Source organism: Tasmannia lanceolata, unplaced genomic scaffold (genome assembly GCF_043159265.1).
Source record: "Tasmannia lanceolata isolate RefF3 unplaced genomic scaffold, GAP_Taslan_0.1 ptg000020l, whole genome shotgun sequence".
Lineage (NCBI taxonomy): Eukaryota > Viridiplantae > Streptophyta > Magnoliopsida > Canellales > Winteraceae > Tasmannia > Tasmannia lanceolata.
In genome coordinates this window covers 1926386-2202659 of record NW_027518697.1, presented here as the reverse complement: position 1 = coordinate 2202659, position 276274 = coordinate 1926386, and the positions used below count along the sequence as shown (strand labels likewise).

General features: G+C 38.2%; 23 protein-coding genes, 2 long non-coding RNA genes and 1 pseudogene across 43 annotated transcripts; 14 read left to right on the top strand and 12 right to left on the bottom strand.

Moving 5' to 3' along the window:
- Positions 1-910: 910 nt before the first annotated feature.
- Positions 911-2317, top strand: LOC143855196 (uncharacterized). Its single transcript, XR_013237726.1, has 3 exons — positions 911-1621; positions 1728-1841; positions 1944-2317. It is a non-coding gene; the product is annotated as an uncharacterized LOC143855196 (long non-coding RNA).
- A 1449-nt stretch (positions 2318-3766) lies between these two features.
- Positions 3767-20014, bottom strand: ATP3 (gamma subunit of Mt ATP synthase). Its single transcript, XM_077363808.1, has 9 exons — positions 19827-20014; positions 18866-18909; positions 18579-18731; positions 9329-9442; positions 9111-9238; positions 5100-5222; positions 4896-5015; positions 4162-4283; positions 3767-4075 (listed from the first exon to the last, which is right to left on the bottom strand). The coding sequence occupies exons 1-9, from the start codon at positions 19913-19915 to the stop codon at positions 4006-4008; spliced, it is 963 nt and encodes a 320-aa protein (XP_077219923.1). The 5' UTR covers positions 19916-20014; the 3' UTR covers positions 3767-4005.
- LOC143854067 (uncharacterized) lies at positions 9457-18536 on the bottom strand. Its single transcript, XM_077363809.1, has 4 exons — positions 14000-18536; positions 13799-13917; positions 13422-13713; positions 9457-13339 (listed from the first exon to the last, which is right to left on the bottom strand). The coding sequence occupies exons 1-4, from the start codon at positions 14115-14117 to the stop codon at positions 13143-13145; spliced, it is 726 nt and encodes a 241-aa protein (XP_077219924.1). The 5' UTR covers positions 14118-18536; the 3' UTR covers positions 9457-13142.
- Positions 20015-28483: 8469 nt separating the features above from the next.
- Positions 28484-33920, bottom strand: LOC143855066 (isocitrate lyase-like). Its single transcript, XM_077365231.1, has 3 exons — positions 33764-33920; positions 29117-30719; positions 28484-28787 (listed from the first exon to the last, which is right to left on the bottom strand). The coding sequence occupies exons 1-3, from the start codon at positions 33791-33793 to the stop codon at positions 28693-28695; spliced, it is 1728 nt and encodes a 575-aa protein (XP_077221346.1). The 5' UTR covers positions 33794-33920; the 3' UTR covers positions 28484-28692.
- Positions 33921-38027: 4107 nt separating this feature from the next.
- Positions 38028-40991, bottom strand: LOC143854381 (thiamine thiazole synthase 1, chloroplastic-like). The gene is made up of 3 exons (XM_077364312.1): positions 40537-40991; positions 39296-39781; positions 38028-38453 (listed from the first exon to the last, which is right to left on the bottom strand). Exons 1-3 carry the CDS (start codon positions 40936-40938, stop codon positions 38289-38291), a joined length of 1053 nt encoding a protein of 350 aa, XP_077220427.1. The 5' UTR covers positions 40939-40991; the 3' UTR covers positions 38028-38288.
- A 4886-nt stretch (positions 40992-45877) lies between these two features.
- On the top strand, positions 45878-49169 carry XTH8 (xyloglucan endotransglucosylase/hydrolase 8). Its single transcript, XM_077365134.1, has 4 exons — positions 45878-46131; positions 46300-46400; positions 46747-46943; positions 48572-49169. The coding sequence occupies exons 1-4, from the start codon at positions 45945-45947 to the stop codon at positions 48972-48974; spliced, it is 888 nt and encodes a 295-aa protein (XP_077221249.1). The 5' UTR covers positions 45878-45944; the 3' UTR covers positions 48975-49169.
- A 6165-nt stretch (positions 49170-55334) lies between these two features.
- On the bottom strand, positions 55335-58636 carry LOC143854085 (polyubiquitin-like). The gene is made up of 2 exons (XM_077363840.1): positions 58481-58636; positions 55335-56682 (listed from the first exon to the last, which is right to left on the bottom strand). The coding sequence occupies exons 1-2, from the start codon at positions 58556-58558 to the stop codon at positions 55537-55539; spliced, it is 1224 nt and encodes a 407-aa protein (XP_077219955.1). The 5' UTR covers positions 58559-58636; the 3' UTR covers positions 55335-55536.
- A 4897-nt stretch (positions 58637-63533) lies between these two features.
- On the bottom strand, positions 63534-69338 carry LOC143854086 (polyubiquitin 11). The gene is made up of 2 exons (XM_077363841.1): positions 68848-69338; positions 63534-63744 (listed from the first exon to the last, which is right to left on the bottom strand). Exons 1-2 carry the CDS (start codon positions 69324-69326, stop codon positions 63534-63536), a joined length of 690 nt encoding a protein of 229 aa, XP_077219956.1. The 5' UTR covers positions 69327-69338.
- Positions 69339-70916: 1578 nt separating this feature from the next.
- Positions 70917-84858, top strand: APO4 (APO RNA-binding protein (DUF794)). Of its 2 annotated transcripts, none has more exons than XM_077363775.1 (3): positions 70917-72363; positions 79250-79568; positions 83554-84858. In XM_077363775.1, the coding sequence occupies exons 2-3, from the start codon at positions 79315-79317 to the stop codon at positions 84248-84250; spliced, it is 951 nt and encodes a 316-aa protein (XP_077219890.1). In that variant the 5' UTR covers positions 70917-72363; positions 79250-79314; the 3' UTR covers positions 84251-84858. The 2 variants fall into 2 exon arrangements, with proteins under 2 accessions (XP_077219890.1, XP_077219889.1); XM_077363774.1 differs by having other exon boundaries at positions 70920-72363; positions 79310-79568.
- Positions 84859-88417: 3559 nt separating this feature from the next.
- LOC143855089 (gibberellin 2-beta-dioxygenase 8-like) lies at positions 88418-93349 on the top strand. 5 transcript variants are annotated; one of them, XM_077365273.1, is made up of 5 exons: positions 88668-88938; positions 89072-89212; positions 90339-90790; positions 92000-92321; positions 92834-93349. In XM_077365273.1, exons 3-5 carry the CDS (start codon positions 90348-90350, stop codon positions 93062-93064), a joined length of 996 nt encoding a protein of 331 aa, XP_077221388.1. In that variant the 5' UTR covers positions 88668-88938; positions 89072-89212; positions 90339-90347; the 3' UTR covers positions 93065-93349. The 5 variants fall into 5 exon arrangements, with proteins under 5 accessions (XP_077221385.1, XP_077221388.1, XP_077221386.1 ...); XM_077365270.1 differs by lacking the exons at positions 88668-88938; positions 89072-89212 and adding an exon at positions 88418-88598; XM_077365271.1 differs by lacking the exon at positions 89072-89212 and having other exon boundaries at positions 88669-88938.
- Positions 93350-95073: 1724 nt separating this feature from the next.
- LOC143855108 (putative disease resistance protein At4g27220) lies at positions 95074-100457 on the top strand. Of its 2 annotated transcripts, none has more exons than XR_013237692.1 (2): positions 95074-99786; positions 100230-100457. XR_013237692.1 is itself a non-coding variant. In XM_077365295.1 (2 exons), the coding sequence occupies exon 1, from the start codon at positions 95397-95399 to the stop codon at positions 99114-99116; it is 3720 nt and encodes a 1239-aa protein (XP_077221410.1). In that variant the 5' UTR covers positions 95074-95396; the 3' UTR covers positions 99117-99122; positions 100230-100457. The 2 variants fall into 2 exon arrangements, 1 of the variants encoding a protein (XP_077221410.1); XM_077365295.1 differs by having other exon boundaries at positions 95074-99122.
- Positions 100458-103770: 3313 nt separating this feature from the next.
- LOC143854819 (putative pyruvate, phosphate dikinase regulatory protein, chloroplastic) lies at positions 103771-106862 on the top strand. The gene is made up of 3 exons (XM_077364922.1): positions 103771-104262; positions 105720-106359; positions 106599-106862. Exons 1-3 carry the CDS (start codon positions 103822-103824, stop codon positions 106700-106702), a joined length of 1185 nt encoding a protein of 394 aa, XP_077221037.1. The 5' UTR covers positions 103771-103821; the 3' UTR covers positions 106703-106862.
- A 33823-nt stretch (positions 106863-140685) lies between these two features.
- LOC143854948 ((-)-germacrene D synthase-like) lies at positions 140686-144263 on the top strand. Its single transcript, XM_077365091.1, has 7 exons — positions 140686-140886; positions 141328-141589; positions 141886-142258; positions 142366-142584; positions 142734-142872; positions 142994-143242; positions 143761-144263. The coding sequence occupies exons 1-7, from the start codon at positions 140746-140748 to the stop codon at positions 144052-144054; spliced, it is 1677 nt and encodes a 558-aa protein (XP_077221206.1). The 5' UTR covers positions 140686-140745; the 3' UTR covers positions 144055-144263.
- A 12039-nt stretch (positions 144264-156302) lies between these two features.
- Positions 156303-159772, bottom strand: LOC143854863 (flavonoid 3'-monooxygenase CYP75B137-like). Its single transcript, XM_077364979.1, has 2 exons — positions 158811-159772; positions 156303-157181 (listed from the first exon to the last, which is right to left on the bottom strand). The coding sequence occupies exons 1-2, from the start codon at positions 159723-159725 to the stop codon at positions 156546-156548; spliced, it is 1551 nt and encodes a 516-aa protein (XP_077221094.1). The 5' UTR covers positions 159726-159772; the 3' UTR covers positions 156303-156545.
- A 3604-nt stretch (positions 159773-163376) lies between these two features.
- On the top strand, positions 163377-166952 carry LOC143854766 ((-)-germacrene D synthase-like). The gene is made up of 7 exons (XM_077364873.1): positions 163377-163577; positions 164019-164280; positions 164577-164949; positions 165057-165275; positions 165425-165563; positions 165685-165933; positions 166452-166952. The coding sequence occupies exons 1-7, from the start codon at positions 163437-163439 to the stop codon at positions 166743-166745; spliced, it is 1677 nt and encodes a 558-aa protein (XP_077220988.1). The 5' UTR covers positions 163377-163436; the 3' UTR covers positions 166746-166952.
- A 12039-nt stretch (positions 166953-178991) lies between these two features.
- On the bottom strand, positions 178992-182424 carry LOC143854687 (flavonoid 3'-monooxygenase CYP75B137-like). Its single transcript, XM_077364772.1, has 2 exons — positions 181465-182424; positions 178992-179870 (listed from the first exon to the last, which is right to left on the bottom strand). Exons 1-2 carry the CDS (start codon positions 182377-182379, stop codon positions 179235-179237), a joined length of 1551 nt encoding a protein of 516 aa, XP_077220887.1. The 5' UTR covers positions 182380-182424; the 3' UTR covers positions 178992-179234.
- A 3243-nt stretch (positions 182425-185667) lies between these two features.
- Positions 185668-189243, top strand: LOC143854940 ((-)-germacrene D synthase-like). Its single transcript, XM_077365083.1, has 7 exons — positions 185668-185869; positions 186310-186571; positions 186868-187240; positions 187348-187566; positions 187716-187854; positions 187976-188224; positions 188743-189243. Exons 1-7 carry the CDS (start codon positions 185729-185731, stop codon positions 189034-189036), a joined length of 1677 nt encoding a protein of 558 aa, XP_077221198.1. The 5' UTR covers positions 185668-185728; the 3' UTR covers positions 189037-189243.
- Positions 189244-189589: 346 nt separating this feature from the next.
- Positions 189590-190473, bottom strand: LOC143855184 (uncharacterized). The gene is made up of 3 exons (XR_013237720.1): positions 190334-190473; positions 189914-190245; positions 189590-189826 (listed from the first exon to the last, which is right to left on the bottom strand). It is a non-coding gene; the product is annotated as an uncharacterized LOC143855184 (long non-coding RNA).
- An 18709-nt stretch (positions 190474-209182) lies between these two features.
- LOC143854775 (flavonoid 3'-monooxygenase CYP75B137-like) lies at positions 209183-212615 on the bottom strand. The gene is made up of 2 exons (XM_077364884.1): positions 211656-212615; positions 209183-210061 (listed from the first exon to the last, which is right to left on the bottom strand). The coding sequence occupies exons 1-2, from the start codon at positions 212568-212570 to the stop codon at positions 209426-209428; spliced, it is 1551 nt and encodes a 516-aa protein (XP_077220999.1). The 5' UTR covers positions 212571-212615; the 3' UTR covers positions 209183-209425.
- A 4881-nt stretch (positions 212616-217496) lies between these two features.
- Positions 217497-221056, top strand: LOC143855154 (sesquiterpene synthase 2-like). Its single transcript, XM_077365362.1, has 7 exons — positions 217497-217678; positions 218119-218380; positions 218677-219051; positions 219159-219377; positions 219527-219665; positions 219787-220035; positions 220554-221056. Exons 4-7 carry the CDS (start codon positions 219289-219291, stop codon positions 220845-220847), a joined length of 771 nt encoding a protein of 256 aa, XP_077221477.1. The 5' UTR covers positions 217497-217678; positions 218119-218380; positions 218677-219051; positions 219159-219288; the 3' UTR covers positions 220848-221056.
- LOC143854814 (sesquiterpene synthase TPS2-like) lies at positions 217538-219272 on the top strand. The gene is made up of 6 exons (XM_077364918.1): positions 217538-217678; positions 218119-218380; positions 218677-218891; positions 218954-219051; positions 219159-219209; positions 219257-219272. The coding sequence occupies exons 1-6, from the start codon at positions 217538-217540 to the stop codon at positions 219270-219272; spliced, it is 783 nt and encodes a 260-aa protein (XP_077221033.1).
- Positions 221057-224375: 3319 nt separating the features above from the next.
- On the top strand, positions 224376-231171 carry LOC143855113 (tRNA-splicing endonuclease subunit Sen2-1 pseudogene; annotated as a pseudogene). 4 transcript variants are annotated; one of them, XR_013237696.1, is made up of 4 exons: positions 224376-224671; positions 228615-228736; positions 228988-229191; positions 230272-231171. The product of XR_013237696.1 is annotated as a tRNA-splicing endonuclease subunit Sen2-1 pseudogene, transcript variant X4 (transcript). The 4 variants fall into 4 exon arrangements; XR_013237694.1 differs by having other exon boundaries at positions 228983-229191; XR_013237695.1 differs by having other exon boundaries at positions 228615-228745.
- A 4462-nt stretch (positions 231172-235633) lies between these two features.
- On the top strand, positions 235634-239564 carry LOC143854217 (beta-cubebene synthase-like). The gene is made up of 7 exons (XM_077364071.1): positions 235634-235823; positions 236126-236390; positions 236497-236869; positions 236983-237201; positions 237691-237829; positions 237937-238185; positions 239033-239564. The coding sequence occupies exons 1-7, from the start codon at positions 235683-235685 to the stop codon at positions 239324-239326; spliced, it is 1680 nt and encodes a 559-aa protein (XP_077220186.1). The 5' UTR covers positions 235634-235682; the 3' UTR covers positions 239327-239564.
- A 5160-nt stretch (positions 239565-244724) lies between these two features.
- LOC143854581 (brassinosteroid-responsive RING protein 1-like) lies at positions 244725-255053 on the top strand. Of its 7 annotated transcripts, none has more exons than XR_013237549.1 (12): positions 244725-244831; positions 244960-245072; positions 245749-245817; positions 246455-246495; positions 246806-246949; positions 248508-249852; positions 250761-250871; positions 251558-251675; positions 253491-253534; positions 253736-253795; positions 253913-254004; positions 254319-254459. XR_013237549.1 is itself a non-coding variant. In XM_077364617.1 (12 exons), exon 12 carries the CDS (start codon positions 254239-254241, stop codon positions 254782-254784), a length of 546 nt encoding a protein of 181 aa, XP_077220732.1. In that variant the 5' UTR covers positions 244734-244831; positions 244960-245072; positions 245749-245817; positions 246455-246495; positions 246806-246949; positions 248508-249649; positions 249765-249852; positions 250761-250871; positions 251558-251675; positions 253491-253534; positions 253736-253795; positions 253913-254238; the 3' UTR covers positions 254785-255053. The 7 variants fall into 7 exon arrangements, 6 of the variants coding, with proteins under 6 accessions (XP_077220734.1, XP_077220732.1, XP_077220731.1 ...); XM_077364617.1 differs by having other exon boundaries at positions 244734-244831; positions 248508-249649; positions 249765-249852; positions 253913-255053; XM_077364619.1 differs by lacking the exon at positions 253913-254004 and having other exon boundaries at positions 254319-254450.
- Positions 255054-255060: 7 nt separating this feature from the next.
- On the bottom strand, positions 255061-258025 carry LOC143854580 (pentatricopeptide repeat-containing protein At1g02060, chloroplastic-like). Its single transcript, XM_077364614.1, has 2 exons — positions 257309-258025; positions 255061-256397 (listed from the first exon to the last, which is right to left on the bottom strand). The coding sequence occupies exons 1-2, from the start codon at positions 257897-257899 to the stop codon at positions 256044-256046; spliced, it is 945 nt and encodes a 314-aa protein (XP_077220729.1). The 5' UTR covers positions 257900-258025; the 3' UTR covers positions 255061-256043.
- A 7819-nt stretch (positions 258026-265844) lies between these two features.
- LOC143855131 (putative terpene synthase 2) lies at positions 265845-272285 on the bottom strand. Of its 3 annotated transcripts, none has more exons than XM_077365334.1 (7): positions 272072-272284; positions 271337-271598; positions 270850-271222; positions 270241-270462; positions 269249-269387; positions 267537-267785; positions 265845-266302 (listed from the first exon to the last, which is right to left on the bottom strand). In XM_077365334.1, exons 1-7 carry the CDS (start codon positions 272213-272215, stop codon positions 266012-266014), a joined length of 1680 nt encoding a protein of 559 aa, XP_077221449.1. In that variant the 5' UTR covers positions 272216-272284; the 3' UTR covers positions 265845-266011. The 3 variants fall into 3 exon arrangements, with proteins under 3 accessions (XP_077221449.1, XP_077221450.1, XP_077221452.1); XM_077365335.1 differs by having other exon boundaries at positions 271337-271595; XM_077365337.1 differs by lacking the exon at positions 270241-270462 and having other exon boundaries at positions 272072-272285.
- Between the last annotated feature and the right edge of the window lie 3989 nt (positions 272286-276274).

Below are 276274 nucleotides of genomic sequence, written 5' to 3'. Positions count from 1 at the left end.
TCCCCTGCTTTGGTGTCCTTACTCCTCCAAAACAACTATACCTTAAGGACCTTTCCTAGTAGCTTCTTTGAGCATATGCCACGACTTAGGGTTCTTGATCTTAGTGATACTAAAATTGAATCGCTTCCAATGTCCTTATCGTCATTGGTGAACTTATATGCACTCATTTTAAGATGGTGTAACAGATTGATAGAGGTACCACCCTTTGGAGACCTAAAACAACTCCGGCATTTAGTTCTTAAAAATTGTGATGCCATTAGAGAACTACCTCAATGCATTGAAGAATTGGTTGATCTTCAGAAATTGCTTCTATCAAATTTGTGTCTTGTGACAACAATTCCACGTGGAACGATATGTAGGTTATCTAGTCTAGAGGAGCTAATCATGACTGGGACACCTATAGAATGGGCAAAGGAAGGAGAGCCAGAAGAAGTGAGAGAAGGCACTTGTTGTACCTTAGCAGAGCCGGCAACATTACCGCAACTGTACTCACTTGGTATTAGAATACCAAAGGACATTAATTGCCTTGCTCAAGATTTTTTCAATCGACGGAAACCTGTCATTATTCTATTAGCATGTTTTGTGATAAAAAAATTGTGCCTACATGGATGTGAGTATTTCCCTCCTTCCAGTAAGATTATACAAGAGTTCGCAGAAGGCTTATGTGTTAGTGAGTGTAATGGTCTGTCAAGAGGAATTTCTGAAATTGTGGGTGATTCTATGACCTTAACAATGCTTCACATTGTCTCTTGTCCTCAAGTGGAGTGCATTATAGACAACGGAGAGATAGGACACAATATTGAGGTGATGTGTATCTCTTTGAATTACCGAATCTGAGGAAGCTAATCATGGGACATGGAAGCCTAAGCCTTCGACAATTGACGTCATTGACTATCAAATCCTATAATAAGTTGGGTGGTACTCTCTTCTCCTCTAACCTGGTCATCATCTGGATAAGTTGGAATATCTTAGCATTGAACATTGTGATGAACTTGTGGAGATTATAGAAGAGGGGGTTCTCGACAATGCACTCCCTAGATTACGCCAGCTAAATTTTCGTCGATTAATGGGATTAAGAAGAATGTGCAGTCCGGGATTATCTTTCACTTCCTTGCAAGAGATGCATATATCTAAATGTCCAAACTTCATGAAGCTCCCTTCCTGCCCTACTATTAGAAAGTTGGAAGCAGAAAAAGAATGGTTTGAAGCATTAGGTTGGGAAGATTGTGAGAATACCAAGTCCCTCTTCACCCATGCTATGGTTGAGTGGGTTGAAGGATTCATCGCATCCTTTGTCCATGATCTTCTTCATATAAAAGCCTAAACCACGAAAAATCGCCAGTTGTCTTCTCAGGCCGTTTCATTTTGCCACAGCTATCGTCTCTTGCTTTTTCGTGTCTTTTTCCTCAACAACAGCAATCGTGTCTCCCACAGAGGATTTCCTTCTCTCCCACTAGTTCACTTTCCATTTCTTTTACGCCTCTTCTTGAAGGCCCCAAAGGGAGGGGAAGAGGGGATTTCAGCGAAGCACCCGGTCATTTTGGTTCCAGGCAGCATCACCGGACATGTGGTAAGGACACCACTGCGCCAATGGATTTTTCCATCTCGGTTTCTGCTCAAGGTAAGATTTTTCACATCTTCTCTTTTTTACCCACTTTTACTGTTCATTCAACCATTCTCATCTTAAACTTTTCGTTTTTATATCTTCTTGGATTTGAGGTCATTAGATATGGAGCAAGTGTAAAAAGTGGCCTTCCATGTATGGATCCTCTCAGACTAGTGTTCGAGAATCTCAAGGGTTGAGAAAATTTGAATTGTAGAGACAAAAATGTTCATCTCTGGTGTTAATCGATTTTGATTTTTGAATTTGAGTTGTAATTCTCTATTGTGAATTTCCTTGTTTGACGGAAGATATTTTCTCCTCTTCTATTTTTATTTGTTAGAAAATATGATCAGAAAAAGCAGTTACGCCGAAGTTTACAAGGGATGTCTGCAAGATGGGCAGCTTGTGTGAATCAAATGGTAGGACAGAGGAGATGATTGGCCAATTTTTAGCTGAACTTTGTATCATAGTTCATATTAATCATCCAATGGCCAATGCTGCTAAGTTGATTGGATTTGGCATTGAAGGAGGAATCCACCCTGTTCTGAAGTTGTATCCACATAGGAGCTTTGCTTTTGTACTATGTTATGCCTGTAGCTTTGGTGATCTATTAAACATCTGTGGGTTTATGGCTTGTATGGTTCTTTCATTTTATTTTTCTTTCTAGTATCTGGGCTCAACGATTCGCAAAAGTGACAAAAGACACCGAAGTGATTTCTGTTTTTGTTTGAGAATTTCTCTCTCTCCAATCTAGGATTGACACCTGCCCAACCCAGAAGGTAAGATTATAATTAAAACATGCTCTCCCAGATTCAATGTAAGCAAATATTTTGATAAGCTTCCCTTACTTTGAGTGAATGGGCACGACAATAGTACAAAAATCAGGGTGCAGAACTGAATGGTATGTAAACCAAGATATCAAATTTCAAAAGCATTGAACTCTTGGAAATAAATAAAAAATGATAAATCAGATTTGAGGTTCCTAAATATCCTATTGGAAGATAAAATGTGGAGGAGTTAAATAGTAAAGGATATTATTCTTTAAAAAGAGTATGGAACCCTATCTGTAACTCTCAGATTATTTCAGTTTGGATTTTAGAGAATTGAAGAGGTAATCTTGACTGTACGTACATACAAATCACATTCTAAGCACCTATATACTAAATTTGGGTAGAGCAAAATTGAAGGATCTTTGACAATAATAAGAAATAAGAAGAACCATATGTTTGATTAACCCTTGAGGAGAAATTATATGGTATAGGACCTTATAGTCCCGTATTTTTAAAAAAGTATTGTACGGACCTTATACGATAGGATGATCCAAACCGTCCATGGGTATGATGTTTGGTCCAAGGTCCATGTATGACATGAAAGGATAAGCCTACGTCTGTTCCCCATAAAAAATATGTTGATTAACCTCAATGATATTTTGTCCGTTTCAAATACATGATAGGCATGTATGTATGTTGGATGGTCATGTTGATCTGGAAATTGCACAGCTACCAACTTTACATTCCCTAGATTTTGGTGATAATGTGCATCTTTCACTGTAATTTTATTATTTTGCTGTTTGGAAGGCTAGCTAATTAGCAAATTGTTTACTGGCCACGGGGTATCTTATTTGTTTCTTGGAATTCCTTTGTTCCCCTTTTCACATAAGAAACGCCTTGTCTATGCCTTGCTTTTCTGTGGTATTCAACAAAATTCAGTCCTTAGGGATATGCCTTAATTGTCTCCCTTCCTTTTCCTGCTTAGGAAATTTATTTTACCTTTCAAGCTCTATTCTTTTCTCTTTAATTATGACCTGTTCCTTAAAAACCCCACTAATATTTCGAAACTAATATAACATGCCTGATATAAGGGCGATGATCCCCCCCGCCCATTACACATGTGCCCCCATTTTAACGTGATCTGATGCCAAAAAGCATTAAAGTTCCCCACTGTTCACGTTATGATGGGGGGCGAATGCATGAACTCTCCCAAAAAAATTTCTTTTCCAAACTTTTACAGAAAATTCCTGCAATCCAAACAGAGCTTGAAAAAAGGTGATAAGAAAACAGATTTAAAATAAACTTTTAGATCAATTTTCAGCTCCTTAGAGATTGGTTGAAAATTGACCAGTATAGTTGAGGGCATTCGTTTGAATTATTGATCCCTAAAAAGGAAGATAAACCCACAGCAAGCAAGATTCATCACTCCAAATGAAAATTACATCATTCCGAACTTAAACAATGAGAAGTTAATGAAATCCCCAGAGTTTTGATTAGGAGGTCAAGACCCCCGGGATATTATTGAATAGGTAAATTGAAACATGTTCGCAGAAGCACCAAAAAAGTACCAAAAAATCTTCATCATAATAAAGATTTTTATTTTGGGGATACTGGATTTCAAGACCTTTCTCTCTATCCAGTGAGCGCTGAAGCTCCAGATATGATCTCGCTCAGCTCTGTGGTGATAGATGCTTGACGGGTTCTGTAAATAGAGATCACACAAAGAAGGATGAGAGAGAGAGAGAGAGAGAGAGAGAGAGAGAAGGAAAATAAAAGAAGAGGCTCTACCTGTTATAAGTAAGGGTGAGGCGATCAAGCATTTCTCCAGCATTTCTGCTAGAACTATCCATGGCAGACATCCTCGCTCCTTGCTCACTGCAAGCGTTCTCCAAAATCGCATTGTACATAACCTGCATGTGGCGTTGATTTTAGAAAAACACCATTTTGAGGTAAAATAGGGAATGGATTACTTGGAGGAATACAGACAACATGCACCAAACACACCAACCAGCATTTCTTCTGTGTACAGTAGAAAATCATGTCAAGGATTAAGGGATGCTCTCATTTCAAAAAATCAAACATTCTGTTGTAATGGTAAAGAGGCTTTCTTGAATGAGAAACACAAGGATAAAAATACAGTTGAAAATGTCGAGATAAATAGCTACCCAAGACAAATTTGAAACATTATTTTCTTCTTTCTTTGTTTATAGATATCAATATCAGAACTGTTCGGTCTAGTCCACCTTAATATTTTGTAATTCAGTATGGGACCACTGGTCCCGGCTGTTATCTTAATATTAATGGGATTTGTTAACTTTAAAAAAAAATAGATATCAGAACTGTTTAATTCATGCAATAAAATCCTCTCTCGAGGTGGAAATATAGATTGGGTTGGATCTCACCATGCCAAATAGAGTTTTATGAATGCCAATATTATTCTCGAGTCATAAGTTCAAACCCAAACTACCAACCGACCGACCAAACACAATATTTCAGCCTCCACGAAACAAACAGGGACTTACACAAGAAAACTGGAACTCCACCAGATTCTGAAGCACTTCTGCCTTTGTTTCATCCCCTTCTATTTCATAAGAATCCAAATCACCGAGCTTGCCACCAGTTTCACTCTCTCTCTCCACAACCTGAATCCATCCAGACTCAACATAAATGTGGAACAAATTATATTGTAAAAAAAATGACAAAATACAAAAGGAGATATAACTCACATCTGGAGATAATATAGTTGATAACGTTGGCATAAATGACACAACGGAACGGAATTTATTGAAGATAATCCTCAAAGCATCATATTCGACGTTCTTTAATATATCATCTGCAAGAACGGAAACCTGAAAGGACAAAAAATCCAAATGAGACAAGAGAGAAGAAAAGAAAAGCTTTTACCACCCCGGCTTTTATTTATAATGATCCCTAGACTAACAAAATGAACATTTATCAGATAGAGTTGAGTAAAATCCAAATAATTTCAATTCAAAATCGCATAAAACAATTCCCAATTCAACTGAAGTCATATACGACAAAACACAGCACTTGTTGAGTTCCCCTTGCCTGCCAGTGTATATGAGCGAAGGTCTGGGATTTTACAAAATAATTTAACCTAATCAACAACCTCATCCACTAGCAAATTCAATCCCTCCCTCCTCCCTCCTCTCTATGTGTGTGGATACATATAAATATCCCATTAGGTGAGGTGCTTCGGAAGTGATGGCTTTAGACGGATGGTTATTCCAGCTGTATGGTAGGGATACATGATACGAGATATTGCAGCTCCAATTGGGTATTTGAGGCCACCCATCTGTGCAACTCTGCCAATGAAAACTACAATATTACTTCCTAAATCAAAGACATAATCGTGGATAACAATGCCAAAAGTGTTATACTGAATTCTAGTTTTTTCCTCCTTTTGGAGATAGCATTTTGAGTCTTGAAAAATAACAAAGATTTATTAGAACGGAAAAGAAGATAGTGTGCATCCAAAGTCCATCATAAAAGAGGCAACTCCAATGCTCCAAAGCAGTAGGCAATGCATCCCTACTTCCCTAGATAAGAAATCCACCATAGTCCGAAATACTAGAGATCTGCTCCAAAAAAGGACTGGGCTCTCTTTCTTTCAAGTCAAGAATCTCCAGTATATAATTAGCACGTCTCTCTACCTGAACACTCATCTTATCACATTGGTTGAGTTACGCTCTTCCCAAATGGACACAACCCCAATTTGAAGATGTATAATACCAAACAGGAACGTGCTTCCTAATGCAGCGAAAACTGATAGGTTCTTCAAACAAGAAATAAAAGTATAGCCTTTGAAGAATGAAAATTTTATGAATTGCAGCCAATATTGTTTAAATCTACTCTCATTTTTCTTTTTCTTTCTTTTGCTTTGTATCTTGTCCATCTCGGTCGTTTCTTTTAATATATTTGGCTACCATTTTCAAAAAAAAAAAAAAAAATTGTTTTAATTTTCAGAATAATTTAGTTCTTGGTTTAAATTAAAGTAAGAAGATCTGTGATTGACCAGAAAAGAAGAGAAATTAAACCATATTGATAGCCATGCTTACATCAGCAGGCTCGTAAGGACTAAATTTATATGGAGTCATATGGGTTGGATGATCATGTGGTTTGATGGGACAAAATTTAGAAATTGGGTTGGATAAGGATTAAATTGCAATCCAAATTAGATCGAAAATGTGATAAAGTGTCTTCTTAGAAAATAGAGGTTTGCTCATTGGTGGTTGTGTGTGTGTGTGTGTGTGTGTTAGTTGGGCGGGTTTTTTGGGGCATTCCATTGGACTTGAAGAATACCATGTTAGTGGGAGAAGATATTTCTGCTCCACTTTAAATCACGTGTGTGTGTGTGGTGGTGGTGGTGGTGCGTGAGGTGCGGGGGGGGGAAGGGAAATTTTCGCGGAAAGACTCCACGAAAAGCCCTACTCTTTACAAAAATGCCTAGATGCAAATCCCTAATAAAAGGGTGGAAACTCAATATCGGGCGGGCGCTTCTTCTCACTTCTTCTCATCAAACCTTCCCAGGGAAGATCGACTCCTCTCCCCCCTTGGCTGAGCTGCTCCAGACTGGAAGAAAGTCTCTCTCTAGTTGAGGAATACAAAGGACAAAGGGGGTTTTTCATATCACTCTCAAATGAAGAAAATGTGGATTTTTCATTTCTTCAATATGGATCTTTTCGTTTCCCCAACTGTTTTTGTTTTCGATGTTGGGCATGCCTCTTTATGCCCGTGTTAAATGTCTTAGAAGAACAGTTTTTTAATGGATATATATCAAATATATATTGGACATACCTCGTTTTCCCAACTGATTCTCTTGATGGACTGTTTCTGATAATGGGAATACGGTATACCTCATTTCCCCAACTGGTTATTTTGATGGATATATAGCCAATATGGAAAACAGAGGTATGTTTTCTTAACTGCCTTACAAAGTATAGATTTTGTATCATTATTCTTTGTGTTTTTCAGAAATCTGTCCTTTGACATGGTTGATTGCCCTGTGCAACATTAGCCTTGAATCTGAATGAGTTAAACTTATTATTTTTTTATGGATTTGAGGGTTTTATGCCTCCTTCATTCACTTCAAACTCATCCACTACACCTCAGGGCCTTTTTAATACTTTTATGTTTATAAGATTTGAAAGTTACAGCTGTGTTGTAATTTGTGTGCTTTTTATTGTATTTTCTGGAAATAGAAGCCTCAGAAAAGTTTCGGGTTTGATTTTGCTTGCTTGTATCTATATTTCTTTTCCTATTTTGCTTGTTTAGGGTTTGGTTTTGCTTGTTTGTATCTATATTTCTTTTCCTGATGTTACATCTGGTTGTTTGTATCTATGTTTCTTTTATCAGTTTGTTGAAATTTTGACTTCAGAATTGTAGATTTTTGTTCTTGCAATGTACATATTCTCTAGGTTTCAATTTGAGAATACAACACCACTTTTGATAGGGATATGCCGAGGGCTAATAAATATCAAGTCAGAGCAGAGAAACCTCAATCTATTTGATATATATATATATATATATATATATATATATATATATATATATATATGAGAGAACATTTCCTACACACTTGTGTAGGTAAGTTACCTACACACTAGCTTAAAATACAGTGGGGGCCCACATTGTTTGGGTGATCCAAACAATTCATTTGAATGATCCTCACATAGATAGGGGTGTCCACAAAAAATCAGATCCATATATATATTGGAAATATAACTCGTTGACATTAGTTTGGCTAACAGTGGAAATGAGTTTCTCAATGTGATATGATTGTCTGACATGATTGTTTGATAAAAATCAAAATCTCAGAAACTGGATTCTTTATTTTACTCACAAGACAAAAATATAATAGTAGTCAAATTTATTATTCTGTAACAAAGAATACGATGGGCAATATATACCACAAGCAGTAGCGAAAGAACTACCCTCCTATGCCATGTGGCAAAGTAGTGCCATGAACTTTCATGAATCCTCTTCTGAATTGCATGAAAGATTAATTTCACAAAAACTAGAGAGATTTACAAGAACACAGATTATAAATTCATAAAAGGTAGCACTTTTCTCTTCAATACACTCAAATACAAGTACAGGAAACAGTGACTGTCTCCATCTTGGATGTCGGTGCATATGGATCAAAAGTAAAACAAGAAAGAGCATACACAGAACTAAATAGATGACAAACAACTTAATGCCCCTTGTGGCCACCATGGTGTCACCTTGTCATCAATAATCCACAATTGTAGAATGCCAACAATACAAACTATGGTTTGATGTTCCAGAGAGAGAGAGAGAGAGAGAGAGAGAGAGAGAGAGAGAGAGAGAGGGAGAGTACACTTCCTGAAATGAGCATAAAGTCAAAACATCTAATGCCATTTATAAAAACATTGTGCCCATTGCAAAACATGCAGTCATCAACATTCAAACCACATGATGTAGAATGCCAACAATACAAACTATGGTTTGATGTTCCAGAGAGAGAGAGAGAGAGAGAGAGAGAGAGAGAGAGAGTTCAATTCCTGAAATGAGCATAAAGTTGAAACATCTAATGCCATTTATAAAAAGATTGTGCCCATGGCTAAAACATGCAGTCATCAACATTCAAACCACATGAACATTGAAATAATTAAAGCAAATAATGCTCTGCAAAAGAATATTACAATTTCTTAGATGTATGACAGACCAAGTGGCGATCAAGACAACTAACTGACCTGAGTATAGTTCAGAGGGTTTTTCTGTAACTCAGTTATGGATATTACAATGTCCTTCTTAGAGTCACGCACTAGTTGAGCCTTTGCCTTTTCTCCCAAAACGACATATTTTGTTTCTTTATCCGGACCTGATGGCAAGAAACAATATCAACAACAAATCGCACCAGAATCAAATGAAATGAACAATGACCAATATTAGAACCATTTCCACATAGTACCAGAACTCATTTTGTGAAAAGCCTTGCTCATCTTGACTGCTGTAGAATTGATTCCACCACAAAGACCTTTGTCAGAGGAAATTGTGATAACAACATTCTTCTTCACACCAATGCCTAGAAGTGCGATAAAATAAAATAGAGCAAAGTCAGAGAAGTAAAATCTTACTAGTAAAGTGAAACGGAATGACAAGCAAGTAATCTAATAACCAAACAAAATTAAAACAATGAAAAGAATGAAATCCTCACATGAAAAGATATGCAGTTTACCATTGGTTTCCTTATTATTCAGTAGCACATAATCTTCTCCAATCTGAGTTTTGCTCAAGTCTCGAATGAATTCAAGTACATATTCGAAGAAATTCTGACTGTTAGTTGGAATGGTTTGTGGGTTCCGAACAGCTATAGTGGCTGAACGGGAATGCCCGACTTATCAATTTGTCCGGTAAACTACTCGGGGCTCACGTAGCCCATGCCGGATTAATCGTATTCTAAAAATGCAGTTAAATGCGGTCATGAATACAATGATTTCCAGACAAAACCATAATAACCAAGTAGTCTAAGGCAGTTTCAGAAAATCCAAACAATCAGCTTGGTGTATCTGATCCTAGCGCCATCCTTTAGTCTCAAGTTCCAACCAAAAACAAAAAAACAAAAACAAAAATATTGTTAATTTTTAGAAGCAACCAGAGTCGGGCTCAGAAGCATTTAGCTCTGAGACATACAAGATGATAAGAGATGTCAATCCAGTTGCAAAGATCAGAACATTTCCTCAAACAGATCCATTAAGAATATAGTTATAAATTTCGTTTCGTTTCGTCCGAAATGAACGAAACGAAATCTGCAAAATTTCGTTTCGTCCGAAATTTCGGTTATTTCGTTCGAAATTGACCGAAATTCCGGATTTCGGACGAAATTTTGAATTTCGTCCGAAATTGGCTATAACGGCTAGTTTTGACTGAATTTTGCAGAATTTACGACAATGCCCCTGGAACGGCTCTTTTTGGTTTTTGACCATTTTAACCTCAAAATGTGACCGTTTATAGCTGTTGAGAAGGGTATTTTAGTAATTTTTAATTGCACAATCAATTAAAAACTCTATAAATAGCCTTTTGCCTACCTTCTTATCCTCCACCTTCACATAAGTGATTCTCCTTCTTTCTCTACTTTCACTTATATTATCTATTCTACTAAATTTCCTACAAGTCTACCCTCTTCTTCAACTCAATCCAAGTCTATTTTGGAGCAAAGGGAAGGCATACATTCAACTTACCACTTTAAGAAGTCAAGAACTATTTCCAAAGGCTTATTTCAAGTGAGTGAAGGCTAATTTTTTCTTCTTCTCTTGAACTCAAGTTCAACCTCAAGGTTCTCTTTATTTATTTCCATTTCCTTTCTTTTATTTCTTACTTCATTTGTCCCCTTCTGCTTCATTTTTTGTAATTTGTTTCAATTTTCTTTCTTCTAATTCATTTTTCCCCTTCTTCTACTTCATTTCAGAATGAGTGGGTCGGGCTCGGGACCTTCTGCAGGAGTATCCTCTATTGGTTCGGCACCCGCTAAATCGGATGACCCGGCATGGGCTTACGGTACATTGGTTCCGAGTCAAAAAAATAAAGTAACTTGCATATTCTGTGGCAAAGTCATATCGGGTGGAGGTATAACCCGCTTGAAAGAACATTTAGCGGCTGTTCCTTGTGAAGTAGCATCACGCAAAAAAGTGACTGAAGATGTAAAATATCGAATGAAGCAACTTTTAGATGCAAAGAGAAAAGAAAGGGCTAGGATGAGCCTATCTAAAGCAGAGGTTGGAGGTTTTTATGGCACACCAGACGAAGAAGAAGAGCAGGATGAAGAAGACAATGGCACACAATTTCCTCAACGAAAAGGTAAGGAAGTTCTTGTAGAACCGAGTGGTACAAAAAGGAAGAAGAAGGGAATCACAGGAGGAATCAGGAATTTATTTGCACCACGAACAACCCCTGGAGCCCAGCCAAGCATTAAAAGTGCTTTGGCTAGTAAAGAAACAATGAATAGAGCAGACATGGCGGTTGGCATGCTTTGATACGATGCCAATCTCCCTTTCAACGTTGCCAATTCACCTTTCTGGCAACCTATGTTTGATGTTGTGAATGCCGTTGGTTCGGGTTATAAGGCACCTACTTATCATGCTTTAAGGGGTCCCATTTTGGAGAATACGGTGGATGAGGTAAACAACTACTTGGAGGAGATTAAGATGTCATGGAGATACACTGGTTGTAGCATTATGGCAGATGGATGGACAGACACCAAACAACGTTCCCTAATCAACTTTTTGGTGTACTGCCCTAAAGGAGTCATATTCCTCAAATCCGTTGATGCATCTGGCATAGTGAAGAATGTCGATGAATTACACAATATCTTTGCAAAGATTGTCGGAGAGGTGAATCCGGAATATGTGGTGCAATTTGTAACTGACAGTGAGCCAAGTTACAAAGCTGCTGGGAAAAGACTAGAAGCCGCGTTTGGTACATTCTTCTGGACTCCGTGCGCAGCTCATTGCTTAGATCTCATCTTGGAGCATCTGTGCAAACTGACTGTATTTCCTCACATAGCAACCACAATTGAGAGGGCTCGGACGATTACAAAGTTCATCTACAACCATGGAAGCCTCTTGAATTTGATGAGGAAGAAGTTCACAGGCGGGAAGGAGTTGTGCCGCCCTGCTGCAACCAGATTTGCTACAAATTTCATTAGCATACAAAGTCTGGTGTTTCATCGGAAAGCACTTCAGCAGATGTTTGTGTCTGATGAGTATAGTACTAGTAGGTTTGTCCAACACCCACTGAGTGAAGGGGTAGTTAGTACTGTGTTGGATAAATCTTTTTGGGACCAATGCAAGTACATTCTAAACATTAGCGAGCCTTTAGTGAGAGTGCTGCGTTTGGTAGATCGGCAGGACAAACCGGCGATGGGTTACCTATATGAGGCCATGGATAAGGCCAAAGAGAACATCAAGGAGAGGTTGAAGAAAAAATTAGATTACAATCCCATCTGGAGGATCATCAACCAAAGATGGGATAAGCAACTCCACAGTCTCCTCCATGCAGCAAGATATTTTCTTAACCCTGCTCTCTTTTTCACTCCTACCTTCTCTAGGCACAGTGAAGTAACCAGAGGCTTGTTGGCATGCATCACTCGACTGGTACCTGATGAAGGTACAGAAGACCTCATCACCAATCAGATTGAGGATTATCGAGAGGCTAAGGGTATGTTTGGAATGAGCTTGCAATCCGCAACCGAACGAAGTTGGGACCAGGTATATTTGAGTTGTTTGTTTAATTAAGTATAATTCATTTTAACTTTCAGTTTCTCAACAAATAATGTTTTACTATTTGTTACTTTACAGTTGCATGGTGGAATCAATTCAGAGGTGACGTGGAAGAATTACAGACCTTTGCGATCAGAATCCTCAGTCAGACCCAAGGTTCTGAAAATCGGAATCGTATCGTAAATCGTAAGAGAGGTCGAATCGTATCGAATCGTAAATCGTAAGATTTTTCAGATTTATATATAAAAATCAGAAAAAAATAATAAAAAATAGGAAAATTTATAAATAAGAATAAAAAGAGTAATTATCAATTTTCCATTCAAAACCATTAAAATAAATAACATGAAATGCTTGATAACCACTAAACCGATTGTCCTGATTAAAATTAATTAACCATTCATTACCAAAATGGCAAAATCCATTCATTCTCTCTATAACGATCTCAAAAAGAAAAAAAGAAAAACTTAAAATCTCACATATGAACCACAAAACAAAACATGTAACATATCATGATTGTATAAAATATAGATCGTGGATGTCGTCGATCCCATTCACATCCTCATCATTATCTTCGTCATCGGCATCGGTAGTTCTTCCCTCAATATTAACACCCTCATCTCCATCATCTGTGTCGGAAGCAGAACCAAATTCTTCTTCATCTTGCAATTGGCGCTTGTCCTTCCTCTTGTTGAGGTTTCCAACGCCTATTACATTTACAAGAATGAATATCAATAAATCATGTCTTTCACTCTTTATTACTAAGAAAAGAAATTACAAATAACTTACATCTTTTCTTTTGTTGAGGCGCATGGCTGGAGCCGGCGCCCGTCTCATGTCCTGTAGCTTCTTCCACAAAACATTCACCCATATCCAACCAAGTCGTGTCTTCTGGAAGCACAGGTCCATCCTTTTCCGTTATCCACTCATCATCCGAGTCCATGTCAGATAACGAAATAGGATCAAATCCTTTGTTGTCCTTCCTCTTTGAATTGCGAACTCGAAGTTGAAGATTATATTTGACAAAAACAAGTGCAGTCATCCTCTTTTGTTCAAGTCGGTTTCTTCTTTTTGAATGTATCTAAAATAAAAAAAGTTAATAATAAAAATTAAAGGGATACAAATAAAAAGATATGAATAAAAAAAGTAGACTTACTAACATTTACCTGCTCAAATGTGCTCCAGTTGTGCTCGCAACCGCTAGCACTACACGTCAGGCTTTCAATTCGAATTGCAAATTTTTGCAACTCGGGACATTCATCTCCAAAGGCGTCCCACCATAAACCTATTTTTCCAAAAATAATTATGATAATTTCTAAATACATAAGATAAGAATTCAATTAAAAAAATTTAGTTAAAGAATTCACCTGGTAACTGTTCTTTCCTCATTAACTTTGCCATTTCCCGTCCAAAGAGACCCTCTGCTTTCTTGAACTTATCAATTTGGTTACCAATTAACACTCTCTCTTTTGAACTTGGAACCATTCTTTTTAAGCAATCAAATAGCCCCACCTTAATTTCAATGTCCACGTCATTTGAAGTCTCATACTGAAACCGCGGATTTAAAAAGTAACCCGCTGCGTGCAAGGGCCTATGAAATTGCCTGTCCCAACGTTCATCAATGATATTCCAAATTTGCTCATATTTCTTCTTTATGTTGCCCAAATTCTTTGCAATGGCTTCTTTGGCTCGGCTCGATCCATAGCCTCATAAATGTACCCCATGGCAGGCCTCTTATCTGAATCTACTAAGCGTAGGACTTTCACCAATGAGGATGTGCATTTCAAACAATAATACACACTGGGCCAAAATGTGGAATCGCCCAACACAATTCTGCATATCTTGCTCCATCGGCTTTTTTGGAATATGGGCTTTTTTGCCAATCATCCGAGGCAAACATCTGCATCAAGCCCGTCTTTCTCTCTCTTAGACTCTTCAATGTCAGGAAGCACGTTGCAAAACGTGTCACAGCTAGCCTTGTCAATTCCCCTTTCGTATGCTTACGCATTAGATGCAAAACCCAACTATGATTGTAAATGTATACTGTGATCATCCTGGCCTTTGCGATGGTCTCTGCATGGGTCTTCAAGCATTGAGCGGCAAATCTAATCTATGCAACGTCTTCAAGTAGAGAATTTTTTTCCAACGTCTTCAAGCATCAAATCTATGCAATGAGCGGCACAAGGAGACCAAAATAATTTTTTTCTCTTCTCCATTAACAACTCCCCTGCTCTCACATATGCAGCCGCACTATCCGTGATAACTTGGACTACATTTTCCTCTCCCACTTCTTCCACAACCGAATCAAGTAGAGCAAACAAGTTATCTGCATTTTTTGAGATATCAGAGGTATCTACTGATCTCAAAAAAACTGTCCCCTTTGGACTATTAACCAAGAAATTAGTAATGGATCTATTCACCCCATCTGTCCAACCATCTGACATAAGCGTGCAACCCGTCTTCTTCCATTCTTTCTTATATTCATCCATCATAGACTCTATGTTCTCTACTTCTCTTTTAAGGAATGTATTCCTCATCTCATGGTAGCTTGGGACTTTTAATCCATGTCCAAAATGGGTTATGGATTCAACCATGGCGTCAAAAAATGGGCATTTAACAAGGTTGAAAGACAATGCATTCGAGTAAAAGAACCTTGCTATGTTTTGGCAAACTTTATCCCTATCCCCCTTTTTCCAAATTTGATTGATAGTTGCTTGCTTGCCCCTTTTTTTGTCCCCCCTCACCACAAAATCATCCATTTTCCTCTTCCCTCTAGCAATACGTGCATTCTCTATTTCCTCTCTATCTTGATAATAGAAGTCCAGCCGCCCCACATCATACTTTGCATCATCTCTTTTCACCTCCTCTTCTTCATTTTCCTTCAATGGTAACTAAATTTATCAACAACGTCATCCGGATTTTGTGTACAAGCAGCTACATTCTGTTTTGTACGTCCCAAATGATGCTTCATTCTAAATACACCTCCAGAATACTCTTTCCCACAATAATTACATCGTAATCTTGTCTTGTTATTAGGAACGGCCATCGTACAATGCTCCCATGTCACATCGACTTCTCTAGCCTTAACCATCTTTCTTTATACTACACTTCAAACTTCTCAAGGAAATACAAACTTGTAAATCCAATGCCTGAAATAAAAATAGATGACAAAAGGAAAAATAGCCTTATGGTCCCACATTAAACCAATCCAACAACAACACATTAAAGCAATCAAATAGCCCCAATGCCCCACATTAAAGCAATCCAATACTGAACATTTTGACCTCAAAATTAAGGGCTCTGTTTGTTTTGGATTTTGAGAACAGATTGTAAGTCCATAACCAGATTATTTGACCCAGAGATTAGATGACTTGGTGTTTGTCCATTACAATCTTAAGTTTCGAGAAAGGTATACAACGTAATATAATGTTTTCAACTCTCACCTCATCACTTTAAGCTTTTAAGTTTAACCTTTGACATTAAACTTAATGTTTTCCTTTTCAGGGACTTGTTAAGGAAATCATCTACCACTAGTGACCCTTTGAGCATAGACCATCTGGATGTCATGATGAATTGGGTTGCAGAAGAAGAAGATGTCATATTCACGCCGGAAGACATTGGGTGGGAAAATCTTGAAGCACCTACTGCTGTGGTTGGGGCCGGGGACGACGACGACGACTTTCTCATGCCTCTTGAAGAAGATGTCCCTACTGGTGGTCCAGGTGGTGATGACGGCGACGGCGGCGACGAAGAAGACATTGAGTATGATCATCCGGGTTATGATGACTGAGAGTTGTTGCTACTAGCTATTGTCTATGTTTCACTTTCATGTATCTCTTTTTTTTTATGTTTTTCTATGTATCAAACTATCAGTTGGACTTGTACAAGACTTTATGTGTTTAAGTAATGAATATGCCTTTTGGGACACATATTTTGGACTATTTATTAGTTTTTCATCTTTTTCTATTGATTTTTATTTTTTTGGATTTTTCTCATATTTTTTAATATATTTTTTGTGTGAACGAAAAGTTTTGACCGAAATGACCGAAATCCCACCGAAATTTCGTTTCGGTGGCCAAAACGAAATGGCGACCGAAACGGAATTTACAACTATATTTAATCGCCAACGAAACCTATAATCCTCACTAATTCGTCTCATCACATTAAGTGAGCATCTCTTGATAATATGAGCACTTTGAAACTGCACAACAGAAGCTTCACTCATTCTTTTAATACTAGAATCGCTAGGATTACTAAGAGACAACATGTGGACACGTAAAAATGGGATTACTAAAATAACCTACTTCATCCAAAATCAAAACCTTGGTTTATGACTTTTATGTTGACCAATTAAATCCAATTACAAATGCATCTTGATCGTTACCTAAATTATGGGTTAGTAATGAAACGTAGAGATCTCTTGGGCTGAAAGACACAGCATCCAAAACAAGTCTTCTTTGCTTATCAAGGCATCACCATATGCGTGGCTCTCATGGATTAAATTATGCAAATGCAAGCTGTCCAAGCCTAGACAGCATCCCATAGTGTGAATGTAAGATCCGAGATTTTTAACATTAATAATTTGGTCATTATCATGACCTTACCAAGTTTTTTAATTGCTTGTTTTGTACATTAATTTTGACATCACTTGAAATATACTTTTAGACTATGAAACTTGCATGAAAACATCACTTGAAATTCATAAGATATTTAACATAGTCAAAACCCAAAAGTAGAGAAATTATATGGTGAATGCGGGTTAACTTTCTCGGGATGTAATGAACTTATATGGATGTTTAGCCTTGTGGGACTAGCAGTACCCTTGGTCAAGCCTATGTTTGGATTTCATATTTAGTTTTTATGCTTCTGCTTTAGAATTATAATTTGACTTGTGGATTTTTTTAGTGCTCTGATTAATGCCATTGAGGATAGTTTTGAGTCATAATTGCTCCCGGCCACAATGTTCTGCCTTGCTCTTAGGGACCTCCGGGGAGGGGGTCATGACAGTGAATACCATCAGTACCTTCAAATGATATTTGAATTGTTCTCCTGAAAATTAAAATAGTATTCACGAATGGTGATCTTAACTGTCAGTTCCATACTCTTCTCTTCTATGTGTGTCTATAAGTATAAATTATAAATACTGATTATTAAACTAGCGCCACATTAGAAACTAATGAGGAATCAAAATCCGTGCCTGATGTGAAGGCAAACATTCATTCAATATCTTCATATGCACAGATTTGAAGGGATGCTAAATGAATAATATAATGCATTGGCATAGCATAACTAGCCAAAAAGGACAGCATAGAGCAAAGAAGTATTGTGTGGGGAACTAAAGTCAGTGGTCACCCAGAGGTTCCAAAATAATTCTGACGGATAAAGCAAAAAAAAGCAGAAACATATAAATACGGTGCCCTTTTACAGTGATCAATCATAGCGACAAAATTCAAAAACTGAGGTTCCAGAAAAATGCAGACAGATGAAGAAAAAAACAGAAACATAGAAATACAGTGTCCTACAGTGATCAATCATAGCCAAGGTTTAAAATTTCAGTTTCGGACCTTGAAATTTCGAAATTTCGGTCGAAATCTGGTACAAAACGAAAAAACAATATTTTATTCATTATTAAATTTCGGTGAAATATTAAATTAATATTTAAAAAAACAGATTTTTTGTGTCAAATTTCGGAAAAACCGAAATTCCGACCGAAATAAATGACCATTTCGGTTTTGTGTGGTTTCGGTGTCGGTCTCCTCCGAAATTTCGGATTTCGGTTGAAATTTAAAACCATGATCATAGCACCAAAATTCCAAACTATCAACAAGTAGAAAGAAAGAGTTGCAATATATTTAATAAACGGGGAATGGTACAGGTAAGAAACTTAGACAAGAGTGAGGCTCTGAGTATCCTAACAACAAAATAATGAAAAGTAAATAGACCTACTAGGGTTGTCCCCAAGAAGTGCGGTAAATGGCTGCCACAGGCCACGTGAATTTTCAGCCCTGACTTGAACTGCTCGCAGCTTAGAGGCTGCAACCATTTTCATTGCCTTTGTGATTTTTTGAATGCTTTTAACACTCTTCATCCGATTTCTGACTGCATAAGCAGGGGAAAAGAAATTGTCCATAAGATAAAGAAAACCATATATCTCATAGGAACTATTACGAATGTCAAAGTCTAACCTCACCAGAAAAAGGGGACAGCACGTGGGAAAGCATAAAGAATTTTACCTACTTGAGTGGAAATTGAACGCGCTCCCTGAGGGCCCAACTCTCTGATCATCCAAGCCATGGTTAGTTGTTTGAAATAGAAATTAATACAAATGTGGCTTTGAAGTTCCAAAGAAAAGGCCAAAAAAAAAAAAGTACATAAATAGCATTATAGAAAGGCAGGATGGGGAGATTCACTGAGTTTTGTGAGGAGATTGAGTAGCTCTTGAGCAGTTTGACTTCTTACCACCTTTGACCTCTTACGGTCTTTAGATTCACTTGTTTCATCTTGGTTTATAAATTTCCTTCTGTTCTTGTATTCTATATCCTTATGCTTTGTAATGAACACGAATGAGCTTCAGCTAAAATATGCACTTCCAAGATAAACACATAAATAATATGATGAATTTACTAGTTACTACAAATAAATGGGAAACAAAAACTCTCAAATAATGAAAAGAAGTAATTTTGGCCCCATTTGGATCGCAAGAAAAACATTTCTGACTGAATATTTTTTTCTTGTGGGAAATGATATGATTATGGTTAATTTAAAGGGTTCATCATAAATGGAAGGTCAGTCTAGATAAAAATTGAATAGGGTTGGTCCATGTTATCTTTTTTCGCGTGTAAAAAAATACATGAACTATTAGAAATATTTTTTCAGAAAAATCCTGCAATCTAAAGAGGGTTAATTAAGAAACAAAGTTTCTCCTAAATGGACAAAAATGACGATGAGAATACATAGGAGAGACAATGATAAAATCAGAAATGAAAAATAAAATAAAAGGGCAGATCTTTTGTCAAATATATCAGATCTTTGTTTATGGATTTAGGGTTTCGGATTCGTTGAACATCGTCTATTTTTATTCATTCTTCTGTCAAACCCTAGTTTAGCCCAACCACATTTCAATCGATCTAAATTAAATGGAGAAATATTAAAAAAGAAAAGATGTCAAAGGATTATGAATCAAGAAGTTCTTACTCTGAAAGAAGCGATGATCGGACAGCGTTAATGGAGGAATACAGAGGAATCAAACACCTTCCTTCGCGCCGAAGAGTAGCCATGGCCATTGCAGAAGATCTAGATTTCAGAAACCCTAGAAAAAAAGCTCGTCACTTATTCCTTGAAATGTTATGTAGCGGATGGAGATGAAATAAAACTTAGGGGCTTTTGAGTTTTGAGTACCCCTGTTTTTACAATTTCACCCTTCTTTAGCCTACTGATATTGGCAGGCACTAGTGTCTAGTACTACCATGCGTTCATAATAAGGCGAACTCATCTTGTCTTTTATAACTTATCCAGCTGTCAAAGGCTATATTCCTTTACAATTTTACATTCCCAAAAACTCTCAGCAGCCAATTAAAAGAGAAAAGACAAGGTGAGTTCGTCTTTTTATCAAAACAGGTTAGTGCGAATATCAGTAGCCTTTTTTTATTGGGTATTTTTTATGATATCCTCTGGTTGGGACAATTATAGAATCAAAGAACTGTATAACAGTGAATTTCAGAAATTCAAGTCTTTGTTTTTTATCTCTTCTTCTGATTGTTTGATGTTGTAGGAATTTGGTAGGGGTGTAAATGGATATTCGGAAATTCGATTACCGTCCGCATCCAAATCCGTTTAAAGCGAATATTATCCGAATCCGTCTCAAGCGGATATTATCCGAATCCGTTTATGAGATATCCGACTCTTAGCGGATGCGAATCTGATAAATGGTATATCCGATCCGTTTAACATCCGAATCCGAGAAGTAAATGCTTTTTATTTATTATTAATAATATCATTAATATTTATTTTTAGTAATGACACACTATCTTTTGTTTCTAAAAGAAAAGTGAATTTTCTTTTTAGAAAAAAAAACAAAAACAAAAATGGCCTAAACCCATTCCATCAAAATGGCCCAAACCCATTCCATCATATATATAAAAAAAAAAGAGGAAAAACCCAAAAACCACCACCGACACCATCATCCATCCCCACTGCCTCCCTCTCTCTCTCTGCCTTTGTTTTAAAAGGAAGAAGAGGATCTCATATATTTTAAGGTTTGAGAGTTAATTTTGTGAAGAGAATGTAGAGGTCTAGTTTTAGGGTTTGGAAAATTCATTCGAGTAAGAAGGAGAAAAAAGATACAGTGCCGCAATAAAATGTTCGAATTTACCGAATAAATGGATACGAGTAATATCCAAATTTGAACAATATCCGGCGGATACGAATTCGGTAATAGATATTAAATATCCATCGAATCCGAATTTGAATTCGGATAGTGTATACTGTAATCGAATTCGGATATAGCCATATCTGCTCCGAATTCGATCCGTTTACACCCCTAGAATTTGGACAGGGAAGTGATATACTGGCCCCCTTTTCTTCGCTGGGTAGCCCCCCCTTTAGTGTATTTATGACTTTTTTTTAGACTAGAAGGAGGGGTGTCAACGGCCACTTCGGATCGGATCCACCTATGTCTTAATCATGATCCATTCAAATCCCTTATTGGTCGGATCGGATTCGGAGTGTTCATCGGATCCTACTTCCATGTCCCAGTCACGATCCATTTCAAATTGGACCGTCCATCGGAGTGTTACACGGATCCTACATCCATGTCCCAGTCACGATCCATTTCAAATCAGACCGTCCATCGGAGTGTTCTAGTATGTCCTACTTACAAAAATCAAAAAATCTCAGCTTTCTTCATTTGAAATGAACTCCAAAACTTCCTCATTTCAGAAAGGAATTTGTCACTGTATCTAATAACAACCCATGATTTGATGAAGAATAGGATTTTATTGTTGAAAAGAACTCCAATGTTCGAGGGTGCGTGATGATAAAACTTTCTAGTGATACAGGAAGAAAAACTGATTGAGGAAAGGAAGAGAAAAAGATATTTGGAAAATGGGGGAAGTGGAAAGTCGTAAGCTAAGCAATATTTAGTTCATTTTATTAAAGTACCCCTCCTTTAAGACTTAACATAAGAAATATTTTGAGGGTATTTTAGTGAAAGGACTTCGGATCGTGACTATAAATCAGATTTTTTTGCCATGTCTGGATCACGATCCAAAAATTTTCGGATCTTACGAAGAGGATCCAAATTATGTATATGGATCCTTCTAATGTGTCTAGATTATGTCTATTAAGGTTTGAATTCGGACCATCCATCAAACCGACTGGGTCCATTGACACCCCTATAGAAGGGGGTTTAGAGGGAAGAAAAGGGGGGCGGATATATCAATGGGCATTATTTTTTCACTTGCGCATGATCCTCATCGGATGATTCTAGAAATCTGATCTAACACGATAAAAAAAAAAGAAGACTGCTCTTAAGATGTCTTTTAGGCCAATGAGTTTTACGTCTTGCAATCTTGCAATTGTGATCTTCATTCTGCAACAGATTTTGACCCACTAGGTTGCCCTGTGACGGGGTTCAAAAACTTGGGGCTATGACCTATCTAGTGGGGCCCATTAGATGAAAGATCTTGATCTTACAAGGGATCAGATTTATTGCGTAGGAAAAGAAAGCAACCCAAAACCATAAACCCTAATCTTAAACCCAATACCCTAAACCCTGTGTAAGCTGGGGTTTGGCCTCAGATGGCAAGTTTGGATGACGATACATGTTGTAGATTAGGTCAAAGTACATATTTAAGTGGCATTGTAACTGCATTTTCTTATGTTGTATGCATTTTCAAGAAAAACCCTCCTCCGATCTTCCTCTTCCTTGGGTCTTTTCTTTTATGTTGTCTCACCATTGTAATTGCATTTGACTCCATACTCGAGGTACAATATTGTCTTTCCTTTTGCATTTCCGTCTCTGAAGGATGTCTCTCATTCTTTTATTTCCCAAGCAAGAGATGGGCTTGTGGCCCTAAGATACTTATAGCTGCTCATCAATGAATAGAGAGAAGAAGAAGAGGGGCATACTAAGTACCCAATTTCAATTAACACAGAGATCATGGTTCAAGCTTTCTTATTCCTAAACATGGTTTTGTAGGTTGTTGAGACATGGAGGAATAACATGTATGGCATGTAAATTCCTAGCTATAGGACTGACTGAAGGTTAAAATCAGGAGCCAATTTTTTAAGTTAATAGAAAGTTGTAATCCATATGTATTATTTTTCCTACTTTAAATTAATCAAACAGACAATAACTTCTCAAAAAAAAGTTAAGAGGCATGTAAATGTAATTATGGATACAATTTCAAGGTTTCAATAATCTAATTGGGTTAACTGACTTGGAATATGCCTTTTGTGAGTCCCACCATTTGGGGGTCCTACCTTTTGTTCAAGAGGAAACTGCATGACGTTGATCAAATTCAAAATTTTACCCAGGACCCCCTGTGCAAGGTGAGAACCAGTACTCCAAATGAGCTGCTGCTGGGCTTTTTAGAGAACTCTCTTTACTTAAAAGAAATCAGGCCTCCCCTCATTTGCTGCAGCAATATCATCTTCTGATGCAACTGCAACCACAACTCATTCATCCTTAACTGCCTCAATCGCGTCTGCAAACTCCTTCAAGTCCTTCGAACTGCACAAGGAATAGTGAAATTGTCAAACAAGATACTGAGGTGGTGGAAAGCTTTAAGCAGAATGGTCGATTTTTTGGAATTCGGCTTCATCTTAGGTATAAAATAAGGTTGAATTTGGGTTGTTCCAATTCATTTTTTAGCAAAAGCTCAACCCGACCCAAATTGCACCCCTACTGCAAGGTTAGGCTGTGAATGAAGATCAAGTGCCTATATAGCATAATTCAAGCATCGGATAAATTGTATATAGTGAAATGGAACAGGTACATGGTTGATAGGACCCTTTCGCGCCTTTTCTGCCTTCCTCCTCTGTGATGCCTAATAGATATCGACACATACTGAAAATGCGCCACCATAATTTCATGTTCATTACTGGCTAAACATGCACTAATACACCATTAAGGCACTGTTCGTTTTAGATTTTGAGAATTCTTTTGAGTCCAAAACTGATCATTGAACTCAAAATTCAACACAATTTTTTACTCCGATAATCAGTTTTGGGCTCAAAGCGATTTTCAAAATCTAAAACAAACAGGGCCCAAGGAAGCAAATCTACAAAGTTGAAATACACAGCAAACCACAAAAGGGAACAGGTGAATAGGATGTAGACAAATAATACACAGGTCATATGAATCTCTTTTCAGGGTCATACCGTTTTCTTATCAGGACTGTTGTTTTGAACTTTTGATAACATAGGTTCAATCACAGCTTACCTACCAAAAAAACAAAAAAACAAAACTAAAAAAAGAAACCAGTTACTTGTTTTAAAGGCTACCAAAAAAAAAAGAAGGGGGAATCAGGCATTGTGATATGTGCAAGTTAATCTTGTATATGGGGTTAGTTATTATCTAGTTATTATGTAGTGACTGTGTTTTAGAGTTATGGGGTTAGTTATTGGTGATGTGTCTAGTAAGTGGGTAGATGGACTTGTGATGTGGCATTCTCTTTTACTTGTATTTATTTAGTTGTGATTGAATGAAAGGAGAAGAAGAAAAGAATTCTACAGCAAAGGAAACTTTGTAGGAGAGTCACATGGTTCCTCTCGATTTGAACCACTAGGAGGTCCGGTTGCCTCGAATCAACCATTCCATCACATCTTTCTATCTTTTTTCTTTCTTAATTCTGTTACAGCCGATTAGGCACGTAACACATTGGAAGAAAGAGCCCATATCCAGGACACACCCTAATCCATCTCCCTCGCACTAAGAAGATAATATCATCTGCAAATTGAAGGTGTGAGGCAATGAGGTACTTCTGCTTCCAATCATCCTATTTGCTTTCACAATACATAGAAACAAACGTGATGCTTCAACTGACATTATAAAGAGGAATGAGTAAGGGTCATCTTAATTACCAAAGAAACCCACTAGGAGTGCCATTGATTATTGCAGTAACTCGATCTTTCCACAGAACATATTCTCCATTGAATATAACCCAGACACCCTCTTTACATGATCATATACAGCATTCCCAACTTTCTTTCCCTCCTTGAGTAGAAAGTTGAAACATTCGTTAGCAATCAATACCGCATCGAGGGTTTGTTTTTCCTTAATGAATGACCACTTGGAACCCCTGGAAAGATGACACCACTTCGTTCTTCAATTTTTTCAATAGAACTTTAGGCCCTGTTTGGATTGAAAGAAAATACATTTCTAACAGAAATTTTTCTCGGGATTTTTTTCCACAATTTTGAGAGAAATTATATGATTATGGCTAATTTGGAGAGAGATCATCATAAATTGAATGTGCCTCTAAATAAAAAATTGAATCGGGATGGTTCAATTTATCTTTTTTCGAGTGTACAAAAAGTAGGAACTTGTAGAAATATTTTTCCTTTCCAAGCTTTTCCAAACAATTCCAGCAATCCAAACAGGGCCATAATCTTTGTTTCTTAAAATGATGGTGAATAAATAAAAGAAGGGAAGAATGCCAAGATTGGAATGGTCAAACAGCAAAACATGCCACAAAGGGAAATACAAGATAACAGAGGCACAATGAAATATAATAGAAAGCAGAGACACGGCAAAAGATAAGCATATGATCGACAGATTCAGCATCTTGCACAGTAATCAACAATAAACATGTTATGGCGGCGAAGGTGAGGAGTTCAAAATCCAAACCCTTTTGCCTTTCCAATATATTAATGGTTCTCCAAGAGATGAGTGAAAAGAGCAACTCTATCAACTTCCCAATCAAAGAAGTGTTGATTTTTTTATTTAACTCTCTCACTTTACCTTGGTTTTTCTATAAAAAAATAAATAAATGAAAGAATATTTTCATTTTCATCAAAAATGAATAAAAAAAAGATAAGAGTTCCTTCCCCTTACCGTTTTTCAGTTATCAAAGTAAGTTATCACAATGCGAGATGCATTGCTCAATCAAGAAGCGTATGAAAGCGAATAATTGAAGAGCTATGCTTTAATAGACGTTCTTGAGTTGCCCTATCTCTTAAAGGGACTAGAAGAAGGAAGGAAAGACAAGCTCAAAGGATAGCTCGACAACAGCCCAGAGTGCTCCTTGTTCAACAGTCCAATTTCCAAGGTCACAGAAGTGGAACGGGCGGACAGTTTCAATCACCATTCATTTGTCAAGAAACCTCGGACTAAAGGTGCTTTAAAAAAGCACATGCCACTGGAGCAGCTGAATATTTCGCTTAATCAAAAAAGGAGACCTTTGTCTCTGGAGTGCATTCCCCATCTAGAGCGGAGATTGTCCGAAGGTACGATTCCGATCCTCGATTCGACGAGTTTGATCTTTTCTTTCGAGGGTTGAGGACAAGAGAAGAGTAGGGGCAATCAAAGCCAATGCCACAGGGAAGGTAAAGGTGGCACGAACCGATTCAACATAGGAAAAAAGTCATTATTGCAAGGGGGATGGACATGGACATAGGGAAGTGATTCCGACCAAATATTAAGAAAAATAAAGCCACTTTTAAAGCACAGGGCCAGAGAACAGGGCCGGTAGGGAAGGTGCGATTGAGCGACCGTCTGTAGCTGAACTTGCCTAAAGGCTCGGTGTCATTATGTTAATAAAAAATGGCTCGGTGGTATGTCAACGAATTGGTCCACTACAAAAAAAGTTACTTAGAAATTCAAAATTTATTTATTTTATATAAAAAGTCACATTTTAAAATGAGGAGAAGTGTCTCTTCAAGTGTCTTTTCAAAATTCCTCTTCAATTCCTATAAATATAACCTTTCCTTCTTCCCCAAGGAACAACTAATCTCGTTCCCTCTGATCAAGGCAACACTATGTGTGTTCGCAAGGCTCCCGGGCTGCTTGAGTGCACATCCCTGGAGCGGAGTCGTTGTATCCTGGAGGCACATGCTAGAGACCCATTTGCACCGATGATTCATCGAATGTGGGTGTTATTTGCCTTAAGGACAACGGATTTAGATCCGTGCCTCGACTCGGATATGTTCTTTCTTCTTTACATTTGATTCCCTTTGCAGGATTGAATTTGATTACTAGCGCCTATTTGATTGGTATGATTTGCTTAATTGAAATTTCTACATTTCTTTTATTAGTATAGTCTGAAATCACATAAAGCATATATCTTTTTGGTAACAAGAAGTACCACCTGAAATCGAGTTTCCAAGGGACTCTAATTATTTTCTCTCAGAAGACAATCCTGCAGAAACGCTCTAAAACAGATCAGGGAAATGATCTGTCTAGGATTTGGTAAATATCCAGTAAAGCACTACGTGCACAGAATGAACATGCTTGTATTTTGCAAAGTAGCCATATTATATTTATACTCACTCTTCTTTACAACCATCTCATCATTACTCTTTAATCATTAAAGTGAAATCATTATATAGCAAACTCTCTACTCATGGAATAAGGCTGAAATTTGAACACCATGGCAGTGGTTTCCAATTCACTTAGAAAATGCAGCATGACGCTAAGGCTGAAATTTGAACACCAAATGAAAAGAACATAAGAGAAGTTGATGTCTTTGTTTTGGTGATTACATTATATTGATTGGTGAATTCATGAATAAAAGAACAAACTGGACATCTTGTCATCTCACTAAGAAGTTGTTATCTGCCATCACCCATCCATGCATTGAGAAACTGGAGGAAGACTAAACACATAGTCTTCTATCCACATGAAACAAGAAGAGCCAAACAGTGCTCCATCTTTTTCCCAAACAACCATGAAAAATAAGAGATTCCCTTCAATCCTCTCTAAACATTGCCATGATTGAGTCACATTAACAATAAATTACATCATCAAGAATGTTAGAAGGTGTATTATTGGCTAAGGGCATTATGGTCATTGTACTCTCTCTCTCTCTATATATATATATGTATGTATATATATGTATGTATATAGACATATTAGTGAGGGGGAGCTTATTCCAAACTTACTCTCATTTCTCATTCTCTTCTCGTCTCTTCTGTTCATCTCTTCTCCCCTCTCAACAAATAATATACATTCAATTGATAGAAAATGTAGCAGGCTCCATGATACAAGTTGAGGATAAGCCACATCAACACTCCCACATTTCAATATGTATTAACAAAAAGGCATTGCTCATTTGAAGGGCCTACTAGAATTCTGTTGGAAAATACGAAGACCTCATTGGATTTGAAGGAAAAAACTATAGCCTCCCTAAAATTGTTGAACCACTGAACTATATATTAGCTGAAATTACATTAAATAATGTATCTTATCTTAGAAGGGCATTTTGTTGTACAATTCTAGGGGTAATTGGCAGTTGAGAATTTATATAGGTTCTCACTTTGATCTAATCAACTGTGTAAAACATGATCAATTTTAACTATCAAGCCTTCACATTCAAATCTGACATGTTAGACACATTTATGCCTGTAAAGTACTCAGTCTGAAGTTTCCAGGTACCATATCTTGTTAATATTGCCCAAGCACAAATGTAAATCCATACTCCCAATATTCATCTGAAGCTGGTATGCAGAGAATTGGGTTTGATGCTAAGACAAAGTGGGGGCCAAGCTCAACCACACAACAATCTGATATAGCTTTGGTTTTACATATGCTAAGACATTTTTTCTGTCTTTTTTCCCTTTTTTGGCAGGTTATATATATACTAAGACAATTTCTTAAAATTAAAACAGACATAACTAAGCACAGTTCAAGGTACTTGTAACAAAGTTTTTGAGAGTTTAAATAGGTAGTGAACAACAATATGTGGCTCAATGCCAAAAATGATAAGCCCCAAACTCCATGGAATTATTACACCATTATTACGCAGATGTGCACTGATAAAAACTAATAGAACCCACTTAGCCCAAGGAGAGAACTCCTCATTAAACCAAGGTTCCAAACTACCCATTGACAGTTGCACTTCTACATTCTTGACTTGGCAACCACAACTGTACCTTCATTCATACCCATGGTACCAGGTGCACTCCATGTTTCCTTGAACTGATCCTCAGTCACTCCTACAAACATTACAACAAGATTAATTTCTCAACTTTAAATAAAAGCAAGAAGAATTATTGAATTGTAGATTCCTAGGCAAAATAATCAAATTTCAGCGAAGCTTGTTTTAACCCATAAATTATAAAATCAAGAAAATGAAGAATCGACAGAAAAAGCAGGGTATTAATACAGAAAATTACCTGGAAATTCATGCTCTATAACTGTAAAGTTCCCCAAGTATAAATTATAGAATGCATAAATGCAAGTGTGCATGAATGTTATCTATAAACTTGAGAATTTATTTATATGAAACAATGAAATGAAAGTACAGAAGGGATTGGATATTTACCTTTACCCATGGCAGCAGTAGAGGACATACCACCCTGGACAGTCTTGAGCACCCTGTCATAATAATTTGCTCCAGACCATTTTTGGTGAGCCAAAGTGTCAACTCCATTGCTCCTCTCCTCCCGCTGGATCTTCTCCACATAAGCCAACATTCCACGCCGAGCGAAATCCTTAGCAAAAGTGTCAACCACCAGTGCATCAGCATGGAATCCAGCCAGTGTTATGAACTGCCAAACAAAGCCCAATCTCGCAATCCGAGGTATGAAATCCTTCATCTGTTCATCACTCATCCCTGATGCATCCCAATTGAAAGATGGTGAAAGATTGTAAGCCAACATAATCTCAGGCTTCATTGACTTCACCCCGTCTGCGAATGTAGTGCACTCGACTAAATCGGGGCTTGCAGTTTCCATCCATATCACATCGGCGTGTGAAGCAAAAGCCCAACCTCTCACAACCGCAGCCGTGACAGAACCTTGAAATCTATAGAACCCTTCTCTAGTTCGCGGCAAATCCCAGTCCCAGAACAAATTCTTAACCCCCAATCTCTCTGCGATTTCTCGACCTTGCTCATTAGAAAGACATTTATCGTAACCTGAAAGACCTATCCATTCATTCAATCTCCTCCTTTTATCTTCCTCCCCAATATTCATACTATTAATCACGTCCTTAACGCAATCAGAGAAAGATTTCAACTGGGCCATGGCTAACCAATTATCCTCAATTGCTTGAAGCTCTGCTCCTGATTTTCCAGCAGCCATTGCCTCTGCTAAAATAGTAGCCAAGCTCTTTCCCTTCAGTTTTGGATTCGTTACACCCAATATAAATTGATGGTCTCTAAAGTCCACATTGGATTGAATTAAATTTGCTGCTACCGCATCAGTTCTAGCAACCAAAACAGTTTCAACACCCATGATATCGAACTGTAATCTTGCGGCCACAAGCCTATTTATGTGTTCACTCACTGAAACCAGAACCTTACCAGCCATGTGTCCACATTTTTTTGTCACAGATGACTGATCCTCAATATGAACTCCAGCCGCGCCGCGCTCCACGAAAAGTTTACAGAGCTTAACAGTAGCAGTGGCACCGCCAAAACCTGTATCGCCATCCGCAATTATCGGTTTTAAGTAATCCACATAAGGTGTTCTTGCTCTCTCTTCTCTGGTCATACTCATCCTAGCCTCTCTTTGTTTTCTATCATGGTACTGTTGAGCAAAGAAGAGATGTTCCACTTTGTTAGGCACAGTGTCATAGGGATAATCGGCAAGATCAGGGCCGGGTTCATTGGTGGAAGTATGAGTAGAAGAGCATTGCCAACCAGAGACATAGATTGTGTCTAAGTACTTAGCCATCATGGTGACTTGAACTGGGTCGAGAGCACCGAATGTTCTTGAAGCCGTGCCATTTGCTTGGTGGGTTCTTAGAGTCCTCCATAGCTTTTTAGCTAGTTCATTTGAGGCATAACTTTGTCCGAGGCTTCCTCTTAGAGAAACAACATCTCTAGCTGTGTATGGCCGATGAGTTAGTTTGAACCTCTCAGAATTCCACCATGCTTGCACCTCTGCAACTTCTGCTTCAAACCTCCCTTCTTCCTCCATTATCTGCAAGCCCAGTTTTTGCAACTTATTAGAATAGCATATTTTCTTTACTCATGAAATTCCAGTCTAATTCCCAAACTGAAAGCCAATATCCAAATCACAAAACACTTCAGAATAAGCTATATTCTTCGGTTCGTCATTAATTTAGTAGCAATATTAACACCCCAACTAATGAAATTTCCAAGAAAACTAAAATGTAGTCCGTTAGACAGGGTAAAACATTTTGGAGTAATTAGGAAGAAAAACATTCATTTACCCTTGGTAGTTGTACTAGTTAGCCTATTTTACTATATTTACCCTTTCCTGAGCTCCAAGGAACATTAACCAAAGAAACCCATAACTCATGAAAGAATGATAAAATATCACCACCTCATGCACATTAACTTAAGTACCCTTCTCACATATAAATTGAACAAAATACACAAGTATGATAGTAAATAATAAAAATACACCTATCTCATACCCTTCAACCATTCATTCTATAGGGTGAGTGAGAAAAATCCCCTTATCAAACAAGAGTGACCCAGATTCGCATCATGGAGAGGAAAATCGGATCGGATGGATGCCTGCCCGGTTTTCAACAAACTTCTTTGGTTGGCGGGGATTGTATTTTTTTTAAATGGTCGAGTGGTGCCCCTCTCCCGCGACTTCACTGTTGAAAACCAAAATACCCATATCTCATAGAAAATAACCAAAATACCGTATCGTATAAAAAATAACAAAAATACTCAATCTCATGGAAAATTATCATAGTACCCCGAAATGATTTTTCATGAGATAGAGGTAGTGGTAATATTTTTTGAGATATGGTTACTTTAATCACTTTCCATTGGAAATGGGTAGTTTAAAATTTTTATATGAGATAAGGGTATTTTGGTCATTTTCACGATGCAGGGGGTATTTTGGTCATTTTCTATGATATCGGGTTACTTGGACATTTTCTATGATGTGGGGTTACCTGGATTAATGACTTCTGTGGCAAATTACGAAATTGTAACAAAAAATGCTATCATGGTTCTCTTGAGCCATCTAAACCGTGGATCACCATCTCCATCATACACGCCACATGTGTATGATGATCAAGACCGTTGCTCTGGTGGACGTACAACAGCATGGATGGTCCTTTAGCCACACCTAATCGGTGCAATTTTCGCACATCGAAAATAGACATACTTCTAGCATAACTTTTTTCTGATCTCCCACACACACACACACACGGCAAATGTCATGGGTGATCGCGACCATTGATATAGGGAACAACCCATTCGGATGGGGTCATATATACTCCAAAATCACAACAATCTTAACCATCCAATCACAATCAACGAACAAAATTTGCTTTAGGGTGTGGTGGACCCACCGAGCCTTTCTCTAATGAATTGTTTTTCTACAAACAAACCAATGTTCTAAACTTTAGTCTGACTAGGCAGATGGTCACAATCAAGATCAATCCAAAGTCCAGCATAAGAAATGTATGTTTAATCATGACCGTTGATCTTGAAGACCATGAGGCGACTCAAGTGGTCTTGGTCTCATGCCAAATAGACATCCTATCCACACACAAAAATCAATTAACGGTCTAGCTTTACTACATAATACAGTGTAGAAGACCTTTTATTTATTTTTCCTTGTAAGACATGTTTAAAAGCAGAGTGTTATGATTTCAGTCTCTAGAGAGGACACTTGCAGAATAAACAAATTTATTTATAAACCTGCCAAATTAGCTGAAACTAAGGTCTTTGAATGCATGGTTTAATCTAGAACTTATTAAAAACTTATTTTGATATTTTTCCTGTAGCTGAATCCTTTTTTCCCATAGAGAACATGGCAGTGACTAAAATAGAAATAAAACAAAACCAATAAATAATAATTTCTTAACACCCAAAAGTTACTGAATTTGTTTTGAAACAGATGGAAGAAGCCAAATGATTAAAAACAAAGCAAGCCGAATAGCTAAATCCCTGTTAATTTGTTAAGGAATTGTAAGAAAACATATCACTTGACAGAAGATCAAAGGAAGAAAATCTTAACAATTTAGTACTTAACAGACCAAGACATAGCCACAGAACAAAAGAACATGAACGTGCTGGTAGAACTCAATGCAAACCCACACACAACGGAAAAAGATCGAAATCCATATTCTAGTTCTTCAAAATTCCATGATGCACCAAATACAAATTGCAAAAAATCATTTGACTTAGAACCTAACGAAAATGATTTGTTTTTGCAGTCCATTTACGTACTAAAAAACAATCGATGCAAAACCCATTTAAAAAAACAAGCAGAAATGCTTAAATCCATAGGTCCTAAATAACACACCAAAAACTGTTAGTTAGCTAACGATTACACCAAAAGCTCCAGAGAGCTGATGGAACGTGTTAGGCTAGGCCCTTTAAACATGTCCCATACCGGCTAGGTCCCACCTAGTCACATACCTAGGCAGGACCCAACCCAGGATCGTAACATTACACCACGCTTCTGCATCAGCCATCCTCGACGGCCCATCTGTGACGGCTTTCACTCTAGCCTTTTTCCAAGTAGCCCTTTTCACATGTCACCCCCTCCCTGACTTGATCACAGAACGCGGTGGCTGCTATAATACCAAATGTTAGGTACTTAACCTGTTAACCAATACACCCAAACATCCAGAACTAATGAAACATGTTAGGCAAGGCCTTTTAAACCTGTCCCATACCAAGCTGGATCCCACCTAGTCCCATTCGGCACCACGCAGGACCGTCACAAAAACCAAATACAAGAGATATAAACTTATTTCACGAAACACATCAGAAGCGATAAATACTCAAAAGATGAGAAACCCATTTCATAAACATAACAGAAATGCTCAAATCCATTGTTCCTGAATAACACACCAAAATCAATTAAATACAAATACAAATGATAAAAACCCATTTCATGAAACACATCATTAGTTCTAAAATGCGTAGTTCCTAAAATTATTCAATCCACTACATACTATGAAACAAAACATGCCAAAGGAACCAATAAAGAAATTACTATATATACAAAAATCCAACTCTACTAACCATTGAAGGGACTGAGAATGATGCAGCCATGGAAGAACCTTGAGAGAGAGGGAAAAAACTATATGGAAACTACAAGATGTTCTTGGATGGGTTACTCCAAAACTTTCTACTATTTATAGCAGAAAGAGAGTGCAGTTCTTGAGGATTTGGATGAAGTTGGCCTAATAAATTAAAGTCTATTTCTTCCATAAAAAAACAAAACAAGATAATTTTTCTTCATTTTTTTCTCAAGATAATGAAAGTGGGTCCACTTTGATCTGCTCTTGCAGGCACGTTGCTGATGGTGACTCACGAGTAACAAGCGTGTCGATGGGATTATCAACAAGATTTGTCCTCTTCCATTTTTACATGCGGTCATTTATTTCAATTTTGAGGGTCTTTTAACGTTAGGTTGGAAACTGCCTCAGTTGGCACTTCCATGCAAGTGAACACTTTGAACGTATTTCCTTCCATGCATTTATTTATTGACGGATTTATCCTCATTTCTTCCATAAAACTACATGCAACAGTCCAACCGCAAAAAGCCTTATACGATTGTCCCTAGCAAATCCCAATTTTTTTTATATTTTAGTATGGTGTGGTTGTTACAGTGAGGTAGGAACGGTTACTTGAGTTTGGAGTCCCGAGGAGAAGATAAGCCTCTGTCTTCCCTCCTTTCCTTTTACAGTTCACACTTTTGCAGATTCTAATCTCGCCTTCTTCTTTTCACAAAACAACACATACGAATCCGAAGTTCGTTATTTTGAATTCCAAGCAAGGGTTAATGGTAAATGAGGTCATTTGATAATCATGACCGTTGATCGGATGAGTTACATCATAAGGAACATGGGTCCCATGTCAAACAGTGATCTAATCAACAAGGTCATGGCGTACATGCGACCAATGAATGACATGAAGGTATCTAAAAAGGACTTTTTATATGGTGATAGTATCTTAATTGTGCTGATTTTGAAAAAGAAAAAAAATGCTAGGGCCCACTTTGTTCTATGATCTATACCATTCGTTTATTGGGTCCCCTCGGCACCCCAAAATTCATCTACATAGGATGACTCTAACCCTCGGATCTGTTGTGGTTTCCATATGATGTCATCTGACTACAGATCGGATGGTTAGGATCATCCTATGAAGATTATTGTTGGTGCATTACCTATTTACATGAAGGCCCAACAAATGAATGGTTTAGATCTTCACACAAGGAGGGCCCCACTGGATGTGCTAGGATTCAATGATGGATGTTTGAGATCTATGGACTCACTCCCACTTGTACTGGTGGGCCCATTCCCTACAGGGCAAATAGGGATTGTCTAGAAAAAAAAATCTTTAATAATAATAAGATAAGGGCCGTTTGGATACCTTATATTTTGTATTTGGATATGGAATTAAGTTTTTAATACAAAATAAGTAGATCCGCCAGCTCATGTTGAGGGATACTGAGAGGGAAGGGCCGGGAAACTTCGGGCTGGGGGAACTTCGGAACGGAGGAGAGAGGTAAAGGGCAGAGAGGGTGAAGAAAACTGCAGATCTCTGGATTTCTAATTACTTATTTCCACAGCATATTTGAAAATCTGTTTTTTTTTTTCCAGTGTGGTCGCTGAAATCCATGGATTTGATCCGGGTCCAAATCACAACTCAAAAAGGCTGCAAATGAGAGAAATCCAAATCAAATCTTCTCGGCATCTATTTTTCATGCAAATTTATGTGATAGGCCTTGGGATTTTCAAAGGGCTCGTGGATTGAGAGGGGACTGATTAATGGCCATTGAGCAGTTCGAGAGAAGCTTCCAGTCCCTTCATTGATGAAGTCACATATTCAGATTCGTCTTCGTTTTGATACTGGGACTCCTGACTTTATTAGACTGTTTTGGGATTGGCTCTTCATATTTCTTCGGGAATTGTAAAAGTTTTGTAGGATGAGCCAAGTTGAAAGCATGAATAAAAGGATGTTACTATTGAGAAAATGAGTGGGAATGTCATTTCCCTTCTTTTCATTGAGTCATGCTCGGGGAGCCTGTACACGTGGCAGCAATCAGGCTTGGTCCCTTGATGATACGATGATATTAAATCGTTGATCTATCGATTGTTCATGCAAACCAATCAGGCTAGGGTTTATTTGGAAATGGACTCCATATGTGCAGCAATGTATAGATGATTTCAATAATCAAAGTATTTGAAATGTGTTTTCATTCCTGGGTGGCCCACATTGAAAAAACCTAGTTGATTAGGGAGTCTCAGGCGTTTTCCAATATGAGTTTAAGTTAACTAATGATAATTCTCATCAAATTAGGTCCTATATTAGCAAGTCTTAGTGCAATGGGAAAACTAATCCTAATCCCTAAAGTTTATGGTTGGTTGTTTAATGAGAGCAATACACATTAAGGAAAAACAAGATCTGTTTGGGTTCTTCTTCTTCTTCGAGGTCCCTGATCTACCAAGGAAAGGCCACTGATTCTATTGATCTAAGTATAGGGACTTGATTAGATTAGAGGGGCCTCTTTAATGTTCGCTACACCATATTTGTTGTGATTATCTTCAACACTCGAATCGCATGCATGGAAAAAACAAGATCTACTTAGGGTTCTTTAGGAGGTCCCTAATCTTCCAAGGAAAGGCAGGTGATTCTATTGATCTAAGTATAAGGACTTTCTTACATAAGAAGACCTCTTAGATGTTCGATAAACCTTGTTCGTTGTGAGTCTTCAGCGGTCGAATCACATGCATTGTCTATGGTTTCCATCTGATAATCATACCCGGAAGTAACGATTCAATTTCCACCGAAAGTATGATTAAAATTCCAGCGCAAAGAGCTTCTACTATCCAAAAATTACAAAATTACATTAAGGGCCCGTTTGGATACCTCATGCATTTGTATTTTGAATTGGATTTGAGTTTTGGATACAAAACACATCAATCATCTTCATTATCATGTTGAGAGAGAGAGAGAGAGAGAGAGAGAGAGAGAGAGAGAGAGAGCGCTGTCCGCTGCTGCACGAGCAACGTCGAGGAGCAGCGATGGTGAAGGAAGTTGCCACAAATATTAATTTCCAAATAATGTCTCACAAAACAGATTTGAAGATCGGAATTTTTGCACAGTTGTAGCTGATTTGGAAATCTAAGGATCTGATCTAGTTCAAATTATCAACTAAATCCAAATCTAAATTTTGTTGGTATCCAAACGTGGCCTAAAGGTCTACAACAAAGACCTTATAAAATAATACTCCAACCCATATCGTTGCATAAAATTTTCAACGAAACATAAATACTACGTAATTTTCACATTACTTCAACCCCCCCCCCCCCCCCCCCCCCCCCCCCCCCAGCAACATGTGCATGTGGCCCTAGGGACCCATGTTGCAATGGTAGGGACTAGGGAGTCATAGAAGTATGCATGAGATAAAATTCGAGTCATAACTACAACAAGAACTCTATTTGTAACCAACAAATTACTAGTTCCACATTCCAAATTCTTTTGGAAGCGCATTAAGTAGAAGTGGAAGGAAAACGACCCTATCTGTAACTGACAAATTATTGGTTCCTCAAGTATTTTACCAAACGTCCTAAAAAGGGGAAATGACATTACTGATATCTGCACGACCATGTTTCTGAGATGGACTAACTCACCTTATTTTACATTGCTTTACTCAATGGAATAGTTAATGGAGGTTTTAAAGTTTCACCTAAGGTTTTGACCCAAAGGTAGGCAAAAAGATTTTTGTATGCCAAGTGGGAGAATGTTGGGATTAATCTTAGCCTTAGATGGCCTTTACAATAATCAATGCCTAGGATCCTTAGTTTGCGATAAACCAAAATTCTAACTATATGATAAAAAACAATTTACGTGAAGGTTGTGAACTATATCAGTAGGGAAAATCGTGTTGTGTGATGAGGCCCTCTTCTCCCATTGTCCCAATCCTCTATAAGTAGGCTTCCTTGGGTCCCCTGCTCGCACACATAAATCTGCTTTGAATCTCTTTTGTAATCCACGTCAAAGGAGAGCTATAAGCCAGTTTCCATCACCATCACCAAACTTCGTGAAGTTAGGAGAAACATAGAGGAAGAAAGGTTCCTAGTGAGCTTTGAATCTCTTTTCACTAAAATGTTTTTGGCCTTTGGCCATTTGCATTTACAGCTTTTTAAACCAGAAACTAGGACCAGAAAATGGCATCTGATTCCAATGTCTCTAATCAAAGGGATTACACCACAATTACCATTAATTAACCCCCCAAATAGAGAGATATTAATTCTTCGAAATCGCAAAAATCTGCATGGATCATACCAAAAAAATCCCTTTCAATGCAATATCACTACAATTTTATTTTTATATTTTTATAGTGGAGAGAGAAAGAGAGAAGAAAATTAGGAGAGAGAAGTAAATGAAAGATCCTAAGGATTCCTCTAAAGAAAACCCAGAAAAGGAAAACCAACTAGATCTTCAAAATTACATTCAAGCATCCATCTCACATTCATGAACTGAATCATTCTTTTTCTTCTTCTTCACTCTCATTATCTCTGTCTCTCTCTCTCTCTCTCTAAGCCTGGGCAATGTCACCGGAATCAGCATTGGCAAGGACAAGCTCAGGGTGAACGTTTCCGAGGGTGTAAGTCCCGTCCAAAGCGTTTGGTAAACCCAATGCCTTCAATGCCACATGAGCTGCTTTTTGTCCAGATATCATCATAGCCCCAAAGGTAGGTCCCTGTTCAAACAACAAAGAAGAAAAGGGACCCACTAATAAATTTCATTAAACAAAATTAAAAAAAAAAATACAACCTAGCAATGGTAACATAAAAAAATGATTTTCGACTATTTTCCAATGATAAAAATTGAATCTGCTTAAGGACCGGTCCAAATTATGATGAACCGGCCGGTTTTCATTCTTTTACCAACATCCTCTCCTCTCTTTCTAGCTAATTCAGATTAGTTGAAAACAGCCGGTTTTATTTCTTTTACCAACATTCTGATATTCTAGCTAAGTTCCGTTTCCGATCAGGGCAAACCGGCCGGTTTTTATATTTACTAGAAGTAGGAAGGTCAAACAGGCCGGTTGGTCCCGGTCATGAAACAATCAGGTAAAGCAAACACACAAAATTTCCACTAGAAGGCATGGAATTTGAAATCTTGTCCTGAAAAGTAACCGCACTTTCGCCTCCTTGTTGTAGTCCTTAATTTCTCGAATATAAAGCCATTTTAATAAAAAGACAAGCAAAATGGGGAGGGAATATCATTTCCCTAGGACAATGTCTGGATTGATCTGGAAAAGTCTGGAAAGGAAAAAAATTTCTAAAATTTCCAGCTTCTTTTACTCACAAAAAAAGATAACTTCAATTAACCCTATTCAATTTTTAAGGGACCTTCAATTTATGATAATATGTCTCTAAATTAACAGCCGACCCCAACTAGTTTGTTACAAAGGCTTAGTTGAGTTGAGTTGTATGTCTCTAAATTAACCCTAATTGTATCAGTTTCTTCTAAATCATGGATAGAAAAAAATTTCCCAAGATCCAAACAGGGCTTAAGGATTAAAATAAACAAAATTACCATTCTCGGCGCTCCGTCGATCTCTGCAACTTCCATTCCAGTGACGATCATACCGGGGACGATCTCCCTGGTCAGACGGACAATCGCATCCTCGGCTGTGTTCATGTCGAGAGCCTTCATCCCCGGAACGCAATCGATCATTCCAATGCTCTTCAGCCTCTTAACTCCGGTGGCTCCGAACGGCCCGTCATGCCCACACGAGCTAACTACCACTTTTGCCTCCATCACATTCGGATCCATGCACGATTGTGTGTCATGGTTCATCGAAACCAATGCCCAATTCGTCACCACACCGGAAACCCTCCCGCCCTTCACGATCAAATCCTCAGCGGCCACGGCGTTGAACAGCTTCACGTTTGGCCTAGCGAGCAACTTGCTCATGATAGTTGATGTGAAGAGAGCGGCGTGCTTTATGACAACGTAGTCATCTTGCTCGTCGTACTCTACACCAATCTCGTCGAGGAAGAGGTGAGCCGGCTTGCGTACCTGTTAATGTGTATGTAACTGATTAAATAACACCAACTATAATAGCTTAAGCTTATGGAGTAATTGGTTGTTTCACATGGTATAGAGCTAAAGCCTTGGCAGGCCCGGTTACTTGCCTAATTTCTGCAATAAGTTTAATCCCAAAAGATATGTTTGGTCTTTGAGTTTAAGGAGGCAAGGGTATCCTCCGTTTTAGCCAATTTTATCACATATTTGGTCTTTGAGAAATTAGGCACATAACAGGTCCCGAGTTCAAAACACCCCCCAAGAACAAAGAGGAAGTGAAAAAATAACATGGACCGGGTTTACAAATCATGGATCTTGGGTGGGGTCGGGTTTCAAGTTGAAAAATCTGACCAGGGGTTGGTTTTAAAGACCAAAAAAACCCAGAACCCTACCTGACATTTAGAGTTGTGCTATGGTTTTCTTAAATAACATACAGGATGATTATCAAGTATATGTTTCCTTCTTAAATTTATGCACTTGATAACTTAAAATTTAGAGTCACTGTAGTATGCTAAACATTAAAAACCCGACCTGACCAGACCTGAGAAACTATATTGGATAGCGTCGAGTTTATGAATATCGGGTTTTCCCATTAAGTCTGACCCGAGATAATATCTCGGGTAGAGTAGGGTTATGGAAAACTCAACCCATCCAACCCGAGTTGCAACCCTAGTTATAAGCATAGATGATTACATAACACAACTCCAAAATACGTTAAGCTTTTGGGGTAATTGGTCAGTTGACATTACCACCATTGCCGAGAAGAGCTGACCGCCGAGCCAGGCTCCACCGCCGGGGCTGACGGATTGTTCGATGATCGCGATCTGAATATTAGGGTTTTTGCTGAGCTCGTAGGCGCAGGATAGACCAGCAGACCCGGCTCCAACGACCACAACATCGGTTTCGGCGTAGGTGATCATGTCGGTCATGTATCGGCGGGTCATTTCTCGAGAGACGATCGATTCCTTGATGGGTTCAAATTTGAAGGATTGGAGGTCATATTTGAGAGAGTTTGCAGACATGGAGATGGAGAAATTGGAAGAGCGAATAGGTTGTTGGGTTCGAGAAGGAATGGGAAGGCCATGGAATGATGACTGTTCTAGGAATGAGATTTTGGGTTTTGAAGTGAGGGTGCTGGTCATGGTAGCCATGTGGAATCTAGGGTTTTTCAGATGAGATGTTTGGGGTTAGAGATGGAGGAAATGCGTTTAAGTAGGAGAGAGCCGTGAGGAAATGAAAATATCTGTACTTTGGATATGGAGGATAGTATTTGAACGGTCTAGGATGGAGTTCTAAATGCATGCATGGTGTTCAATAACTTTTGAATGCATATACTGAGTACTCACTGTATATACTTGTAAAAGGTAGTAAGGCCCATTAAGTTGCACTATAAAGGTACTGGGACCCGTGCAGTAACTCTGTATCGGTGGGGGGGGAATGATATACACCGAATCGTGGGTGAATAAGATTAGATAGATATGGTGTAACATTTATCTGAAGCCAAAAAAATCTGAGTGTAAGATTGCAGAGATATTAATAGTAGGGTGGGTCTTATATGTAAGGAAGTGAAAACGAAAGAAAGGTACGGTACTCAGATGTGGGGCAACATTTTCTTTTTAGATTTGGAGGCTTCTTCTCGATTGGCAACGACTAAGTTTCTCTTTTACATATGTAAACAAAAGTGTGGGGTAAAGCTGATTTGGAGCCCTGCTTTTGTTGTGTGTTGTTTGATCTTCTGATGTTAGAATTGAGTCTAAGAAATTAATCTAATGAAACATAGTTTGAAAGGATCTCATTTTGTCCCTTAATTATGAGGGTAAAAATATTAGTATGTAACAACATAGTTTAGTGTAGAAAAAGAAAATTACTGGGGTCCATATTATTGGGTGATCTGAACCATTCAAAAGTTTGGGTGATCTTTCCTCATAAATTTTCTCTATAGAATGATCCTAACATTCTGATCTAAGGAGGTTTAAAATAGATGGCACGGTATACCAAGTGAGGAGGTACCGAGTACATGCAGCTGGAAATCTTTAGGAAGCTCTTGACTTACTTAATCCATCTGAGGTAAATATAAGTAGAGGGTTGCTTGCAAAATGGAAATCCCGTCTTGAAAATAAGACGAGAGCCTCTCTTGAGACATGTGCGCAAGAAGACAAAAAAAGGGGCACCAATCCCTACAAAAGCCAAAAATCAATTTCAAATTCACCAAATCATCACTCAATTTCACTATCGTCTTTATTTTCTAAATGGAATCCTGTTTTAAAAGTGTTTTCCCATATAAGCATATTTTGTTTGGGATTTGCTAGGGACGTTTGCATAAAGGCATTTCGGACTGGGTCGCATGAGAGAGCAGCCACACAGGCTTACTTTTCAGCAGATTTTATCTTCATTCATTTAATTCATTTGAGGTGGCTGTTCTGACGTGCAACAGCCAACCACAAAATGCCTTTCTGCGAGAGTCCCTAGCAAATCCCTTTGTTTTGTTATGTTATTTGTTGGTAATTTAAATCTTTTTATGGGATTTGCTAGGGTCCATTTCGAAAGGCATTTGGCAGATTGTCAGACCAGCTACCTCATGAAAGAAGACAACAGCTTTTGTCTCCATTCATGAGATGGTCGTCTGACATACTACGACCGACCAGCCTCAAAATGCCTTTTGCGATGGACGCTAGCAATTCCCTCTTTTTATGGAATGATTATTGTGCACATGAGTTTGATAGCGCAATTGATAAGTAGTCGGGTTTTTTTTTTTTGGGGGGGGGGGGGGGCGGTGTGTGTTACATCCATATATGTTTATTTATTAATGAACAAGTTAAGAGCTTTTTTTTGTCTCCATTTGTAATGAGCATATATCATGCAACTTAAAAACCAATTAAAATTTGAAAGGATGAAATGACAATTGGCTACTAAAGAAGGGAGCTTTTTAGAAAAGATTTTGAGACAGCTAGAAAAGATGTGGCTATCGTTCAAAAGAAGGGTTAAAAAAAGAAAAAGTTGGAGAATGAAGTGGCAGTCTTAAAGTTCAAAGAGAAGCTACAACGTTCAACTATAAAGAAGATAAAGACAGATGAACTTGACTTCTTGTCACATGTTGGTGATGTAATAATATTTGCGGGTGACAATGTCTGTGAAGGTTCTCAACTTGTGATTAAGCTCTTAGCCCAAGTGGCTGAGTCTTTGTATCTAAACCTTAGGTTCAATTCCAGCTTATCTTCTAAAAAAAGAAGTTCCTCAACTTAATTCCAATGAAGGGAATGTAGATTAATAGGAATAAAATGCCTAATGCAGCAAAGCATACATCTTTTAGCACTAACAAGAAAAGGAAAAAATGACAAAGATCCAGGCAGAAATTATAAACCGACGAAGAAATGGCTAAAATAATGAAATGAAGAAACGAGAAGCCGAAATAATGCAATAATGGTTTATAGTGGACCTGATGTAAGCCTAATAAGATAAGTGGGGCTTATTTGGGGAACAAGAGTTCATTTTGGGTGGACTCTACGGTTTCCTTTAAGTTATTATAAATACAATATTGGTCCTTACCCTCTCACATGAGCTTGTTGTTTCTTCACATTGGAATACACATAAGGAAGTGGAGAGAGTAGGAGACTGTCTGAAATCGCTCTTCATTTTGTAGAGTATTAGAGTCATCCTAGGATCGAGAGATCGTATCATATTTGCCATAGAGTCAGAAGTGTACAAAGATATTTATGCACAATCTCTTATTGTGTGTAATTTCTTGAATCATATGCTTATGGTTTTGATCACGCAATTTTAGTTTTACAATGAATTCTACCCGAGTCTCCACGTATAAATCTCTTTTATAACTTCTGAGTATATAATCTCTAGCTATACTGTGTTAATTATTGTGCGTAAATTCTTTCCACAACTACAAATTGTCATTGCAGTAACCAGATGGCATGCATTGAGCCTAGACATGTTGACAATGGTGACAACCAATAGTTGTCCTCCTCAATGGTCTTGAAGTATGCTTACCAAGATGGTACACATTGATCTTGTATGGTTGTATATGTTTATAATAGCGACAACAAACAGTTGGAATCCTTAATGGTGGTAAATTAGGAGCAAATGACACACATTCATCACTTTACAGTTTTGATATAAATAGTTTTATGGAATTCACACTTACATTATTGAAAATTTTTTAATCGCTGATAGGTCACTGCCATTTACATCCAACACCATCATATGTGATAGCTCCACTAGCTAACGATATTTTGGGGAGTGATAAATCGACTCCCATATATCTTAAATCGACCCCCCGATGTGTCTATCTCTCTCTTCTTTCTCTCTCTAACTCAGAGGAGAGAGAAAGACACATAGGGAGTCGATTTAAGATATTTGGGAGTCGATTTATCACTGCCCGATGAACTTATCTATGAAGACTAATTTTGATCCTTCTATAGATAACCTATAATAGATCAAAAAATTTAAATGTGCAGCCGACAATAATTAACATTTTTATCCTAGATATATTTCATTTGAATAATTTTCTTTATTATATTCATTAAAGCAAGGATAAACCACACACATAAACCTCTCTTTGTCCATCTCTTGTGGCATGTGACGTTAAGATCGTAAAAAGATAAAGGAAAAATCAAATATAATGTTTAAACAAAGAAACTAAAAATTGAAACAAGTGTTTGATTAATTTCTGATGCTGAAAAATATACATCTTTACGACAATAAAAAAATGACCATAAAATTATAGAAAGAGAATAAAAGCGATTGCCAGTTTCTTGTGACCACGAATGGTGATTATGTAGCCAGAACATGCTATAGACACGTTAAAGAAGAGAGAGAGAGAGAGAGAGAGAGAGGAGTTAGGAAAAAGAATAATTTAAAGTTTTTATCATAAAAATTAGGATATTAGGAGTTTTTAAAAAGTTACTTGACAACTTATCAATTTTGTCAAAGTTACTTGACAACTTGATAAGTTGTTAAGCTTTTGAAAAAACTCTTAGGGTATGTTTGGCTACCATGAAATTTTTTGCTTGGAATATTAACTTACCCAATGGCCAGGGTGGGTGCATGGGAGATGGCTAGACAATAGAGGGACTTAATGAGGAATGGGATGGAAGGGTGGGACTGAATGAAGAGTCGGTAAAAAAGCCTGAAAAGCAATAGAACAAAAAACTCCACCCAAAAGTATGATTGATTTTTTCCTTGTTTTTTAGCCACTTCTCACACTCTCACTCATCCCCTCTCAAGTCTGCCCTTCTCCCACCAGCCCAACTCCGGTCTCACCACTTCAGAAGCTAATTTATCATGAAAAAAAAATAATGATTGGCCAGAAATGGCCTTAATATCCCAATTTTTTATGCTCTCTCTCTCTCTCTCTCTCTATATATATATATATATATATATATATATATATATATATATATATATATATATATATATATATATATATATATATATATATTCACGTGCTAGCTACCGTTTCCATTCAAGTAAAAATCACCGTGCCTCTCTTCAACTTAAAAAAAAAAAAAAAAAAAGGAGGTAAAAGCAGTATAGTATTGTATAAAAAGTCACGGTCACTAATTCCCGAGACCCGAAGCCAGTTGTCAAATCCAATAAGCCTTTGTATTATTTTAGAGACAGTGATGCACTCCTTTGCACACAACATGTCCCCCCACTTGCATTATTTCTGTCTTCCCTTCACTTTCTTCCCTAATGCCAATCAAAGGCAGCCTGGCTTTACTAATCATACTTTTTTTTTTATTCATTTCCATTTCAAATATTAAAGCTAATTTTACCATAGATCTATATGTAGAAAGAAAATGCCCTCTCTTTCAAGCAAAAGTGTAAGCCAAACCCATGTCCAAAATCCTTCAAATTTTCATTCAGAGGCAGGCCTTCAAGATAAGTTTGTGTTTGTTATTTAGATATCAGTCATTAAAACTAATTTTTCCATCAGAGTAGGGAATCTTCAAAATGTTTAGTTACTAGCATGAGTAAATTGCAGTACTTTTGCATGAAAATGACAAAACATTCACATCCCATTTCATCTTTCCTATTTTGCCCTTGTGCCAGAGCTTTAAATTGCTCTCTTTCTTTATAAGTCCTCATCCTCCTTCCTGCTGAAACCACCATCCCAATACCACATTTCTCTAAGCCAGCGGCAAAAATGGAAAGGTGGGCTTTTTCATTGGTCCTCTGTCTCAGTGTTGCAGGTTTCATGGCTTCTTCCCATGCAGGACAATCCAATGGCTCTTTCTCCTTTCAAGATAACTTTGATATAATGTGGGCACAAGATCATTTCAAAACATCTCCAGATGGGCAAGTCTGGTACCTCGACCTTGACAAAGAAACAGGTAAAAAGGAATCCATTTTTCTCTTCATTTCACTTCTAATCTTTGTATGAAATAAGATCTCAGAAGAACTAAAAGAACCCAACATGATGGTTGTGGATTCAGATCTAAATGACCCACAATTTTGTGTGTTTCAATTTCATTAATTTCCTAAATTATTTATTTATCTAGGTTGTGGGTTCCAAACAAGGCAGAGATACAGATTTGGGTGGTTTAGCATGAAACTGAAATTAGTAGGAGGAGACTCTGCCGGTGTTGTCACAGCTTATTATGTGAGTATCTCTGTGTTACAAGTTTTAGAGAACTATAGATCTACCCTTACAATTTTTTTCCAAAAAATACAGAAATGCCCTATGAAAATACAAAATGTGCCCCATCTGTAGATCTTAATTCTTAATCTGAAATACCCATATTCTACTTTTTTCTAATATTGTGATTGTGGGTCTAGATTTCTTCTAATCCTAATTAGCTTCCCAAAGCAATTTTGAAAGAAACAAAGAGGATTGGTACTTTGGTTATTTAATTTGTTGCTGCAATTGGGGAGAATAACACTTTGAAGAAGGGTATTTTGGTATATTAGGAAATAATTTGTTGAATATCTTTGTTTTTGTATTGTAGATGTGCTCGGATACAGGGCCAGAAAGAGATGAGCTTGATTTTGAGTTCTTGGGTAATAGAACAGGGCAGCCCTATACAATACAAACCAATGTTTATAAGAAGGGTGTTGGAGGAAGGGAGATGAGACACATCCTATGGTTTGATCCAACTGAAGACTTCCACACTTACGCCATTCTTTGGAACAACCACCAGATTCTGTAAGTGAAGCTTCCTTTTTGTTTCTTCTCTAGTAAATGCCACTCATTGTAGATCATTGTAGGGCCTACACATTTGACATTGAATGATATGAACCATTCATCAAATAACCCCCACAATTGAGATGATATTGCTTACAGATTTGACATATGAATGATCTGGATCATTCATCAAATATGATCCACAATTGAGAGGATATGAATAGAAACCCTAAATATCTTGGGTGCTTTTGCATTCAATTTAGGGAAAAATACACTTAGACCACCGTGGTTTCTGACACATTCAACTTAACCCCTAATGTTTAAAAAGTTACAAGTAGACCCCCCTGGGGTTTCAATTTGTGTAAGGTAGACTCCCTCAGTTGACGGTTCGTCCACAGATTGAAGGGTTAGGATGATCCTATGGAGCTGATTTTTTGGGCACACCCTATCTATGTCAGGGCCCATCAAATGAACGCTTTGGATTATCCAAACAATGTGGGCCCACTGTGTTTTTGGTAGTGTTTGGGTTAGGGTATGGAGTTTGGGCCCACTACCAAAACTCAGTGGGCTCACATTGTTTGGATGATCCAAAGCGTTCATTTGATGGGCCTTGACATAGACAGGATTTGCCCAGAAAACAGCTCCATAGGATCATCCTAACCCTTCAATCTGTGGACGAACCGTCAACTGACGGGGTCTACCTTACACAAATAGAAACCACAGTGGTCTACTTGTAACTTTTTAAACATTAGGGGTTAAGTTGAATGTGTCAGAAACCACAGGGGGTCTAAGTGTATTTTTCCCTTCAATTTATAGAGGCTTTTACATGAAATCCATGAGCAAAACTCTTTCCTTTCTTTTCTTCTTTAGAAAATGCCACACATCTTAGATCATGGTAGGGCCTGCACATTTGACACATGTGAATGATATGAACCATTCATCAAATAAACCACACAATTGATATCATATGGCCTACACATTTGGGATCTAGATGATCTGGACCATTCATCAAATAGGAGCCACAATTGAGATGATATGAAGAGGACCCATAGATATCTCTAGTGCTTCTGCATTCTATTTATAGAGGCTTTTACATGAAAATCCATGTATAAAACTGCTAAAACTACCTATATTTGACGACCAAGTTTAAACTGAAGGGTGCCCTTGCAAAAAGGAGGTGAAAGGGCGTCCAGGATGCTGATGTGCAGCCAATGGGGTATCCCTTTCATCTCCTTTTTGCAAGGGTTCCCTTCAGGCTAGACTTCCTCATCTTTGAAATGCTACCGATATTGGAGCTGCCATATTTTAATATTTGCACTAACTCAGCTTGTCCTTTCTTTTTTTAATCGACTTGTAAGTGCTTTTTGGAAACTGTAATAGCCTTTGACAAATGTTTAAATAATAAAAGACAAGAGTTAGTGCAATTATCAAAACAGGGTAGTGCCAACATCAGTAGCCTATTTGAAATTCAAAACATAAACTAAAAAGAACTATAAAATAACCACTAAGCTGCCTAATCTACCCCCCTAATGATCCTACTGTTACATCTTTTTAGACCTGATCTGATATATTCTAACAAGGGCCTACACATCCAAACCTCTAGCTAAAACACCACTACTATTTTACTATCTTTTACATTTCTCCCGCAGGTTCTTTGTTGACAGAGTTCCCATCAGGGTCTACAAGAACACAGACAAACCCAATGATTTCTTCCCCAACGAGAAGCCGATGTACATGTTCTCGAGCATATGGAATGCTGATGACTGGGCAACTAGAGGTGGCCTCGAGAAAACGGATTGGAAGAACGCCCCATTCGTCTCTTCTTACAAGGATTTCAATGCCGACGGTTGCCAATGGGTAGATCCTTACCCTGACTGTGTCTCCACCACTACTCAGAACTGGTGGGACCAGTACGATGCGTGGGTCCTCTCTGATGATCAGAAGAAAGATTTTGCTTGGGTTGAGAGGAATCTTGTTATCTATGATTACTGCAAGGACAATGAAAGGTATCCTAAGTTACCTGATGAGTGTTCTATATCTCCATGGGATTGATGAGGAGACGAGAAGATCAAGGTTTTTCTCTTTTTTGTTCCTTATTTTGGGATTTCTAGATATGTAGTCATATTTTTGTATGGTTGAATAAATGGATGTATTTATTTATTAATTCCTTATTGGTTTCTCTAGGTGATTTGTATGAGAATGGCACTTGGTACTTTAAAATTTTTGAACTTCTATTTTTCTTGGTAAGTTCTGCGTAGTGATGTTGGATTTGAATATACTCATTTTATGTGTTTCAAAGATGTTTTGTTCTTCACAGTTTGTGTTCTAAGCTTCAGTAACACAGTACATAATCATCGATGATGGTTATAAAATATTCAACACAGATACGCACAGTTGCATGTTTCATCGAGTAACAAATACCTAAATGTATAGTCCTTAGTTAATTTGTAATCCGTATATAGACCGGTATCTTTCTTTGCAAGGTTACTGAACTATTAACCCACGTCAAAAGGTTCGCCCAGGTAGAATAATCTAGTTTCCGAATTTCAAGTGCAAGAGTAAGAGCTTACTTCATTTTCGTTTGCTATAGTTCGCTAGTATAAGTTCTCTAAATAATGTGTTAACCATCTTTATCAGTCTAGTAGACTTGAATCATAAAACAGTTGTATGGTAGGAAAATTATATCAGACATACAACAATTGAAGCTTGTACACCAACCAACACCAGTAGACCAAAATCGGTTCCATTTCCCGTTGTGCCTACAACGATTTCTTAGGACACATCTACTGCGATCTAGCCCTGAAGTCATGCCATGAAGATAACGGGTTAGGGGCGGCATTTGCCACCATAAATGTGATATTTGCTTCGATTCTCCTGATGCCCTTGATGAACCATAAATGATGAAATGTGAGGAGATTTTATGCTCACTGGGATTTCGGCCCGGCGTTTGTCTGATTTGTTTGTAATAATAATGATGCTCAATATTTTTTCTGCTTTGAGGAATTTTTCATCATTCTTTATGGTAGCAAATGGTGCCACCTATCATCACAACAGATGTAAATATGATCGCTAAATATTTGTCGCAACTTTTTTTCTCCAGGAAGCTTCAAACCCGTAACAATACAACATTGTTTTTTACTTGCCCATTAGGGAGATATATTGAGATGTAGACCAATTGTGATTAGGGTCTTCAAATAATTCAGTAAGGGGAATACTCTCTGATTCGCAATCACTGTTGATTTAATTAATAATAATATTTTGTTGCACGGGCTATTCGATCATACTGAGCGCTTGAATCTCTCTTCTCCTTTCGCTGAGATAGCTTGAGAATTCTCTTTTGAACTCGAAAAAGTATCGAGCCTTTCTAAACTTAATATGAATGTTCTTGTATATATCAAGACATGGTTGTGTTGATATCATTTGCCTTTATGTAAGCTCTCATATATAGAGAACTTGGTGCGGTTCCTGTAATACTAAAACATATCAAAACACTATTTATTTACAAGAAAGATCTCTAAACCTTAAACCAACACGTACTATGAACGTAAAACGAAAATACACAGACGAACATTTCAGTCATTATGATCCACTAGACGCAGAAAACATATTAAAAAGACGATTTATTTAAAAGGGGTCAGAAAGAATCCCCTCCTTGACCTTGTCCTTTATTTTTGCCTTCTCATTATCAATCGTATCAGAACTCTCCACCTCCAGTGTAAGAAGAAGCACTATATGAAGAGTCGACTCCAGAGTAAGATGAAGCACTTGATGAAGAGTCGACTCTCCATGCAGACGAAACACTAGATGAAGAGTCTTGTGATCGGCGACGGTCCTCCCTTGTTCCACAGGTTCTTCCAAGTTAAGATACTCTGGTCGTATGGAAGAATAACTTTCTTATTTTTTGCGTTTCTTTTCTTCTTCTTCTTCTTCTTCTTTGCATTCCTTTTCATCTTCTTCTGAATCTTTACGTTGACATTGTTGAGTGATCGTTTCCCCGGTAGTGAGTGTCTTGACAAAGTTCTGCATGTGGCCTAGGGGACGCAGGCCCTTTTGGGTTAGGGCTTTGACGAAGATCTGCATCTGTAAACACAATAAAATTTACAATTAAGCACAGATTCATAATGATGGAAAAAGAAAAGTGGAGAGACAGATCCAAAAGATATGGAGAAAACAACTAAACGTCGTCTTCTACAGATCAAAATCTAGAAATGGAAGAAGAAAAGAAACGCAGAGGAAAGAAGAAAACGAACACGCATGCAAATATCCTGAAAGTTTGTTAAAATAAAATATAGCGAATATATATCACAATTTAAAAAGATCAGAGACTAGGTAGAATGAAAAGGACATGAATCACCACATGGATTGTAACAAAGACGAAAGGAAATCAGATCAAAGATCACATCTTCATATAGATCTAAAATAATCATTGAATTTCTTCATAGCGAAACGATGAAACAAAGTAGATCGAATAGGCCAAATAAAAAATTAAAGATCAGATAAAACAACTGCTGGAAATAAAATCTAAATGGCTACAAAAGCAAAGAACATCGAAGCCATCCAAATTGATTACAAAGACTAGACATCATCAAGCACATTCAAATAAATTAAGATCTAACCATCCGCCAGAAATTATATGAAGACTAGAGATCATCAAGCATATTCAAATAAATTGACCACATTGAGAGAGGACAAGAGAACCTTGAGAGCTTTTCTTGTATTGCAAGACAAAAAACGAATGGACATGCAAAGGCTCATCCCCTTTATTTATAGTTGCATTAGGCGACTTAAATCCTAAACCTTAAACCCTAAACCCACTCAACCAATCGAAACGTATCTATTATGAGCTGGCAAGAGGAATATATCCACTAATGTGGGGCATTGGAAAGAGGAATTAATCCCTTAATGTGGCTAGTTGATACAACAATAGGGCCCACCTAATGCATAGTAGGGTGCTACCTTGTTTTACATGCCAACTATTATTAAATAGTGGGCCGCATCTCATGTCCAAAATGTTCTTCTAGTAGGCTTTAGCTTGGATCATACACTTTCAATAACAAAAAAAAAAATAGCTATGATCTGATTGAATATTAAGATTTTTTAACTGCTTTGATGTTTGGAGTTTTGGACATTCACCAAATTAACAGCCCATATCGACCAAGTATAAGGCTCACTAGTGTACAGAGATTAGGACTTGCTTTTGAAAGTAGTCTCACGATGGGAGTCTATAGTTTATTTATAGTAGGAGTTGCTAAAGCATATTTTGAAGGTCATTTATGTTCTTAGCCATCATAATCAATAGTGCAAAGGACAAGGCAAGGGTGTTATTATAGTCTTCTTCTTACCCGTTATTAACTAAAGTTGTGTTCTTTTAGCTTGTAGAAATTTGATTATCCCTCTTTTCGCTCCCACAAAGAAAAGAATTGCCGATTTGGGTTCTTCAACTCCAACTCGTTCGGCTAATTTCTCCAATTTCCACCCCACCAGCAATAAAAAAATTCAAAATTCGAAATTCGCAAAGCATAGTGGCTTTTGTCTATATTCAATGCCTATTGCAGTTGAGAAGTTTAAAAATAAGATACATCAAAGTTTCAATATAAGAGACATCGATCAGGACGTTTCTGCTTAGCGGAGTGTCTAGACATATACAGCATGTTTATCTTCCCCCGTTCCCTCTCTCCCTCCTTGATGTCTCCTCTTCACGTAACCACTATAACCTCAACTTCTAATTCTTTTGCTACATGATATTCCCATGATGAACCCTTCACCAGCCACTTCTTTGGCTTCCCCAAACCGGATTGCGACAAGATCTTGACAAACAGCCCTTCCCAAGTTGGTCTTAAGGGAAGCAACCCTCGCGGGAGGAACATGCAACCTTGCAATATTTATAAAGGAAATGATATTATCGTTATAGCGTGACTATGCTAGAAAAGGAAGGATGCCTTTGGAGAGACAATTACAACCCAGATCAAGGAAACATGCTCCAAGGGTGCATTTGGATTGTCGAAATCAGGAATCGAAATAGACACCTTATTCCATTCCTACTCTATGTTTAGATAAGCATTAGGGTTCATCAAAGGAATCAGTGAAGAATAACGATTCTCCATATTGCTCGAAAGCGGAGAGCGGATGAAGATCAGGATGATGATGCTCACAAAGATGAAGGATCCCTTTTTTCTTTTTTGACAAGGTATCCCCACCCTAATTTTTAGGGTGGGACTAATCCCTACGGATGCACGCAATCACCTGTAAACCACACACATCGGCGAAGCCCGGGGGATTTGAACTCGTATCAATCAGGAGCGTACCCATGAAGTTAAGCCAAAGAGCCACACCCTTTTATGGAGAGCATACCCATAGACCTCCTAGAACATTAGGGACTTCGTATATTTCTTCTCTTGCTTGTTTGAGTTGGTCTTCAAGGGTGTTATAACCCCGGTTGTTCTGTCCTCTCCCTTAGGCTCTGTTCACTTGCGTTCCCGGGAAAGTAAATCCCTGGAGGGAAAGTAAATCCTTGGAAAACAGCATCTTTTTTCCTTGACAAGACTTTGACAAGACAGAATTCTGGTGTTCACTTGCTTTCCTGAGAAAGTAACAAGCCTAGGTGGAAAATGTCAAATAATGACATGGAAATTGCCAAAGATGATGTGGAAATGTCCTTTTCCTGCACAGTTCTTGCGCACGTGAACAGGCGCGGGAAACCTTTTCCTACACAGTTTTTCTGGATTTCTTTTCCTAATGCCACGTCAGATTCCCGAGAAACCTTTTCTTTTCCTTTCCCAGGAAAACAAGTGAATAGAGCCTTAGATGATGTTTTTAGGATGGAACAGTGGTATTGCTCTTGCTACTGTATCATCTTTCTTTATTTAATATTTAATATATCTTTCTTTATTTAATATTTAATATACTGGTAGGAGTCCGCCTAACCCAACTTACCCATGAAAAAAAGATGAATACCAGTGGAGGCGGTTGATGTAAGATGATTTCTCCATCTTGAATTTCCTGGGTGTGGAGGAAATGCTGTTTAGATGAGAAATCGGCCAGGGTGAGGGATTGCTCAAGAGAATCGTCCTCGGAGAGAGAGAGAGAGAGAGAGAGAGAGAGAGAGAGAGAGAGAGAGAGTTTCTCCAAGATTTCTTTTGCACCATATCAGCTACAGATTCTGGTTCTCGATTCCAGCAAAGTCATCTCCTTAGTAGATACCCTAATAAAATCTCATTTTTCTCAAGTAATGATAATGGTGCTCACTCTTTTTTTTCTTTAAGGTCATTTTCACATTCTTTATATTAGCAAATGAAAATTGATTATGGCAATAGGACAGATGTAAATAGAATTAGTGAACAGCTTTATATCCCCCACAAACGTGTAGTAACAGTCTTGTTTTTTACTTGACCATGGTATTGCTTCTCAGCCTAATAAGATATATTGGGATGTAGACATTCTATCATCCTGTCTTCAATCCTTATATAATTAATAAATCATAATTCCTTGTACGAAGGCTTGAATCCATCCTTTCCCTCATATTACTAGATGGTTGCCCATATACCCTATTACGGCTTCTTATACCAAGTTCTTCTAACACATTGTTGTCCAATATCCATGAAATAGCTATGGGATACACTAAACAGTGAGAAAAATTTGAGCCAAAGAGTTGACCCAAGGAAAAGGAAGTCTGAAGAGCCTCTTAGAGAGAAGGCCACGGGCATCAACCGACTCAGTGCGAATAGTGAGATTGGCAAGGCTGCTGCTTGCTGGGTTAAGGCTTTCCAAATGAGGAATTGGAGCTTGGTGTTTAGAGGGGTTAATGGATTCACTTAGGATATGTGGCTGTGGCTGATTCATTTCGAATGAAGTAACTCTAGAAAGAGAGGAAAATTGTCAAAAAAAATTGTTCAGATGAGGAAAATCCCTAATTTGTTCTCCCATTTCCGAAGTTTCATTTTGATCGTACTCGGCCCCACCCATCTTCTTCTTCTTCTTCTTCTTCTACAATCAAGATATAACATTAGTAGTAAGATAAATAATTAGATCAATCGATTATAGAACATGTTTGCGGGATTTGATGTTTCCACCCCTGCCATCTACCTTTCCATTTTCCCAAACAAAGTCACATTGTTTGGTCCCTCAACAATGCAACCCCGCCAAGATCATCATGGCCTTCAAAGAGTAGCCCTCTTGATCTTCCATGCGCAACTCTCCAACTAGACTATTGTGAAACAACCAAATTACTCCAAAAGCTTAAGCTGTTGTATTCTTCAACAAATGTTACCAAAGATTCAGCTCCGTCGATGCCACTGTCATATACAAATGTTACCAAAGATTTGCTTTGGAGATGAATGGCATGTCCTCTTTATAAAAGTTGAAGGAGAGGCAATTCACACTGAATGGATGAGGGTAGAATTAAGGAGGCAAACATACATAAACTACAGAGATGTTATTTATTTGATATCATGCTAAAAAACAGTGCACATCTTGATGGCCAGTATTACACATGAAGAGAACTAAAACATAGTAAAAAGACGATTCATTTAAAAGAGAAAAAAAAACACAAACAGTTCAGTCATTGAGACTCCTAAAACCCAGAAAACATAGATGGTGCTGATGATAAAGAAACGATTCAGAAACCACCACGGAGACGGAGGACAAGGTGCAGAGTTGATTCCTTCTGAATATTATAATCGGCGAGGGTGCGTCCATCCTCAAGCTGTTTACCAGCGAAGATGAGACGCTGCTGGTCAGGAGGAATCCCCTCCTTATCCTGGATTTTCGCCTTCACATTATCAATCGTATCAGAACTCTCCACCTCCAGAGTTATAGTCTTTCCAGTCAGAGTCTTAACGAAAATCTGCATCCCACCACGCAGACGAAGCACCAGATGAAGAGTCGACTCTTTCTGTATATTATAATCAGCTAGGGTCCTCCCATCTTCAAGCTGCTTCCCAGCGAAGATCAACCTCTGCTGATCAGGAGGGATCCCTTCCTTGTCCTGAATCTTTGCCTTAACATTATCGATCGTATCAGAGCTTTCGACTTCTAATGTGATGGTCTTGCCGGTAAGGGTTTTGACAAAGATCTGCATCCCTCCCCTGAGACGAAGCACAAGATGAAGGGTGGATTCTTTTTGAATGTTATAGTCCGCTAGGGTACGGCCGTCCTCCAGTTGCTTTCCTGCAAAGATCAGACGCTGCTGATCTGGAGGGATTCCTTCCTTGTCTTGGATCTTGGCCTTGACGTTATCGATCGTGTCCGAGCTCTCCACTTCAAGAGTAATTGTCTTTCCCGTTAGGGTTTTGACAAAAATCTGCATCCCGCCTCTGAGACGGAGCACGAGGTGGAGGGTGGATTCCTTCTGAATGTTGTAGTCGGCGAGAGTCCTGCCGTCCTCTAGCTGCTTTCCGGCAAAGATCAGACGCTGCTGATCCGGAGGAATGCCCTCCTTGTCCTGGATTTTAGCTTTAACATTGTCAACAGTGTCTGAGCTCTCGACTTCCAGAGTAATGGTCTTGCCGGTTAGGGTTTTAACGAAGATCTGCATCCCTCCTCTGAGACGGAGGACGAGATGGAGGGTGGATTCCTTCTGGATGTTATAGTCGGCTAGGGTACGGCCATCCTCAAGTTGCTTGCCGGCGAAGATAAGACGCTGCTGATCCGGGGGAATTCCCTCCTTGTCTTGGATCTTAGCTTTGACGTTGTCGATTGTATCGGAACTCTCAACCTCGAGAGTGATGGTCTTGCCAGTGAGAGTTTTCACGAAGATCTGCATCTGTAAAAGCAACAGATAATGACGTAAGAAAGCTAGAGTAAAGAGACAGATCCAATGATCTGCACTAAAAAACGTGAGAATTTATATTCTTCAGATCAAAACCAAGAAACGGTAGAAAAAAAATAATCAAAGAAAGAAAACAAGAAAACAGGTGTTCAAATCATAAATCAAAGCTTAGGTCGTTACAATGATGAAAGGAAAACAGATAAAAAACAAGCAATATCATATCCTCATATAGATCTAAAATAATAGTTGAATTTCCAGATCTTCATATAGATCTCAAATATTAGTTAATTCCTAAACAACGAAACGATAGATGAAATCATTAATCAAGGTGAAACAAAGAAGATCTAGCATGTCAAAGAAAATGAAATAAAGATCTCATCGAAGGACAACTGAAATTAAGATCTAAACCTCAGCAAAGCAAACAAAACCGAAGCGATCCAAATCGATTGAAAAAGAAAACATTAAAAGCAAGAGATCATGATAGAAAAATCATGCAAATTGATTAAATAGAGCATAAAAATATAGATCATGAAGAATATTAAAAAAAAAGGATCTGAATAAAGGAGATCTAACAGGTCAATGAAAAGAAATTAAAGATCAGATCGAAGAACAACTGAAATTAAGATCTAAATCTCAGCAAAACAGAAAATCAAAGCGATCATAATCAAGAGAAAAAATAAAAAGAAAGAAAATATGATGGAGAAATTATACAAATTGATTAAATAGAGACTAAAACTATAGTTCATGAAGTATATTAAAAAAAAAAGGATCTAAACAAGGAGATCTAACAGGTCAATAAAAAGAAATTACAGATCAGATCGAAGAACATCTGAAATTAAGATCTAAATCTCAGCAAAGCAAACAAAACCGAAATCATCCAAATCGATTGAAAAAAAAAAGCATAAAAGCAAGAGATCGTCAAGGAGAAATCATCCAAATTGATTAAATAGAGACTAAAACTATAGTTCATGAAGTATATTAAAAAAAATAGGATCTAAACAAGGAGATCTAACAGGTCAATAAAAAGAAATTACAGATCAGATCGAAGAACATCTGAAATTAAGATCTAAATCTCAGCAAAGCAAACCAAAACCGAAATCATCCAAATCGATTGAAAAAAAAAAAACATAAAAGCAAGAGATCGTCAAGGAGAAATCATCCAAATTGATTAAATAGAGACTAAAACTATAGTTCATGAAGTATATTAAAAAAAATAGGATCTAAACAAGGAGATCTAACAGGTCAATAAAAAGAAATTACAGATCAGATCGAAGAACATCTGAAATTAAGATCTAAATCTCAGCAAAGCAAACCAAAACCGAAATCATCCAAATCGATTGAAAAAAAAAAGCATAAAAGCAAGAGATCGTCAAGGAGAAATCATCCAAATTGATTAAATAGAGACTAAAACTATAGTTCATGAAGTATATTAAAAAAAATAGGATCTAAACAAGGAGATCTAACAGGTCAATATAAAGAAATTACAGATCAGATCGAAGAACATCTGAAATTAAGATCTAAATCTCAGCAAAGCAAACAAAACCGAAATCATCCAAATCGATTGGAAAAAAAAAAGCATAAAAGCAAGAGATCGTCAAGGAGAAATCATCCAAACTGATTAAATAGAACATAAAGTTATAGATCATGAAGCATATTAAAAATAAAAAAAAATCTAAACAACAGAATCGAGAACCGAAGTCAACCAAACAGACTGGAAAAAAAAGCATAAAAATCTAAATATCCGCAATGAAAAATTATGCGAAGAAATTCAACAAGAAAGCAAAAAACGCACCTTGAGAGAGAAAAAGAGAACCTCGGGAGCTTTTCTTTTGCAAGAGAAGAGAAAAAGGGAAAAGGAATAGAGATGCATAGACTCATGCCCTTTATTTATAGTCGCGATAGGCAACTCGATTACGCAAGGGATTAGGGCTACGGCGAAAGAACCAAGAAAGCTTAAGCAATCATAACGCGACACGTGTCTACTATTAGGTGGCAAGCAGTTACGTACACGGAACGGGTGGAATCTAAGAATCTTTATATGGCAGGAGGTGTTGGATTTTTATGGAAAGTCTTTATTAACGGCCATGATATTTTCACTCCCCTGCATTACGCATGCGCCCCCTTTTAAAGTGATTTGACGTCAAAAAATAGCGTTAAAGTTGCCCCTGTTGACGTCAAATCACGTCATCAGGGGAGCGTATGAGTAATCCAGCGGGGGTGAAAATATCATCTCCCTTTATTAATTAATTGATAAGGAAGTCTAGGCCGAGCTTTTACATTCAAAAGAGGAGTCTATCCGTTAATTGTGCAACAAACGGCCCCACCTATTGAACGGTCCAGATTGACCAAGTATGGGACCCACTAGGTACCTCTGTAAGGACTTGCTTTAGATAATAGTCTAGTGATGAGAGCTGTAGTTCATTTGTAGTAGGAATTGCTTTTGATAGGAGTCGATTGGTAGAAATTTCTTTGTAGTTGGAATTGTCAATTGATTAGAAAGTCTGTAGCCTTGTTTCTATAATTCTAGAGACTTCTTTTGATAGAGTCTATGGGTAGAAATTTCTTTGCAGACGGGAGTTCTAATTGATAGAAAGTCCATGGCTCAGTTTCTATCATTCTAGTGACTTCTTTTGATAAATCAGGGTAAAAGGTTTCATCACAATCGCTGCTTGTAATCCGGGAGCCACAAAGCATATTTTGAATGTCATTTATGTTCTTTAGCCCAAGGGAGCAGGATTCTTCCTTGTGAGCCTTCGATTCCCGCTTCGATTTCCGTTTCGATTCCAGCTTTCAATTCTCACTCTGGCAACCTTTAGTAGTATTCTTCCCTGGGAGCCTTCGAGTCCAGCTTTCGATTCCCGTTTCGATTCCAGCTCTGGCAACCTTGCTTGAGCCATCAAAATGGCCAATTTTGTATCATATTATTGAATGGAGAAGACAATGCAAGGGTGTTAATCTTATTACAAGTTATCAATGCTAATTTGATTGTGAAAATTTTCTGAAAAAGTTTGGAAAGGAAAAATATTTCTAAAATTTCTAACTTTTTTACACATGAAAAAAGATAACTTGAACCAACTGTATTGAATTTTTATTTAGAGAGATCTTCACTTTATGATGCTATCCTCTAAATTAATCACAATCATATTATTTCCCTACAAATTGAGGAAATAAAAAAGTTCCCCAAGAAAAGGAATCCGTAGAAATGTTTTTCTTGCAATCGAAGCAGGGCCTAACGTTTTGTTCTTTTCCCTTCCTAATGGAATGTTCTTTGCCCCTCTACAACTTCAACCTGATCGGCCCATTTCTCCAATTCCAACCTCTCAAGCAATAAAAAATGAACAATTTGCAAAGCACAGTGGCTACTTCCAATTCGGTTCCTCCTTATTTGCCCGCCCTGAGAATCATGAAATAGTTAAGAGAACACTACGTAAAGTGCCATTATTTCAAGGATTTCCTAGCATTGAGTGTCCCAACTGGCAACCTCTCTACATTATGCCTACCAAGTAGGGGTGTAAATGGATATTCGAAAATTCGATTACCGTCCGCATCCGAATCTGTTTAAAGCGAATATTATCCGGATCCGTTTCAAGCAGATATTATCCGAATCCGTTTATGAGATATCCGGCTCTTAGCGGATGCGAATCTGGTAAATGGTATATCCGATCCGGTTAACATCTAAATCCGAGAAGTAAATCATTGTTATTTATTATTAATAATATCATTAATACTTATTTTTAGTAATGACGCACATTAATAATATCATTAATACTTATTTTTAGTAATGACACACTATCTTTTGTTTCTAAAAGAAAAGTGAATTTTCTTTTTAGAAAAAAAAAAAAGTGTTTTGGGTAGGAAATGAAGTAATCTCTCATTTTAAGGGCATTCTTGGAGTTTGACATAAGCAACAAATGTGGCCTGTAGGATGAAAGACAAATGGATGATGATGATTGAAAGAAGATAGTTTATAGAGAATTCTAAAGCAAAAAGGCCATCTAGGTCATTGATGGTAAATTGACGGCTCATATCAATTTTTCTACTTAGGGATATATAAAAACCCAAAATGTAATTAAAAGAGGGAACTTCTAAGGTTTGCAAGGAGAAACAAGAGAGAGGAGAAATGAGGAGGCTGAGACACCATCTTCGGCATTTCTTGGTGCCTCCAACCCCACAAAAATCCACCTCCGCCCGTCTCCACCTTCTCACAGCCACCTCCATCAACGCCAGTCACCTTCATCTCTAACCCAATCCACATCTCCATCCCCATTTCTCTTCATCTTTCACAGTCAGCACCCCCACTTCTCCTGTTCAAAATAGCCCAACCCATTCCATCATATACACACACAAAAAAGAAAGAAAAAACCCAAAGACCACTACGAACACCATCATCCATCCCGACCGCCTCTCTTTCTGCCTTTTGTTTTAAAAGGAAGAAGAAGATCTCATATATTTTAGGGTTTGAGAGTTAATTTTGTGAAGAGAAGGTAGAGGTCTGGTTTTAGGATTTGAAAAATTCATTTGAGGAGTAAGAAGGAGAAGAAAGATAAAGTGTTGCAATAAAATGTTCGAATTTACAGGATAAACGGATACGGATAATATCCGAATCCGAATAATATCCGGCGGATACGAATTCGGTAATAGATATTAAATATCCGTCAAATTCGAATCCGAATCCGAATTCGGATAGTGTATACGGTAATCGAATTCGAATATAGCCATATCCGATTCGAATTCGATCCGTTTACACCCCTACTACCAAGGTCCAGAGAATTAGAGAAAGGGTTTGTCAAATTTTCAGGAAGGATTATCAAGGATTGGTTTCATAACGTTGAAGTATAATTTTGATTAAATAACACCGTCTTTAAGCTTTCTAGATAATTGGTTCTTTTCACTGTCATTAAGCTATTGCGCCAGGTCCTCAGTTCAAACCCACAATTCCTTATTATTATTAAAAATCCAAGTGAAGGGCAAGAGCCACCCGTGAGGGGGAGAGCGTTGAAGTATAAATGATTGGATAACACCTTATCTAATAGCTTAAAAGCTTTTGGGGTAATTGACTAATTGGTTGTTTGTTTGACACATAGTAAACATATTTAAAATAAAGGAATGCTAAACTGAAAGGCGCCCTTGAAAAAATCAGCTACAAGGGCTCCCCATTGGACCACCTCACCAAATTTATAATAGCAAAGGAAAATATGAAATTAAAAGAATAATAAATGCACTTTGGTGAGATCGTCAAATAGGGATGCCCTTGTGGCTATTTTTGCAAGGATGCCCTCCACTTTAGCATTCATCTTTAAATATCAGGGAATCAAACTTATTCTATTTCAAGGGATGAAATCATTGGATAACAAACAAACAATTTAGAAGTGAAAGTCCACTTTGTTTATACACTTTTTTAACTAGATGTCAACAAAACATTACAATTCACAAAAAGCTATGCAATACACTAAACAGGGAAAGAAAATTTGAGCTACAGAGTTGATCCATGGGTTGCCTCCACGAGCATCAACAGACTCGTGTTAAGGCTTTCCAAATGAGGAATTGGTGCTTTGTGTTTAGAAGGGGTTAATGGATTCACTTTGGATCTGTTCAAATTGGGCGATTCATTTCGAATGAAGAAGCTCTAGAAAGAGAGGGAAACTGAAATCGAAAATAGCGGAAAAGATTTGAATGTTACAGAAATAACTGTGTGAATAAACACAATTAAACAAAAATATAATGGGTATTATAGTATATTAGATGCTCCTTCAGAGTTTATGGCTGCCTCTTGGTCACATCCGAAATAATTTCGGATCTTAGGATATGGACCCAATGGAGGTGGTTGGATCATCCAGCTACTGTGCCTGGACGTGGTGAGTTTCCAAACCAACATATCTTTTGTGATGGAGGTTGGCATAGGGGTTTGGAGATTTATTATGAGGTACTACCAAGAGCCGGCTGATCCTGGATCATTGGCGTGGGTTTTCCACCTAACTAGTTGTAACCAATGTTTTAAATTTCAGCCGGACTCCGAAATTTCAGATTTTGGCCAGGACCGAAACCGAAACGTTCGGAAACAGATTCAGTTTCAGCAATTTCGATAATATATTTATTAGGTTGGACATCATGCTTTCCCGAGAGAGATATGGTTTTTCCACCCCTGCATCTTGCTTTTCATTTTCTCGATGTCACTTTGTGGTCTATCGACAATGCAACCACCATAGCCTTCTAAGACCAGCCCTCTTGATCTTCCCCGGTCGCAGCTTAAGCTGTTAGAGATGGTTGCTTGAACTGTTGGGAAGAACAAAATTCTTCTCAAGCTTATTTTTGGTTCCTGGGATTATTTTGGTTCCTAGGATTATTCTTTTTTCCTTCCTCGGGTTTCGTGTGGGGTTATTTTAGTTCCTGGGATTATTTTGAGCCCACCAACCAAACGTGGGTTTCCTGAGGAAATCCCACAAGAGTCTTAACAAATGTTATCAAAGATTTGGCTTGGTTGATGCCAATGCCACATACAAATGAGAACCTCGGAGAGATGTTTTCTTCTCTAAGATTTGCTTTGGAGACAAATAGCAAGTCCAAAGTAGTAGTATACAGCGAAGAGGCAATTCCCATTTAATGGATCAGGGTATAATAAATGAAGCAAACATGCATAAACATAGAGATATTTATTAGATACCGTCATAAACAGTACACAGGTCTCAAGCTCTCTCATATATAGAGAACCTGGTGTGGTGCCTGTATTCTTCATTTAAAAGAAAAACAAAAAAACGAAACAAAAAGACAAACGAACAGTTCAGAGTCATTGAGTCTCCCAAATATAAAGAAAACGTAGATAATGATGATGATTATAAAGAAACGATTCAGAGACCACCACGGAGACGGAGGACAAGGTGAAGGGTTGACTCCTTCTGGATGTTATAATCCGCAAGGGTGCGTCCATCCTCAAGCTGTTTCCCAGCGAAGATGAGACGCTGCTGGTCTGGCGGAATCCCCTCCTTATCCTGGATTTTGGCCTTTACATTACCAATCGTATCAGAACTCTCTACCTCCAGAGTAATAGTCTTTCCCGTCTATTAGGAAATAAAAATGGCTGTCAAAGCATATTGGGAAAGGCTTGGAATATGAAATGGTTGTCACAGCATCTTGGGAAAGAATCAACTTGATACATAGCTGTATCCTCACCTAGATTACACTGTATATTCCATGTATATAGCCTTTCCTCTTCTACATCAATTTAGGACCCAAAATTTTATAGTTTCTATTCTTTTTTCCTGCAATCAGTATCCTAATTATAGGATATGTGTTACTCTCTTTTGTATATATATACACCAACGAAGTGAATGAAAAGTAATAGAGAATATTAAAATCAATTCTTTATTCTGATATTTATCATGGTATCAGAGCTATTGGGTCAAAGTTCTGCCATTTTTTCTTCATATGAAGAGAGCCTCCGCTTCTGCTAGTCCCATTTTTACCCATTAAATCATTTTTGTATTGCTGTAACAGCCATTTTTGGGAGACGAGTACTTTAGAAGAGTCTAGTAAGATTACAGTTCCTAAGACCGTTGATTTTAACAACCCTCTATTCTTGCATCATTCGGATAGTCCTGGCACTGTGCTTGTTTCTCAAGTTCTCAATGGAGAAAATTACTCCACATGGATCAGGGCCATGATCAAGGCCCTCAATGCCAAGAGTAAGCTTGGACTCATTGATGGTTCAATAAAAAAGCCAACAGATCCAAAAGACGCAGATTTTGCTCAATGGGTTCGTTGTGATAATATGGTAAACTCTTGGCTTCTTAATTCCCTGTCTAAGGAGTTAGCAGCTAGTGTCATTTATGCTGAAACAGCATATGAGATTTGGACAGATCTTAAGGAGCGATTCTCTCAAACTAATGCTCCACGAATTTTTCAAATTCAAAGGGACATTATATCCCTTGCCCAAGAAAAAATGTCTATTGCAAATTATTTCACCCAGCTGAAAAGTTTTTGGGATGAACTTTCAGCAATTCGACCCATTCCAACATGCACTTGTGGTGCTCAAAAGTTGTTGCTTGAATACCAGCAACAAGATAAGATGATTCAGTTTTTGATGGGCTTGAATGAGTCTTATTCAAGTGTACGTGGACAGATTATACTCCTTGATCCAGTTCCATCCATCAACCGAGTCTTTTCACTTGTAGTACAAGAAGAGAGGCAACGAAAGGTCTACTCTACAAACTCACAAGTCACAGATGCTGCTGCCTTTTTTTATAACTCCAATCGGAATCAAAATCCCTTTCATCCCACTCAAGGCATCGATAAGAAGAATTCAAACAAAGGTTCCAAATGGGCAAAGCCTACTTGCAAACATTGTGGCTGGACTGGCCACACCATTGACAAATGTTATCGATTGCATGGATATCCTCCGGGCCATAGACTTTATAAAGCACAACCACAAAGTTCTGCCAATCAAGTGGTCGCTTCCAACAGTGTCACTCCTAGTGCTGAATCATCTTCTGACAGTGTTTTTTTCACTCCCGAAGAGTACCACAAAATACGTGCTTTAATCAACAAGCCACAGATTAACCCACCTCCGGCAGGTAGCAACCATTTGGCTGCAAACTTAGCAGGTATGTCCTTGAGTTTATCCTCATCTCTTAATCAAGTTTCTTGGATTATTGATACCGGAGCCACAGACCATATGGCTGCAAACTTAGCAGGTATGTCCTTGAGTTTATCCTCATCTCTTAATCAAGTTTCTTGGATTATTGATACCGGACCCACAGACCATATGGTCAGCTCTGTTTCTCTCCTTACATCCGTATCTTCATTGGGTTCATCCACTGTTAAATTAGCCGATGGACGTCATGCTCCAGTTACGCATGTGGGTATAGTTATTTTATCACCTTCATTGGTCCTCACGAATGTCCTATGCGTACCTTCCTTCACTTTTAATCTTATATCTGCCAGTAAACTTACTAAAGTCTCCAATTGCTCTTTAACTTTTTTTTCGGATTCTTGTGTCATACAAGACCGGTCATCGAGGATGACGATTGGAGCGGGTAGAGAGCGGGATGGCCTGTACTATCTCTTGAGTCCCACTAGCACAATTTGTAGTTCTGCTTGTTCGGTTTCTTCCTTTGATCTTTGGCACAGACGCTTAGGACATTTGTCAAATAAGTGCCTGCATTTCTTGTCTCAAACAGTACCTAATATTTGTGTTTCTAATGAACATGTTTGTTCCATTTGTCCACTTGCCAAACAAACACGTGCACCATTTCCTTTAAGTTCCATTACTTCTGTTGCACCATTTGATTTAATCCATTGTGATATTTGGGGAGGTTACCAAAATTCCTCTCTTAGTGGTGCACGTTATTTCTTGGCTATAGTGGACGACTACACTCGCAACACATGGGTTTACCTTATGAGAGAGAAATCAGAAACTAGGCAAATCCTTCAGTTTTTTGTTAACTAAATTGAAAACCAATTTGATCAAAGGATAAGGTGAATCCGCTCTGATAATGGCTTAGAGTTTAACATGAGCAATTTTTTTCTTGAAAAAGGAATTATACATCAGCAAAGTTGTGTTGCCACTCCACAACAGAATGGGGTCGTTGAGCGCAAACACCGCTACCTACTTAATGTCGCACGAGCATTACGTTTCCAGGCTCATCTACCAATTAAGTTTTGGGGCAAATGTATACTCACCGCTGCATATTTAATCAATCGAACTCCCATACCAATTCTTTCAGGTCAAACACCTTATGAAAAATTATTTCATACAAAACCGCCATACTCTCACTTAAGGGTATTTGGATGCGTTTGCTATGCTTCAACTCATGCATTAAAAAGGACCAAATTCGATCCTCGAGCTAAGCGTTGTGTTTTCCTTGGATACCCCTATGGTCAAAAGGGTTATAATGTATATGACCTTGAGACAAAAAATATGTCTGTGTCTCGTGATGTCATATTCTATGAAGATATCTTCCCTTTTCAGACAATTCCAATAGAATCTTCCAACATTGTCTTGCCATTACCAGTAACGGATTGCACTGAATTTCTCATCACCACAACACCCATCATCAATAATGATGCGCCCAACATGACGCCACCAACCTCACCTTCACCTTCACCTCCTCCTCCATCACCTCCTACACGCCACTCCAAAAGACAAACCAAAGCACCGTGCTATCTCCAGGACTATCACTGTACCTTAGCCGTGCAACCTCTCCCCAATTCGTCACATACCTTGACGACCGGCCCTCAAGTAAGTACCTCTCACCCTTTGTCTGATTCCTTGTGTTATGATAATCTCTCCCCATCTTATCGGGCATTCTCTGTAGCAATCTCTTCTATCACAAAACCTAAGTTTTTCCACCAAGCTGTTCGTGATCCCAAATGGTGTGAAGCCATGGCGGCAGAAATAAGGGCCCTTGAGGACAATCACACTTGGACTCTCACCCCTCTCCCTTCTCATAAAAAACCCATTGGATGTAAATGGGTCTACAAAATTAAGTATAACTCTGATGGCTCTGTTGATCGCTATAAGGCGCGCCTTGTTGCCAAGGGTTATAGTAAAAAAGAGGGCTTGGACTACTAAGAAACATTTGCTCCTGTTGCCAAATTGGTTACTCTTCGTACCCTATTAGCCGTGGCCGCTATCCAACACTGGCATCTACATCAGTTAGATGTCAACAATGCTTTCTTACATGGCGATCTAGAAGAAGAAGTCTACATGCAACTACCTCAAGGTTTTTCTCGTCAAGGGGAGACACGAGTTTGCAAACTCAATAAGTCATTATATGGTCTTAAACAGGCATCTCATCAATGGTTCGCCAAACTCTCAACTACATTAATGGATGCGGGTTTTGTTCAATCTAAGTCGGATTATTCCCTCTTCACTCAGCTTTCAGGATCCTCTTTTACAGCCGTGCTCGTTTATGTTGATGACATCATTCTTGCTGGAAATGATCTTTCTGCCATTACTACTCTCAAAGCATTTCTCAATAGTCGGTTTAACTTGAAGGACCTTGGAAATCTTAAATATTTCTTAGGCATTGAGGTAGCTCGTTCAAAGCAGGGCATACATCTTTCTCAACGCAAATATGCACTTGAGATCTTGGAAGATACTGGCTTTCTTGGCTCACGACCAGTCACATTCCCCATGGAACAAAATCTTAAATTGACATCCTTGGATGGTGATCTCTTGCCCGATCCTAGCAGCTATCGTCGTCTTGTTGACCGTCTAATTTATCTTACAATTACACGCCCAGACATAGTATTTTCTGTACAAATGCTCAGCCGATTTGTTGACAAGCCTAGACAGTCACATCTTGATGTTGCACATCGTCTCCTCTGATATATCAAGCAATCTCCTGGTTAAGGCATTCTCTTATCATCTTTTAGCTCTCTTCAGTTACGGGCATTTTGTGATTCTGATTGGGCTAGTTGTAAAGACTCACGAAGATCTACGACAGGATATTGCATCCTGTTAGGCTCGTCTCCTATCTCATGGAAATCCAAAAAGCAAAGCACGGTCTCTACGTCATCAGCCGAAGCCGAATATCGTGCAATGGCCACTACTTGCTGTGAAATCAAGTGACGCATTTTCAACCTGCTTTAATGTTTTGTGACAATAGAGTTGCCTTGCACATTGCCGCCAACCCGATATTTCATGAACGCACCAAGCATATCAAGATTGATTGCCATATCATTCTAGAAAAGATTCAAGCGGGCCTCCTTCGTACAGCCTACATTCCTACTCATGAACAGCCTGCCGATTTATTCACTAAACCTCTTGGTGTTGCACAATTCCATACACTCATTCGCAAGTTGGGTGTGCTCAACATTCACACTCCAACTTGAAGGGGAGTATTAGGAAATAAAAATGGCTGTCAAAGCATATTGGGAAAGGCTTGGAATATGAAATGGTTGTCACAGCATATTGGGAAAGAATCAACTTGATACATAACTGTATCCTCACCTAGATTACACTGTATATTCCATGTATATAGCCTTTCCTCTTCTACATCAATTTAGGTCCCAAAATTGTATAGTTTCTATTCTTTTTTCCTGCAATCACTATCCTAATTATAGGATATGTGTTACTCTTTTTTGTATATATATACACCAATGAAGTAAATGAAAAGTAATAGAGAATATTAAAATCAATTCTTTATTCTGTGATTTATCAATGTTTTCACAAAAATCTGCATCCCTCCACGCAGACGCAACACTAGATGAAGAGTCGAGTCCTTCTGTATATTATAATCAGCAAGGGTCCTCCCATCTTCCAGTTGCTTCCCAGCAAAAATCAACCTCTGCTGGTCTAGAGGGATGCGCTCCTTGTCTTGGATTTTGGCCTTGATGTTATCGATGGTATCAGAGCTCTCGACCTCAAGAGTGATGGTCTTGCCGGTTAGGGTTTTGACGAAGATTTGCATCCCGCCTTTGAGACGGAGGACGAGATGGAGGGTGGATTCCTTCTGGATGTTATAGTCGGCTAGGGTTCGACCATTTTCAAGTTGCTTTCCGGCAAAGATAAGACGCTGCTGATCCGGGGGAATTCCTTCCTTGTCTTGGATCTTCGCTTTGACGTTGTTTATTGTGTCGGAATTCTCGACCTCGAGAGTGATGGTCTTGCCGGTGAGAGTTTTCACGAAGATCTGCATCCGTAAAAGCAATAAAACTTATAAGCACAGAGAGATAATGATGGAAAAAGGATAGAGAAGAGAAACAGATAGGAAGAAAAAGATCCAACGAAAAGATAGCTGAATGTTAATTCAAGGTGATATCTAACCATCCAGATAACAAAATAATAAAGATCAGATCTAATAATATATGAAATTGAGATCTTAATCGCGGCGAGGCAAAGAAAACTTAAGTCATCTAAATCGATTCATAGAGGCTAAAAGATCAGATCTAACAACATCAGAAATTAAGATTTAAATCCCCCTGCGAAACAGAGAAAGCAGAAGTCATCCACATAGAGGCTAAATATCAGATCTAACAATATCTTAAATTAATATCTAAATCGTGGCAAAGAAAAAAATAATAATCCAAAATGATTAAAAAAACATAGAGGCTAGAAATCAAGAATAAAAAGTCATCCAAATCTAATGCAAAAGCCAATGGGTGCGACTATGCTTATGAGTTACTAAGCGGTTAAACTCTATTTGGATTGCAAGAATTTTATGGAAAAGTTTGGAAAGGAAACAATATTTTTAAATTTTGTACTTTTTTTACACGAGAAAAAAGATACGCCAACCAACTTTATTCAATTTTTATTTAGACACCTTCACTTTAGGGAAGTGATATTTACACCCCTTTTGATTACTAAGGACACCCGGCGCCAGTTTATCAATGACTAAAGGGTGGCTGATGTACTTGATGTCAGAAGAATCCAGTGAGTTTGATTGCCACGTACACCGGCGCTGGGTGTCCCTATGATAAAAGGGGCTTAAATATCTCATCCCTCACTTTATGATGATATCCTCTAAATTAATCATAATCATATTATCTCCCTCCAAATTGAGGAAAGAAAAAAAATCCCTCGGAAATGTTTTTCTTGCAATCGAATAAGGGCTTGAGGTTTTATTCTTTGCCCTACTAGAAATTTGATTTTCTGCTTTTTCTGCACCGATAAAGAAAAGAATTATCGATTTGGCTTCTACATCTCCAACCCGATCCACCCATTTCTCCAATTCCCACCTCTTGAGCAATAAAAAATGAAAAATTTGCAAAGCGTACTGGCATGAAACTATAGTAATTTGAGAACAGTAACTAAATTAGCATTATTTTAAGGGTTTCCGAGCATTGAGTGTCCAAGCGGCAACCTCTACATTATTTCTAATAGGGGTGTCAATGGATGCACTTCAGATCGGATCCACCTATCTCTTTCTCACTATCCATTCAAATTCATTCAAATCCCTTATCTTTCAGATCAGATCCAAAGTGCTCGTTGGATCCTAGTCCCCATGTCTCGGTCATTATCCATTTCAAATCGGATCGTCCATCAAACTGTCCTAGTAGGAAAGTTCCTTTCCTTGTCCATCTCCTCCTTCAAATGTATGAACTATATGGGCCCAACGTTGGATCTAGTCGCCATGTCTCGGTCATGATCCATTTCAAATCGGATCGTCCATCAAACTGTCCTAGTAGGAAAGTTCCTTTCCTTGTCCCTCTCCTCCTTCAAGTGTATGAACTATATGGGCCCAAGTTCATCATCTCAAAATGGTTTTGGCGATGTTCATTCTCACCTCGGTTAAATCTAAGCAGCCTCGTAGTTACTCTCTTGCCCATGTGAGCAGAGAATTGTTGGGCATTTTAGCCAAAGACTTGAAGTATTTTAGAAAGAATGAGTATTTGATAGAACAACACCCATCGCTAGCCCTACTAGGCCTTTAGGAAATCAATTTAGTGTCGCGCAGCTAACAGAAATTTCTTTCCTTCATCTTCTCCCATCCACTCCCTCTTTCTTCGACGTCTCCTCTTCCTCTTCGCCAAAACACTTCATTTACTCCCTCAAACCCGATTGCAACAAGATCTTGTCCAACAACTATTCCCAAGTTGGTTGTATGGGAAGTTCCTGGGATCTTGTCCAACATCTTTTTCCCACCAATCTCCTGGGATTTTTTTTCTCCCACATAAATACCAGGAACCAAAAAAAACCAGGCAACCAAACAGAGAGAGTTCTAAAGAGAGGAGAAGAAGAAGAAGAAGAAGAAAGCCTTCATCTTTCAACCCCATAGCCACCGGTCACCTCTACCACCACCACCCATACTCTTCTTCTCCTTCTATCTCCAACCAACCCCATAGCCGCCGGTCACCTCCACCATCCCCACCTCTTTTCTGCAAACCCATTTCCTCCGGTGAGGCCATCCCCATTTATTCCGGCCGGAGCACCACCATAACCACGATCCCCATTATTTTGAGCTTGAAACCCAACATCACCTTCATCTCCTTCTCCATTTCCACCCATTTCATTAACCCTAAACCCAACCTAAACCCCATCTCTCATTTCTACAAACCCTTTTTTTCATTTACCCAAAACCCAAATCCGTTGATTCCGGCTACCTTGCCGGAATCAGACCAATTGCCATTAAAACCGACCGGTTGCCGGAATCCGACCAATTGCCATTAAAACCGACCGGCCATCACCTCCATCTTCTCTTCTACTTCTTCTTTTTCTTCTTCTTCTTCCCCAATCATCACTACCTACCACCGAGCCACCAATCGACACAACCATCTTTTTCTCCTTCTTCTTCATTTATTTTGTTTTCTTCTCTAAGACCCATTCCAAAACCCACTTCATTTTTACCTCTGCAAACCCTTTTTTTTGACCCATCAATAATCCGATCTCCATGGATGCGATCAACCCCATTTAACCCAAACCCATCTCAGCCACTTCTCATTTCACTTCCCAAAACCCATTTCATCGTCTCTTACCTCCACATACCACCCAGATCCGACACCTCCTACCTCCTACCCACTATCATCTCCCCTGTTTTCCATCTCCACCCTCACCATCACCATCATCTCCGTTCAACCCCCCCATCAGCCCATCACCATTTCTACCTAAACCCACCTTGAAACTCTAGATCCCTCTCTACCTTTTGTTCTGTGTTGCGAATTTGAGAAATTGAGGAAGGTTCAATTGCCAATTTCAGATCGTCTGCAATAAGCTCGACCATCATCTCAGCCTCTAATGTAAGAAAATGATTTATATTCTTTCTTTATTTTTGTCCCTTGAGGTATGAGGGATTCTTTTCTCATTTTATGCCTTAATATAGATGTGGTTTGACCATACATTAAGATATTGTGAGAATCTGCGATATATGAATTTTGAGTGAATGAATGTGTTGAATAATGAATTTTTGAAGCATACGGTGGAATTAGAACTTAATATTTTGTGCAGTAGATTTTTTCTATTTTGTTGATTCGCTTTGATATTTCTGATTGGGTCTTAGGCAAACTGGAGATTGAGTTGAGTAGATAAAACTAATGAACTAGGATGATGTGAATAGTATTACTGTGCTACTCGGCACCTGTTTTGGCATTTGAAAGGAACCAAAATTATGTTTCATCTTTAAAGGTAGATTATCAGTTATGTGGATGAATTAGTTTTGTAATGCATAGGTCTGTTGCTCCTTTTATTCCATTTAGAGTTGGCATTTGTGATCATGATTCAGCGAAACTAGTGCTTCTTGCTTATTTGGATTAGTTCCATCTATTAAGCTCTCTAATTGTAAGGTTCTGGAGTGTTTTTTTTTTCCCCCTCTCATCAAGCGGTTGATTGGGCTGTCTAAAGGTGTTGCTGTCAAAGGACCTTATTGCCAAACCCACTAGAATCTGCTTGAATTTGACTGATACTAATTCAGAGTGTGCTCAGCTAGGTGACGCTTGGTCGGTTGCATGTTAGATTGGAATGCTTTAAACGCAAGCCATAGTAGCAAGTGTCATCCCTGCGTACCTTTGAATTAGAAAGATACCAAGGTTAGAAATTATATCCAAAATACAAAATGTTGAAATTCACATCAAAAGGAAATTCCGCTTTATGCTTGATCGTTCCCTAGAAAAAAAAATAATAACTATTGATGGTCACTTCCCTTACATTGGTGTTTTGAAAGTTTTGAGTCCTAATACTTACTGTTGGTTTGAGGAATTTTTTGATTGGAGAGGACATCAGTCACAATTCAAAGAAATGTTCAGAAATTGGCAATGGTTGCACTGTTTGTTAAATAGTGTGGACAGAATTTCATGCCTTGCTTGCATGCTAGGTGCTTGTCTAAAGTTGTGAGAAAGACAGCAAGTTCTGCCTCTTGAAATTTCTTAAATTTGAAGCTGTAGATTAATATTTGGCACTCGAGTTCAAGGTGCTTGTGGAACTAGTATTGTAGATAGCATCCCACTATTGAAGAAGATGACCTTGCAATTGTGTGGAATTATAAACTAGTGACTTAAGTGATAGTAGTTGCAGTTCACTGAGATGCTTGCTTTCAGCGTGAGATGATCGGAAACCTTGCTTTGGTAGTGTTCAAAGATATTTGCATGATGGTCACGGAGTTTTCAACTTGTCCCAAGAGCTTACAATTGAATTCAGTTTTGAAGTTTATTACCTGAACCGAATTTATATGGATCGGACGCTTGCTGCTCATATATAAAACCTTAGGCTTGGTCTCTGGGTTCTGGCCAACATTCGGAATTCAGTGATGAACTGAGTTCAAGCAGCTCCATTTATAAATGCTTGGAGCATCCCTGTTTCCTGAATTGTCTTTTGGTTTCGAAAGTTCAACCTGAATTTTGGGTGAAGGAACAACTCCCTGTCTGCAGTTTGTTAGCACCCATATCAGCAAAGAGAATCTTCAATCGACTTCTAGTACTTGCCTATACAGAATTCTGTCCACATTGATCACTTTTGAGCTACTCATATCCTGATCAATTTCAGTGGAAAATTTGGATCAGTCATCATCATTCTTAGAAATTGGTCTAAAGAAATACAAGGCATGCAAGGACAACAACAACATCTAGACTCGAGGTACAGCCGGTCCCTTCCCTAGTTTTTCAAGAAGGGGAGTTTGATGCAGGAGCATCCCCTAGAATCTCTGTATTGACCCTTCCATGCTCGTAAGTGTAGTAGTTTTACCATTTGATGCATTAGCCTAGCTGTATGTTGGTGAATTTGATCATCTTACATGTTTTCCGTGTCTTTTGGTTCAAGTAGGGATAGTTTGGTTATTTTAGCATCACTCATGGTATTTTTGGTCATTTTATATTAGTTAGGGGATTAGTGTCATTTTACTATTGTAATTGGCTATGAATAGCCATTTCCATCTTTTTGGTAGAGCGGATTGCAGACTTTGGATTTGGAAATAATATTTACAGACATATATCTGCAAGTGAAAGCCTTTGCCGGAGCCCATATATTTTATATGGCCAGGTTTTGAAAGGAGGATCCAGGAGATGCCAAAGGAAAAATGTGGTTGGTGTATTTCATGGAGCGGTCCAGTAACTAATGGAAGAGGATGACTTTGTTTTCACTGGAAGATGCTATGCCCGGCTTGGGGTGCCTCCTTTTTAGGAGACATACCTTGTCTCATTAGATATTTTCCCTATTAGGAGATACACTCTGTCTCATTGAGACAATTTTCCTGTGGAGACAAGTTTCACTTAGAATCTACTCTTAGGGAGTTTACCTTAGATACATTAGAGAGTTTACCTATAGGAGGCATGGCTTGCCTCATGTATAGAACCCTTTCTAAGTTGTACCTCAATTTGTCCTCCCTACTAGTTGAAGACCAACTTGGTCTGTTAGTTGTCCGTGTATCCTTCTTATTCATTACATGGGCAATAATGAGGATACTTGGAGCCCACCTTTGTGTCTAGGAGGCATACCTTGCCTCATTTGTAGAGCCCCTACTTGGAGACAAGCCTGGTCTCATTTAGAAAGTTCCCCCTTTAGGAGGCTTTCCTACCTAGCCTCATGTTAAAACCTCCATTTCTTCTAGAGCGAGTCTTTGACTCATTTGCCCTCCCTTATAGAGTAACAGGGAATCTTTGATTCATTTGCTTCCCATTTAGAGTTGGTTATCCTATATGTTAGGAGTTCGCCCCATAGCCTTTTGGTTCCTCTATTAGATAGGAGTTTATCCTTTAGGGTGCTTTTACCTGCTAGGGATCTTAGATCATTTTCATTGTTCTTGGGGCACCAGTTTACTTGTTGTGGATCGTCTCTTTGATGCGTTAGTTGCTTGTTCGGGATTTCTCTTTTAAATTTAAGGCTTTGCCCTAGTTTGTGCTTGTACTTGTGTGTTCCCGTTAGGAGTGAAAGCATTTAAAGGTCCAAAAACATTGAAAAACTTTAAACTCCAAAAATATTAGAAATTTTAAAATCCAAAAAAAAACTTTTGAAAACATCAAAAACCAAAATAAGGTCTAAGGCGTTTTTAGAAGCGTAATTTAAGAAGTCTCTTCCGAACTACGTTGGCTTGATCCGCTTCCACGAGGTACGTAGTACAGCTTGGGATCATTATCCCAGGTTCAGCCAAACTTTGTAAATAAATCTTTTAAACCTTTCAAAAATATAAAAATCTTCCAAAACATTGTTTTTCGAAAAGATCTTCCTCTAGAGTTAGGACTTTGTGCTAGATAGAGAGTTTTAGAGTTAGGAATTTGTCTTTGATGTGCTGTGTGTTTTGTTTGTGTTAGAGTTAGGAGTTTGTTACGCCTCCGTTCGGTTAGTTGGCGATCCACATCGCCGACTGATGACTAGAATAGGATGCGTTAGTCCGCCCTTTGTTTTCCTTAGGAAACACAGCCTAGTTACACATAGGTTATAGGAACCACCTGCATTAGCTTAGGACTAACCTGCATTTAGTTAGGACATATAGGGTGTCCTAAAATTCACAATCCACTGGAATTTAAATAACCGCACAAGAAGCTTTAATAACTAGTCCGGTCTTTTAGGTAGAGTCTAGGATGGAGGCCTAGATGTCTTAGGCATCATAGCTTAGAATAAGTGCGAAGAGCTACTTTACTTTGATTCTCGTGGAGACGGGGATACGTAGGCTTCTTTGGATGAACATCAGATCACCTAAAGACTCGGATTTAGGCATTAGAGTCTTATGATTTGTTGTTAGTACTTTAAGGTTTGTGTTTGTATTTTGATGATGATTTTTGCATAGGATCTTGATAGTGGGCGTTCATTTCTTTGATTACTTGCATGTTTAGCTGTAATATTTACCTGTTTGTTTACCTTGATCATATGTTTAATTGTATCTCATTTATCTTGTTTATTGTATTTGATATATCTTGTGCAGAACTTATACCTATAGTTGTAGCATGCATGTGTCTGTCCACTAGAACTTAGACACCCATTAGGAATGTCACTCATAACCTAGCAATGCTTAGGTAACACTTCTTTCATTTATTTTGTGTGCTTATTATTTCATTCCCGGGTCATGCATGATTAGATAGACGCCTTCTCGGGGATATTTCGTTCCCATTTTACATGATTTTCGCCCAAAACTCTTCAAGGTTAATAAATAAATGGCATAAGAGACTAAGTGTTCGCACTCGGGCGAATTGGAGGCGCTCTTCGGACCTTCTCCATTCGTCACCAGGCACGAACCTTTTGTATCTCTGGATATCCATTGCAACAGACCATTTGTTTTTGGTTCCATGGCGTATCCATGGATGACGACTCTGAGTTATTTTTAGGTACATCTTGGTTTCTAGCCCTGGCTCCGGATCAAGATGTATCTCATTCGTTATGTATCGCCACTCGTGCTATGCTGTGAGGGTGACACTTATTTTGAGAGTTCCTTGGTAGAGCTCTCCTTCACACGTGGATGATCCAGAGGCCGCTGGGGGCTCGTCCCCCACCTCTCTCTCGGATCGGGGTCCACACCATATAAGCTCACTTCTTGTCTTATTCATTTAATCCATCACATGTGGTTGTTCTCTCATGCAACAGCTGGTCCGTGAAATGCCTTATGCAGTGGTCCCTAACAAATCCCTTAATAATTTACTAAATTTAAAAATAAACCAAAAAAAAAAAAAAAAAACTCAGAAAATTGAATGATATACATTATCTATGGATTACACTTAGTCAATTTGAGCCGGGTAGATTCTTTCACCTTCTTCATGAAAATTTTCTAAAGTATTCATTAGCCGAACCCAACTAGTTTGGGACAAAGGCTTAGTTGAGTTGAGTTGAGTTGTGTATGCATTATGTATGCATGTTCTTGTGGCTACCTGACTCTGCAGAATTGTTTGGTTTACTTGAAGGCACAAGGGTGCCAATAGTGTGTGTTACAGTTTTGTCAAGGATAGTTTTCTTTGCTTTCTATTGGTTCTATGGGAGGGATTTGTTTGTTTTTGAGCTCAATAATAATTTAAAGTCGGTTAGAGTTCCTGTTGTTTTTCTTCTCACCCTTTAGGCCCTGTTTGGATTGCAAGAAAAACATTTTTGTTGGAAATTTTTTTCTCAAGAATTTTTTTTTCCCACAATTTAGAGGGATATTATCATAAATTGAAGGTCCCTCTAAATAAAAATTGAATAAAGTTGGTTCAAGTTATCTCTTTTCCTTCGTAAAAAAAAGAAGGAAATTTTAGAAATATTTTCCTTTACAAACTTTTCTAGAAAATTCTTGCAATCCAAACTGGGCCTTAGTCTTTTTGTTGGTAGCTTTTTTCTACTTATGTTGCCGGTCTGTAGTCTAATTAGAGGAAGTGATAGCGTTGAGCTATTCGATTAAGTAGATCTTTCATGTTGTTTCGTGTATTTGAGAGATATTTATCACAATGAGATGACTTGATCAGAGTATCAAATCTCATACCTATGGCTAATGTGTCAAGATTCTCAAGTTTTATTGAGTATCGAATTGACTTACTGATCCAGCTTTGAAAGGCAATAGATTTTACGTAGCTCCGCAACAAAATTTGGCTGATCCTCTGCTGGTAAATGGTCGATTGTTTCTTGCTAGGGTTGGAATGGGAGGGCTTCTTCCTAACACTTTGTTCGGAAAATATATTGTCAGACAAAAAATCCGATCCAATTACACAATCAAAGGCAATATAAAACCAACCACAATAATCACAAGAGAGCAACAATACACAAAGAACACATAAATTTACGTGTTTCGGCACAATGGCCTACATCCACTGCTGAGATCACTTCTTCCACTATTAGAGAAAAGATAACAAGATTACAAAAGGGATTAACACAATCCCGTACACCCATAACCCCTCTTTAGCTCTTCCATGGATACACTTCTCTCTCAATCCCTTTCTCTATACAAGAAAGAAAACCTCCTTTCTCTACAAAAGGAAAATACAAGAGAGAAAATCAAGAACAACTCACCTTCTTCCTTCTTCTCTGTACAAGAAGAAAATCAAACAACCGTGTGCTTCTTCTCCATCACACCTTTTTTCAAGAGATGAGACTTGTCTCTAATCTCTTTCCTTCTCTCTTATCTCAAGAGAAATGCCAGAAAAATGTTGGGTGCAGTTTCTTCACCAAGAGATATACTCTCATCCTCTCTGATCTCCTTAAGAGAAAGAACTACACAAGAAGTATAATTGCACACTTCTTCAAAGAGTTTTGTCTTCTTACTCATGCTCGTGAGAAAAACCACTTTATACGAGAGAATAACATTGCACATTTTAAATTTTAAACTTCCAATAACTAGTCCACAAAATACAGTTTTGGAAACTGCTTTTTAACCGTTTTGAGAAACAAGGCATATCACAACACACTTTCTAAACAATCCTCTTGTGACATATCTTTGGTCGTGCTGAGATTCTTCTCACAACTTTGGGATGTATTCGCAGCCAGGGTCCCTCCATTCTTCTCAGTATTGCAGTATCCAACGTCACTATTCTTCCGTTCTTGTCTAAGTACGAGCTTTTAAACATTGCTTCTGACAAACAATGTGTCTTTGAGCTGTTGGGTATGCATATCGAACCCTTAACACTGCATATTTTGAAATTGTTAATATATTTTCCACAGAATCTCATCACAATGGGTTTATATTCCTTGACTTGGTTGTCTTTATTTTTCATCGTTTAATAATTTTGGTTGTACCTTGTTGAGGTTCCTCACGATATCACTCGAAGAAGAAGGATCATCTCCAATGTTTTATCTTTGGTGCAGTTTCCATGGCTTTAAGGCAGAAAGCTTGTCTTCATCTTTGGGAAGATCTTAATAGTTGCCTCATGCATTCTAGATTTTACAGTTCACAAGTAGATTGGAATAAGCTTCGGCCAATGATTCTTCAAAGAATAAAAGAGAGGGCTAAGGACTATCCAGTGAGAAGCATGGTTCCTGTTGCACATGATGTCCTTAATGCTAGGGCACTTCTTATTAAAGGTGTTTCTGCTCTTCTGAATGTAATTCCAATCCAGGCATGCAAGTAAGTCAAAGCAACATTTTTGATTTATTAACTATGAAATTCTTATGCATGATAAGCTGCATGTGTTGGATCTGAAAGTAGAATATCACATTTTATATTTGCGGAGCATAAAAGATAAACTTACGGGAAACCCGTTTATTAATATGAAAGTAAAATTTTTTGAAATGATCGCTCATTTCAAGGTGGAGCTCCTAGCAGCTGTGTACTTGAGGCTCGACACCAACTTATTTTCCATTAAAAAAGGGATAAACTTAGGGGAAACCATATATATCACATTAAAAAAATGAATAGGGAAGTCTCAGTACATGGAACACCAAACTAAGGTTTAATTGGCCTTTATGTCATATCCCCAAATCTGATCGAGGACATGTGGGGGCACCCTGGAGATTATCAGAGTTCGAGGGTGGTGGATTAGTGGACCCCTTGGGATGCTGGATTTCCTAAACAAAACGAAGATCTCAGCAACTGTCACAAATTTGATTTTATACCGTGTTTAAACAGGGATTGTTGCTTGAAAACAGGGGTTCTTCTTATCATTCTAATGTGATTGATAGGAGCTTCTTTCTACTCATTAAAATCAACTTGAAACATCCGTTGAGCACAGTTTTTTAGACGATCTTGTAGGAGTTGTTGTAGAGGAGTAATATGTGAAATTTCTTTGTATTTCATCACTTCATTAGCTGCAGATTATATCTTTGAATGTGTTCAGCTACAACATGGATTGAGAGCAGCACAAAAGCATGGATTTGGGAAGGAGATTATCAGGCTGTTGAATTGCTGGGTTATTACCTCAAGAATGTGGAGAGGACAAAAACAGATCTGAGTCAATCCTCCCTCCCTCCTTCCCTTAAATTAAATTTCAGATACTTCTCTCCCCCTTAAACTTCAGATCCTATTAGAAGTTTCATATCTTTTCACTTTCAGATCTGAGCAGCATGTCATTGGTCTCACAAGTGGATTCAAGCAGTAGATTATACATGGCTTATGTTTAACGTTTCCCTTGGATTTGATCTTGCAATCACCAATTCATGGAAACATTGGACTCCCTTGTAAATAGAGAAAGATCTGAACCAATCACAAGCAAATCTGTTCATGTTTGGTCTGAGCTTCGAATGTGAATTCAATGGTTTCTATACATTGGAATGTTGGCTACATGTAGGTTATTGATTGTCATTGGGCTTAGTGTATTGATGCAATTAGTGACTTGGGTGTCTGGATTTTATGTATCAAAATTGTGGATTGTTGGGCCTGGGTTGCATGGGGTTATAGCAGGCAAGAATAGACCTGAATGGGGCTGGTTTGGATGGATGTTTACAGTAGATTTCATCATATTTCAACAATTCTTATATTTCCACATTAGTTTAGTGACCAACATGGACACAGTTTGCTCAGTTTATGAGTGATTATCTTTTATGTATGGAATTATAGTCTTTATTGCATACTGTGTTTGTGCATGATTTCCAGGGCCATGAAACCAGCCAGCTCCTGAACTTTGATTGTAACTTCATCCGTGGGGGGTGATCAGAATCAGCCAAGTACAGATCAAACTTCCTTTGTTTTTTAGCGTGTTCACTTGAAGGTTAACACCAATATGGATCTTTTGTTTCTGTGAGTGTTCACTTTAAGGTTAACATCAATCTGACTCAGGTCTTCTATTTATTAAACTTTCTCAATTCTCTTTATAAAAATTGGGTTATCATTATCAGTTTAGTATCTGCTCAGTGCCTGAACATTGCATATCAATCCATCAGATTTTTGGGAACTCTTTCCTATGGAGATCGTGTGTTTTCCATCAGATTGCATATTTTCCAAAGGTGCACTGTAATCGCAGTTGCATATTTTGTTTTTTGAAAGGTAACAATAACTTTTATTAAAGAACAAAAGGGGGGGACAAGAAGTCCCACAATATACAACCCGAAAAAGATAACCATCGTCACAATTACATCCATGGTTCAGTTCAAATAGGCGCCTCAGAATGCAATGGATAGAGAATGCGGGGTTCAGAAAGATTAATCCCCTCTTTGGCTAAAGCATCTGCCATTGAGTTAGCAGATCTTCGCCTATGAGTAAGCTGGGGATGCAATATCCGAGCTAAATGCCTAACCACATCAATCGTCTGATAAAGGCGCCAAGGACCACCGCATCGACTGGACGCCCACGCAGTTGCATATATTTTTATCCTCCTTTATCTTAGATTTGATCTACTATCAAATATCAGTTCCTTCTGTGATTTTCATTGTGGTCTGCGACTTACTGTGATTCCGTTCCGCACATGATTATCTACTTCTCAAACATTCATGTTTCATATTATATACATACCATTCAAAAAAATGTATATTATATACATACCCAACTTTGTATATGAGGCAGGTCGGGTTTCTCAGATAGAGTAACAAGGCATACACAAATAAAATCCAATTTTATCATGGGCTTTGAGAAATAGGCCCAACTACCAAGTTTGAGGTCAGCACAAATGCCGGCTCAAGGTGGTTTACTTAGTTGGGCTTTCTGATGTGGATCCGTTAAAATCAGCTATAGATCGAGTAGGATTTAGAATTTCAACTTAAGAGTTTAAGATAAAAAAGTAACTAGGTCAATCGAACTCTCTGAGTTTGATTCCTTCTCAAACATTCACGATTCACTTGACCTTACAGTTACTGAGGAACAAGACATTGATAAGCAATGGAAGAACACAGAGTACTTAAAGCTTGGATTTTCAGAGTTACAAAATAGTAAATGAAATAGAAATTTGCAGAGAAGACAATTCGAGATCCATGCTTGACTCTCAAACTGGAAACAAAAAGAGTGAAGAAGTCTTAGAATCCAGACCTTCCTCAACTCCTCTATTCGAACTCTCTTGCTTTACTATTCCAACAACACTCCCGCCCCCCCCCCCCCCCCCCCCCCCCCTCTTCTCTCTCTCTCGCACAACTCCAAATTCTCAAATTTCAATAGTGTCAGATGATGAACATCACCCTATTTATAGAGAATGAGAAGGGCTGGAATCCAATCAATTTTGAACATGTGTCCATCTTGACAACTCATTGCCAGCTGTTGAGTCCACTTGCATGCCATGTGTTGCCTTCTTTGTGTTATCTAGGAATGGTCCCCCTTTGCCATGTAATTTCTTTCCGCCAAGTGTCCACCTTGCTTGGACATGATCTTGCCAACTAGAAGTATTGGTCTCCCTTGACATGTGTCAAGTAGGAAAGAGTTGTAATGGTCCGGTCTTTTTTACGAGCTACAACCCATACCCTAACTAGCTTGGCCGACCACTCCTCCTAATTTGACACATCTTCTCACAGTACAATAGAACCTTACTACAAGCAACTCTCAAACCTCCCTACATATGTACAACACATTCTATCAAGCCCTAAAGCTTTATTCCTTAGTATTTCATCCGAGGTATGACTACCTTTTCCATCGGCCCCGTACGCTAGTTATCGGGTCAACATCACTTTCGGGTTGTCTCAACCTAGCCATCACCCGTACTAGTTTACTAAGGGCTTTTTTAGTACATAAAATAGATGGGCAGGTTTATGGGTTCTAAGAGGATGTTGCCACTATATAGAAAGTTCATGGAGACATACAAAAAATCCTATTTATAAACATGGAAAAGGTGTTCAGTTTACTTGGAAAACTGGATATTTGTGGAGTTTTTCATTTGTCACTACAGCTTTTGGTATATTGCTCAGCTGCCATATATTTTATGGGGTATGACCATCCTAGTTCTCACTGTATGACTAAACCTCAGAATTTTTCTTTTTCAAATGGTAGTTGTTTAGTAAGTTTGGTGAACTAGGTTAACGGTATTCCATTGTGAAAAAATGTGGTGGATTTTGTTAGTTTGGCTTGAAATAGATAAATTTTAGCGATTTCCGTACTACTTTGCTTTAACTTTCAATACTAGTCTTTCACAATAGTATTTTGATTCCACTAGAAGAAAACTTATGTTACCATTTGAGATCATGAAATATCTTTGCAGGTTTTGCCCTGAAATATACCTGGGAGAAACAGGCCATAAGATACGCACTTGCCATGGTTATAAGCGAATCACCAAAAATCAACCCCACAAGTGGATTGGTGGTGGCTTGAATGATATCCTTGTCCCAGTTGAGTCCTTCCACCTTCACAGCATGTTCCAAGATGTCATAAAACACGACCAAAGATTTGATTTTGACCGGGTCCCTGCGATCCTCGAACTATGTTGTCAAGCTGGAGCTGAGATCCCTAACGAAAGTCTATCCTCCAGCTATGTTAGCAAAGATGGTATATCATTGTTGCCAGACGAGTTAAAATCAGTGGCAGAAAGAACTTTGGATGCATGGGAGAGGCTGAGAGAGGGAGTTCAAAAGTTGTTACTGATTTATCCAGCAAAGGTCTGTGAATATTGTTCAGAAGTTCATGTGGGGCCGTCTGGACACAAGGCTCGTCTTTGTGGGGTGTTTAAATATGAGAGTTGGAGGGGGTGTCATTTATGGAAGAAGACGGAAGTGAACGATTTGTTGCCTCCGAAGATTGTGTGGCACCGGCGACCTCAGGATCCTCTAGTACTATTGGATACTGGGCGGGGGTTTTACGGGCATGCACCAGCTGTGGTGGAGCTGTGTGCACAGGCTGGTGTAATTGTGCCAAAGAAGTATTTCAAAATGATGAAAGTGAATGGTTTGACACCCACTTAAAAGGTTATATGAAAGATTTTTTTCAATTTTTTGTATGGTTTTGTGGGCTCAATTACTCTGACTCTCTCAATAGTTCAGTGGCTTGGAGGTCTTTCAAGATTGCGGAGTCTTGGTTCAACTCTTCTTGGTTGGTGACCATATGATTTTGGCTTACTCACCAATTGACACTACCATTGATGAAAGAAATTGGTAAAACTGGTGAGTATGTTTGTTACTAATATCTAACACTCCTAAGTTGGATGAAGGCAGGCTCTTACAGTGGTTCAGAATTTCCAAGAGCACTCCTAAGTTGGATGACTACATGCTTGCCGGTCGAGCTTATGATTCAAGTCAGATCATCTGAACTTTGGCTCTGTGTTCTGTTTCCCATGTCTTCAGAGAAGGGAATAAGCTTGCAGATTGGGCAGCAAACCAATCATCCAAGTATCAGCTTCCTCGTGTATGGTCTGTAGACCCTTCTCAACACCTCGTCTTTCTGTTTTTTTTTTTTTTTTTTTAAATTATTATTATTATTACAGATGCACTCTTCCCATCTTCAGTCATTCTTCTCAGCGCCAAAAAAGAACAAAAATGAAAAGGCTCGATGCCTCTGTTTTAGATTTTGAGAACCCACTGTGAGGTCTCAAGGTTGAGTTCAATCTGAAAATATTTATGAGAAATTATATGGTGGCCGACCGTGAAGTCCATGAAGGTGGTACATCAAACTTACCATCCTTGATATTTGATCCAACAGCAGCCTCTTAAATAGTGCGCTGCTGTTGGATCAAATATCAAGGGTGGTACCGCTTTCACTGTTCTTGACGGTGTTCTATGAAAGATATCACCCAAGATTGTCTGGATTATGTAAGATATCCATAGAAGATTGTCTGGACACCCATGATTTTATAGATTTGGGTTTTTTTCTGACCAAATGCTTAGGTATAAAGCTTGGTACACCATCCTTCTGTTATTGGAGATTGCTTGGTATTCTATGAAAAATTACCCCATCTATATTGGTTCCCAAAATTCAATTCGAGGGGTAATAATCTGACCACTGGAATTGGATTTCAGGCAATTTGATAACTACCCTTTACTTTTGGAAGAAACCCTGCAAAATTGTTCCCACAACCGACTTCGAATTTCAAATATAATTCGTTGAAGACAGCCATCATTATCCTAAATCCAACGAATTATTATCCAATAAATAATTCGGTCTCATAAGACCAAAGGTATCTTAATTGCAAGAAAATGTGCGAACAGATGGAAACCAGAATTGATCTGCCACTAAGGTTCCAACTTGGGTCAGGTTTAGGTTTTACTTTTACCCGACCTGCATCGACCCCAACCGAAAATCACCTGGGTCAGGTTAAGAAATCATGGGTCTTCGGTCGGGTGGAGGAAATATATTGATGCAGTTGTTTTCATTGAGGTGATCCCATAAAAAAAATTAGACCCGAACTGACCCAAGATTTTCTCGAATCGAGGAAAGCCTTGCTGCTGCCTCCGTGGTTGGTCGAGAGAGAAAGGGAAAATAATAATAACAAATAATTGAAATGAGAAATATCCAGTCGACATCTATTAACAAGGCCTTTATTTCTTTTGCCATACTGCTCTGCTATCTTTGATATCAGGGAACAATCATAGCTTCATGCAAAGACGGACCCTGTGTCTGTCTTTGATAAACCAAAATACTACTGTGGAGGTTGTCTAAAATCTCTATGCATGGACACCGTTTTCCCTGTCCTCCATTTCCTTTACATATCTTTTTATCATTGTCTTGCAATTGATATTTACACCCCAACTGTTTTGGTAGAGCACTCTTTCGCCTCAAGCGAATTGCAATTGCCCATGGTAAAATTCTATATAAAGAGGGGCATATTATTAATTAACCGAAACTAAATCCTAATGTATTGGAACTTCCCAAAATCTATTATACCATGTTTGTTTTGGATTGTGGAACATATTGTGAGTCCAAAACCGATTTATTGGACTCAAAATGAAGGCTCTTTTTGGTTTTTTATTTTTTTTTAGGGATTTTTGCTGATTGGTCCCTGCATGGCAAAATAATTGCCTATTAGTCCCTAAGAAAAACATATTATCTAAACAGTCCTATTTTTATAAAATATTTACTAAACGGTCCTAAAACTCACAAACTTCAATTTTCTCCGTTGAAAATTTTAAAATGGCAAATTTACCCCCAACCCATTTAATCCCTTTTAGCGTTTTTGGATGTCCCTCTGAATATTCTTTTCAGAATAAAACTAGGAAATAAGCAAAAATATTATCTCTTCCAATATTCTCGTAAAAAAACCTTCAACAAAAAAACCATTTTAGGAATTAAATAAATTGAAAATCCCTATAAAATAAATTAAATATGATCGGTTTGAGTTATCTTTCCTTCATGGATAAATAAAGTAAGAAATTTTAGGAATATTTTTCGTTTCTAACTTTTCCAAGAAATTCCTATCTTGGTTGTGTTGCAAGAAAATATCTCTGATGGAAAATTATTTCTATGGAATTTTTTTTTCATTGAGGAATTATGTCTGATTAATTTAGAGGGATAACATCATAAACCGAAAGTCCCTAACTGAAAATTTGCATACGGTTGGCTTACCTTGTCTTTTTTCTTTTTTTCATGTGTAAGAAATAAGAAATTTTAGATTTTTTTCCCTTTCCAAACTTTTCAAATAAAATTCCTACAATAAAAAATATTGGAAGGGAAATAAAAAAAAAAAACGCAAAAATGGATTAAATAGATTGGGGGTAAATTTGCCATTTTAAATTTTCCAACGGAGAAAATTGAAGTTCGTGAGTTTTAGAGACCTTTAGCAAATATTTTAGTTTCTAAATGTAGGAATGTTCAGCTAAAATACTTTTTTTAAGGACTACTAAGCAATTATTTTCACATGCAGGGACTAATCAGCAAAAATCTCTATTTTTTTTTTATTTTGAGAACAAATTGTGAGTTCGAAACTGATTATTAGATTCAAATTTACATTTAGGCTTGTCTGTTTTAGATTATTATGGGAACCGATTGTGGAGTCACCAACGAATTATTGGACTCAAATTTGGTGCAATTTTCGGTGTCCAATTATGGGCTGTCATAATCTAAAATAAAACAAACAGGGCCTTAAATTTTGAGTCCAATAATACAGTTGATTCTCAAAAGCAAAACAAACAGGCCTGAAATACGGACTCACAATCAGTTGGGTGGCCCAGTAGATTAACGGTGGAAATTAAATGAGGAAACGCACGTAGTACGCTGGTCCAATACATCTAAAGTCAGGGGTCTTAAATGCAACACAAAGAAAGGGCAGCATATGCCCTGACCCTGACCCTAACGTGCTCTGACCCAGCAGTTGGTGCTCCACCAAATATTAAACACGTGTGTTGTCTGCACGTGCTACGACCCTATGAAAAACAGATGGGTAGGGCTGTGAAGGAACTGAATTCGGATAAGATCTACCTAATTTTTGGATCCGTGGATCATTCTGTCTGCGTCAATATCACAACCCCACTAATAATTAGATCCGAAGTCAGAGGTGATAGTATTATTATTTGACACAATCAACATTTGGTAGAAGATAATATATATAGAGTATGTGTTTTTTACACAATGGTAGTCCGTTTCGGCAAAAAGAAGATGAGTGATGTAAGTTTAGGATTCAGTGAACATAATCACACAATGGGGAATGGGGACAAACTTACAAAAAGAAAGGGGAAATGAATGAGGACTTAATCTGTTCCTCTTCATTCATTTAAATGATTTTTTTTTTGTTTTGCCATGTCAAATGTTATACCTTAATATTGAGGATTTGCTAGGCAATTTCGCCAAAAAGCCATTTTGCAGGCTAGCTTTTTAGTAGGTTTGCTAGGGACCCTATTGCATATGAGAGCAACCGCTCAAGGTTAATTAAATGAATAAGACAAAATCTGCTGACAAGTGAGCTCGTCTGGCTGCTCTCACATGCAGCATACGACCACGAAATGCCTTTATGCGATTGTCCCTAGCAAATCCCATAACCAAATATATTCCAATTTAGGACAGTACTGCCAGACTTTTTCGACATTGCCTAGGTCCCATCCAATTAATAATGGCTACCGTCTACCCCCCCCCATGAGATACTCTAATGGGCCTGTATAAATCATCTATCAGTGTCCCTCTCATTTATGTTCGGATCTAAAAGATCCGTGTCTGAACATGGGGTCCATTACAGGCCTGCCGACGGGTGGAGAGAGAGAGAGAGAGAAAGAATCTGGAGCAGTAGTAGAGCATTACCTTTCATGTGGTTTTGTTGGTATTAGCAGTAGTAGAGCATTATCTGTCATGCGAAAAGGAGTCTCGAGTCAGGGAGTTTTTAAACACCGGGTAAACACAAGGAATTTCTTCATGCGTTACCGTTGAGTCTATTTGGATTGTTATATTGCCTTCAAATGGCTCTCATTCTTCCAGGTCTCTCCCTTTCGAACTTTCTCTCTCCACCGTTGCAAAAATCTCAACTGTATTTGTCTGATATTTTGTCAAGCCGCGTGTTCTTATTTTTCACCAGAGAATTTCAATCCGATGTATGATTAATTCCCATTCCACTCCCCTCATAAAGACTAATCATTGAGTCCTGACTTTATAAATATCCCTCAAATTAATATATCTTTAGTCACCACCCGCCCTCAGTCTACTTTTCCTTCTTTCATAATAAGCTCCGGATTCTGTAAGTTTCCTCTTCTTAGTTACATTTTTTTTAAATTTCTAACTCTTTTGCATTTCAATCTCTGATCTTGGCTCTACTCTTTTCATGGTGCTTTCCTTTCTTTCTCATCAAAATCAAACCTCGGGGTAACTAGTCTATTTAGCCACAAGCTTTTCATTTATCTCTTTATCTTCTGATATCTCTCTTTTATCTTTTGTTCTGGTCTCTCTGATCACGATATTAATACTTTCCGTCCTAATGTTTTGATGTTGAGCTTCTTTGCTCTGTTGATAAGGTAAAGGAAGTAGATAATGTTGCGTTTTGCATGGGATGAGAAAACAAGACTCTCTTATCCTTTTTGTAATCATCCTTCTTTTCACGTTTTAGATATGATGCTGACCTTTTCGGTCTTGTTTTCAAGTATTTGATAGAGCACTTGCCCCATAAATAAGTAGAGAACGCGTAATCATACTTATCTTTTATCCAACCTTATCTCATTAACTCTGTCTCTCTCATTTTGAAGAACTTACAAAAAAATAAAAATAAAGAATAAAAACCTTTCCTTTCTGAGATTTTAGTGGTAGAATGAGAAAAATATAAAGATAAGAAGAGCCTGTAGAGGTTTCCTCTCACGTGGCATAGTAGAACATTCTATGATAATGCACTACACGGAGTGATCTGCGATCGTTTAAAGATGGACGGTTAGAGATTATCTGATAGCATGTGCAGTAATAAAGATTATTTGTTTTTATTAAAGATTTGATCGTTGGGATTCTTAATATTTTCGTACATAGTACTCTTTTAACATATTGAATACAAATCTTTCTGAGCATCCTCGAAATTCTTTATCGCGTCGGTGATTTAATTTTGGGTTCCACCTAAACCCCAATAGGACCCACCACATCCAATGTCTTGATTACTCAACTGTCTTTTACCTACAGAGCGCTGCTGTGGAGACCGAGAGTGGAACTAGAGTATAACCTAACAAATCCCTACATGCCATACGGCATGGGAGAGTAGTTTTGCAATTTTCATGAAGAAAAAAAAACCAAACATCAAGTGAAAGATTTCTAACGTGTTAAGAAGCTATTTGTTGTCTTTAATTATTCAGCTACAACTTTCTAGTAAGAAAAAATAAAATGTAGTGCATAGAATGCAACCAAGAAAAAGACGCAAAAAAACAAAAGAGAAAAGCAAGAAGACGAGACAAAGATCTTTCTATTTCAGAGAGAGTAGAAAAGAAAATGTCCTTCCAAATGACTTGTTTGTCTGAACAACTGAGCTTTGAATACGGTAATGCTTATGTGGTAACGTTTTCATCTACCACAATAACTAAAAAACCCCATTTTACTACTCTGTTTTTTGTTTTCCTTGAAAAATAAAACCATTCTTCTCTAACCATTTTTTCCTAGTGTTTTCAGACGTTGGGTATGGAATCAAACCCACCATTTCAGAAAGCATATGAGTCTCTTCTAGAGAATGCTGGAAAAGAAGAATTTGAAGATAAGAAAATCATGGTCGTTGATGGATGTGAGATCCCTCTGATTGATCTCAGCCGTTTAAATTTTGGGGAGAAGGAGAGAGATGAGTGTAAGAGGGAAATTGTTGATGCTTCTTCAAAGTGGGGTTTTTTCCAGGTAGAGAATCATGGGATTTCTAGTGATATTTTGGAGAGAATTCGGAGGGAGCAAGTGAAGGTTTTTCGGCAGCCTTTTGAGAAGAAGGCAAACGAGAAGTTGCTGAATTTCTCGCGAGATAGTTATCGTTGGGGAGCTCCGAATGCTACTTCTTTAAAGCAGCTATCGTGGTCAGAAGCATTTCATATTCCTCTTGCCACGGACATTTTTGAGTCTACGGAATATAACAGTCTCAGGTTAGTAGACACCATACGCCCTCTGTTCATGTTAGTATGAGTAGGTGAGGAAGAACTAACGTACGCATGTTCGCTGGCCAGAAAATGGTCCTTGCGAGCTGAAATTCCTCCACACCCCTTTTTCGGTACCTCCACCACCCTTTTTTCTTTCGATTTGCTTGTTAAAGGGGTGGAAATATCAGGTTTTTTTTTTTTTTTTTTTGGAAAATGTACGGTTGGATTTTGGTACTTGGGCGAGGAATCGATCTCGATTTTGTTGCTGAAAAATGATGGGTCCCACCTTTGTTTTTTTTTTTAAGGGAAGTGATATATTCGCCCCATTTTTTTACTTGGGACAGCCCTAGCTTGTGTATTTACACTAGAGGGGGCTCTCCGTAGTAATAAAGAGGGGTAAATATATAAATTCTCTTCCCTAATTATCCTCGCGACTTCTAAGTTTGTGGGACCCAGACGCGGTCTTTCTGAACCTAAAATCTGTTGACTCTAAGGCATGGTCCCACTCAATTTTTGGGACCACTAACTTTTCTTGCATTGATTAGGTCCAATGGTGACATAGGCAATGAGAAGGGTAAGTCAGTGGGGCCCATGAAATGATATAATATATAAAAGTGCTTCTATCATTGCCGGGAAACTCAGACCACTAATTTCCTAGGCCCCACAGCGGGAATACAATGGTTGGTAGAATTGCTCCTCATGTGCGCCCAACCGATTTAGAAAGATGATCCAAACCGTTCATTTTTTTTTTTAATCTCCAAAAGATCTTCTCTACTGTACTATTCAAATCGTTTAATTTGTGCGTTGTAAAATGAAAGATCATAAGAAGTTAAAACCAAGTAAAGGCTACGATACTATCTTCGGTGTAAGATCCATCTTACATTGTGGGGCCAAATAGATGAATGATTTGGATCACTCTCTAATAAAACTAGTGGAACCCACTAGTCCTTTTTCTTAGAAAAATTTGAAAGAAGAGTTGTTAATGTGAGCGAGCAAAAGTACAACCGGGGGCCCTCAATTTTTGGAGGACAGAACAGCCACACAGGCTCACATTTTAGCAAATTTTGTCTTATTCATTTAATTCGAGGCGGCAGTCCTCTCTCCGAAAAGTGAGCTGCGTAATTGCCTAGTAAATCCCCATTTTTATAAGTCTCATGGTGATTATCCTTGTATTATCTGTGGCAAGGAATAACATTTATTTTAATTTTTGTGTAGATTGGCGATACAAGAGTTTGCCTCAGCAGTATCCGAGTTAGCACATAGAATTGCTGAAATATTAGCAGAGAATATGGGCCATGACTCGGGTTATTTCGTGGATAATTGCTCGGCGAGCACTTGTTATCTTCGACTGAACCGGTACCCGCCATGTCCGATCTCGTCCGAGGTTTTCGGTTTGATGCCACACACGGATAGCGATTTCCTCACTGTATTGTCCCAAGATCAGGTTGGGGGATTGCAGCTGCTCGAAGATGAAACTTGGATTACTGTTAAACCTATTCCGGAAGCTCTAATTGTCAATATCGGTGACTTATGTGAGGTAAGTTAATATTATTCATTTTTTATAGGTAATCCGCGGTCATGATTCCACATACATATCCCTATGTGGACCCAAAATTGCCAACTATCATTGGCAAGGCCAATGGCTTTCTGCCCAAGTGGGCCCCTAGTTTAGAAAAATGGTGAATAGGATAGACACTGAATAGAGCTGATTTTTGGTACACCCTCCATCTATGTAAGGGACTTTCAAATGAATGGTTTGGATCATCCTAACAAAGTGGGCCCCCATGTGATTGGGCAAGCTAGCTCACCATAAGTTTGGTGAGCTTAACAGTTTCCTCATATATATATATATATATATATATATATATATATATATATATATATATATATACACACACTAAAGGAAACACCCAAGCATGCGTACCTTGGGTGCAAATGGTGGGGCCCCACTAATCTCTACATTGAAAATTACTCTTGCAGATAGTGCATACACCATATTCTCAGTGTACACATGTATTTCCTAATATTTTTGCTATGCCTGCTATGCAGGCGTGGAGCAACGGTGCATACAAGAGCGTTCAACACCGAGTCATGGCAAACACGCAAGTGGAAAGGTTTTCAGTGGCTTATTTCATGTGCCCTTTTAACGACACTGTGATAGAGAGTTGCACAGAGCCTTCGGTGTATAGAAAGTTTACCTTCAAGGAATTTCGACAGCAAGTCCAAGAGGATGTTCGAACGAATGGTTACAAAGTCGGGCTTCCTAGGTTTCTCATCTGAAGAAAAAGAATGACATTTCAAGAAATAGAGGGTGCATCATATCTTGGGTTTTAGATCTTAGAGAAAGTGTATATGTGAAATAATAACATATGTATAGTGTACAATGGCGAAGAAAGCTTAAGATAGGGTTACATAGATTACTACATGGGTTGCTTCTAAGTTCTTTTTAATCTTGTGTTAATGTCTATGGTGTTTGCTGTACAATGGTAAAAATGAATGTAAGGGACTGAGATTGTCCGATGGATCCGAACGTTAATGGACAAGATTTAGGCAGAGTAGTTGAAACCCAACCATGTTCATTGGATCCATATTACAGATACAAAATTATTTCGGATCATGACCCAGATGTAACCACAAAATCCAACAGAGCGTCCAAATGGAGGATGTTAATGTATGAAAATACCCTTCATATTTTTGTTCATTTATGTCTATTCACGAGGGGTATTTTTGTACTCTAGAAAAGGGTATTATCCGAGATAATAAAAACGGAGTAATATTTGCTATTAGATGTGATCAATTGTGTATCCCTTATATTCGCACAAAACAATTTTTATTTTTTCGTTGTAAAGGGGTTTTATTTTTCCTCTTCTTGTATGGTTAGAGGCAAGTTTATATGTCCTCTTGTAACTATTTTTTCTTATCAATAAAATTTATGGTGCCACCCCTCTGGGTTAATAAAAATTGAGGGGTATTTTTGTAACTTTAAAAAGCCTATTCAATATAAAATGGAGTTTCTTCCATCTTACCTTTTTTAACCCTTAGCCCTAATTGTGTACAACGTAAGTAGGACCTAGGACACTGCAATGGACCGTCTGATTTGAAGTAGATGGTGACCTAGACTGGGCAAGTTGGATCCAAAAAGTACTCCAAAAAATTCTGACCGATAAGGGTTCTTAACAGATCGTGACGAAGACATTGGTGGATCCTATCTGAAGTGGAACCATTGATACCCCTAATTAAGGAATGTTATGGTAAGGAGTATTATTACAAGTCTTATTTGAACTTGAATCCCTTATGATAGTACTAGATTGCCAAGAGAGGATCCATCAAACAAATTTAACTTGTGAGATCCATACAGGTGAGTATTCCTTTAAACTAGCTTAGCATAATTGCCTTGATTGTGCAAGTTGATTTGGTTCCAATCAAGAAGGGGAGATCTTGAGAGTTGGCCTTGTTGAAGTATAAATGATTAAATAACACCAACTCTAAGAGCTTGAGCTTGAGCTTTTGGAGTAATTGGTTGTTTCACATGGTATGAGAGCTATTACGTCACGGCCAGTACTAATAGATGTGATGCTATGGGAATTTCTAGCATGAATAAGTCTAGTTTGCTATGGGAATTTCTAGCATGAATAAGTCTAGTTTTTCTCTTGGGTTTGGAGGTAAGATGGTATGCCCCCCTCTTGGATAATTGTCTTGATTTTCGTCTAGGTGTGCAACCGGCAGAGTTGAGGCTACCCTTAACCCATGCCTAGGTAGTATTACTATTACCTCAACCCAACCCGAACCTCGGGCTGAGGAGTGTAAACCCGAAACCCAACTTTACTCTAAAATCTCTCAACCCTAACCCAATCCATGGAACCCAACTTTCCAAATTGGGTCAAGTTGAGTTGTGGTTGGCTCGGGGCAAAAATAGAAAAAAAAAAACAAAAACAAAAAATTGATATTGGATTCTGATCGAATAGGATTCAAGTCTAAATAAAATCATGATAAAATTAGGGGGGGATGTGTTTATTTCGGGGCCTTCGGACGGGTTGGGTTGCCGGAAGCCTCACCCCTAACCCAGCCCAAAATTAAATCGAGTTAACTTTTCTCAACCCGAGGGAGGCTAACCCAAACCGAGCCGAAATGGGCCTTAAACCCATCGGGCTCTGGTTAGGCCCAGCCCAAGTTGGCAAGTTGCACCACTTTTCCATCGTTGACTTCTAGAAGGGGTGCCATTTTCAAAGCATCCCTTCTGTCCTCTTTTTACCTGCTTTCAAACTAGTTGAGAAGAATCTCCCAGCCGTTCTATTGATCTGTATATCCTTATTATATACAAGTTTACGTGTGGAAACAAATGTCTCCATTCGGTGGTTTTCCAATGCTGACTTCAAATAAGGCGTGCCATTTTCAAACCATCTCTTCAGACTTCTTTTTACATGTCTTAAAACAATTTGAGATGCCTCACTCTATTTTTCTGCAAATTCTTCTACTATTTTTCTTCTTCCTCACAATCACATAGCCATTGATAAAAGATCCGGTACGTAGACCCTCTCTTCCATTTGGTTGTAGTTCCATCATTTCTCTTTTCTGTTGTTCTTCTTGTTTGCATCCTTTGTTTGAAAACACCATGAATTTGTTGGTTACCCCAGCTATGGAAATTGGAAAATATGTATTCAACCCTATTAAGCTCCACATGGGCTATTTTATTCATTACAAAAAGAATGTTAAGAATTTGAAGAGCCAAATGGAAAATCTTGAAAGGAAGAAAAATGACATATTGATTTTGGTAGAGGCGGCGATTAGGAGACTAGAAGAACCTACAGAGGAAGTGCAACAATGGCTTAAAAGGATACATGAAATCGAATGTGATGTGAGGAGAATCAGTGAATTAGTGGGAGAGCATGGAGAATGTCTTAATGGGTTGTGTTCCAATTGGCGGTCGCATTACCGATTGGGTAAAGAAGCGGTAAGAAAGTTGGTTGTTGTTAATGAACTCCAAGAACAATCGAATTTTAATCGTATTTCTCATGATCTATTTCCTCCAAGCATAGAATTCGAACCCGCGAAAGATTTCGAGGCTTTTGAATCCACCAAGTTTGCTATGAAACAGGTCATGGATGCATTGAGTGATGAGAAAATCTACATTGTCGGGGTTTATGGTATGGGGGGCGTGGGCAAGACAACCTTGATGAAAGAAGTAGGCAAACTAGTGAAGAAAGAAAAGATTTATGAAGAAGTTGTAATGGTTACTGTGTCTCAAAAACCAGACGTGAAAAAAATCCAAGGAGAGATCGCAGAGAAATTAGGCCTGCCACTTAGGGAAGAGAGCGAATCTGTACGAGCTGGTAAGTTGTTCAAGAGATTGAAGCAGAAAAAGACAGTTCTGATGGTCTTGGATGATGTGTGGGAAAGATTGGAGTTGGTTGAGGTGGGAATTCCCTTTGGAGAGCATCACATGGGTTGCAAAATTGTACTGACATCGCGAAGCTTAAATGTATGCAATATAATGGAGAGCCAAGCAAAGATAAGAGTTGAAGTCTTATCGGAACAGGATTCATGGGATTTGTTCAAAAAGAAAGCGGGAGATGTTGTTAATTCTCCTAATTTGCATAATATACCGGTGGATGTCGTTAAGGAATGTGGGGGTTTGCCTCTTGCAGTTGTAACACTTGGAAGGGCTTTGAGAGATAAGGATCAATTGGTTTGGACTAATGCATTGAATCAACTAAGAAGGTCTACTCCAACAAACATAGAAGGTATGCATTCAAAGGTGTTCTCATCTCTAATGCTAAGTTATAATAGTTTAGAAAGTGAGGAAACCAAGTCATGTTTATTGTTCTGTTGTTTATTTCCTGAAGATTATAATATTTCTGTGGACAAACTGATGAGATACATGACGGGGGAGGGTTTCTTTAGAGATGTTGACACTTTGGAAGAAGCATCAGGTAGAGTGCATACATTTTTGGATAAACTTAAGGCTTCATGCTTGTTGTTAGATGGCGACAAAGAAGGGTATGTAAAGATGCATGATCTTGTTAGAGATGTGGCCATATCCATCTCGTCGAGAGATGGGCTTGGTTTTGTGGTAAAGGCAGGCCTTGGACTCAGAGAGTGGCAAGGGAGGGAGAATATTGATGAGTGCAAGAGGATTTCATTGATGTGCAACAAAATTAGCATACTCCCTGATCAGCCAAAATGCCCACAGCTCTTGACGTTACTATTGCAAAATAATTGGTCTTTGGAAAAGATCCCAGATACTTTTTTTGAAGGGATGAAAGGCCTTGCGGTTCTTGATCTTAGCAACACTCGAATTGCGTCGCTGCCACCATCGTTGCCATGCCTAACGAACCTCCAAACACTTCGCATAAGCAAATGCCATTCACTGAGTGATGTATCTCAACTTGGAGGATTCAAGAAGCTTGAAATACTTCGCTTAAATGGGTCGAGGATATATGAGTTACAGGAAGAAATAGGAAGATTAACCAATCTAAGGCTCTTAGATTTATCAAACATTAAATCTCTCAAAAGGGTGCCCCCTAATGTTATATCAAAGTTGACGCACTTAGAACAGTTGTACATGGGGAAAAGCTTTAGCAGGTGGGAAGTTCAAGGAAGGGGAGATGGAGTTCAAGCTAGCTTTTCTGAGGTAGCATCCTTGGTTCGGTTGAATGCTCTTTACATCCATGTAAAGAATGTGGAGTGCTTATCCCAAGACATCTATACTCCTTGGAATAACTTAACAAAATTTTGCATTTGCTTCGATGAACATTACATGACTAGTACAGCCTCAAGGACTCTGCGCCTTAATATATCAACCCCCATCTCCAATTGGGTTAAGGTGCTGCTGGAAAGATCGGATGAACTGTTCTTGGTGCATTGCGAGGGTCTTGAGAATCTCGTAAAATTGGATGCGGGTGGTTTCAATGGCTTGGAGCGTCTTTGGATCAAAGAATGTAACAAAATTGAATATCTATTCAGTGTAGATGAGATGTCAAGAAATGCATTTTGGACTTTAAAGGAGTTATACCTTGATCACATGGAGAACTTGAAGACAATCTTTCACGGGCCACTTCCAGACGTGTTTCTTAGAAACCTAAGGGTCCTGAGCATATGCTGCTGTGTGAACTTACTCAATATAATTCCATCTGATCTTCTAATAAGATTGCAATGCCTCGAGACACTCGTATTAGAAGATTGTGATGAGTTGCAAGAGGTATTTCACTTTGAAGGAATTGTAGAAGGGCATGGTACACTCTCTAATTTAAGAGAATTGAAACTTAAAGGACTACCAAAACTCTTGAGTGTCTGGAATGGGGAAGTACCACTTGAGAGCCTCCATAACCTAGAAGACATATATGTTGGTCAGTGCAAAAGCTTGAGGATTCTCTTCTCTCCCTCCCAAGCACAAAGACTTCAACAAATGAGTAGACTTGTATTAGAAGATTGTGATGAGTTGCAAGAATTATTTCACTCTGAAGGGATTGCGGAGGGGATGATTATGATCTCCAAGTTAAAGGAATTGAAACTTAAAAAACTACCAAAATTGCAGTGTATCTGGAAAGGGGTGGTACAATTTGGAAGCCTACATAACCTAGAGGACCTGTATGTTGGTCAGTGCCATAGCTTGAGAAATCTCTTCTCCCCTTCACAAGCACAAAGACTTCAACAATTGCAGCGATTTACAATCAAGAGCTGCGATGAATTGGTGGAGATAATCTCAAATGATGAAGAGAAACTTCTGGTGAGTCAAGGGAGTGCACCTCCACAGCTAAGCCAGTTCAAGTTGCTACCCCCATCAACTTTCGAAAACCTTCGACAACTATACATATACAATTGCAAAAGCTTCAAGAATCTCTTCTCTGTAAGACTAGTTCGAGCTCTTCAATGTCTAGAAGAACTGAAAGTAGAGAATTGTCGTGAACTGGAGGGGATAATTCCAAAAGAGGAGGAAGAAGGTTTAATGGATAAGGGTATACTCCCTCAATTGAGAACTCTAGTACTCTGTAGACTACCAATGCTTATGAATTTCTACCAAGGGGTGTTACTTCTTGATTTTCCTTCGCTAGAATATGCCAAGGTGTGGATATGTCCCAATCTAAAGAGACTTCCCCTAGGGCATGGAAGTGCACCAAAACTAAAAAAAATAGAAGCCAAAAAGGATTGGTTTGAAGGACTGGAATGGGAGGACGAAGTTGTCAAGTCACGGTTCCAATCTCTCTATCTGGTGGTTGAGCCAGTAGCTCAATTAGATGGTGCTTTGTGTCCTAACTATGAGGTTGGGGGTTCGACCCATGCACACGTACCAAACAATAACAACTCGCTTGAGGCAATGATTACTAACAACTAAGATGAGGTAAGAATTCCATCTTTCCCTTCATGCTTTTGTTTGGAATGGGCTGTGTGTGTGTGTGTGTGTGTTTTGGAGAAAAGGTAAATTTATTAATAGCAAAAGTCGGAATCAGGAAACAAGATGTGTCCCGGCACGATTACAATCACTGAACTTGCCAAGTGATACACTCTTTACAACATAAAATGGATTTTGTGTTGTACTCTAATTTCTCCTCAAATCTGACACTTGATGGTCAAGCTAACTTCCCTTCACTATCCGATTCATTTGACCTATCTTGATTTTCTTAAAGTGACAGGATATGAAGGCCCGACAGCCCATCACTTTCAAATTCTCTTTGCGAGATAAGCATTGGTTCTTAGCCTTTCACTCCACATTACTCTTGATGTTGCCTGACTCATGATTTTTCTATTGTTTTGCCCAAAATCCATGTTCCTTCCTGCTTTTACCATTTTGTCATGGAAAAACCGAACAATCATGAAAGTTGATATACTTGCTATGAATTTTAGTCGATCCTCCGAGTCTTTGTTGCAATTCCATGTCCATGGTATTTATAAATATAATATCATGGTCAAAATTTTAAAAGAGTCTCTGCACTTTCTTAGTGCCTACCCCTGTTCTGTTTTGAACTTCTACCATACCAAATCAACAAAGACAGAGAGCTGATAAGGTCAGTCTACCCACATCTTTTATAAGAACATCCCCTTTTTATAATTTTACTTTTGGTAATAACGCCCTGATCGTTTGAGATTATGGCAACCGACTGTCAGCCTCAAACCTATTATTGGGCTCAAAAGTGAAAGAATTTTGAGCCCAACAATAGGTTGGAGGCTGACAATCGGTTGCCACAATCTCAAACGAACAGGGCCTAACTTCTAGTATTTTATTCATCTAATTTGAAGTTTTCAAGGTGAAGACAAAGCAGAATGTCTGTATAAAGAACAGGGCATTCATAAACTTGCTAAAGATTCTGATCATTCTGAATTGAAGTAACAACACAGTTGTTTTATCTTGTATTAATGTCTCCATCGATGAATCTCCTTTTGAGTAGATGTACAGCTTTGCTATATGCAGTGTATAAATGAAAATGGAAGCTGAGTTATATACTTACAGGTATCAAACGTTTGCGCCCATCAGCGGAGAGCCACCCAAGAGGAAACCATTGTTCAGAGGTGCGAATGAGAAGGGGGCGATAAGCAGAAAGTTCGAAGTGATGCTTCCTTCCACTTCTCAGGCCATCAAATGCAGCGGTCTATCGTTTTTTGTTAATGCTTGAAGATGTAGTGTGTTTCGCTATCTGTGAAGTCTAGTATAGGCCAAATTTGACCCAAAAAAAAAGAACAGAAGAAAAGAAATGAAAGGAAAATGTTGGGATTTGTGTGTATGTTGGAGTGCATTGATCTATATGTGAAGTAAAATACAGATCGTTGATCTAAAGCCATATTAAATCCTATTTGATGGAGGTGTTGTTTGCTCTAGACCAATCAGTTCTTCCAATTTTTCCAAGAAATCTGCCTTCAAAGATTTTTGACTTATCCAACTTGGTTGCCTTAGAGCAGTACCAGCTGATCTTGAAGTTGGCCGCCTCTGGTCTCTCTAAGCTGTCCAATATTCATCTCTGCTTTAATTGAAGGTTCTCTATTCCATTGAGCCCTTTATTCAGGTTAGGTATTTTTGTCATTGATATTGCAATGTGTACCCAACCATGAGTATATTCGGGATTTTGTCAAAGACATGACAGTTCTTATCTTGTTTAAAAATGGCCATTAATGCAATGTTGGATATGTAACACAATAGGGAGGACCGTTAGGAAGCTCCCTAACATGGCTTATCTTCCTAGCAACTCTTTTAGAAAATTTTCTCCTTGTTTTCAAGGAAAATTGCAAAGCTTTTTTTCCATGCGAAATTTGTTTTTTTTGTTTTTTCCCTTAAAATTTCCACTAGTTTAGTCTTATGATCCAAACTAAAGGCGGAAGGGATCTTAGGCATTCAAAACTATGTGAAAAAACAAATTTTAACTACATTTTCTGGAGTACATGGCAATTGTTGAAGCTGTCTGGGTGATTATTGAAGCTGGCCGGAGCTTTATCAATGTCGTATGATCACCTGAAAATCACGGAAGCATGGCCTCGGTCATTACCACACTCTTCACTTCTTTGGCGATGGAATACCGTTCCTCTCATGGATTGGAGAGAGAACTTAATAGTGTTCTTTAGTGAACAAGTGCAGGGGCCTGGGCTTACAAAATCAGTTCGTTTTCAAGAAATCAACAACTATATCCCAAATGGTGCCTAAGGAATTGTTTGGGAGTTGGAACAATCCTAAAACAAGCGTGTCTTTGTATGGCTTTCAATTCTTCTTTATATTATATGGCATCATCTTTTAGTTTTTATTTTCTTTTACCTTATCAATCAATGTTTTCCTTTTTGCCTTTATAGGTTCCGTTCCTTTTTTCAATAATTAATTCAGTTCTAGTTTCTCAAAAGACTTTTCATAAAATGGTAGCAATTTAAGTGTCTTGGCCTCACACCTGCAATCATCCCTCACCTGTCTAAGTTGTTGACAGCACATTCATGGCATGCTTTGGTTGAAAACGTCACCCTTAAGCAAACTCATCCTGCCCTTGCTGCAAATTTTGAGGGCACAATTTCAGTTGCTGCTAGCTTACCTCCCTATGGCAATGTTCATATTGCTGCTATTTTTTTCGATGATCTCAGTGATAGTTGTCCTCTAGATGGAGGATTCGGCCACTGGCACAAATACTAGCAGATGAGCTTCTTGTATCAGATCTGGATTTTTATATGAACTCAACAATCTTTTTTTCTCTTATATCGTGAAGAAAACAAGAATTCAAACTTTATGTACCTATTATAGCTCGTACTATGTTCTTGATTTCTCAACGTGCTTGTTTGTCTTTTCTAAATTGCCTTGTATGGTCTCCAAGAGCTTTGACAATGTTGTAAATGACTTCCTTTTAGGATTTTCTCTCTTTGTTAGGATCGGTATATTTGTTGATACATTAGTTATTCCCTGGGAACTCCAAAATTCACAAAATTTCTGATATGGGTTGTCGAAACCAGCAGATCAGTTGCGTAAGTGTTGTTACTAGTTAACTGATTTGCACCAGTAACAATGCTTCTTGGTGATGGAGGTCGGAATGGAAAGAAAAGAAAAAGAAAATGCATATAACCCAAAGAGTTCGAAGGAAGAAACTTTCAAGGACTGTCTACTCAATGATAAATGGGCAGGAAAGTTGATGCCAGTGATTTTTGGATTATTTTTAGAAAAATCAAAGAAACTGCTAGATGTTCATGGCTTTACTTCTTGCAGACAAGATGCATTGCAATTGTATCGGGTATTAACTGTCATATAGCCAAGTATAAGATTGTTTATGTGCTGTTTGGTGTCTTTTGACAGAAAAGGACTCCGAAAGCCAGCTTTGGATATTTGCCATAAGAATCTTGGTAGATTTGAATTACCAGCCCCCTGAGAAACATCAAGCGTAGGCCTTGTTTCCCAAGTGCTCTACCAATTGAGCTAAAGATCTGGTAGAAGACAATTGTTAAAGGTACTGCTTGAACTACCACAGCAAAATTTGATTAAGCATCAAGTATTATATCTACAAACAGATACAACAACATACAAACAGATACAGCAACAGAGGAAAGTAGATACTTAAAAAAATGTAGTGATCCTACTTGGCATAAAAAAAAAAGAGAAGGGAATTCTCCATAATTGCAAACAAACTTTTGGTTTAATAATTCGGGTCTTGTTGAAGAAACAACCTATGCCTTCACTAAACAACTCTAAAGCTTTACTCAAATAACCTTGAGAGTTGTTGCAACTATGATGCACCCCCTAGAAGTGCTAAAATTGATAGTCATACTACTAAACACCTTAACTCATGGCATTCAATTTCATGTCCAGTGAGGGAACCACAGCCATATCTATCCAGATTTGAAATTATTTCAATGACAACATAAAGATCTGGTGTCAGTGTACTTGTGCATTATGCCATGCAAGATAAAAAAAAAATTGCAACATGACGGTACCAATTTGGCCAAATGATAGAAAGCTATGCTAAAGTAGTGAGAGAATAAGCATAAAGTTTCAATTGTATTCAAATTAGGAAGAGGAAATGTGCTTGACAACCTGTTTCTAAGGCACAGAGTCAAAGAAAACAGTGTCTAATTCAAAACAGAACAACAAGTATCAATCTAGGAGAAAACGTAAACTTATATCATTTATCCGTAACTAACCAAACAAGAGAAAAACACCCAGAAAGAAGATATGCACACCGCCATGTTCTGATAATGGCACTAACTCATCTTGTCCTTTATTATATGACCGGCTGTAAGAGGTTATTAAATTTCCCAAAAGGGAAATGATATCAGCACAACCGTATTTTAATAATTGCACAAATCAAGCTTGTGTTTTCTTTTTTAATTGACATGTGACAGCTTTTTGGGCTCTAAATAATAAAAGACAAGATGAGTTGGTACAAATATCAAAACACGGTTCTGCTGATATCGTTTCCCTTCCCAAAAACGCTCTAGCAAGTGAAAAAAGAACAAACAAGGAGAATTACTGCAATTATCAAACCAGGGTAGTAGTGCCAATATAAGTATCCTTACGATATCGTCAGGCTTCTAACGAGTACAAAAGAATAGAACGGAAAAAGAAAGGAAAAAAACAAGAGAGAGAAATGATAGGCTGCAATTTTCCCCACGCCAACTTCCCTCTCTACTCTCCAATTTCCGAACCTAAAACCAAACCAAGAAAACCTTTATCCTCTCTACCCGAAAACCCGAACCAAACCTCGCCCGAGCCTCAGGTTCGGAAATCCAAAGGAAGTGCACAGCTGAATCGATGGTCGAGAGCTCGAGCGTTACGTTCCGGACGCAGATTGGATCGAACCGTTAATCGAAAGGAGTCCTCTCCACCAACGGCCGAGATCTGGCCACTTCTTTCAGGAGAGAAAAGTGACGATGAAGATGACGGAGACTTCACGGCTGGAAAGGCGATTTACATGGTTTCTGATGGGACGGGATGGACGGCAGAGCATTCCGTCAACGCGGCGTTAGGGCAGTTCGAATTTTGCTTGGTTGATAGGGGCTGTGCCGTAAATACCCATCTCTTTTCCGGGGTATGTGTGTCTTTTCCTGCTTCTGATTTTTTTTCTTTTCTCTGTTTTTAGCTTTTATTTTCGGAATTTTACAACGCATTTATTTATATTATCTTCTGCTCGTCAAATTGAAGCGTCAGTTGGTTGGGCACTAAAGAACTTGCCATCTGGGAGGGCTCAATAAGTGTATTTGGAACCGTATAGTGGGCCCAGCCCACCCTACGAAGTCTACCCAAACAACTTCATGCGGCTGGGCCCACTATCTAGGCCATTTAGGGCCCACTGCATTGTGGACTACTTATCCGAATATTTTGCTGCTCCTGATTTTTTTTTTCCTCTCATTTCTCAATTGATATTATCTTCTGATCATGAAATTAAAGCATCACCTAGTTAGGCAGGGCCTAGGGCTGCACAAAAAACTAACGAAACCGATAAACCGAACTGAATCGGGCCTTTCGGTTTGTTTTGGTTCGGTTTTTCTAGGCATTGGATCGATTATGACTTTTACCGAATCGATCCCGGTTTTTGAGTTTTAATATGAAAACGAACAAAACTGAACAGATAGGAAATTGTAGACACCCCATTTTGGCCACCCCCTCCAGACGCTCATTTTTGGCCGCCCCCCTTAACTCAAGATTGTACCTCCTTTTTTTTATCTTCCTATTAGAGGGCATTTTTGTCATTTTGGGTAGTTTAGGAGTAATTCTGTCATTATAGTCACCCTTATGAGGGTTTCAACCCTAGATATAAATGCAACATAAAAACTTCATTTGAGGGATAAACTGTGAACCGAACCAAACCAAACTGGTTAAAATCGGTTTGGTTTGGTTATATCCCCATCAGTTCAGTTATGGTTTGGATTTTCTCCAAGTTGATGGGATTGGTTCGGTTCGAAAAACCTTCCTAAACCGAACCGGACCGAACCGTGTGCAGCCTAGCCCCCCAGCGGGGCTAGGGCGCCTGCTAAAGAATTTGCCATTTGGAGGGTTACAAGGGTTAATGGACAGGATTTACATGGAACATTTGTATTCAAACCTTTTTCATTGGATCTCTATCCTAAGGTCTGAAATTATTTCGGATCGTGATTCGTGACCCAGATGTAGCCACTAAATTAGATGGGCGCATCCTAGATATGATATGGAGGGCACGAAAGTACGAAAATACCCTACATTGTGCTGCAAAGATACCAGTTTTATTAAATAAGGACCACAAGTGCACTTCGGCTAAACAAGGGCCCATATAAGATAAGGCGCTAGAAGCTCTTGATTTGGCAAGATGATCAAGAGGAAACATCATCCAATTGCAAACACATGTCTTTAATCTCTTTAATCGATTGGCTATTCTCCGTGGAACCTTCTCGTAAATTGGGCCCTTTTATGTTCAGGCCTATCCCCTCTAAGCCGTTTGGGTCTTATATGTGGGCCCAAATGTCACAACTAAGATATTGCACATCTCAACCGTTAATCTCCAACTCTCAGATTGATGATGCGGAGCGTCTGATGGAGATAGTAAAACAAGCAGCCCAAGAGGGTGCATTGCTTCTTTACACTCTAGCTGATCATTCCATGGCAGAATCAGCAAAACAAGCCTGCCAGCATTGGGGGGTCCCTTCTACCGATATCCTCGGCCCAACCACAGAGGCCATTGCTGCCCATCTCGGCGTCTCTCCCTCAGGCATCCCACGTGGGGCTCCCGGCCGTAAAATCCCCTTCACCAAAGATTACTTCCGGCGAATCGAAGCCATTGAATTCACCATCAAACAAGATGATGGGGCCCAACCAAAAAACCTCAACAAGGCCGACATTGTCCTTGTCGGAGTCTCACGCACTGGAAAGACACCATTGTCAATTTATCTAGCTCAGAAGGGATACAAGGTGGCCAATGTTCCAATAGTGATGGGAGTCGAATTGCCAAAGACACTGTTTGAGATTAATCAAGAGAAGATATTCGGGTTGACGATAAATTCGATGGTTTTGCAAACAATTAGAAGGTCGAGGGCAGAGGGTCTAGGATTCAACAGACAGATGATGAGTAATTACTCTGAGATGGAGCATGTGAGGAAGGAATTGGAGTTTGCTAATAAGATTTTTGCGCAGAATCCAGTTTGGCCAATAATTGGTAAGCAAAACTAACAGATTCACATTTTGTTTTGTTTTCTAGTTGTTTTGTGCATATGATATTGTACGAAGGAAGGAATGTTATTATTGGGACCCAGATAGAACTCACCCTTAAAAGCTAGTCGTTATGGGGAGGGTGATACGTCTTGTTGAGACCCGGGCAGGACTCAGCCTTAAGGGCAGGGTGCCCAAGTTCTTATGTTATTATGTACTAATATATGATCTTCATCTTGATTGCAGAAGTAACAGGAAAAGCAGTCGAAGAAACGGCAGCTGTTGTGGTGAGAATTTACCATGACCGGAAGCAAAAATGCTCAATGCCACGTATTTCAAAACGTTATTAGTGTATAAATGATAGCAATACTGTAATATATGAATGAGAGGATTAACCAGAATATTTACATTGATATAGAGAAAAGGATACTGTATTGTGTTTGATTTTCTTTGTTCTGAATTTTGTAATTTTAATCCAATATGTTATTAATGTAGAAAACTTCTTGATAATTTTCTTCCCTTTGGTTGCGTTGCGTTTAGATACATTTGGGAAGAAATAATTTTTATGATTTTAAAATAGAAAAATCAGTAGAAAAATGTTTGGTATGTAGAATCAAGCAAAACAACATTTTTTTGTTTGTTTTATTTTTCAGTTCAAGAAGCACCTATAATGAAACCAAAAAATATGTTCTAGTGTGGAGCAAAATCACAAGAGAGAGAGAGAGAGAGAGAGAGAGAGAGAGAGAGAGAGAGTCCCTCCATCCACACAGTATACTATATTCCTAACATAGAAGAAACAACAAGGGATCTGAAAAAAGCATTTGAGAAGCATAGAAAAACGACAGCAATCCCAAGGCAAAGTGCTCCTCCATCCAAAAGCATTCAAAAAGCTGACATAATGTGGTTTGTTTCCTGTTATATTCCTCCATTTTTGCCACGAAATCTACATGTATCATTGTCTCCATTGAGAGAGAGAGAGAGTCTTCTTTCTGTTTTTTTGTTTGCTGATATACAGTCAATATTCTAAGCCAAAGCCGATGGATCTCCAATGACACTTGCTCGCTTTCCTAAATAAAAAGAAACGTTCTCCTGAATGGTTAGTTTCTCTCCTAGGCTGTTACTGTAGCTACTGCGCATATGCCTTGTTTCGGCTGGAAAGAGTTCAATATATAAGTATTATCGTTCCCACTCTCGACCTGCAAAACCCCACATCCAGGGTATGAGGTGTAGAGAAGAGAGGAGCTGGAGTAGAGAGAGAGAGAGAAAAAGAAAAAGGAGCATTCCCATTATTGGAAGTAAAATTCTACCTTTTGGGGGGATTTTTGGCTTGAATTTCATAATGAGGAGAGGAGGGTGACATATCATCACATCAACGGACATGCAATGATTAACAGGAGACATCCTTGGTAGTCTCCCGCAGGGGCGGAGCTACATGTAGGATAAGGGGGGCAGTTACCCTTGTTGAGTTGGGCCAAATCCTTAATAGGCTCAACTCAATTGGGCCAAGCCCCCTTTAAAATTTGAAGGCCTGCGCCCCTTATGTATAAGCCTGTATAAGCTTGCCACCCTTATGCATAAATCCTAGCTCCGCCACTGGTCTCCTGGGATGTCAATGCTTTATTGGCAACTAAACAACGGGTTTTGCTAACACGCTGCCCAAATGCCAAGCAAAACCCCTTAGCCATCCAGGCTTTTGAGCTCCAACATGCATGTATTTGGCACAAGACTGTATAATTGACGTGGCCCACCATATCATTGGCATCTTAGAAAATTTCTGGAGAGAACAGGGTTACACTAACAACAATCTAACCACCACGCCCCTCCCCCTTCAAAGAACTCCAATTATACTATAACATTGGAAAAAAAAAAAAGAAGGAAAGAGAGACGTGAATTGTTGTGCACTTACACAGTGGGAGCGCCTGTTCTTGCTGCCGTTGATTCTCATCCATCTCTTTTCTGCACAGTTGCTGCTATAGCTCTTACCCTCTGCGGCTCCAATGTTTAATATGGGTACAGCCACCGATCTCTCAACAGCCGAAATCCCACAACCCAAACCACCTGCATTTATATTGTTATCATTTTAATTCTATATACACTAAAAAACTCCAGAATCTATGTCAATTTGGTTAAAAAACAGAAAAATTAATTCTCGACCTGAGTTGGCCACCATCATGGGACCATAGATTTTAACCATGGATTAGGCAAACATAACCGCCTAATTAAAGGACATTTTGCCTACCTTATCATTGTGATCAGATGGGCCCACCATCTGATCTTCATCTGGTCTTGATCCAACGGTGAGAATATTAACCTATAGCAAAGTTTTGAGATGTACGTGTTCTAAATTTTCGTTTAGATTAGCTTTGGTTTAATAGTTTAGATTTGGTTTTGTTTCCTATTTTGTTTTTTTTAAGTTGAACGTGTGAGGGGGAGGGATTTTAGGAGGGTTAGAGAAACTTTAGAGAGTTTGCTTTAGGCTGGGTTTAGATTAGAGGGAATTTAGCAGAAAGTTGAGTCAGTTTAGAAGGAGGTTTGGTGTTAACTAGCACTAAATTTTCGGTTAGGATTAGGTGTTTTAGTTGGTTAAGGAAAATCCTAAATCCTACTTTGTAGAGAGAGAGAGAGAGAGAGAGAGAGAGAGAGAGAGAGAGAGATTTTAGGAGAGGATCACCTTTCGCCTAGAATTTTGGGGAGATTTTTTTCTTAGGCCTGCTTGTTTTTGGATTTGTGAAACGATTGTGACTCTAAAACTGCTTACACCCTGTTTGTTTTGGTTTTTGAGAAGCGATTGTGAGTCCAAAACTGATTATTGCATTCAAATATGAGTTTAATTTTTAGTTCAATAATCTGCTTTGGACTAATTATCGATTCCCAAAATCCAAAGCAAACAGGCCTTATTGGGCTCAACACTCAAAATCTAAAACAAGCAGACCTTAATTTTGAATCCTATAATCAGTTTTGGACTCACAATCGGTTGTCAAGATCCAAAACAAACAGGGCCTTACTGAAATTCTTCACATATTCCCCTAGTCTCCTAGAATTTATGTTATTCTATCTTTAACATTTTAAGCCCTTCTCACACTCTTACAATCATTCCATTTTCATATATTCCTCTTATTTTGGCCAGTGTGATTTCCCATTTTATGGGCTTGGGATGGTCTTTCAACCCAATCATTGTTCGACACAGTGGGAACCTTTTCTCTTGCAAGATAAGCGGTCTTGATGGTGGAGGAGTATTGGATGAAGCAAGCATCATTACAGCCCCTCTTAAGTCTTTTAGCCATCATGATTATGTGGAGATTGATTAGTAATTATTTTGGCATTGGGTTACAATGGACGGCTAAGATTAGTAGACATAATGGGCATAACAAGATCCGCACAATATTATAAGAAAATGATGAGATAATTGTGAGAATCAATATTTGATAGAGACAATGAAATTTCCACACCTTTGTGGAAAAAGAGGGACAGGATTGGGCCGCATGTCGCGACAGGATTCAAACCATTAACTTCTTGAGAAACCGTGGTATGTGGCTTGTTAATCATTGCCCCCTATGTCTTGTGGATGGGGAATCTGCGGATCATCTATTTATGCATTGTTCGTTCACCCGGTCTATATGGGGTCGCATATTTCTGAGATTTGGGATCAGCTGATTTTCCCTAGATCTATTGAATTGTTGTTGCAACAATAGAGCTTCGTGCCTTGGAGGAAGAAAGGGAAAATTTTGTGGGAAGTATGCTTGCTTGCTACTCGGTGGGTGATATGGAAGGAGAGAAATGTGCGGGTGTTTGAGGGAATGTCCAAGGCTCCTCATTATCTTTATATGCGGATAATTGCTTTGGTTATTAATTGGACGAGATGCCATCCATCTTTCCGGTTTGTCTCAGCGTTTGATCTTTGGAAAGGATGGGGGGTGGTGTGCTTGAGTAGTGAGTGCGCTAATAAAGTTGTGCAAAGATGAGAACCACCGCCTCAAGGAGTGTTAAAAATAAACTTCGATGGTGTTTGCTTTGGGAATCCTGGTCCAACCCGGGTGGGAGGTTTATGTCGTGATGATGTCGGCAATGTTCTTTGGTCTTTTTGGGGCCCTTTAGGTGTGACTGACGCTACGGAGGCGGAAGTCCAAGCGGCTTTCAATGGCATAAAAAAGGTGAGTAGGGACCGTCTGAAGAGTGTAATTGTTGAAGGGGATTCGTTTAATGTTATCCGGTGGCTGAGGGATGAGGTGGCTCCACCTTGGAGGTTTTTGGATCTTTTTGACGAAATGGAAGATATATTGGCGGAATCAGATATTGAGTTGATTCATGTTAGAACGTCTGCTAACGAGAAGGCAGACGCTTTGGCTAGAAGAGGGGTGGTATGCATCTCGATGAATTGGTCTGATCAATTTCCTATTTGATGGCCTAGTCATTTTGTAATTAGTTTTTATTTTTTGTTCTGTATCTTTGGGTATTCCCTTTCGGGTGTCCCTTCTGTTTCTTTTATAAAATATGCCATTTCAAAAAAAAAAAATTTGATAGAGATAAAAGTTGAGATAATTATGAAAAGAAAAGTGCTAAAAATATGACATGATGCCTATTAAGTTCTTTTTCTAATAACCAATTTCTGGCTCGAGGTATAGCCAAATGAACATGATCAGATCCGTTGATCTGACCCACGAGCACAAGTCCAGCACAGTTTGCCTGATCTGTTATAGTCTCGTTTAGGCCCTTTTTGTTTTGGATTTTGAGAACCCATTATGAGTCCAAAACTTATTAATGGACTAAAAAATAAACACAATTTTAAGTCCAATAATTAGTTTGTGACTCACAGTGGTTCATTTTGGACTTTAAGAATTGATTTCGAGTCCAAAACGAATTATCGGACTCAAAATTAAACACCACTTTTAGTCCAATAATCAGTTTTGGAATTGAAATCGATTATCAAAATTCAAAGCGAACAAATGTTTTGATGTGTTGTGGCCCCCCTAAGTCCTGACATTTCGTAGTTAGCTGTTACACTGTTAGAACTAGTTTTCTTTGTTTCTTTATTCTTTTATGATAGAACGGTGTTATGAGCAAGGGAGATTAATTCAAGAGCATAAAGAGTTGTTGATGCTTAAAGAAATCTCTTGGCGCCAAAGATCTCGAGTCAAGTGGTTGTTGGAGGGAGATAAAAACACAGCCTTCTTCCATGCCATGGCTAGTGCTCGCAGAAGAAGGAACAGAATTGAATCCTTAGAAGTGGAGGGGGAGATTGTATCTGACAAGGAGCGAATTATTGAAGAAATTATTGAATTCTACAGATCTTTATACTCAGCTGATGGGATGTTACGCCCAATTCCTCAAGACATTTGTTTTGCTAGCTTAAGCCTGGAAGCCTCAGCCGGATTGGAAATCCCTTTCTCTGAGGTGGAAATCCGATCAGCACTATTTTCTCTGGCAAAAGATAAAGCCCCTGGACCCGATGATTTTTGTTTGGCTTTCTTTCAAACTTGCTGGGAAACAGTAAAATCGGACATTCTTCATAGAATTTTTTGAGGGAGCCATCCTTGACAAAGGGACAGGTGCAACTTTTCTCGTCCTCATTCCAAAAATTGAAGGAGCAATAAAAAGCTCGGATTTTCGCCCGATTAGCTTGGTGGACAGCCTTTACAAAGTCCTCGCAAAGGTTCTGGCGGATCGTATCAAAGTGGTTCTTCCTTCAATTATATCGGTCTGTCAAAGTGCCTTTATAAGCAACCGGCAAATTCTTGATTGTTCTTTAACAGCCAATGAAGCCATTGACTATTATCGGAGGAAGGGGGAAGGTGGCATTCTATGCAAGCTTGACATGGAGAAGGCATATGACCGAGTGGATTGGGCAGCATTAGATTTTCTCATGGGTCGTATGGGCTTTGGGGGTCGGTGGAGAGGGTGGATCCGGAATTGCTTATCGTCCGCCTGATTTTCTGTCCTCATCAACGGATTAGCAAAAGGATTCTTCAAATCTTCTAGAGGATTGCGGCAGGGCGATCCTCTCTCTCCTTTTCTTTTCCTGATTGTGGCCGAATCACTGTGCAGACTGCTGAAAAAAGGAAGTGAGTTGGGGCTATATCAAGGGTTCCTTATTGGCGAGAGTAAGGTGGAAGTATCGCTTCTTCAGTTTGCGGATGACACTCTTCTGTTCTGTTCTCCGGTCATATCCCAGATTCTTAACCTTAAAGCTATGCTTCGTTGTTATGAGATGGTTTCGGGTCAAAGATCTAATTTCGCAAAATCTCGGTTGTTCGCGATCAACGTTTCTGAGAGCGATGCATCCTTTTTCGCCGGAATTATGGGGTGTGGTTTAGATGTCTTTCCAGCAACCTATCTGGTCTTCCTCTTGGTGTGGGTCGACCGAAACACAACCTATGGGCTCCTATTATTCAAAGGATTGAGCGACGTTTGGCCACCTGGAAGCGCCGGTTGGTTTCCAAATGAGGTAGATTAGTGCTTATAAAGGCCGTTCTATCCAATATGCCGATATATTTTCTCTCTTTTTCAATGTCCCGCCTCGGTTGCTAAACGCATCGAACAAATTCAGAGACGCTTCCTGTGGGGCGGATCAGGGTCTTCCAAGGGGGTCTCCCTGATTAAATGGAGTATGGTCTGCTTGCCTACTAAAAATGGAGGTTTGGGTATCAGGAGGGTTCAGAGTTTTAACCAGGCCCTTATGGGCACATGGCTGTGGAGATTTGGCGAAGAACAATCCTCTTTGTGGGTCCGGGTCATTGGAAGTAAGTATGGTTCAGATCATGGGCATTGGGACTCTGTTGATAATTTTAAACTCAAAGGTCTCACGGTTTGGAGGGACATCTTGAAGTTGAAGTCGTTATTTGCTCCTTGCGTCCGATTCAGAGTATATAGGGGGGATCGGATTCGGTTCTGGCAGGATCCTTGGTGTTCGGACGATCCTCTTCAAGTCATGTTTCCTGACTTATTCATCGTTTCATCTTAGAAAGAGTCCTGGGTATCGGAATGTTTTGCAAGGGAACATGGGATGGTGGCTTGGTCTCCTAAGTTTCGCAGAGACTTCTTTGTTAGGGAGTTAAACTCTTACAACGCCCTCCTCTCCTTATTGGATTCTTGGTTCATCAAGTCTTCGGGCGTAGATCGTCGGATTTGGATTTGGAATCCTTCGGGGATATTTTCAGTCAAATCTTTTTATAACCATCTGATCCCTTCTTTAGTGGAGCATGTGTCATCCTCGGTTTGGAGACAATCTTGCCCTCTGAGAGTTGCTTTCTATGGGTGGTCGGTTAGCTGGGGCCGCATTCAAACTATGGATTTTTTGAGGAAACGAGGAATGTGGTTGGTAGATCACTGTCCTCTATGTTTATCCGCTGGGGAATCCATTGACCACCTTTTCATACACTGTAAGGTTGCTCGCCATATTTGGGGTCTTATTTTTTCTCGTTTTGGAATCAGTTGGGTCCCCTCCAACTCTATGGCTGAATTCATTCAGAGTTGGGCCTGGACTCCTTGGAAAAGGAAAGGCAGAACGCTGTGGAAGATGTGTCTCCTGGCCTCATGGTGGTTCTTGTGGAAAGAGAGGAATGCTCGTATCTTTGAAGGGAAGGCTAGATCTCCCTATTGGATTTATATTCAGTTGATAGCTGCGGTCATATCCTGGGCTCGAAGCCTTCCTCTGTTTCGTTTTGTTTCAGCTTTCGACCTCTGGGAAGGATGGTCAATCATATGCTTGTAATCGGTTACCAAAGTGAAAATCCTCCCCTCCTGGACTCCTCCTCCTCCGGGGTCCCTGAAACTTAACTTTGACGGATCGTCTATCGGCAATCCAGGAATGGTAGGAGTAGGGGGGTTATGTAGAAACCACAAAGGGGAAGTCCTCTGGGCCTACTCGGGGCCTATCGGAGTGGCAGACTCAAACGAGGCAGAGGTCCGAGCCGTTCATAGCGGGCTTCTCTCGATGCCTCGTCTAGAGTGCGACAAAATTATCGTCGAAGGGGATTCCTTAAATGTTATTCGCTGGCTTTCGGGTAACGCTTCTCCCCCTTGGCGATTTTTGCCTCTCTTAGAGGAAATAGAGGACAGAGCTAAGGCTCCTCAATAGGTTTTCGCCATGTCAGGAGATCAGCCAATGCGGAAGCAGACACCCTTGCCAAGAAAGGAGTCTTTCGGGCCGCGTTTGAGTGCTTTGACTATCTACCTCCTTGAATTATTGTACTGCTATCTTTGTATTATCTTTGTTCCTTCAGGACCACCTCGGTTCTGTTTTTACATATATATATATATATATATATATATATATATATATATATTCTGTTGCCCTTTTCAAAAAAAATGATAGAACGGTGTTCTATCATAGACCTCTTGTTCTAATCAGGTGTGGCCCACTACATCGAATGGGCCTACATTTTACATCTCATGGATTAATTAGCCGACCCCAACTAGTTTGGCACAAAGGCTTTGTTGAGTTGAGATATTTTTATGGGGCGGGCCTCTCCAATTTTATTGCAATTTTTTCCACTGAAATTGTTTTCCAAAATAGTTTTCTCCAGTGTTTATGGAAAATTATTTAAAGCTAGCAAACATTGGATTTTTTTTCACCTGATGAATAGCAAGGGCGGGGCCCAAAATTTGACACATCATATTTTGATGGGATGAGGCGAACATCTCAACCCAAACAATTAATGCATAAGGTAGGGCCCACAATTGGCACCTCATTTTTATGCTACGGGGCCCACCATTTTACACCTCATATTTTTATGGGTGTGTCCCACTATTTCACACCTCATGTTTTGATTGGTAGGTTCCAACATCCCAAGCATAACCCGTCCATAGGGTGGGGCCCTCCATTTTGCACCTCATCTTTTGATGGTAGCGGCCCATCACTCTAAGCAGCATTGGGTCAATCTCTATTAACCCATATATACCAGTGTTTTGCTCATCGTCATTATAAACTAGCACATCTATATATATATATATATATGTATATATATATATGTATATATATGAGGAAAATGATTGTGCGCTCGACCGCATCAGGATTTGGTGCGGTCGAGGGCCCAAAACACATGGGTCCCACATTGTTAGGATGGTCCAAAGCATTCATTTGCATGGCCCCATCATAGATATGGTGTGTACAAAAAATCAGCTCCATAGGATCATCCTAACCCATCCAAAAATGGAGGGCAAAATGGACAGACACCGTTTGCCACAAATCTGCCTATTTTTGCGCTCAACTTTTGGAGGGGTTGGGATGATCCAATGGAGCTGATTTTTTGTACACACCCTATATATGATGGGGCCTTGCAAATGAATGGTTTTGATCACCACAAAAAGTGTGGGACCCATGTGTTTAAGCCCTCGACCGCACCAAAGCTTAGGTGCGGTCGAGCGCACAATCATTTTCCTCATATATATATATATATATATATATATATATATATATATATATATATATATATATATATATATATATATATATAGAGAGAGAGAGAGAGAGAGAGAGAGAGAGAAAACGGTTCCTACACATATGTGTAGAGAGTTATCTACACACTAGCTTAAAATACAGTGGGGGCCCACATTGTTTGGGTGATCCAAGCCATCCATTTTAAAGGCCCTCACATAGATAGGGTGTCTACAAAAAATTAGATCCATAGGATCATCCCAACCCTACAATTTGTGGAGGTAAAATGGATGTCTTTAAACCTTCACAAATTAGTCCATTTTTTGCCTCCACAGTTCGAATGGTTAGGATGATCCTATGGATCTGATTTTTTGTGGACACCCTATTTATGTGAGGGCCTTAAAAATGAATGGTTTGGATCACCCAAATAATGTGGCCCCCACTGTATTTTAAGCTAGTGTGTAGATAACTTATCTACACACATGTGTAGGAACCGTTTTCTCATATATATATATATATATATATATATATATATATATATATGAGGAAAGTGAAGCTACACCACCGGCTTAAAATACAATGCGCGCACATTGTTTTGGTGATCCAAAACATTCATTTGATTGGCCCTCACATAGATAGGGTGTCCACCAAAAATCAACTCCATAGGATCATCCCAACCCTTCAAACTATGGAAGCAAAAATGGACAAATTTGTGAAGGTTTTTACACGTTCATTTTTGCCTCCACAAATCGTAGGGTTGGGATGATCCTATGGAGCTGATTTTTGGTGGACACCCTATCTATGTGAGGGCCAATCAAATGAATTCTTTGGATCACCAAAATAATGTGGGCCCATTGTACTTTAAGCCGGCGGTGTAGCTAAGTACCGGTGTAGCTTCACTTTCCTCTATATATATATATATATATATATATATATATATATATAATACAATAAGCTGGAATGAAAAGAGGAGAGTTTTTTCCATTTTTTTGAAAATCACATGAGAATTACACGTCACATTTTTTTGACTTTTTTGCACAAATGCACCCATTCAAGCCGGAAGGATTTTTTACTGTTCCCCCGCCACGTGTCGTCGTCCCTTACTCCCCGTAGCCTCTTTTTTTGGACTTCTTTCCGGTTGAACCCTCCAACAAATTATAATTTCCCTTCCATATCCTATCTACACGTTGCTGGAAAATTGGGATTTTTCCTCTTCCATTCGACGGTTTCCTGCAGCTTGAGAGAGAGACGGAGATTTATTTTTAATCTCTCTATTTATCTCCTGCATTCTCTCAGTGATACGTGTCCTCTCTCTCTGTCTCTCTCTCTGTCTCTGTCTCTCTCTCTCTCTCTCGTTCTCACTCAGGGACGTCAGAGAATTTTTAAAATTTCATCATTTCTTTCCAGATACCGCCTTTCTCCTCTGTGAACCCTAAACGGCAAACGCCCCTTCTCTGCCCAAAACCCTGATTTATATTCCCAAATCCAGTCACCACCCTCCCAAGCCACTTTCAACGCCTCCAAGTCTACGGCCACGCCTCTTTCTTTCCATTTACTGCCAAAACCACAACCACGGCCTCCAAATCCGTCGCGACCTCTCTTCCTTTCTACACAAGCCCTTTTCATAGAAGGGTAAAACCTTTTCTTTCTTTATCTATGTTTTTTGATTTGATGTAATCACTTCCTACCTCTCTTCCTTTCTACACAAGCCCTTTTCATAGAAGGGTAAAACCTTTTCTTTCTTTATCTATGTTTTTTGATTGATGTAATCACTTTCTAATCTTATTTTTCTACCATTTTCTTCGTACTGATTGTTTAAGTTCTCCGTGGAAAGTTTTTGGGCTTTCCTTTTTTCTCGACCACCATGCTTTTTAGGTTTAATCACAATCCTCTGATTGTAATTTCTTCTCTTTTTTACAGGTTTCAACTGCTGATTTTACATGCTCTTTGAAGGTGCAGATTTCTTTCATTTCACAATTTCACAATCATCCGGTGGTAATTTTTTTTTTTTTTACAGGTTTCAGTTGCTGATTTTACCATCGTCTTTAAAAGGTAATGTGTTTCCTTTTTCTCCACCAACGTGCTCTTTTGGTTTAATTAAACCTTCTTTCATTTCACAATACTCTGATTACAATTTCTTCTTTTTCTTACAGATTTCAGTTGTTGATTTTACCATCCTAAATGTTTTATTTTTTCTCCACCAACGTGCTCTTTAGGTTTAATTAATTAAAGCTCCTTTCATTTCCAAATTTCTCTCATTTTACAATCCTTTGATTATTATTTTCTCTCTTTTTTACAGTTTTCAGCTGCTGCTTTTACCATCCTCTTTACAGGTAAATGTTTTCTTCTTCTGCCACTACACTCTTTAGGTGTAATTAAAGCTTCTTTAATTTCAAATTTTCTTTCATTTCACAATTTGAGCAACTTTCTTTGTGACCTTATGAGTCTTTTAACATAGATTTTGCATCTAATGTTGTAGACCCAGTTCATCCTACACAGTTATTTTTGTGATTGCCTGTTGTCATATTTCTTTGCATATCTAAATATTAATTTTTTAATAGTTCTTAAACTTCTATACATGAAAATTTATTAGAAAGTATGCTTAATGCTAACAAAAGATGATTTTTTCCGTAGAATTTGTAGTTCCCAATTTATGCTTTTTGTCAGCCATTTAGTTATTATTTCTACAGTGTGACTGTTAGCTCTAGATAAACTGGGATGTTTTTGTCTTGCGTTTTTGTAATTGATTTTTTATAATGTTTTTTTTTGCTGCTCAAAATAAACTTGGACTTTTTGTCTTGCGTTTTCGTAATTGATTTTTTATAATTTTTTTTTTTTAAATTACAGATTCAGTGAAAATGAGTAAAGAAAGGATGTTTCGTGTAGGTCCTGTTTGGAATATTTTTGTCTAGGTCACTGATTGAGTATGCATTGTTGGAATCTGCCACAAACAATTTCTGTATTAGTAATACAGAAATTTGAGGGTCCAAATGACATATTTATCAACTCTCTATTCTTCTCCTAGTTATTCCTTTTCCAGACATGTTCTGTACCCTACATATGTTACATTGGTCGTGATGTTTACTCTATTCTGCACTATAAAATTCTGTTTTGCAGTTTTGTTTTTCACAAATTGGCTAATCATAACACGTTTTCTGCTAAATTGCAGGTTCCAATTACAATTGGTTTTATTTTCATCTCTAGATTAAGCTTCTTAATGAGGTGTGTATTCCATTCTTTTACATCTATCTATAAGTCTGTTCATATCATTTCTTTTTTCTTTTTCTCTTCTGTTGAATTCATTGGACGGCAGGCCAAATGTGTGGATGTTAGTTTTCAGGATGTATGCAATGGAAATACCTCTTTTGTCCACAGGAACTTTACCATGAGTTGCATGCCTTGGACAGATTTAAACAAGACTGGGAGAATTCAAATGTAGCTCAAAGATGTGAGCTGGTTTATCACTACATCAAATTTTTTGTGCTTTCAGTATGTTTACTGATTCCATTGTGTGAATCATCTCTGCCTCATCTCACTTTTTTAATTATATAAATCAGTTTATGGTAGATGCTAGCTTCTATCTCTCAAGTGTACTAATTTGGCACAATATATTCTTTTAGAAAAAAAAATTATATTTCTACTTCTACTATTGCTTTTGTTATCATATTTAGGTGCCACACTAATTCTTTTTTATTTTTATTTTTATCTTTTTATGCTTTCTTCACTTTTTTTTATCATATTTAGGCATTTAGTTACATCTTTGGTGTGGCTTAACGGATGATGGTACTTTCAGTGGGAAGGTGATGGTGAGGTTTACAGATTTGGTGTGGGCTTTTGGTAAGAAGGTGATGGTCAGAGGTTCTCTTAATTTTTTACTACTAAACGAATGCTATTTTTGAGGATTTTATCTATTTTGATCCTTAATCTGAGTCTTTTTTATTATTTCAGGTGTAAAAAATCTTATCAATGTTCTATGGCTTATTAAGAGCATCCCCGCTGTCAGTGAAGGACAATGAGTGAGTAGTTTGTATTGCTTTTATTAGATTCTAATGATTGTTTTACAGTTGGGGTTTTCTTAGTAGAGTTTTTGGATCAAAAGGAAATTTCTCAGTAGAGGATGGATACCCAAATTTTGTTACTAAGTTTGAAATCTATTATGGCCATGTTTTGAATTTTGTTGCCTTGAGGTTTTAACATGTTTCTAGAATTCTAGCCAGTTTTAAATTCAATTTTCTCAACGTTTTATCCATTGAATTATGGGCTGATAATCTACACAAAACACATAAAACATCCACTGGTTTTCAATTTGTTATTAGCAAGCTTCAAATTCAATCTTATTGACATTTTAAACCTATTAGTAGGATGTCTTAAATATAGCTTCTTATGACCATATTACTGTTTTCATGGATGTAAAGAATCTCTAGGCTTTTTATCACAGATTTAAACAGTGCACTTTCCCAATTTCCAACCATGTTGATCAAAATGCCATACATCATCTTATGTACAGTTGCTCAATATTTGTAAAGTTTCATGCTATGTTTTAGCTTTGCTATATGTAATGTTTTTTGTAGTTTCAAATTTGAAGATAAATGTTAATAGTTAGATCCTATGTGATAATTTTCTTACATGGGTAGCAGTTATACTCCTTTTCAAGTACTTTGAATCGAAACCTCATGGAAAGACATGAGGTTTCCTGTTCTTTCTCTTCACTCATTTTTCGTTTTCCTGTTAGGTAGGGACTGGTTGGTTTTCTGTGCGGATTCGAAGGCAGGCCTCTATGAAAATTTTCTATCCTTTCTTTTGGCGTACCTCTTTCTCTCCCTTTGTTGCAGGGGCTTCGAAGTTGTAGATCTTCTTTGATCCTTCTTTATTTTTCTTTATGTAGAATTGGAGAAGCCAGGGTTAATGATGCCTGTTTCTTCCATTTCCAAAAGCATGTCTTTTTATTTCTAAATTTTATATCTTTTTGCCCTTTTAATGATTTTTCCCTTTTTGTTTGATACCTTCTCTGTTTCTTCCATTTCCAAAAGCATGTCTGACACCTTCCTCACATTTCTCTTGCTGGATAAGCTTCAGAAATAAAGGCTCCCTCCATTCATATCACATTTGTCTTTCTCTGCTTACTAGGCTTCACATCTGCCCTAGGGTAACACTCTGACCTTTTTAACCATTTGTTTTTATCTTTCAAAGCTTCCCGTAGTTCTTAGAATCAATGGATGTATAGGATTTTTTCTGTTATGACTTTCTACGTTAATATCTCTCAAGGCATTGCCCATCCCTCCATCACCAACTTGTGATTTCCCTCCTAGGCTATTGCTTTTTCTTGGTCAGCTCCAAGGAACATATCCCTGATTCCAACCAACTATTGAGATGAGGTTTCCCCACCCTGAAGTGTATTGGTGGAGAAAATTGACTCATTCATTGACTTATTATAGTTCGGTATATATAATGCTTTATTCAACCGGCCAAGATATTGGAAACAGGTAATTTGTTTTCACTTGAGCTGCAAATCCATCATGTCATAAGTTGAACTTGAGCTGCAAATCCATCATGAAAAAACTGTTTTGCGGGTCTTACTGTCTTCTTTCCCTATAAGCATTGTAAAGAAACATGTTGCTTCTGTAAAGTATTTATAGATTGATGTATTTTCGTGGCCGCTGTATTGCTGATTGTACCATAAAAAAAAGCTTAAAGAATCATATTTTAATAAATAATTTATGATAATTGCTTATAGCACAATAATTATGACTGTATGGATCCATTTTCCATTTTAGATTATGTCTGCAAAGGGGCTTCGTAGCCATCAAAAGGTATATAAAGAGCTTCACTGTTTATATCATTATTGTTATTACCTGGTTAATGCGGAAAAAATATATTGTTTATATCGTTATTGTTATTGTAAAAAGACCTTACACACTGCCAATTTTTTGTTCTTTTTTGCACGTCTGGCACATTGTTTGCTACAAATTCGATTGAATTATCTTTCTCTAGAGATTATTTTTCTTTCTTACTGTTTAATTTCTCTCTATTGCTTTATCAGACGTGGTCCGTACAGTTCTTTGTCGACCGGTGCATCGCACGGGTTTTTTACTAGTATATATATAAAGTGGAATCCTACAAGCTGTGGTGGTGCCACGTGTCAGCCCCTCCTCCATCCCGCAATTTTAAAAAGCCCTCTACTAGATCACGTTTTGGTAAATTTCTCAATTATAGAAAGCTATTAAATCTCCTCCATGAGGAAATAAAGATAGTGGTTCTCATCCAAAAGCTGTTTTAAAGACCTCTCCATTTCTAAACAAATTTTTAAGTTTTTCTAATGACATGTTTTTTTTGTTCCAAGCATAAAACGTCATATAATTCCAGGGATATCCTGCTAAGGTGGATGACTGTGGGTTCTCTGTTATCGTTTGGTCTTCTTTGAATATGATTTTTGCACCGAGAGAGAAGGTAAGACAAAAAAAAATGCCCCGAATGATAAGTGGGGTGTTCAATTTAATCCATATCATTAGTTCTCTCCCTAATTTGTAGTTATAAACCCATTCATAAGTTCCTTGCTCAGCTTTGGACATTTAAAAAGAGTTTTGCTATTTGCCAAATATGAAACTCTAATAGGGCAAAATTTATATTGTATTTTCTATTGATTAATGTCATATCCATTTTTCAATTCAAGAATGGAAAGTCTTCTTATCTGTTGTATATTAAGGAATATTCTTTAATATGCCTCTGGTCACATTGGCTTTCATATTATTGATGGAATTGTAACTGGCCTCTGAAGAGCTATATAAATGTTTAAAAAATTTCATATGGGTTCTAATTCCCCTTATTAATGTGCTTCTTCTCATGGTTTATGTATTTTGGATTTCAGGACCTTCGGGCGATGATTACACACTAGGTCATGTTCCTTTGTCCTCTCACAAATAGAAAAATGAGAGTGAGATCTCAGCTATCATCTCTCTATTGCATTCCACTTAAAAATTGGATATTATATATGGCAGTTAGGTCCGTTGGATTTGATTCTTTAGTTATTGTTTTGTTGTTGAATCCGAGTCGATCGCAAGTAGATTTTATATTTTATAACCACAACCTGCATTTCCTAATTGCATGTTTTAAGAACCATTTCAAAAGCATTTTTTGTATCGCCCCACGGGTCTGCAACTAGTATATAAGTAAAGCGGAATCCTCTAAACCGTGGTGGTGCCAGGTGTCAGTCCCTCTCCATCCCGCATATTAGAAAGGTTTCTAAAATAGCAATTAATGCGCAATCAGGAGAGTCTTGGGCAACCCTTCTCATTCTCACCAACTTCTTGCCTACATGATACCGCGAGAGAAACAGATTCTTTCCTATATAAAAAACACGGAATTCTAAAATGCGGAATTTTCCATAGACTTCTCCCCATGGAATTCTAAAAAACGGAACTCTACATCATGGTCAGATGTATGGTTTTATTCTTTATCTTCTTATGTCTGTGTTTCAAGATCACCAGTTCAACCCAAAGTAACTGTAAAACAAAGTGAGTTGTGCCATTATAATGGTAGCGATTATATTTGGAGGAATGCTTAATTTTTTTCTATGGAAATTGTTGTGTTATGCACTATTTAGACTGGACCAATCTCTCTCTCTCTCTCTCTCTCTCATTCTTTTTCTTTCTATCAAAATTTTTTATTTAAAAAGATTTTTTATGGGAAATTTTGTGTTATTAACCTTTTACGAGGTGACCATCATTATGTGCATTTACCGGATGGTCGAGTTGATTTATATATGCGCCTTCACTGTAATTCTTCATATGTAACTGACTATTAGTTTTTTCTATACATTATAATAATTCTCAGTGCCGGAGATCTTACCATTAAAAGAGTTTAATAGAAAAATTATGAAGAGGTATTATTTCATGAATGGAGATCTTTCCTATAATGGGACTTCTCAGTTTATATATATATAGGTTGGGGCCCATCTAAAGGACGGTTTGGATCATCCTATGCTGCAGGCCATACCGTACATTTTAATAAAGTTAGGAGTGAGATCATCAAAATACGGTAGTGGAAATATCATTTCCCAATAACTTTTAAACATGTTTCCCACAATTTCTTATGATTCAGTTTCTTTTTTAGTCAACCCCGTGCAACGCACCGGTTTGCAACTAGTATATATAAGTAAAGCAGAATGTGGTAAAAAGATGCTTTGCCACGTGTCCCCTCCTCTTTGCAAAAGTCGGAATTCTAAAAAAACATTTCAAAAGTCTTTTGCAAAAAAAAGATCATACAATATTTATGTGGCCTACCATACAAAATCTCTTCAACTCCACGCTTCCTCTAATTTCTCCTATTTGCATTTATATTTGGATTTTAGAAAAAATCTCACCATATCTTATTTTTTAGCAAAATTGTTTCTATTGTCCTACGTATATTAGCAAAATTATTTCTATCTGTTGGAGAAAAAGACAACCCTCCTCCATAAACGTAAAACTCTTTCATAACTTGATATATTTGGATTTTATATATGAGGAAAAAGATTATACGCTTGAAGCGTATTTGGTTTATGTACGCTTGAAGAGAGAGAAGTCGTCTGATTGGCTGAAATGGTGGGCCCGATTCATTTTTTTTTTAAAAGGAAGCGGCGTTACGGAGGGTGCGTCTTCGACGTACCCTCGAAAAAAATTAAAACAAAAGTATTTTTATCTCTCTCACGGAGTTCTCTCTCTCTCTTCACTGTGTTTTTTTTTAAAAAAAAAACCCAAACCCATATGGTTCTCCTACCCCTCTCTCTCTCTCACGGAGTTCTCTGTCTCTCTCTCTCTCTCTCACTGTTTTTTAAAAAACAAAACCCAAACCCAATTTGGCCCAATTTGAAGTAATTAATTATTATTTTTTACTGTTTTTCAGGGATTTCTCAAGCTCTCTTCGAGCTCTCCACTTATATAGGGAATCATGTCTCCCACGCTTTCAATGTTCTTTTACAATTGGGCTCTTTTTCCATGAAATGATTTTTCATGGTTGCCAAACCAGTTTTTATTTTCTTACCAAGGGAATAACTTCTAACTGAAATAAGGACTCAGCCAATAAAAGGAGTCTGACTCAGGCCAGTCAAAAATTGGCTAGGATAATTTTTAAACAGTGATATAAACCTCTAACCACAAAACAAACCAAACAAAAATTGATAGACAAGAGGAGGTAAATGGGTCATGCATCTCTTTTTCAAAAGACCCAAATGAAGTCCCAACTGATAAATTAACAAAACAACAGAAGCCCTCACACTGATGAAAGATCTTCATAAACAGACTTAATCCCTGGTCTCTCAGAAACAGGGCGTATACATCTCAAGGCTATCCCCAACACTTCCTTCATCCCTTTGGCAGCTTCAGGAATCCCAATTTCCGACAACATCGCCGGATCAAAGCAATCTGGCCCACGCCCTTCTGCCACCCTTAACCTCACCCAATCAGTAAGATCAACCCCGCCCTCCTCGCCGGAGACCACATCTCCGGCACACCTTCCTGTCAAAACCTCCAAAAGTATAACCCCAAAGGCATACACATCTGCCTTGAATGAAGGTGATGGTTTTTTGGCTGTAGCCAACTCTGGTGCGTGATAGCCAAGCACGCCCAAATCAAGGATCTGTTCGATGGTGCCCGCTTGGGTCATGAGGCGGTGAAGACAGTAATCTGAAATTTGGGCATTGAGATCAGACCCGTGAGAGAGATGAAGATACGGAGGAATTAACCCGATGGGTTTGGGTTAATTTCTTCATAGATCGCCGATGGGTTTGGGTTTTGTTTTTTAAAAAACAGTGAGAGAGAGAGAGACAGAGAACTCCGTGAGAGAGAGAGAGGGATAGGAGAACCATATAGGTTTGGGTTTTTTTTAAAAAAAAAAACACAGTGAAGAGAGAGAGAACTCCGTGAGAGAGATGAAGATACTTTTGTTTTAATTTTTTTTCGAGGGTACGTCGAAGACGCACCCTCCTTAACGCCGCTTCCTTTTTTTTTTTTTAAATGAATCAGACCCACCATTTCAGCCAATCAGACGACTTCTCTCTCTTCAAGCGTACATAAACCAAATGCGCTTCAAGCGTATAATCTTTTTCCTCATATATATATATATATATATATATATATATATATATATATATATATATATATATATATATATATATATAGGACTCTTTTCTTTCTAAAATATATGCTAAAATATCTATCTATTCATATAATATAATATAATCTATCTATCTATCTATTTAAGTCCCCCTCTATACACACATCTTATGCGTAAAGCCTCTTTCAAGGGGTGTTATTTAGAATTTCAGGTATACACGCAACCTCTATGTATATATTGTCCGAATAATATACACTCAATTTCTGTGTGTGTAAGGATTTGTAATTAATAATCTAAAAAAAGCCACGATGTTTCACTCTCAACGATTGGTATCTCCTTCTACTCTCTCGCTTTCAAAAACCGATGATGTTTATCTCCACCACGTCTCCACTTCCTATAATTAAGGGATTAAAGCAATATCTCTCCACAGATTAAATCTCCTAAAATAGTAAAATACGCTTCTTATTTTGGATTTGAAAAAAAGGCTAAAATCAAGGAATGGAAATATCGCCTAAAATTAAGGGTCTATACACAGAATCCTGGAAAACGTGGTTGCACCACGTGGTACCCCTTCTCCACAAACGTAAAACTCTTTCATAACTTGATATATTTGGATTTTAGAAAAAATCTCACCATATCCTATTTTTTAGCAAAATTGTTTCTATTGTCAATATCCTACGTATATTAGCAAAATTATTTCGATTTGTTGGAGAAAAAGACAACCCTCCTCCATAAACGTAAAACTCTTTCATAACTTGATATATTTGGATTTTAGAAATATATATATATGACTCTTTTCTTTCTAAAATATATGCTAAAATATCTATCTATTCATATAATCTAATCTAATCTATCTATCTATCTATCTATCTATATAAGTCCCCCTCCATACACACATCTTTTGCGTAAAGCCTCTTTTAAGAGGTGTTATTTAGAATTTCAGGTATACACGCAACCTCTATGTATATACGGTCCGAACAATATACACTCAATTTCTGTATGTGTAAGGATTTGTAATTAATATTCTAAAAAGAGCCACGATGTTTCTCTCTCAACGATTGGTATCCCCTTTTACTCTCTCTTTCAAAAACCGATGATGTTTATCTCCACCACGTGGTTGTGCCACGTGTCCACTTCCTATAATTAAGGGATTTACCCCTTAGTATAATCTTCTCGCATTCCTTCACGCTAATGTTTCCACTTCCTATAATTAAGGGATTTGCCCCTTCTTTTAAGCTTCCAAGATTGTTGTGTCCATTGACAGGGTCTATTACTTAGATTTTTTGAACCTTCACTTTACATTGTTGCCTCTATTTGTGAATAGGCAATGTGTTTTAGTTTTCTTTAGATTCATGGTTTTCTCTGATCTGCATTATTTTTTCATTTTATTTTGAGTGTTGTTTGCATATGATATAACTCATGCCACAATTTCTATTATGTATTAAATCAGTACCATTGTTATTTGAAATGCGATTTCTTTTTGATATATCTGACACGTAGAATTTTTATTTTGCAGATGACACAATGCTTGGATTGTATTTTCTTTTCATTTTTCTTGATTAATGATTTTATACTAAGTGTTTATGTAACAATGGAATGTTCTAGATCATATCTCTCAACATCTCTATAATTGATTATTCCCTTTTATTTTTCTAAGGTTTCTGTTTCTACCTTCTCTGCTCTGAGACTTTGAGTATGTTGTTTACAGGGTGTGACCCTTTCAGAATTACTCTAAAGGAAAATAGAAGGTTGTGTTATCTAAGGGTAAGGCGTTCTCTTTCAGGTATGTTTTCTTTTTTTCTTCCTATATGCTCTGCTTTAATGGGTTTCATTTTCTTTTTTCCTTCCTATATGCTCTGCTTTAATGGGTTTGATTGAAAGGGTTCTCTTTCAAGTTCGTTTTCTTTTTCTTTTTTCCTTCCTATATGCTCTGCTTTAATAGGTTTGGTTGAAATTTGCTGCAGAATTCTTGATGTGGGTGTTCTTGGCAGGTGGTGACGATGGGATAAATCAAATTACATTAGGGATCAATATTTCATTGTAATTTTATTTCTACTCTGTAAGTTTCTTTGTTGACTTGCTCTGATTTTTTCCCTTTGAATACCCAACTGCTACAAGAAATGGAACATTTTGGTACTTCTAATTGTTGTAATTTTTGTGACAATTAATAAGACAATGGAGTTATGTATTTACTCCATTTTAATTAAAATTATACAAACAGTCCTTTTGCTTATTTTAGAAAATTACTAATTTTTCGTGATTTTCTATTTGAATTTGCTAAAGAACTCTTGACATATATTATTTTTATTCTTGTGAGTTGTTATGTGGATTCTGCAATCTTTTTTTTCGCAACTACTAGTTTGTTACAACACTTTTGAGACTCAGCGTTGTATGAGAATGTATTTTGGGAGTTGTTATGTGCCTCGATTAGAGGATCAATATAAGAACGTTTTTATCATACTAAATGAAATATTAAAACCTTATTTATAACTTTTTTCTACAGAGATAACAGCATTAGTAAGTTACATTTCTTCTTTTCTAATAACAATGTGGATGTGCTTTTCTTTTTTTAAATGTTACATTTCTTCTTATTTTTCTTAATCACAATAAGATTATTTTATTATTATCCCCCTTACATGTGGGACATTAATCCCTCTTTAATGTCCCACATGTAGTGCTTTTTTTCTTGTGAATTGTTATGTGGATTCTGCCTCTAACTCTATAATTTCTAGGAGATTATTTAAAAAAAATTCATAGATAATTTCAAAACCATTTGCATAAAGGAATCTGCATATATGCAAATATCTTTTAGATGTATTCAAAGAGGCATTTTGTCTCCTAATCTAATTCTAATGGTAATTGTATTTGTATAATACAAATAAGTGATTAATCCCAAAAGAAAGGGCTAACACACAGTTACTGTTTTCAACGATGTTTGTGTAATATACATGATTACAAACCCAGTACTATGCGGCATATACTTACTCTATATATATTGACATTAACTATCACTCCATGGAAAGGTTTTCTCTCAGTACGTTACATTTTTATGTACATGGAGCTGATTAGATAGTTGGCCTCTTCACCTAAGGTCTTTCAAAGATGTTTTGTGTCATTCTAGCATGATCATATTAAAGTATCAAGTCCAAGTCTTGTAGAAAATCATAAAATGTTGTTGCCTGTGTATTTCTTATAAGGGAAATGATATATTCACTTCCTTTTTTTACCTGGCCATCCTGTGTGTTATAATATGTGAGTTCTTGGTGTTGGATTAGGTTGAGATCTCACCATTGGATCATTGTGGTGGTAGATAATGCAAGTAGATTAGTAGAGGTAATCTAGAGTGATTAGAAAATTAGGTAATCTCACCTTTGGATTAGGTTGAGAACTTACCATCGGATCGTTGTGGTGGTAGATAAGACAAGTAGATTAGAAGAGATAACCTAGACTTATTAGGAAATTAGGTTAGATTAGAAAGATTCTAGCAATTTAGCAGTGCTTTTCATCTGAAGATTTGGGGAAATGGGTATTCATTTCCAATTGTTAGGCCTTAGATAATTGTATTTGGAGGTCTTGGCATTATGTTTTTAGGGTCTCTAAAGTTAGGTGCTTTTTTTTCTGATTTTATTTTGGATTCATCATCTGTTTGGCTAAATTTTATGAATTCCTTTGTTATAATGCTTAAATTTGTTATGTATTTCAATTATTATTATTTGTTTGTTTAAGATATATGTTTGCTTTTCTAGATGGATTTCTTATAGCCTTTTCTATTGAAACTTTCTCTATATTTTCCTTATGAATGTTTCTTCTTTTCTTTTTCTTTTTTTTTTAAAATGTTATAAAGCTTTCTTTTTTTAGGCCGCCCCGTGCATCGCACGGGTCTGCAACTGTAGACACCCCATTTTGACCGGACCCAGGTTCGCTATGTTTGTGCGAAGCCGCGTCAAATCAGTGAGCTGGGGTCCCAAATTGAACCCTAGGGTAGCTTAAGGTCTCCCTTAGGTCTCCGTAAAATTTCGTTGAGATCCGAGCGCGTTTGCTAAGTGAATGATCCAGGGCAGTGTGCGTAGTACGAATCCAAAAGGGGGGTGATTTATCCTGCAGCGGGCCAACCCAAGCAATAATAGGACAAATTGACGGGCGAGCCAATCAATTTTGGTGCGCCCATCAATTTTCGGAAGGCCAATATCGTCATCCATTAGGTGAATATATAAAAAAAATTCAATAAAAAAAAAAGAGGAGGATTCTTCGTTTTTCAGAAGAGACAGAGAGAGGAGAAAGCAGAGAGAGGGAGAGAAGAGAGGAGGAGATTGGAAAGGGAAATCTCAGATCCAGATCTGAGATTTGAAAGGGAAAATCTCAGATCTGGATCTGAGATTTTCAGAAATTAAGGAAGGAGGAGGAGAAAGCAGAGAGAGAGAGAGAGAGAGAGAGAGAGAGAGAGAGAGAGAGAGAGAGAGAGAGAGAGAGAGAGATGGTGGAAAGCTTTGCCCATCCCCATCTTCTACGATGTCTCGCCGGAGATCCGGCCTCCCCATCTTGGCCGTCCTCTTACATCACCTCTATCTTCCCCATTACGACTCTGCAAATCCATCTCCGGCCACCACCTCCATTAAATCCGACCCCGAGCACCTTCGACCCAATCACCCAGCTTTGGCCAAGACCCATTCTTCGACCAAATCCCTTGTAAATCCAACCCCTATTCCTTGCCGGAATCCACCACCTCCAGCCACCTCCTAAGTTCTTCCATCTCAACCCTTCTCAGATTACCACCACCTCCACCATCAACACCATCTCTCATCTCCACCCTAAACCTATTTTCTTGACCCCCCATCTCCGACCGAATCCCACCCCCAGCCTTCATCCCCATCTTAATCACCTGCATCTCCTCTGCCATTTCTTTCACCATCAAACCCACTTGGATGCTCCCCCATTTGCAGCCATTAAAACACACCGCCATCTCCTCCACCATTTTCCACCACCCTCAAACCCATTTCCATTTCCATTTCACCATCTTCCAAACCCAAATCTGACCCCTCACCTCCGATTGCTACCTCCGACCCTACCCTAGCCACTATCTCCTTGAATCCCTTTCTTTAAACCCTCAGCCACCATTTACCACCACCAAAACCGCCTCTTAAACCCCATTTTCGTTGAATAAAATCAGAGGAGGGGGTTTTCTCATTTGGGGCAAAAGATGGTGCAGAGAGGAGGGCAGCAAGCTTGAGCTCTATTGGCAAAGATCAGCATCGCTAGCAACCCTCTTTGAGCTCTAATCGTAATCTGTTCGGATCAGAGCCTCAGCAACAATCTAGGTTTTCATTAACATGTTTTGATAAGAAATGTGGTTTCTTCTGTGTGTATACAACTTGTTACGATAGTATGAATTAGAAATCACATCTTGTTATGATACATGAGAGTTTTGAATTGTTATTTGCAGGGTAATTGTGCTATTCATATATTTCTTTGACTCTTATTGTCTGTCTTGATTGCATCTGTAAATTGCATTCGCTACATGTATTGATTATTGTAAATCGGTTGGGAAATGAATAGTTCATTATCTGGAGAATAGAGGAAGTTCTTTATAAGGTTAATGGTTATGATGATGATGTGATATGTATAGTTGAAATTGAACTTGAAATTGAAATTCTTAGGGCTACTGTGAGGATATCATTTCCTTAAAGTAAGTGTAGGGAGCTGAAAATTGAATTACTATGTGTTGATATGCACATTTCTTTATAATGATAATGGCAGCCCTTACCATTGTTGATATTTGCAGCCTTTACCTAAGTAGGATCGGTAAACTTCAGTTTTCTTTGGCTCTGTTATTGATGAACTGATCGGTTAGATTGGTTTCGTGTTTAAACCTTACATTCTCAAAAGCATAATTCTAAGATATATTTCTTGGTCATAGTTATTGAATGCTCATTGTCAGGTTATCCTGCTTATGTATGATCATGATTTGAGTTGAGACAATGATTAAACAGCTTGTAGTTCCTAAATTCCTAGTTATAAAAGTTTAACTAGAGTTCACTTTGCAACCATTGCATGTCCTTTGTGAATTTATCAATTCAAAAATCATAAAAATTAAGCTGGATGTGGTGGATGACAATTCATTTCAAATACTTTTCATATTGTGTGACCCAAAATAGCTAGCTGTCTCTCTTGGATTATATGCAAGAGATTATCTGCAAGTTAATTGATTTTTATTGTTGAATTGTTTGGAACTATGGTTTGAATATCATTTATTTAATGGCATATGTCAGTTCCAGTTGTTTGGATTTCTTTATTCTTCTTGAAGTTATGGGGTATGAAATTTAGGACATAGGGTTAATGGATGGTGTATTTCATTCATGGTGGGTTTCATGGTGCTCACCGGCATGGTGGAAGATAAAATAGCTCATCATCGCCAGGGCGATGAAGGCGCTAGCCGAAGCCCATTATTTTAGGGGACTTGCTTAGTCTGAGTAGCACTCCCCTCTTTCAACTAGTAGACTTACTTAGTCTTTTAGACACCCTTATTCATTAATCCCTCCATTTTAGGAGACATGGTTTGTCTCGCTAGGCAGCTCTCCTCTGGGGACAAGCCTCGTTGCTTAGAGCCTCTCCCTTTAGGGAGTCAGCATTCGTCTCATTAGAAGAATCCCTCATAGGAGGCATGCTTTGCCTCGTTAATGTTAGATGTTTTCCCCGTAGGAGACATGCTTTGTCTCACTAAGGCGATCCTCCCTTGGAGGCGAGCCTTGTTGTTTAGAGTATCCCCCTTTGGGGCGTCACCTTAATTTGGTAGGGAGTTTTCTCTTAGGAGGCATGCCTTGCCTCATTTTTAGAGCTCCTATTTGGAGACAAGCCTTGTCTCATTTAGAGGGTTTCCTTTTTTAGAAGGCTTACCCAGCCTTATATTAGAGCAGCTCCTTTTAGAGAGTCTTTGACTCATTCCTCCTTTAAGTTGTAGTATTAGAGAGCCTTTAGCTCATTTGTCTTCGTTAGTGGTTTTTATTAGAGAGTCGTTGACTCACTCTTCTTTAGGTAGCGTTGTAGGGAGTCTTTGACTCAGTTATCTTGCTTAGCAGTATTATTAGAGAGTCTTTGACTCATTTGTCCTTGTTAGGGAGTCTTTGACTCAGTTATCTTGCTTAACAGTATTATTAGAGAGTCTTTGACTCATTTGTCCTTGTTAGGGAGTCTTTGACTCAGTTATCTTGCTTAGCAGTATTATTAGAGAGTCTTTGACTCATTTGTCCTTGTTTGGAGGTCTTTGAGTCAGTTGTCTACTTTAGCGGTATTATCGGAGAGTCTTTGACTCATTCATCTTTTCGTGGTATTATTAGAGAGCCTCTGTCTCAGTTGTACTCCTTCTTTGGTATTATCTGTTAGGAGTTTCTCCTTAGTGTTGTCGTAATTCTTCTTTGTTAGAGACTAGCACAGTCTCATTAGAGCTTTTCTTATTTGCGATCTTAGATCATTCCCTCGTCTTTGGCGTTAGTTTACCTGGTTTAGGGGTTTCCTCTGTTAGCCTTAGGGTTCGGCCCTAGGGTTTTGCTTTGTACATTCCCTTAGGTCTTTGACCAAAAGGGTGAAAACTCTTTAAACTTCAAAAACAATAAAAATTTTAAAATCCAAAAACATTAAATATTTTAAAACTCAAAAACATTAGAAATTTGAAACATAAAAAATATTTGAAAACCTAAAAAAAATTTAAAGTGTTGAGTGTTTTAGAATTAGCAATTAAGAGAGTTCGTTTCGAACTACGTTGGCTTGATCCTCTCTCACGAGGTACGTAGTGCAGCTTGGGATCTTTATCCAAAGTCCAGCCAAACCTTGTAAAATAAACTTTGAAAATCTTTCAAACACCTTTAAAACCTTGTTTTCAAAAAATATTCCTCTAGAGTTAGGAGTTTCTCTTAGATAGAGAGTTTTAGAGTTAGAAGTTTCTTTTGATAGGTTGTTTGTTTGTTTAATTGTTGTGTGCTTGCTTTAGAGTTAGGGGTCTATCTTAGAGTTATAGGAGCGCCTCCACATCGCCGAATGATGACTAGGTCTAAGATGCGTTAGTGATCCCATTGTTTTCCTTAGGACGCACAGCCTAGTTACACATAGGTTGTAGGAACCACCTGCATTAGCTTAAGGCTAACTTGCATTTAGTTAGGGCATATAGGGTGTCCTAAAATCCACAATTCACTGAAATTTAAATAATCATACAATGAACTTTAATAATTGGTCCGATCTTTTAAATCGAGTCTAGGATAGAGGGCTAGGTGTCATAGGCATCATAGCTTAGAATATGTGCGAAGAACTACGTTGCCTTGATTCTCGTAGAGGCGGGGATACGTAGGCTTCTTTGGATGAATATCAGACCATCCAAGGACTCGGGCTAATGTTTTAGAGTCTTAGGATTTATTGTGTTGTTATTGTATGTTTTGATGTGTTTTCTTACTTTCTTGTACTGATCCTATACCTTTAGCTGTAGCTTGTATGTGTATGTCCACTAGAACCTAGACACCAGTTAGGCATGTCACTTACAACCTAGTTGTCATTAGGTGACACATCTTTTATTTTATTTTATGTGTGCTTATTATTTTATCCCCGAGTCATGCATGATTAGGTAGACGTTCACTCGGGGATATTTGTTCTCATTTCACATGATTTTTACCCAAACTTTTTTGGAGTTAATGAAAATGACATAAGAGACCAAGTGCTTGCACTCGGACGAATTGGGGGTGCTCTTCAGACCTTCTCCATTCGTAATCAGGCACGAACCCATATATCTTTCTGGTTATCCATTGCACAGAGGATTTGATTTTGGGGTTCCATGGCTTATCCATGGATGGCAACTCTGAGTTTATTTTTAGGTACATCTCGGTTTCGAGCCTTGGCTCTTGATCATGATGTATCTCATTCGTTTTGTATCGCCACTCGTGCTATGCTATGAGCGTGGCAACCGTTTCGAGAGTTCCTTGGTAGAGCTCTCCTTCACACGTGGATGATCCAGAGGGTGTTAGGGACTCGTTCCCTCACCGCCGTCCTCGGATCGGGGTCCACAGCAACTAGTTATTAGGAGATGACCCAATGGAAATGGTCATTATATATCATTATCCATTACTTAATTTTCCTAATTGGGCAATTCCTGCCTTTAAAACGGCTGGAAATGGTCGTGGGTCCATATTCAATAGAACACGGAACAATCATTCTTCGATGACTATTTTGATTTTTTTTCCCTATGAATTTCTTCAAAAGCTACAAATTGCATACACCAACCTCTTTGGGGATCATTTGAAAATTGAGGCTCTAAAAGGATAATGATATATTTAATTTATTACTTGAGTACATAAGTCGATTCAGGCATATATACCTGACAATAAAGGAAGACATTGGCAATACATTCATCTATCTTACTAAAATAAATTGAAACAAAAGCAAAATATAACTATAAGGTCATAACATAAGGAGCATAGATGCCAAAACATTATACCAAAACCTTATTAGAACTACTTGAGAGCAATCCAAAGAGTTGTGATTATCTTCAAGCATTGTTGTAGAGCCCTGGGTTGGATAGTCGTGGTGTGGGGATGACAATCAGCGGATTTTTTTTCTTTAGAACAAGGCCGAATTTTTCTTCATGCTCGAGCTTCCCCCCATCGGGCAATCGCCAATTGAATGAATGCAAGAGTGAAGACAAATTATATGTCAGCATTCTTTCTGCTAAGGTGAATCCTGCACAAGTCCTCCTCCCTGACCCAAATGGTAAGAAACGGAAATCTACTCCGTTGAGCTCCACATTGGCGTTGTTAGGATTAAACCACCTCTCTGGCTTGAACTCTAATGGATCGTCCCAAACTGAAGGGTCCCTTTGTATTGCCCACACGTTGATGAAGACCCTAGAACCCTTGGGGATGGTATATCCCCCAACTTGGCATGATTCGCTAGGCATGTGTGGGATCAAGAGCGGGAGACCCGGGTGCATACGAAGGATTTCTCTCACCACCGCATCTAAATAATGCAATTTCGATATATGATGCTCTTCTACAATGTTATCCTTTCCTACCACTGTCTCTAATTCCTGTTGGAGTCTCTCAGTAACCTCCGGGTGTGTCATCAACTCGGTCATGGCCCATTCTGATGTAGTCGACGTCGTCTCGGCTCCACCAATCGCCAAATCCTGGGCAATAAATAGTGATGTAAGTGGTGGGCTGAAGAATGAATGAATGAAGTCACATTTGTATTTGGAGTGTGTTGTGAAACAAACATAATATTCATTAGGTACCTAACCAATATACAAAACCCCGAATAGAACTAGGCTGAATAACGTTACGGAGGAACTTCCTCCATAATGCTCTAATAGCGGGGGGTGGGGGGTGGGTGTGTGGAAATATCAATTCCATGGTCTGTTCTTTTAATTGATATTTCCACACCCCTTGCTATTAGAGCATTATGGCCATAACGTTATGGAGCCAAGTTATGCTTTATAGCCATGTAGGTCATTTTGTGACGGCTTTCACTCTGGTTGTTCTCCATGTAATCTTTCCACAGATCGCCGCTTCCAGGGGCGGAGCCAAGAATTTGCCCCACGGGGGGGGCAAAAAATAGTTGTTATATAATAATCAATAAATTATCTTAAAGTAAAAAACATAAAATTACACAAATTTTAGTTCAAATTACATTCAAATTAAAAATTGTTTATATTTATTTTTTCTGCCCACAAAAAATTTAATCACTTCATTGTCTTCCAAATTAATTTTGAAGCTCTCACAAGTCATAAGATTTGAGTAACTAAGCATTCGTAGCCCATAAAAGTATAGGCCCCGCCCCCATCAAAACATGAGGCGAAGTGATATATCCGGCCCTTTTTTCTACTTGGGACAGCCGCCTCTTAGTACCATTTAGGATGGTACTAAGACCATGCCCGATGAAATTTTACAAGATCAATGGTCTTGATTTCATATACATGTTCACTCATGTCCCTTTTTAAATCCCAAAATTATTACCGAGGATAGGGCAATTTGGTAGTTTTAGTTACAAAATATTTGCACGACCAACGTCCCTCTTTAAATCTCAAAATTGCTCCTTAAATCATAAAGACTTTCTTGTGTGAGTGCAATTTTGTAGTTATAGTTATAAATACGGGCAATATTTGTGAAAAGAGCAAAAACCCTTTCTATCAACCACAAATCCGCAATCCTCTCTTAAAGCCTAACTTTTCGTTAATTGAAGGAAAAAAAAATCGGCTTCTTTAACTCAGATTTTTAACGTCCGTGCCATATCCTAATTGAGAAAAATGATTGTGAGCTTGAAGCTCATATAGCTTATATGAGCTTGAGGGCCCAAACACATGTGGGCTCACATTGTTAGGATGATCCAAAACATTCATTTGAAAGGCCTTTACATAGATAGGGTGTGTACAAAAAATCAGCTCCATAGGATCATCATAACCCAACCAAATGTTGAGGGGTTAGGATGATTCAATGGAGCTGATTTTTGGTACACAACCTGATGGAACTCTTTAGACTAAGTTCTCGAACCAAGTATAAAGTATTTTTGTAACTAAGATAAAAAGAAACTTACAAGCATGAGGGCCTTGACGATTCTGAAAGTCGATTGAGTGACTCAACCTGTTCGTTTTGGATTTTGAGTCAATGATTGATTATTGGACATGAAAACAAACACAATTTTAAGTCCAATAATCAGTTGTTGACTCAAAATCAATTCTTAAAATCCAAAACGATTTTCATTTCGTGCCCTATTTGGTGGATGGAAAATTGCACTTGCTATTTGGTGTATTTTTTCACAACTAAATGATAGATTGTGGGTCCAACCCTGGTCCAAGCCGTTTCCTTGCATGTCCTGGCACTCCGAGTAATGGTTGTTTTCATGTACATTTGCACGTTGGTTACCACGCAGATGACTCTCCATTAGTTTATGAAATTAAAAACTTAGAACAAGTATATATACTATAATTTTCATATTCAGATGATGTTTGCAAATATTTTAGAGCAAAACGAGTAAAACGACTCTTTCTGTTCGAAGACACAAAAAATAGGAGTCTTCTTGACATGCTTTTTAGGACACAAAGCAGCATTTACAAGAAACAAAAGAGGGAGTGATTAGACAAGCCCACACTTCATAGGGTGTGTCTCTATATTCTAAGTTTTCAAGTGTTGTTTAAAACCAACAGCCACACACGTAAAACATTTTGGATGTGGAAGGATCTGCCTAGATCTCCAAGGAGGGCTATGAGATGTGACTCATTGGGTATTCCTAGTATTCATTTTAGTTGATTCTTTCTAGTTTTCTTTGGGCTTTTATGCTAGACGGCATATAATCCTCTTCTATTTTTCCCTAATATCAATAAAACTTAGGTGCCAGTACGGGTTCCTCCATAAATTTGGGTTAAAAGATACTGTTAAAATCACTGTTTGAAAACTCTCTGCATCAATTAGACCCGCTTGAGTTGACTTCTTTTTACCATAAGTTTTTATTAGAGAATGCATTTTTCCTACCAAGTAAATAAAAACTCATATGAATATCTCGATCGAGATATAATCACGTCGATGAGTACTCAACTGTACTGACTGAATGCTCGGCCATGTCACATTGAACCAACTAATATTTGCTTTGGACACATTTTGGCAGTACTTAGAACATATTGAGTTGGGCTCTGTTTACAACAACTTCTTCTCTTAAAGCTAGAGTTTACAATGCTCTTCAAAATCAGCAAAATGTTATCAAAAGGTCCCCAAATGAAAGGAGCTGTACCTTATTTATAGTGTGCAAGTAGCTTATTTTCCCTCCCATACATTCAAATCGTCACTACATGCCCCTCAATTACTCAATTATTACAAATTTACCCTATTACAATTACAACCTACAAAATACATGGACATTTACATCTAATGCCACTTACGCTTATGACAATTATGCCACTCACACAATTCCTACTAGAATACGCCCTTTTATACTTTGGCCGGTACCGGTTCCTCATCAGGTAGGAGTTTCCCATAATACAAAGTGTCTGATAATTACCCAATTTGGCGGAATGATTGGCCAAATAGTTTTTTTTTTTTTTGAAGATTAAATTGATTGGCCAAATAGTTGACAATCCTAATAACATGAGTAAAGGAACTATATATCTCAAATATCATCGATGTATTTGCCTAATCTCCACGGACCATCATCACTACGCATGGCCCGAGAAATGACATTTGAAAATATCAACTTCCAACTCGAGGAGTTCATCCATTTGATCGAGGAAAATACTAATAACCAAGCGAAGAGCACTACCCCAGAAGTTCTTATCATGAGTTTTGGTAATCTACTGCATAATTTGTACCTCAGATGAGACAGGCGAGCATGAAAGCAGATGATATATATGCTGAACATATTACAAGATAGGCATGACCTGTGTATAAAACAACAATGGATCACCACCAGGGTGACTTTGTTTGGGTCATTCTCACCAAAGACATGTTGCCTTTGGAGTACACGAAAGGCTGAGTCCAAGAAAGATCAGACTGTTTGAAATCATTGAGTTCATTAATGATAATGCCTATATAGTGCAGCTACCTCGCTGTATTCACATGTATTCAATGTGAAGCACTTGATACCTTATCATGGAAATTCAAAGATGAGATTTTGAATTTGAAGATAAAAACTTCCCAAACCAAGGGGATAATGCAAAGTGGGCCCTAAAGGATGCATAATATACTGTCACCCCCTGAACCTTACACACGGTCGGGAACGAGACAGTCCCTCTGAATAAGTAATAACCGTATATGGTTTTTTTTTTTTTTGAAAGATTAAATTGATTGGCCAAATAGTTGACAAACCTAATAACTTGCCTAATCTACACCAAAATACAAATTGTGTTCTATTGTAGGACCACAACATCCTTAATTTCACAATCAGAAAAACCTATAAAACAAGTGGGATAACTGTAAGATGCTGATGATTTTTTTTTTGAAGAAGGCAACAGAATATATATTTATATGTATGAGTAAGCAGAACCAAGATGGTCCTTGCGGAACAATGAGCAAAGAAAATAGCAAGACAATAAGTCAAGGGGGGAGATAGTCAAAACACTCCAATTCGGCCCGAGAAACTCCACTCTTAGCCAGAGAGTCGGCTGCCACATTGGCCGATCTCCGGACATGCTGAAAGACCATGGAGTAACCCTTTCCTCTATCCTCTATCTCCTCAAAGAAAGGCACAAATCGCCAAGGGGGAGAAGCGACTCCCGAAAGCCAGCGAATAACATTTACGGAATCGCCTTCTACTATCAGACTGTCGCACTCCAAGCGAGGCAAGGAGAGGATCCCACTGTGACGACATCACTGGGTCCCGAGAAGGCACAGTCCGCCCACCATCGGACTGTAAGATGCTCATGATACATGCCAGATTTTAGTGATTGAGGTTTTTTTTTATCAAATGGGCCCCTCCATGAATAGTTTGTGGCCCCAAAATCGCACGGATCATAGCCATTCCATGTATTTCTGCCTGTGAAATAAGGATCTACAAGGTATACATTTGTCTTTCACCCACCACATGCCTACTTGCCCAACACATAAATTGAAATAATACCTCGTGGCCCTCATCGTACACTATATTTTGCCTTGTTTCACATTATTCTCGTTTGGTGGAAACATGTACTCACACTCAATCAACAACAAAGAGAGAAAAGACCCACCTGAGATACACCACGGCAAGCAAAGTAAAAGCTAAAAAAATTCGACCACGATTTCTTAACATGCAAAATATTAAAAAAAAATAGTGTAAGATTTCTCACCATGCACATGCAAGAGAAATAAAATAATTTGAGTACGATTTCTTAAGATGAAGATTCATCTACCAGGGGTCCTTAAATACTGATGCGTTTAAGCCCTTCAATCTAAGTAAGAAGCCTTCACAAATTGAAAGCATTAATATTTCTAACTTCTCATGGCTCTTAGTACTTCCTCTGTTCTTTCTTCCTCCACCCTTCCAGTGGAAACTGGAAAAAATCCGGCTGTTCGCCGCTCAGCAGGATTTCACCCCAGTATCTGGGGCGATCATTTTCTTTCCTACACTGAAGATCCCAAGGTAAAAGAATGGATTCTATTAATATTGTTTGATTTACAAAGAATCAATCCGTACTTATATAGAGCACTTAGGTGATAAACATAGAATCCAATCCATGTAACTATAGGAGACCATCCTAGTAAAAACAAAAACTACCTAGGTTTCCTTGTCTAAGGCCTTGTTTGTTAAAGATTATGACAACCAATTGTGAGTCCAATGATATGTTTTGGCCTCACAATCGGTTGTCATAATCTTAAACGAACAGGCCTTGATTTTCAGTCCAATAATAGGTTTTGAACTCACAATCAGTTGTCATAATCTTAAATGAACAGGCCCTAACTAACTTGCCTAATCTACACCAAGATGATCCAACAGTGTGATCTCAACCCAATCCAACAGTGAGATCTCACATATTCTAACACTTTGCTTATGTCCATATGTTTGTTGATTGCATGAATGCAGAAGCTGGATGCATGGAGTAAAAGGGCTGAAGTGTTAAAGGAAGAAGTGAGGAGAATTTTAATCAATGCCAAGGGATCACTAGAAGAATTGGATTTGCTGGATGCAATCCAACGGCTCGGAGTGAAATATCACTTTGAGAAAGAGATTGAAGAGGCATTACACCATCTTTATGTTGCAGAAACTCATGCTTCTACTGATGACTTACATTACGTTTCTCTCCGGTTTCGACTTCTGAGGCAACAAGGGTACAATGTGTCTGCTGGTAAATCCCTTGCCACATCATTTTGGTCACTGTCAAAATATATGGTATACTTTAGTTTAATTGTGACACCCTCAGCCATCTTAGCCATCCTTGAACCCCCTCTTTGAGCCTTTTTTTCTTCGTGCTTTGGAAGACCCTTATACTTTGTTTCTGTTTTGCTGCACACTCTGATGAAACATGAAAATGATCACTTCCACTCCATCGAACTAGTACTTTTCATTACTCTCCAATTTTGTTGATCTAAGAGATATTTTGTGTGGATAATCAATGACATAAATATTGGGTGGTGAAAACAGATGTATTTAGAAAGTTCAAAGACGAGCGGGGCAACTTCAAGGCAAGCTTAAGTACTGATGCGAGGGGTTTGCTAAGCCTGTATGAAGCCGCATTTCTCAGCATACGAGGAGATGATATCTTGGATGAAGCCATAACTTTCACAAAAGAGCAGCTTAAGTCTGCTATGACCCATGATGACGCTCCGCTTGCCAAACAAATAGCTCATGCCTTAGAGGTACCCACGCACAAGCGCATACAAAGGCTAGAGAACATTCGCTACCTCACAATCTACCAGGAAGAGAAAGGAAGGAATGATGTGTTGCTTGAGTTTGCCAAGTTGGATTTCAATATCTTACAAGAATTGCATAAGAAAGAGCTAAGAGACCTTACAAAGTAAGTTTCCATATTCTCATTACTTGAATAAGGATCCATTAAACTAATGGGATCTAATTGAACCCATTAAAATGGCGACTTGAACTGATCTTTTCAATAACTTGCAGGTGGTGGAAGGACACAGATGTTGCAGGAAAGCTACCTTTCATTAGAGATAGGTTGGTGGAATGCTACTATTGGATCTTGGGTGTGTATTATGAGCCAGAATACTCCCGAGCTAGAATTTTTTCGACCAAAATGACAATGATGGTCTCAGTTATTGATGACATATATGACGTATATGCTACTGAAGATGAGCTCCAACTATTCACTGATGCAATCTATAGGTTTGATCTATCCACCTCAAAAGATTATCAAATTTTCTATTGAACACTGGTGTGCCATGATAGATGCCACACTATGCATCTGTTGAAATGTGAAGGTCCATATTTAAAAGATCTGAAAGTCTAAGATATGAAAGCTAATTATTTTTCAGGTGGGATCTTGAGGGCCTAGATCTGCTCCCACAGTTCTTGAAAGATTGTTTTCTTGTACTCTATGACACCGTCAAGGAATTAGAAGACGAACTAGAACCGGAAGGAAAATCCTATCGTGGATACTATGTAAAGGATGCGGTGGGACTAACAAAACCCGTCACTAAAATACATTTTGATCCAGAGCCCAGAAGAGTTTGATACACAGATTTCAAAGTTGAAGTTTGATGATGTCTTGATTATGTTCTGTTTTATCTTGCAGATGAAGGTTTTGGCTAGAGTATACTTCGTTGAGCACAAATGGTATAACAGAAATACTGTACCAAGTGTAGAAGAATATCTCCGTGTTTCTTCTCTTAGCGTTGCAGTCCATATGGCTAACGTCCATTGTTGTGCTGGGATGGGAGATGTAATGACCAAAGAGGCATTCGAATGGTTGAAGAGCGAACCAAAGGTTGTAATGGATGCATCACTAATTGGCCGACTGCTTGATGACATGCAGTCCACTGAGGTATGCTATTTTTTCTCAAACCAAAAATTTATCTAGGAATGTGGGGCGGGAGGGGCTGCACTTGAATTTTTATTGATGAATAAAAGTACATGAGGAGGACATACCAATTTAATTTCCTCAAAACCCAAAATAAAAGGAGCATTACTTACAAGAGATACTAGGGATGCCCGAAGAGTCACATCTTAAGGTGCTCCTAGCCCTTCTAGAAGGTCCTGCCACGGTCAGTATGTATCATTCTCTTTTCCTTTACAGACAAAATTAAGCAAAGAGTCAGCAACCTAGTTAGCTTCTTTGAATTGATGCGACACAAAAGATTGAAGCATGACACTTGGCCTTTGGGAAACTTGTTAGCAAATAGTCTCCATGGGAGACTGTATAAATCATATATAGGTCTCATCTATTCCACCTGTTGTAGGGAGCTAGAACCCTTCGACAACAAAATATTTCCATTCATGACTGTAAATTCCTAAAATTCCACCGTTCCATGGCTAATTATTTTTTGTTTTGTATGTTTGAAGTTTGAGCAAAAGAGAGGCCATGTTGCATCGGCTGTCCAGTGTTACATGAATGAGTATGGAGTGACTTACAATGAAGCATGTAAAAAGCTGCATGAAATGGCTGCACTTGCATGGAAAGATGTAAACCAGGCTTGCCTTAAACCAACTGTTTTCCCTCTGCCTGTATTTATGCCTGTAATCAACCTTACACGAGTGGCTGAAGTCATCTACCTTCGTGGAGATGGGTATACTCATTCAGGAGGAGAGACTAAAGAAAATATCACATTGATGCTTGTCAATCCAATCTCTGTGTGAGAATGGAGTTTCTTTCCTAAGTGTATCTCTTCTGTTCTTTCCCAAGTGTATTTCTTCTTTTCTTTCTTAATAAGTGTATTTGTTCTCATCCTTGTGTTTACTGGGTGGGATTACTATGAGTCGTAAAATGCCCATTACCATGTCTTTAGTGAGATGTGATTTTTAACTATTATGAAATGAATAAGGTTCTCTGGGTCTTGTTTGTATAAGTGACTTCGAAGCTTTTTTCTTTTCTTTTTTTTCTGCACAACCATGTGATTCTAACAATCATCTTACCGCTGAACTGCAAAATAGATGGTTGAAAAACAAAAGAAAATAAATAATCTGACCACATTAAAAGTTCTTGTTAGAGTAGATTAGATCATGACCGTTGACTGTAAGGGAATCTTGGTAGTAACACGGATTAGGCTGGTCTTCCCCAAATCTCATCATTATCCCTTACCATTTTTATCTGTAATTGGTTTATATAAGCACCAGTTATTTTTAATGGAAATCAACTAATCTTAGTGGAAATCTCTTAATTTCACAACTTTTACTAAAACTCGTAGGAAAATGCACAAGGTGTGCCTCACCATGGATGTGTCATGGAGAAGAAACTGTCCAAGGCGATCCAGAACATAGCTAGCAAAACATGATTCTGCAAAGAAATGCGATGGAAAAATTTTGGGTTTAATATGGTATTGGTTAAAAAAGCCATAGTAAAAAATGGTCAAATAAACAGGAACAATAAAAATACATTTAATACATCTAAAATTTTGTCATTTACAAAATATAGTAGGGTGAAGCTGGAAAGTTAGCCAAAGAACTGCATTTAATACATTTTGAACGTTTTCCGTAAAAGACAGTTTTTTTTTTGCTGTAAAAGTTTTAACTGGAGTATCAAACGTCGAACCTAAAAAATGCCTGTTTAAAACAGTGTTTCCGCTAACTACGATTCTAACTAGTGGATTAGGTGATGAGAATCATCGTATGTTTTCTATTGTATATATCCGACGATTAGAATCATCATATATTTTCTATTTTAGAGATCTCTCATGTACATGTCAAATCTAATCCTTGTAAATCTCAGTCCAACTTCATATATATTGAATATACATGTTGGACTGATCCATCAATCAGCCATACTTGCTAAAACATCTTTATGGTAATGATATTGGTCATCCAGATCATGTTTATCTTTCCATTCTGCGCTTTGTAGACTTGAAAAGGCATGGGCTTGGTTTTCATGATTCAACATATACCTCCTGGTTATTGGATTTTGGTGTTGTAAGGTGGATTCACCCATGTCTGTCTTCACTCACAAAGACAAGATTCTTGTTCTCCTTCTCCACATCAATGAAGTCCTTACCATAAATGACAAAAAAATCCTACCCACCTTCATTATCGTCATCAATAAGGAATTTTGAATGAAGGACTTGGGGACCCTTCATGACTTTCGAACAATGAGGTTTATTTCTCTCCCAATCAAAGTATCCCAAAGATCTCTTTGTCAAGGTAGATAACGTGGACGCAATTTCTTGTGCCGCTTATGCGGGGACCCTCGGGTGTCAACTTGCCATGCTTCCTATCAAATATCTGGAACTGCTGTTGGGGTATGGCATCCCTAAAGCTGGGCAATGGGATCCGGTTATTGAACGGATTGAACGGAAGCTTGCATCATGGAAAAAGAGGTACTTGTCATTTGGGGGTCGTATTACCCTAATCAAAGCCGTCCTCGCAAATCTGCCGGTACATTTTACGTCGGTATTCAAGATTCCGGCGTCGGTTGCTTCTTGTATTGAAAAAATTCAGAGGGATTTCCTTTGGGAAGGTAAAGAAAGGGGGAAAAGGCTCAAGCACCTTATTGCGTGGAAAACGGTGTGTCGTTCCAAAAGAGACGGGGGTTTGGGCATTGGCAAAATTCGCCTCCGGAACAAAGCCCTTTTGAGTAAGTGGTATTGGCGGTTCGGTACGGAAAAGGATGCTTTATGGTATAATGTTGTGGGCCAAAAATATGGCAGCGGATGGGGCGACTGGACCAATCTCTCTCTCTCTCTCTCTCATTCTTTTTCTTTCTATCAAAATTTTTTATGGGAAATTTTGTGTTATTAACCTTTTACGAGGTGACCATCATTATGTGCATTGACCGGATGGTCGAGTTGATTTATATATGCGCCTTCACTGCAATACTTCATATGTAAATGAGTATTAGTTTTTTCTATACATTATAATAATTCTCAGTGCTGGAGATCTTACCATTAAAAGAGTTTAAAAGAAAAATTATGAAGAGGTATTATTTCATGAATGGAGATCTTTCCTATAATGGGACTTCTCAGTTTATATATATAGGTTGGGGCCCATCTAATAGACGGTTTGGATCATCCTATGCTGCAGGCCATACCGTACATTTTAATAAAGTTAGGAGTGAGATCATCAAAATACGGTAGTGGAAATATCATTTCCCAATAACTTTTAAACATGTTTCCCACAATTTCTTATGATTCAGTTTCTTTTTTAGTCAACCCCGTGCAACGCACGGCTTTGCAACTAGTATATATAAGTAAAGCTGAATGTGGTAAAAAGAGGCTTTGCCACGTGTCCCCTCCTCTTTGCAAAAGTCGGAATTCTAAAAAAACATTTCAAACGTCTTTTGCAAAAAACAGATCATACAATATTTATGTGGCCTACCATACAAAATCTCTTCAACTCCACGCTTCCTCTAATTTCTCCTATTTGCATTTATATTTGGATTTTAGAAAAAATCTCACCATATCCTATTTTTTAGCAAAATTGTTTCTATTGTCAATATCCTACGTATATTAGCAAAATTATTTCTATTTGTTGGAGAAAAAGACAACCCTCCATAAACGTAAAACTCTTTCAAAACTTGATATATTTGGATTTTAGAAATATATATATATATATATATATATATATATATATATATATATATATATATATATATATATATTTATATTCATAGGACTCTTTTCTTTCTAAAATATATGCTAAAATATCTATCTATTCATATAATCTAATCTAATCTAATCTATCTATCTATCTATCTATCTATCTTTTTATATAAGTTCCCCTCTATACACACATCTTCTGCGTAAAGCCACTTTTAAGGGGTGTTATTTAGAATTTCAGGTATACACGCAACCTCTATGTATATACCGTCCGAATAATATACACTCAATTTCTGTGTGTGTAAGGATTTGTAATTAATATTCTAAAAAAAGCCACGATGTTTCACTCTCAACAATTGGTATCCCCTTCTACTCTCTCTCTCTCTTTCAAAAACCGATGATGTTTATCTCCACCACGTGGTTGTGCCACGTGCCCACTTCCTATAATTAAGGGATTAAAATAATATCTCTCCACAGATTAAATCTCCTAAAATAGTAAAATACGCTTCTTATTTTGGATTTGAAAAAAGGCTAAAATCAAGGAATGGAAATATCGCCTAAAATTAAGGGTCTATACACAGAATCCTGGAAAACGTGGTTGCGCCACGTGGTACCCCTTCTCCACAAACGTAAAACTCTTTCATAACTTGATATATTTGGATTTTAGAAAAAATCTCATCATATCCTATTTTTTAGCAAAATTGTTTCTATTGTCAATATCCTACGTATATTAGCAAAATTATTTCTATTTGTTGGAGAAAAAGACAACCCTCCTCCATAAACGTAAAACTCTTTCATAACTTGATATATTTGGATTTTAGAAATATATATATATATATATATATATATATATATATATATATATATATATATATATATATATATATGACTCTTTTCTTTCTAAAATATATGCTAAAATATCTATCTATTCATATAATCTAATCTAATCTATCTATCTATCTATCTATATAAGTCCCACTCTATACACACATCTTCTGCGTAAAGCCTCTTTTAAGAGGTGTTATTTAGAATTTCAGGTATACACGCAACCTCTATGTATATACGGTCCGAATAATATACACTCAATTTCTGTATGTGTAAGGATTTGTAATTAATATTCTAAAAAGAGCCACGATGTTTCTCTCTCAACGATTGGTATCCCCTTTTACTCTCTCTTTCAAAAACCGATGATGTTTATCTCCACCACGTGGTTGTGCCAACGTGTCCACTTCCTATAATTAAGGGATTTACCCCTTAGTATAATCTTCTCGCATTCCTTCACGCTAATGTTTCCACTTCCTATAATTAAGGGATTTGCCCCTTCTTTTAAGTTTCCAAGATTGTTGTGTCCATTGACAGGGTCTATTACTTAGATTTTTTGAACCTTCACTTTACATTGTTGCCTCTATTTGTGAATAGGCAATGTGTTTTAGTTTTCTTTAGATTCATGGTTTTCTCTGATCTGCATTATTTTTTCATTTTATTTTGAGTGTTGTTTGCATATGATATAACTCATGCCACAATTTCTATTATGTATTAAATCAGTACCATTGTTATTTGAAATGCGATTTCTTTTTGATATATCTGACACGTAGAATTTTTATTTTGCAGATGACAGAATGCTGGGATTGTATTTTCTTTTCATTTTTCTTGATTAATGATTTTATACTAAGTGTTTATGTAACAATGGAATGTTCTAGATCATATCTCTCAACATCTCTATAATTGATTATTCCCTTTTATTTTTCTAAGGTTTCTGTTTCTACCTTCTCTGCTCTGAGACTTTGAGTATGTTGTTTACAGGGTGTGACCCTTTCAGAATTACTCCAGAGGAAAATAGAAGGTTGTGTTATCTAAGGGTAAGGCGTTCTCTTTCAGGTATGTTTTCTTTTTTTCTTCCTATATGCTCTGCTTTAATGGGTTTCATTTTCTTTTTTCCTTCCTATATGCTCTGCTTTAATGGGTTTGATTAAAAGGGTTCTCTTTCAAGTTCGTTTTCTTTTTCTTTTTTCCTTCCTATATGCTCTGCTTTAATAGGTTTGGTTGAAATTTGCTACAGAATTCTTGATGAGGGTGTTCTTGGCAGGTGGTGACGATGGGATAAATCAAATTACATTAGGGATCAATATTTCATTGTAATTTTATTTCTACTATGTAAGTTTCTTTGTTGACTTTCTCTGATTTTTTCCCTTTGAATACCCAACTGCTACAAGAAATGGAACATTTTGGTACTTATAATTGTTGTAATTTTTGTGACAATTAATAAGATAATGGAGTTATGTATTTACTCCATTTTAATTAAAATTATACAAACAGTCCTTTTGCTTATTTTCGAAAATTACTAATTTTTCGTGATTTTCTATTTGAATTTGCTAAAGAACTCTTGATATATATTATTTTTATTCTTGTGAGTTGTTATGTGGATTCTGCAATCTTTTTTTTCACAACTACCAGTTTGTTACAACACTTTTGAGAATCAGCGTTGTATGAGAATGTATTTTGGGAGTTGTTATGTGCTTCGATTAGAGGATCAATATAAGAACGTTTTTATCATACTAAATGAAATATTAAAACCTTATTTATAACTTTTTTCTACAGAGATAACAACATTAGTAAGTTACATTTCTTCTTTTCTAATAACAATGTGGATGTGCTTTTCTTTTTTTAAATGTTACATTTCTTCTTCTTTTTCTTAATCACAATAAGATTATTTTATTATTATCTTCTTTACATGTGGGACATTAATCCTTCTTTAATGTCCCACATGTAGTGCTTTTTTTCTTGTGAATTGTTATGTGGATTCTGCCTCTAACTCTATAATTTCTAGGAGATTATTTAAAAAAAATTCATAGATAATTTCAAAACCATTTGCATAAAGGAATCTGCATATATGCAAATATCTTTTAGATGTATTCAAATAGGCATTTTGTCTCCTAATCTAATTCTAATGGTAATTGTATTTGTATAATACAAATAAGTGATTAATCCTAAAAGAAAGGGCTAACACACAGTTACTGTTTTCAACGATGTTTGTGTAATATACATGATTACAAACCCAGTACTATGCGGCTTATACTTACTCTATATATATATTGACATTAACTATCACTCCATGGAAAGGTTTTCTCTCAGTACATTACATTTTTATGTACATGGAGCTGATTAGATAGTTGGCCTCTTCACCTAAGGTCTTTCAAAGATGTTTTGTGTCATTCTAGCATGATCATATTAAAGTATCAAGTCCAAGTCTTGTAGAAAATCATAAAATGTTGTTGCCTGTGTATTTTGTATAAGGGAAATGATATATTCACTTCCTTTTTTTACCTGGCCATCCTGTGTGTTATAATATGTGAGTTCTTGGTGTTGGATTAGGTTGAGATCTCACCATTGGATCATTGTGGTGGTAGATAATGCAAGTAGATTAGCAGAGGTAATCTAGAGTGATTAGAAAATTATGTAATCTCACCGTTGGATTAGGTTGGGAACTTACCATCGGATCGTTGTGGTGGTAGATAAGGCAAGTAGATTAGAAGAGATAACCTAGACTTATTAGGAAATTAGGTTAGATTAGAAAGATTCTAGCAATTTAGCAGTGCTTTTCATCTGAAGATTTGGGGAAATGGGTGTTGATTTCCAATTGTTAGGCCTTAGATAATTGTATTTGGAGGTCTTGGCATTATGTTTTTAGGGTCTTTAATTTTCTGATTTTATTTTGGATTATTCATCTGTTTGGCGAAATTTTATGAATTCCTTTGTTATAATGCTTAAATTTGTTATGTATTTCAATTATTATTATTTGTTTGTTTAAGATATATGTTTGCTTTTCTAGATGGATTTCTTATAGCCTTTTCTATTGAAACTTTCTCTATATTTTCCTTATGAATGTTTCTTCTTTTCTTTTTCTTTTTTTTAAAATGTTATAAAGCTTTCTTTTTTTAGGCCGCCCTGTGCATCGCACGGGTCTGCAACTGTAGACACCCCATTTTGACCGGACCCAGGTTCGCTATGTTTGTGCGAAGCCTCATCAAATCAGTGAGCTGGGGTCACAAATTGAACCCTAGGGTAGCTTAAGGTCTCCCTTAGGTCTCCGTAAAATTTCGTCGAGATCCAAGCGCGTTTGCTCAGTGAACGAGCCAGGGCAGTGTGCGTAGTACGAATCCAAAAGGGGGGTGATTTATCCTGCAGCGGGCCAACCCAAGCAATAATAGGACAAATTGACGGGCGCGCCAATCAATTTTTGTGCGCCCATCAATTTTCGGAGTGCCAATATCGGCAGCCATCAGGTGAATATATAAAAAAAATTCAATAAAAAAAAGAGAGGAGGATTCTTCGTTTTTCAGAAGAGACAGAGAGAGGAGAAAGCAGAGAGAGGGAGAGAAGAGAGGAGGAGATTTGAAAGGGAAATCTCAGATCCAGATCTGAGATTTTGAGAGAAAATCTCAGATTTGGATCTGAGATTTTCAGAAATTAAGGAGGGAGGAGGAGAAAGCAGAAAGAGAAAGAGAGAGAGAGAGAGAGAGAGAGAGAGAGAGAGAGAGAGAGAGAGAGAGAGAGAGATGGTGGAAAGCTTTGCCCATCCCCATCTTCTATGATGTCTCGCCGGAGATCCGGCCTCCCCATCTTGGCCGTCCTCTTACATCACCTCTATCTTCCCCATTACGACTTTGCAAATCCATCTCCGGCCACCACCTCCATTAAATCCGACCCCGAGCACCATCGGCCCAATCACCCAGCTTCGGCCAAGACCCATTCTTCGACCAAATCCCTTGTAAATCCAACCCCTATTCCTTGCCGGAATCCACCACCTCCAGCCACCTCCTAAGTTCTTCCATCTTCATTTCTTCCATCTCACCCCTTCTCAGATTACCACCTCCTCCACCACCAACACCATCTCTCATCTCCACCCTAAACCTAATTTCTTGACCCCCCATCTCCGACCGAATCCCACCCCCAGCCTTCATCCCCATCTTAATCACCTCCATCTCCTCTGCCATTTCTTTCACCATCAAACCCACTTGGATGCTCCCCCATTTGCAGCCATTAAAATACACCGCCATCTCCTCCACCGTTTTCCACCACCCTCAAACCCATTTCCATTTCACCATCTTCCAAACCTAAATCCGACCCTTCACCTCCGATTGCTACCTCCGACCCTACCCTAGCCACTATCTCCTTGAATCCCTTTCTTTAAACCCTCAGCCACCATTTACCACCACCAAAACCGTCTCTTAAACCCCATTTTCGTTGAATAAAATCAGAGGAGGGGGTTTTCTCATTTGGGGCAAAAGATGGTGCAGAGAGGGGGGCAGCAAGCTTGAGCTCTATTGGCAAAGATCAGCATCGCTAGCAACCCTCTTTGAGCTCTAATCATAATCTGTTCGGATCAGAGCCTCAGCAACAATCCAGGTTTTCATTAACATGTTTTGATAAGAAATGTGGTTTTTTTTGTGCGTATACAACTTGTTACGATAGTATGAATTAGAAATCACATCTTGTTATGATACATGAGAGTTTTAAATTGCAGGGTAATTGTGCTATTCATATATTTCTTTGACTCTTATTGTCTGTCTTGATTTCATCTGTAAATTGCATCCGCTACATGTATTGATTCTTGTAAATCGGTTGGGAAATGAATAGTTCATTCTCTGGAGAATAGAGGAAGTTCTTTATAAGGTTAATGGTTATGATGATGATGTGATATGTATAGTTGAAATTGAACTTGAAATTGAAATTCTTAGGGCTACTGTGAGGATATCATTTCCTTAAAGTAAGTGTAGGGAGCTGAAAATTGAATTACTATGTGTTGATATGCACATTTCTTTATAATGATAATGGCAGCCCTTACCATTGTTGATATTTGCAGCCTTTACCTAAGCAGGATCCGTAAATTTCAGTTTTCTTTGGCTCTGTTATTGATGAACTGATCGGTTAAATTGGTTTCATGTTTAAACCTTACATTCTCAAAAGCATAATTCTAAGATATATTTCTTGGTCATAGTTATTGAATGCTCATTGTCAGGTTATCCTGCCTATGTATGATCATGATTTGAGTTGAGACGATGATTAAACAGCTTGTAGTTCCTAAATTCCTAGTTATAAAAGTTTAACTAGAGTTCACTTTGCAACCATTGCATGTCCTTTGTGAATTTATCAATTCAAAAATCATAAAAATTAAGCTGGATGTGGTGGATGACAATTCATTTCAAATACTTTTCATATTGTGTGACCCAAAATAGCTAGCTGTCTCTCTTGGATTATATGCAAGAGATTATCTGCAAGTTAATTGATTTTTATTGTTGAATTGTTTGGAACTATGGTTTGAATATCATTTCTTTAATGGCATATGTCAGTTCCAGTTGTTTGGATTTCTTTATTCTTCTTGAAGTTATGGGGTATGAAATTTAGGACATAGGGTTAATGGATGGTGTATTTCATTCATGGTGGGTTTCATGGTGCTCACTGGCATGGTGGAAGATAAAATAGCTCATCATCGCCAGGGCGATGAAGGTGCTAGCCCAAGCCCATTATTTTAGGGGACTTGCTTAGTCTGAGTAGCGCTCCCCTCTTTCAACTAGTAGACTTACTTACTCTTTTAGACACCCTTATTCATTAATCCCTCCATTTTAGGAGACATGATTTGTCTCGCTAGGCAGCTCTCCTCTGGGGACAAGCCTCGTTGCTTAGAGCCTCTCCCTTTAGGGAGTCAGCATTCGTCTCATTAGAAGAATCCCTCATAGGAGGCATGCTTTGCCTCGTTAATGTTAGATGTTTTCCCCGTAGGAGACATGCTTTGTCTCACTAAGGCGATCCTCCCTTGGAGGCGAGCCTTGTTGTTTAGAGTATCCCCCTCTGGGGCGTCACCTTAATTTGGTAGGGAGTTTTCTCGTAGGAGGCATGCCTTGCCTCATTTTTAGAGTTCCTATTTGGAGACAAGCCTTGTCTGATTTAGAGGGTTTCCTTTTTTAGAAGGCTTACCCAGCCTTATATTAGAGCAGCTCCTTTTAGAGACTCTTTGACTCATTCATCCTTTAAGTTGTAGTATTAGAGAGCCTTTGGCTCATTTATCTTCGTTAGTGGTTTTTATTAGAGAGTCGTTGACTCACTCGTCCTTTAAGTAGTGTTGTAGGGAGTCATTGACTCAGTTATCTTGCTTAGCAGTATTATTAGAGAGTCTTTGACTCATTTGTCCTTGTTAGGGAGTCTTTAACTCAGTTATCTTGCTTAACAGTAATATTAGAGTCTTTGACTTATTTGTCCTTGTTAGGGAGTCTTTGATTCAGTTATCTTGCTTAGCAGTATTATTAGAGAGTCTTTGACTCATTTGTCCTTGTTTGGAGGTCTTTGACTCAGTTGTTTACTTTAGAGGTATTATCGGAGAGTCTTTGACTCATTCATCTTTTCGTGGTATTATTAGAGAGCCTCTGTCTCAGTTGTACTCCTTCCTTGGTATTATCTGTTAGGAGTTTCTCCTTAGTGTTGTCGTCATTCTTCTTTGTTAGAGACTAGCACAGTCTCATTAGAGCCTTTCTTATTTGCGATCTTAGATCATTCCCTCGTCTTTGGCGTTAGTTTACCTCGTTTAGGGGTTTCCCCTGTTAGCCCTAGGATTTTGCTTTGTACATTCCCTTAGGTCTTTGACCAAAAGGGTGAAAACTCTTTAAACTTCAAAAACATTAAAAAAATTTAAAATCCAAAAACATTGAATATTTTAAAACTCAAAAACATTAGAAATTTGAAACATAAAAACATTTGAAAACCTAAAAAAAATTTAAAGTGTTGAGTGTTTTAGAATTAGCAATTAAGAGAGTTCGTTTTGAACTACATTGGCTTGATCCTCTCTCACGAGGTACAAAGTGCAGCTTGGGATCTTTATCCCAAGTCCAGCCAAACCTTGTAAAATAAACTTTGAAAATCTTTCAAACACCTTTAAAACCTTGTTTTCAAAAAATAGTCCTCTAGAGTTAGGAGTTTCTCTTAGATAGAGAGTTTTAGAGTTAGAAGTTTCTTTTGATAGGTTGTTTGTTTGCTTGATTGTTGTGTGCTTACTTTAGAGTTAAGGGTCTATCTTAGAGTTATAGGAGCGCCTCCGTCCGGTCAGTTGGTGATCCACATCACCGAGTGATGACTAGGTCTAAGATACGTTAGTGATCCCATTGTTTTCCTTAGGACGTACAGCCTAGTTACACATATGTTGTAGAAAACCACCTGCATTAGCTTAAGGCTAACCTGCATTTAGTTAGGGCATATAGGGTGTCCTAAAATCCATAATTCACTGGAATTTAAATAATCATACAATGAACTTTAATAATTGGTCCGGTCTTTTAGATCGAGTCTAGGATGGAGGGCTAGGTGTCTTAGGCATCATAGCTTAGAATAGGCACGAAGAACTATGTTACCTTGATTCTCGTGGACGCGGGGATACGTAGGCTTCTTTGGATGAATATCAGACCATCCAAGGACTCGGGCTAATGTTTTAGAGTCTTAGGATTTATTGTATGTTTTGATGTGTTTTCTTACTTTCTTGTACTGATCATATACCTTTAGCTGTAGCTTGTATGTGTATGTCCACTAGAACCTAGACACCAGTTAGGCATGTCACTTACAACCTAGCTGTCATTAGGTGACACATCTTTTATTTTATTTTATGTGTGCTTATTATTTTATCCCCGAGTCATGCATGATTAGGTAAACGTTTACTCGGGGATATTTGTTCCCATTTCACATGATTTTTACCTAAACTTCTTTGGAGTTAATGAAAATGGCATAAGAGACCAAGTGCTTGCACTCGGACGAATTGGGGGTGCTCTTCAGACATTCTCCATTCGCAATCAGACACGAACCCATATATATTTCTGGTTATCCATTGCACAGAGGATTTGATTTTGGGGTTCCATGACTTATCCATGGATGGCGACTCTGAGTTTATTTTTAGGTACATCTCGGTTTCGAGCCTTGGCTCCTGATCAGGATGTATCTCATTCGTTTTGTATCGCCACTCGTGCTATGCTATGAGGGTGGCAACCGTTTCGAGAGTTCCTTGGTAGAGCTCTAATTCACACGTGGATGATCAAGAGGGTGTTAGGGACTCGTTCCCTCACCGCCGTCCTCGGATCGGGGTCCACAGCAACTAGTTATTATGAGATGACCCAATGGAAATGGTCATTATATATCATTATCCATTACTTAATTTTTCTACTTGGGCAATTCCTGCCTTTAAAACGGCTGGAAATGGTCGTGGGTCTATATTCAATAGAACACGGAACAATCATTCTTCGATGACTATTTTGATTTTTTTTCCCTATGAATTTCTTCAAAAGCTACAAATTGCATACACCAACCTCTTTGGGGATCATTTGAAAATTGAGGCTCTAAAAGGATAATGATATATTTAATTTATTACTTGAGTACATAAGTCGATTCAGGCATATATACCTGACAATAAAGGAAGACATTGGCAATACATTCATCTATCTTACTAAAATAAACTGAAACAAAAGCAAAATATAACTCTAAGGTCATAACATAAGGAGCATAGATGCCAAAACATTATACCAAAACCTTATTAGAACTACTTGAGAGCAATCCAAAGAGTTGTGATTATCTTCAAGCATTGTTGTAGAGCCCTGGGTTGGATAGTCGTGGTGTGGGGATGACAATCAGCGGATTTTTTTTCTTTAGAACAAGGCCGAATTTTTCTTCATGCTCGAGCTTCCCCCCATCGGGCAATCTCCAATTGAATGAATGCAAGAGTGAAGACAAATTATATGTAAGCATTCTTTCTGCTAAGGTGAATCCTGCACAAGTCCTCCTCCCTGACCCAAATGGTAAGAAACGGAAATCTACTCCGTTGAGCTCCACATTGGCGTTGTTAGGATTAAACCACCTCTCTGGCTTGAACTCTAATGGATCGTCCCAAACTGAAGGGTCCCTTTGTATTGCCCACACGTTGATGAAGACCCTAGAACCCTTGGGGATGGTATATCCCCCAACTTGGCACGATTCGCTAGGCATGTGTGGGATCAAGAGCGGGAGACCCGGGTGCATACGAAGGATTTCTCTCACCACCGCATCTAAATAATGCAATTTCGATATATGATGCTCTTCTACAATGTTATCCTTTCCTACCACTGTCTCTAATTCCTGTTGGAGTTTCTCAGTAACCTCCGGGTGTGTCATCAACTCGGTCATGGCCCATTCTGATGTAGTCGACGTCGTCTCGGCTCCACCAATCGCCAAATCCTGGGCAATAAATAGTGATGTAAGTGGTGGGGTGAAGAATGAATGAATGAAGTCACATTTGTGTTTGGAGTGTGTTGTGAAACAAACATAATATTCATTAGGTACCTAACCAATATACAAAAACCCGAATAGAACTAGGCTGAATAACATTACGGAGGAACTTCCTCCATAATGCTCAAATAGCTCTAATAGCGCGCGGGGGGGGGGGGGGGGGGGATGTCAATTCCATGGTCTGTTCTTTTAATTGATATTTCCACACCCCTTGCTATTAGAGGGAGCCAAGTTATGCTTTATAGCCATGTAGGTCATTTTGTGACGGCTTTCACTCTGGTTGTTCTCCATGTAGTCTTTCCCAGGTCGCCGCTTCCAGGGGCGGAGCCAAGAATTTGCCCCACGGGGGGCAAAAAATAGTTGTTATATAATAATCAATAAATTATCTTAAAGTAAAAAACATAAAATTACACAAATTTTAATTCAAATTACATTCAAATTAAAAATTGTTTATATTTATTTTTTCTGCCCCCAAAAAATTTACTCACTTCATCGTCTTCCAAATTAATTTTGAAGCTCTCACAAGTCATAAGATTTGAGTAACTAAGCATTCGTAGCCCATAAAAGTATAGGCCCCGCCCCCATCAAAACATGAGGCGAAGTGATATATCCGGCCCTTTTTTCTACTTGGGACAGCCGCCTCTTAGTACCATTTAGGATGGTACTAAGACCATGCCCGATGAAATTTTACAAGATCAATGGTCTTGATTTCATATACATGTTCACTCATGTCCCTTTTTAAATCCCAAAATTATTACCGAGGAGAGGGCAATTTGGTAGTTTTAGTCACAAAATATTTGCACGACTAACGTCCCTCTTTAAATCTCAAAATTGCTCCTTAAATCATAAAGACTTTCTTGTGTGAGTGCAATTTTGTAGTTATAGTTATAAATATGGGCAATATGTGTGAAAAGAGCAAAAACCCTTTCTATCAACCACAAATCCGCAATCCTCTCTTAAAGCCTAACTTTTCGTTAATAGAAGGAAAAAAGAATCAACTCCATAGGATCATCCTAACCCATCCAAAAGTTGAGGGGTTAAGATGATTCAATGGAGCTGATTTTTGGTACACAACCTATCTGTGATGGGGCCTTGAAAATGTATGGTTTGGATCACCACAAAAAATGTAGGACCCATGTGTTTGGGCCCTCAAACTCATATAAGCTATATGAGCTTCAAGCTCACAATCATTTTCCTCATCCTAATTAGTAGGAAAAATTTTCGGCAAAAATCGAGGGGGCACTCTATGTAGGCTTTCAAGCAGGTTGCTCCGTCCCTGGCCGCTTCCATTGGCAGCCTACTTTGTGACAAGTTTTCATGCTAGTTGCTCTAGGTTGCCCCTTTCACACACGGTGCCACTTTTGCCCGGTGGGGGTACTCTATGTAGGCTTTCAAGCAGGTTGCTCCACGTAGCCTTTTTCTTCGAACACAACATGAACCCAAATGCTAAGTACCCCAAAAGCTCCATAGGCCCTTATAATCAATACCCCAAAAGCTCCATGACTGATGGAACTCTTTAGACTAAGTTCTCGAACCAAGTATAAAGTATTTTTGTAACTAAGATAAAAAGAAACTTACAAGCATGAGGGCCTTGACGTGGGACATGGTCAAAACCGTCTTGGGATCGGCACCATTCTTTAGTTGCAGTAGGATATCGAGGAAATCCTTGGTTTCTCCTTTATCATCTCCAGTTGCCTTGTTCATTTCTATCCGTTGATCTAAGATATCATCGAAGATCCGATCGAACCATGACATAAGACCCTTCATTTTACGCTCCACGCCTTGTAAATCAAATCGGGCTATGATTGGAAAAAGATCAGAAATGTTGGGCTGTCCCAACAGATCAACGATTCCCGCGAGCACCTCTTTAAACTCCGAAGCAACTTTGGTATCTTTCCCTACTGTACCACCCCATAGCATACTTGTCATTGTGTTGAAGATTGTTTGAGTTGTATAGTCACCAATGTTAACCGGAGTTCCGGCATGGTGATACAAGGTGTTAACCATCCGACGAATTTCCTTCCGGCGAAAGGCACGGCCAACTTCGAGCGTCGTGTTATTGATAAAATCATGGACGGAAACGCGACGGAGCATTCGCCACTCGGGCCCGTATGGATTCCATACAATGTCATTTCCACCATAAGTGATTATTTCAGCTCCGGCCAATTTGTCGTGGTTCGCGAAGGTTATGTCATTGTCTTTGAGGGCTTCCTTCACCACGGATGGGGAATGTAGTACTATGCAGAGCTTGTTTCCGAGCCGAAGCTTAAAAATTGGGCCATAAATCTTGGACAATTTAAGAAAATAGCGGTGGAGATCGGGCTCGATAAATGGAAGATTACCGATTAATGGTAGGCCCATTGGGCCCGGCGGTAACGGTAATGTTCCATTGATCGTGTTCATGATCCGGCGTACTAACCAAGAAATCAAGACTACAGCAATGGAGGATGCAATGGAGAACTTGAGAAGAGTGGTGGGAGTTAGAAGGTCCATGGCAAAGAAGGTGGAAAGTTTGGGTCAAGGGTGAGATGGGGTGAAGGTTGAGAGGGGTGGGTATTTAAGGGCATTGCTTGGATTGCTTATTCTGTTTATGGTTCTTGGATTGTTTCTTCTATTTACAGACACTGACTGAGTAACCATTTTTAATAACAAAGTAACATTTGAAGTTGTCTTCCTACAGAAAGTGACAGTCGGTGGGCCATTTTGTGGATGGACCACAGCTTAAAAGTTGCATAGATTAGATGATTCTGAAAGTCGATTGAGTGACTCAACCTGTTCGTTTTGGATTTTGAGTCAATGATTGATTATTGGACATGAAAACAAACACAATTTTAAGTCCAATAATCAGTTGTTGACTCAAAATCAATTCTTAAAATCCAAAACCATTTTCATTTCGTGCCCTATTCATCTTCCCACGTGATACAGGTAGATTATGGTGATTGAGAGAAATTATTTGTTTTGTTTGGTAGTCCACTTGGTGGATGGAAAATTGCACTTGCTATTTGGTGTATTTTTTCACAACTAAATGTTCTCTCATTTTCAATGCAAACTTATTTTTCTCCTAAAAAAATTAGAATTGTTATCTTCTAGAATCATTTTTGCTATAGATAAAAGAACAGAAAATGATAGATTGTGGGTCCAACCCCCACGCCGCCCTGGTCCAAGCCGTTTCCTTGCATGTCCTGGCACTCCGAGTAATGGTTGTTTTCATGTACATTTGCACGTTGGTTACCACGCAGATGACTCTCCATTAGTTTATGAAATTAAAAACTTACAACAAGTATATATACTATAATTTTCATATTCAGATGATGTTTGCAAATATTTTAGAGCAAAACGAGTAAAACGACTCTTTCTGTTCGAAGACACAAAAAATAGGAGTCTTCTTGACATGCTTTTTAGGACACAAAGCAGCATTTACAAGAAACAAAAGAGGGAGTGATTAGACAAGCCCACACTTCATAGGGTGTGTCTCTATATTCTAAGTTTTCAAGTGTTGTTTAAAACCAACAGCCACACACGTAAAACATTTTGGATGTGGAAGGATCTGCCTAGATCTCCAAGGAGGGCTATGAGATGTGACTCATTGGGTATTCCTAGTATTCATTTTAGTTGATTCTTTCTAGTTTTCTTTGGGCTTTTATGCTAGACGGCATATAATCCTCTTCTATTTTTCCCTAATATCAATAAAACTTAGGTGCCAGTACGGGTTCCTCCATAAATTTGGGTTAAAAGATACTGTTAAAATCACTGTTTCAAAACTCTCTGCATCAATTAGACCCGCTTGAGTTGACTTCTTTTTACCATAAGTTTTTATTAGAGAATGCATTTTTCCTACCAAGTAAATAAAAACTCATATGAATATCTCGATCGAGATATAATCACGTCGATGAGTACTCAACTGTACTGACTGAATGCTCGGCCGTGTCACATTGAACCAACTAATATTTGCTTTGGACACATTTTGGCAGTACTTATAACATATTGAGTTGGGCTCTGTTTACAACAACTTCTTCTCTTAAAGCTAGAGTTTACAATGCTCTTCAAAATCAGCAAAATGTTATAAAAAAGTCCCCAAATGAAAGGAGCTGTACCTTATTTATAGTGTGCAAGTAGCTTATTTTCCCTCCCATACATTCAAATCGTCACTACATGCCCCTCAATTACTCAATTATTACAAATTTACCCTATTACAATTACAACCTACAAAATACATGGACATTTACATCTAATGCCACTTACGCTTATGACAATTATGCCACTCACACAATTCCTACTAGAATACGCCCTTTTATACTTTGGCCGGTACCGGTTCCTCATCAGGTAGGAGTTTCCCATTATACAAAGTGTCTGATAATTACCCAATTTGGCGGAATGATTGGCCAAATAGTTTTTTTTTTTTTTTTGAAAGATTAAATTGATTGGCCAAATAGTTGACAATCCTAATAACATGAGTAAAGGAACTATATATCTCAAATATCATCGATGTATTTGCCTAATCTCCACGGACCATCATCACTACCCATGGCCCGAGAAATGACATTTGAAAATATCAACTTCCAACTCGAGGAGTTCATCCATTTGATCGAGGAAAATACTAATAACCAAGCGAAGAGCACTACCCCAGAAGTTCTTATCATGAGTTTTGGTAATCTACTGCATAATTTGTACCTCAGATGAGACAGGCGAGCATGAAAGCAGATGATATATATGCTGAACATATTACAAGATAGGCATGACCTGTGTATAAAACAACAATGGATCACCACCAGGGTGACTTTGTTTGGGTCATTCTCACCAAAGACATGTTGCCTTTGGAGTACACGAAAGGCTGAGTCCAAGAAAGATCAGACTGTTTGAAATCATTGAGTTCATTAATGATAATGCCTATATAGTGCAGCTACCTCGCTGTATTCACATGTATTCAATGTGAAGCACTTGATACCTTATCATGGTAATTCAAAGATGAGATTTTGAATTTGAAAATAAAAACTTCCCAAACCAAGGGGATAATGCAAAGTGGGCCCTAAAGGATGCATAATATACTGTCACCCCCTGAACCTTACACACGGTCGGGAACGAGACAGTCCCTCTGAATAAGTAATAACCGTATATGGTATTTTCCCTAGAGGTATCTTCCGATGATGTCTCTCTAAATAAGTCATAATAGTAATATTTACCTTTAAATCATGAAAATATAAGAAATTTCCGGAGAAATTTTTTTCCAACATAACTTGAATCTATTCAAAGGGACCTTCCAACCATGGCTTTCTAAAATAAGTCTCATACCATATTGATTCCTTCTAAATCATGAAAGTAAATAAATTTCGTACGAAAAAAACTTTTCACCATAACTTTTTTTCATGAAATCCAAATAGGACCACTAAACCCTAACTCTTTTTTTTTTTGAAGAAGGCAACAGAATATATATTTATATGTATGAGTAAGCAGAACCGAGATGGTCCTTGCGGAACAATGATCAAAGAAAATACAAACCAAAATAAACCCTAACTCTAATCCCTAACTCTAATCCCAAGTAGAAGTGTCCTAGCTCTAAACCAAAATACAAATTGTGTGCTATTGTAGGACCACAACATCCTTAATTTCACAATCAGAAAAACCTATAAAACAAGTGGGATAACTGTAAGATGCTCATGATACATGCCAGATTTTAGTGATTGAGGTTTTTTTTATCAAATGGGCCCCTCCATGAATAGTTTGTGGCCCCAAAATCGCACGGATCATAGCCATTCCATGTATTTCTGCCTGTGAAATAAGGATCTACAAGGTATACATTTGTCTTTCACCCACCACATGCCTCCTTGCCCAACACATAAATTGAATAATACCTCGTGGCCCTCATCGTACACTATATTTTGCCTTCTTTCACATTATTCTCGTTTGGTGGAAACATGTAGTCACACTCAATCAACAACAAAGAGAGAAAAGACCCACCTGATACACCACGGCAAGCAAAGTAAAAGCTAAAAAAATTCGACCACGATTTCTTAACATGCGAAAGATTAAAAAAAAATAGTGTAAGATTTCTCACCATGCACATGCAAGAGAAATAAAATAATTTGAGTACGATTTCTTAAGATGAAGATTCATCTACCAGGGGTCCTTAAATACTGATGCGTTTAAGCCCTTCAATCTAAGTAAGAAGCCTTCACAAATTGAAAGCATTAATATTTCTAACTTCTCATGGCTCTTAGTACTTCCTCTGTTCTTTCTTCCTCCACCCTTCCAGTGGAAACTGGAAAAAATCCGGCTGTTCGCCGCTCAGCAGGATTTCACCCCAGTATTTGGGGCGATCATTTTCTTTCCTACACTGAAGATCCCAAGGTAAAAGAATGGATTGTATTAATATTGTTTGATTTACAAAGAATCAATCCGTACTTATATAGAGCGCTTAGGTGATAAACATAGAATCCAATCCATGTAACTATAGGAGACCATCCTAGTAAAAAAAAAAACTACCTAGGTTTCCTTGTCTAAGGCCTTGTCTGTTAAAGATTATGACAACCAATTGTGAGTCCAATGATATGTTTTGGCCTCACAATCGGTTGTCATAATCTTAAACGAACAGGCCTTAATTTTCAGTCCAATAATAGGTTTTGAACTCACAATCAGTTGTCATAATCTTAAATGAACAGGCCCTAACTAACTTGCCTAATCTACACCAAGATGATCCAACAGTGTGATCTCAACCCAATCCAACAGTGAGATCTCACATATTCTAACACTTTGCTTATGTCCATATGTTTGTTGATTGCATGAATGCAGAAGCTGGATGCATGGAGTAAAAGGGCTGAAGTGTCAAAGGAAGAAGTGAGGAGAATTTTAATCAATGCCAAGGGATCACTAGAAGAATTGGATTTGCTGGATGCAATCCAACGGGTCGGAGTGAAATATCACTTTGAGAAAGAGATTGAAGAGGCATTACACCATCTTTATGTTGCAGAAACTCATGCTTCTACTGATGACTTACATTACGTTTCTCTCCGGTTTCGACTTCTGAGGCAACAAGGGTACAATGTGTCTGCTGGTAAATCCCTTGCCACATCATTTTGGTCACTGTCAAAATATATGGTATACTTTAGTTTAATTGTGACACCCTCAGCCATCTTAGCCATCCTTGAACCCCCTCTTTGAGCCTTTTTTTCTTCGTGCTTTGGAAGACCCTTATACTTTGTTTCTGTTTTGCTGCACACTCTGATGAAACATGAAAATGATCACTTCCACTCCATCGAACTAGTACTTTTCATTACTCTCCAATTTTGTTGATCTAAGAGATATTTTGTGTGGATAATCAATGACATAAATATTGGGCGGTGAAAACAGATGTATTTAGAAAGTTCAAAGACGAGCGGGGCAACTTCAAGGCAAGCTTAAGTACTGATGCGAGGGGTTTGCTAAGCCTGTATGAAGCCGCATTTCTCAGCATACGAGGAGATGATATCTTGGATGAAGCCATAACTTTCACAAAAGAGCAGCTTAAGTCTGCTATGACCCATGATGTCGCTCCTCTTGCCAAACAAATAGCTCATGCCTTAGAGGTACCCACGCACAAGCGCATACAACGGCTAGAGAACATTCGCTACCTCACAATCTACCAGGAGGAGAAAGGAAGGAATGATGTGTTGCTTGAGCTTGCCAAGTTGGATTTCAATATCTTACAAGAATTGCATAAGAAAGAACTAAGAGACCTCACAAAGTAAGTTTCCATATTCTCATTACTTGAATAAGGATCCATTAAACTAATGGCATCTAATTGAACCCATTAAAATGGCGACTTGAACTGATCTTTTCAATAACTTGCAGGTGGTGGAAGGACACAGATGTTGCAGGAAAGCTACCTTTCATTAGAGATAGGTTGGTGGAATGCTACTATTGGATCTTGGGTGTGTATTATGAGCCAGAATACTCCCGAGCTAGAATTTTTTCTACCAAAATGACAATCATGGTCTCAGTTGTTGATGACATATATGATGTATATGCTACTGAAGATGAGCTCCAACTATTCACTGATGCAATCTATAGGTTTGATCTATCCACCTCAAAAGATTATCAAATTTTCTATTGAACACTGGTGTGCCATGATAGATGCCACACTATGCATCTGTTGAAATGTGAAGGTCCATATTTAAAAGATCTGAAAGTCTAAGATATGAAAGCTAATTATTTTTCAGGTGGGATCTTGAGGGCCTAGATCTGCTCCCACAGTTCTTGAAAGATTGTTTTCTTGTACTCTATGACACCGTCAAGGAATTAGAAGACGAACTAGAACCGGAAGGAAAATCCTATCGTGGATACTATGTAAAGGATGCGGTGGGACTAACAAAACCCGTCACTAAAATACATTTTGATCCAGAGCCCAGAAGAGTTTGATACACAGATTTCAAAGTTGAAGTTTGATGATGTCTTGATTATGTTCTGTTTTATCTTGCAGATGAAGGTTTTGGCTAGAGATTACTTTGTTGAGCACAAATGGTATAACAGAAATACTGTACCAAGTGTAGAAGAATATCTCCGTGTTTCTTGTATTAGCGTCGCAGTCCATATGGCTAACGTCCATTGTTGTGCTGGGATGGGAGATGTAATGACCAAAGAGGCATTCGAATGGTTGAAGAGCGAACCAAAGGTTGTAATGGATGCATCACTAATTGGCCGACTGCTTGATGACATGCAGTCCACTGAGGTATGCTATTTTTTCTCAAACCAAAAATTTATCTAGGAACGTGGGGCGGGAGGGGCTGCACTTGAATTTTTATTGATGAATAAAAGTACATGAGGAGGACATACCAATTTAATTTCCTCAAAACCCGAAATAAAAGGAGCATTACTTACAAGAGATACTAGGGATGCCCGAAGAGTCACATCTTAAGGTGCCTCTAGCCCTTCTAGAAGGTCCTGCCATGGTCAGTATGTATCATTCTCTTTTCCTTTACTGACAAAATTAAGCAAAGAGTCAGCAACCTAGTTAGCTTCTTTGAACTGATGCGACACAAAAGATTGAGGCATGACACTTGGCCTTTGGGAAACTTGTTAGCAAATAGTCTCCATGAGAGACTGTATAAATCATATATAGGTCTCATCTATTCCACCTGTTGTAGGGAGCTAGAACCCTTCGACAACAAAATATTTCCATTCATGACTGTAAATTCCTAAAATTCCACCGTTCCATGGCTAACTATTTTTTGTTTTGTATGTTTGAAGTTTGAGCAAAAGAGAGGCCATGTTGCATCGGCTGTCCAGTGTTACATGAATGAGTATGGAGTGACTTACAATGAAGCATGTGAAAAGCTGCATGAAATGGCTGCACTTGCATGGAAAGATGTAAACCAGGCTTGCCTTAAACCAACTGTTTTCCCTCTGCCTGTATTTATGCCTGCAATCAACCTTGCACGAGTGGCTGAAGTCATCTACCTTCGTGGAGATGGGTATACTCATTCAGGAGGAGAGACTAAAGTAAATATCACATTGATGCTTGTCAATCCAATCTCTGTGTGAGAATGGAGTTTCTTTCCTATGTATCTCTTCTGTTCTTTCCCAACTGTATTTCTTCTTTTCTTTCTTAGTAAGTGTATTTGTTCTCATCCTTGTTTGTACTGGGTGGGATTACTATGAGTCGTAAAATGCCCATTTCCATGTCTTTAGTGAGATGTGATTTTTAACTATTATGAAATGAATAAGGTTCTCTGGGTCTTGTTTGTATAAGTTACTTCGAAGCTTTTTTCTTTACTTTTTTTTCTGCACAACCATGTTATTCTAACAATCATCTTACCGCTGAACTGCAAAATAGATGGTTAAAAACAAAAGAAAATAAATAATCTGACCACATTAAAAGTTCTTGTTAGAGTAGATTAGATCATGAGCGTTGACTGTAAGGGAATCTTGGTAGTAACACGGATTAGGCTGGTCTTCCCCAAATCTCATCATTATCCCTTACCATTTTTATCTGTAATTGGTTTATATAAGCACCTGTTATTTTTAATGGAAATCAACTAATCTTAGTGGAAATCTCTTAATTTCACAACTTTTACTAAAACTCGTAGGAAAATGCACAAGGTGTGCCTCACCATGGATATGTCATGGAGAAGAAACTGTCCAAGGCGATCCAGAACATAGCTAGCAAAACATGATTCTGCAAAGAAATGCGATGGAAAATTTTTGGGTTTAATATGGTATTGGTTAAAAAAGCCATAGTAAAAAATGGTCAAATAAACAGGAACAATAAAAATACATTTAATACATCTAAAATTTTGTCATTTACAAAATATAGTGGGGTGAAGCTGGAAAGTTAGCCAAAGAACTGCATTTAATACATTTTGAACGTTTTCCGTAAAAGACAGTTTTTTTTTTAGCTGTAAAAGTTTTAACCAGAGTATCAAACGTCGAACCTAAAAAATGCCTGTTTAAAACAGTGTTTCGCTAACTACGATTCTAACTAGTGGATTAGGTGATTAGAATCATCGTATGTTTTCTATTGTATATATCCGACGATTAGAATCATCATATATTTTCTATTTTAGAGATATCTCATGAACATGTCAAATCTAATCCTTGTAAATCTCAGTCCAACTTCATATATATTGAATATACATGTTGGACTGATCCATCAATCAGCCAAACTTGCTAAAACATCTTTATGGTAATGATATTGGTCATCCAGATCATGTTTATCTTTCCATTCTGCGCTTTGTAGACTTGAAAAGGCCTGGGCTTGGTTTTCATGATTCAACATATACCTCCTGGTTATTGGATTTTGGTGTTGTAAGGTGGATTCACCAATGTCTGTCTTCACTCACAAAGACAAGATTCTTGTTCTACTTCTCCACATCAATGAAGTCCTTACCATAAATGACAAAAAAATCCTACCCACCTTCATTATCGTCATCAATAAGGAATTTTGAATGAAGGACTTGGGGACCCTTCATGACTTTCGAACAATGAGGTTTATTTCTCTCCCAATCAAAGTATCCCAAAGATCTCTTTGCCAAGGTAGATAACGTGGACGCGATTTCTTGTGCCGCTTATGCGGGGACCCTCGGGTGTCAACTCGCCATGCTTCCTATCAAATATCTGGAACTGCGGTTGGGGTATGGCATCCCTAAAGCTGGGCAATGGGATCCGGTTATTGAACGGATTGAACGGAAGCTTGCGTCCTGGAAAAAGAGGTACTTGTCATTTGGGGGTCGTATTACCCTAATCAAAGCCGCCCTCGCAAATCTGCCGGTACATTTTATGTCGGTATTCAAGATTCCGGCGTCGGTTGCTTCTCGTATTGAAAAAATTCAGAGGGATTTCCTTTGGGAAGGTAAAGAAAGGGGGAAAAGGCTCAAGCACCTTATTGCGTGGAAAACGGTGTGTCGTTCCGAAAGAGACGGGGGTTTGGGCATTGGCAAAATTCGCCTCCGGAACAAAGCCCTTTTGAGTAAGTGGTATTGGCGGTTCGGTACGGAAAAGGATGCTTTATGGCATAATGTTGTGGGCCAAAAATATGACAGCGGATGGGGCGACTGGACCAATATCTCTCTCTCTCTCTCTCTCTCATTCTTTTTCTTTCTATCAAAATTTTTTATTTAAAAAGATTTTTTATGGGAAATTTTGTGTTATTAACCTTTTACGAGGTGACCATCATTATGTGCATTGACCGGATGGTCGAGTTGATTTATATATGCGCCTTCACTGTAATACTTCATATGTAAATGAGTATTAGTTTTTTCTATACATTATAATAATTCTCAGTGCTGGAGATCTTACCATTAAAAGAGTTTAAAAGAAAATTTTTGAAGAGATATTATTTCATGAATGGAGATCTTTCCTATAATGGGACTTCTCAGTTTATATATATAGGTTGGGGCCCATCTAATGGACGGTTTGGATCATCCTATGCTGCAGGCCATACCGTACATTTCAATAAAGTTAGGAGTGAGATCATCAAAATACGGTAGTGGAAATATCATTTCCCAATAACTTTTAAACATGTTTCCCACAATTTCTTATGATTCAGTTTCTTTTTTAGTCAACCCCGTGCAACGCACGGGTTTGCAACTAGTATATATAAGTAAAGCTGAATGTGGTAAAAAGAGGCTTTGCCACGTGTCCCCTCCTCTTTGCAAAAGTCGGAATTCTAAAAAAACATTTCAAAAGTATTTTGCAAAAAAAAGATCATACAATATTTATGTGGCCTACCATCAAAATCTCTTCAACTCCACGCTTCCTCTAATTTCTCCTATTTGCATTTATATTTGGATTTTAGAAAAAATCTTACCATATCCTATTTTTTAGAAAAATTGTTTCTATTGTCAATATCCTACGTATATTAGCAAAATTATTTCTATTTGTTGGAGAAAAAGACAACCCTCCTCCATAAACATAAAACTCTTTCAAAACTTGATATATTTGGATTTTAGAAATATATATATATATATATATATATATATATACATATATATATATATATATATGTATATTTATATTTATATTCATAGGACTCTTTTCTTTCTAAAATATATGCTAAAAGATCTATCTATTCATATAATCTAATCTAATCTATCTATCTATCTATCTATCTATCTATCTTTTTATATAAGTTCCCCTCTATACACCCATCTTCTGCGTAAAGCCACTTTTAAGGGGTGTTATTTAGAATTTCAGGTATACACGCAACCTCTATGTATATACCGTCCGAATAATATACACTCAATTTCTGTGTGTGTAAGGATTTGTAATTAATATTCTAAAAAAAGCCACGATGTTTCACTCTCAACAATTGGTATCCCCTTCTACTCTCTTTCTCTTTCAAAAACCGATGATGTTTATCTCCTCCACGTGGTTGTGCCACGTGCCCACTTCCTATAATTAAGGGATTAAAATAATATCTCTCCACAGATTAAATCTCCTAAAATAGTAAAATACGCTTCTTATTTTGGATTTGAAAAAAAAGGTTAAAATCAAGGAATGGAAATATCACCTAAAATTAAGGGTCTATACACAGAATCCTGGAAAACGTGGTTGCGCCACGTGGTACCCCTTCTCCACAAACGTAAAACTCTTTAATAACTTGATATATTTGGATTTTAGAAAAAATCTCACCATATCCTATTTTTTAGCAAAATTGTTTCTATTGTCAATATCCTACGTATATTAGCAAAATTATTTCTATTTGTTGGAGAAAAAGACAACCGTCCTCCATAAACGTAAAACTCTTTCATAACTTGATATATTTGGATTTTAGAAATATATATATATATATATATATATATATATATATATATATATATATATGACTCTTTCTTTCTAAAATATATGCTAAAATATCTATATATTCTTATAATCTAATCTAATCTATCTATCTATCTATCTATCTATATAAGTCCCCTCTATACACACATCATCTGCGTAAAGCCTCTTTTAAGAGGTGTTATTTAGAATTTCAGGTATACACGCAACCGCTATGTATATACGGTCCGAATAATATACACTCAATTTCTGTATGTGTAAGGATTTGTAATTAATATTCTAAAAAGAGCCACGATGTTTCTCTCTCAACGATTGGTATCCCCTTTTACTCTCTCTCTTTCAAAAACTGATGATGTTTATCTCCACCACGTGGTTGTGCCACGTGTCCACTTCCTTTAATTAAGGGATTTACCCCTTAGTATAATCTTCTCGCATTCCTTCACGCTAATGTTTCCACTTCCTATAGTTAAGGGATTTGCCCCTTCTTTTAAGCTTCCAAGATTGTTGTGTCCATTGACAGGGTCTATTACTTAGATTTTTTGAACCTTCACTTTACATTGTTGCCTCTATTTGTGAATAGGCAATGTGTTTTAGTTTTCTTTAGATTCATGGTTTTCTCTGATCTGCATTATTTTTTCATTTTATTTTGAGTGTTGTTTGCATATGATATAACTCATGTCACAATTTCTATTATGTATTAAATCAGTACCATTATTATTTGAAATGCGATTTCTTTTTGATATATCTGACACGTAGAATTTTTATTTTGCAGATGACACAATGCTGGGATTGTATTTTCTTTTCATTTTTCTTAATTAATGATTTTATACTAAGTGTTTATGTAACAATGGAATGTCCTAGATCATATCTCTCAACATCTCTATAATTGATTATTCCCTTTTATTTTTCTAAGGTTTCTGTTTCTACCTTCTCTGCTCTGAGACTTTGAGTATGTTGTTTACAGGGTGTGACCCTTTTAGATATACTCTAAAGGAAAATAGAAGGTAGTGTTATCTAAGGGTAAGGCGTTCTCTTTCAGGTATGTTTTCTTTTTTTCTTCCTATATGCTCTGCTTTAATGGGTTTCATTTTCTTTTTTCCTTCCTATATGCTCTGCTTTAATGGGTTTGATTGAAAGGGTTCTCTTTCAAGTTCGTTTTCTTTTTCTTTTTTCCTTCCTATATGCTCTACTTTAATAGGTTTGGTTGAAATTTGCTGCAGAATTCTTGATGAGGGTGTTCTTGGCAGGTGGTGACGATGTGATAAATCAAATTACATTAGGGATCAATATTTCATTGTAATTTTATTTCTACTCTGTAAGTTTCTTTGTTGACTTGCTCTGATTTTTTCCCTTTGAATACCCAACTGCTACAAGAAATGGAACATTTTGGTACTTCTAATTGTTGTAATTTTTGTGACAACTAATAAGACAATGGAGTTATGTATTTACTCCATTTTAATTAAAATTATACAAACAGTCCTTTTGCTTATTTTAGAAAATTACTAATTTTTCGTGATTTTCTATTTGAATTTGCTAAAGAACTCTTGACATATATTATTTTTATTCTTGTGAGTTGTTATGTGGATTCTGCAATCTTTTTTTTCACAACTACCAGTTTGTTACAACACTTTTGAGAGTCAGCGTTGTATGAGAATGTATTTTGGAAGTTGTTATGTGCCTCGATTAGAGGATCAATATAAGAACGTTTTTATCATACTAAATGAAATATTAAAAGCTTATTTATAACTTTTTTCTACAGAGATAACAGCATTAGTAAGTTACATTTCTTCTTTTCTAATAACAATGTGGATGTGCTTTTCTTTTTTTAAATGTTACATTTCTTCTTCTTTTTCTTAATCACAATAAGATTATTTTATTATTATCTTCTTTACATGTGGGACATTAATCCCTCTTTAATGTCCCACATGTAGTGCTTTTTTTCTTGTGAATTGTTATGTGGATTCTGCCTCTAACTCTATAATTTCTAGGAGATTATTTTAAAAAAATTGATAGATAATTTCAAAACCATTTGCATAAAGGAATCTGCATATATGCAAATATCTTTTAGATGTATTCAAAGAGGCATTTTGTCTCCTAATCTAATTCTAATGGTAATTGTATTTGTATAATACAAATAAGTGATTAATCCTAAAAGAAAGGGCTAACACACAGTTACTCTTTTCAACGATGTTTGTGTAATATACATGATTACAAACCCAGTACTATGCGGCATATACTTACTCTATATATATTGGCATTAACTATCACTCCATGGAAAGGTTTTCTCTCAGTACATTACATTTTTATGTACATGGAGCTGATTAGATAGTTGGCCTCTTCACCTAAGGTCTTTCAAAGATGTTTTTTGTCATTCTAGCATGGTCATATTAAAGTATCAAGTCCAAGTCTTGTAGAAAATCATAAAATGTTGTTGCCTGTGTATTTCTTATAAGGGAAATGATATATTCACTTCCTTTTTTTACCTGTGTGTTATAATATGTGAGTTCTTGGTGTTGGATTAGGTTGAGATCTCACCATTGGATCATTGTGGTGGTAGATAATGCAAGTAGATTAGCAGAGGTAATATAGAGTGATTAGAAAATTAGGTAATCTCACCGTTGGATTAGGTTGAGAACTTACCATCGGATCGTTGTGGTGGTAGATAAGGCAAGTAGATTAGAAGAGATAACCTAGACTTATTAGGAAATTAGGTTAGATTAGAAAGATTCTAGCAATTTAGCAGTGCTTTTCATCTGAAGATTTGGGGAAATGGGTATTCATTTCCAATTGTTAGGCCTTAGATAATTATATTTGGAGGTCTTGGCATTATGTTTTTAGGGTCTCTAAAGTTAGGTGCTTTTTTTTCTGATTTTATTTTGGATTCATCATCTGTTTGGCGAAATTTTATGAATTCCTTTGTTATAATGCTTAAATTTGTTATGTATTTCAATTATTATTATTTGTTTGTTTAAGATATATGTTTGCTTTTCTAGATGGATTTCTTATAGCCTTTTCTATTGAAACTTTCTCTATATTTTCCTTACGAATGTTTCTTCTTTTCTTTTTCTTTTTTTAAAAAATGTTATAAAGCTTTCTTTTTTTAGGCCGCCCCGTGCATCGCACGGGTCTGCAACTGTAGACACCCCTTTTTGACCGGACCCAGGTTCGGTATGTTTGTGCGAAGCCTCGTCAAATCAGTGAGCTGGGGTCCCAAATTGAACCCTAGGGTAGCTTAAGGTCTCCCTTAGGTCTCCGTAAAATTTTGTCGAGATCCGAGCGCGTTTGCTCAGTGAACGAGCCAGGGCAGTGTGTGTAGTACAAATCCAAAAGGGGGGTGATTTATCCTGCAGCGGGCCAACCCAAGCAATAATAGGACAAATTGACGGGCGCGCCAATCAATTTTTGTGCGCCCATCAATTTTCGGAGTGCCAATATCGGCAGCCATCAGGTGAATGTATAAAAAAAATTCAATAAAAAAAAGAAGAGGAGGATTCTTCGTTTTTCAGAAGAGACAGAGAGAGGAGAAAGCAGAGAGAGGGAGAGAAGAGAGGAGGAGATTTGAAAGGGAAATCTCAGATCCAGATTTGAGATTTTGAGAGAAAATCTCAGATCTGGATCTGAGATTTTCAGAAATTAAGGAAGGAGGAGGAGAAAGCAGAGAGAGAGAGAGAGAGAGAGAGAGAGAGAGAGAGAGAGAGAGAGAGAGATGGTGGAAAGCTTTGCCCATCCCCATCTTCTACGATGTCTCGCCGGAGATCCGGCCTCCCCATCTTGGTCGTCCTCTTACATCACCTCTATCTTCCCCATTACGACTCTGCAAATCCATCTCCGGCCACCACCTCCATTAAATCCGACTCCGAGCACCATCGGCCCAATCACCCAGCTTTGGCCAAGACCCATTGTTCGACCAAATCCCTTGTAAATCCAACCCCTATTCCTTGCCGGAATCCACCACCTCCAGCCACCTCCTAAGTTCTTCCATCTCAACCCTTCTCAGATTACCACCACCTCCACCATCAACACCATCTCTCATCTCCACCCTAAACCTATTTTCTTGACCCCCCATCTCCGACCGAATCCCACCCCCAGCCTTCATCCCCATCTTAATCACCTCCATCTCCTCTGCCATTTCTTTCACCATCAAACCCACATGGATGCTCCCCCATTTGCAGCCATTAAAACACACCGCCATCTCCTCCACCATTTTCCACCACCCTCAAACCCATTTCCATTTCACCATCTTCCAAACCCAAATCCGACCCCTCACCTCCGATTGCTACCTCCGACCCTACCCTAGCCACTATCTCCTTAAATCCCTTTCTTTAAACCCTCAGCCACCATTTACCACCACCAAAACCGTCTCTTAAATCCCATTTTCGTTGAATAAAATCAGAGGAGGGGGTTTTCTCATTTGGGGCAAAAGATGGTGCAGAGAGGGGGGCAGCAAGCTTGAGCTCTATTGGCAAAGATCAGCATCGCTAGCAACCCTCTTTGAGCTCTAATCATAATCTGTTCGGATCAGAGCCTCAGCAACAATCCAGGTTTTCATTAACATGTTTTGATAAGAAATGTGGTTTTTTCTGTGTGTATACAACTTGTTACGATAGTATGAATTAGAAATCACATCTTGTTATGATACATGAGAGTTTTGAATTGTTATTTGCAGGGTAATTGTGCTATTCATATATTTCTTTGACTCTTATTGTCTGTCTTGATTGCATCTGTAAATTGCATCCGCTACATGTATTGATTCTTGTAAATCGGTTGGGAAATGAATAGTTCATTCTCTGGAGAATAGAAGAAGTTCTTTATAAGGTTAATGGTTATGATGATGATGTGATATGTATAGTTGAAATTGAACTTGAAATTGAAATTCTTAGGGCTACTGTGAGGATATCATTTCCTTAAAGTAAGTGTAGGGAGCTGAAAATTGAATTACTATGTGTTTATATGCACATTTCTTTATAATGATAATGGCAGCCCTTACCATTGTTAATATTTGCAGCCTTTACCTAAGCAGGATCGGTAAATTTCAGTTTTCTTTGGCTCTGTTATTGATGAACTGATCGGTTAGATTGGTTTCATGTTTAAACCTTACATTCTCAAAAGCATAATTCTAAGATATATTTCTTAGTCATAGTTATTGAATGCTCATTGTCAGGTTATCCTGCTTATGTATGATCATGATTTGAGTTGAGACAATGATTAAACAGCTTGTAGTTCCTAAATTCCTAGTTATAAAAGTTTAACTAGAGTTCACTTTGCAACCATTGCATGTCCTTTGTGAATTTATCAATTCAAAAATCATAAAAATTAAGCTGGATGTGGTGGATGACAATTCATTTCAAATACTTTTCATATTGTGTGACCCAAAATAGCTAGCTGTCTCTCTTGGATTATATGCAAGAGATTATCTGCAAGTTAATTGATTTTTATTGTTGAATTGTTTGGAACTATGGTTTGAATATCATTTCTTTAATGGCATATGTCAGTTCCAGTTGTTTGGATTTCTTTATTCTTCTTGAAGTTATGGGGTATGAAATTTAGGACATATGGTTAATGGATGGTGTATTTCATTCATGGTAGGTTTCATGGTGCTCACCGGCATGGTGGAAGATAAAATAGCTCATCATCGCCAGGGCGATGAAGGCGGTAGCCCAAGCCCATTATTTTAGGGGACTTGCTTAGTCTGAGTAGCACTCCCCTCTTTCAACTAGTAGACTTACTTAGTCTTTTAGACACCCTTATTCATTAATCCCTCCATTTTAGGAGACATGGTTTGTCTCGCTAGGCAGCTCTCCTCTGGGGACAAGCCTCGTTGCTTAGAGCCTCTCCCTTTAGGGAGTCAGCATTCGTCTCATTAGAAGAATCCCTCATAGGAGGCATGCTTTGCCTCGTTAATGTTAGATGTTTTCCCCATAGGAGACATGCTTTGTCTCACTAAGGCGATCCTCCCTTGGAGGCGAGCCTTGTTATTTAGAGTATCCCCCTTTGGGGCGTCACCTTAATTTGGTAGGGAGTTTTCTCGTAGGAGGCATGCCTTGCCTCATTTTTAGAGCTCCTATTTGGAGAGAAGCCTTGTCTCATTTAGAGGGTTTCCTTTTTTAGAAGGCTTACCCAGCCTTATATTAGAGCAGCTCCTTTTAGAGAGTCTTTGACTCATTCCTCCTTTAAGTTGTAGTATTAGAGAGCCTTTGGATCATTTGTCTTCGTTAGTGGTTTTTATTAGAGAGTCGTTGACTGACTCGTCCTTTAGGTAGTGTTGTAGGGAGTCTTTGACTCAGTTATCTTGCTTAGCAGTATTATTAGAGAGTCTTTGACTCATTTGTCCTTGTTAGGGAGTCTTTGACTCAGTTATCTTGCTTAGCAGTATTATTAGAGAGTCTTTGACTCATTTGTCCTTGTTAGGGAGTCTTTGACTCAGTTATCTTGCTTAGCAGTATTATTAGAGTCTTTGACTCATTTGTCCTTGTTTGGAGGTCTTTGACTCAGTTGTCTACTTTAGCGGTATTATCGGAGAGTCTTTGACTCATTCATCTTTTCGTGGTATTATTAGAGAGCCTCTGTCTCAGTTGTACTCCTTCCTTGGTATTATCTGTTAGGAGTTTCTCCTTAGTGTTGTCGTCATTCTTCTTTGTTAGAGACTAGCACAGTCTCATTAGAGCTTTTCTTATTTGCGATCTTAGATCATTCCCTCGTCTTTGGCGTTAGTTTACCTGGTTTAGGGGTTTCCTCTGTTAGCCCTAGGGTTCGGCCCTAGGATTTTGCTTTGTACATTCCCTTAGGTCTTTGACCAAAAGGGTGAAAACTCTTTAAACTTCAAAAACAATAAAAAATTTAAAATCCAAAAACATTAAATATTTTAAAACTCAAAAACATTAGAAATTTGAAACATAAATAACATTTGAAAACCTAAAAAAAATTTAAAGTGTTGAGTGTTTTAGAATTAGCAATTAAGAGAGTTCGTTTCGAACTACGTTGGCTTGATCCTCTCTCACGAGGTACGTAGTGCAGCTTGGGATCTTTATCCCAAGTCCAGCCAAACCTTGTAAAATAAACTTTGAAAATCTTTCAAACACCTTTAAAACCTTGTTTTCAAAAAATATTCCTCTAGAGTTAGGAGTTTCTCTTAGATAGAGAGTTTTAGAGTTAGAAGTTTCTTTTGATAGGTTTTTTGTTTGTTTGATTGTTGTGTGCTTGCTTTAGAGTTAGGGGTCTATCTTAGAGTTGTAGGAGCGCCTCCGTTCGGTCAGTTGGTGATCCACATCGCCGAGTGATGACTAGGTCTAAGATGCGTTAGTGATCCCATTGTTTTCCTTAGGACGCACAGCCTAGTTACACATAGGTTGTAGGAACCACCTGCATTAGCTTAAGGCTAACCTGCATTTAGTTAGGGCATATAGGGTGTCTTAAAATCCACAATTCACTGGAATTTAAATAATCATACAATGAACTTTAATAATTGGTCCGGTCTTTTAGATCGAGTCTAGGATAGAGGGCTAGGTGTCTTAGGCATCATAGCTTAGAATAGGCACGAAGAACTACGTTGCCTTGATTCTCGTGGAGGCGGGGATACGTATGCTTCTTTTGATGAATATCAGACCATGCTAATGTTTTAGAGTCTTAGGATTTATTGTGTTGTTATTGTATGTTTTGATGTGTTTTCTTACTTTCTTGTACCGATCCTATACCTTTAGCTGTAGCTTGTATGTGTATGTCCACTAGAACCTAGACACCAGTTAGGCATGTCACTTACAACCTAGTTGTCATTAGGTGACACATCTTTTATTTTATTTATGTGTGCTTATTATTTTATCCCCGAGTCATGCATGATTAGGTAGACGTTCACTCGGGGATATTTGTTCCCATTTCACATGATTTTTACCCAAACTTCTTTGGAGTTAATGAAAATGCCATAAGAGACCAAGTGCTTGCACTCGGACGAATTGGGGGTGCTCTTCAGACCTTCTCCATTCGCAATCAGGCACGAACCCATATATATTTCTGGTTATCCATTGCACAGAGGATTTGATTTTGGGGTTCCATGGCTTATCCATAGATGGCGACTCTGAGTTTATTTTTAGGTACATCTCGGTTTCGAGCCTTGGCTCCTGATCATGATGTATCTCATTCGTTTTGTATCGCCACTCGTGCTATGCTATGAGGGTGGCAACCGTTTTGAGAGTTCCTTGGTAGAGCTCTCCTTCACACGTGGATGATCCAGAGGGTGTTAGGGACTCGTTCCCTCACCGCCGTCCTCGGATCAGGGTCCACAGCAACTAGTTATTATGAGATGACCCAATGGAAATGGTCATTATTTATCATTATCCATTACTTAATTTTCTTACTTGGGCAATTCCTGCCTTTAAAACGGTTGGAAATGGTCGTGGGTCCATATTCAATAGAACACGGAACAATCATTCTTCGATGACTATTTTGATTTTTTTCCCTATGAATTTCTTCAAAAGCTACAAATTGCATACACCAACCTCTTTGGGGATCATTTGAAAATTGAGGCTCTAAAAGGATAATGATATATTTAATTTATTACTTGAGTACATAAGTCGATTCAGGCATATATACCTGACAATAAAGGAAGACATTGGCAATACATTCATCTATCTTACTAAAATAAACTGAAACAAAAGCAAAATATAACTATAAGGTCATAACATAAGGAGCATAGATGCCAAAACATTATACCAAAACCTTATTAGAACTACTTGAGAGCAATCCAAAGAGTTGTGATTATCTTCAAGCATTGTTGTAGAGCCCTGGGTTGGATAGTCGTGGTGTGGGGATGACAATCAGCGGATTTTTTTTCTTTAGAACAAGGCCGAATTTTTCTTCATGCTCGAGCTTCCCCCCATCGGGCAATCTCCAATTGAATGAATGCAAGAGTGAAGACAAATTATATGTAAGCATTCTTTCTGCTAAGGTGAATCCTGCACAAGTCCTCCTCCCTGACCCAAATGGTAAGAAACGGAAATCTACTCCGTTGAGCTCCACATTGGCGTTGTTAGGATTAAACCACCTCTCTGGCTTGAACTCTAATGGATCGTCCCAAACTGAAGGGTCCCTTTGTATTGCCCACACGTTGATGAAGACCCTAGAACCCTTGGGGATGGTATATCCCCCAACTTGGCACGATTCGCTAGGCATGTGTGGGATCAAGAGCGGGAGACCTGGGTGCATACGAAGGATTTCTCTCACCACCGCATCTAAATAATGCAATTTCGATATATGATGCTCTTCTACAATGTTATCCTTTCCTACCACTGTCTCTAATTCCTGTTGGAGTTTCTCAGTAACCTCCGGGTGTGTCATCAACTCGGTCATGGCCCATTCTGATGTAGTCGACGTCGTCTCGGCTCCACCAATCGCCAAATCCTGGGCAATAAATAGTGATGTAAGTGGTGGGCTGAAGAATGAATGAATGAAGTCACATTTGTGTTTGGAGTGTGTTGTGAAACAAACATAATATTCATTAGGTACCTAACCAATATACAAAAACCCGAATAGAACTAGGCTGAATAACGTTCCAGAGGAACTTCCTCCATAATGCTCTAATAGCTCTAATAGCGGGGGGGTGTGTGGAAATATCAATTCCATGGTCTGTTCTTTTAATTGATATTTCCACACCCCTTGCTATTAGAGCATTATGGCCATAACGTTATGGAGCCAAGTTATGCTTTATAGCCATGTAGGTCATTTTGTGACGGCTTTCACTCTGGTTGTTCTCCATGTAGTCTTTCCACAGGTCGCCGCTTGCAGGGGCGGAGCTAAAAGTATAGGCCCCGCCCCCATCAAAACATGAGGCGAAGTGTTATATCCGGCCCTTTTTTCTACTTGGGACAGCCGCCTCTTAGTACCATTTAGGATGGTACTAAGACCATGCCCGATGAAATTTTACAAGATCAATGGTCTTGATTTCATATACATGTTCACTCATGTCCCTTTTTAAATCCCAAAATTATTACCGAGGAGAGGGCAATTTGGTAGTTTTAGTTACAAAATATTTGCATGACTACGTCCCTCTTTAAATCTCAAAATTGCTCCTTAAATCATAAAGACTTTCTTGTGTGAGTGCAATTTTGTAGTTATAGTTATAAATATGGGCAATATGTGTGAAAAGAGCAAAAACCCTTTCTATCAACCACAAATCCGCAATCCTCTCTTAAAGCCTAACTTTTCGTTAATAGAAGGAAAAAAAAATCGGCTTCTTTAAGTCAGATTTTTAACGTCCGTGCCATATCCTAAGTGAGAAAAATGATTGTGAGCTTGAAGCTCATATAGCTTATATGAGCTTGAGGGCCCAAACACATGTGGGCCTACATTGTTAGGATGATCCAAAACATTCATTTGAAAGGCCCATGCATAGATAGGGTGTGTACAAAAAATCAGCTCCATAGGATCATCCTAACCCATCAAAAAGTTGAGGGGTTAGGATGATTCAATGGAGCTGATTTTTGGTACACAACCTATCTGTGATGGGGCCTTGAAAATGTATGGTTTGGATCACCACAAAAAATGTAGGACCCATGTGTTTGGGCCCTCAAACTCATATAAGCTATATGAGCTTCAAGCTCACAATCATTTTCCTCATCCTAATTTGTAGGAAAAATTTTCGGCAAAAATCGAGGGGGCACTCTATGTAGGCTTTCAAGCAGGTTGCTCCGTCCCTGGCCGCTTCCATTGGCAGCCTACTTTGTGACAAGTTTTCATGCTAGTTGCTCTAGATTGCCCCTTTCACACACGGTGCCACTTTTGCCCGGTGGGGGTACTCTATGTAGGCTTTCAAGCAGGTTGCTCCACGTAGCCTTTTTCTTCGAACACAACATGATCCCAAATGCTAAGTACCCCAAAAGCTCCATAGGCCCTTATAATCAATACCCCAAAAGCTCCATGACTGATGGAACTCTTTAGACTAAGTTCTCGAACCAAGTATAAAGTATCTTTGTAACTAAGATAAAAAGAAACTTACAAGCATGAGGGCCTTGACGTGGGACATGGTCAAAACCGTCTTGGGATCGGCACCATTCTTTAGTTGCAGTAGGATATCGAGGAAATCCTTGGTTTCTCCTTTATCATCTCCAGTTGCCTTGTTCATTTCTATCCGTTGATCTAAGATATCATCGAAGATCTGATCGAACCATGACATAAGACCCTTCATTTTACGCTCCACGCCTTGTAAATCAAATCGGGCTATGATTGGAAAAAGATCAGAAATGTTGGGCTGTCCCAACAGATCAACGATTCCCGCGAGCACCTCTTTAAACTCCGAAGCAACTTTGGTATCTTTCCCTACTGTACCACCCCATAGCATACTTGTCATTGTGTTGAAGATTGTTTGAGTTGTATAGTCACCAATGTTAACCGGAGTTCCGGCATGGTGATACAAGGTGTTAACCATCCGACGAATTTCCTTCCGGCGAAAGGCACGACCAACTTCGAGCGTCGTGTTATTGATAAAATCATGGACGGAAACGCGACGGAGCATTCGCCACTCGGGCCCGTATGGATTCCATACAATGTCATTTCCACCATAAGTGATTATTTCAGCTCCGGCCAATTTGTCGTGGTTCGCGAAGGTTATGTCATTGTCTTTGAGGGCTTCCTTCACCACAGATGGGGAATGTAGTACTATGCAGAGCTTGTTTCCGAGCCGAAGCTTAAAAATTGGGCCATAAATCTTGGACAATTTAAGAAAATAGCGGTGGAGATCGGGCTCGATAAATGGAAGATTACCAATTAATGGTAGGCCCATTGGGCCCGGCGGTAACGGTAATGTTCCATTGATCGTGTTCATGATCCGGCGTACTAACCAAGAAATCAAGACTACAGCAATGGAGGATGCAATGGAGAACTTGAGAAGAGTGGTGGGAGTTAGAAGGTCCATGGCAAAGAAGGTGGAAAGTTTGGGTCAAGGGTGAGATGGGGTGAAGGTTGAGAGGGGTGGGTATTTAAGGGCATTGCTTGGATTGCTTATTCTGTTTATGGTTCTTGGATTGTTTCTTCTATTTACAGACACTGACTGAGTAACCATTTTTAATAACAAAGTAACATTTGAAGTTGTCTTCCTACAGAAAGTGACAGTCGGTGGGCCATTTTGTGGATGGACCACAGCTTAAAAGTTGCATAGATTAGATGATTCTGAAAGTCGATTGAGTGACTCAACCTGTTCGTTTTGGATTTTGAGTCAATGATTGATTATTGGACATGAAAACAAACACAATTTTAAGTCCAATAATCAGTTGTTGACTCAAAATCAATTCTTAAAATCCAAAACCATTTTCATTTCGTGCCCTATTCATCTTCCCACGTGATACAGGTAGATTATGGTGATTGAGAGAAATTATTTGTTTTGTTTGGTAGTCCACTTGGTGGATGGAAAATTGCACTTGCTATTTGGTGTATTTTTTCACAACTAAATGTTCTCTCATTTTCAATGCAAACTTATTTTTCTCCTAAAAAAATTAGAATTGTTATCTTCTAGAATCATTTTTGCTATAGATAAAAGAACAGAAAATGATAGATTGTGGGTCCAACCCCCACGCCGCCCTGGTCCAAGCCGTTTCCTTGCATGTCCTGGCACTCCGAGTAATGGTTGTTTTCATGTACATTTGCACGTTGGTTACCACGCAGATGACTCTCCATTAGTTTATGAAATTAAAAACTTAGAACAAGTATATATACTATAATTTTCATATTCAGATGATGTTTGCAAATATTTTAGAGCAAAACGAGTAAAACGACTCTTTCTGTTCGAAGACACAAAAAATAGGAGTCTTCTTGACATGCTTTTTAGGACACAAAGCAGCATTTACAAGAAACAAAAGAGGGAGTGATTAGACAAGCCCACACTTCATAGGGTGTGTCTCTATATTCTAAGTTTTCAAGTGTTGTTTAAAACCAACAGCCACACACGTAAAACATTTTGGATGTGGAAGGATCTGCCTAGATCTCCAAGGAGGGCTATGAGATGTGACTCATTGGGTATTCCTAGTATTCATTTTAGTTGATTCTTTCTAGTTTTCTTTGGGCTTTTATGCTAGACGGCATATAATCCTCTTCTATTTTTCCCTAATATCAATAAAACTTAGGTGCCAGTACGGGTTCCTCCATAAATTTGGGTTAAAAGATACTGTTAAAATCACTGTTTGAAAACTCTCTGCATCAATTAGACCCGCTTGAGTTGACTTCTTTTTACCATAAGTTTTTATTAGAGAATGCATTTTTCCTACCAAGTAAATAAAAACTCATATGAATATCTCGATCGAGATATAATCACGTCGATGAGTACTCAACTGTACTGACTGAATGCTCGGCCATGTCACATTGAACCAACTAATATTTGCTTTGGACACATTTTGGCAGTACTTAGAACATATTGAGTTGGGCTCTGTTTACAACAACTTCTTCTCTTAAAGCTAGAGTTTACAATGCTCTTCAAAATCAGCAAAATGTTATCAAAAGGTCCCCAAATGAAAGGAGCTGTACCTTATTTATAGTGTGCAAGTAGCTTATTTTCCCTCCCATACATTCAAATCGTCACTACATGCCCCTCAATTACACAATTATTACAAATTTACCCTATTACAATTACAACCTACAAAATACATGGACATTTACATCTAATGCCACTTACGCTTATGACAATTATGCCACTCACACAATTCCTACTAGAATACGCCCTTTTATACTTTGGCCGGTACCGGTTCCTCATCAGGTAGGAGTTTCCCATAATACAAAGTGTCTGATAATTACCCAATTTGGCGGAATGATTGGCCAAATAGTTTTTTTTTTTTTTTTTTTTTTGAAGATTAAATTGATTGGCCAAATAGTTGACAATCCTAATAACATGAGTAAAGGAACTATATATCTCAAATATCATCGATGTATTTGCCTAATCTCCACGGACCATCATCACTACCCCTGGCCCGAGAAATGACATTTGAAAATATCAACTTCCAACTCGAGGAGTTCATCCATTTGATCGAGGAAAATACTAATAACCAAGCGAAGAGCACTACCCCAGAAGTTCTTATCATGAGTTTTGGTAATCTACTGCATAATTTGTACCTCAGATGAGACAGGCGAGCATGAAAGCAGATGATATATATGCTGAACATATTACAAGATAGGCATGACCTGTGTATAAAACAACAATGGATCACCACCAGGGTGACTTTGTTTGGGTCATTCTCACCAAAGACATGTTGCCTTTGGAGTACACGAAAGGCTGAGTCCAAGAAAGATCAGACTGTTTGAAATCATTGAGTTCATTAATGATAATGCCTATATAGTGCAGCTACCTCGCTGTATTCACATGTATTCAATGTGAAGCACTTGATACCTTATCATGGTAATTCAAAGATGAGATTTTGAATTTGAAAATAAAAACTTCCCAAACCAAGGGGATAATGCAAAGTAGGCCCTAAAGGATGCATAATATACTGTCACCCCCTGAACCTTACACACGGTCGGGAACGAGACAGTCCCTCTGAATAAGTAATAACCATATATGGTTTTTTTTTTTTTTGAAAGATTAAATTGATTGGCCAAATAGTTGACAATCCTAATAACTTGCCTAATCTACACCAAAATACAAATTGTGTGCTATTGTAGGACCACAACATCCTTAATTTCACAATCAGAAAAACCTATAAAACAAGTGGGATAACTGTAAGATGCTCATGATACATGCCAGATTTTAGTGATTGAGGTTTTTTTTATCAAATGGGCCCCTCCATGAATCGTTTGTGGCCCCAAAATCGCACGGATCATAGCCATTCCATGTATTTCTGCCTGTGAAATAAGGATCTACAAGGTATACATTTGTCTTTCACCCACCACATGCCTACTTGCCCAACACATAAATTGAAATAATACCTCGTGGCCCTCACCGTACACTATATTTTGCCTTCTTTCACATTATTCTCGTTTGGTGGAAACATGTACTCACACTCAATCAACAACAAAGAGAGAAAAGACCCACCTGAGATACACCACGGCAAGCAAAGTAAAAGCTAAAAAATTCGACCACGATTTCTTAACATGCAAAAGATTAAAAAAAAATAGTGTAAGATTTCTCACCATGCACATGCAAGAGAAATAAAATAATTTGAGTACGATTTCTTAAGATGAAGATTCATCTACCAGGGGTCCTTAAATACTGATGCGTTTAAGCCCTTCAATCTAAGTAAGAAGCCTTCACAAATTGAAAGCATTAATATTTCTAACTTCTCATGGCTCTTAGTACTTCCTCTGTTCTTTCTTCCTCCACCCTTCCAGTGGAAACTGGAAAAAATCCGGCTGTTCGCCGCTCAGCAGGATTTCACCCCAGTATCTGGGGCGATCATTTTCTTTCCTACACTGAAGATCCCAAGGTAAAAGAATGGATTCTATTAATATTGTTTGATTTACAAAGAATCAATCTGTACTTATATAGAGCACTTAGGTGATAAACATAGAATCCAATCCATGTAACTATAGGAGACCATCCTAGTAAAAAAAAAACTACCTAGGTTTCCTTGTCTAAGGCCTTGTTTGTTAAAGATTATGACAACCAATTGTGAGTCCAATGATATGTTTTGGCCTCACAATCGGTTGTCATAATCTTAAACGAACAGGCCTTAATTTTCAGTCCAATAATAGGTTTTGAACTCACAATCAGTTGTCATAATCTTAAATGAACAGGCCCTAACTAACTTGCCTAATCTACACCAAGATGATCCAACAGTGTGATCTCAACCCAATCCAACAGTGAGATCTCACATATTCTAACACTTTGCTTATGTCCATATGTTTGTTGATTGCATGAATGCAGAAGCTGGATGCATGGAGTAAAAGGGCTGAAGTGTTAAAGGAAGAAGTGAGGAGAATTTTAATCAATGCCAAGGGATCACTAGAAGAATTGGATTTGCTGGATGCAATCCAACGGCTCGGAGTGAAATATCACTTTGAGAAAGACATTGAAGAGGCATTACACCATCTTTATGTTGCAGAAACTCATGCTTCTACTGATGACTTACATTACGTTTCTCTCCGGTTTCGACTTCTGAGGCAACAAGGGTACAATGTGTCTGCTGGTAAATCCCTTGCCACATCATTTTGGTCACTGTCAAAATATATGGTATACTTTAGTTTCATTGTGACACCCTCAGCCATCTTAGCCATCCTTGAACCCCCTCTTTGAGCCTTTTTTTCTTCGTGCTTTGGAAGACCCTTATACTTTGTTTCTGTTTTGCTTCACACTCTGATGAAACATGAAAATGATCACTTCCACTCCATCGAACTAGTACTTTTCATTACTCTCCAATTTTGTTGATCTAAGAGATATTTTGTGTGGATAATCAATGACATAAATATTGGGTGGTGAAAACAGATGTATTTAGAAAGTTCAAAGACGAGCGGGGCAACTTCAAGGCAAGCTTAAGTACTGATGCGAGGGGTTTGCTAAGCCTGTATGAAGCCGCATTTCTCAGCATACGAGGAGATGATATCTTGGATGAAGCCATAACTTTCACAAAAGAGCAGCTTAAGTCTGCTATGACCCATGACGACGCTCCTCTTGCCAAACAAATAGCTCATGCCTTAGAGGTACCCACGCACAAGCGCATACAACGGCTAGAGAACATTCGCTACCTCACAATCTACCAGGAGGAGAAAGGAAGGAATGATGTGTTGCTTGAGCTTGCCAAGTTGGATTTCAATATCTTACAAGAATTGCATAAGAAAGAACTAAGAGACCTCACAAAGTAAGTTTCCATATTCTAATTACTTGAATAAGGATCCATTAAACTAATGGGATCTAATTGAACCCATTAAAATGGCGACTTGAACTGATCTTTTCAATAACTTGCAGGTGGTGGAAGGACACAGATGTTGCAGGAAAGCTACCTTTCATTAGAGATAGGTTGGTGGAATGCTACTATTGGATCTTGGGTGTGTATTATGAGCCAGAATACTCCCGAGCTAGAATTTTTTCTACCAAAATGACAATGATGGTCTCAGTTATTGATGACATATATGACGTATATGCTACTGAAGATGAGCTCCAACTATTCACTGATGCAATCTATAGGTTTGATCTGTCCACCTCAAAAGATTATCAAATTTTCTATTGAACACTGGTGTGCTATGATAGATGCCACACTATGCATCTGTTGAAATGTGAAGGTCCATATTTAAAAGATCCGAAAGTCTAAGATATGAAAGCTAATTATTTTTCAGGTGGGATCTTGAGGGCCTAGATCTGCTCCCACAGTTCTTGAAAGATTGTTTTCTTGTACTCTATGACACCGTCAAGGAATTAGAAGACGAACTAGAACCGGAAGGAAAATCCTATCGTGGATACTATGTAAAGGATGCGGTGGGACTAACAAAACCCGTCACTAAAATACATTTTGATCCAGAGCCCAGAAGAGTTTGATACACAGATTTCAAAGTTGAAGTTTGATGATGTCTTGATTATGTTCTGTTTTATCTTGCAGATGAAGGTTTTGGCTAGAGATTACTTCGTTGAGCACAAATGGTATAACAGAAATACTGTACCAAGTGTAGAAGAATATCTCCGTGTTTCTTGTATTAGCGTTGCAGTCCATATGGCTAACGTCCATTGTTGTGCTGGGATGGGAGATGTAATGACCAAAGAGGCATTCGAATGGTTGAAGAGCGAACCAAAGGTTGTAATGGATGCATCACTAATTGGCCGACTGCTTGATGACATGCAGTCCACTGAGGTATGCTATTTTTTCTCAAACAAAAAATTTATCTAGGAACGTGGGGCGGGAGGGGCTGCACTTGAATTTTTATTGATGAATAAAAGTACATGAGGAGGGCATACCAATTTAATTTCCTCAAAACCCGAAATAAAAGGAGCATTACTTACAAGAGATACTAGGGATGCCCGAAGAGTCACATCTTAAGGTGCCTCTAGCCCTTCTAGAAGGTCCTGCCAGGGTCAGTATGTATCATTCTCTTTTCCTTTACAGACAAAATTAAGCAAAGATTCAGCAACCTAGTTAGCTTCTTTGAATTGATGCGACACAAAAGATTGAAGCATGACACTTGGCCTTTGGGAAACTTGTTAGCAAATAGTCTCCATGAGAGACTGTATAAATCATATATAGGTCTCATCTATTCCACCTGTTGTAGGGAGCTAGAACCCTTCGACAACAAAATATTTCCATTCATGACTGTAAATTCCTAAAATTCCACCGTTCCATGGCTAACTATTTTTTGTTTTGTATGTTTGAAGTTTGAGCAAAAGAGAGGCCATGTTGCATCGGCTGTTCAGTGTTACATGAATGAGTATGGAGTGACTTACAATGAAGCATGTGAAAAGCTGCATGAAATGGCTGCACTTGCATGGAAAGATGTAAACCAGGCTTGCCTTAAACCAACTGTTTTCCCTCTGCCTGTATTTATGCCTGCAATCAACCTTGCACGAGTGGCTGAAGTCATCTACCTTCGTGGAGATGGGTATACTCATTCAGGAGGAGAGACTAAAGTAAATATCACATTGATGCTTGTCAATCCAATCTCTGTGTGAGAATGGAGTTTCTTTCCTATGTATCTCTTCTGTTCTTTCCCAAGTGTATTTATTCTTTTCTTTCTTAGTAAGTGTATTTGTTCTCATCCTTGTTTGTACTGGGTGGGATTACTATGAGTCGTAAAATGCCCATTTCCATGTCTTTAGTGAGATGTGATTTTTAACTATTATGAAATGAATAAGGTTCTCTGGGTCTTGTTTGGATAAGTTACTTCGAAGCTTTTTTCTTTTTCTTTTTTTCTGCACAACCATGTGATTCTAACAATCATCTTACCGCTGAACTGCAAAATAGATGGTTAAAAAACAAAAGAAAAGATTTTGTTAGAGTAGATTAGATCAAGGTTGCCAGCGCGGGATTCGAAATCGGGATTCGATTCGGGAATCGAAAGCAGGATTCGAAGGTTCCGGGGATGGTTGGGAGCGGGATTCGATTTTTTGCCGGGGATTCGCCAGGGATTCGCCGGAGAGCGATAAAAAATTAATAAACGATAAAATTTAAGGAAAAATACCTGAAAATGAAAATCTAAGCATTCAACTGTACACCATTAAACATAAACATCATTCTCCAAATACTGAAATTATAATAGTTTTTCATTCAGGAGCCCGGAATCCAGGGACCAGGACTCCACCATTAAACAAAAAATTTAGTTTCCAAAAAGCGAAATATCAAAATTATTACAGAATTTCTCAAGTATTTAAAAAAAAAAGAAATAAAGTTAGGCTTTTCTCTTTCCCTTCGAATAAGCATGATCATCTCGTCCTCTTCCTTCTCCTCTTCCTTCTACATTTTCTGTAAAGGAAAAGTTTAAATAAATGAATTAATATTTATAAGACTAATATCTTCACTGGGAAATTGCAAGTGTTAAAGATTTTGTACCTCCCCTTGTACGTTCTCCACGCCCCAGGAAACTAGTAATACGACCTTGAGTGTTGGATGGTCGTCCAATTTCAAGTTCCGAGCTACTGACCACTCTTGGAGTCCCAGATCCTGCAGCTTCGTCATTGTCATCTAAGTCACGAATAGTGAGTGAAGGACTTGAAAGTAATGACTGAGATGACGCACGAAATGTAGAAGGTCTAAGGAAATCATCATCGAGATCCTGCCATCGCATATCCTCCATTCTGATAGAGGATTCATCCATAAGTGGGAGCTCTGGGTTGATGTCCCATTTTCTATTTGGTCATTCTTTGTATGCAGCCGCATTAAATCTAAATAATAGATTCGAAATTAAATAAATAATCTGACATAAATAATAATATAAAATTATTGCATGCAAAAACGAAACAAACTTTAAACCTGGATAGGAGTCGAAGATTTGAGTGAATGTACACAAGAGTATCAGCACGATGTGAATTTAAGCGATTACGCTTTACATTGTGAATGAAGCTATACGTGCTCCATACTCTCTCTGCAGAAGATGTGCTGATAGGCTGTGAGAGAATTTTGATGGCCACTAACTGTAACTCTGGTACATGACTTCCATGAAAGTTCCACCATTTGGTCACACACACATTGGGATCTTTCGCATCATCCCTGGCAAATTTACTGGAAAACCTTCCAAACCTTCCTATAAAATCATATAACTGACGTCTAATCATACAACTCATCTCATCATCAGGGGAGAGATCCCTAATGGCTTCATATACAGCATCCATGATTTCAGGGTCTTTATCTGAAAATAAAATTGAATAATCGATCAGTCGATAACATAAATGAAGATAAATACAATTACATTATGAAAATTCACAATAAGAGAAACAATTACATACCTGGGGTGACTCGTTTACCACCGCCTGGTGCTGGAATATTGAGATATGCAGGGTCATAATATTTTGGACTGAGTACATGAGCCAAGGCATGCATTCGAACATTCATCTTCCCCCATCGTCCCACCACAATACCATGAATATGATTGTACATGTCAGGCACATCTTTCAAGTTATCTTTTATTTGTCCTAACATATTGTCCATGCCTTCGTACACTTCTGATATCAAACAGCCTTCCTGGTCAGTGAACTTAATCATTTTATAGACGGGCTTCGTAATTAATAATGCCAATTTTATGTTCGTCCAAAATTCATCAGAGACTACACAAGTAGTTGTCATCTCGCCCCTCTCTATCATCACTTTGTCGGTGCAAGCATTCAACCAATCTTTCCAAGCATCTGTTAATACTGTCATCTGCAACGCCTCCCTTACATCAAGAAGTCTCTTAAGTGTAGTATAATGAGTTGCAAATCTAGTCTTCGCAACTTTCAGCAACTCAAACTTCGAATTGCTTCTAAATATAGCAAGAGCCTGCGAATGATTGGTAATATATTTGACGACATCCTTGCAGGAACGGTAAGTCTCTCCAATCCAACCTAGGTGTTTATGCTTGGTCAAGTCTTTGAATATCATATTTAATGTGTGAACCACACAAGGAGACCAAAATATGTGGGGATAAACTTTATTAACCTCTGTCCCAACAAGCTTGCAATTGGCTGCATTATCTGTCAGCACTTGCACAAATGGCTGCACTTGCATGGAAAGATGTAAACCAGGCTTGCCTTAAACCAACTGTTTTCCCTCTGCCTGTATTTATGCCTGTAATCAACCTTACACGAGTGGCTGAAGTCATCTACCTTCGTGGAGATGGGTATACTCATTCAGGAGGAGAGACTAAAGAAAATATCACATTGATGCTTGTCAATCCAATCTCTGTGTGAGAATGGAGTTTCTTTCCTAAGTGTATCTCTTCTGTTCTTTCCCAAGTGTATTTCTTCTTTTCTTTCTTAATAAGTGTATTTGTTCTCATCCTTGTTTTTACTGGGTGGGATTACTATGAGTCGTAAAATGCCCATTACCATGTCTTTAGTGAGATGTGATTTTTAACTATTATGAAATGAATAAGGTTCTCTGGGTCTTGTTTGTATAAGTGACTTCGAAGCTTTTTTCTTTTCTTTTTTTTCTGCACAACCATGTGATTCTAACAATCATCTTACCGCTGAACTGCAAAATAGATGGTTAAAAAACAAAAGAAAATAAATAATCTGACCACATTAAAAGTTCTTGTTAGAGTAGATTAGATCATGACCGTTGACTGTAAGGGAATCTTGGTAGTAACACGGATTAGGCTTGTCTTCCCCAAATCTCATCATTATCCCTTACCATTTTTATCTGTAATTGGTTTATATAAGCACCTGTTATTTTTAATGGAAATCAACTAATCTTAGTGGAAATCTCTTAATTTCACAACTTTTACTAAAACTCGTAGGAAAATGCACAAGGTGTGCCTCACCATGGATATGTCATGGAGAAGAAACTGTCCAAGGCGATCCAGAACATAGCTAGCAAAACATGATTCTGCAGAGAAATGCGATGGAAAATTTTTGGGTTTAATATGGTATTGGTTAAAAAAGCCATAGTAAAAAATGGTCAAATAAACAGGAACAATAAAAATACATTTAATACATCTAAAATTTTGTCATTTACAAAATATAGTGGGGTGAAGCTGGAAAGTTAGCCAAAGAACTGCATTTAATACATTTTGAACGTTTTCCGTAAAAGACAGTTTTTTTTTTTGCTGTAAAAGTTTTAACCGGAGTATCAAACGTCGAACCTAAAAAAAGCCTGTTTAAAACAGTGTTTCGCTAACTACGATTCTAACTAGTGGATTAGGTGATTAGAATCATCGTATGTTTTCTATTGTATATATCCGACGATTAGAATCATCATATATTTTCTATTTTAGAGATATCTCATGGACATGTCAAATCTAATCCTTGTAAATCTCAGTCCAACTTCATATATATTGAATATACATGTTGGACTGATCCATCAATCAGCCATACTTGCTAAAACATCTTTATGGTAATGATATTGGTCATCCAGATCATGTTTATCTTTCCATTCTGCGCTTTGTAGACTTGAAAAGGCATGGGCTTGGTTTTCATGATTCAACATATACCTCCTGGTTATTGGATTTTGGTGTTGTAAGGTGGATTCACGCATGTCTGTCTTCACTCACAAAGACAAGATTCTTGTTCTACTTCTCCACATCAATGAATTCCTTACCATAAATGACAAAAAAATCCTACCCACCTTCATTATCGTCATCAATAAGGAATTTTGAATGAAGGACTTGGGGACCCTTCATGACTTTCAAACAATGAGGTTTATTTCTCTCCCAATCAAAGTATCCCAAAGATCTCTTTGTCAAGGTAGATAACATGGACGCGATTTCTTGTGCCGCTTATGCGGGGACCCTCGGGTGTCAACTCGCCATGCTTCCTATCAAATATCTGGAACTGCGGTTGGGGTATGGCATCCCTAAAGCTGGGCAATGGGATCCGGTTATTGAACGGATTGAACGGAAGCTTGCGTCCTGGAAAAAGAGGTACTTGTCATTTGGGGGTCGTATTACCCTAATCAAAGCCGCCCTCGCAAATCTGCCGGTACATTTTACGTCGGTATTCAAGATTCCGGCGTCGGTTGCTTCTTGTATTGAAAAAATTCAGAGGGATTTCCTTTGGGAAGGTAAAGAAAGGGGGAAAAGGCTCAAGCACCTTATTGCGTGGAAAACGGTGTGTCGTTCCAAAAGAGACGGGGGTTTGGGCATTGGCAAAATTCGCCTCCGGAACAAAGCCCTTTTGAGTAAGTGGTATTGGCGGTTCAGTACGGAAAAGGATGCTTTATGGCATAATGTTGTGGGCCAAAAATATGGCAGCGGATGGGGCGACTGGACCAATCTCTCTCTCTCTCTCTCTCTCTCTCTCTCTCTCTCTCTCTCTCTCATTCTTTTTCTTTCTATCAAAAATTTTTATGGGAAATTTTGTGTTATTAACCTTTTACGAGGTGACCATCATTATGTGCATTGACCGGATGGTCGAGTTGATTTATATATGCGCCTTCACTGCAATACTTCATATGTAAATGAGTATTAGTTTTTTCTATACATTATAATAATTCTCAGTGCTGGAGATCTTACCATTAAAAGAGTTTAAAAGAAAAATTATGAAGAGGTATTATTTCATGAATGGAGATCTTTCCTATAATGGGACTTCTCAGTTTATATATATCAGTTGGGGCCCATCTAATAGACGGTTTGGATCATCCTATGCTGCAGGCCATACTGTACATTTTAATAAAGTTAGGAGTGAGATCATCAAAATACGGTAGTGGAAATATCATTTCCCAATAACTTTTAAACATGTTTCCCACAATTTCTTATGATTCAGTTTCTTTTTTAGTCAACCCCGTGCAACGCACGGGTTTAAAACTAGTATATATAAGTAAAGCTGAATGTGGTAAAAAGAGGCTTTGCCATGTGTCCCCTCCTCTTTGCAAAAGTCGGAATTCTAAAAAAACATTTCAAACGTCTTTTGCAAAAAACAGATCATACAATATTTATGTGGCCTACCATACAAAATCTCTTCAACTCCACGCTTCCTCTAATTTTTCCTATTTGCATTTATATTTGGATTTTAGAAAAAATCTCACCATATCCTATTTTTTAGCAAAATTGTTTCTATTGTCAATATCCTACGTATATTAGCAAAATTATTTCTATTTGTTGGAGAAAAAGACAACCCTCCATAAACGTAAAACTCTTTCAAAACTTGATATATTTGGATTTTAGAAATATATATATATATATATATATATATATATATATATATATATATATATTTATATTCATAGGACTCTTTTCTTTCTAAAATATATGCTAAAATATCTATCTATTCATATAATCTAATCTAATCTATCTATCTATCTATCTATCTTTTTATATAAGTTCCCCTCTATACACACATCTTCTGCGTAAAGCCACTTTTAAGGGGTGTTATTTAGAATTTCAGGTATACAACCAACCTCTATGTATATACTGTCCGAATAATATACACTCAATTTCTGTGTGTGTAAGGATTTGTAATTAATATTCTAAAAAAAGCCACGATGTTTCACTCTCAACAATTGGTATCCCCTTCTACTCTCTCTCTCTTTCAAAAACCGATGATGTTTATCTCCACCACGTGCCCACTTCCTATAATTAAGGGATTAAAATAATATCTCTCCACAGATTAAATCTCCTAAAATAGTAAAATACGCTTCTTACTTTGGATTTGAAAAAAAAGGCTAAAATCAAGGAATGGAAATATCGCCTAAAATTAAGGGTCTATACACAGAAACCTGGAAAACGTGGTTGCGCCACGTGGTACCCCTTCTCCACAAACGTAAAACTCTTTCATAACTTGATATATTTGGATTTTAGAAAAAATCTCACCATATCCTATTTTTTAGCAAAATTGTTTCTATTGTCAATATCCTACGTATATTAGCAAAATTATTTCTATTTGTTGGAGAAAAAGACAACCCTCCTCCATAAACGTAAAACTCTTTCATAACTTGATATATTTGGATTTTAGAAATATATATATATATATATATATATATATATGACTCTTTTCTTTCTAAAATATATGCTTAAATATCTATCTATTCATATAATCTAATCTAATCTATCTATCTATCTATCTATCTATCTATATAAGTCCCCCTCTATACACACATCTTCTGCGTAAAGCCTCTTTTAAGAGGTGTTATTTAGAATTTCAGGTATACACGCAACCTCTATGTATATACGGTCCGAATAATAGACACTCAATTTCTGTATGTGTAAGGATTTGTAATTAATATTCTAAAAAGAGCCACGATGTTTCTCTCTCAACGGTTGGTATCCCCTTTTACTCTCTCTTTCAAAAACCGATGATGTTTATCTCCACCACGTGGTTGTGCCACGTGTCCACTTCCTATAATTAAGGGATTTACCCCTTAGTATAATCTTCTCGCATTCCTTCACGCTAATGTTTCCACTTCCTATAATTAAGGGATTTGCCCCTTCTTTTAAGCTTCCAAGATTGTTGTGTCCATTGACAGGGTCTATTACTTAGATTTTTTGAACCTTCACTTTACATTGTTGCCTCTATTTGTGAATAGGCAATGTGTTTTAGTTTTCTTTAGATTCATGGTTTTCTCTGATCTGCATTATTTTTTCATTTTATTTTGAGTGTTGTTTGCATATGATATAACTCATGCCACAATTTTTATTATGTATTAAATCAGTACCATTGTTATTTGAAATGCGATTTCTTTTTGATATATCTGACACGTAGAATTTTTATTTTGCAGATGATAGAATGCTGAGATTGTATTTTCTTTTCATTTTTCTTGATTAATGATTTTATACTAAGTGTTTATGTAACAATGGAATGTTCTAGATCATATCTCTCAACATCTCTATAATTGATTATTCCCTTTTATTTTTCTAAGGTTTCTGGTTCTACCTTCTTTGCTCTGAGACTTTGAGTATGTTGTTTACAGGGTGTGACCCTTTCAGAATTACTCTAAAGGAAAATAGAAGGTTGTGTTATCTAAGGGTAAGGCGTTCTCTTTCAGGTATGTTTTCTTTTTTTCTTCCTATATGCTCTCCTTTAATGGGTTTCATTTTCTTTTTTCCTTCCTATATGCTCTGCTTTAATGGGTTTGATTGAAAGGGTTCTCTTTCAAGTTCGTTTTCTTTTTCTTTTTTCCTTCCTATATGCTCTGCTTTAATAGGTTTGGTTGAAATTTGCTGCAGAATTCTTGATGAGGGTGTTCTTGGCAGGTGGTGACGATGGGATAAATCAAATTACATTAGGGATCAATATTTCATTGTAATTTTATTTCTACTCTGTAAGTTTCTTTATTGACTTGCTCTGATTTTTTCCCTTTGAATACCCAACTGCTACAAGAAATGGAACATTTTGGTACTTCTAATTGTTGTAATTTTTGTGACAATTAATAAGACAATGGAGTTATGTATTTACTCCATTTTAATTAAAATTATACAAACAGTCCTTTTGCTTATTTTAGAAAATTACTAATTTTTCGTGATTTTCTATTTGAATTTGCTAAAGAACTCTTGACATATATTATTTTTATTCTTGTGAGTTGTTATGTGGATTCTGCAATCTTTTTTTTCACAACTACCAGTTTGTTACAACACTTTTGAGAATCAGCGTTGTATGAGAATGTATTTTGGGAGTTGTTATGTGCCTCGATTAGAGGATCAATATAAGAACGTTTTTATCATACTAAATGAAATATTAAAACCTTATTTATAACTTTTTTCTACAGAGATAACAACATTAGTAAGTGTGGACCCCGATCCGAGAGGACGAGTGCGGCGAGGGACGCGAGATCCCTCCTGCAATCCTCTAAGATCTCCACAATGGAAGAGAGCTCTGCCAAGGAACTCTCGAAACGGATGCCACCCTCACAGCATAGCATGAGTGGCGATATAAAAAGAAAGAGATATATCATGATCCGGAGCCAGGGCTCGAAACCAAGATATATCCGAAAATAACTCAGAGTCGCCATCCATGGACGCGCCATGGAACCAGAACAAATGCTCTGTTTACAATGGATAACCAGAGATACAAAAGGTCCGTGCCTGATGACGAATGGAGAAGGTCCGAAGAGCGCCCCCAATTCGCCCGAGTGCGAACACTTGGTCTCTTATGCCATTTTCATTAACTCCAAAGAAGTTTGGGTAAAAATCATGTGAAATGGGAATAATCCTCAGGAGTCGTCTACCTAAGCATGCATTTCCTGGGGATAAAGAATATAAACACACATAAAATAAAATGAAAGATGCGCCACCTAAGCATAGCTAGGTTATGAGTGACATGCCTAAAGGGTGTCTAAGTTCTGGTGGACGAACACATGCAAGCTATAGCTAAATGTATAAGATCAGTACAAGAAAGTAAGAAAACACATCAAAAGAAATACAATAACTACACAACAAATCCTAAGACTCTAAACGAATTAGCCCGAGTCTTCGGATGGTCTGGTATTCATCCAAAGAAGCCTACGTATCCCCGCCTCCACGAGAATCAAGGCAACGTAGTTCTTCGCGCCTATTCTAAGCTAGGATGCCTAAGACACCTAGACCTCTATCCTAGACTCGATCTAAAAGACCGGACCAATTATTAAAGTTTATTGCACGATTATTTAAATTCCAGTGAATTGCGGATTTTAAGACACCCTATATGCCCTAACTAAATGCAGATTAGCCCTAGGCTAATGCAGGTGGTTCCTACAACCTATGTGTAACTAGGCTGTGCGTCCTAAGGAAAACAATGGGATCACTAACGCATCTTAGACCTAGTCATCAGTCGGCGATGTGAATCGCCAACTGACCGGACGGAGGCGCTCCTAGCTAGGACAAACTCCTAACTCTAACACAGACATACAACAAGCACACAACAAAAGACAAACTCCTAACTCTAAAACAACACAAACAAGCACACAACAAATAAAAGACAAACTCCTAACTCTAAAACTCTCTATCTAGGACAAACTCCTAACTCTAGAGGAAGATCTTGTTGAAAACAAGGTTTTGAAGAAAAATGGTTAAAACATTTATTACAAAGTTTGGCTGGACTTGGGATATAAATCCCAAGCTGCACTACGTACCTCGGAAGAGGATCAAGCCAACGTAGTTCGAAAATCGAACTCGCCTAATACGCTTCTAAAAGAAACACTTTAGATTTTTAAAGGTTTTTTTTATGTTTTTCAAATGTTTTTGATATTTTTAAAGTTTTCAAATGTTTTTGAGTTTTAAATTTCTAATGTTTTTGGATTTTAAAGCTTTTCCAATGCTCTAAACCTTTAAATGCTTTCAATCTTAAAGGGGACACGCAAGTAATACCATAAACTAAGGCAAAGCCTTAAAGCAAAAAGGGAAAACCCCAAACAAGCAACAAAGGTCTCAAAGAGACGATCCACAACAAGAAAGATAGCTCTCCAAGAAGAGAGAAAACGATCCAAGATCCCAAGCAAGCAAAGCTCTAATAAGACTGAGTTAGTCTCTAATCAAAATGAAATAACAACAACTCTAAAGGAGAAACTCCGAACTAAAAACACTAAAGATGGGAGAACAAATGAGTCAGAGACTCTCTAATAACACTACCGAGTCAAAGACTCACTCTAAAAGAGGAGGCCACTCTATCATGAGGCTAGGTAAGCCTCCTAAAGGGGAAACTCTCTACATGAGACAAGGCTTGTCTCCGAGACACAAATGACGTAAAAGGGAAAAAAAGAGACCCTGTGCATATTTGGCAAAGGTAAAACACCCAGCCGGGCCGGACAGCTACCTAGCCCTAGGGTGCAACAAATGTGCAACCCAATACCCATAAGGGTAGGGGTATGCTGCCAAGCCGAGTAGGGTGTTCTCCCAAAACCAAACGACGCACAAAGAGGAGGTTTAGCAAGAGAATGAGACTGGGCAAGTCTCCTATATACAAAGAAGGGGTATGCTACTCGGACTGAGCAAGTCCCCTAAGGAAGGGCTTGGGCTAGCGCCTTCATCGCCCTCGCAATGAGAGGGGATTCTAGTATCTAAAGAAAATTAACAGAAATCTATAAGACTGTGTTAGTCTATCAAAGAGAGAAGAAAAGGCTACCAGATAATCTCAAATTTTCAATCAATTATTATAAAAACAAAACAAATATCCGCAAAGTATGATTTACAACTAAAGAGTGCACAATCTGTAAGAATATCAACCATAAAATGGTAAACAACATTAATTAGTCCAGACCAGCCGCTAGATAGCCTAATAAAGCAAGAAACAACATTAAACACTTCTATGCCCAGCCACAAGTACCACTGCCCCAATATGGGGGTGAAATCAGATGATGCTAAAGTAATCATCTGATATCACAAATACACAGGATAAAATTTCTAAGCCCGCCTTGAGATCAGACAGTACTCATGTCGATAATATCGAATAGAGTAGTCATCTGATCTCCTTCTTTCCTAAAACAATTTATTTAAATAAAAGACAAGTTTATGAACCTCAAGAGAGTCTCACCTGAGCAGTCCATTTATTATCATCTTCAAAACCTAACTCAAAGATTAGTACAAGAGAAGAATAAATAAAAAAAATATCAAAAGATTATGATAATTCCAATTTATTAAAAATTTCAGTGCATACATGGGACATCAACTTGTGCAGATCCAAGTGTGAAGCGGTGAGCCATAAAACATAAAGACGGGCTCCAAATAACCTTATCATTGCCCAGAGAAGGGTTCTAACTAGTTAAATACTCTGAGAGAAGGAAATCCCTTAACCTGCGAGAACTCTAAGGCAGGAAGGGAAGAGGTTGGCTCAAGAAACGTTCCATCGTTGCCAAACCCGACAAAGTGTTCTCAAGACATGATGGAACATCGAAACTCGAAGAGGATCCCAAAGAACGCATGAAGAACAATCCCGAAAAGAAAGGAAACCCCTCAAACCTTGTGAAAACCCTAAGATGGGAAAATGATAAGAAGGGCAAGGGGTTTGATTTTCATTTTCCAAAGATTGAGTTGGTATCTCTGCAAATTCTAAGTAGAATGAGCCCTGATGTCATCAGCAGATCAAGCTATACAATGCTCTCTAATGACAAATTTTCTAAGGTAAGAAATCAGTTTTAACAATAACATCTACCCTTAGATACAATCAGATCGTAAAAACGATATATATGATCAAATTCTCGAATTAACAGAAGCCCCAAAATCTTATTTATTAAAAGAAATGAAATCGACCTGTCAGTGCAAAATGATATAAAATGATGAATCTGCTCTTTGTAGATAACATTTGAATTGGGAAAAGTAAGCTAAGGAAATGATGTCTCTACATCTATGTTTTCAAACCTGCACCACCAACACAACTTATCTTTTACCATGGAGACAGTCATCCGTGGCCATTGTAGCTCCCAAATGGGCTGAGAGAGATTACACAAGGGAAGACACAGAGAGTTGGTGCAACTTATCAAACATAGATGTATTGATACCAATCCTCGATGAAATGGTTTTAGTGAGGGGGATCTCAATTCAAAATTGGGAATTGAGAATTTGAATCGATCGCAGGATCTACCCTCCCAGACGATCTACGCTCCCAGACTTCTGTGGTCGGATAGCCAATGAATTGGTAAAAGTAAAACAATCTCACCAACTAGCAGGGAACATGTGTTACACCAATTAACAAAATTCAAGTATTGATCATGAGTTAAGGAGAAGGAAAGAGAATTACCAAAGCTTTTCGGCATCGAAGAGATTGAGACTTTCGGTCAATTGCAGAGGGTCAGTCAGATTTGTTGACGGCAAAGATGGACGGTGATTGAGTTCGCCGGAATTGCGAAAATAGAAGTGACTGGACTCCGGGGAAGGCAGAGATGATGGTGCCGGTTGTTCTGTGGTAGCCGGATTCCGAGGGCTCGCCGGATTTGTGTCCTGAGATGGCGATGGCCGGATCGAAGTTCTCCTCCGTCACAGATCTGGGCAAGAGTGAGATCACCTCCAAGCTTCTTTGGACTCCCAAACAAACCCTCTTCAAGTGATTTGATGGAGATGGGTTTTAATGGGGGAGGCGATAGAGGTGGGATTCGGCCGTGGGTTGCAGAGGATGAGGATGGTGGCGGTTGTGGAGTGAAATGGCAGAGGAGATGGAGGTGGGTTTGGGTTTCAAAGGCACAGGGGATTAGAAATTAGATGAGAAATTAGAGGTGGCTGTGGAATGGGGTTGCCGGATTCCGACGGGGTGTGGTCGGAGAAGAAGAGATAGGGTGGAAGAGAGTAAGGTAGAAGAGGGTTTGAGTGTAGCAGGTGAGGGTAGAGGTTGCAGATGGAGGTCAGAAATGGTGGCGGTGGCTGAGATGAGGATCGATTGAAGGTGGGAAATCGTGGTCGGAGGTGGTTGGCCGGTGATGGGAGGTGGGAGATGATCGAATTTAATGGGGATGTGAAGAAGGAAGTGGTGATGTAAGGAGATGGGGTTGAAACAGTGGTGAGGGTCGGTGGCCGGAGAAGATGCCGGAGGAGATGAAGTTGGGGGAAGGGGTTCCGATGGCTTCGCCGGAGGAAATGGTTAGGGTCAAGGAGATGGTGGTCATGAGGGGAGGTAGGAGGTGGAGAGAGTGATGGTGATGGTGGAGGATGGTGGGCGGTGGTGGAGATAGGCGATGGCTGCAAATCCCTCTCCTCCTCTCCCTCTCTCTGCAGCTGCTCCTCTTCGACGAAAAATCTCCCTCTCCCTTTTTTTTGCAGAAAAAATGAGGCGCCTCCTTCCCCCCCTCCTCAAACCCTAATTCGTTTGGGTTTAAAAGGAGATGGGAATGATAAATTCGCACCCCCCTCCTTTCCTAAGACAGCCCCTTCAAGTGTATTTTACACTTTTCCTACCCTACAGGGGGGTGCCTCGCGCAATAGCGAGGGCAAAGGAAAAGAAATGATATTTTAGCACCCCCCCTCTCTTTTCTGAACAGCCCTCTCAAATGTATATTTTAAGATTTATTATATTGGCAGGGGGGTCCCAAGCAGAAAACCGGGGGATTAGGGTACGGTCAAAATGGGGTGTCTACAGTAAGTTACATTTCTTCTTTTCTAATAACAATGTGGATGTGCTTTTCTTTTTTTAAATGTTACATTTCTTCTTCTTTTTCTTAATCACAATAAGATTATTTTATTATTATCCCCTTTACATGTGGGACATTAATCCCTCTTTAATGTCCCACATGTAGTGCTTTTTTTCTTGTGAATTGTTATGTGGATTCTGCCTCTAACTCTATAAATTCTAGGAGATTATTTAAAAAAAATTCATAGATAATTTCAAAACCATTTGCATAAAGGAATCTGCATATATGCAAATATCTTTTAGATGTATTCAAAGAGGCATTTTGTCTCCTAATCTAATTCTAATGGTAATTGTATTTGTATAATACAAATAAGTGATTAATCCTAAAAGAAAGGGCTAACACACAATTACTGTTTTCAACGATGTTTGTGTAATATACATGATTACAAACCCAGTACTATGCGGCATATACTTACTCTATATATATTGACATTAACTATCACTCCATGGAAAGGTTTTCTCTCAGTACATTACATTTTTATGTACATGGAGCTGATTAGATAGTTGGCCTCTTCACATAAGGTCTTTCAAAGATGTTTTGTGTCATTCTAGCATGATCATATTAAAGTATCAAGTCCAAGTCTTGTAGAAAATCATAAAATGTTGTTGCCTGTGTATTTAGTATAAGGGAAATGATATATTCACTTCCTTTTTTTACCTGGCCATCCTGTGTGTTATAATATGTGAGTTCTTGGTGTTGGATTAGGTTGAGATCTCACCATTGGATCATTGTGGTGGTAGATAATGCAAGTAGATTAGCAGAGGTAATCTAGAGTGATTAGAAAATTAGGTAATCTCACCGTTGGATTAGGTTGAGAACTTACCATCGGATCGTTGTGGTGGTAGATAAGGCAAGTAGATTAGAAGAGATAACCTAGACTTATTAGGAAATTAGGTTAGATTAGAAAGATTCTAGCAATTTAGCAGTGCTTTTCATCTGAAGATTTGGGGAAATGGGTGTTCATTTCCAATTGTTAGGCCTTAGATAATTGTATTTGGAGGTCTTGGCATTATGTTTTTAGGGTCTCTAAAGTTAGGTGCTTTTTTCTGATTTTATTTTGGATTCATCATCTGTTTGGCGAAATTTTATGAATTCCTTTGTTATAATGCTTAAATTTGTTATGTATTTCAATTATTATTATTTGTTTGTTTAAGATATATGTTTGCTTTTCTAGATGGATTTCTTATAGCCTTTTCTATTGAAACTTTCTCTATATTTTCCTTATGAATGTTTCTTCTTGTCTTTTTCTTTTTTTTTAAATGTTATAAAGCTTTCTTTTTTTAGGCTGCCCCGTGCATCGCACGGGTCTGCAACTGTAGACACCCCATTTTGACCGGACCCCGGTTCGCTATGTTTGTGCGAAGCCTCGTCAAATCCGTGAGCTGAGGTCCCAAATTGAACCCTAGGGTAGCTTAAGGTCTCCCTTAAGTCTCCGTAAAATTTCGTCGAGATCCGAGCGCGTTTGCTCAGTGAACGAGCCAGGGCAGTGTGCGTAGTACGAATCCAAAAGGGGGTGATTTATCCTGCAGGGGGCCAACCCAAGCAATAATAGGACAAATTGACGAGCGCGCCAATCAATTTTTGTGCGCCCATAAATTTTCGGAGTGCCAATATTGGCAGCCATCAGGTGAATATATAAAAAAAATTCAATAAAAAAAAAGAGGAGGATTCTTCGTTTTTCAGAAGAGACGGAAAGAGGAGAAAGCAGAGAGAGGGAGAGAAGAGAGGAGGAGATTTCAAAGGGAAATCTCAGATCTGGATCTGAGATTTTCAGAAATTAAGGAGGGAGGAGGAGAAAGCAGAGAGATAGAGAGAGAGAGAGAGAGAGAGATGGTGGAAAGCTTTGCCCATCCCCATCTTCTACGATGTCTCGCCGGAGATCCGACCTCCCCATCTTGGCCGTCCTCTTACATCACCTCTATCTTCCCCATTACGACTCTGCAAATCCATCTCCGGCCACCACCTCCATTAAATCCGACCCCGAGCACCATCGGCCCAATCACCCAGCTTCGGCCAAGACCCATTCTTCGACCAAATCCCTTGTAAATCCAACCCCTATTCCTTGCCGGAATCCACCACCTCCAGCCACCTCCTAAGTTCTTCCATCTTCATTTCTTCCATCTCAACCCTTCTCAGATTACCACCACCACCACCACCAACACCATCTCTCATCTCCACCCTAAACCTATTTTCTTGACCCCCCATCTCCGACCGAATCCCACCCCCAGCCTTCATCCCCATCTTAATCACCTCCATCTCCTCTGCCATTTCTTTCACCATCAAACCCACTTGGATGCTCCCCCATTTGCAGCCATTAAAACACACCGCCATCTCCTCCACCGTTTTCCACCACCCTCAAACCCATTTCCATTTCACCATCTTCCAAACCCAAATCCGACCCCTCACCTCCGATTGCTACCTCCGACCCTACCCTAGCCACTATCTCCTTGAATCCCTTTCTTTAAACCCTCAGCCACCATTTACCACCACCAAAACCGTCTCTTAAACCCCATTTTCGTTGAATAAAATCAGAGGAGGGGGTTTTCTCATTTGGGGCAAAAGATGGTGCAGAGGGGGGGGCAGCAAGCCTGAGCTCTATTGGCAAAGATCAGCATCGCTAGCAACCCTCTTTGAGCTCTAATCATAATCTGTTCGGATCAGAGCCTCAGCAACAATCCAGGTTTTCATTAACATGTTTTGATAAGAAATGTGGTTTTTTCTGTGTGTATACAACTTGTTACGATAGTATGAATTAGAAATCACATCTTGTTATGATACATGAGAGTTTTGAATTGTTATTTGCAGGGTAATTGTGCTATTCATATATTTCTTTGACTCTTATTGTCTGTCTTGATTGCATCTGTAAATTGCATCCGCTACATGTATTGATTCTGGTAAATCGGTTGGGAAATGAATAGTTCATTCTCTGGAGAATAGAGGAAGTTCTTTATAAGGTTAATGGTTATGATGATGATGTGATATGTATAGTTGAAATTGAACTTGAAATTGAAATTCTTAGGGCTACTGTGAGGATATCATTTCCTTAAAGTAAGTGTAGGGAGCTGAAAATTGAATTACTATGTGTTGATATGCACATTTCTTTATAATGATAATGGCAGCCCTTACCATTGTTGATATTTGCAGCCTTTACCTAAGCAGGATCGGTAAATTTCAGTTTTCTTTGGCTCTGTTATTGATGAACTGATCGGTTAGATTGGTTTCATGTTTAAACCTTACATTCTCAAAAGCATAATTCTAAGATATATTTATTGGTCATAGTTATTGAATGCTCATTGCCAGGTTATCTTGCTTATGTATGATCATGATTTGAGTTGGGACGATGATTAAACAGCTTGTAGTTCCTAAATTCCTAGTTATAAAAGTTTAACTAGAGTTCACTTTGCAACCATTGCATGTCCGTTGTGAATTTATCAATTCAAAAATCATAAAAATTAAGCTGGATGTGGTGGATGACAATTCATTTCAAATACTTTTCATATTGTGTGACCCAAAATAGCTAGCTGTCTCTCTTGGATTATATGCAAGAGATTATCTGCAAGTTAATTGATTTTTATTGTTGAATTGTTTGGAACTATGGTTTGAATATCATTTCTTTAATGGCATATGTCAGTTCCAGTTGTTTGGATTTCTTTATTCTTCTTGAAGTTATGGGGTATGAAATTTAGGACATAGGGTTAATGGATGGTGTATTTCATTCATGGTGGGTTTCATGGTGCTCACTGGCATGGTGGAAGATAAAATAGCTCATCATCGCCAGGGCGATGAAGGCGCTAGCCCAAGCCCATTAATTTAGGGGACTTGCTTAGTCTGAGTAGCACTCCCCTCTTTCAACTAGTAGACTTACTTAGTCTTTTAGACACCCTTATTCATTAATCCCTCCATTTTAGGAGACATGATTTGTCTCGCTAGGCAGCTCTCCTCTGGGGACAAGCCTCGTTGCTTAGAGCCTCTCCCTTTAGGGAGTCAGCATTTGTCTCATTAGAAGAATCCCTCATAGGAGGCATGCTTTGCCTCGTTAATGTTAGATGTTTTCCCCGTAGGAGACATGCTTTGTCTCACTAAGGCGATCCTCCCTTGGAGGCGAGCCTTGTTGTTTAGAGTATCCCCCTCTGGGGCGTCACCTAATTTGGTAGGGAGTTTTCTCGTAGGAGGCATGCCTTGCCTCATTTTTAGAGCTCCTATTTGGAGACAAGCCTTGTCTCATTTAGAGGGTTTCCTTTTTTAGAAGGCTTACCCAGCCTTATATTAGAGCAGCTCCTTTTAGAGAGTCTTTGGCTCATTCCTCCTTTAAGTTGTAGTATTAGAGAGCCTTTGGCTCATTTGTCTTCGTTAGTGGTTTTTATTAGAAAGTCGTTGACTCACTCGTCCTTTTAGGTAGTGTTGTAGGGAGTCTTTGACTCAGTTATCTTGCTTAGCAGTATTATTAGAGAGTCTTTGACTCATTTGTCCTTGTTAGGGAGTCTTTGACTCAGTTATCTTGCTTAGCAGTATTATTAGAGAGTCTTTGACTCATTTGTCCTTGTTAGGGAGTCTTTGACTCAGTTATCTTGCTTAGCAGTATTATTAGAGAGTCTTTGACTCATTTGTCCTTGTTTGGAGGTCTTTGGCTCAGTTGTCTACTTTAGCGGTATTATCGGAGAGTCTTTGACTTATTCATCTTTTCGTGGTATTATTAGAGAGCCTCGGTCTTAGTTGTACTCCTTCCTTGGTATTATCTGTTAGGAGTTTCTCCTTAGTGTTGTCGTCATTCTTCTTTGTTAGAGACTAGCACAGTCTCATTAGAGCTTTTCTTATTTGCGATCTTAGATCATTCCCTCGTCTTTGGCATTAGTTTACCTGGTTTAGGGGTTTCCCCTGTTAGCCCTATGGTTCGGCCCTAGGGTTTTGCTTTGTACATTCCCTTAGGTCTTTGACCAAAAGGGTGAAAACTCTTTAAACTTCAAAAACATTAAAAAATTTTAAAATCCAAAAACATTGAATATTTTAAAACTCAAAAACATTAGAAATTTGAAACATAAAAAAACATTTGAAAACCTAAAAAAAATTTAAAGTGTTGAGTGTTTTAGAATTAGCAATTAAGAGAGTTCGTTTCGAACTACGTTGGCTTGATCCTCTCTCACGAGGTACGTAGTGCAGCTTGGGATCTTTATCCCAAGTCCAGCCAAACCTTGTAAAATAAACTTTGAAAATCTTTCAAACACATTTAAAACCTTGTTTCAAAAAATATTCCTCTAGAGTTAGGAGTTTCTCTTAGATAGAGAGTTTTAGAGTTAGAAGTTTCTTTTGATAGTTTGTTTGTTTGTTTGATTGTTGTGTGCTTCTTTTAGAGTTAGGGGTCTATCTTAGAGTTATAGGAGCGCCTCCGTCCGGTCAGTTGGTGATCCACATCGCCGAGTGATGACTAGGTCTAAGATGCGTTAGTGATCCCATTGTTTTCCTTAGGACGCACAGCCTATTTACACATAGGTTGTAGGAACCACCTGCATTAGCTTAAGGCTAACCTGCATTTAATTAGGGCATATAGGGTGTCCTAAAATCCACAATTCACTGGAATTTAAATAATCATACAATGAACTTTAATAATTGGTCCGGTCTTTTAGATCGAGTCTAGGATAGAGGGCTAGGTGTCTTAGGCATCATAGCTTAGAATAGGCGCGAAGAACTACGTTGCCTTGATTCTCGTGGAGGCGGGGATACGTAGGCTTCTTTGGATGAATATCAGACCATCCAAGGACTCGGGTTAATGTTTTAGAGTCTTAGGATTTATTGTGTTGTTATTGTATGTTTTGATGTGTTTTCTTACTTTCTTGTACTGATCCTATACCTTTAGCTGTAGCTTGTATGTGTATGTCCACTAGAACCTAGACACCAGTTAGGCATGTCACTTACACCTAGTTGTCATTAGGTGACACATCTTTTATTTTATTTTATGTGTGTTTATTATTTTATCCCCGAGTCATGCATGATTAGGTAGACGTTCACTCGGGGATATTTGTTCCCATTTCACATGATTTTTACCCAAACTTCTTTGGAGTTAATGAAAATGGCATAAGAGACCAAGTGCTTGCATTCAGACGAATTGGGGGTGCTCTTCAGACCTTCTCCATTCGTAATCAGGCACCAACCATATATATTTCTGGTTATCCATTGCACAGAGGATTTGATTTTGAGGTTCCATGGCTTATCCATGGATGGTGACTCTGAGTTTATTTTTAGGTACATCTCGGTTTCGAGCCTTGGCTCTTGATCAGGATGTATCTCATTCGTTTTGTATCGCCACTCGTGCTATGCTATGAGGGTGGCAACCGTTTCGAGAGTTCCTTGGTAGAGCTCTCCTTCACACGTGGATGATCCAGAGGGTGTTAGGGACTCGTTCCCTCACCGCCGTCCTCGGATCGGGGTCCACAGCAACTAGTTATTATGAGATGACCCAATGGAAATGGTCATTATATATCATTATCCATTACTTAATTTTCCTACTTGGGCAATTCCTGCCTTTAAAACGGCTGGAAATGGTCGTGGGTCCATATTCAATAGAACACGGAACAATCATTCTTCGATGACTATTTTGATTTTTTTTTCCCTACGAATTTCTTCAAAAGCTACAAATTGCATACACCAACCTCTTTGGGGATCATTTGAAAATTGAGGCTCTAAAAGGATAATGATATATTTAATTTATTACTTGAGTACATAAGTCGATTCAGGCATATATACCTGACAATAAAGGAAGACATTGGCAATACATTCATCTATCTTACTAAAATAAACTGAAACAAAAGCAAAATATAACTATAAGGTCATAACATAAGGAGCATAGATGCCAAAACATTATACCAAAACCTTATTAGAACTACTTGAGAGCAATCCAAAGAGTTGTGATTATCTTCAAGCATTGTTGTAGAGCCCTGGGTTGGATAGTCGTGGTGTGGGGATGACAATCAGCGGATTTTTTTTCTTTAGAACAAGGCCGAATTTTTCTTCATGCTCGAGCTTCCCCCCATCGGGCAATCGCCAATTGAATGAATGCAAGAGTGAAGACAAATTATATGTCAGCATTCTTTCTGCTAAGGTGAATCCTGCACAAGTCCTCCTCCCTGACCCAAATGGTAAGAAACGGAAATCTACTCCGTTGAGCTCCACATTGGCGTTGTTAGGATTAAACCACCTCTCTGGCTTGAACTCTAATGGATCGTCCCAAACTGAAGGGTCCCTTTGTATTGCCCACACGTTGATGAAGACCCTAGAACCCTTGGGGATGGTATATCCCCCAACTTGGCACGATTCGCTAGGCATGTGTGGGATCAAGAGCGGGAGACCTGGGTGCATACGAAGGATTTCTCTCACCACCGCATCTAAATAATGCAATTTCGATATATGATGCTCTTCTACAATGTCATCCTTTCCTACCACTGTCTCTAATTCCTGTTGGAGTTTCTCAGTAACCTCCGGGTGTGTCATCAACTCGGTCATGGCCCATTCTGATGTAGTCGACGTCGTCTCGGCTCCACCAATCGCCAAATCCTGGGCAATAAATAGTGATGTAAGTGGTGGGCTAAAGAATGAATGAATGAAGTCACATTTGTGTTTGGAGTGTGTTGTGAAACAAACATAATATTCATTAGGTACCTAACCAATATACAAAAACCCGAATAGAACTAGGCTGAATAACGTTCCAGAGGAACTTCCTCCATAATGCTCTAATAGCTCTAATAGCGGGGGGGTGTGTGGAAATATCAATTCCATGGTCTGTTCTTTTAATTGATATTTCCACACCCCTTGCTATTAGAGCATTATGGCCATAACGTTATGGAGCCAAGTTATGCTTTATAGCCATGTAGGTCATTTTGTGACGGCTTTCACTCTGGTTGTTCTCCATGTAGTCTTTCCACAGGTCGCCGCTTGCAGGGGCGGAGCTAAAAGTATAGGCCCCGCCCCCATCAAAACATGAGGCGAAGTGTTATATCCGGCCCTTTTTTCTACTTGGGACAGCCGCCTCTTAGTACCATTTAGGATGGTACTAAGACCATGCCCGATGAAATTTTACAAGATCAATGGTCTTGATTTCATATACATGTTCACTCATGTCCCTTTTTAAATCCCAAAATTATTACCGAGGAGAGGGCAATTTGGTAGTTTTAGTTACAAAATATTTGCATGACTACGTCCCTCTTTAAATCTCAAAATTGCTCCTTAAATCATAAAGACTTTCTTGTGTGAGTGCAATTTTGTAGTTATAGTTATAAATATGGGCAATATGTGTGAAAAGAGCAAAAACCCTTTCTATCAACCACAAATCCGCAATCCTCTCTTAAAGCCTAACTTTTCGTTAATAGAAGGAAAAAAAAATCGGCTTCTTTAAGTCAGATTTTTAACGTCCGTGCCATATCCTAAGTGAGAAAAATGATTGTGAGCTTGAAGCTCATATAGCTTATATGAGCTTGAGGGCCCAAACACATGTGGGCCTACATTGTTAGGATGATCCAAAACATTCATTTGAAAGGCCCATGCATAGATAGGGTGTGTACAAAAAATCAGCTCCATAGGATCATCCTAACCCATCAAAAAGTTGAGGGGTTAGGATGATTCAATGGAGCTGATTTTTGGTACACAACCTATCTGTGATGGGGCCTTGAAAATGTATGGTTTGGATCACCACAAAAAATGTAGGACCCATGTGTTTGGGCCCTCAAACTCATATAAGCTATATGAGCTTCAAGCTCACAATCATTTTCCTCATCCTAATTTGTAGGAAAAATTTTCGGCAAAAATCGAGGGGGCACTCTATGTAGGCTTTCAAGCAGGTTGCTCCGTCCCTGGCCGCTTCCATTGGCAGCCTACTTTGTGACAAGTTTTCATGCTAGTTGCTCTAGATTGCCCCTTTCACACACGGTGCCACTTTTGCCCGGTGGGGGTACTCTATGTAGGCTTTCAAGCAGGTTGCTCCACGTAGCCTTTTTCTTCGAACACAACATGATCCCAAATGCTAAGTACCCCAAAAGCTCCATAGGCCCTTATAATCAATACCCCAAAAGCTCCATGACTGATGGAACTCTTTAGACTAAGTTCTCGAACCAAGTATAAAGTATCTTTGTAACTAAGATAAAAAGAAACTTACAAGCATGAGGGCCTTGACGTGGGACATGGTCAAAACCGTCTTGGGATCGGCACCATTCTTTAGTTGCAGTAGGATATCGAGGAAATCCTTGGTTTCTCCTTTATCATCTCCAGTTGCCTTGTTCATTTCTATCCGTTGATCTAAGATATCATCGAAGATCTGATCGAACCATGACATAAGACCCTTCATTTTACGCTCCACGCCTTGTAAATCAAATCGGGCTATGATTGGAAAAAGATCAGAAATGTTGGGCTGTCCCAACAGATCAACGATTCCCGCGAGCACCTCTTTAAACTCCGAAGCAACTTTGGTATCTTTCCCTACTGTACCACCCCATAGCATACTTGTCATTGTGTTGAAGATTGTTTGAGTTGTATAGTCACCAATGTTAACCGGAGTTCCGGCATGGTGATACAAGGTGTTAACCATCCGACGAATTTCCTTCCGGCGAAAGGCACGACCAACTTCGAGCGTCGTGTTATTGATAAAATCATGGACGGAAACGCGACGGAGCATTCGCCACTCGGGCCCGTATGGATTCCATACAATGTCATTTCCACCATAAGTGATTATTTCAGCTCCGGCCAATTTGTCGTGGTTCGCGAAGGTTATGTCATTGTCTTTGAGGGCTTCCTTCACCACAGATGGGGAATGTAGTACTATGCAGAGCTTGTTTCCGAGCCGAAGCTTAAAAATTGGGCCATAAATCTTGGACAATTTAAGAAAATAGCGGTGGAGATCGGGCTCGATAAATGGAAGATTACCAATTAATGGTAGGCCCATTGGGCCCGGCGGTAACGGTAATGTTCCATTGATCGTGTTCATGATCCGGCGTACTAACCAAGAAATCAAGACTACAGCAATGGAGGATGCAATGGAGAACTTGAGAAGAGTGGTGGGAGTTAGAAGGTCCATGGCAAAGAAGGTGGAAAGTTTGGGTCAAGGGTGAGATGGGGTGAAGGTTGAGAGGGGTGGGTATTTAAGGGCATTGCTTGGATTGCTTATTCTGTTTATGGTTCTTGGATTGTTTCTTCTATTTACAGACACTGACTGAGTAACCATTTTTAATAACAAAGTAACATTTGAAGTTGTCTTCCTACAGAAAGTGACAGTCGGTGGGCCATTTTGTGGATGGACCACAGCTTAAAAGTTGCATAGATTAGATGATTCTGAAAGTCGATTGAGTGACTCAACCTGTTCGTTTTGGATTTTGAGTCAATGATTGATTATTGGACATGAAAACAAACACAATTTTAAGTCCAATAATCAGTTGTTGACTCAAAATCAATTCTTAAAATCCAAAACCATTTTCATTTCGTGCCCTATTCATCTTCCCACGTGATACAGGTAGATTATGGTGATTGAGAGAAATTATTTGTTTTGTTTGGTAGTCCACTTGGTGGATGGAAAATTGCACTTGCTATTTGGTGTATTTTTTCACAACTAAATGTTCTCTCATTTTCAATGCAAACTTATTTTTCTCCTAAAAAAATTAGAATTGTTATCTTCTAGAATCATTTTTGCTATAGATAAAAGAACAGAAAATGATAGATTGTGGGTCCAACCCCCACGCCGCCCTGGTCCAAGCCGTTTCCTTGCATGTCCTGGCACTCCGAGTAATGGTTGTTTTCATGTACATTTGCACGTTGGTTACCACGCAGATGACTCTCCATTAGTTTATGAAATTAAAAACTTACAACAAGTATATATACTATAATTTTCATATTCAGATGATGTTTGCAAATATTTTAGAGCAAAACGAGTAAAACGACTCTTTCTGTTCGAAGACACAAAAAATAGGAGTCTTCTTGACATGCTTTTTAGGACACAAAGCAGCATTTACAAGAAACAAAAGAGGGAGTGATTAGACAAGCCCACACTTCATAGGGTGTGTCTCTATATTCTAAGTTTTCAAGTGTTGTTTAAAACCAACAGCCACACACGTAAAACATTTTGGATGTGGAAGGATCTGCCTAGATCTCCAAGGAGGGCTATGAGATGTGACTCATTGGGTATTCCTAGTATTCATTTTAGTTGATTCTTTCTAGTTTTCTTTGGGCTTTTATGCTAGACGGCATATAATCCTCTTCTATTTTTCCCTAATATCAATAAAACTTAGGTGCCAGTACGGGTTCCTCCATAAATTTGGGTTAAAAGATACTGTTAAAATCACTGTTTGAAAACTCTCTGCATCAATTAGACCCGCTTGAGTTGACTTCTTTTTACCATAAGTTTTTATTAGAGAATGCATTTTTCCTACCAAGTAAATAAAAACTCATATGAATATCTCGATCGAGATATAATCACGTCGATGAGTACTCAACTGTACTGACTGAATGCTCGGCCATGTCACATTGAACCAACTAATATTTGCTTTGGACACATTTTGGCAGTACTTAGTGTTAGTGATTTTGCATTTTCAAAATCATGTATATTACATATTTTAGTGTTTTGGAAAATGTTTTATCAAAAGCGTTTGGGAAAAGAAAATGTTTTCTTGGAAATATTTGCTTTTACAAAAGGATGTAGAAGTGTAGTTGAAAAAGATAGTTCCACATCGGATGAGAGAAAAGAAAGAGAAGGGCTTATAAAGCACTACCTTTTCTAACTCTTGTTGATTGCACATTGGGTTGAACCCATGGTTGGACCCGCGGGACGGTGCAACGCACCGTTCGCACACGCGGACGCGCGCGCGCGGCGTGGGCAATGGGCTATAGGGCGCATAGTGGCGCTTTATTGGCGCTTTTTTAGGCGCACTTTGCACTTATTTTTCCAGATTTGATCTGCACCGTTGGATCAAGATGAAGGTGGACCGGTCGGATGGGTGGGTCAAATGGTTCGCAGGCCCATCAAGCCGAATGGTTCAGTTGGGTTGGGCTTCGGTTCGGGCCTAACGGTCGGCCCAACGGGCCCATGACTCCAACGGTCAAAGGGTGTGATCAAATGGGTTGTGTCCCTTTCCCCAACGGTCATGTGCCAAGGGGGTGCGATCCACACCATAGATGGTTGATCTAACGATGACTGGGTTGGAGAGAAGTTTTACTCAAGCCAACAGTCACATCTAGGATCGATCAGGACCGTTCAATATCAATGAGTGCGATCTAACGGTCAGATTTCAAACATTCTGAAAAGGTGCCCTGTAGATGTGTTTTTCACACTGAAAAGACACCAGATGGTCTATAAAAAATGTGCAAACTTCAATCATTTAAGATAGAAATCGAATTGGCAATTCTGACTGATTTTACACTCTCTTCTACACTCCTACAAAAATCCCCAAGTATTTCTACATACTGTTTTTCTTTTGTTTACTGTTCTAGATACTGTTTTTCTGCAGAAACAGAATCTAGAGATTTCTCTAAGGCTTGAAATTTCGGAAGGGCATTTCGGGTTTGATTCCGCTAGTGCTACGCGTCATCAAACATTATTAGGGCTTCCCTACTAGGCTTCATTGTATCTTGGAGGCAATTCGCGGATCCCCTTTGCACACTACTAGTGGGGGCGAATCTTGTCTTAAGGAAAGTGATATCACGCCTTGAAGCAACAAGTTTCTGTTTTCTATCATCAACAGTATCCTCAACAAATTTTCCAACACTATCGAGTTGGGCTCTGTTTACAACAACTTCTTCTCTTAAAGCTAGAGTTTACAATGCTCTTCAAAATCAGCAAAATGTTATCAAAAGGTCCCCAAATGAAAGGAGCTGTACCTTATTTATAGTGTGCAAGTAGCTTATTTTCCCTCCCATACATTCAAATCGTCACTACATGCCCCTCAATTACTCAATTATTACAAATTTACCCTATTACAATTACAACCTACAAAATACATGGACATTTACATCTAATGCCACTTACGCTTATGACAATTATGCCACTCACACAATTCCTACTAGAATAGGCCCTTTTATACTTTGGCCGGTACCGGTTCCTCATCAGGTAGGAGTTTCCCATAATACAAAGTGTCTGATAATTACCCAATTTGGCGGAATGATTGGCCAAATAGTTTTTTTTTTTTTTGAAAGATTAAATTGATTGGCCAAATAGTTGACAATCCTAATAACATGAGTAAAGGAACTATATATCTCAAATATCATCGATGTATTTGCCTAATCTCCACGGACCATCATCACTACCCATGGCCCGAGAAATGACATTTGAAAATATCAACTTCCAACTCGAGGAGTTCATCCATTTGATCGAGGAAAATACTAATAACCAAGCGAAGAGCACTACCCCAGAAGTTCTTATCATGAGTTTTGGTAATCTACTGCATAATTTGTACCTCAGATGAGACAGGCGAGCATGAAAGCAGATGATATATATGCTGAACATATTACAAGATAGGCATGACCTGTGTATAAAACAACAATGGATCACCACCAGGGTGACTTTGTTTGGGTCATTCTCACCAAAGACATGTTGCCTTTGGAGTACACGAAAGGCTGAGTCCAAGAAAGATCAGACTGTTTGAAATCATTGAGTTCATTAATGATAATGCCTATATAGTGCAGCTACCTCGCTGTATTCACATGTATTCAATGTGAAGCACTTGATACCTTATCATGGAAATTCAAAGATGAGATTTTGAATTTGAAAATAAAAACTTCCCAAACCAAGGGGATAATGCAAAGTGGGCCCTAAAGGATGCATAATATACTGTCACCCCCTGAACCTTACACACGGTCGGGAACGAGACAGTCCCTCTGAATAAGTAATAACCGTATATGGTTTTTTTTTTTTTTTGAAAGATTAAATTGATTGGCCAAATAGTTGACAAACCTAATAACTTGCCTAATCTACACCAAAATACAAATTGTGTGCTATTGTAGGACCACAACATCCTTAATTTCACAATCAGAAAAACCTATAAAACAAGTGGGATAACTGTAAGATGCTCATGATTTTTTTTTTGAAGAAGGCAACAGAATATATATTTATATGTATGAGTAAGCAGAACCGAGATGGTCCTTGCGGAACAATGAGCAAAGAAAATAGCAAGACAATAAGTCAAGGGGGGAGATAGTCAAAACACTCCAATTCGGCCTGAGAAACTCCACTCTTAGCCAGAGAGTCGGCTGCCACATTGGCCGATCTCCGGACATGCTGAAAGACCATGGAGTAACCCTTTCCTCTATCCTCTATCTCCTCAAAGAAAGGCACAAATCGCCAAGGGGGAGAAGCGACTCCCGAAAGCCAGCGAATAACATTTACGGAATCGCCTTCGACTATCAGACTGTCGCACTCCAAGCGAGGCAAGGAGAGGATCCCACTGTGACGACATCACTGGGTCCCGAGAAGGCACAGTCCGCCCACCATCGGACTGTAAGATGCTCATGATACATGCCAGATTTTAGTGATTGAGGTTTTTTTTATCAAATGGGCCCCTCCATGAATAGTTTGTGGCCCCAAAATCGCACGGATCATAGCCATTCCATGTATTTCTGCCTGTGAAATAAGGATCTACAAGGTATACATTTGTCTTTCACCCACCACATGCCTACTTGCCCAACACATAAATTGAAATAATACCTCGTGGCCCTCATCGTACACTATATTTTGCCTTGTTTCACATTATTCTCGTTTGGTGGAAACATGTACTCACACTCAATCAACAACAAAGAGAGAAAAGACCCACCTGAGATACACCACGGCAAGCAAAGTAAAAGCTAAAAAATTCGACCACGATTTCTTAACATGCAAAAGATTAAAAAAAAATAGTGTAAGATTTCTCACCATGCACATGCAAGAGAAATAAAATAATTTGAGTACGATTTCTTAAGATGAAGATTCATCTACCAGGGGTCCTTAAATACTGATGCGTTTAAGCCCTTCAATCTAAGTAAGAAGCCTTCACAAATTGAAAGCATTAATATTTCTAACTTCTCATGGCACTTAGTACTTCCTCTGTTCTTTCTTCCTCCACCCTTCCAGTGGAAACTGGAAAAAATCCGGCTGTTCGCCGCTCAGCAGGATTTCACCCCAGTATCTGGGGCGATCATTTTCTTTCCTACACTGAAGATCCCAAGGTAAAAGAATGGATTCTATTAATATTGTTTGATTTACAAAGAATCAATCCGTACTTATATAGAGCACTTAGGTGATAAACATAGAATCCAATCCATGTAACTATAGGAGACCATCCTAGTAAAAAAAAAACTACCTAGGTTTCCTTGTCTAAGGCCTTGTTTGTTAAAGATTATGACAACCAATTGTGAGTCCAATGATATGTTTTGGCCTCACAATCGGTTGTCATAATCTTAAACGAACAGGCCTTAATTTTCAGTCCAATAATAGGTTTTGAACTCACAATCAGTTGTCATAATCTTAAATGAACAGGCCCTAACTAACTTGCCTAATCTACACCAAGATGATCCAACAGTGTGATCTCAACCCAATCCAACAGTGAGATCTCACATATTCTAACACTTTGCTTATGTCCATATGTTTGTTGATTGCATGAATACAGAAGCTGGATGCATGGAGTAAAAGGGCTGAAGTGTTAAAGGAAGAAGTGAGGAGAATTTTAATCAATGCCAAGGGATCACTAGAAGAATTGGATTTGCTGGATGCAATCCAACGGCTCGGAGTGAAATATCACTTTGAGAAAGAGATTGAAGAGGCATTACACCATCTTTATGTTGCAGAAACTCATGCTTCTACTGATGACTTACATTACGTTTCTCTCCGGTTTCGACTTCTGAGGCAACAAGGGTACAATGTGTCTGCTGGTAAATCCCTTGCCACATCATTTTGGTCACTGTCAAAATATATGGTATACTTTAGTTTAATTGTGACACCCTCAGCCATCTTAGCCATCCTTGAACCCCCTCTTTGAGCCTTTTTTTCTTCGTGCTTTGGAAGACCCTTATACTTTGTTTCTGTTTTGCTGCACACTCTGATGAAACATGAAAATGATCACTTCCACTCCATCGAACTAGTACTTTTCATTACTCTCCAATTTTGTTGATCTAAGAGATATTTTGTGTGGATAATCAATGACATAAATATTGGGTGGTGAAAACAGATGTATTTAGAAAGTTCAAAGACGAGCGGGGCAACTTCAAGGCAAGCTTAAGTACTGATGCGAGGGGTTTGCTAAGCCTGTATGAAGCCGCATTTCTCAGCATACGAGGAGATGATATCTTGGATGAAGCCATAACTTTCACAAAAGAGCAGCTTAAGTCTGCTATGACCCATGATGACGCTCCTCTTGCCAAACAAATAGCTCATGCCTTAGAGGTACCCACGCACAAGCGCATACAAAGGCTAGAGAACATTTTCGCTACCTCACAATCTACCAGGAAGAGAAAGGAAGGAATGATGTGTTGCTTGAGTTTGCCAAGTTGGATTTCAATATCTTACAAGAATTGCATAAGAAAGAACTAAGAGACCTTACAAAGTAAGTTTCCATATTCTCATTACTTGAATAAGGATCCATTAAACTAATGGGATCTAATTGAACCCATTAAAATGGCGACTTGAACTGATCTTTTCAATAACTTGCAGGTGGTGGAAGGACACAGATGTTGCAGGAAAGCTACCTTTCATTAGAGATAGGTTGGTGGAATGCTACTATTGGATCTTGGGTGTGTATTATGAGCCAGAATACTCCCGAGCTAGAATTTTTTCTACCAAAATGACAATGATGGTCTCAGTTATTGATGACATATATGACGTATATGCTACTGAAGATGAGCTCCAACTATTCACTGATGCAATCTATAGGTTTGATCTATCCACCTCAAAAGATTATCAAATTTTCTATTGAACACTGGTGTGCCATGATAGATGCCACACTATGCATCTGTTGAAATGTGAAGGTCCATATTTAAAAGATCTGAAAGTCTAAGATATGAAAGCTAATTATTTTTCAGGTGGGATCTTGAGGGCCTAGATCTGCTCCCACAGTTCTTGAAAGATTGTTTTCTTGTACTCTATGACACCGTCACGGAATTAGAAGACGAACTAGAACCGGAAGGAAAATCCTATCGTGGATACTATGTAAAGGATGCGGTGGGACTAACAAAACCCGTCACTAAAATACATTTTGATCCAGAGCCCAGAAGAGTTTGATACACAGATTTCAAAGTTGAAGTTTGATGATGTCTTGATTATGTTCTGTTTTATCTTGCAGATGAAGGTTTTGGCTAGAGTATACTTCGTTGAGCACAAATGGTATAACAGAAATACTGTACCAAGTGTAGAAGAATATCTCCGTGTTTCTTCTCTTAGCGTTGCAGTCCATATGGCTAACGTCCATTGTTGTGCTGGGATGGGAGATGTAATGACCAAAGAGGCATTCGAATGGTTGAAGAGCGAACCAAAGGTTGTAATGGATGCATCACTAATTGGCCGACTGCTTGATGACATGCAGTCCACTGAGGTATGCTATTTTTTCTCAAACCAAAAATTTATCTAGGAACGTGGGGCGGGAGGGGCTGCACTTGAATTTTTATTGATGAATAAAAGTACATGAGGAGGACACACCAATTTAATTTCCTCAAAACCCGAAATAAAAGGAGCATTACTTACAAGAGATACTAGGGATGCCCGAAGAGTCACATCTTAAGGTGCTCCTAGCCCTTCTAGAAGGTCCTGCCACGGTCAGTATGTATCATTCTCTTTTCCTTTACAGACAAAATTAAGCAAAGAGTCAGCAACCTAGTTAGCTTCTTTGAATTGATGCGACACAAAAGATTGAAGCATGACACTTGGCCTTTGGGAAACTTGTTAGCAAATAGTCTCCATGAGAGACTGTATAAATCATATATAGGTCTCATCTATTCCACCTGTTGTAGGGAGCTAGAACCCTTCGACAACAAAATATTTCCATTCATGACTGTAAATTCCTAAAATTCCACCGTTCCATGGCTAAGTATTTTTTGTTTTGTATGTTTGAAGTTTGAGCAAAAGAGAGGCCATGTTGCATCGGCTGTCCAGTGTTACATGAATGAGTATGGAGTGACTTACAATGAAGCATGTGAAAAGCTGCATGAAATGGCTGCACTTGCATGGAAAGATGTAAACCAGGCTTGCCTTAAACCAACTGTTTTCCCTCTGCCTGTATTTATGCCTGTAATCAACCTTACACGAGTGGCTGAAGTCATCTACCTTCGTGGAGATGGGTATACTCATTCAGGAGGAGAGACTAAAGAAAATATCACATTGATGCTTGTCAATCCAATCTCTGTGTGAGAATGGAGTTTCTTTCCTAAGTGTATCTCTTCTGTTCTTTCCCAAGTGTATTTCTTCTTTTCTTTCTTAATAAGTGTATTTGTTCTCATCCTTGTTTTTACTGGGTAGGATTACTATGAGTCGTAAAATGCCCATTACCATGTCTTTAGTGAGATGTGATTTTTAACTATTATGAAATGAATAAGGTTCTCTGGGTCTTGTTTGTACAAGTGACTTCGAAGCTTTTTTCTGTTCTTTTTTTTCTGCACAACCATGTGATTCTAACAATCATCTTACCGCTGAACTGCAAAATAGATGGTTAAAAAACAAAAGAAAATAAATAATCTGACCACATTAAAAGTTCTTGTTAGAGTAGATTAGATCATGACCGTTGACTGTAAGGGAATCTTGGTAGTAACACGGATTAGGCTGGTCTTCCCCAAATCTCATCATTATCCCTTACCATTTTTATCTGTAATTGGTTTATATAAGCACCTGTTATTTTTAATGGAAATCAACTAATCTTAGTGGAAATCTCTTAATTTCACAACTTTTACTAAAACTCGTAGGAAAATGCACAAGGTGTGCCTCACCATGGATGTGTCATGGAGAAGAAACTGTCCAAGGCGATCCAGAACATAGCTAGCAAAACATGATTCTGCAAAGAAATGCGATGGAAAAATTTTGGGTTTAATATGGTATTGGTTAAAAAAGCCATAGTAAAAAATGGTCAAATAAACAGGAACAATAAAAATACATTTAATACATCTAAAATTTTCTCATTTACAAAATATAGTAGGGTGAAGCTGGAAAGTTAGCCAAAGAACTGCATTTAATACATTTTGAACGTTTTCCGTAAAAGACAGTTTTTTTTTTGCTGTAAAATTTTTAACCGGAGTATCAAACGTCGAATCTAAAAAATGCCTGTTTAAAACAGTGTTTCGCTAACTACGATTCTAACTAGTGGATTAGGTGATTAGAATCATCGTATGTTTTCTATTGTATATATCCGACGATTAGAATCATCATATATTTTCTATTTTAGAGATATCTCATGAACATGTCAAATCTAATCCTTGTAAATCTCAGTCCAACTTCATATATATTGAATATACATGTTGGACTGATCCATCAATCAGCCATACTTGCTAAAACATCTTTATGGTAATGATATTGGTCATCCAGATCATGTTTATCTTTCCATTCTGCGCTTTGTAGACTTGAAAAGGCATGGGCTTGGTTTTCATGATTCAACATATACCTCCTGGTTATTGGATTTTGGTGTTGTAAGGTGGATTCACCCATGTCTGTCTTCACTCACAAAGACAAGATTCTTGTTCTGCTTCTCCACATCAATGAAGTCCTTACCATAAATGACAAAAAAATCCTACCCACCTTCATTATCGTCATCAAGAAGGAATTTTGAATGAAGGACTTGGGGACCCTTCATGACTTTCGAACAATGAGTTTTATTTCTCTCCCAATCAAAGTATCCCAAAGATCTCTTTGTCAAGGTAGATAACGTGGACGCGATTTCTTGTGGTGCTTATGCGGGGACCCTCGGGTGTCAACTCGCCATGCTTCCTATCAAATATCTGGAACTGCCGTTGGGGTATGGCATCCCTAAAGCTGGGCAATGGGATCCGGTTATTGAACGGATTGAATGGAAGCTTGCGTCCTGGAAAAAGAGGTACTTGTCATTTGGGGGTCGTATTACCCTAATCAAAGCCGCCCTCGCAAATCTGCCAGTACATTTTATGTTGGTATTCAAGATTCTGGCGTCGGTTGCTTTTCGTATTGAAAAAATTCAGAGGGATTCCTTTGGGAAGGTAAAGAAAGGGGGAAAAGGCTCAAGCACCTTATTGCGTGGAAAACGGTGTGTCGTTCCAAAAGAGAGGGGGGTTTGGCCATTGGCAAAATTCGCCTCCGGAACAAAGCCCTTTTGGGTAAGTGGTATTGGCAGTTTGGTACGGAAAAGGATGCTTTATGGCATAATGTTGTGGGCCAAAAATATGGCAGCGGATGGGGCGACTGGATATGTAATGGAGCATCAAATCAGAATGGATCCGGCATTTGGAAGTCTGTCTCTTTAGCAAGGGATGCATTCCTTCCGTTAGTACGTTACAAACCTGGAACGGGTAACTCTGTTCGTTTCTGGTGACTTGTGGGTGGGCAACTGTACGTTGGCGGTGGCTTATCCAAATCTGTTTCGTCTCCCTGCTGATCCGGGTTCTACCATTGCACAAAATGTCATTCGACACCATGGGCATGCCAACCTTGTTTGGGATATCAGGTTGAGACGCAATCTCAAAGACTCCGAGATCGATAATTTCTGCTCTCTTCTTCTCAAACTATCTGGTACCTATTTAACTACCGGCTCGGATAAGTGGATCTGGACGCCTAAGTCCCACGGGCTTTATTCGGTAAGATCATTTTTTAGAAAATTAAATGACGAATGCGGAAACCCTTCTCCCCTGGCTAAAATCTGAAAAAACATCGCCCCGCCTCGTATCAAAGGGTTCCTATGGACTTTACTGCTCAACGGCATTAACACATGCGAAAGATTGAAGGCCCGGGGATTTCAATTAGTGAATCGCTATGTTTTGTGCAAAATGGCGGAAGAAAATTTGGATCATCTATTCCTTCTCTACCCATTCGCATTTAAGGTATGGATGGGAATTTTCAGATTCTTTGGTTTTTCTTGGGTCCTCCAGGGAAGCATATGTACTGTTATCAATAATTGAGGGGGCGTGCTGGCCGGGTTGGTGACACCATGTTATAACCCTGAAAGCTGTTGAAATTGGAAATGCTAGTGGAAGACGAAAATCAATAACAAAACCAACAGTCACTCACGGTAAGTGTGGATAGCAATAACACCAGCAACACTCACAAACTTTACTCCACCCAAATAAATAATTCAACCAACCAAGCTCTCTAATGCCAAAAATAAATAAATAAATGATATCAGCACAACCATGGTTTGATAATTGCAGCAAGTCATCTTGTCTTTTATTATTTGGGATTTGCGAAGGAAAGGCATTTTTTCGGCTGGCTGTTGAATGAGAGCAGCAGCCACACATGCTCATTTTTTCAGCAGATTTTGTCGTATTCTCTCATGCAACAGCCTGCTGTGAAATGCCAAAGTCTCTAGCAAATCCCTTATTATCTAAAGAGCTGTAAAGGGGGATTAAGTTCCCAAAAAGCTCTCACAAGTCAATTAAAAAAGAAAGGACAAGCTAAGGTTGTGCGATTATTAAAACTTTATAGGCAAAAATTTTTTTAAAAAAAAACCTATGAATTTCTGAAAGATTCCTATGAACAGATATCCAACGCTAAAATCCCTAATCAAACAGATCTCCATGCAATTTCAAAAAGCTACAGTAATCCCTATGAATTTCTGAAAGAAACGTAAATCAAACAGAAACAGCCCATCCAACAAACACAAGGAATCTCGACGGGAAGTGAGTACCCACAGAATATAATGTTAGCAGATTTTGTCCTATTCTTTTTATTCATAAGAGGTGGCTGTACTGTACTGTACTGTTTTCTCCTGCAAGTGTAAGCCGCGAAATGGATTTACGCGAAACTTTGTAGCAAATCCATTTTGCAAAAGATGTTATATGAGTCTCAGTTGTGTAATGACAAAAAAGCCCTTTTAATGAAACCAACTGCGCCCTTGCAAATATTTCTTCATCATTCAATTCAAGGGTGTAATCCGAGCGAGCTTGCTTCCTCGGTTCTCTTTTTCGCATCACTACGAAAGTGTAAATAATCGACGGTCCTAATTCCATCTCATCTCTCCACCCTTAAAGATCGACCATCCGACGCGACTTAAATATTAAAAGGTCACCCTTATTTTATTTTTTGTTCGTCCAAGTGACAGATTCTTTTGTTTTTCCTATGATAAATTCGATTGCCTCATATGGGCCGATTTCTTAAAATCACCCTTATTTTATTTCAACTCTAGAATCAATAATGCCCTGTTTTGATACCAAAAATTTCTTTGCTCACCTTATGTTTGTAGGAATGCTTCAAAGAGATTTTTATTTTTAATCAATTGTTCTATATGTTCTTCAATGCTATATTAGTTTGTCGGGGTTTCTGTTATTTATACTTACATTATGTTTGAAGGCACTCCTATAATGGGGTTTATTTGTATTTTGCTGAATTTGCTTACGTGTTTTTGTATGAATATCTTTGTAGAGTTTCATTTATCTTAATGGTCTGCTTATATAGTGTTTCTTTTATCTTTGGAGTTGGCGTTAGATTATGAAAGTCTTACGTGGAAAATTAAAACAATGGTAGCCTTAACTTTGTTAACTTTTCCATCTCTTGTAATGGAAAACTATATGCTTCAATTACTCCAAGGAGTTTTAGATGTTTCCATGAATTGAGAATCAAAAGAATCAATTTGGCCATCCTACAATGACAGCAAGTGAATTTCTTTGAACAACCCACGGATGGTCAACCTTCCTTTCAACCTTATGCTTAGGTTTCAGTTGGGAGTTGCAATTGATGATACGTGGTAACTTTAGGTTTCAATTGGGGGTTGCAATTGATGATGCATTCTAATACAAGAACTTCAATTTGCAATTACAGATGGTAGTCAAGGCAAGGAAGCACGAATCTCTACTCAGAATGGGGAATCCCGATTCCCTGAAAATCGATTCGGAAACGGGAATCTTCTCGATTCCCCGATTTTTGGAAATCCCGTTTCGGAAACGTGGGAAACACGATTCCCACTCTATGGGAAATTCGATTCCCACTCTATGGGAAACACGCTTCCCACTCTATGGGAAGCGCGTTTCCTATTTACCCTCCTTGTCTCTTAGTAGTCCTCTTTTCTTCCTCTTCTTAGGATTTACATGTAAATAAGGGAATACCCCCATTTGAATCTATTAAAAATAGTTTCAAGACCCAAATCTGAAAGGATAAAAAGTCAACTTTCCAATTCTAGTACAAAATTCGAAAAAACGGGTCGGGTCAAAATCTTAAATTCCAAACGATGGGGTATTTTTCCAATTTTAAAAATTCATAAATTCTATCATGTCCAAACATTATTAAATCTCAAAAGTCTGGTAAAATAAATCTCATAATTTGGTTTCTAAAATTTTTTCTTCTTGTCAGGCACTGGTCAACAGACTAGTCAACACAGGCATTTCAGCTGATAGTGATTTTCCTTTAAGTAAATGTTGGATCTTTTAATAAAAAGTATTTTTTTAAATATTTGGTTTATGTAATTATTTCTTATTTTGTTTTAGTAATTTTTCATTTTAAATTTTTTTTTTTTGAATATTTAACTATTAAAAAAAATCTCCGACCCTTCACGCTTCCCACTTTCCACCTTCCTGAGAGCCTTTGCTTCCCGCTCTGGCAACCTTGAGTCAAGGTATGCATTTCTTGTAAGTTGTAACATTGTTCTTGACAATGAGTTCTGGTCATGTATCATCAATTGCAACAAAAAGGAGTCTGGACAAGAGATGTTAAGGAAGCTTCTCCCATTTCAACAAAAAGAATTGTCTTACCATTAATAAGTTTCTACTAGCTGTTAGACATAACCCTCCTACCATCCTCTTAGTAATGATATTTACAATTTATTTTTACCAGAACATTCAATTATTTTATAAGAAGTATCTATTAGACATGATCCCTTCTATACAGGTGAATGGCCCATTTAATTTGACATCTTAAGTATTCATCTTACAGGGAAGCCAGCTTCGGTCATGCTAATATTAAGAGCCGAACCCATCCTTCTGCATTTGCTACCATGGTCCTCAATAACCCCCTAAAACGCTGTGGTTTGATGCACATGCTTACACTAGGAAAAAGAAAGAGTAGAAGAATCTTACCTAGTTTGGTTTGTACAAGAGATTCTCACATGAAGAAACATGGAACAACAAGTATTTTTTTTTCTTTTTGCTGTCTGCGATAATGTTTGTTTGAGTAGAATCGAGCAATCTGTCTTTTGTCAATTCATTGGGCTGGTATATATTGTTTCTTCGAATAGAATAGATCAATTTGCCTTGGTTTGTTGCCGATGAGATGATATGAACTTGTCATATATTTTGGTTTGTTGCCGATGAGATGATATGAACTTGTCATATATTTATCATTCATTGTCTTGGAATTTTTTGAACTTGTGATATTATTTATGTTAGATGCTTATTTGTTATATCAAATTTTCTTTATGTTTATTAGTCACTTGTGGTGTACAAACTCCCAATGTCTTGATGTTTGTTAGTTACTTCATTACGATATGAAATGCACTTAGGGCCTGTTTGGATGCCAAGAAGATTTGGATTTGGATTTCTCACATTTGCAGCCCTTTTTGTGTTGTGATTTGGATCTGGATAGAATTCTTTGATTTCCAAATCAGCGAATGCCAGTGAAAAAAAATCAGATTTCCAAATATGCTGTGGAAATAGGTAATTGAAAATCCACAGATCTGGCAGTTTCCTTCCCTCTCTTTGCTCCTCAACCTCTCCCCTCCAGAAGAAAGTACCCCCTTCCCTCTCTGTCTCCCTGAACATGAGCTGAAACTCAATTCCAAATCGAAATACAAAATATGAGGTATCATCCAAACGTGCCCTTATGATTACGTATATGGTTGGAAGTTGGAACCACATTTGGTTCTCTGTGTGGATGTGGAAGGGGTTAGATGCTAATGCAAATGCAAATGTCGAAAAAAGAACCCTTCTATGGTAAGACTCTTATCATGGTGACAACAACCCTGTTGTAGTTTTACTACAAAGAAGAGGGTTAGCAGCATTCATATTAACAAGTATTGACTAATGCGCCATAGTGGGACCCACACTTGATTGGTCTGATCCACATGTATCCTTGAATTGTTTTAATCAAGAATTCATTTTTTTGCATATCCAATCTTCATTCTGCTAAAAACAGAAATTGATTCTTGGATGTGAGTTTGCCAATCGCAATTCCATTGCCAGGGCGACTCAAAAAATGCATTCTAATTCTTGATTCCTTGTTTTTCAGCCTTTTCCCACCATCTCCTCACTCATGCCTTCTCTAGTCTCTCCTTCTCCCACGCCTCCTATCCCCTCTCACGGCTTGATAAACCAAGATTCCACAGAAAAAAATTTCATCACAGCCAAACAGTGCTTGTTTCCTTCAAAGTTGAAAGACTCTTGCCTTACAAGTTCAACAGTTAACTTAGGGAGGGCATCATCTAATCAGCAAGTTTCATCAGCCACGATCCTAGTGGGGGACACTTAATGGACAATCATAATCGCATGTTACGTATCTGTATGTGTATGGTTAAGATCAAACTACTAGCCTTATAATTGTGAGAGTTCGGCTCATAGACACCTATAGTTTTCTGTCTTTGCGAAAAAAGAAAAAAAAAATTCCTTTAGTGGGGCGTTTGGTTCTAAGGAAAACAAAATTATGGAAACTTTACTCCCCCACCCCACGCAAAAGGAAAAAAAAAAAAAAAATCCCCTGCTCCAAAGCATATCGAGTTGTTTGGATTCTGGCAGAATTTCTTCTTGAAATTTAATTCATGGAGAATGGATTTTCCACCATTTGGTTAACTCAAAAAACAAAAAATTTCATTGTTCTCGAAAAAAATTGCAAGTCTACTAGATCCTGATATTCTTTTGTCCTTGGAATACTTTTTTCATGGAGTTTTTTCTTCTCTAGATCAAAACTGCTATATTTGTAGGTATCAAGGTACCCTTATTAGTTTTGTTTGTTACGGTTTTCCTGTCTGTGGAGAACTCCCATGATTCAAACATGTTAGTAAAAAAAGACGAATTGTGATTGCAGGAACATTATAAGTGTGACCATGAAATTTGGTGTGGTGGGGAGAATCCTAGCCAACGACATCTCCAACCAACTACAAAGGGTAGCAGAATGTTGCCACCGTCGCCAATGAGGCCCAATGTCAAGTGAGCAAGGTTTAAAATCAAAGATCTTGACTGATACTTCGTTATGGTTTGATACAAAGATGTTTAAGAAAATGATCATCAATTTTACTTTTAAAACTCTTCAAAGGATCAACTTCCTAATTATTGACATTCTACGACTTATTAGTTACATGAATAAAATCATTTACATTGGAGTTTCGGTTTCATATTTCACCTACTCAATTTGCAATCGCTGATTCATTAATTTCTGGCAATTTTAACATGCAGTGCAGCATTCTTGGTTCCACTTCCTACATGGCAGTGTTTCTAAATGAAGCCATACTGAGGAGCTGCTAAGAAGTGTGCTGACACCGCTTTCAACCTATTAATTGATGATTTAGTCAAATACAACATCTCAAAAGAAGAATCATTCTGTAAACCGAGCTGCTCGCCCCAATTCTTTTTCCTTCAACCAACGAGAAAGTGGGGAGGAAAATGTAAGTAACTCTATACTTTTTTAGATTTGTTCCTTTTTTCTTGATTTGTTCCTTTTTTCTTGATTTGGTCCATACTCGTTTTACATACTCGTTTTATATATATATATATATATATATATATATATATATATATATATATATATATATATATATATATATATATATATATATATATATATATGTATAGAGAGAGAGAGAGAGAGAGAGAGGAAATGGTTTGTGAGCAGCTGCTCAGATGGAGTATTTGTTACAATCTGTTCTAGAAATTTTTTGTTTAATTACCCTTTGCCACTCATGAAAAAAAAGCAAAACTATGTAAGCAAAATGGATATATAAGTTTACCAGATGGTTATATCTTCTTTGGTACAGTAGCCTAGTCCAGAGTTGATCCATACATCTTAAGCAGAGCTTGAGTGCACCAGCCATGGCTGTCATCCACAGTTGGCATTCTCAATTCAATAAATGAACCCACATGAAGTTGGGTCCCAGACGAAACAACACCCGCCAACACTCTCAGCACATTCGACGCATCAATGTCTATGCATACACTAATCTCTGGATACCCTTTTGGCGCTGGCGGAATCCCCATAATCTTAAAACAGCCTAATAGATGGTTCTCCTCCACCTGTTTTCTTTCACCGTCATATACAACAATCAGTTTGTGCAACCCACAATTAGTGGTTGTTGGATGATCCTATCCCTTTGATTTGTGGCCCCCATTTTAGGATGGCACAGTAGTGAAAACTCCTCAAATCGAAGGGTTTAGGATCATCCAAAGGGCTCGGCACAGCTGACTATCAACAACGGGACCCAAAAATGAATGGATGAATGGTTACTTTAGACCATCCATTCAACTGTACTCTGCTCGACTTTTTGGGCTGCACTAGCGTTGCACCAAAGATGAATGGTTTAGGCACCAATTAAAATGGTTACCACTTTCTTGATACAATTTCGCAATAAGATGGACTATCCTTACCTTCTTCTAAGTGGCCTGCAAATGGGCACAATTGGCTATTAAGTATTATTTTCACATGGACTAGTGTGAACTGATCAATTGTTTCTTTTGCTTTCACCATGTAGAATCCTGATGGAGTTGACAGGACCAAGATGGAAGCGAAAAGATGCAGCAATGAAAGCCCTGGCCGATCCCATATCGAAAAAAATCACAGAGCTGCAATCTTCTCTATTACAATCGAAAACACATGCATTTCTATCTGGTTGTGGTGCTCTTCTTGAAGTCGGATTAGAACAAACGGATCTACTAAATCATGCTTGCTTTGGCCGACCAATCGCCACGTCAGAGAAAGATAAGCAATGGTTTCAATTGGGTTTGGAGGAAGCTTTCTACTTGTCTCATGCTCTAAAATGTCTCACAATTTTAGGCGAAGATAGTCAACCAATGAACGACATAGAGATATGGGAATGCATGAGATCCAAGAGAAAGACATTTCCCAATCTATACAAGGCTTATTTGCACCTGCGAACGAAGAATTGGGTGGTGCGCCCGGGTTCTCCTCAGTATGGTGTTGACTTTGTAATATATCGTCACCATCCAGCTCTTGTGCATTCAGAGTATGCAGTGATCGTCCTCTCAGAAGGCAATGGTGATTCTAATGATCGCTTGAGAGTGTGGTCTGATATTCAGTGCACACTTAGACTATGTGGTAGTGTTGCCAAGACATTATTAGTCCTTACCATCAACACAAATGAGAACAATGCGAACTTTCCTTCGTGCCTAGAACAACACTACAGCATTGATGAACGCACGATCGCAAGATGGAGGCCAGAGCAGTGCCGCGAGGATCTTACAAGTCTTTGCAATGGAGCTGTATGAGGAATCTAAACATAATTTTCTTACTGTATCATCTTTTACTTTTTTAACCTGGAATTTATTTAGGAATCTGGAGCAGCATCTGAATTTGTATTGATAGAAATAAAATAAGTGCAAGAAGAGGACATTTCACCTTGCCTCTGATCACATCTAACAGCCCCTTGTCCCGTGTGTCAATTTGTAAATTTTTATAGATGAAATGAAACAGTTACCTTCTAAAAAAAAATCTGTAACGGGACCACACCACAATATAGAGAAATCTACAGCAGAACCACACCACAATATAAAATACTTATCTAACTCTAACATTAGGAGTATGGAGCCGATCACATGTAACAGCTGCTCTCGTGACTCTTGGGAGATCGAATAGATATTTTATTAAATTTTCTTCGATTAAATTTGCTATTTTACTTTCTTTTTCTTTTTTTTTCTCTTTCTCATTCTGTTTAATGAAGAATTGGCGTAGGAATCATAATATGATGCCGATTCCAATTCCTGATTCCTGCAATTCAAATGGAGAGCTCGTGCAGCAGATGCACTTGTCCCCTACAGGTGGGGTCTTCTTCTTGTATTCCAAGTTGGTGGCACTATTTTCATATCATTTTTGCTTTGACAAGAGAGAGCACTCCATCTTTGACCATTGCAGAATGAATGAAGGAAGGGGACCCATAGCCCACTTAGAGGAGATTACTTGTCAATTTCCACTTACAATCTTTGCCTGGTCAATGAAAATAGATCACTTTGTGAGGCAACTACTACAATAGTCTACTAATGTTCTTGTTTCCATTTGCTATAGATTAGGTAGAAAATCTTAAAATCAGATTTTACCACATATCGGTTTGGAATTTGAGTAACGCAAGCAAACAATGTGGAAAATAAGGTCACTTTCTTTATCCCTACTCGGCCGTGCTTATGGCCTTTTTTGGCTGCGGAGAATGGAAAAAGAACAAGAAAAAAGGGGTGTTTGGCAAATTTGACAAATCCCACCTGTAATTTCATTTGGGCCCTGTTCATTTTTAGATTTTGACAACCGATTGTGAGTCGAAAACTGATTACTGGACTCAAAATCATGTCTGATAATCGGTTTTTGACTCACAATCGGTTGTCAACATCTAAAACTTGGTGATGAGCTGCGATGAATTCTCAAAGCGATTCTCTGCTAAGGGCTTTGTCCCATCTAAAAAATGAAAAATGGGAAGGGCAGAAGAAGACATGTTAATTAATTTATGGGTGCCAAAACCAAACCGCTTTTAGTTTAATTAAAAGTTCTACTGTGGGCTCGATCATTGGGCCCTACATTACGTAGTAGCCACTTGACCAGTATTTAATTGGACCGAGCACTTAGGTTACTACATATTGAATGGGTTTTTTTTTTTCCGGGGGCTGTGGTATCAAAGGAATATAAATAAACATATTTTGGTAGCCTCTTGAATAATTATCTAGGGGAGCCCCGCGTATCCATAATATGTGGAGTGATAGAGTGAAGGGCGGCTTGCATAAAACCAGTTACAAGAGCGCTCCTATTAGTCATTGTCAACAGAGTGTCTTTATTGTAATGGTTTTTTTTATTGCAAACCAGTAAAGAATACACTGATTTAATTTTATATCTGCCAAGGTAATTTCTATATTTTCATTTTTTCTGTGCCATTGTAAATGCACTTTCTTGAGATCGACCGATGGGGTCGCCCTTGTAACTAGTTTTTGCAAGGGTAACCTTAGCATACCTTATATAGAGAAATTCTATGGTTATTTGACCCAACAGCAGCTTTTCAAAAAGTGAGAAGCGATTGGATCGAATATCAAGGGCTGTACTACCATTAGGTTTTTGTGGGCCCACTCATCATGTAAGGAATACATGAATGGTCCAGATCAATCTAAGGTGAGATCTAGTATCATATTAAGGAGACACTATATGTCCACCCTTTTCGTTATCATCTTCCCATTAACTCAAACATTTACAGCTCATTTTGTTTTGTCTATTCCTTAAATGAAGTCATTTCTTGAACAAACAAACAAACAAATGAGAAAGAGCATAGATTATAGAGGACTATAATAAGGAGGGAGTTGGTAACCAACCTCAATCATAAAATATTAGAGTATCCATCAATAGATTATAAAATATTAGAAAATATAAAGTATATATGAAAGGTATTAACCATTTTCTACCCATTAGTATTTCCTTTTTCATTAGAATTCATGGGTTTTTGCAAAAGAAGTCCTCTAATTTGATTTATTTGCAAAAACGGGTCTTTTTGTTTGACAATTTGCAAATAGACTGGTCACTTTTGAGTTCATTTTGGAAATCAGGTCGTGCCATCAATTCGTGATCAAAATATCCACTGGTAGTTTTTTTTTACTCATAAAAGACCAAAATGACCTTACTTGTGCCAAGATGAAAATTACCTGTGAAAAGACAACAAGGAGACTCCTGCCCAGTACCAAAAAATGGTAGTGTCAAAACAATTATCCTCGATTTATAATGAAATTTGCGGATTTAATTTCTCTTTTTTTATTTAACTAAATTTTGTCAGTTTAAACCGATTTTGATTATTTTTAACTCATATTTTGCCGTTTGAACAATTTTTTTTTCTATTCAACATTTTTTTTCAATTGAACACAATTTCTTCCTCTTCTTCTTCTCCTTTCTCTTACTCCTGCTCCTCTTCTTCTTTCTATTCTGTTTCACTTCTTCTACGGATGGAGGGCGACGGAGATAGTACATTGTGGCGAGAGGGGCACTAGCAGAGGAGAACATTAGAAGACAAACTAAAATAAAAAGCAATAAAAAATAAAAACTGAAAAAAGGCTAAAATCATCTTTTGGATTGTACAATGCCCTTAATGGGTGCATATTTTTTGAAACTGCAATTCTGGTCATTACAGCTACTTAATGTAATTACCTAGGAAAAAGCACAAAAGAAAATTAGTAAAATTTTGGGGCATCATATGGCTCACATTAAACAGGAATTATGGACTACCACGATCCTTCTTTCCCATAGCAAAATGACAGTGTACTTTAAAGGGGGAGCCACATTAATAAAAAAGAAAAAAGGTTCTCTTTTGGCAAACCTTGTAAATCGAGAGAAAAGATCACGCTTCAATGTAAAAATTTGAGTTATGTTGCAATGCCTAAAATATCTCTATTTCAGCAGTAAATTTTCAGGTAAGACATAGCGACTTCCGGTGTGCGACAATCAATGGTGGGGTCCCTCCTCCCCTAGAATACGGTGTTGGAAGAAAGTCTTGCTAGTGAAACGTAGTTCATCCGCTGCCAACTTGATTTCATCAGAAAAGAAATGGTTAATGATTCAATGACTTATTATTCCATCACTAAGATCAATCCGGTCGAAGTAACTAAGAATTCCTAATTGAAGTGATGATACCCAAGACAACTTAAGAATTCTGAATTGAAGTGATGATGCCCAAGACAACTTTGAACGTTAAGAAAGATAAGGGAAGACCACTTGAGCATATCAAAACGTTAGCAGCTTAAGCTAAACCGCTCACGAGCAGACTTTGGTTGATTGGGTTTAGGAGCCATGAAAGCTTTCGTGGAGATGGCATTTAATTGAAATTTTAAGACTCAATTAGGGTATTTTAGCCAGTTTCCAATGTAGTTTCTATTTCCAAGACGAAGCCACTTCACTAAAGTAGTTTCCTACAGTTCAACGTACCTACCAAAAAAATGTTTGATTTTGGGATTCATTTTGAGTCCAAAATTGGATTCTCCACAAAACTGGTTCGCAGTTGTAGAATTGATATGAAATAAATTTTACATCCCAGTACAAATATGTGAAATAACCAATTACTCCGAAAGCTTAAGCTGTCCGGGTTGGCATTATTTAATCATTTATGCTTCAACACTCCTTATGTGTGGCCCCACATTTTTTGGGTTGGCCGTGCAAGTGGCCGCCGTGAGTCACGACAATAGCTCTGATAGACCCTGTGAAACAACCAATTACTCCAAAAGCTTTAGGTGTTAGAGTTGGCATTATTTTATTTTTTATACTTCAACAAAATACACATATTAGTGGGATGTAGTAGTGTTGGGGGTTCCATGCAGAAGCAAAGATCCCACATTGGAAGAGTGATTGGGTGTGGCTGGGCTTATTGGGCACCCTGCCCTTAACCACTAGCTTTTAAGAGTGAATTCTACACAGCGAGCCAACCCCTCACTTTGCCAAAATCAGTTTTGGACACGAAATCGATTCTCAGAATCCAAAACAAAAAGAAGTATTTTCACTATAGAATCTTACGAGTAATGAGCAGGTGCAAGATGGGGCACCATGTGGGGATATTCCCAAAAAAAACATTTCTTTATTGGAAAAGAAAAATAATTGAGATAGATGGCGGGCAGACTGATTTAAAGAAAAACCAATATTATGTCAAAAGAGGCGGCCCTTTTTTTTTCCTTAGTTTATTAAATTTCCCATGTATTTCGCATGCACGGTAGAAAACCAATTTCCTTACATTGGGTAAGAACTAAGGACCAGTCAACAAGGAGCAGCTACCAAATTTCTTAGCCACTTTCAACGTGATTCAATAAAATAAACAAATAAATAAATAGTGCCAGCTATACTTGAATGCCTTTAAATACCAAACCCCACAATCATTCTTCTCACATTTGTTACAACCTTCGATTCGAATTGCTAGATATCTCTATGGATCTTATTAATCCCTCCCCAGCGGCTTCCACCCTCCCTCTCCCAGTTGATGGAGATTCAGAAGTTGTTAGGCGATCTGCCGGGTTTCATCCGACTATCTGGGGCGATCACTTCCTCTCCTACAAGCCCGATCCAAAGGTAAGGATCCTGCAAATTAAAGATACATAGTTCATGTAAATCTTGATTATGATTAAGATTGCTCTGATAAAATGCGACTGGCCAATCTTATGGATGAGATAAAAGATCTTTGTTTGTATTGTGTTCTCTCATTTTTAGAAGGGCCGGCCTCATTTTATACGGGAGCGATCTTTAGCCCTCAGAGTGGACTTGTAACCTTCTTCTTCTTTTTTTGTAATAAAATTGGTAGCTTTTTTGAAAAAGAAATAATAGTATGATTAAGCTGATTTGTTTGTGTATGTGGGTGGTTTGAATTCATGCAGAAAATAGATGCATGGAATAAAAGGGTTGAAGAGCTGAAGGAAGAAGTGAAGAAGATATTAAGCAATGCAAAAGGGACGGTGGAAGAGCTGAATTTGATTGATGATCTCGTACACCTTGGGATTAGTTATCATTTTGAGAAGGAGATTGATGATGCTCTACAACACATCTTTGATACCCATCTTGATGATTTTCCTAAGGATGATCTATATGTCGCCGCTCTCCGATTTGGCGTCTTAAGGAAACAGGGGCACCGTGTTTCTCCAGGTAATTAAATCCCTTACCGTTTCTCTCTTTCTCTACTCTCTTTAAAGTTTATTAATTATGTAAGCTTAAAGAGTTCTATGGTCTGAAACATCGGGTTGTGAAACAGATGTATTCAAAAAATTCAAAGATGAGCAGGGGAATTTCAAGGCAGAGTTGAGCACCGATGCGAAAGGTTTGCTATGTTTAAATGATGTGGCTTATCTCAGCACAAGAGGGGAAGATATCTTGGATGAAGCCATTCCTTTCACTGAGGAGCACCTTAGGTCTTGTATTAGCCATGTAGATTCTCATATGGCAGCAAAAATTGAACATTCTCTCGAGCTTCCCCTTCATCATCGCATACCAAGGCTAGAGAACAGGCACTACATCTCAGTCTATGAAGGAGACAAGGAAAGGAACGAAGTTGTCCTTGAGCTTGCCAATTTAGATTTCAATCTGATTCAAATCTTGCACCAAAGAGAGCTGAGAGACATCACAATGTAAGTTCCATTAGCCAAATAGTTCAAATATTGCACGAGTTTAGTTTACCCTTAAATGGACCATATTGGTAAACTTGAAATGACTCATCTCTTATCTTTTTAATATCTTACAGGTGGTGGAAGGAGATTGACCTTGCAGCAAAGCTGCCTTTTATTAGGGATAGGTTGGTGGAGTGCTACTACTGGATCATGGGGGTCTATTTTGAACCAATATACTCGAGGGCTAGGGTTTTTTCCACCAAAATGACAATGTTGGTCTCAGTTGTGGACGACATATATGATGTGTATGCTACCGAGGATGAGCTTCAACTATTCACTGATGCCATCTATAGGTTTGATAGACACCCCTCCACTCTAAATCAAACACACAAGAAGGAAAAATGAAATGAAAATGATGGTTTTGGCAAGAGATTACCCTACCCATTTCGGGCTCTTATTGTTATGAAAGGTGTAAGATTTTTATGGACTTCCATAGAACCTATACTACGAGAAATCATATGGTGCCGGATCAGGCATGCTCATATTAGGGGGAGCCGCCCTTGATATTTGATCCAACAGCAGCCCCTTAAATATGGAAAAGAGGGCTGCTGTTGGATCAAATATCAAGGGCGGTGCCTCCTTATAGCCACTTTCTCTCTAGTCCTGTGTTTTTCTTTGATACAAAAGAAAGATAGTAAGCCTACCCAAGGGTAAAATAAATCCTGGCTTGTTATTGACACAGAGAAGAGAACAGCCCTACTGAGTAGAATTTTTATGCATGGATTTTTTACCTTGGAGGATAACCCCATAAAAATTAACCGGTATTTTTATTTAATTTTCAGGTGGGATGCTGATGACATTGATCAGCTGCCTCAGTACTTGAAAGATGCTTTTATGGTACTCTACAACACTGTGAAGACTCTAGAAGAAGAACTTGAACCAGAAGGAAACTCTTATCGTGGATTCTATGTAAAAGATGCAGTAAGTAATCCACATCTACATCTCTAAATAGTCTCTATAACAAGTTATATAACAAAAGTAAGCTTTAAGCGTGAGGATGGGGGTTTGATTTAATTTTTGTCTTGCAGATGAAGGTTTTGGCAAGGGATTACTTTGTGGAGCACAAATGGTATAACAGAAAAATTGTGCCATCCGTAGAGGAATACTTGAAAATTTCTTGCATTAGTGTGGCCGTTCATATGGCTACAGTTCATTGTATTGCTGGGATGTATGAAATTGCAACCAAAGAGGCATTCGAATGGTTGAAGACTGAGCCCAAACTTGTTATTGATGCATCTCTGATTGGTCGTCTCCTTGATGACATGCAGTCCACCTCGGTATATATCCACTCAATTAATTCTTATTTATTTTAATGCTTGTAGTTATTTAACCCAACAAATATATGTGTTAATAAATAATAGCCATTTTTATGGCAAAAACACTGTTATTTATTTGATAAAAGTAAGGGTGTACGTCAAGGGATCCACTTTGGATTGGATCCACCTATGTCTTGGTCATGATCCGTTCAAACCCCTAAATTGGTTGGATCTTTTTTAGTGCATTTCGGGTCCTACTTGTCCGGGACACGATTCAATTATAATATGAAACTCCATTAGTGTCCTAAGTCCTACTTATGTTGTACAAAATTAGGGCTTAGCTTTAAAGGTGGAAACAGAAAAGAACCATAGAGAAAAAAGAAGAAGCATGAAAATGAATTATTTTGGGAATTTGGGTTGTGCTTTTACCGTAAAACTGGGTTCGGTTCGGGCCAATTCCAATTCATTTTTTAGCAAAGCGCAACCTGAGCAGGCCCAAGTTGTACCCGTGCTCATTTTGGGTCGACATTTTAAATGTTACAATAAATACCCCTCACAAATAGACATAATCATGGTTTTAAATTTCTGACTGCAATCCGAAATTTCGGATTTAGGTCAAGACCGAAACTGAAATGAACCGAAACCAAAATTTCAATAAAATGCTTTTCGTTTTTTTACCGAAAAAATGAAATTTTGTTTCTTTTTACCAAATCTTGGCCGAAATTTCAGCCGAAAATGAAACCGAGACCGAGATTTAAAACCATGTTTATAACAACCCTAACACGAGTGATCTCATATCATTTCTTTTAAAAAAAAAAATTTACATTAATTTATGACTGACTATTTTATATATTTTTTTGATATGAAGTTTGAGCAACAGAGAGGCCACGTGTCATCAGCAGTACAGTGTTACATGGCTGAATTTGGTGTAACAGCGGAAGAAGCATGTGAAAAGCTCCGAGATATGGCTGCAATTGCTTGGAAAGATGTGAACGAGGCATGCCTTAGGCCCACGGTTTTCCCTATGCCTATCCTTTTGCCTTCTATCAACTTGGCACGTGTGGCAGAAGTCATCTACCTACGTGGAGATGGATACACGCACGCTGGGGGTGAGACCAAGAAACACATCACGGCCATGCTTGTTAAGCCAATTGAAGTCTGAGAATTATGCTACTTTTTAATAAGTGTTAATCTTTCTACTACAATGTATTGAACATCTTGTGGTTTTTATCCATGTCGTTGGTGTAGTAGTAAAACTTGTTTTTTCATGTCCGTGTATGCTTTCAAAAAGCTAGTTCTGATATATGGACTGTTGTTGAGGGGGAAGTGATTGGGGTTCTTCAGTCTATCCTCCCACATTTTGAGGCAAAAGAAAATAAATTATAGACTGTCATGTAAAATGGTCCTTGGATGCTTTCAAAATTAAGTTCTTATATGCTCTTTTACTGCCCTGATTGTTTTAGATTATGACAAACCGATTGTGGAGTCCCCAACAGATTATTGAATTAATTATTGGTTGGGGACTCCACAATCGGTTGTCATAATCTAAAACCAACATGCCCCTAAGGCCCTGCTTGGATTATAAGAATTTTGCGGAGAAGTACGGGAAAGGAAAAATATTTCTAAAAGTTAAAACTTTTTTTTACACATGAAAACAGATAACCTAAACCAACCCTATTCAATTCTTAATTAGATGGACCTTCAATTTCTGATGATCTCTCTAAGTTAACCATAATCATATCATTTTGCTCTAAATTGTGGAAAGAAGAAAGAAATCTGCCAAAAGATTTCCGGTTGAATATGTTTTTCTTACGATTCAAATTGGGCGTGGGTGAAGTGATAGGCTTTTGAGTCTCCCCTCAGCAAATTTCGAGGCGGAGGATGGCACAGGTGTACAAAAAACGAAAAGAAAAGAAAGATCTCTCATGCCAAACTCTCTAAAAAAGCCCTAAAAAACCAAGGGCCAAGTCCCAACGGTTTCTCATTGGGAAACCGCGGTTCTTAACCTTGCCAACCCAACCCAATCATGTATGGGCCTACTTAAGGCCTGGTAGGATAGGAAAGAAAAAGAAGAGAGGGATTTGTGTCTTGAAAGAGATACATATGTAGAAAGATTTTATGTGGTAAAAGATACATATACAGCTGCATACCTTTTAAGGTGCTGCTGCTGGATCAAATATCGAGGTTGGTACTTCTGTCGTACCACCTACATGCCCACATGGCCATTCACCATATAATTTCTCCACGCATATATACAGGATAAGAAGGAAAAAGAAGAGAGATTTGTGTCTTGAAAGACACATCTATTGGAATACAGACACTGAAGTACTCTAACTCGATAAATAAATAGGAGTCTAAATCATAGAAAAGTAAAAGAACAATAGTTAAAAAGAAAAGTGCTCTCTCTCTCTCTCTCTCTCTCTCTCTCTCTCTCTCTCTCTCTCTCTCTCTCTCTCTCTCTCTCTCTCTCTCTCTCTCTCTCTCTCTCTCTCTATATATATATATATATATATATATATATATATATATATTTGTGCTCCATCTCTAATTATTCCTAGTTCACTTATTGACCTTTTTCATACCAATATTACTCTTTTTACTAAGTGGGTTTTCATCTGCCCATTCACTTTTGCAATAACGACTAAAAATCCCATCTCAGTTATTCACACAAATGCTTATTTCCAGTGACGCAAGAAGTTGCGGTTGAGGTGAAACAACCTCTTTCTTTATTTAGTTAGAGTGTCTTTTTTCTTTGTAAACATATCATAACCGTTTGCAAATTACGACAATACACAATATATTTTTCGTCTTCTTCTCCAAACACAAGATTTAAGCCTCCCTTGTACTTCCATTATCGGTCATAACGTATTTTTCTATCTTTCCGAGCCTAAAACGTGATCGTATTTTTCTGATTCTGATTGAGGATCCTCCTTTTTATCGTCTTTTTCTGATTCTCACATGGGCAGATTTTTTGGGGAAAAGTCCCCATCATAATATGAAAAGGGGCGCTTTTAACGAATGCATGACATATTGACATGGCCATTTTTGGGGTAGTTGGTGAGGCCAAAGATCCCACAACAAGTCCTACCTCAACATGATAGGATTTTGGCGTTTTACGGCCAGAACCGCTTCCCACGTGCGAGCAACTCCAAAACTCGTTATCCTGACACGTTCAGTGCATCCCACCAACCAATTTCGCATCTATTGACTGGTCGGTGATGGACAAGGTATAAAATTTCTGTTTTGGTACCGGTTTCGGACCCTGAAATTGGTCGAAATTTCGGCCGAAATCTGGTACAAAAATCGAAACCAATATTTTATTCAATATTAAATTTCTGTCAAAGTTTCGGTGAAATATTAAATTAATTTAAAAATAAAACAGAATTTTTAGGTCAAATTTCGGGAAAACCAAAATTTCGACATAAATTCTTAAATTTCGGCCGAAATAAATGACCGTTTCGGTTTTTGGTGGTTTTGGTGTCGGTCTCCACCGAATTTCGGATTTCAGTCGAAATTTAAAACCATGGTGAGGGATATCATTTACATTCCCAATAATTTATTAGGGAAATGATATAGTCTCCCCTTTTCTTTTCTTTTTTTACCTGGGACAGCCCCCTCTAATGTGTAAGAGTAGCTATAATCAAAGGTTTTAGATTTTCTGTTTAGAGGTAATTTCGGTCCTATCCGAAACCGAAATTTCGGCAGCACTCCAAATGTCGTTTTTTGGGCTGAAATTTCGGGCGAGAATACCTAAATTTCGGTAATTTAGGCTGAAATATTTAAAGGAATAAAAAAAAAATATTTAATCTTAAATTTCGCCAAAATTTCGAATTTGGTAAATTTCGGCAATTTCGGTTTCAGAACGTTTTGATTTCAGTCCTCACCGAAATCGGAGATTAAATTTCGGATTAAATTTTGGATTTCGGCCGAAATTTAAAACCCCGGCTCTAATTCCTATAAATACACCGGCGGGGCTGTTCTAGGTAAAAAGGAACTCCCCTTTTACAGCTCCCGTCTTATCAGTATTTCTTCTGTTTTGTTTTGGTAGACTGAGGACAGCTGTACGGTTTTGCTAATGATGATGGAGCACTCATAAAAATCTAATGGGTTTTGCTAATGCGCACTCGTTAAGCATCCTACGAGTGATTGAGTGCTCTTGCAACACTAATTTAGGTATATTTTGATAAAAAGATCTCAAAACATGTGTAAATTCATGCTCCCAAAAAATAATTAAATAATGCTTAACAAGGGCTCTTAGGGCACTCGTTAGCCAAACCAAAATTTAATTCACCGATGACAACATAGCTCAACTGTATGTACAGCGAGAACCACGCATTTCCATTTAAAAAATTGGGTTTCACTAACGTGGGCACCCGTACGGGTAAAATGATAGGAAAATCAGATGGATTGAGAATTGGTTTTCAGTCAAAACTGATTATTGGACTCAAGATTTTGAGAATTGATTTTACATTTATTGGACCAAAATTTATTGGACTCTAACTGAGCCATAGTTTGAATGGTTAGGATGATCCTATGGATCTGATTTTTTGTGGACACCATATCTATGTGAGGACCATTCAAATGAATGGTTTGGATCACCCAAACAATGTGGGCCCCCACTGTATTTTAAGGTAGTGTGTAGGTAACTTACCTACACAAGTGTGTAGGAAATGTTCTCTCTTAAGCTCACCAAACTTATGGTGAGCTAGCTTGCCCAATCACATGGGTCCCACATTTTGGGGAGTGATCCAAACCATTCATTTGAAAGGCCTTATCATAGATAGGGGGTGTACCAAAAATCAGCTCCATAGGATCATCCTAACCCCTCCATTTGTGGAGGACAAAAATGGGGCAGATTTGTGTCTGTCCATTTTTGTCCTCCACAAATGGAGGGGTTAGGATGATCTTATGGAGCTGATTTTTGGTACACCCCCCATCTATGTAAGGGACTTTCAAATGAATAGTTTGGATCATCCTAACAAAGTGGGCCCCCATGTGATTGGGCAAGCTAGCTCACCAACACTTTCCTCATATATATATATATATATATATATATATATATATATATATATATATATATGAGGAAAGTGTCTCTAGTCTCTCCCCTAGATAAGCTTATCTACTCCTCTCTTTAAAAAAACACAGTGGGCCCACGCTGTTTGGATGATCCAAAGCATTCATTTGATAGGTCCTAACATAGATAGGGTGTGCCCAAAAAATCAGCACCAAAGGGTCATCCTAGAACTTCATTTTGTTGGGCACACCGTGTCCAAAATGGACGCATATAAACGTGGACGTTTATATGTGTCCATTCTGGGTACCACAAGGCACCACAAAACGAAGTTCTAGGATGACCCTTTGGTGCTGATTTTTTGGGCACACCCTATCTATGTTAGGACCTATCAAATGAATGCTTTGGATCATCCAAACAGCGTGGGCCCACTGTGTTTTTTTAAAGGGAGGAGTAGATAAGCTTATCTAGGGGAGAGACTAGAGACACTTTCCTTTATATATATATATATATATATATATATATATATATATATATATATATATATATATATATATATATATATGTGAGGAAAGTGTTGGTGAGCTTAAGCTCACCAAACTTATGGTGAGCTTAAGCGCCCAATCACATTGGGGCCTACTTTGTTAGGAGGATCCAAAGCATTCATTTGAAAGGCCCTTACATAGATGGGGTGTGTACCAAAAATCAGCTCCATAGGATCATCCTAACCCATCAATTAGTGGAGGTCAAAATGGACAGACATTATTTATCCACAAATCTGCCCATTTTTGTCCTCCACAAATGGAGGGGTTAGGATGATCCTATGGAGCTGATTTTTGGTACACACCCTATCTATGATAGGGCCTTGCAAATGAATGGTTTGGATCACCACAGAAAATGTGGAACCCATGTGATTGGGCGCTTAAGCTCACCATAAGTTTGGTGAGCTTAAGCGCACCAACACTTTCCTCTGTTATATATACGTGGGTGTTGGTGCGCTTAAGCTCACCAAACTTATGGTGAGCTTAAGCGCCCAATCACATGGGTCCTACATTTTCTGTGGTGATCCAAACCATTCATTTGCAAGGTCCTATCGTAGATAAGGGGTGTACCAAAAATCAGCTCCATAGGATCATCCTAACCCCTCCATTTGTGGAGGACAAAACTGGGCAGATTTGTGGATGGGTTAGGATGATCCTATTATCTTATTAGTGAGTTTTAAATAAGATTTTTTTTCATCCGTTTTCCATTACCAAATCATGCTCTCCTCACTCACAACCTCCTCAAATCTATCTTTCTCCCACCACCCTACTCTCTTATTCTAGGTGAAAAAAATATTCCATGAAATATATTTTTGTGGGTTCCAATCATGCCCTTAGTCATCCTTTGAATTACCATCCTATATCTACTATCTACTACTATCTACTACTATAAGTGGGAGGAAAAGGGGAGAATTTTTTGATTTTATTTTAAATTACATGAGAATTACACATCACCCCAAACACATAAATACCTCTTTTGCCGTAAACTTCCAACGCATCTAAGTTAAAATACCTCCTGTGCCCTTAAATTCCCACGACATCTTCCATAGAAAGGGGGAAAAAATCTAATAAGTCTTCTGAAGAAAAAGGGCAGAGGAGAAAACCCTACCTCGAGGTTTTTCCAATTTCAGTTCGTCTCTACTATCCATACCAGAGATTCCACCCAGAAATCCATTCCTTTTTTTGTATTTTTTCCTAACTTAATTTCTGTCCCACTAAGTCATTTCTATCTGCCTATTTCAGTTTCTCTTCTACTCACCAGAACCTTAGCTTTTGGGTTTTTTTCCCACAAATATTGATCTCAAGGTCTACAAAGGCAATCAACAGCTCCTACATGTTCAGATATTTGATCACAGGTAAGGATAGCATGTTTGTTACAGTGATTTCATTTAATCTGGAATGATTGGTTTTTTTTTTTTTTTTTCTACTTTATTTTTTATCTACAAATTCCCTGATTTCCTTTAAACTGGAATGATTGAGGTTTCTTATGCCCCCAATTACATAACATAACATGTTTATTGCAGAGATTTCAATTAATCTGGAATGATTGGGCTTTTTTCTCCTTTCTTTCTTATCTACAAATTCCCAAATTTCCTTTACTCTGGAATTATCGAGGTTTCTTACGCCTCCAATTACATTAGTTGCAGCTCCTCAACAGCGTCCTTCATTAATACATGCAGGAGATACGTTGGATTTTATCAAAGATGGATTTATTAATGCTGAATCGTATAAAAGGTCATCCATTTAAACAAATACATAAAAGGCCATCTAATGAAACCCTAAATACTAAAACCCCCTAACTCATTCAAGTTATTGTCGATGTTGTCATCAACAGCCCCAAGAGAAGATGCAACTCCAATCGGTTCTGTTATGTTTGAAGTATTTTCATGTGTTTCTTTCAAAAAAAGTAACTACGGTGACGTGGCAAATGTATGATAAGAATTTTTTTTCCTTTTTCTTTTCTTTAGATGAAGCTAAGAACTTATAAATTCTTTAGTGCAATATGGCTCTTTGACTCATAACATTTTGCAGGGTCTGACAAATCAATGCTTGTGTTGGAGTTCTATTATGTGACATCATCACATCTACGAATGAGAAAAGGTCAATAATAAGAGTGATTTGTACCGAATCCTTGACCAATGTAGACTAACTTATTTGTATTTCTTTCACTATGGGGCTAATATATTGGGCATTTTCTAATGCTTCTTTTTAGTTTCCATTCTTTTAATAATTTCTTGCAACTATTTTATCCTTTTTGGTGGATTTTAAGTAATCAATTCAGTTATTCATCATTTGGGTATGATTTTCATTACTTTTTTTTTTTTTTTTTTTCATTTTAAGCTTTTAGATAGGTTTTTGGATCATTTGGTGGAATTTTAGGCCTTAAGTTAATTTGGTGAAGAAATTTGTTCTCTTTGATGGGTTTGAGATAATAGAAGTAGGGGTTGTTTGATCTTTTGAAGCCTTTAGTGCATTTTGGGTCAATTTCATGTTGTCTTTTTTGCCTTCCTTTTTAAAATGTTTTCCGTGATCTTTTTTGGTTTTAGTTTAATGAAATTTTGCTTCTATTTTTTTTCTTTTGCCCTTCACACATAAATTCTGTTTTTTTTTTTTAAATAAAATAATTGAATGCATATTTCCTCAATCTTAGATATTGTCTTAATTCTATATTACAGGTGTATCATATACATATTTAAATATATATCTGATTGATTGAATATAGCTTCTATGATTTCAGGGCAGCTTGGTTGGATTTTGGATGCAATTGTATAAATATAGGTGAGCTTCGGATCTATTGGATGTTTTAATATTTTCATATTGGACATTTTTCTAAATCTTCTTGGTTTGTAGTTTGTCGTTGTCATTCTTTTAATAATTTCCTGCAAATATTTGAGATAGTGTTCAACCAATTAATAGTATGAGATAGTGTTCTTCTCTCCTAATATTGGTTAGAAGGTGACTTAAAATTAAAAATAAAATCTTGACAATTTTAGAATTGTACTCTACTTTTGTGCAAGATGCCCAAATAAATTGTCAATTAAGCTGTGAGGGCGTATTTTCTAATTTTTTTTTTTTAATTTCTGGATAGGTAAGCTGGGACGACCACAAGGTGGAGAAACGGTGCCTCACCATTGAGCTACATGCCCAACTCATGGAGTCTCGAAGTTGTCGAATTAGGATGATTTGGCTTTAAAATGAATTCCATATTAAAAGTCTTATATTCACGGTATAGGTACTGTTGTTGCACACTATAACTGTTGAACTGTGTCTTCTTTTCCATATTTTTAGGCAGAAGCTACATTTCCAATTTCCATCTTTATATGAATGCATTTTTTTAAAAATCATAATTCTTTTGCATCCCGTGCAAAAAACAGAGTAGTAAGAAAGCAATGAAGAGATAAGAAGAATGCCAAACTCATGTGCTGGAAATATAGTTCATTTATTTATTTTCTTTACTTGAAATTTTCATGATTGACCATACAATTATTATGGGAATGCAAAGGCTACACCCCAACTTTTATTTGCTCAGAAGACACTATTTGTTTTTGGATTTTGAGAAACGATTAAGAGACCAAAGAAAAGATAGTTGAAAGGCTATTTTCAAGCATTGAAAGAAGGCCACCAGATTTATTCCTATATCATAAAATTGGGGTTCCGGTCTCCTGATTTCTTACATAGCACTTTTGATTCATATGTGGGAAGGTTGTTTATGTTGCCCGATGTTTACTGGGTATTCTAGAGTACAAGAATACAAAGGCTAAATCCCAAATTTTATTTGCTAGAAGATACTATTTGTTTTGGATGTTGAGAGCTTATTTGAGTTCAAAGCAAAAAATAGTTGAGATGCTAAGAAAAGTGGAACAAGTTGAAGAGAAAAGAAAGACAATAGAGAAAGAGAAACATCAGAAGCACATCAGTTGTTCTGATGAATGTGTAAATAAGGAAAAACAATCTACATGTATTGTATTTATTTGGGTGTTGTAATACATGCATATCTATCTTTTGTTTGTTATTCTTTATTTTAAATAGTGTTCTGTTATCGAATCAATCAGCCTGTTGGAATTACATTCTGGACTACATTATTTATGATGTGGCTCTTCATATAATCTTCATCTCATGCCTCTATTATGGAGCTTGACGTGCACCATTTTGTTTCTAATTACATGATCTATTAGTTTTTGGTAATTCTTGAAAAGGAGTTACAATTCTAATAATTCTTTTCCTTTTTAAATTTATAGTTCTTAGCGTTGATCTGTTTGGTTTAATGTTAATTTCATTTTGTGACCACTAACTCAAAATAAACCATTTCCATTGAACATACAACTTTAAAAATAGTCATTTTATCTGTACTCTTTGTTTGGTCATGAGCACAATGTGCATTCATAAGTTTTTGGTGCTAATGATTTCAGAACAGGTAAACCAAATATTATTGCTGAACGCACTTAATTGTGCTTCATGCCATTTTCTCTTTAGTTTATCAAAACTAACATGCTAAAATAAAAATTGTTCGTCAAATATTTCTTTCTTTCTCTACTTTATAATATCTTAATCAATCTGCAATGTTATCAATTATTCACTCTTACCCCCCTCCTTTATGGTTTTTTAATAAAAAATCTATAGGGTGATCTTAACCATCCGATTTAAGAGGAATTATGGAAACATCTATAGATTGGAGGGCTAGGATCAGCCTATGGAAATGATTTTTGGGGCACAACCTATTTATGTTGTGTTCCATCACATGGACGGGCTTTGGCTTCACTCTGGGTTAAAACATTTCTTGGTGGCTGCAGGTTTCATGGAGATAAGCGAAGCAGGTTGAGCGAGATACTCTATTTTTATTGCTCTTCTCTAGATAAGTGCTCTTCTCTAGACCCTTTTATCTTTTATGATTTCTATTTATCTTTGTGGGATTGAATTTTTCCTTTTTCCTTTCTGATATGTTTCAGGTATTGACATTTCATTTTAACCTCACCTGCAATTGATTAGGCTTAAAAAGGCTTCTTATTAATTGATGCTTTGTTTATGTTTTTTTTTAATGTGATACTACTATTAATTGTTTAGTTTAGTTTTTAAATTTGTTCTGCTCATGTGTCATCATAAAGATAGCTGGGATGGTTAAGCTATTGATAACTGGGTGTTATTTTGATTACATTTTCTGGAAGCATGGATTGGTAATTTCTACTCACTCCATTAATGGTGTTTACCTTGATTGGTGGTAGGTCCTTTCCATGATTTTTAAACTATTTCTTCATTCAAATGTCTTGAAGCATGACGAACAATTAAGAAAATGCCATCTATTTTTATTTCATTTGTTTTTTTTATGTTGGGTTGGTAATTTCTGTTTGGATACTTTGGTGGTGATCTATTGTTGGTTATCTTCTACAGTTTAGGCCTCTGGGTTGATCCCTCCTTTTCAAGGGGTTCATTTACCCTCTTTATTGCATTTGTTTGCCATTTTGACTCTATTAACAAACTGTAAACATGACTTTAAAAATTACACTGGCAATTCCTAATCTTTTGTTCTTCAGTCTTTCTTAATTATACATTGGATCCCAAGGTTTACATAAATAAATATGATGTTTTATGGTGGGTAGACGTGCATGCCAATGCCTAATTTGTTGGCTTAAAAAAATGCAACGGGGGAATTTGTTGGCTTAAAATGGCTGCTTATTAATTGATGCTTCTTGCATGCCATAACCACATCTAAAAAAAATTAAGATATATCACTGCCTTAGTTTGAATTTTTCCATTTTTTTTATAAATGTAGGTACCAGGTTCATAAGAACTGAATTAGTATCTTACTGTCATTTACAATTCCTACTCTTTCTTCAGTAAAATTTTATAACTACTGTTTTTCCTTAAGATCAGGAGTTGTTACATTCGGCATATTTTATACGTTGTGCTCTAGTATTGGATTGTTCATGATAATATGGTTTATAACTCTCTCCTTCTCTCCTCAATTTCTGTAATTTTGTTTCATTCTTCACCTTATGATTTGGCTAAAGTCTTCTTCAAAAAAAAATGATTTGGCTAAAGTGTTTTTGTAGGTATCTTTCTGAGAATGGAAGAACTACCTCGATCTTTCAACCCCTCTTGCTAATGATTGTGATAGAGCAAAGTTGTTCAATACACAAGGTAATTTTAATTTCTGCTCTACATTTGGGTACTGTTATCATTTCCCATTTCATATTGCCATGTAATTTATGAAAGGTGTGCAAATAGATCTCGATTCCTCTATTTTTTCTTACAACCTGCTTGACACTGTCTGTTTTAGTTTTAATGGTACTTCTCTAGGATGGGCTAATAATTTGTTATTCTATGCCTACAGAGTTTTCTCTAGGTATTGTAGTCTATGTATTGACCATTGTGGTTATATTGGAAATGAGAATTGCTCTAATGCTGACTCTTCAACTATCCACAAATATTGCTTTACTTTTGCGTTTATAATGTATTATGTAATACGTAGTTAGCAAGCTTGGTTTATTATCACACTTGCAGACCACACATATCTTTATTTCTCTATTTTATAATGTCTAAAAATCAATATGCAATTTTATTACTTATTAATTTTTCTATTATCAAACTTCTTTTAATTCAGTATTAATTTTTTCTTCATTTGTGATCAGTATTAATTTTTTCTATTTTTTTTTACTAGAGCTCTCTCTCTCTCCCCTCTCATATAGCAGAAGAGAAAAGGAGCACTCTGTTTCATGTTCCGATTAATTCTTTTGACCTTAGATTTTTATATATTGCTATGGAGGTTTTCATGTCATGATTTAAAAACCGTGTCATGAAACCGGATATGGCCGATAAGCAAGCTTATATATTTTTAGTGTTTTCTCTCTGTTTCTGCTATATTTTAATGCCTTCACTAATATATTTTAGCCCTTAAGCAAGCTTATATATTTTTACTGTCTTCACTCCGTTTCATGTGATCTTAGATAGTGGGTTCTTGAGTTCATTGGTGGAATAGCTGTTCTTTTTTTAAACTTTTTTTCCTGTGTGTTTCAAGTAACCTTATGATTTGTTATGTGGTATTGTAGATTTTCATTTTCAAACCATTTATCTGGGGAAGGAGAGGATCCGGGAGATCGTGTCTGATATTGGAGAAGACAGATCATAGCTCTGAATGGCATTGGCCCCAAATAATTTAGGTAATCCTTCTTTTGATATCTTAGCCAGGATTTTATTTCATAGTTGATAGTTGTGTCCTTCAGATCTTTCTAGATTCTAATGTCAAAAAAGGGAGTTGGGATCTTTGCAGAGAGAAATTGGTGTGAGTGGGGTCTTGGGTTTATATGATCCAGGTCTCTTTCATTTAGTGGGAGTGGGGTATTGAGTTCATTTGTGGAAGAACCGCTGCTTGTTTTAAGCTTCTTCTTTACGTGTTCCAAGTTACCTTTTAAACTTCATCTTTGTCCAAGATAAAGCCTCTCTGAGTGACCTTTGCTATACTGCTTTCTTCTTATGTACGCATACATATATATTCTCCTTTCAAGTTGAGTGAATTGGCTTCATGGATGACAACATTTAGACAACAGATGTTTTCCTTACCATTTTGAATCTGCAATACGAACAACATCTCCTACATTGCAACTAAGGACTGGTGATTGTTTGAGGTATTACATAATGTCTATTAGTGCATGCTTGATTTGACGTTGTTATAAACATTCTTGAATGGCATTGTAGCCTGCTTGCATTCCTGTTATGTAGTCCAAGATTTATTTAGAGACACCTTCAATTTATAATGATAATTTTTTTGTGAATGGTATCATTTTTATTAACAATTTCCAAGTTGTTGTAAGCATTATTGAACTGTCCCCATAATTTGGATGGGCAGGTAAGAGGCTTCTCACGAACACGAAGTAATGGCGTGGAGCTGCTGGAGCTATGGAGCAGATGAGAGATGGTTTTCATTGCTCACGCAAAGCGTCGAATCGTCTTAGGAACTCACATAGGTATCTCTGTGTTAATTTTTTTTTTTCGGAATCTTCTCTCTGATCTTCTATTTTTCTCTTAGGGCTGGGGTTTACCTCATTTTCTTTTGGGTTTTCTCCCCTTTCCATTTTCTTCTTTTTACCATATATCCCATCTATTTCCAATTACTGAATGAGGTTATCTTGCTAATGAAAGAGATTTTAGGGATGGGCTTTTTGTTGTTTGTTTGTTTTTCTCCATGAAAGCTCCATATTGGGGTTAGGGTTTCCATTTCCACCATTTATTTTTACCAAAGATCCCATCTATTTCAGATTACTGGTTCAAGTTTTCTAACTATTAAAGGATCCCAAGTTAAAAATGTTTTCCCTACGGTGGTTCTTTATTCAATCTTATCTGACATTTGGTTTTGTATTAATGTGTTTTTCCTTTTCATTGAAGAGAATTTTTTGATTTTTTTGAAAATTCTATGAGAATTACACATCACTTTTTTTGACTTTTTTTTAACAAATGCACCCATTCAACTCACATATTTTCAATCCTACCCCCTCCTTTATGCTTTAAACAAAGGCACCCATTAAAGCCATATAATTTCAATCTTACCCCCCTCCTTTATGGTTTTTTAATAAAAATCTACAGGGTGATCTTAACCATCCGATTTAAGAGGAATTATAGAAACATCTATATATTGGAGGGCTAGGATCAGCCTATGGAAATGATTTTTGGGGCACAACCTATTTATGTTGTGTTCCATCATATGGACGGTTTGGATCAACCTATGACGTGGTCTGTACAGTTCTTTGTCGGCCCGTGCATCGCACGGGTTTTTTACTAGTATATAAGTAAAGCGGAATCCTCTAAGCCGTGGTGGTGCCACGTGTTAGCCCCTCCTCTATCCCGTAATTTGAAAAGGTCGAAATTCTTTGTACGTATAGGCTATAGCCCGTATATATCCAATAATAAAAGAATTCTATAACGTTTTGTTTGTATACATTGAATTGTTTTATAAAAAGCTATTGCAATCTTCCCTACTGATTTGGAGAATTAAATGCTAAAAAAGAGGCCATGCCTTTAGAATGTTTTGTTTGTATGCATTGAATTGTTTTATAAAAAAGCTAAAAAGAAAGAATCAGAATCTTCCCTACTAATTTGGAGTTATCCCACATCTCTTCAACTTCCTATTTCTCAGCTTTCCTGTTTTCCTCGTGATTCCTAGATTTCCAAACGATTCCTTCCCCTCTACACTTTATAATTAGATGACATTTGACCCTTGTTTATTTCCATAAATATTCCACCCTTGATTTATTTCCATAAATATAGGGCAGCCTAAACGTTTTTCCTTCCAAAATGGCAGTACCAAAACTAAGCCGCATATCCTACGTTTGCCCCTTTCTCTACAATGAATATTAATGGATATTTTTTTCCATAAATGAAAACTGCCCAACAATATCCTATATTAATTGATATTAAAGAATTTCTTCTAAATGGAAACCTTCCATTTCGCATTCCAATCCATTATACCCATGAAATATGACTCTCAAACCGGTTCATGCACCTCGACAAATCACATGTGCAAATCTAAAAATCCATTGGACTCTGCAAAAATATACGAGAATAACTCTTTTCTCTTTCAACAAGCAATATCATCTTAGAGGAAGAGATAAGGATTCGATGAAAGTGGGTTAGTTATTCGTATTTTTTCCCGTTCTCCTCTCTGCTATCCCCAACAACATTATTTTTACTTTATTCCTCCAACTGAGATCTATCAAGTTCCTTTTAATTTTGTCCAAATTTTAGTTCATTTGGTGTTCTGATTTTATTTTTATTTTATATTGCAGGTTACTCGAGGTTTTTCTGTACAGGAGGTTTTCGTATATAGGAGGTAAAGATAGGGTACTTTTAATTTTCCGTTTACGGTTACTTGAATGTTGTGTTGATATTTCAAACTTAGTCTGATGGTTTTGCTTGTAGTGATTGCTTTTTTCACTGTCTTCTGAATGTTTTAGCTACATTGAATCGCTGTTATGATATTTCAAATTTATAATGATTCATACAGTCATGTATTTGGTAAATAATTTTTCAGGTTGTTCAATCAGCCATACAAGAAAGTTCTTCCTGCATCATATCCTAAGTTGCATGCTAGGTTGGTAAAACATATTATATTATTATTTCAGGCACATCTAATTGGTTGGCTTCCTTTAGTATATTTATTTATTGTTTCTCCTCAATAACTTAACTTGATTTTCCATTGTGATATTAGGGAACCTTCTTGGTGTTTCAAGTTTATGAAGAGACCAAATTTCCTAATATTTTACCCCTTTCTTTATTCCTCCATGGTTATTTGATACATCAGTAAGATTTCTCAGTATTTCTCTCTACATTTGTTATTTTTTTCCTTTTCCTTTTTAGCTTAGCCAATCCCAACCTCCCAAAATTGCCTATAAGTAGACATCTTCTCCACCAATCTGCTCTCCCTCTTCTCCTCATTCAACAAACCAACAACAATTCTCCTTGCCTTTCTCCTCTTTCTGTCAACCCAAATCCTTTCTATTTTGCTTATTCCAACCTCTTCCTTCTCTAATTCTCATGGGTTTCCCTTCTGTTTCTTATGGCACTCTATTGCCAAAAGCTGTTGTTGATCTGTTTACCTTCTTGGCCCAAATCAGGTTCATGGTTAGGTTGGCCTTCTTTTATTTGGGTCTATTTGATCCGTCCGATCAGACGCCTTCTTGGGAAGATCAAGGGGATCAGTTTTCAATAGAGGATCATCAGTATTCTTCTTTGTCGTCAATCGCATTAGATTTGATCAAAGAGAGACTTCCGATTGTACAATTCGCAGATTTCTTCGAGAGATTGGGTACCCGCGAAGGCGGAAAAGAACCCATTTGTGCCATTTGCTTGAATTGTTTGGATTGGAAGCATGAGGTCAGAGAGCTGTCCAATTGTTCACATGCTTTTCATGTAGGATGCCTAGATAAGTGGGTGGATCAAGACCAGATGACATGTCCCTTGTGTAGATCTAAGCTACTGCCTGAAGCGGAACAGAGAAATGGTGGTAGAGATTCTTGGATGGTGGAGAGAATTTCTTTTCTGTTTGGTGAGGATCTGGTGAGGGATGAAAATTTTGTATGAATCTCCCTGCACGCATTTTAATTTGAATGCGAGTTGGGTGAATAAGAAGTGAGTAAAATCATTGTAAAGATTTTGAATTCTTTTACAGACGCGGCAGCAAAATGCTTGCAATGGCAAGTCTATCTAAGATTTGTCAATTTTGTTTTCCTTTGAATTTGCCATGTATTTCCCACCTGAGATGAGGACATTCCTCACTACATCTGCTCATCTTAATCCTCCTCCTAAGACCTGCAAAAAAATTCACCAATATAATGTTAGTTCTTGCAACACACTATGTTCATCCAAATGGTAGGGTGTTTGATATATCCCTTCAAGATATGTTCATACAAAGCAAAATTTCAATAAATGCTGAACACACGCAGCTGTAAAATGCTCTTTATTGGTCTTGAATCCTATAAGTTATCCGTTAAGAAACAAAATCCGCTTCTTTTAATCTTCTAGTGTAACTAGGATGGTTGAAGCAGGAATCGTTTATGATTAGAAAATGTTAGAATAGAAAGTAACATTTTTAGAAGAGATTTTGACTATTTTTTTTTTCCTGAAATCCTTTGGGAAGCTCCTATTGTTGATCTCAAGAGAAGTGGAGTGCTTTCAGAGGGTGTCAAGGCTCACCCTTTGAAATATATTAGCCCGTAAATATATTAATGACTCAAACCCGTGACCACCAGGTCACAATGGAGCAACCTTTTAATATCACAAAGCTGTCAACACCCGAAGAAGCACAGTACATATCACTATTGTCATATCGCCAAACATTTTGAATCTCCTTGGCATGACCCACAATCACGTCAAAAATATCCTCGATAACATCTATGAATCTCTTAAGGACAGCAAACCACATCTCTCACCCACCAGACTACATTAAGAGAGTTACCATCAATTATAAGGTGATCCAACTGAGTCTGATGTAAGAGGATTCTATAAAGAAGCGTTTAGACCTCGGCGTTGTTGGAATTCTTCTCACCAATAGTTCAAAAAACAGCTCATTTAACCCAGGGGAGTCTTTCTCTGCCAAGACCCAAACTGTCAAAATTCAACTTCAAAAACCCAAGAGGAGAGTCTCACTAGGGACGAAGATGCTCCTCACAATAACTGCTCATCTGAATCCCTCAGTAGAATCTGTGAAAAGAAGTCGCAGAGATACCCTTGAAAATAGGAAGGTTCATTCCCACTAGAACTCTAAAAAGAAGATTTGTCTATGAATGAGATGCACACACCGCTAGACAACCAAAGTAGGTTAGTCCTTGGAACAATATATTTCACCCATTTGGTTTCAAACCTCCACTTAGCATTTCATCAAACATCTCCAATGCTTCCTCAACAGACTGCTTCTCGCAGTAACCTCTAATCAGAGTTGTATATGTAATAACATTCGGATTCAATTCGGAGCTCTTTGACCTCATTCCATTCAAGAGATTGTGTGCAATTCGAACCTTCCCGGCCCGACAGAGCCCATCCACAAGCGTGTTATATGTAACAATATCCGGATCACATCCGGATCTTGACATTTCCTTGAAAAACGTGAAACCCTCGTCCACCATTGAATTTAGACAGAAACCCCGGATCAGGGTATTGAACGTGTAGACATCGGGCAAGATCCGGTCCACCGATACCTGTTGAAGTATAAATGATTAAATAACACCATCTCTAACAACTTAAGCTTGTGGAGTAATGGCTTGTTACTTTTTACACATGGTATCAGAGCCATCGATTCAAAACCCAATAACTCCTTAATATTAAAAGAGTTAAATAACACCATCTCTAACAACTTAACCTTAAGCTTTTGGAGTATTTGGGTCTTACTTCTTATACAATGGTATCAGATCCATTGATTCAAAACATAAGTTGTCCTTAATATTAAAAAAAAATGCACCCTCCTCCCAAAACGAGTTAAATAACATTATCTCTAACAACTTAAGCTTAAGCTTTTGTAGTAATGGGGTGTTACTTCTAACACATTGTATCAGAGCCATTGATTCAAAACCCAATAACTCCTTAATATAATGATAGATGCAAGGGCCCTCTTTATGCAAGGGCCGGAGAAAGGCCCTTGAATAGATCCACATCATCAAGAGTAACCGAATTCAATTTCTCAACCGACTTTAAAAATGACATGGATCTATTCAAGGGCCCTTCTCCCGCCCTTGCATAAAGAGGGCCCTTGCATCTATCATTCCTCTAAAAAAAAAAAATGCACCCTCACCCTCCTCCCAAAAATAGTTAAATAACACCATCCCTAACAACTTAAGCTTAAGCTCTTCTAGTAATGGGATGTTACTTCTTACACATGGTATCAGAGCCATTGATTCAAAACCCAATAACTCCTTAACATTAAAAGAAATGCACCCTCCTCCCAAAAAGAGTTAAATAACACCATCTCTAAAAACTTAAGCTTAAGCTTTGTAGTAACGGGGTTTTACTTCTTACACATGGTATCAGAGCCAATGAAAAAAAAATGCAATGTATGAAGTGTTAATTAAATAGCATGCTTAAGCTTTTGGAGTAATTGGTTATTTCACAATACCATCTCGTCATACAGTTTCTTGGCCATAACAGTCCGGCCACGGCGGAGTAGAACAGACAAGAGACTGTTGAAGGAGAAAACAGACCGAGGAACTCCAATCTCTTTCATCTTATTGAAAACCCTAACGGACTCGCGAAGAAGTCTGGCTTTGCCATAGCTCCGGATCAGGGTATTAAAGAAACGATCTGAACCGTTGGATGAGATCTTGCCGATTATACTGAAGAGGAAATTACGAGCGGCATTGAGATTGTGAGTACGGGCGAGGATTTGAAGCATGGAAAGATAGGTTTGGTCATCATGGGGGAAGGATTTGTGGAGAAAATTGAAGAAATTGAGGGCTTTGGAAGGGGATTTGATGAGAGGGAGGGTTTTAAGAAGATGGGTTTTGGAGAGATTGGAGTAGAGAGGAGAGAGCGTGGATTCTAAGTGTGGAGACCAATTTGGGTTTTTGTTTATTAGTTGAGAAATGATTGAGTGAGAGGGTTTTGGTTTTGGTTTTGGTTTTGGTTGTTTTTGGGGTGATGCTAACGTGAGCGGGGGAGGGGAGAGGTGATGGGAAAGATGGGTGTAGCGGCGTCGGAGGAGGAGCATGACCGGAAACTGGTTTTTGTGTTAGTTGGATATTCGCCCCCTTTCCTTCTAGGAGAAAGGGTTTAGTATTTTCAATGGAAAAATATTCCATGTACAATAAAATTCTAAGGGCACGTTTGGCTACGATGATTTTCTTTTTCTTTTTATGTTAAAGTAGTGTGTGTAAAGGCGTGGATTTGTTTTCATGATAAATCAGTGTCTCCAAGGAGATGAGGATGAAATTGCTAAAAATCAGGAAACTAGTGTCTTTTAAGTGATAGAAGTGGTAAAATATCGGGAAACAAAAAACTCTACTCAAAATAGGATTGACTTTTTCCTGATTTTTAACCTCGATCATGCCCTTTCAAATCTCTCTCCTTCTGCCACTGCCCTACAACTCTCTCACCACTTGGAGATGGCGATTAATCATGGGTAAAAAAAAAAAAATCTTGGATGAAAGACATGGCCCAAGTGATGAGAGAAGGGTAGCGCGGGTGGGAGGACCGAGAGAGTTTTGAGAGGGTAAGACTAAGATGAGAGTGAGTAGGGCCTAGAAACTAGGAAACAAAAATCTCTACTCACCCTTATCGAAAGCGTCCCCTCTTAAAAATTCCAAGTTTTATCTTAATTTATAATCTCTCATATCCTATGGTTTGTCTAAGAACCAACATAGTTCCAATGTTTGTAATTTATAAATTTTTATTTCTAATACTTAATAGAAATATATATATATATATATATGAGGAAACTGTTGGTGAGCTTAAGCTCACCAAACTTATGGTGAGCTAGCTTGCCCAATCACATAGGTCCCACATTTTGGGGAGTGATCCAAACCATTCATTTGCAAGGCCTTATCATAGATAGGGGGTGTACCAAAAATCAGCTCCATAGGATCATCCTAACCCCTCCATTTGTGGAGGACAAAAATGGGGCAGATTTGTGTTTGTCCATTTTTGTCCTGCACAAATGGAGGGGTTAGGATGATCCTATGGAGCTGATTTTTGGTACACCCCCCATCTATGTAAGGGACTTTTAAATGAATGCTTTGGATCATCCTAACAATGTGGGCCCCCATGTGATTGGGCAAGCTAGCTCACCAACAGTTTTCTCATATATATATATATATATATATATATATATGAGGAAAGTGTTTCTACTCGGCCGAGTAGAAAAGCTTATCTACTCCTCCCTTTAAAAAGTACAGTGGGCCCACACATTGTGGATGATCCAAAGCATTCATTTGATAGGTCTTATCATAGATAGGGTGTGCCCAAAAAATCAGCACCAAAGGGTCATCCTAGCCCTTCGTTTTGTTGGGCCTTGTAGAAACAAAATGGACGCACTGTGTAAGATGCGTAAGATGCGTCCATTTTGTTTCTACAAGGCCCAACAAAACGAAGGGCTAGGATGACCCTTTGGTGCTGATTTTTTGGGCACACCCTATCTATGATAAGACCTATCAAATGAATGCTTTGGATCATCCACAATGTGTGGGCCCACTGTACTTTTTAAAGGGAGGAGTAGATAAGCTTTTCTACTCGGCCGAGTAGAAACACTTTCCTCTATATATATATATATATATATATATATATATATATATATATATATATATATGAGGAAACTATTGGTGAGCTTAAGCTCACCAAACTTATGGTGAGCTAGCTTGCCCAATCACATGGGGGTATATATATGAGGAAAGTGTCTCTAGTCTCTCCCCTAGATAAGCTTATCTACTCCTCCCTTTAAAAAAACACAGTGGGCCCACGCTGTTTGGATGATCCAAAGCATTCATTTGATAGGTCCTAACATAGATAGGGTGTGCCCAAAAAATCAGCACCAAAGGGTCATCCTAGAACTTCATTTTGTTGGGCACACCGTGTCCAAAATGGACGCATATAAACGTGGACGTTTATATGTGTCCATTCTGGGTACCACAAGGCACTACAAAACGAAGTTCTAGGATGACCCTTTGGTGCTGATTTTTTGGGCACACCCTATCTATGTTAGGACCTATCAAATGAATGCTTTGGATCATCCAAATAGCGTGGGCCCACTGTGTTTTTTTAAAGGGAGGAGTAGATAAGCTTATCTAGGGGAGAGACTAGAGACACTTTCCTCTATATATATATATAGAGAGAGAGAGAGAGAGAGGAAACTGTTGGTGAGCTTAAGCTCACCAAACTTATGGTGAGCTAGCTTGCCCAATCACATGGGGGCCCACTTTGTTAGGATGTCCTCCACAAATGGAGGGGTTGGGATGATCCTATAGAGCTGATTTTTGGTACACCCACTATCTATGATAAGGCCTTGCAAATGAATGGTTTGGATCACTCCCCAAAATGTGGGACCCATGTGATTGGGCAAGCTAGCTCACCATAAGTTTGGTGAGCTTAAGCTCACCAACAGTTTCCTCATATATATATATATATATATATATATATATATAAATTTAGTGATATAACATATAAGAGAGTATTCTCTTAGAAAATGTTGTTCTAACTTCTAAGTCCATATACTTTACAATACAATATTATACTTGTGTACAACATAGGAGAAGGTCAAATTTCAGTCCTTAAGATTGGTATTGGAACTGTACGATCATCATTATTGTCACACCCCAAACCATAATCACAGCCCGACACATGACGACGCTGCGTACCTGCAAAGCAACCTCTACTAGCATGCAAGGCTAGGCAGAATATATTCAGAACCATCAATGGCATTGTTCAACGCATAAAAGTTATAAATAAATTAAATCATAAACTCAAACTCTCTCACTCTCTACCCAAACATCAACAATAAATGTATCTCTCATAGGTATCCTAGGCTTCTGCTTCCTCGTTATCTCCGTGAGGATCAAAATTTGAAAATGTAAAATCCACAAGTAAGCTAACGCACAGTACGTAATAATGCATTACTTCAGTTAAGTCTAAGCATACCACGATAACCGAGGTCAAAGCTGGGAATCAATAGTTTAGCAAAATGAGAAACTAGAAGTACAATTTCACAATTCGCATGTCAACGATCAAAACTTCACATGCATAGTCAGAGTCTTGATATACAAGATTCGAAATGAGTCACTAAACAAAAAGATATCCAAAGTTCACACTTCAAAGTTCAAAGGGTGTCAAGAAGTCAAAATGGATCTTCCAAGGAATATCAATAACACTTCAGGGCCATCGTTCTAGTCACATAATATCACATATCACTGTGGTTCACAGGACCCGATCTTCTTAAAGGTGAGGATCAAACCAATACAACAAGGTGGCTTGTGCCTCACAACTAGCCGACGGAGATGGCTCTGCATCTCCAACACTTGCCTTCGGATATGGCTACATGTATAATGTGAAAGAAAGAAAAAAAGATGCCTTTGAAAGGCTACAATGGATGTCGAAACTACCAAAACTACCGTCCCATGCCATGTCGCAAATGGGGATTTGTTGGGTTACACTCTTGGTTCTACTCCCTGTAGTGTCACTCTATAGGTTTTTTTTGATAAATCCCTCTCAACGAACCCCCTCTCTTAAGGGAATGCCACCTAAATTAAACTCTCTCTCTCTCTCTCTCTCAAAAAAAAAAAAAAAAAAAAGGAAAAAAAAACACTACGGCCCACTTCATTGGATGATCCAAACTGTTCATTTATTGGGCCACAACCTAGATAGGTTGCACCACGTAAATCATTTCCATAGGATGATCCTAACCCTCCAATCTATAATCAGTTTACCCTATAGATTGGAGTGTCAAGATCATCCTATGGAGATGATTTACGTGGTGCAGAACATGAGGTGTAAATAGTGAGCCCACTGCATAGAAATATGAGGTGTAAATTGTGGGCTTCACCTTATGCATGGGTTAGGGGAGATGGTGGGCCCCACCTATCAATACATGAAGTGAAAAATGGAGGGAACCAACATTTGCCCCCCTTTAAGTTGATTCCGGGCTCTGCCCTCAGTCAGAAAGAGAGTTCACATATATAGCCTATGAACCTTCTCTCCCTTTCCAATGTGAGATCTTACAATCCACCCCATTTAGGGCCTGACATCCTCACTGGCACACTGGGAGGTACGGCTCTAATACCATTTTATCACCCGCGACGCCACTGTGTAAATATTATCCGATTCTTGATCTTCTACACTTCCGGTTTTGTTTTCCAGCAGTACTAACCATGTCCGACCCACTCCGCGGGACCCGCCCCTTGAGATGCTGAAAACGTGTCTGCACAGAAAGAAGGAGAGATCACATATATAGCTAAGCCGAAGCCAAGAAACTTTCTCTCCCTTTTCGATATGGGATCTTACAATTTGTATCACATGGGCGGTGGATACAATATTCGGGCGTTGTGGGACCGTGTCTGGAGGTTATCCCTTCACACCCCCGAGCATGCATCGGCGTTTGCTCTTTTCTGGCGTGTTTGATGTCAGTGATTGATTTTCCACACTTTTCCACGAATTTGGGGTAAGAAACCCGAACTTCACAAAAAAAAGAGAGGAAATGACAAGAGTCGCCACCTGGGTTAGGGCCCAAGACTCATAAGTGACTTTGCAAGACTAAGCCTGCGATTCCATGAAGGGTCCATTGTCTGATTACAAGAATGGAAGGTGTTAGGCACCGTTCTCGCCCGATAAGTACTAGTTTTTAATTTTTGAGGGCTTTATTTAGTTAAAATTCATCAAAAGGGTTGTTTATCCATTCTCATTTTATGCCTTAGGTTGAACATGCAAGAGTTCTACATGATCAGAGAATAGGCAAAGCATGAATTCATGAATCTAACATAAATGACATCTATATGAAGTAGACATGAACGGAACATGTGTGAAACTTGTTAACTTACCGTGTGAAATATGATAAATGCATGTGCTCTCAAACAGATATTGAATCAAACAGATATTGCATGCACAATAACATACGTGGCCTTGTAATTTCTTTGCACTAAAAAAAATCCAAAGTGGCTGGACGTTTATGCATAAGATGATCCAACCGTGCATTTTATGTGTCCACAAAAGTTACATCCCAAACTATCATTTCCATTGATAGGGCTCACAATTCGGCTTTCATGGGCTGATCTAAACCGTTCAAAAAGTGGGCCACAATGTGGATAGTTACACCCCCCCCTAGGTTATTCCACGTGTTGATCCACACCATCCAATCGATGGGCCACAATATAAATGTTAATTTGCACCCCTAATTCATCTTAATAGAACAATCCCGACCACCCATTTGTGGGTACACAAAGGTTGCATCCCATAATATCGTTTCCACTAATGGGTCCTTCAATATAAACTGTCTGCCCCTCTAATTTACCTCCATAAGCTGATCCAAGCTGCTCAAATGATGGTCCACCATGTGAGTTGATTACACCCCTCAAATCATTTCTCAAGGCCGATCCGAACCGTTCACTTCATTGGGCCACAAGATAAATGAATCACACCATGCAATTCTAGTGGATGATCCAAGCCGCCCATATTTTGACTACCATTTCCCGACCTTCTAATCCACAACCACAACCCACAACATTTCAACTCACAAACAAGACCATATGGCCTAGAACATTCAAATGTAATTTCCCTGTGAATCATATTTCGGCCAAATACTTGTGTACCATGCTTGCATTCAGCTCAAATTTTCCTTTGAAATTTTATCTTTTCACTCAATTTTTCGGAAAAATCCAAAAATGGCCCTGCAAATCAAAAACAAGAAAAACACATCAAATAGCACTGCTCTAAATATCAAATATGCATGATTTACTACCCTAAGATTCACACATAAATGTGATCATCAACAGCCAAATGAACTTGACCCAGACAACTCTAATGATGGTGCTAACATGTACTCTACAAATACAAATGCAACATGATAAGATTATATGTTTTGACAAAACACAAATGGTCCTAAATGCATTTATTCTAAATGGATGTACCATAAGGTTGATAATGGGAGAACCACTGATTGATTCACATGGATTTACTTATGGATTTTATACCTTCCTTTGATTTGATCAAAGATAGAACATGAAATAGTTTCTCCTTGATTTAATCATGACGGCTTATTACCAATGTCCTAACTCGGGTCTTACATGCCTAAAATGGGACTTAAGTGCCTAATGTAGGACTTAAGTGCCTAATGTGGGTTCCAACACGGATCTTGCATATGTGATGAACATGTTTTTTATGGGAATGATGCATAGGTTTTACTTAACCTAAATGGACAAAATTGAAGATAAGATTTGGGTTTAACTAGGATATTTAATTCCTAATTCAAGACTCTGGGTGATTTCTGGGGATTCTGGTTAAGAAACTGGGTCACTCTGATGCATTCCCGTGGCACTCTAGTGCACTCTGGATCATTCCAGGAGTCATTCCAGTTCATTTCCGAGGCACTCTGGTACACTCTGGATCATTCCAGAGGGACTCTAGAACATTTGAGGGGAATTCGGGGGTATTCTAGTTTATCCTAGTTCTAAACTAAATTATGTGGGCCTAGAGGAATGATTTGCAGCCTAAAACTAATGCAAGAAAAATGGATTTTAATGCAATATCGAGTTTACAGACAAATTTAATGAATCAACTATTAAATTCAAATATTGATGAGAAACATGTATCTAAATATTTTAACATGGATTCTAACAAAATTAATATATATGGAAATAAATTAACATGGATTCTAACAATTTTAACAAAGTTAATCATGGATTCTACCAAAAATTAATATGAAACATGGACTGTAACGGTTTTTACAACTTTAATCATGGATTCTACCAAAATCAAGATAAAAATATTTTTCCTAAAAAGGCGGAAATTACCTACCTTTCCTAACGATTTGTGAAGATCCGCCTATCCCAACGCTTTCCACGCTTTGCAGCACACCTTTGACGGTGAAATTGATGATATTGACTCAAATCTATGGGATAAGAGAATTTAATTACCCATGGAATAAAGGAATTGAAGTTAACCTAAGGAATAGGGAATCGAAGGTGACCTAGTGGGGAGTGGGAATAGGGAATGGGATTTAATGGGGACATACCCAAAAACTCTGGCTCATTGATTCACATCTCCAATCTATATGGGACCAATAGAATGGCTGAATTTTGCTACGGGAATGGGGGAATTGGATTTGCCGAATTTTGCTAATGGAATGGGGGAATTGGGATTGGCCGAATTAGGGGAATGGGAAATTGGGTAGGCCGCATTGGGTGGGGGGAATGGGAATGGGAATGGGAAATTGGGTTGGATTTTCTAGAGGAGAGAGAGGGTATGGACTATGGACGAATGTTTTTCTTAATGGCTAGGAGAGGGGGACATTTTTGCTTGATCGTAAAATAAGGGAGAGGGGTGGGTATTTATAGAACGTTGGAGGAAATTTCCATTTCTTTTCGACTCTTTGGAGGCATAAGGGATACGAAATTAAGGTGGGAAATGGGGATTGGTTAGATGGAATGGATATGCGGATTTTAGAATCCGGAATTTCTTCAAAATTGTAGATGAGAGACAAGAGAAGAAGCGGATCAACCGTCGTTTTCTGATTTCTCGCCCTTCTTTCTGTCAGCAAGAGAGGAGCAGATCATATGTTTCCAGGTTTTAGAAATCTCAGGATGAGGGAGAGATTTCTATGAGATTTCTAAAACCTTGATTTCTTCTTTAAAATTCAAGAGACGCTGTCAGGATAGCATACAACAGCTTGATCATCAACCCTATTTTACACTGTTTTCAAAATAAAATCTGGATTCTAAAATCCGCGTATCCAAACGGCCCCTTAGTGACGCCTTTTATTGATGATGAAGATTTTTCAGGATAATTTCTTATAGGTGACTGATTTTTTATTTAGGTGATGGATTTTACACTTAATCTTTTAATAAGTGTAAAGATAAAATATGAGCTTTGCTATAAACATGTTCCTTAGGTCTCTCTAAAGAAAGTATTCACTTTGGCACAAAACACACAATACAACCAGAGAAGATACTAAACACACGTACAACATTAGTAACCCTTTTACATATTATTATCCACCAATTTAGACAGCATAGTAAACACAAAGTACTATTAATGCTATTACATATTACATTCAATAGTAAGATAATCAATCCTTTATTGTGGCACATTTAAACCGGCCATAAAACTAAGTGAACCGCATCTATTCTTAAAGGGCAATCGGTTCAACAAACAATGTGATGATCCGCTCTTTGGTCTTGCCTTCGGCAAATGTGTATCCATCATCATTTTTGTACAATACTTCCATAACACGTGCGAGATTGACAATTGGCATAAGGAGAGCAAGTGAGACAGGAGGGTCAAGGCAGGCTTGACTTAGGCCTTTCCATGCAATCTTAATCAATTCTTGCAACTTATCACACGCCTCCTGCTCTGAGCACCCATGCTCCTTGACATAGCATTCGAGAGATGATACAACATGCCCTCGTTCTTGTTCAAACTTCAAATGTCAATGATACATAAAAATAATATTAAAATCAATACAAAAAATAATTACACATTTTATCTTCTTGTCTCATGTTACTTAAATTAGTTGATGCATGTATTATGATTTTTTTTTTGGGTTAAAAAGACTTACTCAACCCATAACTCAATGGCTGGACATAAAACACCTTCTGATTTAGATATAGGCACATCCCTAAGTTTTGTTTAGTTGGATTAGCTTTTAACTCTAGTACAGTTAGCAATCTCTTAAGAAATTAGAGGTAATTAGTTTGTGGGGGATAAGAATGTTATTGTAATGAGAAGGTAGTTTGTCATTAAAATAGTCATGAGACATGACAAGAATATGAAGGTTGTTTTAAGTAGGGCTGCAACTTGAGCCGGGTTTTACCCGACCTGCATCGACCCGACCCGAAAATAGCCTGGGTTGGGTTCAGGTTTCTCGGGTTTCGGGTCGAGCCGGGTTGAGCATCCAAAAGCCCCCATGAATCTCGGGTCGAGCCGGGTTTGAAGGGGCCCGACCCGACCCGAGTTACATAATTTATAGTATGTATTTTTTTTTCTATTGTTAGTTAAAAGTTAAAAGTGAAAACCCACGCACGCACTGTTATAGTATGTGAGTGTAATTTCTGCTTCTATGAGTTGAGTTGATTCAAGTGTTTGATTCAGCATTGTTTGATTGTAATTACAGCATTGTTTGATTACAGCATTGTTTGATTCAAGTGTAATGTGAGTGTAATTACATCATTGTTTGATTCAAGTGTAATGTGAGTGTAATTTCTGCTTCTATGAGTTGAGTTGCCTTGCCAAACAAGAGTTTCCCTTAAAAAATTTCGTCAACGTGAAAAAACCCGACCCGACCCAAGATTTATCATGGGTAGGGCCGGGTTTGAGAATCGTGGGTTTTCCGAAAAAAAACTCGACCCGACCCGACCCGAGATATTTCTCGGGTAGGGTTGGGTTCTCCAAAACCCGTCCCGCCCGACCCGAGTTGCAGCCCTAGTTTTAAGGATGGGAAGTGATATATCCGCCCCTTTTGATTACTTGGGACACCCAGCAGCAGTGTATCAGCCCGTCTGCTATCCTTTATACACTACTGCTGGGTTTCACAAGTAATCCAAAGGGGCGAATATATCACTTCCCTTCAAGGATTCATAATTTTATTAAGTCCACTGAGCTTTTTTTTTTCTCACAATATTACTGTAAATGTTTCATGTAAATCAGCATCCTACCTTGCTTCCCACGATGTCATCTCGGAGTCGGTTAACTATTGATGCATCCATAACAATCTTGGGCCTTGTGCTTGCCCAATCAAATGCCTCCTTTGTTGCAATTTCATCCATCCCAACAAAAGTGAGGATAGTAATACTTGGGTAACCACAACTGATCAATGAGAGGGTTAAATGCTCATTGAATAGAGGTACATATCCCTTGTTATACCATACAGCTTCATTAAAGTATGCTCCTGTTAACCATTTCATCTGCGATAAGAGCAAGTTGTTCAACCATAATATTAGAACATAAAAATTAGGGAAAAATATATTTACACCCCCTCTAGCTTCTGACACATACACTTCTAACCCTGACTTTCAAAACGTGACAACTACACCCCCTGAAGTTACAATGGGTTTTTTTTAACGTGACGGAATAGACGGTAAGGCGGAAATGACCAAAATGCCCTCGTCTTCCCCAACTGAAAATGAGATGGATATGGTGGCTGCAAAGGTGGGTATTGAATCTTAGATCTATTGAGCCTTAATACGTGAACTGAAATCAAAATACAGTAACTTGGATCTAAATCCATCGTAACTTGAATCACCAAAAAACTTCAACGAATTGTTCAAAATCCCTATCTCAAAAACATGAAACCCATCTCATCTTCAACCTGGATACCTAAAAATATGCTCCAAATGTGCAGGCCCAAAATCCACTTTGAACCAGCTCCAAGCCCACTTCACTCATCTTCAAAACCATTCAAATCCAGATTCAATACCATATCCATCTCATTTCTATACCCATTCCAACCTAGATTCAATACCAAACCCATCTCATTTCCAAATCTATTCATGCCCAAATTCAGTGCCAAACCCATTCAAACCCAGGTTCAATATCCCATCCCTCTTGAAATACATCTCTCGGAGCCCAATTCGCCCATCCAGAAATCCAGATCGATAGCCGCTAGAACCCACCTTCGCAGCCACGCAACTTCGAAACCCATTTTCATTCCTTCACACTATCACAGATCTTATTTCGGGGTATGTAAAAAATGCCCATTCATTTGCCTTTATCCCTGTTTCTTATTTCCTGGTTTTTTTAAGGTTCATGACCTAGAGCATATCTCAGAACTAGATCAGGCTGGGATTAACCATGCCACAATGTAAATCGGTTGTGCCGGAGATTGCGACGGCCATCGTGATGAAGGAAATGGCAAAACCCTAATCCCTCTGCAAATGGCTTAAAACCAGTGAGGGTATTTCTATCCTCAAAATCTTAACCCGGGTTAGTTTGGGCCATTCCGTCGGGTTAAACTAACGGACAGTTGACGGAAGGGGTATACTTATAACAAAATGCAACCTCAGGGGGTGTAGTTGTCACGTTTTGAAAGTCAGAGTTAGAAGTGTATGTGTCAGAAACTAGAGGGGGTGTAAATGTATGTTTCCCGAAAAATTATCATCGAAAAGGAAACACAAGGTTATCTTCCCAAAACAACTCAAGGATGTTGATGTTGGCACTCCCATGTTTAATAATTGTATAAAATTCAAGTTATCTTTTCTTTTTGCTTTTGATTGATTTTTGGGAACTGCAATAACGTTTGCCAGCCGTTTAAATAATAAAAGACTAGATGAGTGAGTGCAATTATCAAAACATGGTATTGGCAATATCTGTAGCCTAATTTAAATGTTCTTAATATGGCTCAAATTTTATGTATGTTAAGATGTCATACTGCTTCTATTAAGTATGGTACACGATAAGACTTTCCATCAGCTGCAAGTTCCTCTTCTATTTCCTTGACAGTACTCAACAACGCAAGATAGCACACTTTCATGTATTTTGGAAGCTGATGTGCTGACTCAACATCCCACCTGAAATTAATTAGCCATTCACAATATCAGTTCCTGGCCTATTAATGATTGCCAAATGAAACTAAGAAGTCATTTTCTTACATGATATGGTGGTAGGCATGTGGACTAACTTATAAAACTCATCAATTTCCTCAGTTAAAAATCATATGGATATATATGGACTATCGTGGGTAATATTTTTCCATCACCTTTCTAGCACAATATCAGCATTATATATACGTACCTTGGGTGATACTCTGTTGTTGTTTGGCAAATGGCCTGTTAGTTTGCATCTTCAGAAGAAAAGAGAATGGAAGAGAGAGAGAGAGAGAGAGAGAGAGAGAGAGAGAGAGAGAGAGAGAGAGAGAGAGAGAGTATATGAGATGAAAATTCAAAGGATGTCTAAGGGCATGTTGGGAAACAATGAAAAATATTTCATGGAATATTTCTCTACCTAGCATGAGTGGAAGAGTGATACGGAAGTGGGAGAGAAAGATTTGAGGAGGTGGTGAGTGAGGAGAAAATGGTGGAAAAAATTCCTAATTTAAACAGGAATCTATTTTCCTGTCTTTTTAATGCATCATCTCACCAATCTCCTCATTCGCGGCATTATCATGTCTCCCTCTCAGGGCCCACTTTACTTCTCTTTTGGTTTGGGGAAACAAATAATCCCTGAATTTTAGTCTCATGGTCTGCAAAGATGTATATGTAAGGGTGGTGGCAACATTTAGTGTTGTATTGTATTTTGTGATGAGGGTCTTGTATAAGTTGCGATGTAACACGTTATAGTCCTTTGGCATATTAACCAAAATGCTATAAAATAGTAGTCTCTATTCAAAGCAATAGAAATAAAAGATACATGTAAGTCGAGTACCTATTGAGTGCATCCGTGAATAGTTGTAGTTCCTCAAATTCACCGTACACATCGTAAATGTCATCAATCACTGATATCATGGCCAACATTTTGGTAGCCATTATTCTAGCTCGAGAGTGTTGCGGTTCAAAATGCACCCCAATCGCCCAAAAAAAGTACAATTCCGTTATTCGGTCTCTAGCATAAGGTATGCTTCCTATAAGATCCATGTCCTTCCACCACCTGTAAGGTATATCAATATAGTCTATTTTAACCTGGGTGAATCTAATGTGGCATGTTTCATTTCATCTAATACCTAATACAATAAAAACATCAGTGTTCCCATTATATCTAGAATAGATAATATGATGATGAAGAACTCATTTTTTAGAGATTTATATGGTGGCCGACCATGAAGTCCTGTGCGAGAGGTACCGCCCTTGATATTTGACTCATTTAAAATTGGGCTGCTGTTGGATTAAATATCAATGGTGGTACTTCATCGTAGTATCATACATGGGACTTGGCTGTCGGGCACCATAAAATTTCTCCATTTTTTATATATGGAGTGCCACCAGCTTTGATGGTTTCTCTATAGCTCGGTAACATATATAGTTAATATAAACTCACCTCGTAAGATCCTTTAACTCTCTCTGGTGTAACGATTGTAAGAGATTGAAATCCAACTTTGCAAGCTCTAGCACAACATCATTTCGTCCCTTCTCTTCTTCGTATACAGATATGTAATGCCTATGCTCTAGCCTTTGGACACTCTTCCACAAGGGCATCTCTAAGTCGTGTTCTATCTGTGTTGCAAGTTTAGAATCGAGATTGCTTATACCAGACTTAAGGTGTTTCTGCGTAAATATAAGGGCCTCGTCTAATAGATCCTCTCCTTCTGTGCTGAGATGTGCGGCTTCATGCAAGCTTAACAGTCCCCTCACATCTTTAATTAAGGCCTCATTGAACTTTCCCTCCTCGTCATGGAACTTGTAAAATACATCTATTTCATCAACACTCAACAAAGTCATGTTTTAAATTATCAATGAGAAAACTTGTGTGAGACGTAGCACAAGTTCTCGGAAAGAAGAAAACAAACTAATGAAAAAATATTTACCTGAAGACACATTAAACCCATGTTGTCTTAGTAGTCGAAATCGGAGAGCAACCACAAACAAATCATCATCAACATCATCTGTTTGATATTCAAATATTTGATGTAGTGCTTCATCGATCTCCTTTTCAAAGTGATATGCCACTCCAAGACGTTGAAGCACGTCAATCAACTCAATTTCTTGTTGTGACCCCTTAGCTCTGGATAGCATTCTATTCACTTCTTCCTTCAATTCTTCAACCCTCTTACTCCATGCATCCAACTTCTACATGGTACCATTTAAAGAACAAATACATTAGCAATGGTAATTATGAAAGGCTATAATTCAACTTAATTGATCTCGCTAACTCTTACTTCCCGACTGTAAACATAAACCTTAAATTTTATATTTTGCTAAATTTTACGATGATCCTTTTTCCTTCTTTTCTGACCGTAACTTGATAAATTGGTATAATAGAAGGAAAAAGAGGTGAGTATACAAAAAAAAAATAAACCATTGAATTGAGCATTAACTATCATCATGCGTTCTAGGGAATTGCTAGCGTCCATTGCAAATGGCATTTCGCAGCTGGTCTGTCGCTTGTGAGACAAGCGACAGACCAGCCGTGAAATGCCATTTGCGATGGACCCTAGCAAATCCCTGTGTTCTATCAAGACACATTAGCTACACAACTTTCGATATCTGTCATAATGATAGGTGATAAGTGAATTTTTTTAGAACCCTCTCTCCCTCCTTACATTTTGATCATGAGAGTAGGCGAGGAAGTGATCTCCCCAAACGCTTGGGTGAAAAACTTCTAATTTGCGGTTGATTTGTGGCTTCCCATCTTCTAGTGAATTGATGATGGAACCAAAAGAAGGGGTTGCAGTTACAAGATCCATAGTAATGCCAAGGTTGGGAAATCAAACAAAGGAATATAAGGGCAGTAATGTATTTTGGAATAGAGGTGTCACAAGAATCGGTATTTATAAGCAGCAAATAGAGAAACTGGTATAATTAAAAATCAGCAAATAGAGAAACTGGTATAAGAGAGTTAAGAAATCAAAAACGTGATTTATGTGAAAGATAAATACAACCACATGATACATAACACCAGTACGAATCATATAAAAGGAAAGAACGTGTCTGTGTATTAATATAATAATTGATCAATGATGTTTTCTTTTTTGGGAGATTTTATATGGCGTAAGCGGAAGCGTCCACAAAATCAGGCCACATGTACTCTTCACTTCACTCACCGTACAGCTGTCCTCAGAGCTTTAATTTTTGGGTTTTGCTAAGGGCACTCGTTAAGGAGCATTAAAAGCTCTCTTTTTTACTCATTTTTAGATGGCAGCCCCTCTTTTCCCACGTTTCATTAAATGCCCGCTACTTTTGTCGACATCAAGAAAAGATTGAAGCTTTAGAGGGGTATCTATATCAAAAACAGCTTTCTATTATTAGCATAGTTAAATAGTAAGAATAGTTGCTTTGATATCGACACTCCTCAAAAGCCTCTCTTTTCTCACCCCTACCTATAATAGAGTTAGTATAGGAAAAGACAAACAAAAGGGTGGAAATTCAGTGAAAGGGGTAGAAGAGAAATCACGTGATGGGTGCCCATACACACCCGTATTTTTCAAAATGTACGGTTTGGGCCACTCCATAGGATGTTCCACACCATCCATTTGTTGGGCCACAATGTAAATAGGTTGTGCCCCAAAAATCATGTCCCTAGGCTGATCATAACCCTCTGATCCATAGGATGATCCTGAACCTTCAATCTATTGAAGTTTGCTATGGATCGGAGGGATATGATCATCCTACAGAAATGATTTTTGGGGCGCAACCTATTTATGTTGTGGCCCAATAAATAGACGGTTTGGATCATCCTATGGAGTGGGCCGCATCGTACATTTTGAAAATTACGCATTTGTACTGCCACCCATCAGCCCATCACAACTAGAAAAAATGGAAAATAATGACGATAGATTTTTGGTCCATTTTTTTACTTTTTACAGCCCCGTCCAGTGCATTTATGACTTATCTTTTACACTAAAGTTAGACCCGGCAAAATGCATGGGACCCGTACCTGCGGGTACACCCGGCCCGCAGGGGTACGGGTACCAATTTCAATGCCGGCAAAAAAAAAATACCCGCACCCAACCCGTACCCGTGACCCGCGGGTGGGTCTGGGTCGGGCGTTGGTGCCCGCGGGTGCCCTTGGGTTACCCGCCATTCGGTTTTTAACTTATATTCTTAAGGCCTAAACACTAAACACTAAAAAATAGACTATGTGGGTGGGCCAACAAAACAAGTCAAAGCAATCAGACCATGTAATTGGTATCTTTGGTTGTACCAAAACAAACTTTTGTTAAAGTAGATGAAAATTTGTATGATGAATGGGTGTATAAACATATACTCATCATCCCATCCTTGATATTTGATCCAACAGCAGCTGACTTGTTAAGAAGCTGCTGTTGGATTAAATATCAAGGCTTGTACATCCATCGTACCACATTTATGTGTTCATACACCCATTCATCATATAATTTCTTTTCGTAAATATATATATATATATATATATATATATATATATATATATATATAAAATTTCTTCTTTAAATTTGCCGGGTTACCCGCGGGTATACCCGTACCCCCCCGGGTGGGTTCCGGGTTCATGAAAGGCTACCCATACCCGCGCCGGTATTTCTTACCCGTACACGCCGGTACCCGTACCCGCCCGGGTTACCCGTTTGCCGGGTCTACTAAAGTGGGCTGTCCCAAGTAATAAAAGGGTTGAATATGTCTTCCCCTATATTTGAAACCGGAAACTTCTCGTTTAGGCACAAAAACCGTATCCTCTTATTTTGTAGAACGAATGGGACATTGGGACCTAGACCTGGCAAACGCGACCTGTGCCCACGGGTAAACCCAACCCACCCGCAAATTTGCGGGCACGGGTTGGGGTTTTAGTTACCCGCCAAAACCGATCCGCGGGTGACCCAACCCGCAAAAACACGGGTCGGGTCGGGTCAACCCGCAGGCACCCGCGATTTTTTGGATTTTTTTAACATTTCTTATTTTAAAATAGAAAATGAGATCAAGGGCTAAGAGCATCTCACTTTTTGAGCTGGAATAGTGCACTTGTGTTTGGAAATCAGCCCTTCTAACAGCATCTCACTTTTTGAGGACCCCCAACTTCCAGCAGCTCATGAGCATTACTAATTTACTATGCATGAATACACTCCCTATTTTTCAAAATGGATGATTGGAAGGTACAGCCCACATCATAGGATGATCCAAACCGTGCATTTGATGGGCTATAATGTAAATAGGTTGTGCTCAAAAAATCATTAGGATAGGATGATTCTAACCCTCCGATCTAAAGAGGGACTGAAAATATGGAAACTTCTATAGATCGAACGGTTGAGATTGTCCTATGGCAATATTTTTGGGGCACGATCTATTTACGTTGTGGCCCATCAATGGATGGTTTGGATCATCCTATGGTGTAGGCTGCACCGTCCATTTTGAAAATTAGGGGGTGAATTCATACATAGAAGGGGGTGAATTTATCACCGCCCAATAAAAACTCTGTTTTGGAAAAACATGCGGGTAACCCGCGGGTCGACCTGACCCACCCGCACTAGGTATGGGTCACCTGGTTGCTAACCCGTAGGAATGCGGGTCATTTTGACCCGCAACCTGCGTGACCCGCACCTGCATGACCCGCGGGTCGACCCGACCCGACCCACCTGTTTGCCAGGTCTATTGGGACCAAAAGCCCTCCCACTAAGCCGCTAACTTTTCATTCAGGAAAAAGGGAACAAAAATCCGGCTTCCTAAATTGGACCTATCCAAACCCTAAATGCAGCAAAAATCGAGGGGGGGGGGGGTCAAGTGCCCCCCCTCGACCCCCTGGCTCCGTCCCTGGACTCACCTTTCACTCCGGTAGAAAATTCCCGTAGAATATGATCCAGCTATATATATGGGAGACCCACTTTTGTTTTGATATGGGCACTCCTCTCTTTAATAGGCAGGGGTAAGAAAAGAGAGGCTTTTGAGGAGTGTCGATATCAAAGCAACTATTCTTACTATTTAACTATGCTAATAATAGAAAGCTGTTTTTGATATAGACACCCCTCTAAAGCTTCAATCTTTTCTTGATGTTGACAAAAGTAGCGGGCATTTAATGAAACGTGGGAAAAGAGGGGCTGCCATCTAAAAACGAGTAAAAATAGAGCTTTTAATGCTCCTTAACGAGTGCCCTAAGCAAAACCCTTAATTTTTTCCTTCCCTGCTTTGACTCTGCCTCTTTTATGTGAACAACCGTACACTTGCAATACCTATTTCCGCTATGGCCATCACATCGACAGCTTGGATCACAGTACAAAAACTGTTTCACAAAAATAAGGATAAATGCATACCAAATTTACATAATCATGGTAGAACAAAACTTCCCCCTCAACGTTGTGTAGGAAACTTCTCCACAATTCTACGTGGGCGAGTAAGATTCTTCCACGTTGAGGACTCTTTCATGATCCTAATGGTTAAAGTGTGTTGTTATTGTCATTGTAAATTTTTACATTCTCTGGTTCTAATTCTTGTTGGCTTGAAGTTGCATTTGTTAAGATCTTCATTGTACTCATCTGGTCATGAATGAGGTCCCAACACCTTAATATTGGTCTATGATTTATTTTGATTGGGTCTCAGATTGCTCATGGGGATAAGGTTTTGATGTGTATTTTGATTTCACTTCGATTTTGGAGTCTTTGGGGTGTATATGCAAGCTGTAGATATGGGTTTAACTACTAGCCTTAGTGTTGCTCCAATTTAGTCATCTTTAATGTGTGGGCGGAATGATGTGTGTACTACAATGGTAGGGTTTGGTCCTTGGCCTTAGTCTTGTCCCAATTTCGTGGCTCTTCACGTGTTCAGTCAAACTATATGGACCTAGG

Coding starts and splice junctions, on each gene's coding strand:
- LOC143855154 (XM_077365362.1), top strand. CDS start 219,289: ATGACAATGATGGTCTCAGTTATTGATGACATATATGACGTATATGCT. Junction 219,666..219,786: donor GATACTATGTAAAGGATGCG/GTGGGACTAACA, acceptor TTTATCTTGCAG/ATGAAGGTTTTGGCTAGAGT. Junction 220,036..220,553: donor ATGACATGCAGTCCACTGAG/GTATGCTATTTT, acceptor GTATGTTTGAAG/TTTGAGCAAAAGAGAGGCCA.
- LOC143854580 (XM_077364614.1), bottom strand. CDS start 257,899: ATGCTCCTCCTCCGACGCCGCTACACCCATCTTTCCCATCACCTCTCC. Junction 256,398..257,308: donor AGAAACTGTATGACGAGATG/GTATTGTGAAAT, acceptor ATACTTCAACAG/GTATCGGTGGACCGGATCTT.
- LOC143854085 (XM_077363840.1), bottom strand. CDS start 58,558: ATGCATCTCTATTCCTTTTCCCTTTTTCTCTTCTCTTGCAAAAGAAAA. Junction 56,683..58,480: donor TTCTCTTTTTCTCTCTCAAG/GTGCGTTTTTTG, acceptor TTGCTTTTACAG/ATGCAGATCTTCGTGAAAAC.
- LOC143855089 (XM_077365270.1), top strand. CDS start 88,431: ATGGGGTCCATTACAGGCCTGCCGACGGGTGGAGAGAGAGAGAGAGAG. Junction 90,791..91,999: donor ACGGAATATAACAGTCTCAG/GTTAGTAGACAC, acceptor ATTTTTGTGTAG/ATTGGCGATACAAGAGTTTG. Junction 92,322..92,833: donor ATATCGGTGACTTATGTGAG/GTAAGTTAATAT, acceptor CCTGCTATGCAG/GCGTGGAGCAACGGTGCATA.
- APO4 (XM_077363775.1), top strand. CDS start 79,315: ATGGCTTTAAGGCAGAAAGCTTGTCTTCATCTTTGGGAAGATCTTAAT. Junction 79,569..83,553: donor ATTCCAATCCAGGCATGCAA/GTAAGTCAAAGC, acceptor ATATCTTTGCAG/GTTTTGCCCTGAAATATACC.
- LOC143854581 (XM_077364616.1), top strand. CDS start 254,239: ATGGGTTTCCCTTCTGTTTCTTATGGCACTCTATTGCCAAAAGCTGTT.
- LOC143854086 (XM_077363841.1), bottom strand. CDS start 69,326: ATGCAGATCTTCGTGAAAACTCTCACCGGCAAGACCATCACTCTCGAG. Junction 63,745..68,847: donor CAGATTTTTGTGAAAACATT/GATAAATCACAG, acceptor TATTTCCTAATA/GACGGGAAAGACTATTACTC.
- LOC143854067 (XM_077363809.1), bottom strand. CDS start 14,117: ATGGTTCCAAGTTCAAAAGAGAGAGTGTTAATTGGTAACCAAATTGAT. Junction 13,918..13,999: donor GAGGAAAGAACAGTTACCAG/GTGAATTCTTTA, acceptor TTGGAAAAATAG/GTTTATGGTGGGACGCCTTT. Junction 13,714..13,798: donor ACTGGAGCACATTTGAGCAG/GTAAATGTTAGT, acceptor TTTTTATTTTAG/ATACATTCAAAAAGAAGAAA.
- LOC143854217 (XM_077364071.1), top strand. CDS start 235,683: ATGGATCTTATTAATCCCTCCCCAGCGGCTTCCACCCTCCCTCTCCCA. Junction 235,824..236,125: donor CCTACAAGCCCGATCCAAAG/GTAAGGATCCTG, acceptor GAATTCATGCAG/AAAATAGATGCATGGAATAA. Junction 238,186..239,032: donor ATGACATGCAGTCCACCTCG/GTATATATCCAC, acceptor TTTGATATGAAG/TTTGAGCAACAGAGAGGCCA.
- LOC143854814 (XM_077364918.1), top strand. CDS start 217,538: ATGGCACTTAGTACTTCCTCTGTTCTTTCTTCCTCCACCCTTCCAGTG. Junction 218,381..218,676: donor AGGGTACAATGTGTCTGCTG/GTAAATCCCTTG, acceptor TGGTGAAAACAG/ATGTATTTAGAAAGTTCAAA. Junction 218,892..218,953: donor AAATAGCTCATGCCTTAGAG/GTACCCACGCAC, acceptor ACAATCTACCAG/GAAGAGAAAGGAAGGAATGA.
- LOC143855131 (XM_077365334.1), bottom strand. CDS start 272,215: ATGGATCTTGTAACTGCAACCCCTTCTTTTGGTTCCATCATCAATTCA. Junction 269,388..270,240: donor TTCACGGATGCACTCAATAG/GTACTCGACTTA, acceptor AATTAATTTCAG/GTGGGATGTTGAGTCAGCAC. Junction 267,786..269,248: donor TACCATACTTAATAGAAGCA/GTATGACATCTT, acceptor CTCTTATCGCAG/ATGAAATGGTTAACAGGAGC.
- LOC143854775 (XM_077364884.1), bottom strand. CDS start 212,570: ATGGACCTTCTAACTCCCACCACTCTTCTCAAGTTCTCCATTGCATCC. Junction 210,062..211,655: donor ACGTCAAGGCCCTCATGCTT/GTAAGTTTCTTT, acceptor TTTATTGCCCAG/GATTTGGCGATTGGTGGAGC.
- ATP3 (XM_077363808.1), bottom strand. CDS start 19,915: ATGGCCATGGCTACTCTTCGGCGCGAAGGAAGGTGTTTGATTCCTCTG. Junction 9,443..18,578: donor ACTTCTTGGGGACAACCCTA/GTAGGTCTATTT, acceptor TCGCACTTCTAG/GCATTGGTGTGAAGAAGAAT. Junction 4,076..4,161: donor CTCACCCTTACTTATAACAG/GTAGAGCCTCTT, acceptor CTCTATTTACAG/AACCCGTCAAGCATCTATCA.
- LOC143854940 (XM_077365083.1), top strand. CDS start 185,729: ATGGCTCTTAGTACTTCCTCTGTTCTTTCTTCCTCCACCCTTCCAGTG. Junction 187,241..187,347: donor GAACTAAGAGACCTCACAAA/GTAAGTTTCCAT, acceptor AATAACTTGCAG/GTGGTGGAAGGACACAGATG. Junction 187,567..187,715: donor TTCACTGATGCAATCTATAG/GTTTGATCTGTC, acceptor ATTATTTTTCAG/GTGGGATCTTGAGGGCCTAG.
- LOC143855108 (XM_077365295.1), top strand. CDS start 95,397: ATGAATTTGTTGGTTACCCCAGCTATGGAAATTGGAAAATATGTATTC.
- XTH8 (XM_077365134.1), top strand. CDS start 45,945: ATGGAAAGGTGGGCTTTTTCATTGGTCCTCTGTCTCAGTGTTGCAGGT. Junction 46,132..46,299: donor CGACCTTGACAAAGAAACAG/GTAAAAAGGAAT, acceptor TTATTTATCTAG/GTTGTGGGTTCCAAACAAGG. Junction 46,401..46,746: donor GTGTTGTCACAGCTTATTAT/GTGAGTATCTCT, acceptor TTTGTATTGTAG/ATGTGCTCGGATACAGGGCC.
- LOC143854766 (XM_077364873.1), top strand. CDS start 163,437: ATGGCTCTTAGTACTTCCTCTGTTCTTTCTTCCTCCACCCTTCCAGTG. Junction 163,578..164,018: donor CCTACACTGAAGATCCCAAG/GTAAAAGAATGG, acceptor GCATGAATGCAG/AAGCTGGATGCATGGAGTAA. Junction 164,950..165,056: donor GAACTAAGAGACCTCACAAA/GTAAGTTTCCAT, acceptor AATAACTTGCAG/GTGGTGGAAGGACACAGATG.
- LOC143854863 (XM_077364979.1), bottom strand. CDS start 159,725: ATGGACCTTCTAACTCCCACCACTCTTCTCAAGTTCTCCATTGCATCC. Junction 157,182..158,810: donor ACGTCAAGGCCCTCATGCTT/GTAAGTTTCTTT, acceptor TTTATTGCCCAG/GATTTGGCGATTGGTGGAGC.
- LOC143855066 (XM_077365231.1), bottom strand. CDS start 33,793: ATGGCTGCATCATTCTCAGTCCCTTCAATG. Junction 30,720..33,763: donor CATTCTCAGTCCCTTCAATG/GTTAGTAGAGTT, acceptor CTGGGCTTGCAG/ATAATGGAGGAAGAAGGGAG. Junction 28,788..29,116: donor TACTGCTGCCATGGGTAAAG/GTAAATATCCAA, acceptor TAATGTTTGTAG/GAGTGACTGAGGATCAGTTC.
- LOC143854819 (XM_077364922.1), top strand. CDS start 103,822: ATGATAGGCTGCAATTTTCCCCACGCCAACTTCCCTCTCTACTCTCCA. Junction 104,263..105,719: donor ATACCCATCTCTTTTCCGGG/GTATGTGTGTCT, acceptor TCCAACTCTCAG/ATTGATGATGCGGAGCGTCT. Junction 106,360..106,598: donor TCCAGTTTGGCCAATAATTG/GTAAGCAAAACT, acceptor TCTTGATTGCAG/AAGTAACAGGAAAAGCAGTC.
- LOC143854381 (XM_077364312.1), bottom strand. CDS start 40,938: ATGGCTACCATGACCAGCACCCTCACTTCAAAACCCAAAATCTCATTC. Junction 39,782..40,536: donor AGCTCTTCTCGGCAATGGTG/GTAATGTCAACT, acceptor ACACATTAACAG/GTACGCAAGCCGGCTCACCT. Junction 38,454..39,295: donor TCGACGGAGCGCCGAGAATG/GTAATTTTGTTT, acceptor TTGTTTGAACAG/GGACCTACCTTTGGGGCTAT.
- LOC143854687 (XM_077364772.1), bottom strand. CDS start 182,379: ATGGACCTTCTAACTCCCACCACTCTTCTCAAGTTCTCCATTGCATCC. Junction 179,871..181,464: donor ACGTCAAGGCCCTCATGCTT/GTAAGTTTCTTT, acceptor TTTATTGCCCAG/GATTTGGCGATTGGTGGAGC.
- LOC143854948 (XM_077365091.1), top strand. CDS start 140,746: ATGGCTCTTAGTACTTCCTCTGTTCTTTCTTCCTCCACCCTTCCAGTG. Junction 142,259..142,365: donor GAGCTAAGAGACCTTACAAA/GTAAGTTTCCAT, acceptor AATAACTTGCAG/GTGGTGGAAGGACACAGATG. Junction 143,243..143,760: donor ATGACATGCAGTCCACTGAG/GTATGCTATTTT, acceptor GTATGTTTGAAG/TTTGAGCAAAAGAGAGGCCA.